Source organism: Copidosoma floridanum, unplaced genomic scaffold (genome assembly GCF_036245765.1).
Source record: "Copidosoma floridanum isolate Cflo_tuat_1 unplaced genomic scaffold, Cflo_Japanese_pri ptg000004l, whole genome shotgun sequence".
In the NCBI taxonomy this organism is placed as follows: Eukaryota; Metazoa; Arthropoda; class Insecta; order Hymenoptera; family Encyrtidae; genus Copidosoma; species Copidosoma floridanum.
In genome coordinates this window covers 27,280,842-27,569,199 of record NW_028321881.1, presented here as the reverse complement: position 1 = coordinate 27,569,199, position 288,358 = coordinate 27,280,842, and the positions used below count along the sequence as shown (strand labels likewise).

At 33.3% G+C, this 288,358-nt stretch overlaps 1 protein-coding gene across 1 annotated transcript; it reads left to right on the top strand.

Annotated features, from left to right (window-relative positions):
- Positions 1–67,258: 67,258 nt before the first annotated feature.
- Positions 67,259–215,935, top strand: LOC106643123 (Myosin light chain alkali). Its single transcript, XM_014358124.2, has 5 exons — positions 67,259–67,384; positions 67,489–67,516; positions 135,606–135,914; positions 212,103–212,189; positions 215,665–215,935. The coding sequence occupies exons 1-5, from the start codon at positions 67,382–67,384 to the stop codon at positions 215,703–215,705; spliced, it is 468 nt and encodes a 155-aa protein (XP_014213610.2). The 5' UTR covers positions 67,259–67,381; the 3' UTR covers positions 215,706–215,935.
- Positions 215,936–288,358: the final 72,423 nt, after the last annotated feature.

Here is a 288,358-nt window from a genome sequence, read left to right as displayed (position 1 = left end):
CCATCAATTTCATCGTTTCTTTGTAGGGGCAACCTAAGTGTAAACTACCTTGCCAACAAATACATTTTTACTACCATTTCCGGAAGCGATTTGTCGATTAAAAAACTATATTAACTAAAGACGGGCACTATTAAACCAAGTTAGCCATTCACTAGCAGACGTCACCTGCGGAGTTGTTCTTCGCAAAGGCTGGAAAACCCGGTGACTGACGACCCTATATTACCCTCTCGTCTCTCAGCATTTAACCAGGCATCACTGATCCTCTCCAAGGTCTGCGCTGGGCAAACCTATAACAGTTATAAAGGAAAAAAAACTTGAGCCAACGGGACAGCCTCCACTGGAAAAGTATCACTAACCAATCTTTTCATCTAAGATCACCAAAACAACTGAATCTGCAAATAAAAAGGTGCTTTAGACACCAACGTCTTCGACGTTATACCGGGAGACGTTGGAAAAGAGCACTCTTACTAGCCCCAAGGCTTCGGACTTTGAAATTCTTCACCCGATTAATCTGGGTTTTCAACAGCAGGCTAGAGAAGATCACCCTGACGTATCCAGGCATTCACAATTGCTGTTAACTGCAGTCAAGAAAGAGTTAACTTAAAAAGCTCACCGGTCTTTTTTAGGGCCATTGGACATTTTAATATCTTGCAAACAAATGTATAAGAACTTAACAAAGTTGACAGAAAACTCTTTAGGGGTCACAAAATTTTAAGCATGCCAAAAGTTGCAAGAGGGTGAATTGGAGAAAAAACTTCAAATGTATCTAATAAATACAATTTTACTTAGGCGTCAAGAAACTGACGCAGAAAATTTATCGAGATTGGAACAGCAGCGTTAAAATTGACAAATAAAGTGTCCATTACGTGAGAGATCAGCTTTTTATTGTACCCTCACAGCAATCTATGAAATCTTGAAAGATTCTACTTCAGATTTTTGAATAATTAAAAAATACATTTGTGTTTTTGTGGCAATAAAAATGTAGGGTTTAAGGTCCAGGACTTTGTTGCTCTAGTAATAAAGTTGTGAGATATGAGAAAAAAAAATTTTTTTTATTATAAATTTTTTGGGAGTTTATAATTCTAACAACTTTAAAAAATAGTCCTATTAGTGATTACACGGGAGAAACTGTATGTTAATGGCTTCTTATGGCCACCGATTATTCTATGGCATAAAAAACGCACGGTACTTTTCAGCATAATTATTTTTTTTAATTCTAACACCTTATTATTTGACAAAATAAACCATACGGATTCCAAAAAAATATGTTTTTAATAAGAAGATCTTTGTTCTGATGTTTGTCAGGAATATGTGTAAAATTTCTAACTGAAAACGTTTCACATTACATGTCAACACACTACGGTGCGTCATTCAGTAAATCTTGGGCGAAGCCGAGACGGGGGGCTGATAGTATTATAGTAACGGCTAACGTGATGTATCGCTGAACTCGCAATACAGTGTCATCTTTAGAAACTTACGAGATTGCACAGAAATATATCTTTTAAAACAAGTGTATCTAGAAAATCCTTGATTTTCGTAGGAAGCGTAATAGGACGCTACTCTGCGACCATTTGGTTACGTTTTTTTGCATTTCAAACTTAATTTACTGGATAATTATTGATTTCGAGCGTGCATATTTTTAGATGATAAGTATAAGCACGTATACATGGCTGAAAAACAAATAAAAGGAAGCAGCACGGCGAACCAAGCTCCAATCGTATTTTTGTTATGGTGTTGAAGTCATGTTCTCCATGTAGTCATAAATACGTCACCATTTTTATAGCTCTTTGTCATCTTAATAACAAACAACAAAAGGCCCTGTTCCGCAAAGCCAGTACGACGCTAATCTAGTATATTTACGAGTGCGCATATAATTTTCTTGAAGAAAACATCCCGCTTACTGCGTTGCACAAAAAACGCTTGCATAGACACGCCAATGTTCTCAGAAAACTCGCCAACGCATACAGTCAGATATCTATGTAGCTGCTACGACTACTGGCTTTAAGTACGGCAACTATTAATACCACTTGTGTAAAAAAAAAGATTAAATATGGTTTATTAGGTTAAACTGTATTGAGATTAAGTAATACAGAATGTCAGAGGGAGTCTTTTTTAAAGTGGTGAGCAGAAAAGATATCATACACTACTACTCAACATCTGTATTGGACCATAACTTGAGTTAATTACTGACTGAGGTAAATTTTTTTTTTATAGCAGATGTGTCGTGCAGTATGATTATATTTTTTTAATGTATTTGAACAACTCAACAATTTGAAAGATAAGTCTTTTTCTGTCCCCCTTTCTGTACCTTAAAAGTTTGCAGCATGGATAAAAAGTGTATGTGTCTTTTTTAAAATATAAAATAACGTGTAATAATTTTGGATTACTTTTAGCTTTATTAAGGTAGAAGTCATATGGTCTCCATGTACTCCTGTCTGTTATAAGTTCTAGATACACACTATGCACTTATTTAACTGTAATGACCTACAATTAATAAAAAAATAATAATTTATCCACTTTATAATTTTTGCGATAACGTTTTCTTTCATACACTTAAAAGAAAGCAGTTGGAAACATCTTGACCTTATTAATGAATCAAATCTGTGACTTACTATTGGTACGCTCGAATTCCCAAAAAAGGTGTAGAAGGATCGTTACGAACGACGGTCTTCTTGCTTGAAGACTCCTAATGACTGTAGTCTTTTCTAGCAGTTTTTTTTCCTATAAAAAATATTATTTTACTTGAGAGTTGTATCTTCTAATTGTAAATATAAAATAAAAACGTGCATGTATGTTTTTAAGCTCTTATCCATAGTAGACTTGCTTATAAAACTACAATATAAGGCCTCATACTGATATTCAATTGACCTTAATAATAAAAGAGGAAAAGTATTGTGTGGATTTGAATTTTAAACATGTCTATGCTAAAATAAAAGTGGAAATGTGTTTTGATATGTAAAAAAATATTTACTTGTTAATGCACATACATCGCGTTCATACTGCATTATATACTTGCTTATATAAAGAGGAGTCTCTCTTTCAGTAGAGTGAGATTTGACAGAGGAAGTGATAAGAAATAAGTGAATGTGTTGTATAAATAAAAATGACTTATTACCGTGGCTCAAGTCCAAGGTTATGAGTATAAATAAAACTTTACCTATCTGCTATTAGCAACGAAAGAGCAAGTGATAGATCTTTTTACACGAGGAAAGCTCTGCCCAAGCGCATTAGCTTACATACGCTTACTTACTAATGTATGATACTCAAACTTTACACCCTTACTTAATTTTCTTCCAGTATGCATAAGCTTAGCTACAGAGGCACAAGCTAATGTTCTTGTACAAAATTTTTACTTGTCTAAAGACATAATTTTGGACGTCTTTCTCCACGTCTGTATGTATTTTTAGTGCGAGTATGCCTTTGACGCGGTGCTTAGACATCAGTATCTTACCTAAAGTAGAAGAGCAAAGTTTTCAGAGGATAGGGATAAGAAATTACCACTCATAAACATTATTTTGTCATTATTTTATCGATACACATAAGAAAATACCACTTATCTTATGCGGTGGTAAACAAAATTAGTTGACTGTAAGCGCCAACTTTATCTAATTTTACAAGAATCGATAGTCCCAATAAATTTTCCTAAACCTGCACTGAGTCCGACTGCTGCTTCTGCGACTAGGATTTCTTATTTTTATATTTTAAATTTTTATAAAACAACTTTAAATCAAGGGTAGCTCTGATGTTGAAACTTATTGTTTTAAATATACTCTTTTTCATAGGTGCAGCATTGTTCTCAGCACAATAGGCTGATTTAAATGTATGATTTGTACATAATACATGAGTCATGTTAAATTGTTTCAGTGAAAAACATTTTTTAAAGTTGTGAATCAACCTAAGAGAAAGAAAAAAGTTTTTTAGTTTCTATTAATTATTATCAATTCATTACACATTGGATTTTATGAATAATATATCTATTGAGAAGCACTTGGTAAAACAATTCTATTTTTTCAATTTCTGTAACCTAAATTACGTCATCCTTTTTAACAATGGACGAATTCTCGATAAAGAGTGTAGAAGCATCGTTACGAATAACTATTTTCTCGTTTGAAGACATCTTAACGACTGCAGCCTATTCTACCAGTTTTTTTACCATAAAAAATGTTATGCTACTTAAAAGTTGTATCTTTTGTAAGCATATACCTTTTGAGAAGCACTTGATGAAACTATTTTGTTTTTTTTAATTACTGTCACATAAATTCCGTTATGATCTTTAATAATGGACTAAAAAGTAACTATTACATCTTTGTAAGGTACTTCCTTAGAGTCCTAAAGGACACCATGGTGTTTACGTTTTACACATCAACTTTTACGTTTATTTTCAGGCCTGAGCTGACCCCAGAGATGGACGAGCTTGAAAAGAAGTACTGTTGGTGTAAAATCTTCTTCCTCTAAATGTTGAATTGCTATCTCTTTAAAAGTGAATTTGTTAAATATGGTCTTAAAGCCTTAAATATCAATTACGAATTGAGCCATTTTCAATCTAGTACAACTAAAATCTTACTAACAGTAATGTTTACTTACATCCTCTTTTTCTACCCTGTACGTGTATTATAGTTGTTTATTGCACTGCCATGAGGTAACACTTTCATCTACGTAACCAAATAGCTTAAAACGTACGTTAAAGAACCGTAAGAATCATTTGAGGACGTTAGAATTCGGTATCTGCATCATGCAGTGACTTTCTGATAGTTCTGCTAATGCTGACTGTATAGAAAAATTTCCAATTTTTTGTGAAATAGTGCAAGTAAAACATCAACGACAGTTGAATGGTTAAAATATAACAAAAATTTAAGTTAAAGTTAATAATACTGTGATAGTGCTTGAAATTACTAAAAACTATCAAAAATCTATAAAATTTTCATCGCATATTTAGCAAAAATTAGTTAATATTCAGTGTCTCATAACAACTTCTTTAGAAACATTTTCTTAAAAACTAGAAGTTCAAGGAGATGGTCTTGCTACTACATCAGGTAATAATGACGACAATGCTGCTGTGGTATGGAAATAACTTGATAGTGCATTTCAGAATTGTATAACAATTGTTATTATTGTGAATAGCAAGCACTTAAATGCCGTAACACTTCTGAACTCTGCAAAAAAAGAGTTTGTTTTAAAAGTGCCAGAAATTCTAAGTAAGCAGCATGCTTTAAAAATAAGTACAGTTTTAGCAACAGATTTGGTCTTACTGAGAAATGATATGGAGACTACTAAAGTCAAGATCCTTAACACTTAGTCAGGATGTATTTTTTATACAACTGATTTACATACATGGTTTTAAGAACCACAGTATGTTTAAATATATACTCAAAAATATTTAGTAAAACATTAAATAATAAATTTATAAGTTTTTTACGAACACCAAGTTTAACGAAACAAATTTATTTAATATTAATAAGCTTCTCTTTACCTTTCAAAAAAAAGAAAATAAAAAACGCTTAGAAATTATAAAAAGTTATCAAAGAAAAACTGAAGCGACTCATAGCGATGCATATAGCTTCGAGAGTAGACGTGAACTGGCTCTCGAAGCGCAAGAACCCAGAAGAAGTCTTACATGCGCACGCGCACATACATTCATACAAGTTTACACATATCATCTTATTCTCTCTTACTCGCGAAAAGTAGTCAGCGGACCACTTTACATAAGCTTACAATCGCGAACGTACTCGAATATCCAACATTCTCTTCAACTTTGCTAAATAGAAGGGCGAGCAACAGGAAAAAATTTAAAATCTTTGATTCAAACTTACAGAAATCGATCAAAAAATAATTAGGAATTTGAGCCATTACAATAAATCTCGAAGGAATATAAAGTAAAATAAACAATCATGGATCACTAGTCTTATAATTAATTAAATTAAACGCAAATTCACCAAACTCTTAAAATAAAGACTTACGTACTCCGATAAATGAATGCCTTCTCTTTCACATATCATTCATCATTCGCACGCAAGAGAATAAGTATAATCACTGGTCGTTCGAGAGTCGCAAAGGCTAAGCGAAGTTTAAATACGTGAAACAAACCATCTCTGCCAGGAAACATCTCCGCAACTCAAGCTAACGGCCAATGACCTGGAGGAGTATTTTCTTTTTTAACAAGTACAAAATTACCTACCATTAATGATCTGTGAGGCTGACACCATTTGGTTGGAGTCAAAAATTAATGTAAGTACTCGGAAGACCACTACTGCCAGAACTGTTGAACCATTTGAGTAAGTAGTTTCCACCGGTGTGGACTAGAGACTTTTACGTCGGTTAAATCAGGCTCAGTTAAGGGGAACGAAGGTTGCATAATAAGAAAATGCGCAGGAGTAAGGGGTAGGAAATCTTCGGGGGAGCAATAAAACTCTCTGTATCATAACTCTTAACAAGCTCGAGGTGTACAGCACGAGTTGAACAACACTTAAAATCCCTCATGAGTTCCTCTCCCTCTCGTCTTAGACAACCTAACGGGAAATGGACCAGCGTAATCCACGCCACATGGAGAAAACGGGGGAGCGGTAACGACTCGGGCTGCAGGAAAGGCAGCCATCTGTTGATGAGACTAAGGGCCGACTCAATCCACCCCCTACGCGAAAAAATGAATCAATTAACACTGGTTTGAGTGGAAGGAGAGGACTATTTCGAGGTAGAGGGACGACAGTATCGCTTTCTCCGTTTTTTAGGTCCATAGTATTCTCAAGAATCCCATATTCTGATTTAAAACACAACAATTGATGATACCGAATGAGAATAAACTCAGCATTTTCCAATTCATCAGAACTTAAAACAAAGCTTCCGATCTCAAGAAGACTACGAGTTCGCAATCGAGAAAGGCGAGGATTAAAAACTGATGAGTTCTTTGATGATCGTCGATAAAGCACAAGACGATAAACTTTAAAACAGAATCTTATACAATAAGCGGTAATGCGTAAAAGTTTATGTAAATTACTAAACTTTAAATACAATGGCCAAACTTACGTTTCGCCACGAGTCGTAGCTTGGCAATATTTTTGGTCTTGTGGCCTAGTTGTTAGTTCGGGGTAAGGCAATATCTTCTGGTAAAGGTATGACGGACCTTTAAACCAAGTGTTACTACATGAAAATTGAAATGGTAACACTCCTCGAGAAGCTATGTCAGCAGGATTTACCCTCCCAAAGACGTGATGCTAATACGCTAAGGGTAAAGAAGTATGTATAGCGCTGCAACGATTGGCAACAAACGTAGGCCACTTAGAAGGCTGAGTGCTTAACCAATGAATCACGTCCTTGGAATCTGACCAAAGATGCGCAGAATCAAATTTAATCGATGAGGCATCAAGATGGTGCTTCGCAAGCTTGGCAAGCAAGTGCGCAGCATTGAGCTCTAACTTAAGGATACTAATTGTTTTTAGCGCAGCCACTTTCGATTTAGAGGCAAGCAACGAAACAAAAACTTGATCCTCCTTGACAATTCGACAATACAGTACAGTGGCGTAAGCTGCCTTGGAAGCGTCCACATAACCGTGTAACTTTAGATTGACGAACTTAGGAGAATAAGAGTTCCAACGTGAGATAGAGATAGACTTTATCTCATCAATTTCTCTAAGCCAATGGACCAACAGTCTTAAAATGTCACAAGGAATCTTTGCATCCCAGTCTATCTGCGCTAGCCAAAGGTCTTGCATAATAATTTTAGCATGAATAATGGTTGGAGCTAGCCAAGCAAGTGGATCAAACAATTTTGCAGTATTTGATAGTATAGAGCGTTTGGTTTAGGCTTGAATAATGAAAGGAGCATTGATCTTGTAACGAAAAACATCTTCTCTAGGGTACCAAGAAAATCCTAATACAGATACCAATGCCTTAGAGTCAGAGAATTAATGAGGGTTAGAGCTATGCAGATGTGGTGGCAAGCCATATAATACATTAGGCTCATTAGACGCCCATTTCCGAAGAGGGAACTTGCCAGTGTCAGCGGTAATGATAAGCTCATTTATCTTTTTTGTCGCAAAGACCGTGTTATGTGCTCCCGATAGAATATCATCCATAGAGACTTCCTCGTTAAACACTACAGAAGCCAATGGAAATTTAGAAGCACAATCACTAGCTAACTGCTTAATAGTTTGGCAAGCCAGGTACGGAGAGCAAGCGTGACCATACGTGATAGTATTAAGTTGGAAGCTTTTTAATTGAGCTTGCAAATCAGATCTCCAAATGATGAGTTGAAAGCAACAATCGATCTCACGGACAAGCACCTGCCTAAACATCTTTTAAACATTGGTTACGAAGGCGGATTCGTAACAACGCCATCTCAATATTAAGTCAAATAAATTGGGAAGAAGGTTGGGACCGACATGAAGGAGGTTATTAAGAGAGATACCTTCACTAGTCTGGGAGGAACCATTGAAGACAGTTCTAAGTTTAGAGGTCGAGCTACATGTCTTGAGGACTCTATGGTGAGGGAGATACCAACCACTTGAAGAGGGACTAGCTATCATGTGATCCAACTCTTCATACTCTTCCATGAACTTGATGTAAGCGTCTTTTAGAAAAGAATTCTTGGCAAATCGATTTTCTAACTAATCTGAATCAATACGGCTTGATGATGAGAATCGATCTGGGATAGAAGATAAACAGTAGGATCCTCCTTACATGGTAAACCTACAATGTAACGTCCATCTTCTAATCTACTAGCTGTTCTTTGATAGAATGGTTCGCAGCTTTCTTCTTTGGACGAGAGAGTAGACTTGGGGCGTGGTACTTCCTCCGTCTCCCAAAATCTTCGTACTAACTAATTGAGCTTAACATCAGATGTACAATGTTGCGAGCTAACAGTCAAATTAGCAGAATGTTTCGCTACAGAGCCAGATGCGAGCCATCCCAGAGAAGTAGCGATGACGATGGGATCGTCAACTCGAGCCATACGAATACCGTTTTTAAAAATAATTGCATAAATGTCGGCTCCTAAAAGAAGGTCAATTTTATCTGAACTTGTGAATTCAGGATCAGCTAGGTCCAAGCCAATTAAATGGCAAAAATTGCAATCAACCTTAATCAACGGTGGTTGGTGGGAAGAAACCTCATTGAGGACTAAAGTATCTAACTTAAACTCAACCAAGAAGTCTAATTAAAATTGCATTTGGAAGTGGACCTTACTTTTAGGAGAATCAATGGAACCTCCACCAGTCCCATTGAGCTCTAAGTGACTTTTTTCCTATTTAGGGTTTAATAAGTCACACAACGAACGAGATATTACCGAAACCTGCGAAGCTTGGTCAATCAGAGCTCTAGTGAACAGTCTAACACCAGTAGTTCTAATAACGTAAGCTTTAGCAGTAGCTAGCAAAACTCCAAGACCTTCAGAGCGAAGAGTGTGAGTTTGATGAGTGGACTCGCCATTATCGGTAGACTCACAATCCCTTACATCAGCACAATTATTAGAAGAATCTGATGAGCCAATCTTTGGTTTAAAGAGATCACTGTGTAATAATGAGTGCAGCTTCTTGCTACAGATAATGCAGGATTGATCAGACTTACAATCTTTAGCCAAGTGGTGACCAAAACAATTTCAACATAAACGAAATTTGAAAATCAGATCTCTCTTTTCATTCCACGGCTTGGACTTGAAAGAAGGGCACTGATAAAGGGGATGATAACTTTGACAATTACGATAAGATGACAATTTCGATTTAGTAATGTAAGAAGATCTCTTTGAGCTATCCCCTTTAGAGGTACAGACCTGAGCCTTAACATTGAATGACTCTAATGTGATGATTTCTGACTTAATAAAATATGTAACTTGGTATAGAGTGGGTGCGGCAATAGAATTACCTAAGGATCATTGCCAATTTTGTTTCGTGTTATTATCAAGTCCATCAACTATCCAGGCGATGTAAAAATCAGCGACGCTTAAGTCTCTACCTGAAGTAACTAACGAATCAATTGAGCTAACGATCTTCTTTAGAATGTGCTTTAATGCAGCAAAAGAATCGAGTTTCATAGGTTTACAAGAGAAAATTATCGAAGTATATGAGTGAACACGACGACGCTGACTCTCAAAAGTGTTGACGAAAGTATCCCAAGCATTCTGATATTGCTGTTCAGTGACAGCAATACCTTGAATTAAACTCAGCGTTTCTCCAGACAGATGCGCTTTCAAGTGGTAAAATTTAATGATCGCTGGAACATTTTCTCTTCAATAAACAAAAGCCTTAAACAGATTACAAAAGTGCTTCCATTCAGAGTTATTTCCAGAAAACTGAAGAAATTTAATTTTTCGAAGCGAAAAATTTGCTCCAGCAGCCGGAATAGGAGCTGGAGAAACTGGGAGGGGAGAAAGGTTAGGATCTGGTGGAAACGATCCAATGAATTCTAAAAAGTCTCCCTTAACGTTACGTTAAAATAAGTATCGATAGTGATTTCGTACAACTTTCAAGTGAAATACTTGTGGGTTTCGTCTAATTTATCTAATTTGAGAATTTCCGAATGAGCTGACTTTAAGTTAGAAAGATGAAATTTCACTGCTTCCAAATACGAACGAGCTTTTCCTTTTGCCATGTTAGCTTTACCGAGCTTCTTGAAAGTATCGAAAGAATTAACAATTCTCTTGTGGGGTTTAAGCTGCTCATTGTAGAGAGCTACCATGTTTTCTGACTATAATATAACTAATCAGTCTCAACTAAATTATTAAGACCTCGACTCAGGAATAAGAACTAGAAGAGAGAGAATTGAACTATGGTTCAAACTAGACTATAAAACTATAGGAAAATAAGTCACGTCAACGATAAACTACAAGAAAATTAAATATCTATCCTGTTTCAACATATATGAGGCAGTGATAAATATTCCCTGACAGAGATGATCGGTTTTACTCAGTAAACCATCCACAACTTAATCTAAAATCAAACAAAGTACTTTACAACAGTGCTAGAATATTTTAATTTGAGATGCAATGATCGCAACAGTATGCAAACTAAAGTGATACATTGAACTGTCATATCTGGACGTACTCTAACTACGTAGACGACTTACAACTTATCCAGTGTGATGACAAGCAAACTCAAGCGTCCGTCAACAGGCGAGACCCCTTGAGGTGGTGACAATCGAAGACACAGCTTACGATGGCTTGGAACAAAGGTGGCTATTGCGACTGTAGATGCGATAATTGCAGTGACTATTGACGCAAGCAATGACAGTAGTTATGTACTAAAATTTACAAATCGAACGTTTATTAGTAAATAATAGTAATTTCATAGGAGAAACACAGTCTCCACTGGTGAGTTCACGTCTGCAAGCTTGATACAATCCAATTCAAAGACAAAACTCACGCAACGCTATACTCTAATACAAAATTTACTGGTACTGTTATTGTGCGAGTAAGAGAGAGGAAAAAAGTGCTTAAGATATAGTATACACCTGTATATCTCTTTCAAAACAATTCTTACGTGTACTCTTTACCGGAATACAAAGACCAAAACTAATACTTATACCTATACGTGTGCTTAACACAGAGCAAGCAAGCGAAAGCAAAACAACAACACGAGGCACCCAGCACGCACTAATCTACTACAACAGAGCTAAAAAGAGAGAGACGAGTTGCAGAGGCCAAAGCTAACCAAAGTACCTGCTTTGAAGCTGACTAAAAATGGCTGCCACACGACGTACAATAAAGTAAAATGATGAAAAAAGCCGTTTAACTAAGGCTATTTGCCCCACTCCACTACTAAAAATCTAGCTCAAAGGACAAATGTTAAAGATGGAGACTTTAGTAAATGAACTGTATGATTTTGATTTTAATTACCGCCAGATAAGTAGCAAGGGAGAGAGGGAAGCTAAGGAAGTTTGTAACAATGACCAACTCGTCTCTCACTTTAATAAAACACTGAACACCAAGTTTAATGAAACAAATTTATTTAATATTATTAAACTTCTCTTTAACTTTCCAAAAAAAGAAAATATAAGACGCTTAAAAATTATAAAAAGTTATCAAAGGGAAACTAAAGTAACTCATAGCGATGCGTATAGCTTAGCGAGTAGACGTGAACTGGCTCTCGGAGCGCAAGAGCCCAGAAGAAGTCTTACATGCACACGCGCACATACATTCAAACAAGTTCACACATATCATCTTATTCTCTCTTACTCGGGAGCAATAGTCAGTGGACCACTTTACATAAGCTTACGGTCGCAAATGTACTCAAATATCCAACAATAAGTTAGTGCTGCAATAGACATGCAGAAGCAAATAACCACCATACGGATAATTGCAGAAAAAAAGTGTAGAAAAACATATAATTTATTGAGATGTGAGCAATTCATATGATTGAGCCATGACCAAGCGACCTCGCTATGGTGGATTTAAGTGGGTTGAAAAAGTTGACGTACAATCCCACAATGTTTATAAAATTAACAACAAAAACAATTATGGATATATTTTAGAAGTAGATTTGGAATATTCATAGGTGCTCCATGATTCTTATAAGGACTTACTGTTCAGCTCTTATTAGATTGTAGCTCCAAATTTAAAACAGAAAAAATTAATGACTATTAATTATTACATTACACAATAAGCATAAATACGTACTTTATCATGGAGCTGCATTAAGAATAACAAGGATTCATTGGGCTTTAAAGTTTTAGCAAAGTGAATGGCTCAAGGAGTACATGGACTCGAATGACAATAAATAAAAAAAAGCTAAAGTTAAGTTGAAAAAATTGCTTTTCAAACTATTCAATAACGCTATCTTTAATAAAACAATGAACAGTGAAAGACAGCGAATCAATGTTAAGCTTTTCGACCACTAGGATGGGCGTAACGTTGCAGGCCCATATTTTGCTAAATCTCACTTTCATAGCTGTGATATTTTTTACGAAAATTTTGTAGCGATTCAATTACAATGATTAGAAGTAATGATGAGAAAGCTCATTTATGTTGGGCTTAGTGTGTGAAACTCGTCTTAAACGCTTGTATATCGCTTTGATTATAATTACATGATTGCTAAACTGAAAAATAATTATAAACTGTTGTAAATGGATACACACAGTATAATAAAAGGAATTCAAAACCATGATATTTATAAAATTATGAACACTGACATTCAAGAATTCGATATACCTAACTATCCGGAAGATTATTAGTATTAAATGCCGCTGAAAAAAAAAAAAAATTTTGGGACTTGTGAAAGACAAGTGTGAAAGTAATATTATGACGAAATTGACAGTCTTAAAAGTCAAATGTACATTATTCTCGTCAAAAATTAAGACATCATAAAAAAGCAAAGGGTATCAAGACTAATGTTGTTATAGCCTTCATTCAATTTAATAATCATGTTGATTGCCTACACAATCAAAACATAAAAATAAATTAAGCGCAAATTATTATTATATTTCGTCTGCACAAGATTTATATTAAGAAAATTAATTAAATAACTCTCAGCTCTCGTACTGATGAGCAGTGCATTTTCCCTAATATTACTGACAGATTACTCTGGGAGCATTGTAAAGTAAATCAAAAGTGCATGGAGTGGTAGAAGAACAGAAAGCTAAAGAGGATGGAAAAAACGTAACAAGTTAAAGAAATGAGAGTCATGCTGATATATCACTGAGGGACCATGAAATGATGAATAGAGAACCGAGAATTACAAAATATAGAGACGAAGTAAGAAAAATAATCATACCGAGGACAAATGAAAAACAGTTTCTTTAAGAGACATGTTTTGAGAAGGGATCAACTTGGTAACATCAAGAAAAAAAGAAAAAAAACCCTTACATCCAGAGCAACTGCAAAATAAGCGTACACATTATCAAACGCAAAACAATAAGTGAATAATAATAACTTTTAGTTCTTATGATAGCGAGCAATGCAATGTTATCTCCATGACTGACTCATCGTCTATTGAGAGCGATGAAATAAATAAAGAACGTAGCAGAGAGAAACAAAAGGGTGACGACAATGGGCAAGAAGTTATTGGTCACAAAGAAACGAGTGAGAGATAGGTTACTGTAGTACAGCTATTTTATGTGGTATTAAGAATCTCATATAAAAAACCGCACCAAAAACTGCAGGCCAGTTCAATCAGAGTTGCTGAACAGCGACATTAAGTCATCAACCGTTGAGTATTTAAAGAAAGAAGAATCCAATAACAATAACCTCACAAGAGAACAACAGTAGACACGAACAATTTTGATGAACTGTCATTAAAAAGAAGAAAAAAATATAATTTTGAGAAGAACAAAAATATGTTTTTTCCATACCCATATTCTTTCAACTATTTTTTAATATTTTTTTGTGAATATTAAATCTTATACTTCATTTTTACAGAAATTCAATGTGGCAGCTTTGAATAAACTCATTCCTGGAGGTTTCATCCCATGCAAAAAAATCACCAAAATGATATTAAACAACAGTTATATCGTTACCAAATCAGAAAAAGTAAATACTTAATACGAAATGAAGGCATTTGTAGAACTCAATAACAAGTTTTGAATATTTTTACCTCATGTACTGTCAAAGTATATTATTGATAATGAAGTGTTGTTTCATAATTTAATGAATGCTATGTAGCAAATAAAGCTCTTTACAACTTTTAATGGTTGTCATATTTGATTTTTAAGTGTATAGCTAACATATTATTTGTAAAAATAACAAAATAATCACCATGAATTGTATTTTTTTCATAAAAAATTTCTCTTATAAGTCAACTTCTTCACAACTCAAATATTATTATTTAATTTTTTTTTTCCATGCATTTGCCAAGTATCTTTTATACATCATATTCATTAATTTACAATTAATCTTTTAAAATTAAACTATTGTGGGTATTCTAAGCCCAACCATTTATGAAAATTAAATTTTTTCGGAAATTCAAAGTGATCAGTGATCCGTTGCGGGCAAAATGTGAAAAAATAATAAGTACAAGTAAAGTGTATTTAAATTTTCTTGCGTTGATTTATTAATGCGTAACGTTTCGCTGACAATATGCATCAGCCTTATCAGGCTATAAAATTAAAATTAAACACACAATAAGTGATTTGGAAGGCTCAAACACAAAATACAATAAATTTTGATGTAAATTGTTACTGCAGGTACGCAAGAATTCGTAAGTCACCTTTCATGCTATCGACTGACAATAAATTACAACAACAAGCCAGCGCTTATATAGGCGAAGCCGCAAACGTAGACAGTAAAGGGCGATGAACTTGATTGGGACATTGAAACTTTCGTAGTAAAGGAAAGTATGCTCTATTGAAGGAAAGCACGTCCTCCTTTCTATTGATGTTGTGTTTGTTGAGTTTTATATAAAGCATTTCGGAAATAATTTTTTTTTTGTAATTGGATTCTTTGTCAAGGATTTTAAAGTTATCCCAATCGAATTTATGGTCAAAATTGATTTGGTGTGCACAAAAAACGGAATCAGAGTTTTTACTTTTCATATATTCACTAATGCGGACCTCCGCCACTCGCTTTGTTTCACCCACATATGACGCAGGACAATTTTTACAATAAAACTTATATACTACATTTGTCTGTTTATGTTTATTCGTTGTATCTTTTCCTAAGCGGATGATATGCTGCAGTTTATTGTTAATAAGAGGGTAAGTGTAAATATTGTAGGGTTTCAACATGGTTGAAATTTTTTTCCAAAATTATTGTCAAAGTATGGTATGCCAATTTTGCAGAGAGGGTAGGTGTTTGTCGTGCTTCTGTTATGATTACTGTATTTGTGTCCTTTTAATCTGACCTTTATGTTTTTATTAATAAAGTTAAAAGAGTAATTGTTTTTTATTAACAGGTTTTTCACCCTAGCAATATTCACACCGTGAAAACGTGTACTGGCAAGTAAGATCGCCCTATCAACTAAATTCAAAACAACATTTCTCTTATAGCTAACTGGATGACCAGAAAAATAATTTAAGATTCGTTCGGAAGAAGTTGGTTTTTCAAACCAGTCAAAATTAAAATACTTAGAATTTCTTATTATCGTCAAATCTAAAAAGTTGAGTTTCTTGTCAATCTCTGTTTCATATGTAAATTGTAGTTTGGGATGATATGAATTAAAAATGTTTAAAATTTGGTTAATATGGTTAACATTAATAAAAAGTAATACATCATCTACGTAACGAAAATAAAAAGATAGAATAATGTTATAGTTATTTTTTAAGATGGAGAGACAATCATTTTCCAGGTCGTCAATTACAAGGTCAGCAAACAAAGGGGAAATAGGAGAACCCATTGGCGTGCCAAAAATTTGTTGATTTTTTTGACCGTAGAGTTTTTTCAACAAGATAAGTATTAGAATACTTGGTTTTCTGGCTTATTACTTTACTTGGCTTACTAAAGCCACCAGAGATTGGCTGCTGCTGATTATCTTTTAAATAGTAAGTGTATGGCTTTGTTAGTGCTGCTTGGGTTACAGTAAAAATTTTTGTCGATCAGTCAGACACATAACCTTTTTCAAAGACTTGTTTAGTATTACTTACACGTTCTTTATTACTTTTTATTTGGATTTATATTTTTTTTATGAATAATTAAATTTCTTAAAGTTATTTTTTTTCAAAACAGCTGGAACATCTTTTGGCTTCATATAATTTGATAAATGTTTTTGGTTATTGTAAAAAGTCATTTGCTGTTATAAAATATAGAGCTACTTGTAATAACCTCATACGCTAAGCTTTTTCCACATAGCATGCTTTAAAATTCGATTAAATCATTCACATATAGACGCCTTATGATGACTGTCCATGAAGTATAAGTTAGTTTTGTAATTTCTTATGAGGCCTTAAAAATTTCCGTTGTAAAACTTATTACCACGATCGGTTTGCAAATTCGTTGGAACTGTTCCTTTCGTTATTATAGTTTTCGTAGCTGCAGTGATATGTATACCATTTTCATTTCTTACGGGCACGGCCCATGCATACTTGGAAAATATATCTATGACTGTCAGCAAATATCTCCAACCTTTATTTTAACGAGCATGAGGTATCATATCCACAAGATCTTGCCACTTGCCATGTTTTATTCAAGCCCCGAACATCAAACTTTCGTTGGAGGTAGTTGTGCCTCGTACGTTCATGAATCTCTTTCACTACAGCTTTCATCCTTCCTAACTAACTTGAAAATATATTAGACATCTGGGTCAAAATATTCTTAATTTTATAAACTTTACTTTGCAAATTAATTATTGTTCCTGAATGTACATCACTTAAATAGCTCACTAGTATATTTATTTCTTCTTTTTCATTTAAAACGAAACTTTCTTCTTTCTGAAAAGAAGTAAGATTTATAGTATCAACAGCTAACAAAATATTGCACCATATTTTTTTTTTAAGTCAAATTGACCACCCAAAGTGAGTTTATATTTGAACCTAGGCGGACCTTAACTACCACTTTTTGACTAAGCTGATCCTCGTACGAATACATCAATGCTGATTTTAGTACTGAAGTTAAAGTAAACAAGCAAGCTTAATTAATAATACAAGGTTCACAAAGCTCTTCAACAATTAAATTAATTTAATTAGTATTATGAAGATTAGATTATGCATTTAACATTAGATTAAGACGATTATCCAAACGTATACCAGCAATAATTTTTGCCTGAATCTTCAATCAAGAAAGAGTTTACTTAAGAAGCGCAATGATCCTTTTGAGGACCATCGGACCTTCAACTTCCTAATCAACAAATGTATAAGAACTAAACAAAGTCCACAAAAATAGTTTTTAGGATTCACAAAAGTTTTAAACATGCTGAAAATCGCAAGAGGTCAAATTGGAAGAAAAACTTCAAATGTATCTAATAAATATAATTTTACTTAGGCCTCAAGAAACTGACGTAGAAAATTCATCGAGATAGGAACAGCAGCGTCAAAATCGACAAATAAAAAATTTATTGCATGAGAGATCAGACTTGCATTGTACTTTGACAGTAATCTCTTAAATCTTTCAGATTTTTAAATAGGTAGAATATGTGTCTGTATTTTTTTTGGTAATATAAATGTAAAGATTAAGTTTCAGGACTTTGTTGCTTTGGTATTGAAGATGTGACATAAGAGAAAAATTTTTTTTTAATTAAATATTGTTTGTAAATTCCAAATCCTACCAGCCTTAAAAAAAAGCCCTTTTTGTCAATTATCTAGGAAAAACTGCAAATCCAATCATTGGCCCTTCAGATGAACGATCATTTTATGGCATAAGGAACGCACGGTACTTTTCAGCATGAAAATTATTTTTTTTAACAATTAACAGCTTATTATTTGACCAACTTTACTGTATGGATTTCCAACAAATACGTTTTTAATAAAAAAAATTTTGTTTTGAAAAGTGTCAGGAACAGATGTAAGCTTTTTAACTGGAAATGTTCGATATGACATGTTAACATGTTACGGTGATTAATTTAGTGAGTCTCAGGCAAAGCTGAAGTTTAATCTGATTCTGGCTTATTTTAATCTCATATTTTTAAATAAAAATTTATGGATAGAGTTTTATTAACATTATACACTGAAACATCATTGTAAGTACTTTTTTAACATCAGTGTTTGATAACATCATTGGATGAAAACGTATCTTTATTATGACTGTTACTCTTTGCTTATTGAAACATTAATGTATCAATACTTTTGTTTTTTTGAATTGAAAGGCTCTTTGAATTGAGAATTCAAGCTTTGTGGTACATATTTTTTTAAATTTATTTTATAGATGATTTTATAAATTGGATCAGTAATGGGCTTGAAAGTCTTACTAATTTGTTTTTCAAAATTTTCTTTTCGTAATTTTAACAATCAATGCTTACCTTTAGCTGCTTTTTTTTGTATTTTCTATTCGATTTATGACGAAAAGTTTAATATTCTGTTCCACAAAGCTTATGCTTACTGTATGCTGACTGAACTGACACTAAAAGTTATAGTATAATCAGCATGTTTTTAAACATTTAGTTCTTTTTCTTTTTTTGACAAAAAAAGCGTGCTTTTGATGTTGATAAGCTCAGTCCACATTTTACATTTGATAAGTGATGATCATTCATTGACGGAAAGGTCGCGATGTCATCAATAAAGATATAAATAATTTCTTATGTAGTTATTATAGTTATTATAATTAAACTGCACGTATCGGGATATCAGTATAGCAGACCAGGCACTAAACTAGCTAAGAGATTAGCCTGTGGAGATATGGGCATCAAGCTATTGGATAAGGCTTGTAAACAAGAAGATATAGCTTATTCTCAAAATCTTGATGACATTACAGCTAGAAAAGTACCAGATAGAGTTCTTTCGGAAAAGGCTTGGTAACATTTTTAAGCTAAGGATTGAAGTATTGGTGAAAAATCTACAGCTTTTGCTGTTAGTAACGCAATTAAAGTGAAATCACAATAAGGATTGGGTTGATTAAATAATAAAAAACTAAAAATAAGGAAGTAAAAAAGTAGGAAAGATAGTGACTTTGAAAAACCTAATTCAAAGTGCTAAGAAATCCATGGTTCAAAGTACATGTAATCGTAAAAATGTAAGTTTTGCTTCAAAAAGAGCTAGAGTAGTCATAATGAAGGCTGATAGTGAAAAAAATATTAGAATACCACGCATATTGCACATACCTCCAAAAATTGGAGGTTTCTTACTACACATCGTACCCCCTTTTGCAGGTCTAAGTGCTGTTGGCTCTATTGCTAATGGTGCGAAAGGTATATATAACACAATCAATCAAGCAAACGAAGCCTAGAAACAGCTTGAAGAGAATCTGAGACATAAAAAAGAATGGAAGCTATTTTATTTGGTTAAGGCTTCTTTTTTAAATCGAGGAAGTCTATACGTAAAACCAGGAAGGGAATTAAAAAAGAAAGTTTGAAGTAAAACTGCCGAGTCCAGCTCTTATACATAAAAATATTATAAAATATGCAAAACTATTGAGGATACCACATTATCGAGGAGTATTTATGAGGAACGATATGGTAATTAGTGGTCCACATCAAAATAAATCAGTTATTGTTTATCTTGATAGTAAAAAAGGTCTTGGTACTCATTGGATTGCATACAAAAAACAAAGTCATAACGTTACACATTTTGATAGTCTTAGCGATCTACCACAACTACTAGATTTGATGTTAAGTCTTAATGTTGGTATTATTGAGTATAATTTCAAAAGATATCAATAATTTAATACTTACAACTGTAGTCGTCTCTGTCTAAGGTTTTGAAGTAATAATCTCAACCTTAAGCTTTTATAAGCAAGTGATACCTTATACTGATAAGAGTAATAATGAATTTTACGTTTTTGAGGAGGTGGTAACTACACCAACGGGCAGCTATAAAATTTAAGATACAAAAAATGCTCTTATTGAAATATTTACACGTAAAGATATTTAGATAAGTGTAAATCCAAACAAAAATACGCTTTGAAGCTTACACGATTCATGAATTTTTCCATGCAGTTCCTGCTGGTTATGAGAGTATTGAAGTTTCAACACAAGTAATTTACCTACCCGTTGCAGTCAAGATACTAGATTATCTTTAAGTTCTGATCGTCGATCAGAAAGAAAAATTTATAAATTGCTGAGGAGAAGTTATCACAATAAGGCTACACGTAAAACAATTTAATTTGAGAAATGCGTATTTTGTATGTCATGAAGGAAAGAAAAAAATTTGATTGAGATATAGAAGTGAACCAACATGGGAGAACAAATAAGTTATCAATGAGCAAGAAAAGCATAAGCAAGTCAAAACAAAGGCTTTAAAGTGATCGTTGGCTAAAGTTTGTTTGCACACTCTCCTGCTGTTTTAAAGATGGACGCAATTCTAAACATTCAGTCAGGTATCACATTTAATGAATCAGTTGCGCACCATGAAACTCATTCAAATTTGCCCTAAATTTTATCAGCATTTAACAGTAGTAATGAGATTTGTATCTCAATTTAACATCGAAATTTACGTCTCTTACTTTCACAAAGCTCTCTACGTATTTGTGGACGTACTTTATTAAACAATAATACTGCCTCAACGCGAACTGAGTTAGTAGATAATTCTTTTTGCCATTTCTTTGGAAAAAAAGCTAGGAACTTAATGCCATTAAAAAAGACAAGTGCAAAAATGTTTGTGTAACAACTTCAATAAAAGGTTAGACATCGCACTATCCTCTTCAAAGTTTAATGCTAGAAAACGCAGAATGGCTAGATATTACAGAAACAAACAAATTGGTCAATAATGAAGGTTATTTTGATGTTTCTATACCTCTAAGCATAATATTTGGCTTTGCTAAGGACTATCGTAAAGTTGTAGTAAGTCGAAAGCATGAATTGATTCTTACGAGATCGAGGTATGACTTAAATACAGTCGTACAAGCAGTTGTTAATAATGTTTACAAAATCTTTAAATTTACATTAACCTAAATATAATGGCTCATGTCTTACGTAAGTGCTTCAGACAGACTTAAAATTTGGCTGCTTAATGTCATTGCAAAAAATAAGATTATTTCCATAAGTTTTGCTGTTAAGAGTTGTATAAATATTCTCTTTATCCAATAATTATGGAACATATTTGGACCGTAAGAACATCAAATCAACTAGGAAAGATGCAATTTGTTGTTTAATGAAGACAAGCTTCCAAATGTCTATTATGGTAAAGAAACATGACATTCCACAAGTAGAGATGTAAGAAAACTTGTCTAAACTTCCTCTTAGGAAATAAAACAGTATTAGTTATTTAGGTCAGTTTACCCTATGCTACTATGGAGTATGTAGCGGACATGCAAGGCTTTACAAAGCCTGGCAATTATTATGTGTCAAAAGAATTAGAAATTTTTTCGTTAATAGAAACTGTTAAATTTAAGGTTTTTCTTTTAAAAACATCATTTTCTTGGCCTAAGTTAAGGGGGCTCCTTCGCGAAAGTCCCTAAACAGAGATATGTTATTTTTTGTAAATAAAAGTCTACTGAATTTAATGGTGGTCTAAATTATATTTCGAATGGGTCAAAATTTTGAGAAATCCGAGCTCAAAGTTGTTACTATTAGCACGTGTTTCTATGGGGCAGCCTGAAAAACAATTTGTTTTCGTTTATAGTAAACCTAAATTAAAAGTCCCAGCAGACTTAATATATACGTTTTGTAGATGAAGTCTCCCTCTGTAATGTGCTGTATTAAAAATTGTGGATAAAGGACCATTTTAGCGAGATATTTGTGATGGAAATAAATAAATAGTGTCCGGGAGGTCAGTAGCAGACGTACTTGTTCACGACATATACATACCATATACCTATATATTACATCGCTATACTACACCAACACAGGTGGTCTGGTCTGATAGTGTACCCTCGTATGCACTAGACTGGTCAAAACAATAATTAATTTTTCGTACAAAGTTAAACTACACACATAAATATCATTTTTCCCACTTCATACGTTATTAAAAATATCATAATGATTTTCAGACACATTTATTTATTGAAAAACAAGACTTCATTTTTTGTTTGTCTTTGATCTCAGCAGTAGTCGTAGGAGCCCCCTTAAGTCAAAAATATAAACGTAAAAATTCGTGCCTTAAGCTTTACAATCATAAATGGAATCGGAAATCTGGTAATATTATCTATACAGAAGTTTAAGATACACTACGAGAAAATCTCAAAGATGCTAAAAAGATTTTTCGAATAAAAGAATTGAAAAAAAATGAGCTAAAAAGGTTTAATCTTCAAGTTAATGACATGTTCAATTATCTAAAGCTTGAAATCGCCACATTAGCCACATTAGCCACTATATGTCTTTGTTATAATAGTGCGTATAAATTTAAATGTACCATCCACAATGGCATAAAATTACAAAAAGTTAGTTTGCTATGAATTAGAAACATGTTGCTGATTCTGGAGACAGCGTATAGTAATAACTTGATAAAACTGTATTTTTATTTAAATCTTATTAAAAATAAGTGTAATAAGTTTGAATTATTATTATTATCATTTATTCAACCTTTTGCTTCAAGAAGCATAAGATAAAAATATAAAATGAGATATTAAAGTAACATATATTTAAGTATATTATAACAAGCAGCCCCCCTCAGTTTTGCCCGAGACTTTCTAAGGGAAAACCGTAGTGTGTTGAAATGTAACGTGAAACGCTCAAAATTAAAAATTTTACATCTATTCCTGACACTTTTTAAAACAAAAATCTTCTTATTAAAAACATATTACTTAGGAACCCATACAGTTTATTTGGTCAAATAATAAGCACTGAAAAGTGATAAAGATACTATTATGGTGAAAAGTACCATGCATTCCTTATGCCATAAAATAATCATTGGCCCTAAAGGGCTGTTCATTTGCAGTTTCTTTTGTATAATTTATAAAAAGGGCTATTTTTAAAAACTGTAAGGATTGAAAACTTACCAAAAGTATACATTAAAAAAATTTTTTTTTACTTATCTTACAACTTTGTTACCAGAGCAAAAAGTCCTGAAGCTTAATCTCTACATTTTTATCGCCACAAAAATACACAAACATACTCTACCTATTTAAAAATCTGGAAGATTTAAAGGATTACTATGAGGGTAAAATCAAAAGCTGATCTCTCATGCAATGAATTCTTTATTTGTCAATTTTGACGCTGCTGTTTCAATCTAAATAAATGTTCTGCGTCAGTTTCTTGATGCTCTAAATTGTATTCATTAGATGAGTTTAAAGTTTTTCTTCTTATTCATGCTTTTGCGACTTTTGGCATCGTTAAGACTTTCATAAGCCCTAAAGACTGATCTTGTCAACTTTTTGTAGTTGTAATGTATTGATTGGCAAGGTGGTTAAACATCTAAAGGTCCTAATAAGGGCCGGTCTCATAAGCTCTTTCTTGACAGAAGTTTCAAGCTAACGTGATTGCCTCTATACCTCAGGGTAATCTTTGCTGGCCTGGTATTGTAGCACCACACTGATCGGGAGGACAACTACAACGTTTAAAGCTTTAGAGCTAGCTGTATAGCTCTTTTTTAACGTCTCCTGGTACCATGCCAAAGACGTTAGTGTCTAAAACAACTCTCGTTTTTGCACATTCAGTTGTTTTGGTAACCTAAGGTCGGGAGAGTAGTTCATGATGCTTTCCCAGTAGAGACTGTCCTGTTTGCTAAAGTTTGTTCTTCCTTCACAGCTGTTAGGTTCTCTCAGCGCAGATCTTGGAAAGGATTAGTGATTCCTGGTTGGATGCTAAGAGGGTCGAGAGAATAATATAATGTCGGGTCATCGATCGCCAGGGTTCCCAGCCTTGTGATGAACAACTCCGCTTGGGACGTTTGTTGGTGAATGACTGACTTGGTTTAATAGTAGCCAGATTTATACGGTCTCTTAATCGACGAATCAATGCTGGAAATATTAGTAAATATCTATTTGTTGCAAAAGTAGTTTAACGTTGGGTGGCTTTAAGAAGAACCGATGAGATTGATGATTAAATAGGGAACGTAAAAACTTATGATGGCCCTGAAAAGGACTAGTAGTGATACTTTGAGCCATTACTTATTATTATTTTTGATGATGAAGAGCCAGTTGTGTGAGTAGCTTGACTCTTACCTTTGGAGTCTCTGCATGTGGAAACCATGCTAGAGAGTGATACGCCACTGACCAAAATAAATCTTGTCTTCAAGTCGTTCCCAGATAACAAATTGCTCATCGGTAGTCAGAAAATTGGGCCTAGAGAAAAAAAACTTTTCTGTGGGTATGCCGTTGGGACTATCATTGAGAAGGAGGCCATTGTGACTGCCTGTACTCCTCAGGGCTGTCTTCTCTGGCGGGCAATTGTAGTAAAAAGTTCTGTGACAACACCAGACTTGATGGTTGAAAGGCCACATAACTTTGAAGTGTCGAAGCAGGTTGTGTTCTGGCAAGACACGTCTCCTGGTATTTTGCTGGAGACGTTATCGCTTAAAATATGTTCTTATTGGTGGCACTTGTAAATCCTGGCTGGTTCATGGCAGAATTCGACGTAGGTCGCTTGCCTATTTAATAAGAGTATCGTTGGTAGCCAGGATAACCAACTGCAGGACTATCGATACCATTCCTAATGTACTGCTGGTGGATGATCATAAAAATTGATGCGACTTTCGGGCCTATTGTAACCATACTTATTCAGTTCTATTGTTGGCATCTCCAATTTTAGGTCTACGCCACCTAGCGGATCCTACTGAACCAGCGTGAACAGCTAGCGCATTTTTGCAAATATTTCAGTTTATTTATTGATATTGTTATACACTTTTTTTAAATGAAAACTATTTTAAAACCATCTAGAAAATGTTAATAATCAGTATAAGAATTTCAGCCTGATTGGTTAAGTAGATTTCGTGGTAAGCGATTACGATGTATTAAGCAATTTTAATTTATATATTACTAAAATGAAATTGAAACATATTTAAATAAAATATTAAGAACCAATTATTATCATTTGTCAATCTCAATTATGTGATTTTTCTTTAGAAATCACGAAATGTTATTTTATTGGCTTCACTTTCGAGATACAGTGGTTTTTCTTGTTTTCGATGGTAAGATTGTCGTATTATACATATTTAATACTTAATGCACGTTTTTTTACATACATGTATAAATAGAAAAATTTATGTAATGACCAGGATTACCAAGGCATGCAACACGTATATATGTATACATTATACATACGTATACTTTGCCTCTAATATAGATATGAACAGATGTTTTTTTTTGGTATCTTTCCTCCATACTTATACTTTATCATCTTGAGCAAGCGCAATGGTTTAGTCGTAGCGTAGAAACATGCATACCACATACCTATAATACATGTATTCATTTATAGATGTAGCAGTAGCATGAGGGGAGGAAGAGTGCAGCACACATGTGAGAAAGAGGAATCGAGCTTCAGGGAGTGTGTAAGAGAGGAGATTAAGGAGAGGGCTTGGACCACAAGATAGGCGGTTACGTCTTTTCATAACGCATTTCCCTTCATGTGGTTGTTGAAGACCCAACATAAGAAGTTTAGCCATAAAAATGGATCCATATGCAAGTTCTGTTACAGAGATAAAAGGTTTTCTCGACGATTCTTAACAATTTTTACCAAAAGAAGTGGCTGTCGTATCTCTTGTGACGCCAGCCATCAGTCATTGGATTGTGCGGCCCCCGCTCAATTTTTACACCTTACCTATGGATGTGCGCCAAAACAACTATCATTAGTTGAAAAAAGTGCATGGACTTTGCCAGCTCAAGACTGATTGTTCTTTTAAACAATTACATCATTATTTGTACGCTGTAGAAAAAATGCACAATGACTTCACATTTATAAAGATAATACAGTCGTGTATTTGGAATCTATCATGGAATATATTATTATTAACATTAAGCAGTATATGATGCCATCATGTCACATTCTTAGTATAGGATATTCAACAAGGGCGTCAATATGTGGTACTCATGAGGCATGAAAAAGTCTCCGTACAAAGAAGTTTGGCGCACTTAGTAAAGCTCATTAAATTAAATGATTTCTGTGCCCTTTGATAAAAAGTGGCATTAAATCAGACACGAATGTGACATGGAAACTCTTGATAGTTATAAAAAGGAAATTTCTACAATGCTTTCCAGTTGGGACTTCGTTGGTGAACGTAATACTGCTGATATAAATAAAGACTTTAAAACTGATAATAATATTGATGCCAAAATGATGACTTTGTGTAGGCAGAGAAAAAAAAAGTATAGAATTTAAGGTAAAAAAAATCAAAGTATATCTTGCAGCTTAGTACAAAGAAATAAGTGCTTTCTCATAAGCTAATGAAAATTTGCGTCTAGCTGTAGTTATCCTGTGACAATTTATCAGTCGTAACAAAAAAACATTGGTCCGTACTTTATAGCAAACCAAAATACAAGAGCCTTAGTAAGGAAGAGAAGGATAAGAATAGCCAAAAACCTCTTATAAAAAATCATGTTGAGGCAATTTACCTAAGAGTCGAAGGCAACTATTACTCTGAAAATATTTGCTCTTGTCCTTAGAAAAGTGGGTATGATGTGCTTCAAAGAAAAAAGAAATTAAAATCGGTCCTTGCTCGGACTTTAACAATTTTTTGTATTTTTTGACGCTATAAATATCTGTGTATAAATTGACATAAACAAAATTTATGTATGATTTTGATAAACAAGAGGATTAAATTGAAATTCCTTGTTATCATTGGACGCTGGGTCTATTTGCACCTTATATCCACGTATACGCATGAACCTTGCTCACTTTGCTCGCTCGGAAAAAAAATAAACTTGGACCCTATAAGTATTGGACAGTAGAGTTGCCCACCACGCATGCGTATTCACTATATTCACGTAATTACATGGATGTACGGTGTGAATAGACACTACGATCACTAAAATTAATTTACATATTTACAAGTTATCCGAAAAATCTGAAACCTTAAGCTTATTAGCTTGCTTTATTCATTAGTAAAACACTACCGGTAAAATGAGGGAGCCATGACTAATATCTATTAACTTCAACAATTAGGATAAAAAAAAAAATACCAACACAATTTTAATCACACTGTTTCTAAAACTGCTCTGTTTTTATTATTAAGAGAAAGAATTGTTTATTCTTTGTATGAACATCAGATAATCACTTTAGTTTCCATATCCTTAAAAAGGTTATTTGTGTGCCACTAATACAATCTATTGTTGACTTTTGTAAAACAAAAATTTATTAGGATAAAAGCTGTACCGAATAAAAGTTATACAAAATGAAAAGTGTGTACAATTTTTCATTTAAACTTTTACCTGCTGTTATAAATGATGTCATGCTTTTAACAAATGAGATCCTTTTTCATTATACGCTAGAACTTTTGTAAATTTACTATCGTCAAACGTGCATATCCATCTTCTCTGGAATACACCAGCATGTGCACCAGTGCTCTCACAAAATAGGAAGTATTGTAATTATACTGTTGGTAGATACCAGTAAACATAGTTGGGTACTCTCGCTTCAAGTCACTAATTTTGGTTGTTTGGATACAATAACATTTGCCATAATTTGGTTAAACTAACGTCTTGGCAACTGCATTAGGTATAATGTTGCTGTAGGAAAACGTTCATTTTCGTCAAAAATTTAAACAAAAATTTAAGACTTATTATAAATTTTCGTCGATTACGGGAGCAACCGCACTTTCGATAACAGGCTTAAAATTGTTTTCTGGAGTTTGAGGCTCAACTACTTCTAGGAGTGAAGACATTAAACTAATTGAGAATCTTTCCCCAAGATGTATTCGAATTATATTTTTTTTATTTACAGCACATGTTAGGTACGTTACCAGCTGTAAGATTGTCAAGCTATTTGTAAAAACAGTTCAACAAGCAAATGAAAACAAAGTCGTTTAAGAGGTGGTCTTATTGAGAGAAGTATTACTTTCATTCCTAAGGACTAACTTGTGATAACGTAGTACTTGACTATAAAGTTTATAGGGCCGTGCAGAAAAGTGCATGGTTCAACTAAACGCTTATTCATTATTTTTCATTGATATTTACGTACATAATCACTCAGATTAGTGCAAGCACTTACACATAGCAATACACATGTATACATTTTCATGCGTTTAAATAAGTGGTCAAAGTGGGCCTTCTCACGGCACAGGCAATCACCCTCCCCCCCACCATGCGGAGCAGCGACAGCCACCCACTCGTAAGGTGAAGCCATATACCTTCGCACTACAGCTTTCTCCTAGATGATCCAGAAGCCTCACGCTACAGCTACCCCCGGCGAAGGTGAGCCAGAACCCTCCCAGTATACCTACTGCCAAAGAAGTCATGTTTTATTTAAGTCAATTATTTAGTCTAAAATGTTATGAAATTCAAAATGTGTGCTGTGCTGAGTAATGTGATTGCGTGGCGTTATATCGTGTGATGTAGTGGGAAAAAAGCTTGGTATTGATACAGTGAGGGGGTGGGGTAAAGGGTAAGTAACATGCAAAATCCACTTTCGTCACTTATATTTTCAAGGCTTACAGTCTAAAATGCTTGATTTGCTGTCGTGCATAACGCTCCATGTGAGTATAACTTAAAGAAAGAAGTGTCAAACAACTGAGAAGAAAGCCAAATTAGTTAAAAGGTAGGTTGGTTTTTTGCATAAAGAGAATTTAAAAAATTTTATTTTTTATTTTTACTGATTAGTGATACATGACAAAATCTTTTTAAAACCTACCCCTAAAGAAGATAATAGCTACGTTTTGATCATACCTGACCCAAAGATGTTCAAAGACTTGAACATTTTTTTTCATTTAAATTTGGATAGTAATTTTTCTTACGGTATTTGAAATTTATCATGGTAGCTGCAAATAATAGTAAAGGGTTAAAGGTGTACAAGGATTAGTGCCGCTTGTGTTTCAGAAAAGCTAGCAATGAAATAGATAAGTTTTCTTTTCTGCAAAAGAGGTGTCACTTACAATGTTAATATTGAAATAACTACTTACAAATATATTAATGAGGCTAAGCGACAATGTGGGGTAAGAAGACAAGGGGTCTACCTACTGATTGCAAGCCTGTCAGAGTAGTTTTTGATGCATTACAAGATTTTTTCCAAGTATAAACTATTGTTTAAGAAAAATATGCAGTGAAAAATTGTAGACATTTCATCAAGCTTAAATATGCTGTGGATCACCAAAAATATACAGAATTTGCAATCTAACATAAAAAAAGGATGCAGATAGGATATAAATAAGTTCAAATACCAAGCCACATAAGTTTAGAGAGATAAGCAACTACCTAAAAGATATCAGAAACAAGTGCATACATTTTGGAGCTCTTAAGATGCAATCTTTTCTAGAGCTGCATCATTAAGCCAGCCAACATTTATGCATTCTATAATGATCATTATTATATATCTTACACTGCTAAAGATAAATTTAAAAAAAAGAATGAAATGACTTAATGTCACCAAAGCAAAACAAATTTAAGTGGAATTAAGTATACAAGGCCAGTCAAATAATAATGGCTTAGAGAGAGAGAGTGAGAGAGAGAGAGAGAGAGAGAGAGAGAGATCATTGTGATTAAACAGTTCTTAGTAAAAAAAGATATATTACGCAGAACATTCTAAAAAGCTTCTATGTTCTTGAATTAAGTCTTCAGACTTGTCATGTTTACCTGCAATTCAGTATGGGAAAACGCACAAGTTACAATTAATCGAAAAATTCTTAGCAATCTCAAATATAAAAAGTCCAAAAGTGTGGCACTTATGTGTTCTCTATTTATTCATTCTTGGCAGCATCGTCCGTTAAAATCATTATTGATCAAGCTTATATTGGGGTGAATTTTCATTTAGGGCCAAAGACCAAGTGATTTCACCATGTTACTTGTATTTCTGTAAAAACGAAGGAGTATACAGGTTGCAAAAAGAGCATAACTATTTTTTCTAAACTTAAGGCCTAATATTTTGTGCTTAAACAAAGATGTTTTTTTATGATTTATTTAATTGTCAATATTTTAATTGCAAAGATTTTGGGAGATTCTAGGAGCTGTTGATCCAGCTAAGCTGCCACACTTTACTCTCATTCAAGAAACCAGCTTGTTTTCTGCTTGGAACGTGGTGCAAGGTTTTGCCAGTATTTGGAGTTGGCCCAAGCTTCAAGGTGCTTTGTGACTCTTGGGGTTCCACCTGAAGTGGAGTGACAGCAACTGCCGGTTGCGAATCTCTTGATTGGATGGTGCTGTTGTGGGCAGGTCCTCTAAGTAGGCTACTTTTAGTTGGTCCACTATGACCTTTTACGGGACTCCAGCACATTCTATGATAAAGGTGCTGCAATCCATACAACTGAAGACTTTGTATGGGCCCAGTTATAAAGGCTTCAGTGGTTTGTGAATACAATCGATGCGCTGAAATACGTGTGAAAATGTTTGAGCAGACCCAGGAACACCATCAGCAGGGCATCAATCTACGCCTGTGGGCAGCGTTAAGCATGCGATGAAAAACGCTTAGTCATACCATTGGATTAAGGATGGTATGATATAATGTGGCAAAGTCTGGCTTTCAAGGTGTACACTAGTTCAACAAACATGGAAAATTCAAATAAGGCACCTCTCTCCAAGGTGATCAGCAGTGGTCTACAAAACGGCTGATCAAGTATAGTCGTTGAGGGCCTTTGTCACAACTGCGGCCTGAATGTTTGGAAGAGAAGCTGTCATGGCAAGTGGAAGAATCGTGTCGCTTTCCTGTTGTGACATGGGACCTTGGAGCACTGGAAGGAAATGCAGTGCTTGGCCCATGATACGTCAATTTTTCAACTTCCAGCCATATATAACGCTTTGCCGACGCCTTGGTAGTGGCTTTTGTTCTTGGGTAAGCAAGATGATCGACGTTGTTGGAGGTTTAGAGATGAAGTGAGGCTGGTAGATAGGGTTATAACTCACCAGTGGGGTTATTGTAATAGACGGTGTGTCCATTTTGTTTGATCTTCTCAAGCTGAAGAAATCTTTAATTGATGAAAAGCTTCTGTAACTGCTTGTCACTAGTTTAAGCTTGTGTAGTGTCAGGTATATAAAGTATGGAAGGCATTGACCTCCAAGTCATGCCCATTTCATATAGTGCCCAAAAAAGATGGATCCTGGCGTTTCACGGGCTATTACAGGCATCTCATTGTCTGCACAATTCCGGACCACTATTATCTGCCTATGATTAAGAACTTGCTATAGAAAAGCAATGACAATATCTTCTTGGCAATAGACCTTCAAAAGGCAATTTAGTAAATTCCAGTAAATAAAGAGGACATTGAGTAAACAAAATTGTGACTCCCTTCAGGCTCTATCAAGTTTTAGGCACTTCACTGGAACTCTAAAACTTGGTGGTTCTACAAAACCAATATCTGTGACACCTGCAAAACCTATTAGATAACCTCAAGTAAAGGGTTAACACTTTGAAATGCACCATTAGCTAGTGCCTGGCTCTTTTCCTTGGCTATCTTATCTTTGAAATTGGTTTTCAGCCTCTGGAAAAGATCAAAGCTATCAAGATTTATTCCAGATCCAACATTGTCACGAAACTACGCCATTTACTAGGAAAAGTGAATGACTACCAGCGATGCATACCACATGCAGCCCATATGTTCACACTACTTTATAAGCTGCTAAAGAGCTTTCGTAAAAATGCACAGCTGAAGTGGTCACATAAATTAGAATGGGCTTTCTAGTGCTGTCATGACAGCGAAGCCAAGGTGGCATGCATTATTTTCCTTAGTCTGCACGCGCTACTGGCGCTCAGAGCCGATGTCTTGGATTTCGTTATCAAAGCTAAGCTCGAGGAATAGAGGCTTGAAGGAACCGCTTAGATTATTTTCTCGAAAGTTTTCAGATGCCCCAAGGAAGTATGATTGAGAGCTCTTTGCTGTTTACGAGGCCATCAAATACTTTGAGCACATCCTTAAAGAACGGATATTGACTATCTACACTGATCATTTTCCACTCATCCACGTAGCGCAGCAGCAATTGGATGAGGCTTTACTGCGTTGGGCCTGCCTCCTGGTATGTACTCTGAATTTTTAAGGTTTTAAAGTTACATCTGTGAAAGTAGAAATTTGGTTATGTATGCCTGATCCATGGTGCTGGCCAATGAGACAGCCCTAGAGCCTCACGATATGAGCACAAAGTCAGCCACTTTCAACAGCAAGATGACTGAGGCATACATCATAGCAGCAAGGGACATGGCAAACTTAAAGGTTAATCTAGCCACCGTTAAGCCTTTCATACTTTACTCCTCAAACATAATAAATACAAACATCTCCCTACATTATATAGTTGTATTGACAAAAGTGAGTCTTAGCCCCCCCCCATCCCCACCGCTCCTCCTCAGCTCCCCCTCGATTAACATAGTTATTTGCCTGTTTTAACGTCATTTATGATCAAATTATATTTGAGTGAGCTCCCCCGGCTCCTACCTGCCCCCCACTCCCCCTCAACTTCCCTTCAGCTCCCCCTCGCTCTACCTCCACCTCTGACTCCACCTCCACCTCAAACAATATTTATTTATAGAATATTTTACCATTATAAATCTTCAAAAATAAACGTAATTTAGTATCCAAGTCATACATCGTTTTTAGGATTTTTTCGGTCACTGGTCATAGGTCTCCCTCTATCTATTCGATCCCTCTTACTCACTATATGTCTCTGAAGTATCGTTATTTATTTAATTTGATTAAACTTTTATAATTCAAATCTCTTTCTGGTCCATGTTTTCTTTACCCAAATATAGAATTCTTGATTACCTAATAACCTTATTAACAAAAAGACAGAATTCAGGAGGAGGTATAACTAAACAGACAAACACAATTAAGCTTTTAAAACAATAGTTCATTCTGATAGCTTAATGTTGTGACATTTCTTGTGTAGTTTTAACTCATCTGTTCGTTTTAAATCCTTTTCACATTTTTCACATATTTGTTGTTCATGGTTTTTATCAATTAACATACGTCTGTTTAAATGTGACGATCTTAAAAGTTACAAATTTTTGAATTACTGAAAAATTTCTTGCTAAACAATATTTTTAATTTCTGATTTATTCTTGAATTCAATTTGAATGGACATTTTTTTTTGGATTCTTACATCTAACTAAGTCAACGTGTTGCGGATTGACTTGTTTGTCAATTAAGTGGACTGTATAATTATAAATTGTAGCCGAACTTGCAGCGAAAGGAGAGAGGAAGATGGAAGTTGCAGGTGCGCAGCACATGGAAGGAACTTCTCGTAATAACAAAACACTACACTTTTAACTATTAAAGAACTATATTATAATGAAGAAAAGAGGAAAACATTAATAATGAATTTAACAAAGAAATGAAAAGTTAATGCGGAGTCCCATCGCACGGGTACTTTACAAAGTCAAATTAACTTTAAGCGTTTTAACTATAAGCGGTTTAACTATTAGCGTTTTAACTATAAGCGATTTAACTATAAGTGGTGTAACTATTAGCGGTTGAACTATAAGCGGTTTAACTATAAGCGGTGTAACTATAAGTGGTTGAACTATAAGCGGTGCGACTACTTGAGCGGACAGACGTGGACTAGCGGTTTGGCGCTACACAAAGGGCCGGAATAGTCGCACGCACACACGCATACATACTCTCTCTCACTCGTACAGTAGTCAGCAGACAACTGTACAACGCCGGGTTGGCAAGAGCCTTCGAGAATTTTCTCGAATCCTTAACATTCTCCCCGACCTTGCTGAACCGAAGGGGAAGCAACAAATTAAGAAACAGTCTAGGGTATCAAAGAAAATTAGATAAAGAAAAGGAAAAGAAAATACCGCACACTATGGTTAGAATTTTTAACCAACCAATCAACTGACTCTAAATACGAACAAGCTTTCCCTTTTGTCATATTAGCTTTACCAAGCTTCCTGAAAGTATCGAAAGCGTTAAAAATTTTCTTGTGGCGCTTAAGTTGTTCGATGTAAAGAGCCTCCATATTTCTAACTTGAATTTGGGAATTCAATTAAGCTATAAAAGTAACTAATTTTTTTCTCATAGCGAGATAATCAAACACAACTAATAATCTATAGCATATGACTTAAATCTAATACGACAACTATCGCGGGGTTAATGCGTAACTAATACTACAATTAAGGCTATGAAGTAAACGCACGCACTAAGTAAACTAAGTTAAATCATACAAATCTATAAGGGAGTACGCGAGCTCGATGAACGCATAAACAATTCAAATCGCAAAAACGAACAAAATATCTATACAATAAACAAATAACAAGTATTTAAGAAATCGACTAGTTTATGTTTATTTTGGTACGAGTTGATTTCGCACAAACTCTCTATTCGTGACCTTGACTCGAATAATAATAATCGCAAGCTCCGCGAATAAGTAGATGATACAAACAGATTTCAATTACTGAGTTTCTATTCGTAACCTTGAACGGAAGGACTATGGTGTCTTACAGTAACAGCAGACACAGCGGGTGGCCAACAGCAGCAGGCGCGACGACAGCAGAAGATACCGAATTGATCTGCAACAGCAGCAGCAGACGCAGCGGGTGGCCTGCAACAGCAGGCGCGACGACAAGGAAGTCTGCAGTAGCAGACGCAGCGGATGGCCTGCAGCAGCAGGCTCGACGACAGCAGAGAGCTTGGTTTATATATAATAATGGCGCACAAGGCCGCAGGCTATAAAGTGATCCACGCACTGAGTCCACGTCTGTCGAGCACACGCGAATGCTTTACAAACTAAGTAGCTAAAGAGAGCAACGCGCAATACTATAAACAATAAACTACGAACCAACATTGACTAGGTAATGTATTATAGAAGCAAGAGAGATGCAACCAGCGCTCGGCTCCACAGGGGCAAAAGCGTTTTGTAAACAAGTTGACTAAGCGCGACACACTATAGTGAACGCAAGAGACGCTAAGCGCACGAGCCACACTACGCGCACGAACTACTAGTATAAGCGTGAGAGAGACGAGACGATGAGTCGCCGCGTTGTAAAGGCAGGCCGGCGAACATGCCTCGTGGCCACGTCAAAATGGCCACCTAGCGATCACGATGCGAGAAAGATGTCGAGAAGGCCCGTTTTCTAATGCTAACAGCTCCCTCCCGACGCCACATATCCGGCTCGAAGGACCAAATGTTGCGGATTGACTTGTTTGTCAATTAAGTGGACTGTATTATTTGAATTGTAGCCGAACTTGCAGCGAAAGGAGAGAGGAAGATGGAAGTTGCAGGTGCGCAGCACATGGAAGGAACTTCTCGTTATAACAAAACACTACACTTTTAACTATTAAAGAACTATATTACAATAAAGAAAAGAGGAAAACATTAATAATGAATTTAACAAAGAAATGAAAAGTTAATACGGAGTCCCATCGCACGGGTACTTTACAAAGTCAAATTAACTTGAAGCGTTTTAACTATAAGCGGTTTAACTATTAGCGTTTTAACTATAAGCGGTTCAACTATAAGCGGTGTAACTATTAGCGTTTTAACTATAAGCGGTTGAACTATAAGCGGTGTAACTATTAGCGGTTGAACTATAAGCGGTTTAACTATAAGCGGTGTAACTATTAGCGGTTGAACTATAAGCGGTGCGACTACTTGAGTGGACAGACGTGGACTAGCGGCTCGGCGCTACACAAAGGGCCGGAATAGTCGCACGCACACACGCATACATACTCTCTCTCACTCGTACAGTAGTCAGCAGACAACTGTACAATGCCGGGTTGGCAAGAGCCTTCGAGAATTTTCTCGAATCCTTAACACAACGTATAATTGTATGTAAAAAAATAAAGGTTTTTTAGTATACAATCCTAAAGAATCAAAGCTCTGTTTTTCTGATTTGTAAATAAACATAAAACATGCTTATGCAAAGGGAAACTGTTTTCTATAGAAGACAAAAGTTAATGATGATGAGGCGCCAGTATTCAATGTTATTCTAGGAATATAAGCTTTGATTTCCATTTCTTCTTCTGTTACTATTTCTGCTTCTATATTATACTTAAATAATTATGTTATTTTTAATATTATGCCTCTACAGAGATATACTCAAACGTTTGATATACTTAAAGCTCATATTAACACTACTATAGCATTTATTTTTAATTTTAAATCGTGAGGTGAAAGATCTTTTCTGATTTAATTAAAAAATTCTATTGAAAAATTATTATTTTTGTTATTATATGTTTTATTAACTCCTTTGTAAGTCACGTATTCTGCTGTTGTGAACTGATGATGAGCCTGCATGAATAAATACACGAGTAATGTCGTTATTTAGTCTACTCAATCTGTTAGTGGGGGGTTGGCGAGCTGAGCTCGCAGGAGGGTGTCAGCCCCACTAGTACATACATATATATACAAACTTAGGAACTCTCTCCCTTTTCTCTCACACATCAGAGATCATACTGAGTATACAACTGAATATTGAACAGAACTGAGAAAATCACATTTTTTATCACTATGTTAAATAAAAAATTTCTTAATAATTGTATTTTGTTGATAATCACATTGATTTATAGCAGTTAAAAATAGAGCTATGCATTTATATCTCATGAACTGCGTAAGGATCAGTCTTAACTGTTTTAAAGTATATCACAGTTTATAAGCTAGCAGACCATGCTATATTCATTTCAACACATTTTATACTATCTCTACCTGAATCTCACAACGTAGCTATGTGAATTAAAATGTATTACGCATAATTTTTTTAATACTGTAGACATTTTAAATATATGTATGCCAAGACTGTTTGATTCTTTTTTCGTATAGTTATAAGCGAGATTATTTATTATTTATGAAAGAGAAAAATGTAGTTGATCGTTGGTTGCATATTTGTTTTGTCTGCATGCTTTCAAATTATTTATCGCGTTAAATAAATTTAACTTTAAGCATTTAGGTCCATTATATAACAGTTTTATATTATTTTAATCAGGAAAATGTGTATGTGAGTTACAATATTCACTGAAACCAGTTGAGCCCTGATTATGGTAAATAAATTTTACTTGTTCATGAGTACGTATAGACGAGGCGTCCCCCGTTCATCCGACGTGTGTATCGCTACAATCTAAGAATTTAATAAAATATACTTGACTTTTTTTCAGAAAGCCAAATTCTTATTTATTGTTAACAAAAACAGTTTTCAGCTTCTCTTTATTAACTTATGTTAAATTTAGTTTATCTTTTAAATAACTTTCCAATTTTCTTTGAAACTACAAGAGAATAAACATATGTGGAATTTTTTGTTTTCTAGTAGTGTAGCATAACAGTAATTAGGTGCAAGTTTGCTGTACGTTTTCTTTATGAGACTATGCTTAATAGCTTTGTCTTACTTATTATTTATTGCTAGGCATTCTCATTATATTATCTCTTCATCGTAGTTACCTTTTTATAAAGGTATCAACAATAATCTATGTGCAGAAAAATAAAAAGCACCTTCTTAAACTCTGGCTCACTGTTTCAATAATGAAGCAATAAAGTATTACTTAATATTGGTTTTGTACGAATCTATTGACAATAATAATAGTTTGACCAGTTTCAGTCAACACTGTTACTCACACGCACATTTGCTGAATTTTACTTATAATAAAATGGTTACATAATACACCTAAGAGTCCAAAATTAAATTTATCATAAAAAAAGATATTGCTAAAGCACAGAGATGAAAAAAATTTATAACTAACGATTGACCTAATTTTTTTCTTCCATCACTAACAGACAATACCGTTAGTAGTTATACTTGATTTGACGCTTCTAATATTGTCATTCTTTATCTTACCACTCGCTAGTAACAACTTATTAATATTCACCTCATTCATTATATTTATATATATATATATATATATATATATATATATACATTGTCTACTGCATCGCTTGTACATTTAGTGTAAGTCAAACCTTTAACGATGGCGTATCTGCTGAACAAACTGTCAGCCTTATTTTAAGTAAGAAGCAAATTGTAAAACAAGGCAAAAAATTTCAATTTTTATTAATCGTTACAGTTGTTGATTACATATTAATTAAAAATATTACACTAACGTCTAAGCGAAGACTCAGTTGTTCTTATATTAAATGCCAGCAAAGCCTACCTCGCAAAATACTACAAAAAATGTTTAGTGGAGTTTCACAAGTGTAACAATCACCTATACTTCATCAAAAGTTGCTTAAAATTACAACTGCTTCCGATCACTGTAAGAATCAACTGCAGACACAAATTAAACAAAACCATTACAGTTGTCTCAAAAGCATATAAATTTTAGCTGAACTTGGAATCAAAAAAGTGGTAAAGGAACAAAGACAATCCATCACATTATTTAAAACTGTTATATAGTAAACTTATAAAACGCTGTGATACTATAGAAATTCACATACTTGATAAAGGGACAAGAAAAATTGCTCAGGAAATTTTTCCAAACATCATCTTTTACAAACAAAAAATCTACGGAAACTACTAGACGACAAAACTCCTCAAATTCGTGATCGAAGTCTAATGGAAACAACATTGCAGTACAGGTTGAAGACTTTAAAACAGCCACTTTGTTTGTTTTTTTTTTCTTCAGTTGAAAACTTATTTATGATAAAATTAGCAAAGAAAAACAATGAGTCAAGTAAAAGATTTAAACATTGTCCTAACACTAGAAACTCAAAAACTCTTATTTCACTTTTAACAGATACAGAATGAGCATTAAAATAATAGGAAAAAATGCTTTACTACTTTTTAGACATAATTTTATCAACATACTAAACGAAAACAACAAAGAATTAAGTAAAAGTAATAAATAAAAATTTAAGTTAAAAAAACCTTTGAAATAAAAGATTAACAATAATGCTTCAGTTTAATGCAAAGCCAACAAAAAACATACAGTTTTTGTTTTTGCAAGAGATGATTATATCGAAAAAACCAGAGACCTAATGAATAATGACAATTTTTAAAATTTTGATCTCCACTCCTACTGAAGCTTCTCAAAAAATAACAAGTCTATTATAAAGAAGTGCCTTATGTTTGAGGTAAAAACTGTACTAATATCTTAACTGTTATAAATCCTGTGACACAAAAGTTATGCAGGTTACTAAAAATACAGAAATAAAATATACTTAAAAGACCCATCGTATTTTACACTAGTGCACCAACATGTCTACTCGCTAAAAAACTTAATAAAATACCTCCTTCCCTTCTAAAATTTCAACCACAATAAAGTTATGAATATGCAAGCCAGCTAGTTGATAGTAGAAGCAATGTAAAAACACCACATAATACTAGCTTATTGTCACTCAATGTAGTGAATTTGCTTTCTTTTATCTTAACAAACCAATATAATTTTTAACTCAGTTATCATTTGTCTTAAACAAAGTTACTTCAAATTCAATAACATATTTTTATCACAATTAAACTTAATGGTCGACTAATCACCTCTCTTTTCTCTCTTTTCTTTAGTAAGTCTTTATGCCGCATGTAGAAAATCTTATTTTCAGCTCTACCTCACCTGTAGTAAATAGTGTGCTACTTTAAGCATGATACGTAAATAATGTTTTCTGCGTTTCAAGAGAGACAAAGATAACGTTGAAGAAATTTCCAAATTATATAAACACCCTTGAATTCAATATTAACTTTATTATTGAGATATGCAATAATCATGGTTTGAGCTTTCTAGACTAAAAGATAACACGAGTTATAAACGAATTAGGACATGGAATTTTCAGAAAACCAACTTTTACTGACACTTTAGTAAATAGTTTATCAAAGTTAAAATAACAGCCTTTTATTCTTACATAGATAACTGTTGATACTTTTACAAAAATATTACTACGACAAAGAGATTAAATTAATAAAATGCTTAGCAGCAATGGATACGATGGAACTTACATTACGATGAATTATAGATCATCTTATGAGACAAGCATGCAAAAAAATCTAAAGTAAGCACTTTTATCCAATATTGCTCGAAAACAGAAATTTTCACAAAATAAATTATGTTTTCATAGTTTTAGAAAAAATGAGTATATCATTTTAAAGGCACAAAAAAATGCAATTTTATTAAATAACCACAATCTTAATACCATTCTAGTTAATAATAAAGAAAAATTTAGCGTACACAAAAAAAGTGGAGTCTATTTAATTAAATACTTAGATTTTCACGCTATATTTATAGTTAATAAACACAATCTCTCTACCATTCTAGTTAACAATAAAGAAAAATTTAGCATTCCTAAGAAAAATGGAGTGTATTTAATTAAATGCTTAGGTTTTGCCGCTACATATATATAGGACGGGCAGAGCGTGCTCTGTTTATACGTATTGGAGAACATGTTAAATCTAGTGATAATAATAAGGGCTTGACCAGAGTAATTATTCAAGTTTGAATACCCATTTTCCAGATTTAAATTGTATAAAACTTCTACATAATGCACCTCAAAGCCTTAAATCCAATTCGTTAAAATCAATACAGATTTGAAAAGCACAATGACAAAACAAACTCACACTTAACGATCAACTCAATTTTTCTCGTTTACTGATAATAGATAATGCCATTAGTACCTATATTTATTTTGACGCTTCTTATGATAATATTGTTCAACCTTCCATTTGCTAGAAATGATTTGTAAATACTGTCCTTGTTAATTTGATGTGTATACATTATCGATTATACTGCCTATATATTTAGTGTACGTTAAACCTTTGACAATAGTGAAACCGCAAAAATGGTATTAACTTTACTTAGAGTAAGAAGTAAACTGTGGAACAAAACAAGAATATTATATATTATTTATAAACTCAGTCAACATTTAAATTTTGATACAAATTTTGGTTAATTTTTAATCTAAAAAAGTAGTAAAAAAACAGAGAATATCTATCTCAATAATTAAAATTGTTACCCCATGAGTTTGTAAAACGTCACCGTTTTGTAAAATTTGACGTACTTGATAACTAGACAAGAGAAATGTTTAGAGAAATTCCATCTCAACATCGTTTTACTCAAACAAAGAAGCTATGGGAACTACTAGAAGACGAAAAACGTCCAACACAACAGACCAAGACTCTATGTACTGATCAAAGTTCAATGAAAATAAGGCTACAGTACAGATTTGAGACCTCAGAACAGAGCCCTTTAAATTATTTTTATCGTACAGTTGACAATTTTTCCACAATTGAATTAACAAAAAAAAAAACTGATAAGTCAAGTGAAGGGTTAAAACGTTGTCCTTACTTTGAAAAACTTTAAAAACGTCATGTTGCTGAGTAAACACAGAGTTAGACTAAAACAAAATCTTATCTTGATAGAAAACAAAAAATTCGACATGGTAAATTATGTTCCCGTAGTTTCAGAGAAAGTCAGCAAATTATTAAAGAAACAGGAAAAAAATTTAGTATAAGTCAATGAAGATAGACCCAAAGCTGTTTTACTTAATAATGAGAAAAAATCTTACACTTAAAAGAATAGATGGGTTCATTTAATTAAATGCTTAGCTTTTCGAGCTATATATAGGACAAACAGGCTGCGCACTGTTCACACGTATAAGTAAATATTTTAAATTTACTTACAATAGTCAGGGCTCAACTAGTTTGAGTAAACATTGTGAATTGCGTTTAAATTTTCTATAATGACATAATAAAATATTGTGCAACAGAATGCACATAAGATCCTTAAATGACACATATTACAAATACTGACAATAGTAAAGACAACAAGAAAGACTGTAACAGCATAGAGACACAAAAAATTATAACTAACGATGAACTTAATTCTTCTCTTTCACCGATCATAGATAACGTCGTTTCTAACTATGTTATGTTTAACGCTTCTCACTTTTACGTTTTTGATCTTACTATTTACTCGATATTATTTATTTATGTTAACTCTATCAATTTCATACTTCTTTACTGTCAAGCATAATGCTTGTATATTTAGTGTATGTCAAATCTTTGACAATGGCGTAACTTCTAAAACAGCTATTAATAGGCTTACTAAAAACAAAAGCAAAATATAAAACGAGATAAAAGTTTTTCACTTTTTTTGATTAACCTAGTGATTAAAATCGATATGATTTAAAATATTTTACCAACGCTTACGTAAGAACTTAGTTACTCATATATACAATCTAATTTGGTATAATAAATGATTAATAATGTTTTTTGTTGAAAGATACTGATGGTTCATCACACATAATGATACTCATTATAATTTTAAATTTCATTGCTTGACCTCTCAGGTTTGGCCAACAGACGTACATAAGAATTTTTTAATTGTCTTTAAGAATTAGAAATTTAATTATTTTGTGCAAAAGTAGTAGACATGACCGTTGGAATGCTGAAAAAAATATAACCTTCTGAGATTCATTGCAAGCAAAAAATAAAGTTGACTTCGTAGTAGAAAACTACATAAACAATCAATATAACTGTAGGGTGTGCTACTAAAACACATAAAAATTCAGTCTATTATTACTATTTTTCTTATCCGTAACTTAAATGTAATATGACATTAATTTTCTCAAAGCAAATTGGTTGTTCCATCAAGACCACTCAAAATGTGACAAGTGAGAGTACCATAAAAAGTCCTAGAAATATCAGGTGTTAAATTTTAGAAATCAATAACACTATACAATGATAGTATTACTAAAAAAAAAAATGGTTACAGATAGGTACTAATGCAAATCAGAGTTTCTGATGGTTCTTAGACTTTACTTTAAATTTCAAATTATCTTCTGCAGAACATTTATTATGAATCTTCTTATCTGCCAAAACAGTTATATGAAAGATCGTATGCGAACGATCTTGCAGAGTAAAATCCATTGCAAGTCAATTATAAATTTTACTGTATCAAGAAAAGCTTCTTAAGGAACAAATTCTTTAAAAAGAATGTAGTGCAAAATAAAAACCCTTTGTAAAGATATAACTTACATGTAGGTCCTTAGTGCTTTCCAAAACATTTTTTAAGTTGATAATGAAGAAAACTATTGTGCAATAAGACTGCGTCTGACATTTTTCAAAATAATATAAACTTCGTAACACAAATAATATTTTGTATGATAATAAAATAAAATACTAAAAGTCTTTACAAAAAAGTATATAAGATAAAGATATTTAGTCAGTCAATGTTTTGCAACAACATACTAATCCAGTTGATGTAAGCAAAAATTGACTATGCAAAAAGACCACTAATAACAATCATGTTTTAAAATAAAGTGAACCAGTAGAAAGAAACATTTTTCAGAATAATAAAGTTAAGTTTAAGATCCTTTTAGAAGAAAAAAATCAGTAAATAGTAAAAAATTTAATAAGCTTACAACATATTTTCAAAAATTCATTACAATTCACTTTACTTATAGTACATCAATCAGAAAAACGACTCTAAGAAATAAAACTGGTTATAAATTAAAGATTATTTAGGAATCATTCATCATAAAGATCATTTAAGAAGAAATCAGTGTACATTATAAATCCTTAATTTTTAACACAATTTCATCAGTGATACATATTTCCATTCCTCGAAATAGCAATACCATCAACGTATTTTATCACAATATGGCTTAACATCTCATAATTACATATGCACTTGTATAAGACTATTAAAAAAATTACTGTAACTGCTTTTTAGAAAGATTTCTTTGTACGCTTATTATATCTTTGCTTATTTATTTTATTAACGAACCTAAGGCCCAGTTTACAAGGTGTGTGATAGAATAATAATTTACAAAAATTAAACTAAATTTTTTTTTAAAGTACTTAACAACAAACATAATCGCAAATACTAACGTCTGTTACATAAGCTGCTAGGTGCGGGAATGAATAGAAACGTAACTTGTAGTTAACTTGCACTTTATTAGCACTACTTGTATTTGAGAGAAAATGCGGGTGTATTGTAGTCTCGTAGGCCTGGTCTGCTCCCTCTAGCGTCTTTAGCTTATCTATTCTCTGCTTTTTTGATTTGCTCTCATTTTTCTGTTATTTCTCTTCTCTATTTCCTTATCTTTTGGGCCCAGGCCAGTGGGGACGCACGCACATATATATGCTATCATAAGAAACACGTTCAAGGCCGCGACTACCTTCTTGATTTGTATATTTGTGCTAAAGTAGTGTTCGTATTAAGTTTTTTGTGTTAAACATTACTTTTAGTTAGAGGAAAGAAGGTGGTCTCAATCACCAAATCCCTATTTCTCCAACTGGTTTATTTTGCTGTATCTTACATGTATACATGCTTGTTTATGTTAACGCACTACTCTCATACAAAAAAAATTTTGTTGCAAAATTCTCTTTGTAAGTTACAGTAGGTAATCGCTTACATATATTTTTCTCATTTTCTTTCTTACATTTATTTACATTTGAGCCATTTATTGGATTATAAAAACAAATTTTTCGCCACATCAGATAATAAGTAACCGATACATACTTAAATAATTGTTAATGTTGTACTTTTTTTTTTTTTGTTTGGTACGTCGAGGGTCAAGGGCTAACTGCTTTAATCTATTTATAGTATTGTTACAAGTGTCTATCTTATTTCTAGTATTATTATTAATTTTATTATTGCTACGGCTCTTCTTATTGTTATCATCATGACATAAACAATCTTTTACTTCTTTTTATAGTATTTTGTTTATTATAAGCTACCTATATCTTACGATGCATGGTGCTTCGAAAATATGTCAGTAATGACAATACATTATCTACTTTATCTCAGTTACTGCTCATTCACAATTTTGCTTACATTCTGCATATTAATTTTATTACTGTATTAGTAGTATCATGAATTATAACCGACATGTACTTCTAATTATTGTCAAGGATGTTGAAGGTCAAGGACATACTTCCTTAGCTTGTTATTAGTATTGTGATTCTTAGTACTTATCGTGTATCTTATATACGTTATTGCTCTAGCTATTTTTATGGTTATTCTTATGAGATACAAAATTTTCGAAATATTTATTTTTTTATTTTTTTATTTTATCCTGATACCCCAATATCCCTTCTATTGACAATCGCTTTACACTCTCTGTGGTGTTATATCTGCTCTGTATACCTCTTATTGTTCTCGATAAGTTTAGTAATATCGCCCCCCCCCCATTTTTTAAAATCTGAACGATCCTACAGCTGTTTCGAATAGTATTTTCACTGCAATCTATGCATAACTCTTCTAGTCTGACTGCTATCTTTTTATTCGCGCTACTCCATTTTTATATATTTGGTGATACGTGATACCGTAATATTTTTTATTATATATGTCCTACTCTATTCACATGGGTACATTTTTGTTTTTGAAATCTATGAAAAACCGCAGTGCAGAGAGTGAAGGGCAAGAAAGGGAACGTTTGACCATATGGCTATAAGTCCTGTTCTTTTACTTTCTATCTACATTTCTCTTATTATATATTTACGCTCACACACATATATGTACCAGGTATATGGTTAACTTAAATATAACGCGAGGCCATGCATCATACCGTTCGAGAACCGTGTGCTTATTTCCAGCTACAAGTGTTACACTTTCTATACATATGTCTATTTCCTATTTTATGTTGCGGCATACGCTATGCGGTGTACATATGTCTATTTCTTGGTATCCTACTATGGCTGCGCTTACGTGTTGCAGCGTGCTTAATTTCTTTCTCTTACTTAATCATTATTATTTTTTTCAATCTATTATTTTTTTTCTGATTCATTTTTTTTCTTTTATACTTCCTTTTTTTTTTTTTTGCTAATTTAATGAATACACTTTACCAATATATATTTAATTATTATTACGCTTTAACGGCAGTAAGTTCTGAAAGATTGTTAATCTTGTACAAGAGACTCAATTATAAGGGTTTTAAACTTTCAACTCTTTTTTTTCTGATTCATGCACCATGTTTTGCACTATGTTTGCATGGGTGTATCACTACTTAACTCCTTTTCCTAATTTTTTTTTCTTTTTTTTTTTTTGTTCTTTTTTATTGCACTATCCTGGCAGTTTGCCACCACTGTAATTTTATCGAATATTTGGTGAGCCTTATGCCCTTAAAGGCTGGACGGGCTCATTTTTGCAGGAATTGTTGGTGTTATTTTTAGCTGCATTGCTCGTTATTTCTCTTAGGTGGCTTTGTGGTTATTTCTTTCTGGAACGCCACCTTAGCGTCCAAGAAATCTGTTACGTTCGTTTTTGTGTCAATTTTAATAGTGGGGTGTAGTTAAGTTGTTTTTGAGGAAGCAAGAGGGTGGTCTTTGAATGCCATAGATGAGATTGCTTAAGGGGGTCAAGGTATCTAGTAATAACGACAGTAAGTTAGCGTTACCTGAAATCTCATCAATGTTCTTTTTAAATTTCTTTCTGCCTTTCGATTTTTTTGTTTATTTATTTGATCCTGCATGTTCTATGCTTACAGCCTAATTACTGTTATGTTTACATGTGTTATATAGTTTTTGGTTGATTAAAGTACCTCAGCTTTGTTTTGGTGACATTACCTATTTATCATCCTATTATTATTGTTTTTATTATTTTAACTATGAATATTATTATTGTTATTGACATAATTCTTATAATTATTATTCTTCTTTTTATTATAATATTTTTTTGTTACATTTGTCATTAAAAAATGCCACGCACGCATCTTGTATGCCTCATGTTTTCTTTTTATATCGTTTGTATGTTATTGTTGTATTGTTTTACATCCACTAGTGTGCATGTATGTGCTTTCATTGTTTATGTGATCCTAATCTTACTGTTATTTTACCTGCTTTTGTCTGTGTCTATTTCTTGTTGCAGCGCGTCCGAGGGCCGTAGAAGAAAAAACAAGTTTTTTTTTGTACGTATTTTATCAATATTGTTTCTTAACAAGAGAGACATTAATTGTCTTAACATCCGTTGAGTACGCAATTATTAGTTATTTAATATTTTTACTTTTTTTTCAGTCGTTGCTCCCTCGTAGCTTTTTCGAGGGATGCGAAAAAATAGAAAGAAGATGTATGTATAGTACTAATTTTTAGTACCCTGCTCTTTTTTTTTTTTCGTTTCCTGCTGGATGGGGGGATTTTGAGTACACGTGCTTTTTTAATCTTATGCACATGTGCAATGCGTACTTTATTGCCTCTTTGTAATTTTACGTTGTGATTTTTATAACACAGGCTCGTTGTTTCATATGATCCCTTGGAATGATTGCCATGCTTACTTTTGAATGGCTCTTTAAGTACATAAACCACCTCTCTTTCCATGAATAACTTTGTACTGAGTTTCCTGTCGTAATAATATTTTGACTGGTATTTATTTTGTATCTGTGTCATTGTTCAAATAAGTGTACGTTTGGCCGCTCTCTGGGGGCTTAAGATTTGTTGGGAGTTTTATTTGTTACCCAAATATGAGTTCGTATGGCGTGAATTTTATCGATACATGTTCAGTTGTATTGTAGGCTAGCATGCATAGTGGGAACAGTTTATCCTATCCTTTAGTTTTGTCTAGGTATGCTTTTAAGTATTCTGACAAGACGTGATACATGCACTTTAATACGCCATTGCTCTGCGAGTGAAACGCTGTACTGCCAAGTTTCTCTATTTTACACAATCTGGCTTATTCCTTCATTCTCTTGTTTATTAAGTGGGTTCCTCTATCATGCATTTATTTTTCTGGGGCTCCGAAGCATGCAGTAAATTAATCTATTAATGCTTTTACCGTTTTTTCGGCAGTTGTGCGTTGTACAGGCTCTAATACAATATATTTTGTTAGCCAATCTCAAATGAATAAAATGTGTGTAATTTCTTTATCCGATAGATTATTTAACGGCCCGTAGAAATCTATTGATAGTTTAAAAATGGTCTGCTTGGAGTGACTGTAATGAACATGGCCTGTCTTGATTTAATATGTTCAAGCTTCTTTGTTTGACACGACGAGCAGCCAAGTGTGAATTGCCTGACATTAGGTCTTATATTTCTGCAATAAAAGTTTTTTTGCAACCTATTGTAGGTCTTATGCATGCGCTTGTGCCCTACGCTTGCAAACTCATGATCTTCTTTGATTGTTTTGTACCTTTTATCGACCTGCGGTACAGCTCAGGTATTCAGGTCAATTGTCGCTGTAATTTCTAGGTTTTTACAGATTTCCTTGAACTGCTCAATGAAGTACGCCCATTAGTTTACGTCGAGTATTGCAAAATTACGTATTATCTCTATTTATTTAGGCTTATTAATTGTATCTAGTATCTTGAATAATTGTATACATTTTTTGATGTCAGATTTAAGTACAGAATCTTTGAAATGTATTTTTATGTACATTCTTATCACCGGCATTTATCTCACGTTAACGCATCTGACGTTACCTACCAACTCATCCTCGCTAGTCAGAGCTATGAGGTCTATTTACCTTCTTTTATGTAGTGCGTCAATCGTTTCTGTGTTGGGATTACTATTAGTTATAATTGCGCAGGCTAAATTGTCTTAGTAAATAAACGGGTATTTTTTTGTCCGGTACATTCTTTAAAATAAAGGTAATTCTCAATTATTCTGTGGAAACCGTGGTGGTTTTTTTTGCGGCAGCCGTGTTTTGCATACCCTGTTTTTTTCCATTGTTCATGTATTGTCCAAAATTTTTCTCTCCTTGCCAGGACTATCGTCGTTTTCTTCTATTAAAGCGTTTTTTAGGCCCCGATCACTATCTGGCGTGGAAGACTCTCGTTTGGTGTTAGCGTTTAGTGGTGGCAGAGGGCATGATAGGGGTCTGATGCGTCTTTCAGCTCTCTCCCTTTCTTCCTCTTCTTCATTCAGTTTATTGTTCTTTATATTTTCTCGCTTTTTTCATATTATTGACTATAAGTCTGCTACTAAGCTAACCCTTCATGTCAAGCTTAAAATTTTCTTTGATATTTTCCGGGGGTTTAGCTTGTCCGGGTCGTTTTCCGTATTTTTACCGTCAATTTTAGGTAAAGAATCAGTTCCTGTGTTTTTTACGAGGGCTTGATAATATAGGTATGTATATATGTGTATGGTTAGATACAGAATAATTTAAAAATATAACTGATTATAGTCTAAGAACGATTGGATTGAAACTAAAAATAAGTTATTACAAAATTCGCAAGAAAATGACATATAAGATGAGTTAAATTACACAAAGTACTTAGAATTATAGAAAATCAGTATAATATGTTTATAATAACGTAGCGCTAAATGAGCCACAAAAATATTTCTAATAAGCTGAATCACTATCAATAATAGTGATTGGAACAAGAAAAATAGCTCATTAACAAAACATTAAAGTCCAGGCGAAAGCGTACTTTCTCTGGCCTAGTCGCTTTTATCTTGAAGAAGGAGAGTGTCAAATAAGTCAGTTTTGAAGGTCATACTAACAGAAGGGTTAAAAATACTTTAATGGTAACTGTTTAAAAGTAAGGTAGATTGAAAGAGAAATGATTGTAATAGTATTTCAGTTTGGAAAGACAAGCCTAAAAAAATGCAATTTGGAAATTGAGAAGATCACCTCGAATCACCAAAAGATGTGGCAAGAAGATATTAAGATGCCAGGTAATTAGGATAGTTATGAGTAAGAATCGAAAATGAGAGCATTCCCTTAAAGTAATCACGACGCCTAGACACCGACAGCCAATTTAGGGTAATATAAAATAGTGTAATTCTAGTTTTTCGTCCTACATTGCCACACAAAAATTTCACGCAGGCATTAAGGGTAGTGTACAATCTAAGATTAGATAAATAATTAATACTACGGTAAGCAGGGGACATACAGTCAAAGACCGGAAAAATCAGGCTCTCAACAAGTTGTTTCTTGAACGAAGAAGATAGTGCATGCTTACGGTGCTTGAGTGTATATATTGCAATGTAAACACGATTAGCAACATAAGCTGCATGTCTGCCCCAGTTTAACTTAGACGTAAGCCATAGTCCAAGGTTCGTAGCCTCTGTAGCCTAGGGCAGACTCACGCCATTGATAGTCACAAGGGGAGCATTAAGTTATCTGAGACGACTTATAAAGTAAATGCTACCCAGGATTAGTAGAATAATCTTTGGTAGGCTAAGGAAAAGTCTATTTTTCTGCTCCCAGTTAACTATAGCTGCGAAGTCCAAACTGACCTTATCTACAACAGAAAAAATATCGTCCAGACTGCATGAGTAGAATATCTGCAGACCAACGGTGTACACTGTATGTTTGCAGTATCACAAGGTGCTCATCGAGTCGTTAAAATAAATGAAAAAAAACACCGAGCCTAACGCACTCCTTGCGAACACCAGTTGACGAGTAAAGTCAATCAGACTGAGTACTATTGACCCCACCTACAACGTGACTATGTTCAGCCAAGCAAGAGAAGAAACATTCAAGTGTATTGATGACGCAGTTAACATTGAGTCCAAAACCAGATAAATGTGGATTGAGTAGATTATCACGTTACAAATGGGTGGAGAGCTGATTGTTAACCAATCGTTCGATGACTTTCACGAATTCAGGCGATTTTGTAGCAGGGCAAGTGTCCAATGGGGACTTTGGATTGTTGATTTTGGCTAACGGGGTTATCAGCATGCACTTCCATCATAAAGGAAAGCTAGCCTCAAGAAGATATTTAACTATCAGGTACGCGATAGGCTCAATAATAAAGTCAATTGACAATTGAAGCATATTCACAGGAAGCCCATCATTACCACTCGTTTGTGACCTGCACTCGAGAATGGCATGCTGTACAGGGCGTGTGGAGACTGGGGCTAAACAAAATGCAGGTATATCAATGTTAAGTGGAATAGCTATGGAATTAAGTAGAACACTGTGGTTAAGTGGAGGTCCTTGATTTGTAATGACAGAATAAAATTTGCTTAACTCATAAGGTGCAAGATGAAAAAGGGGTGATGGCAATGAATTTCTAGTAAGACCCAGAATTCAAGCCCACTTAGTTTTAATGTCAATTGCAGACTAAAGTTTTGTAGAGTTATATCAATTTTTGGCAAAATGTAATAGATTATGTATTTCTCTCCTCTAATGGCGAAGCTCAGCGAACTGGATCACAGAATTTAAATAAAGTGCTTATTTATAGACTTTATTTCTATGTTTCATAAGTTGAAGAATGTGAGAATATACCCAGGGTTTTTTGGCAGATTTAGTTGTAATAAGTCAAAGGAGTGCGGGAAAGTCAAAAACTGATTGAAAAACTTTTAAAAAATTGCTCACTAGATCATCAAGGGAATATAAGAGGTAATCTGAGCCATCAACCTGCCCTATGCTTTCTATTTAAGTTTCTTTTAATTAAATGCTCCAAGGCAACTAAAAATCTAAATAAAAAAAAGGGTTTCAAAAAAAAAATGTTACTTGGTTGGTAACTAAGACCAAATAATAAACAATTTACGTTTTATACATTCACAAACTTTTTTGAAAAACTTCGTATGCTGAAAACTAAACAGAAAACTTTTACTCCTATACTTGATTAAATGTACAAGAGCTAATACTTTATTGTTAATAGAAATTTAAAAAAAAATTTAGAAATCTTGCGATATTTAAGTGTGGGCTTGTCAGCTATGCAGTTTTTGGGCCTTTTAGACCAACATAGATACCTTTTTCAAAGCACTTTGATTTATTAAGAGTTGTTCTTCACCATTTTTTAATACCGTACCAAATAACTTACTAGAAGCAACGAAACTTTTGTATACGTTGTCGTAAAGATCGTAAAATCATTGGAAAAGAAGATGAACTGAATAATGTTACATAAATATAATTTATTGTTTCCCATAAAAACTGAAGGAGAGTTTATCGAGCTTGACAACGGGTTTAAAAATAAGAAAAATCTTGGAGATGACTTGGTACATATAAAATTTAAAATAAGACATATTTAGGTAACTCTGTGTTTGGGTAATAAGAGCCCTAGTGCACTGTATAACTAAATAAAAGAGTAATCAAGCCGGTAAGAGCATAGGAAGCAGCGATTAGGAACTTGAATACAACAATGAGGAAGATCACTGATCTCGCACACACTTACTTTTGTAATAAAACTAAGTAAGTTATTACTCATATACGTGCACAGCATACTTTGTTGCATGTAGTTTTATCTCTTAGCACGGTATGTATTTTGAACACGCTGTTAAGGAAATGCGTCCTTCTCTTTCGGCAAAGTTTGTTGTATCAAAAACAAATGTCAACAACACGGCAAAAGATATCAAGATCAACTATAATATGAAAACAAATTTTTTAGCAAGGATGTACCATTAAAGTTTATGGCACAAACTTTTAGTGGAAATAAACCAGTTCTGTCAGCTCCTTATTTCTTTATACGTACAAACAGTAGTTGTTTGAAGCAACAGTTTATCTTATAAAGCAGTATTAATTTGAAAACTTTGAAAACTTGATTTTTATTTTATATTATTTGAAAGCACATACTTACATATATTTTCAGACATTATGTTGAATAGTTATTCCCAACTGGCCAATGGTCGAATCAAATGACTAAAACTTACGATTGTGGGCTTAAGTCTCGTAAAAAATATGTTTTTTTTTTTTTTTTTTTTTTTTTCCAGGAAACAATTAGTTATGAAATAAGACATACTATTTCACAAAATTTAAAATGCGTGCTGTGCTGTGGTGGCGTACCCTAGTTTGGTGTACTGTGGAGGAGACCGATACTGCCCAGTATGACAACGGTGGTGGTGTGGAGAAGAAGTGACATGCAAAATCTACTTTTGTCACATATTTTGCAGCGCAGAATTCTAAAATCATCCATTTACTTTTGCGCAGAGTGCACTTAAGAAATGAAACTCGAAATTTTTTTTTTTATGAAATCATTAGTTATATCGATAAAGACGGTATCTGGATAGTTAAAAAGAATTATTTCTAATATTCTGAGGACATTCTTTAAAATAGTCAATTTATTTGGATTTTTCTAACTTTGTCAGCCCACTTTATATTTTATATTTACACAATTTTATATTTAGTCAAATTCAATTTATTTTAGTGTCCAGATGTTCATTGTAATAAGTAACATGATATCTTTCTAAATCACCATTACCATATAAACTTACTTTATTTCAAATTAAACTCTAATATTTTCCAATTATCTTTAAGAAACTTATCGCAAAATAATATTAACTCTGGTCTAATCGCCAAAGAAAAAAAAAGTCTTCGTTACGTCATAACATTGCAAATCAAAGCAAGTTTGATTACACGTATGTAGCATATATTTTAATTCATAAAAGCTAGTTATCTTTTTAAAGCACTTCAAATCTTTGTTGGATTTAATTACCATGATTAAGCGTGTTATATTATAAACATTAGTTTTTAGCATATAACTTTACACACACTATTTGTGTACACCAGCAAATACGTTGAAAGTATGTTATAAAAAACACATTTTACGTGGTAAAAGATATTTCAATCCGTTTTTTTTACACATGCTTAAAATGTAAAGTGTGTCATCCTTACACACTTACACTGCATTTTAGAAGATTGCTTCTTAACCAACTATTTATCTCAGTATTTACTTGTAAGTCTAAGAGTCAACATTGTAAACAAAGACTTAAGACATATATATTTCCTCATTTTGGCATTGAAAGCTGTCTAAAAGGCTTTTTACATTCCTCGTTAAAATTTTTACATTTCACCAAACTTTTAAGAAACTTTATGTTTGGCATAACGTTAGCTAAATACGTTGACATGAAAGTTTTCTTTAGAAAAGTTATAAAGTCAATTTTACAATATAAAGTAAAATAAAAATCTTACTACTGGTACAATATGCAGACGACTTCTATCATAGTACGTACCATCTTGCCATAGCCAAGTGGATAAGCATGCTTGTGTCACACGTGGAGTATCAACGGCCGAGACTTAAGACCAACTTTTGTACGACCTTTTTTACACATCCTACGTGCTTACCATTCATGTACAAATTCTAACATGATAATTGATGTATATTTATATTTAAATTTGTAGTTTTAATAATTTTTTTGTTATAGTATTGTAGAAGAAATTTCTCTATTTGTGTCACTAAATTTAGATAAACAATAGCTAAACTTAAGTGAAACATTCCAGCAGAAATTAAAGTTTGGAATTTTCTTGTTGTCCATATTTAGGTAAAACTTGGCCAAACATGAAGCTTCGCAAAAGCTTGGTGGAACGTAAATAAACAGTTTTTTGATAATTGACATGAGAAATTTATAGTGGATGCTACTTAGGAGATGTTTAACATATAAGGTGCGTGTTGTGCATCACACAGGTAGTTCGTTGTGTTAAGAGTTGGTGAGAGTATGCCTCTAATGTCCATTCCGTAGGTATCTTACATCTATCCTCTCTTATCGCTGTCATCTGTAGATAGACCGACCAGAACATGTAAAATATGGCACGAAATATTTTATTTTGATGAATCAAACACAGTAGATTGTATGTGTGAACTTTTTTTTATTTCTAAAGGAAAAGAAAGAATTTTAACATTATGTTATACAGTGACATCTAGTGCAAAAGTTTTCTTCTTAATAATTCTCGGTAGAGGAACTTGAATCTGCTTGTTTTATTTGTCTCTTAAATATGTGAAACTGTAAAATTTATTTGCTGCCAAAATATATGATTATCAAAGTAAATGAGACACTTGTATGAAAACGGTTTAAACATTTAGTGTTTCTAAATTATTACACATCTAAAACATACTGTAAAACATGTTTGTAGCGTACGGAAAAGAAATACTGGAGTCATGTTGGAATAAAATGCCTAAAAACGTGGTAATTCTGTAACAGCAGCTTACTCGCTCTAAATTTATTAAAATAAAATATTTAAAGTGATGGTAAATCAATTTTCCAAGATAAAAATATGATTAAAGTGCAGAACATGATTTTGATACTGTTACTTGTGTTATTTCAAAAGCAAAACTATGCATTTTAAATGTTAAGATTCATGGCATACAAATAAGTAAAACTCTCTAGGCTTGATGTTAGAGGCTATAATAGCACGTTATTAAAATTTAGTGCTGCTTATGTAGAGCTTGTATTCTTAAGTAATGTTTGAGGCCTGACGCTTTAAGTTAGTTATACTTACCTAGCATCTAAATTTGAAACTAAGCGTGGCCAGAATTATTATACAACTTTGTAACTAAATGTGGTATATTCAAATGTGGTACTGAGAAAATTAAGGACGTTCGGTAGAGATAGCCGGGGAAACCACTTGCGAGGCAAGGGCGAAGTAGTAATGTAAATAAAGTTCTTGAATTCTTATGTAACATGAAAAGTCTCATTGAAAGTGATATGTTAAATAATTAGGACAGACTCTAGTCTCTGCGATTACTACCAGCATGTGATTTCGTTATCTTGTGTGAAAAAATTGTATTGTATAAATATTACAAATTAAAAATTTTATTAAGAAGTATAAATATGTGTTATTATAATACATTGTTTTGTTATGGGTACGGGTGGAACCTATGTACATATACTCACACACATATATAGGCTTATGTTTTATACAGAAATACATGGATATCTACCAAAATATTCAAATTTTTAATGATTTACGTCCTGGAACATTTTGAATTTCCCGCTTCTTGGAACGTTGCCGTTGCGTTTTTGTCGAACTATTATTTAATTTTTTTATTGATAAGATAATTAAATGATCGTCGCGAAACTTTGCGTACATATAGTTAAAAACATTATCTGTGACATGAAAAAATTGGAGACATTCATCCCGCCAATTTTTTTAAAACTGAATTTTTATAAGTTTCCCCATAAGCGACCGTGTTAAAATGACTGAACTTTGAAATTCAACACCTCGGAAACGAAACAGACGAACCTTTCGAAATTTTAACAGCTTCATTGTAAGAATAATAAAAACGTCTGGTTAAAATATCAAAAAGATTCATCACAGGGTTCTATCTCTACCGAACGTCCTTAAACTGTTATCGTAAAATAAAATAACAATAGGTTCGAGATATCACATTTTTATTTTTCTTTTAGTGCAGCTACTATGTTGCCTGTTGTATTTACGGTGGCTATGATAGTGTGCTAGTCTTTGATTTTTATGTACAATTCAGTTGAACAACAAATTCTACGCTTACATTTTGATTTTCTTTAATTTTTTTGTTTTGTGATCAGTTGAGACTGATCTTTGGTGCGTAAGCTTAAAAATAAGATTAAATAACCAGTATTTTGAATTTTTTTGCGTTACGTAGAAATTTAAGCTATATAATTTCTAGTTTGCAAACTATTTCATTGTTCTAACAAAATAAAAGAAAATGATATTTTATATTAACTGTGAGAGGTTTGACGTGCAAAGCGTGCAGGAATGGAGCCCCTAGCATATGCTTGAATTTATTTTAACTGCTGGTACAAGCATTTTATTGGTAATGATATTTCTGTATCAGTCGTTAGCTAAGTACGTAGAAATACAGCTAAATCAATAAAATCAACAAAAATTAGTTACAGAAATTGTTGTGTATTTATAGATTCGCTTGTCTTGTATACGTGATACATAATATTATGTCATTCACAATCATTTACTATAAACTGTAAGGAATAATATATCATACTACCATTCATCCAACTATTTACAGAAATTGCATGATTAGTTTATGGTCTAGGTTTTTTGGTTTCTATTTGTTACATAGGCTATAGCTGTAAAAATGAGTAGCTGGAACAAAAATTGAAAACTTGTAACTGGTAAAGAGCTGTAATATGTATCACAACGTTGAATCTTTCACACCGTAAGATAATTCAATTGCAAAAAATCGTTTTTTTCACTTCTCAAGAGTTATCTCATCACTTGTATGCAGAAATATAGCACTATTCAATAAATTTCTGAAGTATTAAAAAAACACTTACGTACGGTTTTGTCTAATAAATTTGTGCTACTAAAAATAACTAAAATTTATGTACAAATAATATGAAAAAAAATTTACCATGGTTCATAATTATTTTAAAGAGTTTTTAGTAAATTCGTATAATTTTTTAATAAGTACCAAGAATCTAAAATAAGAAACTAAAAAGCTGCATGAGCTTATTTTCTAATTAGTTTTTTTAGAAAAATCACTACTATTTTACAGAAGGGCAGCAAATAAATTTAAAAAATGTGTATAGACAGTGTTTTCTGTTAAATTTATAAAGAACATGTGTAATAAAAAATATTGTAATTCGTTTTTTTAATTTAAATTATTGTTATAAATGAAGAACTTCCACTAGGTTTCTAAATCATTATATCAGTTTTTAAACATGAAAAATTTATAGGTTTTTTTAAGCGAACAATATATATCGACGCCCCAGGCAAAGACTATGCCCTAATTGGCCCTGGACAAAAACTATGCCCTTTACTAATTACCAGCGAAGACTTATGCCCGGTTTCTTCGAGTCCGGGCAAAGACTATGCCCTTTTCTCAAGCCTGGACGAAAACTTTGCCCTTTTTTCTAGTCCGGACGAAAACTATGCCCTTTTTTGGTCCCCTACGAAGACTATGCCTGTTTTTTTTGAGCCTGGGCAGAGACTATGCGCTTTTCTCAAGCCCAGACGCAAACTATGCCCTTTTTTCGCGCCCAGACGAAGACTATGCCCTTTTTTCTAGTCCAGACGAAAACTATGCCATTTTTTCTGAGTCTGGGCGAAAAATATGTCTTTTTCTCGCGTCCAGACAAAAACTAAATTAAAAAACACCCCAAAATTATGTACTAACTCCTCTAGTAGTTACTAATACGCTGCAAGAAGCCCACGAATACGAAGCTTCTGAAAACAATTTAACATTTTCAGATTTCTCGATACTTGTGTATGTATTTATATCGATATAAATTTTATTTTCACATCAAGATTTACATGTACGTAAATCTGCAGACGCCTTTGTAAAAAATTAACATGTAATCATTATTCTTAGCAGGTCTAACGGCTTCAGTATTTGGAGTTTTGATAAAAGTTAGAAAGCAAGGGTTTGTGAGCTTTTTCAAAAAGATTCCGTAAATTGTATATAACAATAACTGTAATTAATTTAAACTTGCTAATTTATTCATGTGTTAAAAAAATACTTTGTAATCCAAATATGCATGTCTTACAAACATTAATTGATAAAAAAAAGTTTACTTTTTTCTTAATTTTTTTACGAATACTATAATGAATTATATCACGAATTGTACAAATTTTCTTAATTTTTTAACTTCAACAAAAATGTAGAAAAAATGGTAAATTTTAAAATAAAACATAAATGAGTCCTTCATATTCATTAATTGCAAATTATCATGCTCATAAAAACATTCCTGAGTTTGTATTATTATTTTATAATGGTGTATTATTTTTTACAATTATTAATATAAATGTAAGCAATAAACACTATATAAGTCCATTTGACTATATATTTAATTACGAACACAAATTTAAGGTGAGTGTTAATAAATTGTACTTAATCGGAGCTCTAGAAAAAGTCAACATCTTCGTCCAGACTCGGAAAAAATGTAATAGTCTCGATGCGAACTAGAAAAAAAGGGCAAAGTTTTTGTCCAGACACGAGAAAAGGGTATAGTTTTTGTCTGAGCGCGAGAAAAGGGCATAGTCTTTGTCCGAACTCCGGAAAAGGGCATAGTCTTCGTCCGGGACTCCAAAAGGGCATAGTTTTTGTCTGGAACAGACAAAAGGGCATAGTTTTTGTCCAGACTGTGGAAAAAGGTATAGTCTTTGTCCAGGCTTCGAACCAGGGCATAGTCTTCGCCCAGGGCGTCGATATATATACCAGTCGTTTTGATGTACAAGTCGTACAATTAAGATTGTTCAAGCATTCACAAGAAATTGCATGTATGGTTCGTACAAATTTTTTTTTATTAATCTTACGTTCGTACAAATTCACTGTGAATTTACTTACATAGCGATGAGGATATTTCATTTTACACAGCTTTCAAGTCACTGAACCATAGCTGGAAATACGCACATGAGAAACTGATTTAAAATGGTGCAACCCGAATTAGTAGAGGCAAATTAAAGTGTTAATATGTGGATTGTTTTTAAAATTTTAAAGAACTAGTGCTTCTTTATCACTTACCACTTCGTTACAGGAATCTGTCTTGGTGATAGCTATTATTTATGCAACGTAGAATGCTTTTTTATAAAGTGTATAATGTGCGTTGGACTAAGATGAAGTTTAAATGCAGACGATATTAATGCGCTTAATATGGTTATTCTTACAAATTTATGTATTCATTGTGTTAGAATTTTTATACTTTAAAGTGATACTATATTTATTAAAAAAAAAAAGTATCTACGATTTCTAGTTTAAGGCATTTTAAAACTTAAATAACTTAATGTAAGTGCACGGCTTATGTGTAATCATAATACTTTTACATTATTAATGTAACTACTCCAAGACAAATTTTGACTTAATTATGAAATATAATGTGAGTATTGTAAAGTGGCTTATTTGTAGGTTAAGCTATGTAAAAAAATGTGAATACACTGCACGCCTCAATAATGTGGTCTTTGCAAGCATCTAAGGTATACTTTACTCATCCTGCGTTAACAATTAAAGTTACTTACTAAGATTTTTGTGACTATATGTATAACTAAAAGTCCAGAAATATCTAAATAAATATTTTTTAAGACCAGGCAAAGAACTGAAAGACCAAGTTATGAAAATGTAAGGTTATTTGACAAGTGAACAGAAAGAGTAAAATAAATATAATCGTCTTTAGAAGCATATTTTAAAAAAGTCCAAACAATACATTTTAGTTTTATCATTAGTGAATTGGAAAGAAAAAACCTTACATTAAACCGAAAATTTATTTTTACAGAAAATGTGAGAATAACTTTATTTTTAATATATTAAAAAAAAAAAAAAAAAAAAACAATAAATTTTGGTACAACATCGAAAACGAACAAAAAGAGTCATGTATCATTCATAGGCACTAGCGCATTTCCAGTTAACCTCAATACACTTCAAACATTAAATTTTATAAAAAGACCTTGTAGCTGACAAAATCAGCTTCGCACGAAGTAACATCTTTGGGAAATTATCGAATTTTAAGGATATTTTTTTCTGCCAAACAAAATGTGACTTAGAGTCATTGAAGTTGGTTGCTGCAAAACTGAACGTTTTTTAACCAAAATCAACAACATCTTTTTTACATAACAATGCTCGTCATTTTCATTCGAACACTTTTTTCTTACTTTACTACACATACATGACAGAAAAACTTTTACATATTTCACTTTAAAAATATAAGCTTGATCCATCCAGAACATCCTCTCTCCCGTATAAACATTAGGTTTGTACCATGTATTAAGACTCAATATTGTGGTAGGGGTATGAGTAGTTTTATAGAGTCAAACAATTCAAACTAAAAATCATGATAAATTATAAATAGTCTACAATTAATGGGTGAGTTTATTTAATTCGTAGAAAAGAAATTAATTTCAAAAGATAAAGTCTTTCATTCAACAACTCAAAATATGCTAAGACAATCGCCTCACAGCTGACCGTCCGCAACAAGCCTCTACGCTTGTTACGCCGTGCCCCTAGGATCTACAGGAGATGTGCTCTCGATAACTCTCAAATCTTACAAACGACACCTTTCGATCATGAGTGTTATAACGATTGTCTTTGCAAACAATTTTCAATTCTTTAAATAATACAAAACTTCTCATTTTTATTTCAGATGTCAACAGCCATCAATTTTTTTAGATAAAATGTGTTTTAAATGACGATTCTTCGTAAACCAGAGACTCCTTAGTGAGTATCACTGCCAATCAAGCCACAGATTGATCTCTTTTTCGATCTCTCTGTCCAAGTGCCAACCACATCGAAACAAAAGAAATTTTCTCTTGAAATAACCATTTGAATTGAGATAGTTCAAGAAGATTGTGATTACAAAAGTCTAAATTTGAGAAATTCAAGAAAGAGGAACCATTTTTTTTATAAGCTGTAATAAGCAACTTCTGGAAGATTCTGACTATGATTCGTCAAAGATACAAAAATAAAAACATGCTCTTTTATTACTACTAAATGTGTCACAATTGTATCACATTCATACTGCAAAAACAAGCATCCAAACTTCATGTGCATTAACATGTTCATCTCATATCCTAAGCAATTTACACCTCATAACGAATGTTTATTGCAAACTATACTAAATTGACAACTAGAAATAGTAGAATTTATTAACAGATAATTTTGAAAATCTTGACACTATCAATAACTGATGTGCTACACCTACAAGAGAAGACTTTGCTTGAACGAGGTCAAGCAATACTGCTTCCCACCAAGGAAATCTCAACCTCTCTTACATTAGGCTTCGTCTTGCCAGCACTCTCAGACCCTCACTGCTCGAGAAGCGCATCTATGCCGTCGCGATCTGGGTCGATCTCAGAATAGATGTCCGGGTCCTTCACTGCTCTGGGTGCGCTCCCCTGCCATTGCGAACCCGGTATCCTGTATCACGTGACCACTGACTGGCCCGGCCTCTTCTGCCATGCGTTTACCAACCATGTTTACGGTGGATCACCAGTCAGTGAAATGGCTGACGAGACTATCATACTAAAAGCAAATCTGATTCATGCTCATAGACAATCAATTTAAATTTATAGATCCGTTTGAATTAAATGCAGGAGAACCAATACAATACATTGCACCTTTACATTGTCGGGTAACAATATTACTCGAACGCTTGTCCCACTTTCATACTTTCGCACAATAAAAACGAATAACGTGGTATGTAGGACCTGAAAGTAGCTGCAGGTATATTACTTGCAAGAAAAGAACGCAACGTGCACAAGCGCACAGTTGCTCAGAAAAATCAGGAAAATAAGGAGATGGGCGACAAGGACATAGCGTGCGCAAACGCATTGCCACTTAGCAAGATCAGAAAGTGAAGGCAAAGCGCAAACGCACTGCTGCTTAACAGGATCAGGACGATGAGGAGACGGCGTACGCGAACGCACTGCCGCTTAACAGGATTAGGGTGACAACGTGATGGCACATGGTATGGCGCACGAGATCATGTAGGAGTTGGTCGCAGTAGCGTGTCCTCTGCACCAACGATGCTGTTGCTTCCAATGTCACGGTCACAGCTGTAGACACTGCTGCCATTATTGCTGCAGTGCTGTATTTTTGAAGTGTTCTCTCGAGCTGCTTGCTTTCTTTTTTCACATGTTTTGTCTTGCGCAAATTCCGGATATAACTATAAGTCCTTGGTTTTGGCACCAAAATGTAGCTGACAAAATCAGCTTCGCGCAAAGAAAGAAACATCTTTGGGAAATTATCGAATTTTAAGGATAGTTATTTCTGTCACACAACATGTGACTCAGAGTCATTGAAGTTGGTAGCAAATCTGAACGTTTTTTAACCAAAACCAACAACATCTTTTGTACATGACAACGCTCGTCATTCTCATTCAAACACATTTTTTTTACTTTACTACACATACATGACAGACAAACTTTCACACGTTTGACTTTCAAAATATAAGCTTGATCCATCTGGGACAGACCTTATTAATTAAACACAAATAACAGCTTACATCAACACAATTTACTGCTATCAACTGATAACTGGTCAAAAACACTTACAAAAAAAAATACTAATGGCTTCAAAAATTTGTAAGGTGTAATTAATCAAAAGCTATTAACATTTTAAGTTGGTTAAAAAAATTAAAGACAATGCATTTAAACATACACAATTTTCTTTCACGAATTTCTTAAAAAAATTTTTTAAAGGAATTTTTATTTTTAAATAAACCAAATCGCAAAATAAAGTTTTTAGGATTAGATTGAAATTTCGTAATAGTTTTCAAAAACTCCGTTAAATTAAAGTTGCAGTACTTTTATATAAAAACGACCGACAAATTTGTACTATAAGTTTGAAAATATGCAAAGAACCCTGTGTTTTACAAATTATATAGTACCTTGCTCCCAAAATGCTAGATTATAATAAAAGGTCCCCCCCATTAAGCACAGCAAAATGCCCTAAATTGAATTTTTTCGTTTTAACAGTGCCAAACTGTCTTTAAGGGCTAAAAATAAAGGGTCAACTGGGTCCGAGACCGAAAAAATTTTTTCCCTTGCTAGGGACCATAAAAACCGTGTTTCTTACATTTCATTTCTTTTCTTGGCGTCTAAGGATAAAAAAACTCTGAAAAAATTTAGCAGTATAGTAAATATTATTTTTCTTTGTATGAAATTTTTTTCAAAATCATTCAAGTACAAAATAACCAAAAAAAAATTTTTCTAAGCTTTAGATCGCAATTTTGACTATGATCCAATAGAGGTGCAGGCAGCGTCACTTATCTTTTTTGAAGAGCAAAAAAAAAAAAAAAATAACTTTCACGTATTTTTTTAAATTTTTTTGATTGGTGCAACATAACCTCAAATTCGAAAAACCGATTTATTTTACGTTTTTTAGCTACTTAAGAGCCTCCTTTAATTTTAATCGGAATCCAACTATCCTTAGTAAATTTTGCAGAGAATATAACTTTAAAAAAATGCGTTACATTCAAAAAATTTTTTTTTTCTAACCTTCACAAAATGCAAAATTACAAAAAAAACGACTATTTGTTTGTTATCTAATGTTCTTAAAATCCAAAGAATTTAAAAAACTTATGTGTAATAAAAATGTAAATTCTCTTGCGTAGAATTTTTTCCAAGGTCACCCACGGTCGACATAACCTCTAAAAAAATTATTTAACCTTTGAAACGCGATTTTGACCATGATCCAATAAAAGTACAGGCAAGTAGATATTTCCATCTCTTAGAGCTGGAAAAATACAACTTTAATATATTTTTTCATAATTTGTAGGTGGTGGAACTAACCTTAAAATCCTAAAAACTGTTATTTTCACCTGATTGTCACATGCTATCCATTTTATTGGTTCTTAAAAGACTGATTCTTGATGGATTTATGTTTTCACGACAAATTGTACATTTTCAAATTTTTGAGAGTTTTTCAAGTGGTAGAACTAACCACAAAACTTGAAAAAACGTTTCTTATTTATTCTAGCATATCTTTTTTTTGTGTTATATAACATTTGCGGTATTGCCTATGACACATGACAATATTCACTTTTTGTACGTTCCTGTTCTTACAAATTCTCCCAGAAAGGTATAGCCATATAGCATAGCGAAACGAAATATTTAGAACATAGAAATTATCCGTTTCTACGTACGGACCATAGAAGTATTAGAATATTGTAAGCGATCCTTATCTTACTCTGTACTGTGCGATACTGCCACGTGCGAGAGAAAAGGCTGCAAGAAGGCTCTCTATTACTACATGTTTAATCATACATATAGGTATAGTACTACAGGTTTCTTTGGAGGCCTTCTTGCAGCTTTTTCTCTCGCACGTGGCAGTATCGCAAAGTACAGAGTAAGATAAGGATCGCTTACAATATTATAATACCTCTATGGTTCGTACGTAGAAACGGATGAATTATATGTTCCAAATATTTCGTTTCACTATGCTATTTGTAAGAACGGGAACGTACAAAAAGTGAAAATTGTCATGTGTCATAGGTAATACTGCAAATTTTATGTAACACTAAAAAAAAGGTATGCTAGAATAAGTTAGAAATGTTTTTTTGAGTTTTGTGGTTAGTTCTACCACTTAAAAAACTCTGAAAAATTTTAAAAAGAACAAAATGTCGTGAAAACATCCATCCATCAAGAATCAGTCTTCTGAAAACCAATAAAATGAAAAACATTTTGAAATCAGGTAAAAATAACGGTTTTTAGGATTTTAAGGTTAGTTCCACCACCTACAAAAATATAAAAAAATATACTAAAGTTGTATTTTTCTAGCTCTAAAAGATGAAAATATCTACTTGCCTGTACTTTTATTGGATCATGGTCAAAATCAATTTTTTTAGAGGTTATGTCGACCGTGGGTGACCTTGGAAAAAATTCTATGCAAGAGAATTTAATTTTCTCGACACCCAAGTCTTTTAAATTCTTTGGATTGTAAGAACCCAAGATAAGAAACAAATAGTCACTTTTTTATGTAACTTTTCATTTTGTGAAGGTTAAAAAAAAAATTTTTTCAATGTAACGCATTTTTTTAAAGTTATATTCTCTACAAAATGTACGAAGGATATTTGGATTCCGATTAAAATTAAAGGAGGCTCTTAAGTAGCCGAAAAACGTAAAATAAATTGGTTTTTCGAATTTTAGGTTATGGCGCACCAATTAAAAAAATTTTAAAAAATACGTAAAAGTTGTGTTTTTTCTTGTTCTACAAGATAGATGGATGACGTTGCCTGCACCTCTATTGGATCATAGTCGAAATTGCGGTCTAAATCTTAGAAAATTTTTTTTAGGCTATGTTGTACTTGGATGACCTTGAAAGAAATTTAATATAAAAAAAATTATATTTACTATACTGCTGAATTTTTTTAGATATTTTTTATGTTTAGACGCCGAGAAAAGAAACGAAATGTAAAAACACGGTTGTTATGGTCCCTAGCAAGGGAAAAAATTTTTTTGGTCTCGGACCCAGTTGACCCCTTATTTTTAGCCCCAAGAAACATTTTGACACTATTAAAATGAAAAAATTAAATTTAGGGCATTTTGCTGTGCTTAATGGGGGGGACCCTTTCAGTGTATTGTTTTATGGTTTAAAGGTTTGTAAGCTCATAAAAATTCTAACATATTTTTTTTTAATTGAAAAAGTTTTTAAGTAATATTAAAACAAATACATAGGTATAAGGAATTTACTAAGCTTGTTTTGAAACGGTTCCTGATAATTTTTTTACGATTCCAAAGGAACATACTCGTTACCCGTATTAAATGTTTCTAAACGATCACAAACTATTGCCGTAGTATGAGAATAGGTTTAAAAAGGTATTTAAATGTTATACGAGAAATAAACAACACATTAGTATGTTTTACAGAAAATTTTCTTCAAACTAAAAAATCTTTTTATGCCACATACTAATAAATTTCTAACCTTGTTGTACGTGAATTACTTATCTGCCTCTAACTAGTTTAAAAAAAGCAAGATTCTCGTTAAAACAAGACTGGTTCTTACGAGAACTTGTTTGTCTTTTTCTAGTGATTAATTGTCAACAAGTTGTAAAGTTCATACTATATTGATACGACTTGAATAAGGAGATAATTTTCATTCGTTACCTCAATATCCATAATAGGTCAGTTTTACTTTTTCCCGTACAACTGTTTGGTAAACATTTAAATGTTTAAATATGAAATATTTAAAAAAACTACGTTCGGTGACTTAAGTTTTATTACACCTGCAGTTATTAAAACCAAGTCTTTTTTATAAAATGTCAAACAATCTGACTATACCAATTTTACAACCAATACTAAGTGATCCAACTTTTGGAATTAAAAAAAGGTTATTTAACATTACACCTGGAAATACTTTTTTTTCAGAATGAAACTCAAACTAATCTAAACTTAACTTGATTTAACAAAATAGTTTCAACTTTTAAGCAAACTTTGTGTATGACTAAGTTTATTACTACTAAGATTGACTCTGTCTCCTATAAAAAAAAATAAATACATAACACAAGGAAGGAAGAATACTTCACAAAGAAAAGAATTTTTTTTTTATTAAAGAGTTATTAAAATTAAGTTGCAGATGTACGTGTGGCTAGGAGTCCTTTTTTTTGTTGTCAAATATATATAATGTAGACTTTATTTTGATATTCACATCAACTTTGTACGGTATTGTATAACATTTGAAATATGCCTCGTGATAAAATATAAAAATTGAAAGTAAACAAAGTGAGTTCTGACCAATGGACTGAACTTTATGTACATTAGCTGTATTACGACTTAAATTTGTATGTGATCAAAAAATTTCTAAAAATGGTCCGTTGATGAAGGTAACAGATCTCAAAAAGGCTTAGCAACTCAATGCTAAATGTGTATTTATAAGCTTTCAAGAATCGTTAACTTTCTTATCCGACTGTACTATCTCAACATAGATCTGAGGTCCCAAATATCTCTGTTGCAGCTTACTCTCTGCCTTATTTAAACCAATAAATTGACTAGACGGGTAGCGTTGACCCTACATTCAAAGTTTAATTTTTGACAAGAAGACATCTAACGACAAGCAGATATAGTAATGGTAAACTTTATAATATTACATTACAATTGTTATTTCAAACGTAAAGGTTAAAGATCAAAGAATTATATAAACAAATTATAAGTTAAGATCTTTGTTTCTTGCAGGCTGATCTGTCACCTACAGAAGTTGAAAGTAAGTACATTCATTTTTATTCCTGCAAAAAAATTACTGTATTTTGTTTTTTCCTGTACCTAGATTTAAAATAAATTTGAAACACATAAAAACTTTAATTGAAGAACTATTGATTCTAACATCGATAATGTATGAGTATTGTAATTATAATGGTTGCTGAAACAATAGCTATCAGACACAATATAATCAAAACGCGAAATTTATCATACTTCTTGTAATTAAATAATCAATGTTAGTTTTCTATAAGATTCTATTTATTACTTGTATCAAATAAACTTTACGGATAGGAGGTTATACAAATTTGTGCTTTATTAAAAAAATTATTGCACATTAACAGGGTTTTTTGTGAACAAACATTAAAGTAAAGACAAATACGTAATTTTTGTCAAAGTTGAAATATACAATGAGCTTTTCTGTTAGAAAGCGGTACGTAGTCCATATCAGTGTTTCTTGAATTTTCAGGTAAAATGAAAAAATTTATAATTCACCTTGTATGTTCAAATGGTGCTATCTATACGAAATAAATGTCTTTATAAAATCTACTTAAAGGAAGAAATAGATAGCATTAAATATTTTTATACGAAGTTTCTCGATATCAACATGTCATTAAAATTAGAGATAAAAACTTTTGTTGAAATAAATAAAGTATTCGACGTTTTATATTAATTATCTTATAGTGGGTAAATGATTTTATTTTATAACATTTGTGTCTAACTTGCAAGTTTGCAAAACAAACATTTTTGGCTGTAAAACTTACTATTCAAATATTATTTGTATTTAGTCGTTCACTTTGATATTAAATACTAAAAAGAAACATTCTTCTGCATTTCAAAAATTGTGTGCAATAAAAATCTAGAGCCTTTGAATGCCTAGTATTTTTATCTGAGCTACTCTATCAAATTTGATAAAAATTGGATGTATTAAAATAAAAATTACGCTCTTACACTACAATTTATACTTTCCTAAACGTTATGTTTGTAATGTGTATATATGTATATGGGTAATTCCACCGTAACTGTCTCAGATTTAACTTAAAATTTTTAGTTTTTTGAATTGAACTTCGTTACAAACTATAAGTGTCAAAACTTTTACTGATTTCATGATTTTGGGTGGAGGTTGGAACTGACTTATTTGTAAAAAAAACTTAAAACTCGTTTTTTATTTGTAGAAGTTTCGAAAAAAAATTGTTTGGATACATTTTTACATGTTAATACAAATAAAATAATTTTTTAATGGTTTATTGTTTTTTTTACAATTTAAACCTAAGATTTTGAAATTTAAAATAAAAATATAGACTGCAACTTTTTATAAGGTATTTAATTCTTACTATCATAAAAAAAATTTCTCCAGAATAAGTTATTATAAAAAGTACTTTCCTTTATCATGAATTCAAGTAATAGTTGACATTTCACATAAATAAAATTAACCAGGAATCTGTCGATTAAACCCTTGAAAATATATGTATTTGATTAGGATTATGCATAACTCGTTGACAAAGAATCGCACTATAATAAACGAATTATTCTAAAAATGATTAACATCAAATTTTATAAGAAAATATCAATAAGAAGAAAAACTTACTTTTTCTAAGCAGAGTAGTCATTTGTTTCATACAACAGTTTAAAAGTCTCAATAGAGCTCAACGTACTTAATTTTCCTTACCCACTAGTGCTTCACCGTCAATATACGCGTCATAATTAATACTCTGTCCTTTTACTTCAGTCGATCACTCGTTTTTCGACAAGTGAGCTGACATACTGACAAAACGTTTTGATTCCTAATTTTTTTGAATACATGAAATAAACAGACATATTACGTCGTATATTAACTTTGTTGTAAGTACATTTTTAGCGAATCTCTAAAAAGTTTGTAACTAATTTGGATTAGCCCATTGAGCAGTGCCGGCCTTTGGGGGGGGCGAGGTCGGGCGGCGCCCGGGGGGCGCCGAGCTCTGAGGGGCGCCAAAAGAGTCATGCCCTAGTAAATTTTGAAATATATTTATTGTTTTTATCTGGTGCAATACGAATCTATAATTTATGAGTGTGAAGGGGCACTTTGACCTTAAAGCATTAAGTACTGAATTTCGTACTAAATATAGACAAAATAAAATTATGTAATACTCACGTTAAATATGTTACTTTGTGACCATAAAGCATAATGAATTTTTTGACTTTGGACGATATGATTTTTCAAAAAAGGCGTAGAATTGTCAGATTTTAATGAAAAAATAGTATTTATTATTTATAGACACTAATACACTCCTTCTATAAAAGATTGAGTAAGCTCTAACTACTTAATCCGCTTAAAATTGAACTTTTCGAGCTTTTTTACTTGCAAAATCTTTAATCAATTCTGTCAAATCTAAATCTTCTGCTATCTTATTTTCAATGGATAAAGTACCAAGACTTGACAACCTATCTTGTGTCATTGTCGTTAGCAAAAAAGTTTCAATTAACTTTAATTTTGAGAAACTTCGCTCTCCAGACGCCTAAGTAACGAGAATAGTTAAAAGAATACGCATTGCAATCCAAACATTTTGATAAATCTCCTGTAAATTGTAAGTTTTAATGAAATCCAATACGACTTAAGGTGTAATCTAATCTTTTGAATTTCTGATTAAGAATTCTCTCAAACTAATCAGCTCATAACACAGTAAATTCCCTTTAATATCTGATCTATTATCAATCGTAAGCTCTTTCTCAAGATTAGAAAACAATTCGAGAAGTTTTTTTTTCTCTGGTAAAATTTGAATATTTAATAAAAATCCCCATGTGGTCGAAAAATATTCCAATTGTTTGAATCTTTCTTTCAAAGATGATAATGAGACATCTAATAAGGGGTTGAATACATCTATTTCAAATTTTTTTTCTGGGTCAATTATAATTTCATCGTTTGCTTTTTCGTCAAAAAACCGTTTAACTCGTCTGATTCTTTTATTTTGTTCGAATATAGGCTCAACTCCTAATTCCGCTGCTAATTTTTTAGCTGATATAATAGCTTGCTTAAAACCACACCGTCTATAATTTTCCAAGAAATCACAGCAGTTTTTAAGAAGTCTAGTACATTCGGAAATGTCAATATCTTGAGCTTGAAGCATTTTACTCACAACATTGATTTGAAACACGACATCATACCAAACAACCAAAGAAACAATAAAATTATAGTCTTTTAACTGCTTTGCAAGAGTGATTGCGTCATGCCGGGTATCGCGATCTGATTTATCATCTTCTGATAAGGTTATAAGAACATGATGAACACTACTTATTTGATAACGTACAGGTTTAATGCAAGATATTCTGGCTTCCCAACGAGTATCACCAAGATTTTTCAACGTTAATGTATCTATGTGGTCATTTAATATTTTCCAACGATTCACAGATGCTGAGAAGAGTGTATATAGTTTTTGCAGGATACCAAATAAACTTACTGATTTTATAGAAGATTTTGCACTGTCACATAGAACTAAATTCAGACTATGACTACCACAAGGCACATACACCGCAAGCGGATTGACATTTAAGATTCTTTGTTAAACTCCTTTTACATTTCCTTCCATATTTAAAGCGTTATCGTAGCTCTGACCTCTACAGTTACTAATTTTAAGACCAAATTTTTCCACTTTTTCAATCAGTACTTCCGATAAACCTAAGCCAGTGGAATCATTAACGTGGAAGAAACCTAGAAAATATTCTTTGATTTCAACGTTAAAATTCGACAAGTCCACAATACGTATGATAATCGATAGTTGTTCTTTTCGGGATTTATCTGGGGTACAATCAGCTATAATTGAAAAATACACAGCTTCATTAACTCTCTGTAATATAGTGTCGTTTACTTTTTTAGCCATTAATTCTATTAACTCGTTTTGAATATTTTTCCCACAGTAATGGTCTGAAATTTTGTTTGTAATGGCTTGTTGTACATGATTTTCCATAACGAGATCAAATTTTGCAATTGTTTGAACCAATTTTAAAAAGTTACCGTTGTGAGGAGTGAACAGTTTATCTGAAGAGCCTCTGAAAGCCACATTATTGCCAGCCAAGTACAACACAATGTACATCAAACGATACAACACATTTTTCCATCTCGTTTTTTCACTTTCAATCAATCTTAATTCTTGGCTATCTATAGATTTACAGGTTTTTAATCTTAACTCACACTCAACCCATTGCTGATAACAAATCTTATGAAGTTTACTGTTTTCGTGGAGTTCTATCGTCTCAGGTAAATGTTTTCATTTATTAAAACCATTTTCAACCAAGCTACTCTGCGACTTACTATTAAAAAGTGAACAGCAGAAACAAAATACGGAATCTCTGGAAAGTGAGTAAACCAACCATCGCCGACAAAATTTTTCACCATTAGGAATTTTTTTCGTGTAATAGTAGCTTGAAAAATGGCGTCCCTTGTCATCTTTAGGGTACTTATCTAAAACGATTTGTTGGGGACCCGTTTCAATCAAGTGATCAATTAAATTTATCTCTCGCCTAACTGGCCAACAGCCACAATCTGAGAGTTCTATAAGCTGTGTCGATTTTTTCTCAGACTTTTCTTCCTCAACTGTCGTAATATTATCAGTGTCACATAGTTCTTCATTGTTTTTTTCAATAGTATCCATTGTCTTGTTATTTTCTTCAGCAATAAGTGGATTAGAATTTTCATCAAAAGAACAATTTGTTTCAACAACTAAAGTACTTGATTGTGTTTCATCCGGATTTTCACTTTTTTTCGTATAGTGTAATTACCAATCAACTTTTTACACCCTTCCAATTTTTTATCGTCTTCTGCTTTTCGTTTCCTATTTTGATATCCGGAAAGCTTCTTTTTCGCATCGTCCATTGTAAAAGAATATTTTATACTCTAAAAACTACAGTTAATTATTTAATAAATTAAATTGATTTTTTCGAAACATGCAAATGTATAAAAATTTACCAACTTTCCAGATGATAGATCGATAAGACTACAAAAACTGCAGTGAAAATAATTTAAATTATCGAACCCTCATATTGGCTTACTTCTTTAGAATTTAAAACCTGTAAAAAATTTATAAAGTAAATCATTCTTCCCGCTACAAATATATAGACGCCCCTAATCTACATCTTAGGCCGCGGTTACATGGAGCGCGTAACGCGTAAGCGTAACCATTTAAGCCCATGAGAGTGAGAGAGAGGTTCGCGTATTTGACCTCTCTCTCGCTCTCATGGGTTCAAATGGTTACGCCTACGTGATACGCGGCTTCATCTGATCGAGGCCTGACGTTAAAAGTATAGCTCTTGTGCGTTAACCGCACAAGTCATGGATTCATCGCCTGGCCTGAACACAAGCCTGGTCGTAGCTCTAGATAACAGAATTAATCCACGAGCAGTAAAATAAGCAGATGATAATGTGCATGTTGGAAGAATGTAGATGCAATGTAGGTTCATCGAAGCTAGTCAGCGAATAAAATGTCAGGGGCGTCATACATTGGATTGGTAACTGAAGGGCCGCATTGAATAACCCTGCTCTGCGCTCTGCCGCAGTACTAAACTATGTATAAACATCCACTATACATATCTAAGCATCTTTGAGATTAAGAAATAGAAATTTATCGTTTACTGTCAAAAATTTCAGCGAGGAGGTTGTTTCGTTTTGTCTCGAGAAGTATTGGCTGAGAACGAAGCACGATATTCGATGCTGCCCTTCAATTATATGGATGTCTGCATTCGGATATTCTCACGTGAAAAAGTTTGTAGGTTAGCCGCGTAAACAAAAGGTTAAAGAGCTCTTGTCTCTGCACTTGATGATCTGTGAAGACACGGGAGAGTTACCAAAACATAAACACATCCAACATTCAAGAATAAGTACTCCTTGTAAAAACACTTCGGTTACAATCCACTATACTATACTTGTAATCACTTGATCTAACAGCGAGCAGACACAACAATAGATGAACAGACAGAGCAGAAAACATGATTTAAGTGTTCAAGTCTTCCACAGACTCAGAGCCCTCTGGAGAACTCTCCACATGTCGGTTGAAAAGGCGGTCAATTCGAAACCTTGCATAGTATTTAACATTAAAATAACACCTCAGTATTTCAGTCAGCTGGAGAGGTACAAGAAACTTTGTTCAAATCCGGGCTACTGTCAAGATGGTCAAATAAAAGTCGAGTTCGGTTAACGCCAGTCTACCTACATAGGCATCTCTAATTTACATAAAGTGCCTCGATTAACTTACTCAAGAAGATTTTAGCAACTCCATACTAAAGTCAAAAACCCAATCTCTTTCAAAAAATCGAAAATATACATACGAATATTTAAATCTAACATATTATAGTCTAATCCAAAAGCCAATTAAATAACAAATAACGTATTAGCATCAAATCAATCGTATTTTAAAAGTCTTCATAATTTAAAACTGGAACAAGAATTAAAAAAGACAAACATTCTTCTTATTTGACTCAAAAATACACGCAAAAATTGGACTGTGAATAGATAAAATTATTGAGGACATCAAAACAAAAATATAGTCATTTATGTATGTTTGTGCCGAATGACAATTTTACAGCGCTAAACTTGTGTACAACAACTAAACGAAAAAAAGACCGCCACTTGTTATATTTCTGAATGAAAACTACACACACACACACACACACACACACATATATATATATATATATATATATATATATATATATATATATATATATATATATATATATATATATATGGGGCGCCATCGAAAAATTGCCCGAGGGCGCCGGAGTAGCTAAGGCCGGCACTGCCATTGAGGCTAGCTTAAATATCCAGAGAAACATTGCAATAATGAAGAAGTAGTGAATCTTAAGTACATTTCAACATGTATTTATTAACTCCGTGCTGATTGGCCTCCAATGGAATAATAATCATGGACACTTTCTAAGACGTATCAAAGGGCACTTATAAATTTGTAATACACTGAAATGAGTATTGTCTTACAGAGAAACACATCTCGAAAGAACACACAGTTTGAAGAAACAATTTTGTTTCGATAATTTGTGCTTATAACTTATTATTTCTTGCAAAACACATTTTTTACACTCTTGCAAGTAGTTTTAAAACTTAAACAAAATTTTTTTACCAAATAATAAGGATAAAGTATCAATATTACCTACAATAAGAGCCTTAAACAACGTTTGCAGGATCATTGTGAGTCCTGTAACTAAATGGTGGAACATAGCTATTTGTCCTACCTTTTAACAAAAATCTATTATATCTTGAATTTTTTTCGAAAAAACTTTTTCGCATTAAATCGTGAAAAATCTGTTTCACAGATCTTTTTGCATAACTTTAACATAAAATAGTATAAGTAATTGTTTGTCTTAAGTTTCTCTTAATTATTTTGTAAGACAAATAGATAGAAGATTTTATTAAAATATGGGGCCTCATACGCAGTTTCACCTACATTATATTACTAGACCCATGTTCGGTCCATCTTAATGTATATGCATTGGTTACCAGATAAACTTGTACAATAAGTTTTCTTACAAAATAAAAGCTTAATCTTTGGTTGTGGTTATAAACCATAGGAAGGGTTAGAATCCTAGTAAAAAAAATTAATATTTTTCATTAAAAATCTATGATTATCAATTTTATCTGTCAAACAATCAGATCACTTCTGCAATTGATACAGCAATTGTTGAAAAACAACTTCTTAATAAAGGTCTTGCCAAATAGATTATACAAAAAAAAAATTAGGAAACAGTAAGTGCTTGGGTACCGAAGTATACAGTTATACTTCTATGAAATCATATGGCAGACAATATAATTATGCGTACATACTTTCTATGCATGTATATATATATATATATATATATATATATATATATATATATATATATATTGTGTACGAAGGTAGTGATATTCTTATTGGAATGAGGATACTTTCGTTAATTGGGCGTGGTTTAAAAAAATTTTTTTTTAACTTTTCTCCCGTTAAGTGTGATGAACGCCTTTCAGTAAAAAAAAGATTAATTGAATTAATGACAAATAGAAAAACTGTGAAATAATGTGACACAGTACAAATTAATTGATGTGTCTATAGAATACATTAAAAATTTTTTAAAATTTTAAAAAATGATAAAATTGTATAAGCACCTACTTATTCAATTATTTTTCAAGTAACAAATTACTTATTAATAAATAAATAAATACTTATTAATACATAGAAAAGCTTTTTTTCTAAAATATACTAACTACTAGGTTTAAAAAAAATCGTATTGAACTAAAACGGTTAGCTATTTAAATGAAAAATTGGTGTGTCAATTAACCCAAATAAATTGATAAGCAGTAAATGAATATTTACATAAAAAATGATTGATAAACCATACTATAAAAAAAAATTCAAGTTTCTTTTATCAGGACCTCTGCTATAAGAGTCATTAAGATCCTTGGCTGGTATGCAGGAGATCGTAGGTTCAAATCAAGTTACAAAATGCTTTCTTTTTATTTTTCTGTTTAGAGAATTATTTAAAAGAGTAAGAAATAAAGAAAATTAAAATAAAAACTTGTGCTGTAGTGGTGTGGAGAGGACCGTTACCATGCTATATGGTAAGAGAGATGGGGGGGCCAAGGGGGAGTAATATGAAATATTCACTTCTGTCTTTCATTTTTTTCAATTCACCAACCTGCAATCGTTGATTTACTTTCACGGATTGCTCGTTAACAGAATCATAACTTAAGAAATCTCGACCAAAAGCTTTATTCGAATACTGCTGTCTATGTACCGTCTGAACATCTGTTACTCAGGTGTGTGCTAAACCATATTTATCGATTTTCCGGTGAAGTAAAATACTGCATTGATAAATATGAACACGCTCAAGTGAACAAGAACTTACTGTATGTGTTGGTGTAAAGTTTTTTATAAGGTTTGATGAAATGCAACGGAGGAGATACAGGCAACTTCTTTACCCTGGGTGTTTGCCTCGAACAGTGGCTGGTGCATCAAGGGATTCCGGGTCTGGGAGGTTAACTTCCAAGTGCCGCTGAAAGAGTGATTCTTAGCAGACTAAGTTCTTCTTTTATAGGTCATTTGCAGCTTATTTGTGTCTATCTTTTCCATTATTTACTACGTAAGATCGATTTCCAGTATCAATTTGCATTTTTTGCTCATAAACAGTCTGAAGTTTTGAGCACTGTTCATCAATCACGTAATCGTGTTTGCAGTTCTTAAATTAAAATCAGGATCATTTTTCAATCAGAGAATTGTGTAATAATTGGATTTCATACGTTATTTTATAAAGAAATAAATTCTTTATTATTAGATTAAAGAGCAATTGCATAAATTCAGGACCCCTTGCTTTAGTCTCCCTTAATTCGTAAGGATAATTAAATTTTCTTTTTTAATATACTAATTATATTTTTTTCTTGTTTTTTTTTTATTTAAGATTATTTTTTTTATTTTTTGTTGTTGAAAATTTCGAGTATTGGCTTTAATTTACTACTTGCTTGAATTTTCTTTTGCATCTTAATCTTTTTTTTTGCTTAAGATATGCATGGGCAGGGCTGTCACTTTAGTCAATAGAGTGTTTGTCTGGAATTGCATACTTGGAAAGCATATTCAGACGATCAAGTTGGCAAGTTAAGCAGGTTAATATTTAGGGGTTGTTGTCAGACTTGGAATCTTATTAGTCTGGAGTATGGGAGAATGATGAGTAGTGACGTTATTCGTGGTTTACTTATAATAAGCTGTTCAGGTACTAAACCAAAAAGTAAGGATGATCTTTTACTTTTTTTGGCTTTATTTTCATAGTAGTGTTTTGTAGAGAAAATTTAAATTGGGTACGTGTGGAAGTTCTTAGAGTAGTAGCGAAAGCTCTGGGGTCCAGGTGGCTTGCAGTGGTTAAGGAGTTTCTCATGTGATTAGGAACAATAATGGTAATAGTAAGATAAGGAGAATCAAAGTTTTAACGGGTAACTTTTTCTAATGGTCAACATTGTGAGGGTACGTAAGACTCTTGATCTATCTTCTTAGTGTCTCTATCCTTTCGTTCATAAATTTTTCGCTTTCTGTCTTTTTTTGATTGTGTCGTTTTTCGTTTTTTCGTTTCTTAAATTTTTATTTTATTCTTTCATGCTTTTCTTTTTTTTCTTTACTATTATCACTGCTTGTTTTACTTCTATCTATTAAATGAGGACATTGTTAGGAAAAAAGAAGAATAATTCAAAGGTAGTGCACAAAATTCAGGCGGTACGTACACTACAATTTTTCTGTATCACCATCATGCTCTTATGTAATTTCAGACTCTCCAGTTCTTTTATGGGTTCTCCGTTATCAACTTAAGTGTATTCATCATTTTGCGGAAAAGTACGGGTTTTCTGAGTTTTACTTTAGCTAAGACCTTAGGTTGCTCTCAGTAACCGTTTTTACCGTATTAAGGATCGTTCTATTTTTCTTGTTAGGCATTGACATTGTCCTGGCGTCTTCCCTGTCATTGCCTGTAAAACAAAGTTTAGTTCGTTAGCATAAGTCATTTCCTAGATTTTCTTAACATCTTCCAGTATAAAAATAAGATTATATACAATTTCTCTGATTGTATAGGTATCCTTAATAAAATGCCAAATATTTTTCAGTGATTTTGCTATTACTTATGAGTAATAGTGTATTTTGCTCTAACTTGTACATTTTGTCCTAACAAATAATTAGTAAAATGTTTCATGCAATTTTGCATATCTGTCTGTGTTTTTTTTTCTCATAAAATTATTGTCAAAAAATTTTAACTTTTCTGACAATCATGTAGGCTTATAAAATCAACTGCTTTGACGCATTTTTGCCAGAACTAATAAAGTACTGTAATGAATTGCAACTCCAGAAGAGTCAATTTGGCAAGCTCACAGTAACACTCACTTATGCAGCTCTAAATAAATTGCACCTAGTTAATCTAATTTGTATGCCTATTTAATACTGACACCTCAAGAAAGTTTCCCCAAGTATGATTTACTCGTTCCACCGTATTGTATTAAGAGTTCTTTATGGATGAAAAGCATGCTGGAATATTTTCGTTTCTTACTATTTCTATCAACTTTTTTAAGGTAAACTGTATACCGTGATCAGGTTAAATGCGCAACGGCTTATCTTATCTTGGAATATATCTGTTCAATGTGTTATTTATTATCGTTTGTGTATCAGCTCAACAATTACGGTACAAGGTAAAAAGTTTTGTAAAAACATCAAGCACTGCTTACGTGTGTAAAACCTTCGGAAATATAAGCGTAATAGTTGACATTAACTAATTTATTAGATTCTTTTGCAGTTATAAGTCTAGTGTTAAAATGAGTAGCTACATTACGTACCTTAGTTTTTTAACATGTCCGACAAACCTTTACTATTTTTAAAACGAACTTAAAAAAATTTTTAAGGTATATCTTCTATCGGTTGGAGAATACTTCAAATGCTCTATAATTTTTGCTAATTTTTCTTCTTGTCATTAGAACTTGCTTATTACTTTCAATTTGTTAGTGATCTCTATACTTAGCTTATTCAAACATATAAGAAGAACGTAAAAACATTTTTTAATGTACCATATCAGGCCTTGGTTATATATCAGCTTAAAGTATCGGCTACTTTATTTTCCCTACCTCTAATAAGTGTAATGTTAAATCGTAGTCGTGTACAGACATAACCCATTAAGTCAACCGGGAGCTTAAGAATTGATACGTCATAAGATATAACAATGCGTAATGGTCCTACTGAATGTGTATTTAAGTACCTAAAATGAAAGATCGGATTCTTTTAATTAGGTTCTTTTAGATTATGAGGAGCGAGAAATAAGTTTTGTTTGAATGGCTTTTTTATTGGATAAGTCCTTCTAATATAAACTCCTTGCAGAGGATTGTCTGTTTATTTTTAAGTATACTATTTACGGATGAATTTCAACTACAGTTCCATTTTAAATTATGTTTTGTAATAAGATGTGACATAGAAAGTTGCTAGCTCTTAAACATCCTCAAGCTCTCTTTGAAGTTTTGGTATATTTTATTTTTTTGGGGTCTTTTGTAATAAATAATAAATTCTTAAGACTTTGTTAATTTTTTTTGTGCCACAATAATTTTTAAGCAATACTAGATTTATTTTTCACGTATTCAGACATATTTGAACTGATCTGTCTAATTTTGAAATAACTGTAAGTGGATTAACATAGATACAATTTGATACTTCTATTCTAACAAGCTCGAGCATACACTCAATTGACAGATTAGTTTTTCTTCTTGATATGGTTCAAACAGGATATGTGTAATGTACAGCATGTAGGATCAGGCAATAAGGAAATAATACTGGGAAACACTTTTTTATTGTAAATGTATTTTTTAGTATGTAATGAAAGTCACGTCTAGTCTCTTACAATACTCAGACAGTAGTAAGAAATCTTTTCATATTATAAATGCGTATGATACTCAGTGGCTTTCACATTATTATCACTTATGCATTACATTGTTCCTGTTTTTTAAATTTATTTTCCTCTTGACTCATTAATAGTTTGGATCGTCATCGCTTGGCATTTTTTGGCTGACAATTTAGTATCAGATCCGAATACCGCTTCCAGACTATATGAAAAGCCACCTGTTTATTAAAAATGAACGCTGATAGGCGCTCTATGATATTTTCCTTCACTTTCTTTGTTACGCTTCATACTACAGTTGTCAGTCATGACAATATCGCCTACATCCAGTGTATATCAATGAGAGCCACTGTCATTAAGTATTTATCAGAACTGATATTTATTGAGCTCATCCTGTACACAAAGCCTGATTATGTAAAATTTTGCGCTTAATCTGCGATTCAGCATAAGTGATGCTCGTCTTCTATTACTAACATATGAAATGCTTATATATTCAAATAAAAATATACTAACTGCCTTTTTCAGTATTGTAATTTTTCACAGCTTTTCAGTAATTAATATATTAATAACGCTTAAACGTAACCACAACAGTAAAAAACTGTAGTTAATCCTTTAAAATGTAGGTATGTAATAGCCATGACAATAAAAATAAACAACATCGAGCATAAAAATATAAAATATGTAACACGGTTAAAAAGAACGTTCCCAATAAGTTTCATATACACGGTTGAAGTTATTGATACCCCTTTCTGTTTAATTTTATATGTTATTAGTGCCACGCATTATTTGGGTCTGAGTTTTTACTTAATAACCTGAGATATACACAGGGCATGTAGGTGGGATACTGGGCTGAGGAATTGTCAGGAGTAGACGGCAAGGTATCTAAGCTAAAAGTCATGATTACTTTTGGCAACCCCAGTGAAATAGGGCAAAAATATATTTAAACGTGCGACGATGTGCTAAACTGCGATGCACTTATTTGTATGCGACTAGAGTTACGCAGGGTGCAACATATGTTTTAAGTTTGCGACTGATCTTAAAGCTGCCACTACCTTCAAAAGTAGTAGTAATGAGCCTAGAGTTTACGCAGAAAAACGACTTGTTATTTAATTCTAAGAGATCTAGCTGCAAGTCATACCATAGCGAGTAAGAATACAAGCCCAACAAATAATATCCATATTAGAAAAAAAAGATAAGGAAACTCATAAGCTTTAACCAAATTTTTTCTTATTTATTCAAATATCAAAGGTCATACACGTACTGAACCAGTGCTAGTTGCCCACAGCAGAGATTAAACCACACTTGTGGTGGATCGTTAGGTAGCAAAGGCAGACACTCAATACTCAGTTGACCATTCTTAAATAAAAAAACAAACTGTAAACTTATCTTATGGTAAACCGTAAAGTACCAGAGATAAGGAAAGTACTTTAACAGCAGATTACAACGTATTGAGCCAGTCATTTTTAATATAATGGTATTTTTGCATAATTTTTAAGGCAGTAGTCAGTAAACTACAAACATTACAATTAAGGGGATGTTTACCCCCTTTTGAACGCTTTTTATCATGGTGCAGGCAATCATGAGAAGCGGCGTTGCCATGCATTAGACAAGCCCAGTCAACAAGCAAACAGACAACTAGTTACTTTTCCACTGATAGATGTCGCGCACGCATGATTTGTGTGGCGTACGCTTTCCTATGTTTGTCATACAGCAATGTGTCTGCTAGTACTGCTAGCTAGGAGTGTAATCCGACAGCACATAATAGAGTCCAGAATAAAATAATTCCCATGAATTTATGTGTGAAGTTTATCTTGCTACTGCATGGATTAATTGCATTATCATCATCCTGCACTGAAAATAAAAAATGGCCAGTATAGCTTGGATGCACGGTTACTTGAGCTTGGTCGATCCAAGCAGCTACTGTTGAAGTAGCTTGACCTGACAGCCAAGCATAATCATTGTAGCTGAGGCAAAAGTGACAGGTCCTAAATTAAGCCATGTGTTACTATACTACGGCACGTTGGCCTGATTTGACAAGAAGATTTTTATTTTTGTGTAAGCAGTGTAGCTAGCAAGTTTGTTAGCTCAGTGCAAAGTGTAGGTAAAAAAGGATAGCCTCCACTTCCAAGCGTCATCATTATTATTATCATTATCATCATCACTAACATCATCATCATCATCATCATCATTATCATCATCGTCATCATCATTATTATCATCATAATTATCATTATCATCATCATCATCATCATTATCATCATCGTCATGATCATCATCATTATCATCATCGTCATCATCATCGTCATGGTCATCGTCATGGTCATCGTCATCATCATCGCCATCGTCGTCGTCATCATCATCATCGTTATCATCATCAGCATTATCAAAGTATAAAAAAATTAATGGGAAAATTCTGCTCTGCTAATCATGTAATAACCTTCGTAAAACATTTTTTTACAGAACTTGGGAGTACCCTGCCTCGCCTGTAATAAAATTAACTTAATAAAACATTTTTTTACAGAACTTGGTTGTCATGTCAGTAAAATATTTTTTTTTATTCTGTCAGTCAGTAGCCTACAATAATTGCAAGGACAGAATACATTAAGTTTTCAAACTTTCAGTATTTAAAAACCAGGACAAAATAACTTTACAATGTTTTCGTTAGTCTATTGGGAGACACAGACAAAGTCATCAAGGGTAGTTACGTCACAAAATGTGCGAGAAGAAGCCATAGGGTCAGCTAAATAAGAATAAAAAGGGTATCCCGTCGCAGTGCTGGTGACAAGCGATACATTCCACAGTATTTTCTGTTCACACCATCGAATTAGGTTTTTTTGATATCTTAATGGCTAAGGATAAATTTCATATTAGAGACACATTTTGCATGCAAACTACCATAGTATTTATTAATATTTTGCAAGATCTAGAATAAATAATAATAAAAAAGTAATGATGACTTAAAAGGAATGTACACAAGAGCTAATACTTCTAAAATTTATTTTATTTTCAATGAAATACGTTAAATAAATCTACAGGTTCTAAAAAATATTCATAAAGTTAAGTAATTATACTAAAAATTAAAAATTTCTTTTATTTAAATATTAATATCCATTCTAATCCTCATCAAATCCAAAGATAAGAAGTCTTACGATTTGAGCAATAGGGTAAAACGAAACACGTTGGACTAGAAGCTGAGCCCACAGTGTATGAAAAAAGATTTCTGCCGCAAATGTTAAAAAATTTAAAACCATCAACGTTCGTAGACATTTAATTGTTTCTTCTATCATTTTTATTATCACAAGTACTTGCTAGATACTTGGCAAGTACTTGGTGGGCACTTGGCAGGTACTTGATGGGCACTTGGTGGGCACTAGCCAGACACGTGGTGGATACTTGCTGGACACATTGCTGGGCACTTGACGGGCACTTGGTGGGTAACTGCTGGTCACTTGGCTGGCACTTGCCGGGTATTTGGCAGGCATTGGTTAGACACTTGACAGGCACTTAACGGGTACTTCACAATCACTTAGCGGGCACTTGGCGGGTATTTGGCAGGCACTTAACAGGCACTTGCCAGGCACTTGTCGGGCACTTGGCAAGCACATGTCTGGCACTTGGCAAGTTTATGTCCAGCTTTTGGGGGGTGTATGCCGGGCACTTAGCGAGTGCTTGACGTTCATTTGGTGGGAACCACCGCCAAGTGTTCGGCAAGTACTAACCAAGTGCTTGTCAAGTGCATGGCAAGTGCCCACCAAGCGCTTGCCAAGTGCCCATGAAGTGTCAGCCAAATACCTGTTAAATACCTGTCAAGTGCTCACTAAGTGTCCGGCAAGTACCCACCAAGTGCTCTCCAACTATTGACCAAGTGCCTGACAAGTACTTGTCAAGTGCCCATCAAGAACGTGCCAAGTGCCCGGCAAGTACCTGCTGAGTGCCCAGCAAGAACCAGCCAAGTGCCTGGCAAGTACCCACCAAGAGTCGGGCATGTACCTACCAAGTGCCGGCCAAGTGCCAGGCAAGTACCCGCTAAGTGCTCACTAAGTATCCGGCAAATATAATAATTCGGAAAAATGTACTGCCTGCAATAAAGAAAAACTAATGTACCACTCCGTTCGTATATATTTATTGTTATAATTTATTTTAAAAATTAAATCTTCAACAATTTTGAGATTAAATCAAAGAAGAAATCATGTTTTTGTACTGCTTATGTGACGCTGTTTTTATTTATAAAAGTTTTCTAAGATAATAGGCAATGTATTGTGGAGAAGATTATATATTAAATTGAAATTTCTACAATTCAGGATGATTTTTGGGTGGCAGATAAATTATAATTTTGCTACAAATGGTACTTTTTTTAATTAACTTTTTATTTTCTTTACAATGGTCTCTAAGATGTGGCTGGTTTACAAAATAGACCTCATGATACTACTATAATTTCCTTATAACTAGTGAGAGCGGCATCTGGTGATGATTTTCGACTACTTTTGGGCCTTATGTCTTGGTCTAAAAGGCTTTTGTAAGCCATATATCCTTGTGTCTGATCGCAACACTGTAACGCAGCTCAATACCAATCGATATAGCTTTCTGATTGGCCAGGTTCTTATTAAACTTTAAGACCATTCGGGCTAACTTATTAGAGCGCTAGTTTTAATACATTAAACAGTATCGAGCTCATAGATAAATTTTAATATGCATAATAAGTTGAATCTCTGACGCATCTTAAAATGTGATAAAGGACACTACGACGAATCTCCGACACAAGTGTATTTACGATGCTTAAGTAACCGATACTTGGCGAGGGCGAGCCTACTCTGCCTTTCTTTTTTGTACGTGAAGTTAAACAATAAGTATAGAAGAATAAGTTTATTTAGGAAAGACTTCTGTATTTAGCCTGTTCATTATTTATTTAATTAATTAATCATTTGATGGCGTCACTACACTAAGTCTGAAATTCTTTTCTACTTGTTTACTTTATATCTTATATTAATCTCGCGTGCATATTATCTTGAAAGTAAAATTAGAATCCATTATGACATATCATACAATTTACGACACTTACATCATATTCTACACTTGACGTGTCGTAAATTTGCTGTCGCACTATTACCCTATTTCTGATCAGACTGAGTCTTAGGATCAAGATCAGACTCATGTTGAATCCACCTAAAAAAGAAAGACGGAATTTTATGTGCAATAACTTCTGTAATTACTTCATAATTGCCGTACGTTATTACATATAGTATAACATAAGGTGATATAGAACTATGTAAGTGATTTTGACTTGTCAATGCCTTATGTGATTCCATAAAAAAATACAGATGGTATTATAAATTAGAATAACAAGGTTTTCGCATGTAGACTGCAAAATATTGTATATTATTAATATTTTTACATGTTAATGACAATTGTATTATTAACAGTGTTAAATGAGTGTTACCATAAAGAGAATGGATTTAAAAAAGTAGGATTCATTTCCTTATTCAGGAATTAACAAAAAATAATTCAATTTTTTTTGAAACATTGAAAAAAATTAGCTGAACTCACTTGGTTAAGAGTTATTATAAGGATGTTAACACTTTATGTCATTATGTTATGTCATGTGAAAAACCACATGCAACGCCAAATGGCTTCCATTAAGTTATTACACAAAGATCACTGTCATCTTTTTTTAAGGTAGGAAGCTTAGTGAAAGAGTGTCAACTTTTATGCCGCCCAGTGGTTTGTGAGATTTGGTAACAATTGTAGTATTATCATAGTTCAGCTCCAAATGTAGCTTAGACAATACATCATCATCACTCACATATTCACTGTTATGTGTTGTCAAGTTTTAGAACTGTTAATGAAATCTCATCAAGTGCAGCACATAGTAGTCACTCATGATGTTAATGATGATGGTGATAGGTAATGACGATGGTGATGGAATTGACTTTTTTTAATAAGGTTACAGCTAAATAGTATTTAAGTACATATGGATAGAATAATACATAAGAGACAGAAGCTGTAATGCATACATACAGATGTATGATTGTGTTACAAACCTAAGTTAGTTGGAAGGTTTTTTCCTTCACCTGCCCTTTGCACTAAGCCTACAAACTTTCTAGCTACACTGCTTACACAAAAATAAAAATCGTCTTGTCAAATCAGGCCAACGTGCCATAGTATAGTAACACATGGCTTGATTTAGGACCTGTCACGTTTGCCTCAGCTACAAAGATTCTACTTGGCTCTCAGGTCAAACTACCCTAACAGTAGCTGCTTGGATCGACCAAGCTCAAGTAGCCGTGCATCCAAGCTATACTGGCCATTTTTTATTTTCAGTGCAGGATGATGATAAGGCAATTAATCCATGCAGTAGCAAGATAAACTTCACACATAAATTTATGGAAATTATTTTATTCTGGACGCTCTATTATGTGCTGTCGGATTACACTCCTAGCTAGCAGTACTAGCAGACGCATCGCTGCATGACCACGTAGGGAAGCGTACCCTACACAAATCATGCGTATGCGATATCAACAAGTAAAAGAGTAATTAGTAGTCAGTCTGCTCATCGACTGGGCTTCTCCAATACGTGGCAACGCTGCTTCTTATGATTGCCCACGCCATGATAGAAAGCATTCGAAAGGGGGTAAACATTCCCTAAATTGTAATGCTTGTAGTTTGTTGACTACTGCATTAAAAATTATGCAAAAAATACCGTCAGATTTGAAATGATCCACTCAATACGCTGTATTCCGCTGTTAAAGTACTTTCTGATCATCCTATATAGTCCACCGTTTAAGGGGTGACTGTTAACTAACTTTTTCAAAGCCTCGTGGTCCTACTATTAGAAGAAGTGGACCTTGGTCACGCACTGGCTTGAGGATGACGCAGAAAAGCTTGCGAGTGCAAAATAATAGAAAACAGAAATTAGCCAAAAAACCAATTGGCGAAAACTGCTTTAGCTTAGCCACTCAAGAATTGGCACTTGTCACATCTGGTTTGCTCTTCTACATGCGTCGAGAGAAGTAAAGGATATTCACTTACTCATACCGTTACTTTGTTTTTGACATCAAAACTTTACAGATTCCCCATCAAAACCTAATATTAACATTCAGATAAAAAAAATACTTATATTTACTAATGCTCGGCCCTGTTTGTTAATTTAATTTCGCTTCTTGCAGAAAGAGCCGTGAAAATCACTTAATATTTTGTTCGAAAGTTTGGTTGAGTAAACGTTTGGTGTGTTCAGGTAATAGCGTTAGTAATAAAAAAGACAGAAAGAGCGATAATAGTTGCTACATTTTTCTGCAAATAACATAAGTATGTATAATAATTAGTTAAGACAATTATTGATAATAAAATAATAATTAATCAACAACAGTGGTGGTTGGGACTTACACGCTTACATTGATAGTAACAGTAGTGAGCGCTTGTTGTGAGCTGTCAGCTCTTATTAATTGTAAGCTTTATTAAATTGTTTAACTGATTGATAATTGCAAATGTACTTCAAAATATTAGTAGCATTTTGTCAACTTAATTTCTTTGATAGTCGTTGAACAAGAAGTCGACTTGTGTTGCCCCAGGAAATCGAAGATTCCGTTTAGAGGCAGGGCTAGAGACTCTTTCTCGACATCTCTGAGTCAGAAAAAAAAGGGCTAGGACGAGGAGAAAATACAATAGTCAATGATTCAAATTAATATAAAGCGACCGCGAATATGCAACAACCGTCTTACACTGCAGAGGTAATGTTACTACGAGGGGAATAAAATTATCATGGACTTTTATTTACAGACTGAGCAATAAAATTAACACCAATTTAAATGTGCAAAGAGCACTGAATTTATATGAGGTGATCACCGTAAAGCAACGTTTGAAGAATCAAAAAATCATGAAAACAAAATATAACGAATTATAATTCACATTAACCTTTGTATTAAACGTGTGATGCGTCTTCCTAAGTATAAAGTGCTTATCTTAGCCATCCAAACACATATAGCAAAAAGCCGATTGCATTTTCTTTAAAAATACCTACAAAGTACAAGAAAACTACACACAAATAGATAAGGAGAATACAGCAATTATTTCTGGTGTTACACGATTCTAAAATTACTTGTGAGGTAGAAAATTGGTGATAAGAAGAAACAATAAGCTGTTGTTTAAAATTTTCAGCCTGATAAGAAGAATACCCCATATTGTAGCAAGTCGCTTACAAAAGTAGAGTTTTTGCTTTTCAGCATTTGATTACAAAGTTTAATGCATACGTACTCAAAAACATATTGTTGCAGACGCCTTATCCAGGTTGTCAAATAAGAACACGAATTTAGATGAAAAAAGCGTCTTAAAAATAAAGTACACATACTTGCATTACATCATACGAAGCAATATAGCACGTATAGACTACAAATTTATATAGCACGAAGACACTAAAGATAAAGTATTATTACTTGTTAAATGTACAGTACAAAACAGTGGATCCAAGAACAAACAAAACCAGCGTGTGGAACTCAAAGTCCCTTGGTAAATAAGAGGTTGTTGCACATATATGTAGAAATCACATGTATACTGTACACAGCAAGGTTCATAAATACATGTGAGCTCTATATGTCTTTTTTATCGTGAATAACAATGGTATATGTCTTTTCTATACATTTGTCATGTATGAAAGGCTTGGGAATCCATCAGTCAAGAAGTATGAAGGTGGCTCTTCCCACGTGTACTATCTAATTGCGTGGCATCAGACCATCAGACCTACAAACATCCGGTCATGACACTCCCACAGCACAAGTAACCTGTGTCTTTGCATACATAATCACCTTTTCGATAGCTAATACCAAATATTACCTGTATACCTAAATTTTTTTGATATCATTGAGAAGCTTACGACTTCTACTCCTAATTCCTAACTTCATACAAAAATTGAAGTTATATTTTAGAAAATATCGTAACATTTTAAATTAATATTGTATGGCCTTCCATAAGAGCCCAAGTTAAGCATGAATTTTTAAAAGATTCCTTTCACAAACTCGCTTGGCAATACAGCTTCAAATTTTTAGAGGTGATTTTCAGTTCATATTCAAATTTTTCCAAGTTTTGTTGATACTTAAGGTATTTTGATTTTGTAATAAACCACCTTAATTCTTTTTTTTAAACTGAACTATAATTCTAATGGATTATTTAAAGTGATGAATATTAGGTATAAAAAAAACATGTCATTTGGTTATTAAAAATGAGAAACAACAAATGAAGTACGCAAGAAGTAATTTGTTAAAACGTTTATAAAAAAATTTGTGTGTTATTTAACAAAATCAGTCCTTTTGCTCATTCCTCTACCAAGGAGTGTACAGGAGTATTTGTGTATTGCAAGATAATTTTTACACAGCAAAGTAAGGGTGCCAACACACATTTCGTCTCCTTAAGGAGGCTTGGGAGATTTTGAATTAAATGCTGGCTAGGTCTGAAATTCAGAGATTATATAGATTAAGTTTGCTAGATTTTTTTAGTAAAACAAAATAGGTAGGTCAACACATTTATTTTCGAGAAAATCACTTGTGAAAATTCGTCATTTTAACACGCAACCTTACGGAACCCAAAATTCAATAGACCACCGTACCGCAATAAAAAGCTGTGGGCCCACACATGAAATTGGTTCATGTACTTAAAAGTTTAAAGAATCTATTATTTAAAAAAAAAAATAGGATCAACACGTCAAATTTTGAGAAACTAGCGAGGAAAACATCGAACATGAGAATTGTTTTGTTCAGGTACTATAAGTGCGCATGCACTGTACATTCATAAACATACAAGCATAAAAAATTAAGTCTAACACAAGTATAGGTATATAATAGCAGATGAGAGCAACAGAGTACAGCGTTGTCAGCTTTATCGTGGCAGGGCCGTCATCTTTACACATGGTACCTCGGGAAAACTAATAAATTTTTTAATATCGATTTTCCCAATGACTTTTCCGCGTATTATTGCTATTTTGTTCACACATGTGTATAATCAAGATAATTATAAAAAAAATTTTGCCAAGAATCATTTGTATGACAATCACCCCACAGGGGCCCCTCAATATATACGACACCAAACGCCCAAGCCTCCTTAAAGACCTTTTGAAAGGTCGCTTGGTATGCCCGTGCATGCTTGCTCTCTCTATTTATTTTTTTAATTTAAATTTTTCCACCAATAATGTTCTACTGATTATGTTATTGTTGTGTCTGACAAAAGGTGGGTGTGAGAGTTGCGTGTATGCATTTTGACAAAAAAATGCTCCTATTCATTTAAATAATATTTGTTTGCAAAAATTCTTCTTGCATTCGACTCGTTATCAAATTAATTTTAATTTGATTTCTTTTTCTGGAAAACTGGAAGTGCACGTTTTTTTCTCTAAACTTTCTGGCTGATAGGTCCCTGTGCTAGCTAGCTCTCTCCCTCCCTCGCTCTATATTGCCACTGCTACTCTGTGCTTTCCTCTTCTAAAAGTGCACGCTTTTTTCTTATACTTTCTGGCTGATAGCTTCCTGGTCTCAACCGTCCCTATACATAGGAAATACACAGTAAGTATATATCCCATAGTATGCCACGATAAAGAGGTTCGTTGTAAAAACTGGTCGAAAACTTTAAGCTCTTAGTTAATACGCAAAGATAAACTGTGAATCGATAACACTGTTGCGAAAATTTGGTGGAATTAGAACACGCTGACCTTAAATTAAACAGGTATTTAATGTGAAGTCAGCGTGTTCTAATTCCACCAAAATTTTGCAACAATGTTATTAATAAATCGCAGAAATTCTGATTTGAAATCGTAAAAATGAAGAGCTTGGAAAGGTCGATTGTGAGGTGTCTCGGCATTGATAATAAATAGTTTATAGAAAATTGTACAATTGTACAAATTTTGCCTACAATGTTATGATAATCCAAGAAAAATGAAACTTTTGCCATGGCCATGGCTCAATCGACCTTGGCAAAGAGTGCATATTCATTATACGGGCTTGTTTTTAGGGTATACATATTTTATACTGATAGTCCCGCACTTAGAATGGCCAGAAGTGTTTATTGTTAAAAATATGTCCTTAAAGGCAACTACTGATATTTCAATAAAATGTTTACTATTCACAGCTTACTAACGCAAATAGAAGAACACTCGGGTACACAATTTGGAAGTAAGGTCCGCCAAAATAATTTTAAAAAATTTATGAATCAAGTATATTACATACATATACTGCACCGAATTATCCATATAGGTTCTGTTACAAGTTAGGTAAAACCTTTAAAAAAAAGTAAAAAGTAATTGTTGATGGTAAAAATGTACACGTAAAGACGGCGATACACCACTACTTATTCAGGTACCGTAATAACACACATGTAACCACGGGTGAAACACCTGCTAAATTGCCATTTAATTAAGATGTACAAACGCCCTTATAATTACTTCGACCAAATATTACAGGACAAATTGGAAGCAAGTAGTATGACAAAGCTCACAATTGTAAGGGATGAAGGTAATATTTGAAATGAGAGATGAAAATTATCCACCCTTTTCAAAAGCAGGAATTACCGGAAAGCTATCACCTCGTAGCAGTACAGTTAAATTCTAGGACGGAGGCAAATACAAGAAATGTTACGACCAATTTCACGTTTACGTGGCCAATTACGTGAGACTGAGTCTGAAATCAGAACTATAATTGAGTGAGTACCCGAAAAATATGTAAGGCATTTAACTAGAAAAAAGATGCCAGTGGAGCGTTATCGTGTAGCCTCTAATAATATATTCTAATCTATTATTTAACTAAATGTATGTTATATATACATATATATAGAGTGAAAATAGTCCTTATGAAGTTTGTTGAAATAAAAAATAGAAAAAAGGGCAAGGATGTAATGTGTGTACAGACTGATGTAAGCATACCTCTAACGCTATACCTATGCATCGAGTACACGAACGCTAATGTGCGAACATATGTATATACTCTACTGACGCTTTATATAAAAGTGTCAGCACACATGTAACAAATTTTATGTTTTTATGTAATAAACGAGTCAGTTGGTTCTGAAATATTATTAAGATATGTCGTTTTACACCACTCTTTCTACTCCCTTATATTATACATATAGAACACCTACATTATTATAAAAATTTAACTTGATGATTGAAAAAATTACTTTCTCACAGATAGTGACACATATTGTTGCTTGGGAGAAGAAGGCCTTATTTTTGATTCGTCCTGAAAAAGGTCTCGTCAAATAAAGGTTCCATTTAAGATTTTTCCCATAGTCAGGGTGCTCGAACATGAAGGTTTATCCCAACTTCTTATAGTTAGAAGAAAAAGCTTTAAATAGAAAAGAAAAAAAATACCTTGATATCTATACAAAAACCAAAGTATGTTGCATGGGTTTTTTAATGAGAAATAAATTATTTATTTTTCTGATTTTTATAGATTTTTCGTAATTCCTTAAAAGCTGTTAATGATATAAAAAAATGACCTATACAAAAATTATTTTAAAGATAACTTTTCACATAAATAAAGAGTTCTGAAATATCAATAAACTTTTTTTATTGTCTTAATAAGTATTCAAGTAAAAGACAAAAAAAAAAGATAATGCGTCTAAATATATGTTAAATTAGTTAAAAATTTCTTATAACAAGATATGTCATTAAAATAAGTGTGATTTCCGTTAAATGCTAAGTCAGACCATAAAATTTGTAAATGGTAATCCATTGCAAAATTAAAAAATTAAAATCTCAATTGCTTGTGGAGAAAAAGAAAAACCTTTTTAGTAGGTTCAATAAAAGGTAACAACTTATATTTTTACTTTTTAGTTTACAGTGGGTGTCCAAAAAATCTGTTTGGCTTGAAACTTAGCGTGATGTCTTCATTAATGTTTATTGTTCATGCGTTATTTTTTCATTCATTAAAAAAGTCAGTGGTTCTGGCTAAATTGACTAGTCTAGGTAGTAAGAAGTACTATAACGTTTTTCGCAATTAAGCACGTTTTTCAGACACCTTATTCATATTCAAAAGTACATGTTGTCTTTTACATATTTTGCTCTTAGGATGTTAAAAAAAGAAGAAAAAAAAAAAAAAAAAAACTTAAAAACAGAAAATTCATTTCGTTTTGCATAAAAAAACTTATAATGCATATATTAGTTTATATACATACTGTATGGCAATATTTTTCACGTTTTATTGTTGGTTTAGAGCCCAAATACGCTTTGTTAGGATCAAAAACTAGTTTTCCAGACACTTAAGCCTCTGGTACCCTGACTTCGAAAAACGTCCAATTTCAAATTTCCCCAAAGAAAAGTCTATTTTTAGCCAAGCGCTAAAAAATATTTTTGTCCAACGCTTATAGTGTATTATTTATTGCTTTAACTATTATTGAGTGCATTCGGTTGTTAATTTTTCTTTTGTTACGTAGCTTACGTTCAATTTTTATTGTTTAACTTTTTACGACCTATTAAGAACAATTTTTTTTTGAAATAGGCAAAAACGAGTGGCACAAGTACTTATATAATGAGCGTTAGACTAAAATAGGCATTTTTCTGGCGATCAATCAAAACGTATCTTTTTTTAGCGGTTGGATAAGACAAAAATTTTTTAGCAAAAATCTATAATTTACCTTTATTAAGAAAGCCCAAAATAGAATTATTTTAAGAGCAAATAGAAATAAAACCTGTTTTTAAAGCAAATTTAAAATATAGCATTCTTTTTCTTAACCAACGTTTACATCCTTATTATGTGGTTATGCTACGAAATAACAAGAATAAGTGCGGATTCTCATAAATAAGCAATAACAATTTACGTAAACAAAAAACAAACATACACTCAGTAGTTAAACGCATCAAACATTCTGAATGTGTCTCTAATTCAAGTAGCTTTTACCTTTGTTACGCGGGAATTGTGGAGCTTGGGAGTGTAAGGAGATTCAATACACGTAAAAGAAAGTATATGTCCGTTAATTAGTGTATCAAAGTGAGTGCAGTCGCGTGCGTGGTGTTAGGTTTGGAGGCCAATTGGAGAGAGAGAGAGCGGGAGAGCTGATAACGCTTGGGCCCACCACCGAAAAGTGATCATCATACTCTGTATCCGCTGCTCATGCGCAGTGAGAGGTGAGTCTTGGGCGCGAACTTATAAAGGCTCTAGATACTATACGTCACACGTCCAAGGCCACGCGGTCATCGTCCTCGATTGCCATACTGGTTTGTGTGAGAGTATATTTGTGTCATGTTGTCTCTGAATTCCAAGTTATTTGTGTTTACATAATTGTTTTTATTTGCACTGCTTTCTTTACATTATTATTGTACAATTATATTTTTTGTATGGTTATTATTTTGTCAATTATTTTTTGTATTTTTATTTATTGTTTTTTTTTTAAGTATCTTTTTTTTTTTTTTTAACCTGTACACATTTCATGTATAACCCTTTTTATTACATCATCGACCTCAATGATCATCGTGGATTGGCTGTTAACTGAGCCAGTTGTCTTCTGCCTTCAGATCCTACCCGCTCGCCCAGTAGCACTTGTACGTCTCGTGCGTTGACCACGGCCCTCTGGGTTGACAAGTCTTGTAGTGCTGAGTTGGTGTTTTCGCGGTTCCTCTTCCGTCTGCCTGTAATCATTCTCAAACTTTAAAGTATTATTGGACCCCTCCATTTTAAAAATCCAAAAGATCTGGCTGCCACTCCAAGTGCTATTTCCGCTGCCATCAATGCGTATTCCTTCCAATTGGAAAATTCCTCCTTTGTTTGTACTAACTCGTGTGCCCGTTAGAGTACATCCACTAGCTTTGTACCTGTTTTTATCCTATTGTCAAGTCCGTGCTCCTGGTTTTCGAGCTCCTGTAGTCCGTCCCTTTTTTTACTGCTTCTATTAATTCCAATTACATACCTCCTTCAGTCCCTTTCACCTTTTGTATTACATCCTTTAAGCTTAGGTTTGCGCTTTCAAGCTTCATTATGCGATTTTCACCTTCCTCTTGTCCTGGATCCACTCTTGTATCCGATGCTTGAGCTATACAGTATCTTGCTAAGCTGACTACCCCAGAGTTCACCACCTTCAGTGTCTTGTGTTCGGTGTGTTCACACTGTATGTGGACTTTGTCCTTTCTCGTGGTGGTACAGGCATGTTGATTTTTAGCATAGAGACGTGTCCAAAATGTACCCTTTAACTTTGCCAATATTATTGGACATTCTTCTGGTTTCTTCACTGCAATCCCCAATATGATGCGTATTTCATAGGGGTGATCCTCTTTGACCTTCTGTGTTAGCTCCATTTGTGTGCATATTCGTGTTCTTCCTAGTCTTTTACATAGTTTTTCACCTCTTGCGGTATTGGCGTAAATCTTCTCTCACGAACACTGCTTGCTATGTGTTTGTATGTTGGCTGCAAGTATATCACAAAATCCGTAGTATTTAAGCCTTTTTGTTCCACTGGCAATAATGATATTCTAAGAAGGTCCAAATTTTCTTTCGTAATCAGTGGTATCTGTATATAATATATTATTCTGCCGTTAAATGCCATAATCGCTATTTCTGAGATTTCTCCAATTTCCTCTTCTGTAGTTGTATTTTCCCTTACTGGGAATTGTAGATCTGGTCTCAGCTGCTCTGCTCAAATTTTTACTTCCAAAATCACTCTCAATGCCGCATCTGGTATATGTGTCGTTCCATGACTCGCCAAGTATCTCGGCTAAGTATTCAAATTCACCTACCATTTCTGTAACTTCTGTCATGATTGCTGAATTATTCTGCAAACATTTTTAAACCTTCCTCCATTACTCTCCCAGCTTTATCTTTGAACGTTTTTATATCTTGAAGGTATCGTTCATGGCTTCCTTATGTTATCACTCTCATTCGTTTCTTTAAGTACTTAGTTGTTTTCATTGTGTTAGTCAGGATCGCCTCTACTATCTTTTGTATTTTCTCTTTTTTCGCGTCAGTCACACCCCCCTGCAGTGCTTGCACCGTCTTTATTTGATCACCGATTTTTTGGCCTACTACTGTTCTATATGCCTCTTTTACTCTATCCAAGGCTCTTAAGACTTTTTCTGTTGTGTACTCTACTTGTTCTATACATTCGTGTTCCTTTTTCACTGTCACCCTGCACTTCTATTTTTCTTGCCTTTTCGCGTCTAAAAACGAATTTACCTTTTCAACAACGTTATTTCAATCTATATATCATATTATTTTTCAAATTCATGCGACTGCTTGGACTGGGCCCAAGCTCTCCACCAATATTCCGGGGTTTCTTTCAATTTCTTCTTTTTCTCCAGGTTGATGTGTCACCAGCATGGTTTCAGCCCTAAAACACAAGATTTAAATTCTTTTTTTTTGTTTACACAGTTGAATGGTTGCTGATCTTGTAAGTCGTCCGAAGACTACGCTTACGAAAGAAGTACACTATTTTGGTCTTGTTGCTTCTGATATCTCATTTTTTAATTGCGTCTTACTCTTATGTGATTAGTTTTTTTTATCCTGTTTTATTCCTCGAGTTCTCTGTTATCTAACAATCGGGTTCTTATAATGTATGCTTTCTTGATTTCATCCACATGTGTAATTCTTGTTTCATTCCCACGTTTCAGTTTTATATTATGGTTCTTGTGAATAATTCCTACGATTTCAACTGGTCTTTCATAGTTATCCTCATATTTCTTTCTTGGCTCTTTAAGAACATAGACCATTTCCCCTTCCATGAAAAATCGTGTGTTCAATTTTTTGTCGGAATAATATTTGGACCTGTACTTTGCCTGAACTTGATTCATGGCTGCTATTGTCCTTAGCCACGTCATTGTTTTTGTTACATCCTCTACATACACATCAAACGTTTATTTATTAATTTTTTTCTTGAAGCTAGATGGGATTCTGGCTGGGTGGCCCAGTAATACTTCTTGAGGCGCTATCCCTGTTGCTGAGTGTTTTGTCGAATTGTAAGCGCACATGCACATGCCCAACTGATCGTCCCAAAAGTCGTCTTCATTTACGTACGCCTTTAAATATTCTGTTAATGCACAATGCATTCGTTCTTTTGCGCCATTACTCTCTGGATAGAAGGCTGTTGTTCCCATTTTGTCTATTTTAAATACTCTTGCGAACTCTTCCAGCAGTTTGTTTTAGAAATGTGCACCTCTGTCTGACAGTATTTTTTCTGGGGCGCCAAAGTATGCAATTAATCTGTTCAAAAGTGCTTTTGCTTTTTCTAAAGCCGTCGCTTTTTTTACTGTTACAAGAATAATATATTTCGTGAGCTAGTCCTGAATTGACAATATGTGACTATTGACATTTACCGATAGATTGTTTATCGAGCTATAAAAATCAGTTGATATTTTTTCAAATAGCCTACCTGGTATATCTGTTACAACTAGAGCCTGTTTTGGTCTTACTCTAACAAGTTTCTGAGATTGGCATGATTCACAACCTAACACGAACTGACGTACGTCCAGTCAAATATTTCGCCAGTATAATCTTTTGCAATTTCGTTGTAAGTCTGGTTCATACATCTGTGGCCTCCTACTAATGACTCGTGGTATTCTTTGAGTACATAAAATCGTTGCTCTACTGGTGGTACTACTAGATTGTTTAAGTACAACGCCGCCAATATTTTGTGTTTTTGAAGGTGTTTTCTAACTGCTATGTGAAATAGTCCCACTGTGATGCGCTTAGTATTGCTAGATCTCGTATAATACCTACTGACGTCAACTTATTAAACAACATGAGCTGTTTTAAAGATGATATGTATTTCTTCACATCTGATTTTAATCCCGCACTGTCAAAGTGCTGTTTCACGTATAATTGCATTACTAATACTTTTCTTGCTCTTTATAGAAAGACCTCTCCAACCCTCCTATTTTCTTTATTCATGGCTGTTGGATTTATATAACCTCTCTTGTGAAGCGCGTCTATGGCGTCTGTGTCTGGTATGTTTTCTGTCACTGTACAGAAGGCTAAGTTGTCAATGTATCTAAATGGGTGTTCGTTTATTTTCTTAAGCCTTTGGAATAGTGGTATATCATTATCATCCTCTGGCATCCCGGGTGGTTTTTGTACTGTTAGTCGTGTCTGGCAAGCTCTGGAACTATCTAAACCTGGTATACTTATATGGATTTTACCATCATCCGTGCTTTCGGCATTATCGTCTGTCCCCATGTTTTTATTAAGTAACTCTTTTCCATTTTCATTATCGCTAATTTCTATTTTATGGCTTTTATCGTTTATGTCGTTATCCGATATTTTTGTGTTTCTTGCTCCGCTATTAGGCTTGGCTCATCCAGTGGTTCCGGTGGAGGTGATGGTAGATCGCGCTTCTTTGGTATTTGTTTTTCTTTTCATTCTAAATCCGACCCATCACTCGTCTCAATCTGTTTTACTGTTCTCCTTTGTTTTCTCATTCAATCTACCTTTGATTTTCTGTCTCGTATATAGGAAATTTCTTTCTTACCTTTTCCTCAATGTTGCTCGTCTCGCCCCTCGCACTATCTTACTGTCTTCATCACTTGAAATTTTGTATAACTCATATATCGATTTATAGCGTTATTGTTCTTTTTTGCAGAGCGCCTGATAGTGCTCCAGCTCATACTGCATGTGCTCATATTTATCTCCTTTTATTCCTGTGTAGTGTTGACACATTGGAGGTCCATCTCCATTTACGTAGTGCACACATATGTTCTTTTTTAACTCCTGAGAAAAGACAAACATGCACTCTCCGTCCCTAAAATCACAATCCTTCCTAAAAATTTCCTTAGTGTTTTTCGGGTCGACGCAGTTTTTAATATGTTCAGAATGCAGTAAGATTTTTCTTAGCTGCTTTGCTGTCAAGTCCAGATCGAACAATACAATAAGACTATAAAACGGGCAATTACCATCGCCTTTAACATCTACTAAATTCCACTCTTTCCATGGCTCTCCAAAATTTCCGTCTAATCCACGTTTTTTCTCATTGAGTGCATCGTTTGAAATTAATTGGTTCTTTTTGCTTGATTCTTCATAATTCAAATTATCGAACGCCCCAGACGTCTTGCCATGATTAAAGGATAGCCATTTTCCATGATTATCCCACGAAAGATTATCTCCTTCGCTGCTGGATTTGCCTTTAATTTTCTCTTCCTCACTTTTATATTCCGTATTAACTGTTTCCTCTTTTACTTTGTTTCGATCACCTTTTTTACTTGAATCACTACTGCTATCTTCTACCTGCGATGCATCTATTCTGACTCCTAGTTTTTCCTCTACCTCTCTTTTTCAGATGTCGACAAAAACTTTTTTTTAGTCTATCTGTCTTTTCTTGTAATGTGCTGAGAAGGTCGTTAAGCTTTTTGGATCCTTTTCTGCAAAATAGTTAAACTCCTTTTGCCTTTCCTGTCGTGGGTTTTCTGATTTTGTTTCTTTCTCAGACATTCGATCCTCCGAAGTACTATGACTTTTTGAGCTTCTCTCCTTACTGTCGTCTCTTTCTTTCCCATGCTCTGATCCGCTCAAGCATATTTTAATTTCCTCCAAATTATTATGTTTAACTTCTGGCCTTTTTGCCAATTCACTACTATATTTTCTTCTGTCTGTGTGTTTCTTACAGAAGTGACCAAAAAGTTCTGTCTAATTCTGCTTAGAGTGACGAGCTGCCTTTGTCTTTTTTTCCTTTGCTTTTGCCTTGTTTGGTGGTTTATGACGACATAATGTGTGCTCGTTTCTTGTACCCATTTTATCCAGCCCTTCTCTTTCGTCATGTGCCCCAATCTATCCCCAATCTGGCCCCAGTGATAAGATTTTCTCTTCAGTTTGTTGTTTCTCCTCAGCTTCTTCCTCACAATTCCACTTTAGTCTTTTTCTTCCTAGGTTTTTTATGTAACGAATCTGAATCTAAATCCACTACTACCTCCTTTATTTTACTGTTGATCCGTATTTCTAATTTTGCCCTAATTTTGAATATACACGCTAGTGGGCCATTACTTACAACACCCTCTTTCTTCTCTTGTTTATCTGCCATTTAATACAGTTCTACTTACGGTAGTTCTGGGTTCTTTTTGCCTTGTTTTATGACTGGGTTTCTTAAAACAGCATTAGGTGCGTTGTTTTAGATACCTGGGCGATAAATGATGTCGAAATCATAACTACGCAACTCTGCCTTTAATTATTCAAACCGAATGTCGGGTTTTTTGGATGTGTTAAAATGTTTCAACGGCTCGTGATCCATAACGACCGTAAACTTTCTGCCATACAGATAAGCTCCAAACTGTTCCTTTGCAAAAACTACTGCTAGCAACTCTTTATCATACGTTGGATATCTAAGTTCACTACCCTTCATGTACCGTGATGCATATTCACACGATCCATCTTTACTTATTTCTCCCTGACTGAGGATTGCCCCGATGGCATAATCCAACGCGTCTGTTGTTACAATGAAAGGTTTACAGTGCTGGCTGAGGTCCGGTGCTGTTAATACAGGTTCCGAACATCGCGCATCCACTAGTTTTTTTAAGGCCTCTTCCTGTTTTTCGCTCCATTTGAACTCCGTGTTTTTCTTTGTCATTGTAGAGAGTGGTTGCGTCATCGTTGCATAATCTTTTATGAATTTGTTGTAATATCCTGCGAATCCAAGAAACTGCTTAATTTTCCTTGTATTTAACGGTCTCGGGTATTTTTTTGCAGCTTCGATCTTTTTCGGGTTCATCTTTATCTTACCAATTCCAACCACGTGACCAAGGAATTATGCTTCTTCCTTCAAAAATTGACATTTTTTTGGCTCAATGGTCATGTTTGCTTTTGCCAGTCTCTCTATCAATTTTTTAAAGCAATTCTCGTGTTCTTCGAGAGTTTCTGCGGGCACCGTCTATCCTTCAATTTCTCGCCCTCGTAGATCGGCTAGAGCTAACGTTATCGCCCTCAAGAATGTATTTGGTAACTCTGAGCACCCCATTGGCATACGTTTATATTGATAGTGCCTGTCGGGTCCCGAGAATGCAGTTTTATGCGCGTCCTTCATTGAATTTTAATCTGGTGAAGTCCTCTCTTAAAATTAACTACTGTGATGTACTAAGTGGCTGCTAAGTGCTCCAATATGCCGCTTTGAAAGGGTAGTGGGTAACAGCTTCCAACTGTTATTTCGTTCAGCTATTTACAATCCGTGACTAGTCGCCACCCCTTCTCACCTTTTTGTCCTAGTGGTGTAGGCACTATCCATATATTTGAGTTATATGGGGACGTTGACGGTTTTATTATGTCCCAAACCATCAATTTTTAAATTTTTCTCCTGATGTTTTCCTTTACCACGGGCGGGTATCTTTATCTTCTGACCACGACTGGTTTATTTGTTGTAGTCTCTATTTTGTGATTGATTAAATGACTTTTTTTTAACGCTTCCCCGTCCAACCCAAACACAAACGGATTCATCAATATTAATTTTCTTACGTGCTGTAACTCTTCTTCATAACAGCCCTCAGTGTCGATCAGTGTCATAGTTTTTTAAATTCTTTCTTCAACACTTCTTATATCGCAGTCTTTTTCTGCATATGTGTCGATTTCTTTATCTCCATCTACGCTTTTATATCTCAACCTTTATTTTCTTTCTATTTCTTTTTCTTCCAATTTGTCTTCCTCGATAAGCCCACAAATGCAGTTTTTTTCTTCTCTGGCATCGCCACGTTGCCAGTTATTTCCCTTTTCTTCACTTCTCCGCACTCTATTAGATCCACTTCCGGTACTGTAATTCTCCTTTTATTGTTTGAAAAACTCACGCATTCCGCATATAATTCACCTTTATTATTAGTGCCGTAAAAGTCTCCCAAATGCACATGTTCTCCCACATCTTGAAGTGGCACAAAACCAACTTAAATCTTTTCAAATTCTTCCTTGACTTTTGTATATGTAACCTGTCTGGATCTCGCTGCTATCTCGAAATATTCTGCTGTCTTTAGTGGGATTTCCACCACCTAGACTAAGTGTGTTTGTTCTTGCGCTTACCTCGCTATTGTATTTTTTAAACATATCCCATCCAAGGATTCCGTCTACTTCAATCGGAAAATCTTGCGGGACTAAATGAAAAGTGAACTTCATACTGTGGATCATTGCGTCCACCGTGCCTTTTGTTTCACGTTTTCGATGAGTTATTACAATTATTTTTACTTTTTCACTCTTATTTAATGGCGAATTTTCTTTTACACAATCTTCTTTTAGTATCGAGATCTCAGCATCCGTGTCGGCATAGAAATCTGATCTTTTATTTCGAAAATCCTCACCCTCCAGCGTTACTGTTGGCGGTCTGCGTCCTACTACTGCAGGATTAATTAGTATTGTTGTGACTTCTTTCTTTTCCTCTTTTCCCATCGATAAATTTTTGTCTTTGAGATTTTTTTTACATTTGGCTTTATTTGTTGACAAGTATTAATTTTGTTTTTGCTCATCTTCTTTCCCCACACCTCCAACTGCATAGATTTTTATTCTTTTTTTCTAGTTTTTCCATCATTTACTTTTAGTCTTTTACTATTTAGCCACTTTTTCCCGATGCTCGATGTTGGGGGAGTACTCCAAGCACCGTTCTAAAAATTCGGCTTCTATTTACTAGAGGTATCACCCTGTCTGGGTTCAGCCTCCCGCACGTCCTGTGCCCCGTTTGTATGTCTAGGCTTATAACGCTCGTTATTTTTCCAGCCATAATTATTTTAGCTATCATCCCTACCACTGTCTCTTTGGCTGTAATTTCTGCCATTTGGCTCATAATATTTATTATTACTATTGTTATTGTTTTTATTGTTTTTGCGATAAGCATACCCTTTTTAAAATTCTATTCCATGTCTGCCGTAGTTGCCGTATCTCTTACATTTATTGCTGTCCACTCGAGGTGACTTCATAGCCATCATATCCTTGACTTTTAATACCAATGTAATGGCCTTTGTTAGCGTTATGAGCTGATGCATTGAAACTTCGTGGTTGTACGGGGGATTAAGGCCTAATATATATTGGGTCACTACCTCTTTTTGAATATTTTTCTTAAATTTCTGCCTTAACATTTGAGAAACTTCAAGGTTTGCTTCTTGAAGTCCCATGGCCCTATTGAACAACTTTTGCATACGATCTGAGTATTCTTCCACAGATTCCGTATTCCTTTGCCGTTCTGTTGTGAAATTCTCTTTCATTTTCTCCGCCCTCCCTTTCTGACCATCTCCGGAACAACTCTGTCTCCCTTCTCCAATTGCCAAGCTGATTTCCAGCGGGCCCCCTATCTGACTCATCTCCTTCCTCTCCACTGTCATCATGACGCAAATACTCTATATATGATTCTTAGGCTTTATTTCCTCTAATTATTTGCTTAGGGCCCTATTTTTTCTTATCTCTTATTACGACCGTTTTCATGCCCTTAAAGATTTTCCCAATGAGATCTTTTGTTTTTTTTGTTTGATTTTTCTAATTCTTTGACCACCTTGGGATCGTGGTAAAATTGTAACCATAAACTGTTGTCTGTTACGACCTCCGCGTCTGCTAAGTGGTCCACCGCCCCACCTACAACGTCATCAATTTTTCCCGACTGCATTTTGTTTTTTTGTTGCTTGATTGTTTTTTTTTTGTTGTTTTTTTTTGTTTGTTTGGTTGAATTTGTTTCTTATGGGCCTATTTAATAAAACCTATCGCCCAGCAGTAATATTATTTGCCATTTATATAAATTTTATCTACCTGGACAGTATTGTAAGCAGTACAATCCAAAGCATTTCCGTGTCCGTAAGCAAAATGTCCAAAGAAAAATATTGCTATCAGAAGGTGCGTGATGTGATGTAGTTTTGTGTTTTGGCTCTCTCTTGTCTTATTTTCTGACGGTGCCGGCCTTTTAGATGGCTGCTGTGCACCCAAGCTGGTATTTGACACGTGCTTGTTTCCCACGTGTCTTGCCACGTGTTCTTAACACTGTATTTTTCTTTTCTTGTTACTATTTACTGTTTCTCCTTTTAATTTCACCTTTTTTCACGATAATTCTTTGTATCCCCACTTACACTGCACTATGGGTGCTACCTGAAGACGAAAGAGAAAAAAATAGAAAAATTTTCCTATCACTTTGTCGTACACAACTTGCCACACGTCAAGCGCCAAAAATTAGGAGGTTGGGTTATCTACAATCTCCTGTGACGTGGAAATTGTGGAGTTAGGGGGTGTAAGAGTATCGAATACACGTAAAAAAACTTATATATCCGTTTATTTGTGGATCAAAGCAAGAGCAGTCGTGTGCGTGGTATTAGGTTCAGAGGCCGACCGGAGAGAGAAAGCGGAAGAGTTGATAACGCTCAGGCTCGTCACTGAAAGGTTATCATCATACTATGTATTTACTGCTCATGCACCGTGAGAGGTGAGTCTTGGGCGCGAGCTCACAAAGGCTCTAGATACTGTTCGTCACACTTTTATGTATTTCTTATGAATTAATGAAGCCCAAATAGTTCAGAAGAAAATTATTTAATACGTTAGTAAATCTCATGACAGAAAATTATTCATCACGAAACACTTATCAAAATCGTAAAAGTGATTCACAAGTTACTTCAACAGTCGTTCATATTAAACAATTTGTTGTTTTACTACTATTTTGAAATTTGATGATTGACATATCGACACCCGAGGCGAAGAGTCTGGACTATGCTCTAATTGGCCCTGGACGAAAACTATGCCCTTTTGACGTCCCAGGTGAGGACTATGCCTTTTTTTCTAGTCCAGACGAAAATTATGCCCTTTTTTGGTCCCCGACGAAGACTATGCCCGTTTTTTTCAAGCCTGGGTGGAGACTATGCCCTTTTTTCTAGTCCGAACGAAAACTATGCCATTTTTTCTGAGTCTGGGCTAAAAATATGTCTTTTTCTTGCGTCCAAACAAAAAATAAATTAAAAAACACCATAAAATGATATACCAACTCCTATATTAGTTACTAGTACACTGAAAGAAGCTCACGAATATGAAGCTTCTAAAAACAATTTAACATTTTCAGATTTCTCGATACTTGTGTATGTATTTATATCGATATAAGTTTTATCTTTACATCAAGATTCACATGTACGTAAATCTACAGAAGCCTTTGTAAAAATTTACATGTGATCATTATTCTTAGCAGGTCTAACGGCTTTAGTATTTAGAGTTTTGATAAATGTTAGAAAAAAGGGGTTTGTGAGCTTTTTTTAAAAAGATTTCGTGAATTGTATATAACAATAACTGTAATTAATTTAAACTTGCTAATTTATTCATGTGTTAAAAAAATACTTTGTTATCCAAATATGCATGTCTTACAAACATTAATTGATAAAAAAAAGTTTACTTTTTTCTTAATTTTTTTACAAATACTATAATGAATTATATCACGAATTGTACGAAATTTATTAATTCTTTAACTTCAACAAAAATGTAGAAAAAATGATAAATTTTAAAATAAAACATAAACGAGTCTTTTATATTTATTAACTGCATATTACCATGCTCATAAAAACATACCTGAGTTTGTATTATTATCTTACAATGGTGTATATTTTTTACAATTATTTATGTAAATGTAAACAATAACCACTAATAACCACTATATAAGTATATTTGACTACATATCTAATTACGAACACAAATGTAAGGTGAGCTTAAATGAATTGTACTAAATCTGAGCTCTGGAAAAAGTCAATATTTTCGTCCAGACTGAGAAAAAATGTAATAGTCTTGACACGAACTAGAAAAAAAGCGCATAGTTTTTCTCCAGACTCGAGGAAAGGGTGTAGTTTTCGTCCAAGTGCGAAAAAAGGGCATAGTCTTTGTTCAAACTCCGGAAAACGGCATAGTCTTTGCCCAGGGCGTCGATATGCGTACAAACTCCTAAGATCACTTAGTTAAATGAAGATTAAGTTTACTGCTTATTATTGAGGGTAATATACGAGAAACTTAGAGGTTTTCAGCTCATTAATAAGATTATAATAATACTATGAGCTGTAATACACAAGTGATTGTAAATAACTGTTTTATCGAACAATACGTACATCAGTAAATTTTTTAATTGCGTCTCTTACAACGTTACAAAAAATGAGAAAAAGGATAACGTTGTAACGGTTGGTCATATTGTTTTTTACTTTTAGTTCCAAATTATGTTGCCAAATATAAGTTTGATTAAATATGAGGAACACTTGAGCAAAGCGGCAATCCTTCTTTTTCTAACATAAAATTTATAGTTTTAATGAATTTGACTAATGAAGTAGATACTTTTGAGGATCTTGTTATCCAGGTTAAAAACTTTAATTTTCATTCGATTTTCTATTATTTAGCATCTTTAACTTATATTTGTTATAAGTATAAAACTCTTTTAATAGTAAATTTGTCTATGAATACTGTAACAACGGTACAAGTAATGACTTACCACTGTCACTAAAAAACTACACAATTTATTGCTGATAATTTATAAACTGCAAATCGATATGCCATAGTAAAAGGTATTATAACTGTTGCCTGTTTATATAATATCGTAGTAATTAATTAATATAAAAAACACCACAAAAATACGCGAGAAAAGTGATGGAGCAGAGTCTCGAATCCAAGCTCTCTAGGTGGGAATCAAGAGCTCTACCACTGAGCCAACGAGACCTCTCAAATCTGTGTGCTGTCTCCTGAAATTGAAAAAATACCTGAAGCCTACATCAGAAGCCATTGGCAGTACTTCTTTATTTTAATAAAACTTTGTTCTACATTACACAAGAAGACTCAGGTTTACAGCTTACTTAACGATAAGACCATTTTTTTAATACTGTGCCAGAAAAAATTTTATTTTGAGAAATTAGAAAAACACATGCAACTTTTTTGTTGTTTTTACTATTGTCTGGCGTATCTTTGTCAAGAATATTGTTAAGTTGGCTTGAAAATACTGTATTTAACTAAAGTACATCAGAAATATCGGCAAAAGTACTTATTTTTTAATATTGAAAAATTTGAGGACGCAAATCTAAAATAAATAGTCACCCAGGCTTTTTCTTATTTCTGAAACTTACATTGTCACACTTCCGCATGACGCGATGACGAAGGTTACTTAAAGTGTACAAAGCGTAAGGTCTAGAAGCAAGGAATTACACCAATATTTATTCCATCAAATAACATGTGATACCAAAACTGGTATTATTATAAAGCTGGTAACATAACCCTTACTTTGTAGTATTCAGGCAGAACAAACTAAGTTGGTCTATAAAGTAACGTGAGTATTACATGAAAGGACCATGAATAAAATTTTTACTGGCTTTGCTTAATAAACTCTTTCTTATGCGTAGCACTATAAACTTTCATTTCCTTTGCATAGAAAATCTTCTAAGCGTAATTTCATATGGTTGTTTTCGTTATTATCATGTCAGACAACTCAAAGTGGTTAAAAACCTTAACAACACATGATCCATAGTGTATTGAGTCCTTAAACACTTGGATAGTCGAAAAAATTCTCTCATTAGAGACGCTGCTATCGTTTTTTCGTACCCCTAATGGCCCAATGATCAATGTTCTTAAAAATAGGAAATACCTATGTTCAACTCCACAAGACTAACATTTTTTATCAGTTACAGCTACAGAAGCTTGTTACTAATACTTTTAATTGACACCTTCTCTGACTAATTTATACAATAATGTAACAATTCTGAAAAAGAATTAGGTATTGAGTTTTTCCAAACGCTAAACATCAAATACATTATTTATAGTGGAGCTTCAGAAAAATAGTCTACACCTAGTAATGGGGAGCAATCAGTACAGTTAACGCAAAAAGTGTATTTAAAGTTACCTCACATTGATTAATCCTTATGCCAGAAGCAGGTGAGAAAATTGTAATTAATAATATAAAAAGATATCTATTTCCTATGACTTCCTTAGCTTAATAGCTAGTATACTTTGTTTCTTACTATTAAAAAATTATATACATACAGATATTGTACACGTTTTCTTAAAATAGGCAACGCTATTTAAAAAAGTAAGATAGTGACAAAGGAATATGCAAAGATTTCGCCTGCCATCTCTTTATGCTCATTTTTTCGTCATTAAGTTCTTTTGCGTGGATGTTGCTACATCTTTTTCTTAAGAAAACCTACATTGCCCTGTCGTATGATTTTTTAACTATGGGTGATAAAAAATGGTAGATTTTTGATGGCAAGGTGAGGTTTGACTACAAGAGATGTAAGTGTTACGTCTAAACTTCTATAAGTGAAGGGTAGAGCTCGTAGATTTGTTCTACCAACAAATAAATTTAATTTTTTTTATCAGAAACCAGCCGTCGGCCCAAAGGCCTTATTTGCTTTAACTCACAGTATATTTTTCTTTTCGAATAATTGACTCCGCGTTGTGGTGATAGGTTTCGCTGGGTAATATGTACAAAATGCTGTTAGTGTTTCGTACCCAAGCTGGCGTTGATCTACTGCTTGAATTTATATTTTATGTAATGCAGTAGTAGCGTATCTATCATTTTGTCATCTCAGATCCTTGTAAGGGTCTTTGTTATACGTTGTCTTTTTCATTTTTCCTCAATATTTAATTTTTTAATCAAGTAAGAATTATATTTTTATCAATTAGAATTCGTTAAATTGAAACATCTTATGAAATTTAGTAATTGAAATATTTTAATTAAAAAAATTGATTAAATTATGAACCAAGTTAAGTTTTATTTGATCATTTAATATATTTAGAAAAGCCAGAAATAGTTAATCTTACAAATAGTACAAATGAAAAAATCTTAGATTTGCATTGACAATGTTAATACAATTTGTAGTTTTTTCTTAACTTAATTTACTTCTATGATCATTGATTAGCCACTGCTTGCATGCACATAGTCGCAAAATCTTAGAAGGTTAACCAAAATGATGATTCTAATCCTACACGAGAGTACTCGTGGCGATGACAATAATTAGGCTGCTATTTTTAACGTCAGGACCCAAGTCAATGGTCCTTTCTTTCTTGTTCCTCCTAGATTCACTTTTTAGGCGAGTCTACAGTCGTCTTAGTCACCGAGCTAAGTCTTACATTTGCTTGAAATGCATGCTTCTAGCACGTACCTTAATCACTAAACTCAGTCTCACATCTGATTAAAAGACGCAATAGAACTTGCTCTATAACCTCCATAGTAACTTTAAAGCACTTGATAAAAGAGAAAGGCCAAAAGCTGTTATGTGCAACGAGTTATTGTACTCTTGTGTTTAAGGAGGACGCGTTAAGTTAGAGATCCAAACGACCAATCAGAGCTTAACCTAATTACTCTCGATTGACATGAGCACAGTAATAGTGCAATAATTACGCAGTAATTGATGGTTAAAACGGCTGATTTCTAGGATTTGACATTAAGTTCAAGTTGCTGTCAAAATTGTTAATGATATTTCTTGTAGACATACGCAGTAGAAAATGTTAAAATTGTTAATTATTCATATTGTTGGATGCACTAGTACGAATTAATGTTGTAACATGAATGCTTTATAAAAATTTTTTGAGGTTGCACACGTAGTTTGAGTCTTGTGGCAGTAGCTTATTTCAAATGAAATAAGTCATACGTTTCGCGATTGCAGAGGCAGGTGTACCGCTCGATGTTTAGAGATCGCTAAGCTTTTGCTTTTCATAATCTAAAAACAAAACTCTGTGTTTTGAAAAAATAAATACAAAGTATGTCATATGGGATGTAACAGACATCTGTAGACAATCAATAAAGCGGTTTGAAAATGAAAGTAGTAGTTTGGACAAGGGTGAAAATTTCTCTGTTTTACTTGTTTTTTAACGTGTATTTTTAATAAGTAAATACTGAGACCAGTATCGTTACCGTACACTATTTTTTAGCGAGTAAGCATCACCCCGACACCAAAACAGCATATGTAAAGGAAGACGAAAAGCATATAGAAAATCTTTTCCTCTCCCTCCTACGAGATAGTGGTAATGATAAGGAGGTAAGATCTTCAGCTATATAAGCCCATGATCTTTACAAGCAAATCAGTCCCAAAAAAATTCGCTCAATGGTCAGGCCAGCTTGGGTGTATACCTATCGCAGTAACCAGACTATAGATACATAACCTGAAAAACTCGGTCAGATGCATTCAATGTTCAGGGCAGATTAGTAAAATACCTAAAGCAGTAGCCAGACTAGTATACACCACCTGGAGCATTTGGTCAAAGTCATCTCGTGACCTGGAGAGTCTGGTCCATTATTTCAATGCCAATTATATCTAGCTGTCTGGATCTTGCCTTAAAAGCAACTTTGTACCTACTTTTCTTTAATAATAAAAGTAAGTTATAAGACTCTTAAAGTTAATTCTGACGCATCCCGCATAGTTTTTTTTTCTCGTGAAACCCACTATTGTGTGCCATTTAATCTAAATATTAATGGCCAAGCAGAAAGTGAAAGAAAAATTTTAATTCACAAAATTATTTAAAAAAATACAACCCTAAGTTGTGTGCAACTTTTATTTAAATTTAAACAACGCTAAATTGTTTGCTGGTTGGTGTTAATGTCGATAACCAAGCAACTAGCTTTTATTTAAATCTAAACATCGCTAAGTTGTGTCCCAGTTGTTGTACATGCCAATGGCCAAGTAACTACCCTTTATTTAAAAAAATTAAGTAGCGTTACGTTGTGTACCAGCTGGCGTAAATGCCGATGGCCAAGTAGCTAGCTCTTAGTTAACCAACCCAATTCTCAAAACGATATGTCGTGCGTCGCTAGTAAAATACTGGAAACCAGACGACTATAGACTCCTTAAAAGAGAACAACGTTACCAATATTGAATCAATGGATGGTTACGGGCCGTGAGTGTCAATGCCGATGGCCAAATAGCTAGATAACCTTTCTACAATCATCTACCCTATTCCTACCCCAGTGCTCCTTCTCTAACTCTTCCTATCATGTCCCCAGGATATTGAGCGAAAGCTTAGGCCTAAATACAAAATTTACTTCTACGCCGTCTTTGACGTAACAGAGAATATTATTGAGAGGCTCTGAAGGGATAGATAGTGTTAGGGTCGCAGCAGCGATGACGTTGCGTACTTGTGCAACAGAGGAAGTTAAAAATTCGCGAAAATAAAAAAAAATTTTTTATACGTATAAAAAGGATTAGGGCGAAGTAAAATACATTGGTTAATCCTTTTAACTTTTGTTTAGATGTATGTATGTGAGTTCAAGGTTTTTTTTCTATTGTTTTTATTAAGTGAGCCTTCAACTTACTGAAGCTGCTGAAAGACGGATCGAATAGGTGCCGTCAGAATCAGATCAGAAAAAAAAAATACGATATATAAAGAAATAACAAAGGTAGACCCTTGACAAACGGAACAAGAAAGAACTTGGGTCCTACCAAAAGAGTATAAAATCTCAGGAAACATTTAAGAAGAACCCGGATTTACCAGTACCGCTCTGGCCGAACGAAGAGAGTGTTGCAGTGGAATTAAGTAGTCGCAATAAATGACCTTCTCAGCTCAAAACTATCTTCAACGTTATTTTACCCATAACTTCGCATATAAAAACGATATATCGAACAGCGTTGAGGGGAACGTCACACGATCCCAATTTTACGACCCCAACTATCCGGAGATAGTCACAGCTGCTGATCGTGAATAAGAAGCGAAATCACAGCAGCAAGCATCTCTACCTGACCACCTACAGCAGCTGATATACGATCTAGAACCTGCTTATAAACAAGTAGGACACCTAGTGACACTGGGCAACTGGTATGTGAGCGTAACTGCAAGTGCAAGTGTGAGTGAGAAATAATAAAAAAAAACCTGATTTGAGCGTAATTTAAAAATAGTTATGATGATAAGTAAGAAGTCTTTTCAAGGAACTATTAGAAATAGATAAAGTAAATAAATACATTTCTTGGATTAATAAGTTAAAAAGCCAAAAGAAAAAGAAAAAACTGAATTAATTTTTTTTCCGGAATAATAACGAGATCAATAAAAATACAGCTCTGGTTTTTCTTTTTATTTGTGGTATACGGTCTACGCAACGCCTCCGTTAGGAGTTCAGGTCAAAAACTTGTATGCTCTAAATAGTACCTTACCCCTGTAAAACATTGCTGAGATTGAAGTATAAAGACAAATATTACCTTTTTTTTTATTTTTTTCTTAATGAAGAGTCGGAGAGCAGGTTAGCACAGGACGCGGTTTTTAAAGAAAGCACGGTTATTACAAACGGAAGTAATAATAAACAGGTCAGTTTCAAATCAAAAGACGGTCCAGATCACCACTTTAACTCAAACTAATTAAAATTTATTAATTAACAAAAGCGAAAACAAAATATTGCAGCCTTGTCACCACGGCTCCATACCCGTAGCCGTTGTAGCACCATTGCCCATCTTAAATCTACCGGTGCTCGACCAAGTTGCTTAATTACACGCTGTACAATGTATGCATGTACACTTTCTAGATATTTTTGAACTTGAATAGACGAAGAATTATTCAATTAGTACAAACTTTACTAATAAATTGAAAGGCATGACACATTTGGTAGCTTAGGCATACTTACTCTCGTAAGGATAAAAGGCAATCAATCCTTCACCTGCATAACTAAGATAGTAAAAAAATAAAGGCAAGCCTTGTATCAGAGCTAAAGAGTGAGAAAAAAAAAATAACTGCCAGTGACGCCCGAACGAAAATTCTAAAGTATTATCTCAAGGCCAAGGAGCGTTGTGGTCAGACAAAAAGTCAAGAACCTTCAAAAGAAATTAGAGCGACAAAACATACGAAAACTCTTGTCTTGGCAATAGGCCTCTATACATACAAATATATTGACCTCGACCAATTCTTGGTGACATAATTATGCTCGAAATTGACAATATCATCGAATTGAAGATCGAAATTGAGAAAGTAGAGCGAAAAACTCGCAAAAATTCAGCGTTAATTCTTATGCACGCTAATAAGTTTGTTGAATTAAAAAAAAAATTAGATATTTTAGACACCTAACACAGGATATTAGTAGAAAATCTAAGTGATAAAAAGGACACCGACTATGACAGACTGAATCATTTTTTTGCACAATTGCATGTACAGTAAATAATACTTAGCATCTAAATTATGTCACGAGTAAACACGAGCCTCACAGTATTTGAGAGGACCGTTTTTAATTTGCACTATTTGGCAGCCATCAATTTAGCGGAAGCATTCAATGTCATAGGGTCCGAGGTAAGAGTTTATTTTTACCACAAAAACGGATGTATATAAGGAATTTTGAAAACTATTCCTTACCATTGGCGCATTATGAAATATTACGAAATTGACGCGAGCAGTATTATTCCAGTCACTTTCTGCAATTTGTCTGTAAATATTAAACATAATTTAAAAATTGCTGCATCCCTATTATGCAATAATGATTATCCTTGGTTCAGTCTACGTTTTGGCTATTACATTTCCACTTGGGTCGTTTCAGACTTTGTAGCGAGTAAACCGAAAACGTTATATAGGAACCCCCTTAACTTTTTTTAAAACAATTTATTGCAAGAATACGCCCAACTACTTTGAGATTGCCATACGTTTACTGTCGATCAAACTCCCTCATTTAGGAAAGTCAATATTCGTATGGAAAGGCTGAAAACATCTTGGAAGAAAAAATTAAGGCTAGAAATACGTTACCCTTAACGCACTCTTGTAACCATGTATAGTAACGAGAGATCAACGCATTACACGGTAACAAGCTTTGAAAAGTAAAACACTCCAGGGCAAAGTCGATGAATTCGCACAATATCAGCCTCATTACCTGAATTTAAAAACTAGCGATAGCAAATCATTAAATGATTCAAATTTGCTTTTGGATCAAAGTTTAAGCACAAATCATTGGACATTGATAACAGTGAATAAGACGAAACAATGGGTTAAGCAAATATTTTTTACTCTACCACAAGAGAAGATAGCAAAGATACTCTCGATAATACTTTCATTGAAGTGAAAGAAGAAAGCGTCTTACCATACTGGTTGAGCCCCTTGTACTAACACCTGCAAATCCTTTAGTAAAAAATATGGCATCTCAAATTGTCACATTGAAGGGCGCCTCAAAAGTGGTACCCAAAGTCGACGGAGAAAATATACCATTTAGTGTATTTCTTGAAGGCTGCAGCGAAGCAAAAGAAATAGTAATTGCCGCAGACAAAGCCAAACTGACTAATCTGTTGAGAAAAAAACCTAGTTGAAGAAGCACGTTCAGCTATACATGGAGTCTTTAAAAATATCGATGCCCTTAAAAATAACGTAAAAACTATTTACGCGTTAGAAAAACCATACACCAATTATAAGGAAAAATGGACAGTGAATTCCAAAGAGAAAATAAGTCTGTGATAACCTACACTAACAGAATCAGAGATATACTAAAACAAACTTTAAAGGCTAAAAGGTTAAAGGACAGAGCTGCTCTATCTGCAGCATTTACTGCAGCTCTTCAGCAAAGTACTATAGAGTGCTTTAAAAATGGATTCAAACCTAAAATTAAGACCAAGCTAAACACTATTGCCAACGAAGAAATAAATGACTTACTAACAAGAGCTATTCGAGTGGAAAAAATACTTAAAGTACGAGTTGTACGCAATCCAGGAGTAAAACAGGAGCTTTATACAGAAAAACAACGATATACTCTTTATTGCAATCCATGCCAATCAAGTGAACATACCAGAGATCAATGTGCACTAAAAATCATCTGTCGACACGACAGGCACTCCACTAGACAAGGCTGTGCGTAGATTATTTAAAACTTAAAAAATACCAGCTAACCAATAATTAGAACAAAAAAGCATTAAAATTAAGAAATTGTTGAATACAAGATATCAATTAGCTGTCTGTATTACGGATAAAGAGCAAGTACCGCAAATTATAATAAAAAACCAGATGCAAAATTCTTTCAAAAATGGGCGACTTGTTTTGACAGAGAAAAATTTAACTACCATTAGCATATCTAAAAGTATAAGCATATGTAATTTAGATTGGGCAGAAATATATAGTATGTTTAAAGGTACTTTTAACAATAGTAACATTAAGATCATAGTATGTAAAAATTCCCTTAAATATGTAGAAGATAAAGATAGAAATAAAATTTTTTATGAGCTCTATAAATCACCCGTTGAAAGATACAGAGATGACTTCAAAACTTTCAGTCGCATACGCCAAGAGTACTACTGAGAAGGACTAAAAAATGATATACAACGACGTATTTAGCAATGTCTAGAATGCCTTATAGAAGAATTAGTAATATTCAAAACTAAGCAGCCAATGCTAATAACAAACATGCCTGGTACTGTATTTAAGAGGATTGCACTCGATATTGTCGGACGCTGACCAAAAACTTAAGAAGAAAATGAGTATATCTTAATGATGCAAGATCAGCAGTCGAAATTTTGCATCGCAGTACCGTTGAAAGATGCATCATCTTCGACGATAGCCGACGCGCTTATACGACATTTCATCTGTATTTTTAGAGCATCTAGGGTTATTTTGACAGATCAAGGGAGAAATTTTTTTAAACAACCTAATGAAAAATGTTGCAGAACGCTTTCAAATTAAGAAGGTAAAATCAATAGCTTTTCACCTCAAATCAAACGGATTACTAGAGAGATCGCACCATGCTTTGGGCAAATATCTCAAGCAATACGCTGATAGCGAGAATAATAAGGATAAATGGGTTGAGCTGGCTATCCTTAAAGACAATATCTGCAAACAAGAAAGCATTAAACATACGCCGTATTAAGTTGTGTTTGAAAGACTTGCAAGGTTACCATCATCTATACCATCAACAAACGAGGATCAGCTACTTACGTATCAAGATTATATTGTTAATTTAGTATCCAAGCTTAATTAAATTAGAAAATTAGCGTATGACAACTTAGTTAAGACAAAAATTAGGTCTAAGGAATATTATGATAATAATATAAGCGAAAAATTCTTCAGGGTTGGCGAATACGTTTACCAATTAAAAGAGGTTAAAAAGAGTAAATTTAAAAATTATTTTACTGGGCCTCATAAGATTCTAGAAATATTAATTTAGTATAATGTTAAAATACATGTAGGAAATGACCACGAAATATTACATATGAATAGGTTGAAAGTGTTTAGGATGCATCCTCCCAACAAAAAGAAAATTAATACAGACTCTAACGAGTCAAGCGATGCATAAATCACTGAGTAAGGGCTAGTTTTGTACATACAAGTATGAGCAACCCTTCCACTTATACCCTTTTTTTTAAACTCTTTTCTTACTTATCCAATACCGTATGATTTCAGACATTAAAAATGATGATTCTTGGCTAATCACTCTTGATAACACCCCATGTAGCTTGTGCCATAGTGGAATTTGATTGCAAAGCTCAAACCGTAAGCATAACAACGCTGCAGCTACTAGAAGTTGAGCCATACGATATTCCTTTAGACATCGTTAATATAACCAAACGTTATATACGATTGTTACAACTAAATAACTTCGCTGTAACATACGTTGTGCAATGCAAAGTAACAACCCAGAGAACCCTCAATTATTGTGGCATGCACTCCCACAACTTTAAAGTGCATAATGGTGTAGCCAATTTCATCGATAATATTAATCGTGATGAATGCATGAAAATGTATAATACTGGCGTTTGTCAGCGTGACCTACTAATTGTATACAGTGTTGCAGGCAGCAGATTACTAGTACCACTGTGACCTTTACAGGTTCTGTAAACTCTAAAGGAAAATACAGCGGAGCATACTACGCAGATTGCTAGGGGTCATGGAGTGACGTCACCATAGTTGGCTGAACAGAACCCCCAAACCTTAAAACGTAATCTTTAAAACAGAGGAGGTCAATCTTTTGCCACTAACAGTGTAAAAAATCTTGATGCTTTAGGAAATAGCTGATAAGTCTCAAGATCAATTTGCTTATAATGTTATAAAGGGACTTGGATATATGGCCACAATTACTGGCGAAGCCATACGTAAAATTAAGTGTATTCCAATAGAAGTAGCATTAACAAGAACTGAAGAATACTTCGCTGAACTTCCAGTGAATAACAACGGAACCATAATGCTCCTAACCCCTCAAGCAGGAATATTAAAAAGATATGGTATGAAAATTATATGAGACCATATTTTTTTACCACTAAATAAGATAAACGATAAGTGGTATCAAGTATCAGGTACTTCAATAGAAGTTAAACCCCCCAAAGCTTTAAAATGCATGACACAGGTCACATGGCACTATGTCAAGCTGTCTAAATAAGCAACTAGTGGCATTTATACAGCCAGAAACTTAGAAAAATCAAGAGATCGCATAATGTTCCCGATTAAGCAAAATTTACTCCTCAACAATCTAGCTCGTGATATATAGGCCAATCATCTAGTCAAGAGAAAAGCTCTACATGTAAACTATTAAATGACGAATCTCTTAAAAAGCTATTCAATTTGATATGGAAGCAAATCCGAGGTGGATTAACTGATTTTTGAACTGCAAGTGCTGGTTTGGTAGCGTTATACATTCTATTTAAAATTGTAAAAACGCTAGCAAAAGCGATGATAAATAGTTATCTACTACATCAAACTTATGGATGGTCTATGCGAATGCTTGGAGCTATATGTAACAGCTTAGCTAATTTGCTTATATTTCTCGGCAAAAGAACTTATAATAACCGTCGCAGACCTGGAAACGAAACTCAATTTCTCTGAGAGGATGTAGAATCACAATCTTCACAAGGTCCTCATCAAAATCTAATATTAATTCAACAAGAAATATCAACGATGTAAAAAAATATCTTATACTATCCACAAACTATATACACTCCCATGTTATCAGGGCAGAAAACATTCAAAAACCAAGGAGATATCCCATCCCCTCCAACTATTACAAAAGCCACTATTCCAAGCTCCCTAGCTGCTCAAGCCATTTCAATTATTAACAAACAAAAAGAGAACCACTTTTTCGCTGTTCAGTAATTAACATACCTCACCAGTTTATATGTACCATGTTCGACTTTACTCCTTAAAATTTCACAACTATTTTTGTTTAAGGAGGCTTCTTAATTTAATATATAATTAGGTATATGATAAATTGTAATCTGCAAATTTATAAGCATATGCATGCACATTATTATAAGTTATATACCGTTATGTACCACCCTTCTCCTAATCTCCAAAAGTAATGTACTCAGGGGACTGTTCCCAGGTCATCATTGGATGCCCTAGTACCAGCTTAAGGAGTGGCGTGATAGAAAAGACCGTGACTTGAATTTATTTAAAAAATTTTTTATTTTATACTTCCTCCTTTTTTCTATCTATATGTAAGTTCTTCTAAGCTAATATTAAAACATCACAACCATAAAACCAATAAAATTAACATGAGAATTCAACAGATAATCTTACAATATACCAGGAGTAATAAGTCCTTCTTTTATTGAGCAATAATCATTATGTAATAGTAATTAAAAACCAGTGAAATAAGATTTATAACTACATATTTTCATACAGCGAGCTGTTCGCAGTTGTTCGTTTAAAGTTCTAGCAACTATCTCAAGAGAGAGGTGTTACATTGAGGCTGTGCTCGAAGTATCTTTTTTTTCTTCTTATCCTCTTCTTTCCCTCCTCGGCGTTTTGTGTCAACCTAAGCGTCATACACTCACACACATACCAAGAACCAGAGCTAATGCTTCGTGACACACGCATAAGGAGAAACCGAGTAAGATAAAGACTTAAGACCTAGTCTACATCTCCTTTCCTCTTTATGCGTTGACAGATTAATTTACATCACCTTATAAAACTTAATACTGATTTTCTATTCTTTTTCTCTTCTGTGTCTCAACCATTCGTAAATAAGCCGATGCTCTAGCCAGAATGTTTATTCATACATTGGCCAGCGTTTATGCAACGAGACTTGAAAACAGTATGTTACACTTCCACCACATTCTTTTCTTAAGACTTACAATACCCAGAGCCACCAATCCTAAAAATATCGTTAACTGTAGTACGACTCATTCTTAAAAAGCAAATACTTAGACCAATATCGTTACCATATAATATTTTTTACTGAGCAAGCATCACCCTGAAATCAAGACACCGCATGTAGAGGAAGACGAAAAGCATATAGAAAATCTTTCCCTCTCCCTATCACGAGATAATGCAGACTAATTCTGAGAACCTATGTGCGCTTTGTCGGCTCTAGACATAGTAGCAATAATAAGGAGGCAAGATCTTCGGCTATATAATCTTATGGCTTCCTTCACAAGCAGCTTAGTCCCAAAAAAATTCGTTCAATGATCAAGCCAGCTTCACTGTATACCTAGAGCAAAAGCCAGACTATAGACATACGATCTAAAGAACCCGGTTGATGCATTGAGTGGTCAGGCGAGCTAAGTAAATAACATAGAGCAGTAGTCAGACTAGTACACACCACCTAGAAAATCTGGTCAGAATTTATTCGTGACCTGGAGAATCCGATTGATCATTTCGAATTAAAATATATTAAGCCACCTGAATCATGCCTTGAAAGCCAATTTTTACCCCCATTTCTTCTCAATAACAAAAGAAAAATATCATACTTTTAAACTTGATAATTAAAAATTCTCCTTCGATTTTTTCGCGTCTAACCCACTATTGCGTGCCGTTCAATCTGGCAGTTAATGGCCAAGCAGGTGGTAAAAAAAATTCTAATTCACTAAGATAATTTAATGAGAATAACACTGAACTGTTAGCCAGTTAGTAAAAATGATAACGGCCAAGCAACTAGCTTTTATTTAAATTTAAATAACGCAAAGTTGTGTGCCAGTTGGTGTAAATGCAAATGCCCTAGCAATAAGCCTTAATCACGTAACTGTAAAATGTCTGCCAAGTGGTGTGGAAACTAATGGCCAGGCAACTAGCCTTTATCAACTTACGCTAAGTTGTGTGCTATTTAGTATGAGTGTTGATGGCCAGGCCAATAGCTTTTACCAAGTGACGCTGAGTTGTGTGCTGGTTCGTGTAAATGCCTGTAGCCAAAAAATTAGCCTCTATCAAGTACTGCTAAATTGTGTGCTGATTAATGTTAATAGCGATAGCTAGGCAACTAGCCTTTATTTAGTAACACTCATTTATGTGCCAGTAATTGTAGATGCCGATGGCCTGGTAACTAGCCTTTATCAAGATACGCCAAAAAGCGTGCAGGTTGATGTAAGCACCGATAACTAGGCAACAAGCTTTTACCAAGTGAGGTTAAGTTGTGTGCTGGTTCGTGCATTTGCCAATAGCTAAAAAGCTAGCCATTATTAAGTAACGATAAGTTGTGTGCTAGTTAGTATAAATGCCGATGGTCTGGCAACAAGCCTTTATTAAGGTGGCTCCAGCGCTTAGTGCCGTATCAGAATGGAGAGACTAAAAATTAATCATTATTTTCTTTAAAATATAGTATAAAATTATCGTAGAGACTGTTGTTAGCCATATTCTACATTTTATCTGTTACTTTAGTGAGTAAATATAAAAAAACAAAAAAATTTTATGGTGCCCTAACTGATGAACTGTTACGGTAGGCTCCTAAGTTCAAGAATGTGGCAACATTGCTCAGCTGTAGTAATACCTATATATATTTATTCTGCAGAATGCAGATGGCTGAGAGCTGACTTGCACTTACAACTGTATACTAAGTCTCCAATTATTTAAAGGTTTTGTTCGATAACAAGACACTTTTCTCATGTCATCGAAAACTACGTAATAATATATACAAGATAGTATGTTTCTTACACCTTACGGGTTATTTATATAAGTGCAGCAATAGGTTGTATATCGCGTAAGCTTGCATTTTCTATTTAACCCGTCTTAAAACTACGATTTTGTAAGCATGATTTCTTACAATTTTCATCGTCAACCTTAATTTTTTTTTATACGAATAGAATGATGGGAATTCAAAGAATATAATTCAATTTTATTAACCTTGGTTGGGTTATTTATAATTTTAACATTGAGGCCACTGGAGCCACCTTAAGTTACGCTAAGTTGTGTGCCGGTTGATGTAATCGCCGATGGCCAGGCAACTAGCCTTGATCGAATAACACTTAATTGTATGTTGAGTAAACTCAATACCAATAGCCAGGGAACTAGCCTTTATCAAGTAACGCTAAGTTTTGTGCCGGTTAGCGTAAATGCTGATGGCATGGCCACTAGCTTTTACTAAGTGAGGCTAAGATGTGTGCTGGTTCGTGTAAATGCGTATAGCTGGGAAGCTAGCCTTTTTTATGCAACGCTAAGTTGTGTACTGGTTAGAGTAGATACCGATAGCATGGCATCCACCCTTTATTAAGTAAAGTTAAGTTGTATGGCAGATTGTGTAAGCACCGATGGCTAGGCAACTAGCTTTTACCAAGTGACGCCTAGTTGTGTGCTGGTTCGTGTGAATACCAATGGCAGAGAAAATACATTTCATCAAATAACGCTAAATTGATTGCTGGCTTGTGTAAATACTGATGGCAAAGCAACTAGCTCTTATCAAATTTAGATAACTCTAGGTTGTGTGCTAGTTGTGTAAATAACAATTGCTAGGCAATTAGTCTTTTTTAGTTAACGCTAATTTGTACACTAGTTATTGTAAATGCCAATGGCATAGCAACTTGCCTTTATCACGTAATGCTACGTTGTGTACTGCTTCGTGTAAATGCCAATGGCCAGAAAACTAGCCTTTATTAGGTAACGCTAAGTTTTGTGTTGGTTAGTGTGAATACCGATGGCAAAGCAACTAGCCTTTATCAAGTAACGCTAAGTTGTGATCTGGTGAGTGTCAGTGCCGATGACCTAGCAACTACCCTTTCTCAAGTTACGCTTAAAAGTCTGCTGGTTGGTGTAAGCGTGAACGGCCAGGCAACAAGCTTTTACCAAGTAAAGCTAAGTTATGTGCCAATTCGTGTGATTACTCATAGCTAGAAAGCTAGCCTTAATCAAGAAATGCTTGGTTGTATGCTAGGTAACCTTAATACCAATGGCCAGGCAACTAGCCTTTATCAAGGAATGCTAATTTTTGTGCCGGTAAGTATAAATGCCGATGGCAAGACAACTAGCTTTCATCACGTAATGCTACGTTGTGTGCTGCTTCGTGTAAATGCCAATGGCCAGAAAACAAGCCTTTGTCAGGTAAAGGTAAATTGTGTGTTGGTTGGTGTAAATACCGATGGCAAAGCAACTAGCCTTTGTCAAGTAATGCTAAGTTGTAGGCCAGTTGGTGTAAATGCCGTTGGCCAGGCAACTAGCTTTTATTAAGTAACGCTAAGATTTGTGCCTGTTAGTGTTAATGCTAATGGCCTGGCAACTGATCTTTATCAAGTAACACTGAGTCGTCTTCTGGTAAAAGTAAATGCAATTAGCCAGGAAACTAGCCTTTTTAAAGTACCACTTAGTTGTGTGCTAGTTAGTTTAAATTCCGATAGCCTGAAAACTACCCACTATCAAGTTCCGCTGAGTTGTGTGCTGGTTAAAGTAAGCGCCAATGGCTAGGCAACTAGCTTTCACCAAGTTACGGTAAGTTGTGTGCTTGGTTGTGGGAGTGCCCGTTGCTAGAAAACTTGCCATTATCAAGTAACGCTAAATTTAGTGCTAATTGATTTGAATACAGGTGGCCAGGCAACTAACCTTTATCAAGTAACGCCAAGTTGTGTGCACGTTCATGTCAGCGCTGATGGCCAGGCAACTAGGATTTAATGAGTAACGCTGAGTTGTCAGCCAGTTTGTGTAAATGCCGATGGACAAGCAACTAGCCTTCATCAAGTTACGCTAAAAAGCGTGCCGGTTGGTGTTAGCACTGATGGCCAGGCAACAAGCTCTAAACAAATTAGGCTCAGTTATGTGCTCATTCGTATGAATGCCAATAGCAGGAAAAATTTCCTTAATTAAGTAAAGCTTAGTTGTGTGTCAGTTAGTGAAAATGCCAATGGCCTGGCAACTAGCCTTTATCGATTTACGCCAAAAAGCGTGCCGGTTGGTGTAAGCACTAATAACCAGGCAACAAGCTTTTACCTAGTGAGGTCAAGTTATGTGCTGGTTCCTGCATATGCCAATAGCTAGAAAGCTTGCCATTATGAAGTAACGCTAAGATGTCTGCCAGTTAGTGTAAATGCCGATGGCCCAGCAACTAGCTTACATCATGTTACGCCAAAAAGCGTGCCAGTTGGTGCAAGCAGCGATAACCAGGCAACAAGCTTTTACCAAGTGAGGTTAAGTTATGTGCTGGTTCATGCATATGCTAATAACTAGAAAGCTAGCTATTATGAAGTAACGCTAAGTTGTGTAGTAGTAAGTGTAAATGCCGATGGCCAGGCAACTAGAATTTATCAAGTAATGCTAAGTTTTGTCCCGGTTAGTGTAAATGTTGACTGCAAGGCAACTACCATTTACTAAGTGAAACTTAATTGTGTGCTGGTCCGCATAACTGCTTATAGCTAGAAAGCTACCTTTGACTATGTACCAGTAAGTAGTGTGCTCGTGAGTTTTTATGCCGATAGCATGGCAACGAACCTTTTAAAGTAACGGGGAGTTGTGTGTCAGTTTGTGAAAGTGACGATGATTAGGCAACTACCTTTAATGAAATAACTCTAAGTTGTGTGCTAGTTTGTGTAAAGGCCAATGGCAAAGGAACTACATTCTATCGAGTAACGGTAAATTGTGTGCTGGTTTGTGCTAATACTAAAAGCAAGGCAACTAGCTATTATTCAATTTAAAATATTTTTAGTTGTGTGCAAGTTGGTGTAAGCAACAGTTGCAAGGCAACCAGTCTTTTTAGGAAAATACTAATTCGTTTACTAGTAAGCGTAAATGCCGATGTTATGGCAACTTGCCTTTATCACTAGATGCCACGTTGTGTGCTGCTTTATGAGAATGCCAATGGTGAGGCAACCAGCTTTTAATAGATAACGCTAAGTTCTGTGCCAGTTGATGTTAATGCTGATGGCCAGGCAACTAACCTATATCAAGTAACTCTTAGTTGTGTTCCAATGAGTGTTAGTGCCGATGGCGTGGCAACTACCCTTTATCAAGTTCCAGTAAGTAGTGTACCGGTTAGTGTAAGTGCTAATGGCCAGCCAACTAGCTTTTATCAAGTGACGATAAGTTGTTCGATGATTGGGTTATATGATAATTGCCAGAAAGCTACCTTTTATCAAGTAACACTTACTTGTGTGCTAATTAGTGTAAATACCGATGGACTGGCAACTAGCCATAATCAAGTTACGTTCAGTGGTGTGCTGGTTGGTGCAAGCGTTGATAGCCAGGCCACTAGGTTTTAAAAATCGACACTATCTTGTGTGCTTGTTCGTAGGAACGTCCGTAACCAGGAAACAAGCCTTCATAAAGTAACACTCAATTTAGTGCTAGTTGATGTGAATACTGATGGGCCAGGCAACTAGCCTCCATTAAGTAACGCTAAGTTGTGTGCCGGTTTGTGTAAGTGCTAATGGCCAGGCAACTATCATTCATCATGTAATGCTAAGTTGTGTGCCAGTTAGTGTAAATGCCGATGGCCTCGCAACAAGCCTTTTTTAAGTAATGCTTAGTTGTGATCCGATTCAGGTAATCACCTATGGCTGGGCAACTCGTCTCGATCAAGTAACGCTTAGTTGTGTGCTGGTTGGTGTAAGCGCCGCTGCCGATAGCCAGGCCACTATTATTTACCAAGTGATTTTAATGTGTTTGCTTGTTCGTGGGAATGCCCGTATCCAGACAACTAGCCTTTATTAAGAAACACTAAGTTTTGTGCTGGTTAGTGTAAATGTCGATAGCTTGGCAACTGGCATTTATTAAGTGAGGCTAAGTTTTGTGCAGGTTCGTGAAACTGCTTTTAGCTAGAAATCTTCCTTTTTCTATCTAACGCTAAGTTGTGTGCTTGTTAGTGTAGATGCCAATGGCATAGTAACGAGCCTCTATTAAGTAACGCTAAGTTGTGTGTCAGTTTGTGTCAGAGACGATGGCCAGGCAACAAGCTTTTATTAAGTAACATTAAGTTGTGTGCTGGTTTTATAAAATGCTAACGGCAGAAAAACTACATTTAATCAGGTAACGCTAAATTGTGTGCTGGTTAGTGTCAACATTGATGGCAAGGCAACAAGCTTTTATTAAATCTAAATAACTTTTTATTGTGTGCTAGTTGGTGTAAATAAAATTTGCTAGGCAACTAGTGTTTTTCAAATATCGCTAATTTGTGTTCTAGAAAGTGTAAATGCCGATGTCATAGCAACTAGCCTTTAACGCTAGATGCTACGTTGACCGCTGCTTTATGTAAATGCCACTGGCCAGAAAACTAGCTTTTATCAGATAACGCTAAATTGTGTGTTGGTTGTGTGAATTTTAATGGCGAGGCAACTAGCCTATATTAAGTATCGCTGAGTTGTGGGCTAGTTGGTGTAAATACCGTTCGCTAGGCAAAGAGCTTTGATTAGAGAACACTTAGTTTTGCACCAGTTGATGTTAATGCTGATGGCCTGACAACTACCCTTTATGAAGTTCCGGTAAGTTTTGTGTTGGTTGGTGTAAGCGCCAATGCCCAGGCAACAAGCTTTTAGCATGTGCCGCTAAGTTGTCTGTTAGTTCGTGGGAATGTTCGTAGCCAGAAAACTAGCCTTCATAAAGTGACGATAAATTTAGTGCTGGTAAATGTGAATACCAATGGCCAGGCCAGGAGCCTTCATTAAATAACGCTAAATAGTGTGCCAGTGGTGTAAGCGCTGATGGCCAGGCATCTATCATTCATCAAGTAATGCTAAGTTAGGTGCCAGTTAGTGTAAATACCGATTGCCCAGCAACTAGCTTTTATAAAGTTACCCTAAAAAGCGTGCCAGTTTGCGTAAGCGTCAACGGCCAGGCAACTAGCTTTTACCAATTAACGCTTATTTGTGTGCGCGTTCGTGGAAATGCCTGTAGTTAGAAAACTAGCCTTTATTAAGTTGCGCTGAATTGTGTGCTGGTTAATGTTATTGCCAATGACGAGGCAACAAGCCTTTATTAAGTAACGCCAAATTGTGTGCTAATTTGTAAAAATACCGATAGACTAGCAACTGGCCTTTATAAAGTTACGCTCAGTTGTGTGCTGGTTAGTGTAAGCGTCAATATCTAGGCAACTAGCTTTTACTAATTGACGCTTATTTGTGTGCGCGTTCGTAGAAATCCCCGTAGTCAGAAAACTAGCCTTTATTAAGTTGCGCTGAATTTTGTGCTGGTTAATGTTAATGCCGATGACCAGGCAACAAGCTTTTACCAAGTCAGGCTAAGGTATGTTCTAGTTTATGTAAATGCCAATTGCTAGAAAGCTAGCCTTGATAAAAAAACGCTTAGTTGTGGGCTAGGTCAACTCAATACCGATGGCCGGGCAACTAGCCTTTATCAAGTAATACTAAATTTTGTGCCAGTCAGTTTGAAAGTCGATTGAAAGGCAACTAGCTTTTACTCAGTGAAACTAAGTTATGTGCTGGTCCGTAAAACTGTTTATAGCTAGAAAGCTACCTCTCACCATGTAACGCTAAGTTGTGTGCTTGTTAGTGTTGATGCTGATGGCATGGCTATGAGCCTTTATTAAGTAACGCTAAGTTGTCTGTCAGTTTGTGTAAGAAGCGATGTTCAGGCAACTAGCTTTAATCAAGTATATCTAATATGTGTGCTGGTTTGTGTAAATGCCAATGGCAAATAAACTACATTTTATTGAAAAACACTTAATTGTGTGCTAGTTTATGTAAATACTGATGGCAAGGCTACTACCTTTTATTTAATCGAAAATACTCTTAGTTATGTGCTAGTTGGTGTACATGACAATTGCTAGGCAACTAGTCTTTTTTTAATAATGCAAATTTGTTTACTAGTAATCGTAAATGCCTATGTCATTGTAACTTGCTTTTATCACTGGATGCTACGTTGTGTGTTTCCTTATGAGAATGCCAATGGCCAGAAAATTAGCTTTTATCAGGTTACGCTAAATTGTGCGTTAATTTGTGTTAATACTGATGGCGAGGCAACTAGCCTTTATCAATTAGCGCTCAGTTTCGTGCCAGTTGATGTTAATGCTGATGGCCAAGCAACTAACTTTCATCAATTAACGCTGAGTTGTGTTCCAGTAAGTTTTAGTGCCGATGGCCTGGCACTTACCCTTTATCAAGTTCCGGTAAGTTGTGTGCCGGTTTGTGTAAGCGCCAATGGCCAGGCAACTAGCTCTCACCAAGTGACGTTAAGTTTTTCGATAGTTTGTGTATATGATAATTACCAGAAAACTAGCCTTCATTGAGTAACGCTAAGTTGTAAGCTGGTTCATGTCAGTGCTGTGTGCTGGTTGTGTGCTGGTTGGTGTGAGTGTCTATGGCCTGGCTACTAGCTTTAACCAAGTTACGCAAAGATGTGTGCTGAATTGTGTAAATGCCCGTAGCCAGAAAACTTGCCTTTATCAAGTAACACTAATTTGTGTGGTAAGAACTGTAGATACTCATGGCTAGGCAACTAGCTTTTTTAAGTAACGCAAAGTTATTTGCTAGTAATGCCGATGGCCTAGCAACTAGCCTCCATCAAGATTTGCTAAGTTGTGTGCTGGTTGGTGTGAGCTTAAATGGCCAGGCAAACTAGCTTTTACCAAGTGACGCTAAGTTGTGTGCTAGTTAGTGTATATGATAATGGCCAAAAAGCTAGCGCTTATTAAGTAACGCCAAATTGTGTGCTTATTTGTAAAAATTCCGATGGACTAGCAACTGGCCTTTATCAAGTTACGCTTTTATAACAACTGGCCTTTATTAACTAGCCTTTATTAGGTAACGCTAAGTTTTGTGCCGGTTTGTGTAAGTGCTGATGGCTAGTCAACTAGCATTCATCAAGTAATGCTAATTTGTGTGCCAGGTAGTGTAAGTTTCGATGGCTTAGCAACTAGCCTTTTTTAAGTTACGCCAAAAAGCGTGCCAGTTGGTGTAAGCACCGATGGCCAGGCAACAAGCTTTTACCAAATGAGGTTATCTTGTGTGCCTAATTGTATAAATGCCAATAGCTAGAAAACTTGCCTTTATTACCCTTTATCAAGTTTTGGTAAGTTATGTGCCAGTTAGTGTAAGCACCAATGCCCAGGCAACTACCTTTTACCAAGTAACGCTAAGTTGTTCACTAGTTTGTTTTCATGATAATTGCCAGAAAACTAGCCCTGATCAAGTAACGCTAAAATGTGTGCCGATTGGTGTTAATACCGATGGACTGGCAACTATCCATCATCAAGTCATGCTTTGTTGTCTGCTGGTTGGTGTAAGCATCGATGACCAGGCCACTAGCTTTTATCAAGTGACGGTAAGTTGTGAGCTTATTCATGGGAATGTCCGTAGCCAAGAAACTAGCCTTTATGAAGTAACGCTAAATTTAGTGCTGGTTGATGTGAATACCGATGGCCGGGCAACTAGCCTCTAATAAGTAACGCTAAATTGTGATCTGGTTTGTGTAAGCACTGATGGCCAGACATCTAGCATTCATCAAGTAATGCTTAGTTATGCGCCAGTTAGTGTTAATGCTGATGGCCTAGCAACTAGCTTTTATGAAGTTACGCTCAAAAGCATTCTGGTTGGTGTAAGCATGAATGGTCAGGCAACAAGCTGTTATCATGTGAGGCCAGAGATTTGTAGGAAGATTGCTGACTGCCATGCTATGGAGTGTGCTTACTTTTTACCAGTGGTTCGAGCGCCCCGCCGCGGCCAAGTGGCCGAACCACGTGCACATTTTTTTTTTTTATTCGCGAAGCGTGGTAGAGGTATGAGAAGAGTGGAATCGCGTGGAAATGTCCATATAGGCGCACATTTTGGAGACGCGTGAAAGGGGTATACGGAATGTGCGCCTACGAGAAGAGGAGTAGAAATGTCGGCTATATAGCTGTATATATCTGAACGCACAGCCAAAGCAAACGACGATACGAGTTTTTATTTTTCAAGAGTCTTTTGACTGTGCAACCGAGTACTATGTATACATTTAACTGACTTGCTCTCGCTCTGGCTTCAATGTTATCTATGAATCTTATTTAATTAAATCGTGGAACTAAATGCTCATTAATTATATATACAGAATTTTGATTTCAATACATTATTTTTTAGCTTTCCCGAACTCTTTAAATTCCCAAATCCATTTATGTTTTCAAAAAATTAACCACTAATTTATTAATTTCACACATCCTAACTGCTGTAAACTGTAGGACAAGTTCCGGAGGATATACTTCGAAACAGTCACCTTTCGTCCTTCAGATAGCTAAGATGGTTAGGGCTATGGCCCTTTATAGATTGTTTTGCACTTAAGGGTTCAAATTTACTTCATGGTAGATACATTTTTTTTTTTTTTATTCAATGTATCATTTTGTCCTCATTTCTTTCATTTATGTTTTATTAAAAATATATATTTATATATATGTAGTCAAAATTTTTTTGAAAAAACAAATTAAATTGATATTGTTACTTTGATACAAGGCAATTCTATAATTTTATAATACTAAAATAACTTTTAAGGATTTTAACATAATTTGTGTATTCTCAAACTCCTAAGAAATTGTGAACATTCTTTTTACGACAAAAAAAGCTGCCTGTTTACTGCTATTTACTTAATGTTTAAATTTTAACCAGTAAATAAATTTTATAAACACAATATAAAATAGTTTTGTGAATATTTTAAAATTGTTTGCAAATATTTTTTTAAGTAATTCTACGTTGTGTGCCAGTTGGTGTATTTGCAGATGGCCAGGCCACTTGCTTTTATCAAGTAACGCTATGTTGTGTGCCAGTTATTTTAAGCGCGGATGGCCAGGCAACTACTTTTTATTTCAACTTAATAACGCTAATTTGTGTCCTGGTTGGTGTAAGTACCGATGGTGAGGCATTAAGCCTTTTTTAAGGCACGCTAAGTTGGGTGGTTGTTGCTGTAAATGCCGATGGATAGGAAACAAGCCATAATTAAAAAAAATTGAGTTCCGCTACGTTGTGTGCTGGTTGGTGTAAATGCCGACGGCCTAGCAGCTTGCTCTTAGTTAACCAACCTTACGTTTAAAACTGTATGTCGTGCGTTGGTAGTAAAATACCGGCAATGAGACGACTATAGATATTTTAACAGAGAACTAAGTTACCATTATCTAATAAATGGCCAGCTACGTTCCGTGAGTATTTATACTGATGGCTAAGTAGCAAGCTTACCTCCTTACAATTATCCACCTTTTTTTTATCAGTAATTTAACTTTGAGTCCATCTTTGTCACGTTCCTGGGCTATTAAGCGGAAGCTTGGACTTTAATACAAAATTGACTTTTATGCCGTTTCTGACTTAACAGTCACAATGTACGTTGATTACAGGGATCAACTGTCTTTTATTTATAGCATTCAGAGGTGTCGTTTTATTTTTTTACTATTTAGGTTAAGCACTTGTTTCTGTTGTTACGTCAATATGACAATTTATTAGAATGAAGTTCTTTATGTCGCGTTACTCGGGGGGCTGGAATTTTAAAACCGACAGATTTTTTTTTTTTTTAATCAGAAATCTCTTCCTCTCAAGTTTTTCCCCTCACCCCGTTCCCCCTCACCAAGTGTTCTCTACACACTTCCCCTCTCCTCACTATATATGTATATCTGTCAACCGTGCCGTGTTACTCTTCTGCACCACACCTTTACCCACCATTCCCCCTCACACTCCCAAGCAATTAATTTTTTAACAAATTTTAATTTTATTTCCCCACACTAATTTTTCTTTGACTTTGAATTTTTTTTCTTTTACAATTCTAAAAAAAAAAAAAAAAAAAAAAAAAAAACATTTTCCAATAAAGAGATTTGAACCCTCGACCTTCTGAATGTAAGTCCTGTACCTTACCCACTCTGCTACGAGCGCTGCCGATTATAGAAGTCGGTTTCTTGTACTTATCGTGTGATTCGTAACTATAACATTCCATTTTTAAATGTATTCACTGATAATACATTCAATTATGAATTTGTTTTATAAATTGTGTATTTGTTTTTTAAATAATACATCTAAAAAAAAAAAAAAAAAAAAAAAAAAAAAAAAAAAAAATTTAATTAGCATAAATATAGTTATGTAGATCAAATATAATAAGGCGCGTTATTACGCATTAAATATTTGTATTTTCATTAAACCTGAGGTTCTTTTGGCATTACAGTAATGCTAATAATTACTGTTATAAATGAAAAAAAGTAATGAAATTAAATATGAAAAAAAAAAAACGAAATATGAAAAAATGAAATATGAAGAAAATTAATAATGAAATTAAATGAAATTTGAACAAATAAAATAATATATTGAAAAATAATTAAATGAAATATGAAAAAAGAAATGAAATAAAGAAAATACAAAAGAATGAATATAAATAGAAAAATATAAAAAAAAGAAATAAAGGAAGTACAAAAGAATGAAAAAAAGTAATGAAATTAAATATGAAAAAAAAAGAATGATATATGAAAAAAAAGGGAATGAAAAAAAAAAGATTAAATATGAAAATAAGAAAGAAATTAAATAAAGGAAATACAAAAAAATGAAAAAAATGTAATAAAATGAAATATGAAAAAAAATAAAGCAAGAAATGAAAAAAAAAAAAAAAAAAAACAAGAAATAAAGAAAAAAAAAATAAAAAAAATAAAAAAAAAACAACAACAAACCAGGAGGGATAAATGGGTCATGGGACCCACGGTAAGAACGAAGTTCTTTGAACATGACGAGTATAAAAACACAATTTCTCAGGTAACAAGGGGGTCGCCAGACCCATTGAAAGAACGAAGCTCTATAAACGTTAATACTGCATTCATGTAGTTCACTAAACAAAAACTTGAAAAACGAATAAAAAAAAAAAAATAAAAAAAATGGTTCAGTACTCACGATGGTTGAACTTCGTGAGTACTGTATTTATGCACGACGTTCTCACGAAGTTCAACCATCGTGAGTACTGAACTATTTTTTTTATTTTTTTTTTTTATTCGTTTTTCAAGTTTTTGTTTAGTGAACTACATGAATGCAGTATTAACGTTTATAGAGCTTCGTTCTTTCAATGGGTCTGGCGACCCCCTTGTTACCTGAGAAATTGTGTTTTTATACTCGTCATGTTCAAAGAACATCGTTCTTACCCTGGATCCCATGACCCATTTATCCCCCCTGGTTTGTTGTTGTTTTTGTTTTTATTTTTTTTATTTTTTTTTTCTTTATTTCTTGTTTTATTTTTTTTTTTTTTTTTCATTTCTTGCTTTATTTTTTTTTTTCATTTAAAGCTCGAGCGCTATGATTCAGGACTCCCTCTGGGTGTGTAGGTGGGATGAGGGGTTAGAGGGTAGTTAAATAAAACAAATTGGAGTACTTGCAAAGGAGGTCACAGTTGTTTTGCAGTATCCTGATGCACTCAATCACGGTGCGCCTAAGGTTTGTTGAAGTCACCTGAAGTGGCGTGTCGAATGAGTGACTGTTCGTGACCTAGATACTACCAGTATTGTTACGAGCAAAGGTATTGTTTTTATGGGTTACGTGGGGGAGTCGATAATATTTTAACTCGTGATCCGACTAAAATTTACGAATACAATTATGAGTAATGGTATTCATTCTTGTTTCTACGCATAATTTAGAAGATTATTAAACACTGGTATTCCTTAGGCACCACTACAGTAAAAAGTAATCGTGTTCGCATTTGCTTCGTTATTACCCGGTATTCTACAGGTACTACTAGAGTGACAAGTAATGGTGTTCGCGTTTGACTTTATGCCCACGCCAAAAAGGAGAAAAGAAACCGGGAAAAAGAAATAAAAATTTCAATTTCATTTTTTAACACTTACTTCTATTTTAGAACTAAATTAAAGTACATGGTGAACCAGTGTGAATCGAGGCTAGTCACGTTCGGTTAAAAATATATTGCACTAGTGTAAGAGTAAGTAATTGTAGAGGCGGACTCTAACTATTCAGTCAGTTGACCGTTCGTGGGTAAAAACAAAAATTAACTGATTTTTTCAGGGCCTCCAGGCCTTTTCATAGGGAGTAACGGATCTTGATCACGCTTAGTCAACAACCACTACCAAACCATAACCCAACCTTCAAAATCTGTACATATCTTTTAAACAAAAGCCTTACGAACTGAGATTTTTGAACTTAACACTATCTCAGACATATGTTTTTCAATTTTATAGACTACTGAACGAGCCTTACGATTACTAAGAAACCTAACATAACTTTAAATATCCATACATCACCGTAATGTAAGCATTTTAAGCCAAAAGCCGTATGAATTGAAATCTTTCAACTTGATAATACTTAAAATATGCGTTTTCCAGCTGTACAGACTACTTAATGTATTCAACTACCCCTTGGTTTTCTAACGTAATTACTAAAGTTCCCAAACCCGCAACGCAAGCGTTTAAAGCTAAAAGCATTGTGAATTAAAATCTTTATACTTTAAAGTATTTTAAACATTTTTTTTTTTAATTTACTGACTACTGAAAAAACCCAACTACTACTAGGATACCTAAAATGAATAAAAAATTTGCGCAATTAACTTCTGAACCCAAGACAGGTATGTACTTCAAAAGCGAGAAGGTATCGTTTACCAATGACCCAACGATTACTTGTACACTTACTAAATTATTATGATCTTTAACATCGTAATGAAAAAATGTTATCTTTGAAAATAGCTGAAGTGGAATTCCTGTTGACCAGGATAATCAAAATTGATTAAAATAAACTTAAACCCTTCGAACCAATCACTAGAGCCTCTTAAACCGACAATTTAACAATACAGAGCTCTTTAATCAGATAACCACTGTCTGTACTTAGGCGATTGATATATTCGAATCCACTTAGTCAAACTCCGGTAACCCAATACTCCCCACTAGCCAATGGATTTTGATTGGTAATGCTTTTGGTTTGAAAGGCTTGAGTTATGGGGTTTTGGAGATTTTTGAGGTAATGTTAGGTATCCTAGTGGTAGGTAGGTACGTTCAGTAGTCTGTAAAGTTGAAAAACACACACACTTAAGTAAACACATAAGTATCTCTGTATGTATAGATGCTTACCTATAATGATATATTTTCTTACATTATATTGTACTGACCTTAAGTTTGCACATCAAATATATACCATACGTACATTAATAAGAGTAACTATAACTATGTTCCTTTATGCATTTGTATACGTAATAGAATCTGTGTGTATGTAATAACATACTTATATACTTTGTGTTAGTAAGAGTTTGGATACATTATTATTACGTGTTTTAACATACAAATGTATGTAAATGTTTGATTTATCGCTTCTCTTCTTATATGCGTATAAGTATTTACCTTGCCTTAAATTAATTTTTGTGTGAATCTTATAATTTATCTTGCAAAACATGCATTGCTTCTATTGACAGTTACGTGACAAGCCCAATGGTTGTTATTTTCTGTACCTAAGACCTCCAGGAACATTTATCATTATTAACACTTGTTTTACATGCAAAATTCGGGAAGGTGTGAATATTTAAACTCTCCTCAGCAACTTTTTATCCACAAAATTATCAAGAATTCCGAGCCAAAATTCAGATTTTGTATACTTTACTGCAGTATGTAGGCCAGCTATTTACCAAAACAACATTTTTGGCCAAAATGTTGAACGGAAATAACGGTATAAAATATTTTCTTATTATCACTTTTGGACGCTAATTACAAATTTCGAGTCCAACTTAATATATAGTGTACTCAACAATAGTATTTGTGCTATTTTTGGCCCACAAAGCCATTTTTTATCTGAAATTCTGAAAATTTATATTACGCTGTAAAAATATCTTCTAGTAGGTATTTTTAGTAAGTGATCACGAATTACCTGTTTAACCAAGAAAAATTACGTACACGTTAAATATTTGAACTGTATTAGTTGTGGAAATATTGCTACAGTGCACAAATGTCTTTCTCCGTGTAAACCAAAAGATTACAAAAGTACCATAATAATGTTTACATACGTATACTCACACAAAATATAAAAAAATGTATTCATATACACACATCACTGACACCTCTAACACCTTAATATCAAACTATATAACGTATTTTTTAAACGCAATTTCCTTTACTCTCAGTACTCTCAGTTACTAGTCAGTACACAGCGGATTGACTCCAACCTAATTGTCCATGAGGCACCTTATGACGCTATCGGTGACTATTTCTACCAGGAAACGAAAAAATCGCTTGACCATGCTGAGCTCCTCAACGATATAAAAGCTCCCTTTTCTCCTCTACTGGCCCTTTTATTACGCCATCCCCCTCTATTATCCATAGCTACCAAAACTGCTTATGGTTTTCGACAATCCTCACGTTTTCTTACACCTGGTCGTAGGCCTATATTTTTGAACATTATTTAGAATCATACATGAAAATTAGTTGCCTGAAAAATACATTCTGACTTAGGGTTAAAATACCTAATTTCAGAAGTCTCCATATCATTTTTTACTCAGACAAATTCTGCTGCTCAAGCTGTATTAATTTTTAAAGCATACTACTGATTAAGAATTTCTGAAACCTTTAAAACAAACTCTTTTTTCACAGAGATCAGAAATTTTACTGCATGCAAGTGCTTGCTTTTTACAACAACAACAGTTCTTATACGATTCTAAAACTTATTATCCAGTCTTTCTACACCACAGCAGCAAGATTACTGGGGGCATGCTCTGTGACTTTCAAAATTAATTAATATACTTTCTGTAGTTTTATTGCAAATTCTTACAATCTGTTCAAACAGTTACTTAATTTTAGTGAAGTTATGAATCTTGAGTTATTTCATTTAACTTCTGCAGCTTTATCCAGAACGAATTAATTTAATTTAGTAAATAGCAAAAATGTTTTGCGTACATAATAACTTAATGATCCAAGTACATATCTTTATGTTTTAGAAGCTGAGTTTGCTTTCTCTATCTATGATGCTGATGGCACAAACATAATTGACTGTGTTGACCTTGGAAATGTTTTTCGAGCTTTAAATTTGAATCCCACTAATGCATCTATTGACAAATGGGGTGGCACCAAGAAAAGAGGAGAGAAAACAATGACACTTGAAGAATTTTTGCCTTTATTTAGTGATGCAAAGAAAGATAAAGAACAAGGTGTTTATGAAGATTTTATTGAATGTCTAAAGTTATACGACAAGCAAGAAAATGGTACTATGCTAGGAGCAGAATTATCACATATTTTGATGACTCTGGGTAAGTTGGTATTGTTAGCTACAAAACAAAAAATCGAAAAACAAAAAAAAAAGAAAGTCTTTATTATAGAAAAAGTTTAAATATTCATCCTTATAAATACAAGCCTTTCCAAGTTGAAGAACTTTGAAATTCCCGTTAAAGTTTTTTTTTCTTTTTTTTTTCAATTACACAAAAACGATTTCAGAAAGGTCAGAAAATTATATGCATAAAAAATTTAAAAGGATGTTTCAGAAACTTTTTTATTAATCTTATTTCACTTCAAAATCAAAAATTTAGGAACAGTTTTTATTTGTCAGAAGAGTCATTGTGTTGAACTCCTTTTGCTCTTACTTAACATCAAGTAAAAAAACAACTAATGTATTTACTGTTTTCGGGAAATACAGTTACCAAATAAAGTAAATAATTGTAAAAATGTGGAAATATGTGCCACTACGGCCTCCTAGAAAGAAAAAAGTCCCACGACCTGAAAGGAAACGCTGTCTGGCAATAGCCTGCAAATAACGACACAAAAGGCGGATTTCTCAGATTAGTAAGTTCACTTTATTCGTTACTACAATTACGTAAGTATCTAGGCCCAGAAAATCTCGTCACGATCCGGCGCTACGCCACGGCACAAATTTCGACAATCACGCTTCTCTCTCACCCGCTCTCACTCTAACGATCTCTTCGATGCCCAATCCCAGGGGCCAGCTCCCACAGCTCGCCCTGGCTACACGCGGCCGATACACAAACACACACGCTCTCACGCACTACTTCTCGTGACAACACTATATGCTACTTTACCTCGGGGTTTACCATCTCACTCTCTTCTTCAGCGACTGATTTGGCTGGTGACTTTGACTTCGCAGTTGACAACTGATGACGGCGATGATGGTACCTCGGTCGTCGGGCGCAAGGTTGGGTACTGGCTTATTGTGATCGTTGGCTCTCCTTGTTCTTTCTTCTTTCTCTCTCGATTTTCTCTCTCTCTCTCTCAACTACCGACATCGCGAAAAACTCAGGAGCTCTGGTTTGCATGGATGCTACTACAGAAGTGACTCGCTAGGCCCACCAATTCGTGCAGCCTTGCGCGTTATCGCACTATATTTACGTACATAGGTGTGTCGACAGTCATACTAGCTACTCCTGCTCATACACATATACTCTTGCTCATACACATACACTCAAACATGGCGCTGCTTACAACAATAGGCGATGATACATTCGGTACATGTTTGCGGTGCGGCGATTACAAGTATATATACAAATGTGGTGAGGTACTACAAATCCTTATTTACTAAGAACATGTGTGTATGTTTTCGTACGCCGTAACTCTCGATACATGTGTTCTCGCAACTCTCTAGTCTTCTTTTCTCTCCTTGGCGCTACATCTTGTATCCAATTACTCTCATGTAGAACATAAAACACACAGACCCAGATCTTTATTAGCTTCTTGTAAAGAAAATTAGATTTCACCTTGATGACGCGCTTCGGCGCTTAATACTGTAGGGTCAGAGAAAAATTACTCCGTCATACTCTTTTCAACAGACTTTATAACGTTAATATTCACCTAACGTCTATTTCTAATAATTATTAATGTTCGAAATCGAACTCAGTAAGTTAGTGGACTGTATATATTTTTTGTATCGCACGCAGAATTTGGGGGAGCGTGATAAAGGATGTAATTAAAGGACACTGTAATAATGCACAACACACTTTTAAACACTTTAGCCGTTTATTATAAAATAATCTTTCTATTTAATTCTGATTAAACAAGTCATAATACTTGCTTACATGCAAGATAAAAAAAAGGCAGACTAATATTTTAAGTCAAACTGAGAAATTACGTGTCAATCTAAATTGTGAATCGTTTTCGTTATAATAATCTTACATAAAACGATACACGTGAAAATTATAACACGAGCGCAAAGCGACTTACCGAAAAGGGCGTTTGAGGCTGAATAACGATAACCGTGGCAGCAGCAAGCTGCTGGACAAAGGTAAGTATAAACAGAGTCTATTGGTGTATTAATAGACGCGCGCACGCTTATGATTGGCCCTTATAGGTAAAAGAATATCCTAAAGCGCGAGATTTCAAATCTCATAAACTAAATCTTCTATTTACATCAGTACAATGTTACTGATGTTGCACAATTAAGGTTGCCTCATATTAACTACGGTAAACATTAGATATCTTAACATAAAGAGTACTTTAACTATTATAATAAAATAATAAAATTCTCTACTTACAGCCTGTGCTGTTAAGATGAAAAAAACCTATTTAAACAAAGAATTGTTGTTGTTGTTGTTAAGCATTTGTAAGTTGTAACTTTTTTAGATGCATTAAATGTAAAGTATTAACGCATGTTATAAGCAAGAGAGCAAACGCAGATACAGATATACAGAATAATGCCTTGCCCTCTTTCATCCTCTTGAGTGCCAATCCTAATAATCTACATTGTTATTTCTATCAGAAAGCCGTAGGCTGCGTTCACAGTGGTAGATTTAGTATAAAACTAGTGTCAGGGCTGAGCGTGTAACTTGAGCCATGTCGTAAATATAATTGGCATCGGGTCAAATATTATATTTACGACGTTTCATAAAAAGCAAAATCTTAAATTTGGTGATTTAACGTCACATGTCCCATCGTTGCTGTGAAAAGGGTGTGTAGACGTGCAAAAAATACTTCGACACCGGCAAAAGGATTCGACTGGGGCCATTCGGGTGTAATATTAAATATTTGTTCCAAAGTATCTTACCACTAGGCATGCATTATCTTAAAACTCGGGCTGAATTTAAACTTGATTTGATTGTTAAGACACGTAACAGAAAAAAAAAATGTTAAAGTGTGCGATCTATTTCCTACTAGTTTGAGGGCATTCGGTGTAGGTATGCGTCTTACCTTACGGGCTCCACTAGTTAAGTAAATTGTAGCGCGCTCGCCAAGAATCGATATTAATGGCTTTTTGAGAGTTGATCGCGACCGGTGACCGGTCACAATACACTCAGAAACTCAGTAGTTCAATCGGGGAATCCGATAATCGTTGACTTCGACGAGATAAGTCAAAGTAACGTGGCGTCAACTTAACCTTTTATCCCATATTTAAAAAGTAAATGACGTAACAAGAACAATACACTTTCCGATTTATCGAATTCACCGATTGATCCCCTGTTGGGGGATCTGATCGCGATATTTCGATACAGCCTGATACTATTCTATAAATCTCGAAAATAGCGCTCTAATTGGTTAGTTCCAGTGATATTCGATGGAATACTTAGTTCAGAATAACTGACCAATCAAAGAGCTGCATCGAGTGATATTGGGCTGTACCGAAGTATCGCGATCAAAAGCACAGGGACGTAAGAAAAGCATTGGTTAATACGTATGTATGTGGGGAAGTATGAGGCACTACCGGCAGCCCAACTTTATTAATTAATAATGACGAAACTTCTTGAAGTAAAGCTATGAAAAAAATCTCATTTCAAATGCACAGTATTATAATCATGTATACTAAACATTGCCGTGTCAAACTGGTATTTGAAAATTCTTGTACGGCCATTTTTTTCGATTGACAATTGTAACCGCTACTTGTACTAAATTACTGTTATTATTATGTTCGTAATTTAGTTTTCTAGAAGAATCAGCAAAAACCATTCAGGACAATCAATTCAAAATAATTTTTTTTATTAATTCCTTGTTAGTATTAGAGACATACAGGGTGACGGAGTGACCTAACCTCCACCGCATGCACCGTTTTCACACTATCTGTAAAAACGTAAGTGCATGGTGCTTGTGTATGCACGTGTATATAGATGTACTAAACAGTGCTATTCTTACGTCTTTGCATATTATGTATATGCCAATTTAAATTTGGAATCGTTATGTTGTGGTAGCCCCATAGATGCAGGGTAGAGCTGCAGGACATAATTTTCTCTATAAGCTGCTATGCTTAGTCTATCCTGGGGCTCTACAATAGTAAACGATGTATCGTCATATTGCAAAATTCCTCTCTAAAATTTCTTTAGTTTTCTCAATTTTCTCAAACCTTTTTTATTCGAAGACTTTCAAGAGAAGTTTGTGATATCGCGATATATCGTTTAAGTTGGTAGAGCCTCTTGTGACAAGTTTCGATATATCGAAAAAAATAGTTTTTTGCGATATCCCATAGACCACGCATGCGGCTTAACATAAAAAAACTAAAATCGCAAGCACAGTCTTAGGGAATATCGCACAATTTTTCAGTTTTTTCGATATATCGAAACATGTGACAAGGCTCCTTGAGTGGTTTTGGGTATCTTAAATATATGATTTTAGCTCTGGTCTCAACTTCAACACAAAAACCTGACGTCGCGTTAACATTTAGATATCTGTTTGGACGTGACGTCAAGATTCATGGTTGGTGCTGCGACCGCAGCAAAACCCAGATACTGAAGGGTGCGTTCGATTAACATCGGGCGATTGCGTATTGATCTCTCATCGGTTAGTTACTCCCAAGTACAGTATATTTACAATTAATACTGGTACTTGTACATGAATATACCAGACTATATCCGATCAGCAATCGATACGTGACTGATACGCAACCGACTGATGTAAATCAAACGCAATTTTGGGTACCGCAATACCACCGTTACTACAGGATAGACCGTTTGCACAGCAGGATAGACTTCACACGGCAGCTTATGAAGAAATTCCATCCTGCATCACTCTATTGAGCATCATGTGACTGGGTTCGTATTCCGTACCTTGTCCAGCTTACATTTACGCTTACTACAGTAGACTCCAGTTAGCGCAAGTGTCAGCAACTAGCTAGCTATTGCATGAAGTTACCCCCGGGGTGGTATTTTGTAACGTGTCTAGCTTACATTTGCCCTAGCTAGACTAGACAAACTAAACTTGACGTCATGTTACAATGCTAAAGTGAATGGTAACGTTCTATCAAAGCTAGCTAGTTTATAGTCTAGCGCTAGGCTAGCTGGTGCACAAAGTTACGGAATGCAGTCTTTGGACTTACACTGGACGTATTAGGTTATGCCACACAAGCTTATCCCCCAGATGACGCGATCGTGCCTATGAGAATGTGGCGTCTTCAAGTGTAAGCATATATACAATGTCTACATGTATTCGTTTGTATTGGGATCGGGTTATTAAGTTATTTGGAACTCAAAATCCTAATATTGGAGTTTCAAATGTTTACCACAATGTACATAGATAAAAGAAGGCGTGGCGCTGACGTCGGAGAGCCTACTCTCGCGGAGTCTCGCAGATTCCAAAATTCAGCACCTCACGAAAAACTACATAGGTAATTGGCGCTTGAGCTTAGTTTAAATCACTATGTATATATATATATATATATATATATATATATATATATATATATATGTATATATATATACATGCGCACCCTATATGTATACACGTCTATTTGCGGTACACCGTACTTCCACGTGAGGTGATGCGACGATATCGCGCGATGCATTAACATGCGTTTTAAATGGGATTGCTTGACGTGACAATATGGATGGGCAAAATATATATCGATGTACCGGAAGTACTGATATTTTTTCACCGATATATCTACACGTTTTGCCGTTACATTTTTCCACCCATATTACGTAGATCGATAGATTTTCAACGGTATCAAAATGACATCACGAACAATATATTTTTGTCCATACAAACATTTAACTGTCAAGATTATTAAAAACAAGAAAAACGGTGGGAAAAATTACTCACTGCAAATATACACAGTGCGTTTTTTATCAGTTAATTATTTTTGTATGTGCTAATACTTGAAATTAAACCCAATTTCCGTGTGCATTTATATACACATCTATCGATGTATCGGAATATCGGTGTACTATTCCGATAACATCGATATGCTTCAGATATATCATTAATATATGGATATATTTTTTGAGTTTGCTCAAAGTAACTCATTGTACACTACACTTACACTGCCATCTATGCAACTCAACTACTCTATGTCTTCAAACGAATTTCGATACTTTCGACTGTATATGTGATAGTCTTCCAGTGTCCGGACACCGTTGAGACTATCATTTTTGTCAATACATTGACACTGCCATCTATGAATCTTGGGTGCTCCAACTATCTAAACAAATTTCGATACTATCGACTATATACGCGATACTCTTGCAGTGCCGACCCATCATTGAGACCATTAATTGTGTCGAGTCACTGTTGCGTCGTGTCGCGATACTCTCGCAGTGTCGAGACACTATTGACACTATCGTTTTTGTCGAGTCACTGTTGCGTCGTGTCGAGATACTCTTGCAGTGTCGAGACACTATTGACACTATCGTTTTTGTCGCGTAGCTGTTGAGTCGTGTCGCGACAATTCAACGTCGGTACCTTGGGCTACATGATGGCTCTGTCGGTAGCGTGTCTGCCTACAGATCTTGATGGCCGGGGTTCAAATCCCACTCTGGACAAAAATTTTATCAATGAATGAGTTGAATTGTCGCGACACGACTCAACAGCTACGCGACAAAAACGATAGTGTCAATAGTGTCTCGACACTGCAAGAGTATCGCGACACGACGCAACAGTGACTCGACAAAAACGATAGTGTCAATAGTGTCTCGACACTGCGAGAGTATCGCGACACGACGCAACAGTGACTCGACACAATTAATGGTCTCAATGATGGGTCGGCACTGCAAGAGTATCGCGTATATAGTCGATAGTATCGAAATTTGTTTAGATAGTTGGAGCACCCAAGATTCATAGATGGCAGTGTCAATGTATTGACAAAAATGATAGTCTCAACGGTGTCCGGACACTGGAAGACTATCACATATACAGTTGAAAGTATCGAAATTCGTTTAAAGACATAGAGTAGTTGAGTTGCATAGATGGCAGTGTGAGTGTAGTGTACAATGAGTTACTTTGAGCAAACTCAAAAAATATATCCATATATTAATGATATATCTGAAGCATATCGATGTTATCGGAATAGTACACCGATATTCCGATACATCGATAGATGTGTATACAGGGCGTTCTGATTTTGAGCCCGGAAAACTATACCACGAGATAAAGCTCATCAAAAGCTCTCGAAAAGCTTTTTACAAAATTTGGATTCGATGGATAATTAACGAGATATTGTTGATTTAATAATCGATCAATTCCTCCAATCACAGAGCACTTAGCCTCAGGAGGCGGGGCCTAAGCATTGTGGAGGGGCGACTACGCACAGCTAAACTCTTTTACGGAGAAGGTGGTAATAGGTAGGACAGGAGACAAGGTTACCGACTGCAGAGATTTGATCAGTTACCGTACCAGCGCAAAATTCAAATAGCAAGGCCGAAGTATTTTAACCGGAGATCTGATTTTTGAGAAATGATTACGCACGTCCACTACGCTTATTCAGTGCATATTTTTTTCTCAGTAAATTTCACAGAGGAACAATTCAATTCAAATTTTTTTGAACATGCATCGCCTGATAAAAAAATCAGAATGTGAGAGGATCTCATGCGTTGAGCTCGAATACTCAGTAAAACTCTTAATCTTTTAACGTTGAACTGCTTGGAGATAAAATTTTAATTTTTTGTATACTGTAGAAGAAGCTCATTTCACGCATTAACTTGGTCAAATTTCTTTATTTCATCAAACTTTTTAGTCTGATTTGCGAAAATAAAAAAAATTAAAAAATAATAAATGAAATTACGATTAAGCAAGACATGTGCGTTCATGGGGCACACCTCTCTAACGTGTAAGATGTTACTAAAAAAGGATCAGTATTTAATCCATACGAAGCTTTATCGTCTGAGAAATAACAGCTACATCTAGAAACTAGAGAAAATCTCACGCTTTCAGCGCGATGGCTCAGCGCGAATCAGAATGCTTATTTTTTCATCTACGTGTCGATAGGTCTTGAACCTTTTGGTCCCTGGAGTACAACATGACTAATAGAAAAAAGGCAAGAAAATTCCGCACATCGAGCTAGTTCATTTATCAAAAATCTTCTAAATCTAGAGCTTACATTATCTAATTTCAAAACATAACTATTCTTATGCCCTCCAACATCATAAGCACTAAAAGTTCAAGTAGGCGGAAAGGTCCAACATGGTGAGAGTAATTGACTAGCAGAAGCCACAATTTTTATTTTTGTTTCCTTTTTTTTTTTTTTGTCTATGGAAAAAAATTTACAAAATTTTGAAACTACTTTAAGATAAAAAAAATGTAAAAAAAGGAGAAGCCCATTTCACACTTTTAGTTGGTCAAATTTTATGCATTTTGTCAAACTTTATCGTCTAAAAAAGGATTAGTATTGATTCCATACAAAGCTCTATCGATAAAATATCTCTTTCTGCCAATAAGTATTGGCGACTAAAAATCCAACTGTTTATTAGTAGATTCATCAATAAAATAATCTTACAAGCAAGTAAGCATTGGCATTAAAAAATCAAATAGGTATTCAGTAGATTTATCAATAACATTTGCCTTTAGGCAGATAAGCATCGACGATAAGAAAAAACCCAACAGATTTTGAATGATTTTTTAAATAAAATAATCTCTTTGACGAGTAACCATCGGCGATTAGAATCCTAACAGTTCTTGAGTACATTTATCAATAAAATAATGTCTTAGGCAAGTAAGCATCGGTAAATAGAAACTCAACAATTTACTAGTGAATTTATTATTTAAATAACTTTTTAAGCAAATAAGCATTGGTAAATAGAATACCAACTTTTTTTTACTGGATTTATTAAAAAAATAATCTCTTGGGCGAGTAAGCACGTTTGATTATTGGAACCCAACAGGTTTTCAGTAGATTTGTCAGTAATATCTGCCTTCAGGCGAGTAAGCATCAGTGATGGAAACCCAACAGATTTTGGGTGATTTTATTGATAAAATAATCTCTTTGACGAGTAACCATCGGCGATTAGAATCCTAAGAGATTTTTCGTGGATTTATCAATAAAATAATGCCTTAGGCAAGTAAGCATCGGTAAATAGAAACTCAACAATTTATTAGTGGATTTATTATTACAATAATTTTTTAGCGAGTAAGCATCGGTGATACGAAACCCAACAGATTTTAAGTGATTATATTAATAAAATAATCTCTTTGGCGAGTGAGCATCGGCGATTAAAATCCTAGTAGTTTTTAGTGGATTTATCAATAAAATAATCTTTTAAGCAATTGAGCATCAGGGATAAGAAACTTAATGGGTTTCCAGTGGATTTATTAACAATATCTGCCTTTGGGCGAGTAAGCGGTAGTGATACGGAGCCCAACATATTTTTTATGAATTTATTAGTAAAATAAGCTTTTACGCTAGTGAGCATCGGTGAAAAGAAATCATTCAGTTGTTTAGTATATTTATTCATAAATCTTCAAAGAGATTAATTATGTAAATAAATTTTCTAAAAACAAGTTAGGTTTCTAATCCCCAAAGCCTACTCACCTCAAAGATTATTTTTTAATTTAATTCCCAAATAAACAGTTGACGTTCTAATTGCTGATGCCTACTCGCCTGAAAGATTAAAAAAAAAAAAAATTACCAAATAAACAGTTGGGTTTCTAATCGCCGATGCTTACTCGTTCAAAAGATTATTTTATTTATAAATCCAATGAAAATCACTTGGGTTTCTAATCGCCGATGCTTACTCGGTTAAATAATTAATTTAATAATAAAACCTGCAGTGACAAACAGTCAATGTTCTAATCGGCGATGCTAACTCTTTTAAAAGATTATTTTATTAATAAATCCAGTGAAAAAAAGTTGGGTTTTTAATCGCCCATACTTACTCGTTTAAAAGATTATTTTATTAATAAATCCAGTGAAAAAAAGTTAGGTTTTTAATCGCCCATACTTACTCGATTAAAAGATTATTTTATTAAAAAGTCCAGTGAAAAATGGTTGGGTTTCTAATCACCAATTCCTACTCGCCTCAAGAATTATATTTTAATTTAATTCCCAAATAAACAGTTGACGTTCTAATCGCCAAGGCCTACTCGCCTGAAAGATTTAAAAAAAGTGAATTCCCAAATAAACAGTTGGGTTTCTAATCGCCGATGCTTACTCGTTTAAAAGATTATTTTATTAATAAATCCAGTGAAAAAAAGTTGGGTTTTTAATCGCCAATACTTACTCGGTTAAAAGATTATTTTATTAATAAATCCAGTGAAAAATGGTTGGGTTTCCAATCACCGATGCCTACTAGCCTCAAAAATTATTTTTTTATTTAATTCTCAAATAAACAGTTAGGCTTCTAATCGCGGATGCTTACTCACCTTAAAGATTATTTTAATATCTCATTTCCAAAAAAACAGTTAGGGTTGAATCACCGCTGCTTACTCACCAAGGCAGACATTGTTATTAAATATACTGATAAACTATTGGGTTTCTCATCGCCGATGCTTGATTGCTTAAAAGGTTATTTAATTAAATTAATTTTTTTTTGTGAATTAAGATTTAAATCCTAAAATATTGAATCTAAATAATTAAATCCAAATGAAATTTTTCAAATAGTCATGTTGTACTCCAGGGACCAAATGGTTCAAGACCTATCGACACGTAGATGAAAAAATAAGCATTCTGATTCGCGCTGAGCCATCGCGCTGAAAGCGTGAGATTTTCTCTAGTTTCTAGATGTAGCTGTTATTTCTCAGACGATAAAGCTTCGTATGGATTAAATACTGATCCTTTTTTAGTAACATCTTACACGTTAGAGAGGTGTGCCCCATGAACGCACATGTCTTGCTTAATCGTAATTTCATTTATTATTTTTTAATTTTTTTTATTTTCGCAAATCAGACTAAAAAGTTTGATGAAATAAAGAAATTTGACCAAGTTAATGCGTGAAATGAGCTTCTTCTACAGTATACAAAAAATTAAAATTTTATCTCCAAGCAGTTCAACGTTAAAAGATTAAGAGTTTTACTGAGTATTCGAGCTCAACGCATGAGATCCTCTCACATTCTGATTTTTTTATCAGGCGATGCATGTTCAAAAAAATTTGAATTGAATTGTTCCTCTGTGAAATTTACTGAGAAAAAAATATGCACTGAATAAGCGTAGTGGACGTGCGTAATCATTTCTCAAAAATCAGATCTCCGGTTAAAATACTTCGGCCTTGCTATTTGAATTTTGCGCTGGTACGGTAACTGATCAAATCTCTGCAGTCGGTAACCTTGTCTCCTGTCCTACCTATTACCACCTTCTCCGTAAAAGAGTTTAGCTGTGCGTAGTCGCCCCTCCACAATGCTTAGGCCCCGCCTCCTGAGGCTAAGTGCTCTGTGATTGGAGGAATTGATCGATTATTAAATCAACAATATCTCGTTAATTATCCATCGAATCCAAATTTTGTAAAAAGCTTTTCGAGAGCTTTTGATGAGCTTTATCTCGTGGTATAGTTTTCCGGGCTCAAAATCAGAACGCCCTGTATACACATCTATCGATGTATCGGAATATCGGTGTACTATTCCGATAACATCGATATGCTTCAGATATATCATTAATATATGGATATATTTTTTGAGTTTGCTCAAAGTAACTCATTGTACACTACACTCACACTGCCATCTATGCAACTCAACTACTCTATGTCTTTAAACGAATTTCGATACTTTCAACTGTATATGTGATAGTCTTCCAGTGTCCGGACACCGTTGAGACTATCATTTTTGTCAATACATTGACACTGCCATCTATGAATCTTGGGTGCTCCAACTATCTAAACAAATTTCGATACTATCGACTATATACGCGATACTCTTGCAGTGCCGACCCATCATTGAGACCATTAATTGTGTCGAGTCACTGTTGCGTCGTGTCGCGATACTCTCGCAGTGTCGAGACACTATTGACACTATCGTTTTTGTCGAGTCACTGTTGCGTCGTGTCGCGATACTCTTGCAGTGTCGAGACACTATTGACACTATCGTTTTTGTCGCGTAGCTGTTGAGTCGTGTCGCGACAATTCAACTCATTCATTGATAAAATTTTTGTCCAGAGTGGGATTTGAACCCCGGCCATCAAGATCTGTAGGCAGACACGCTACCGACAGAGCCATCATGTAGCCCAAGGTACCGACGTTGAATTGTCGCGACACGACTCAACAGCTACGCGACAAAAACGATAGTGTCAATAGTGTCTCGACACTGCAAGAGTATCTCGACACGACGCAACAGTGACTCGACAAAAACGATAGTGTCAATAGTGTCTCGACACTGCGAGAGTATCGCGACACGACGCAACAGTGACTCGACACAATTAATGGTCTCAATGATGGGTCGGCACTGCAAGAGTATCGCGTATATAGTCGATAGTATCGAAATTTGTTTAGATAGTTGGAGCACCCAAGATTCATAGATGGCAGTGTCAATGTATTGACAAAAATGATAGTCTCAACGGTGTCCGGACACTGGAAGACTATCACATATACAGTCGAAAGTATCGAAATTCGTTTGAAGACATAGAGTAGTTGAGTTGCATAGATGGCAGTGTAAGTGTAGTGTACAATGAGTTACTTTGAGCAAACTCAAAAAATATATCCATATATTAATGATATATCTGAAGCATATCGATGTTATCGGAATAGTACACCGATATTCCGATACATCGATAGATGTGTATATAAATGCACACGGAAATTGGGTTTAATTTCAAGTATTAGCACATACAAAAATAATTAACTGATAAAAAACGCACTGTGTATATTTGCAGTGAGTAATTTTTCCCACCGTTTTTCTTGTTTTTAATAATCTTGACAGTTAAATGTTTGTATGGACAAAAATATATTGTTCGTGATGTCATTTTGATACCGTTGAAAATCTATCGATCTACGTAATATGGGTGGAAAAATGTAACGGCAAAACGTGTAGATATATCGGTGAAAAAATATCAGTACTTCCGGTACATCGATATATATTTTGCCCATCCATATTGTCACGTCAAGCAATCCCATTTAAAACGCATGTTAATGCATCGCGCGATATCGTCGCATCACCTCACGTGGAAGTACGGTGTACCGCAAATAGACGTGTATACATATAGGGTGCGCATGTATATATATATACATATATATATATATATATATATATATATATATATATATATATATATATATATATATATACATAGTGATTTAAACTAAGCTCAAGCGCCAATTACCTATGTAGTTTTTCGTGAGGTGCTGAATTTTGGAATCTGCGAGACTCCGCGAGAGTAGGCTCTCCGACGTCAGCGCCACGCCTTCTTTTATCTATGTACATTGTGGTAAACATTTGAAACTCCAATATTAGGATTTTGAGTTCCAAATAACTTAATAACCCGATCCCAATACAAACGAATACATGTAGACATTGTATATATGCTTACACTTGAAGACGCCACATTCTCATAGGCACGATCGCGCCATCTGGGGGATAAGCTTGTGTGGCATAACCTAATACGTCCAGTGTAAGTCCAAAGACTGCATTCCGTAACTTTGTGCACCAGCTAGCCTAGCGCTAGACTATAAACTAGCTAGCTTTGATAGAACGTTACCATTCACTTTAGCATTGTAACATGACGTCAAGTTTAGTTTGTCTAGTCTAGCTAGGGCAAATGTAAGCTAGACACGTTACAAAATACCACCCCGGGGGTAACTTCATGCAATAGCTAGCTAGTTGCTGACACTTGCGCTAACTGGAGTCTACTGTAGTAAGCGTAAATGTAAGCTGGACAAGGTACGGAATACGAACCCAGTCACATGATGCTCAATAGAGTGATGCAGGATGGAATTTCTTCATAAGCTGCCGTGTGAAGTCTATCCTGCTGTGCAAACGGTCTATCCTGTAGTAACGGTGGTATTGCGGTACCCAAAATTGCGTTCGATTTACATCAGTCGGTTGCGTATCAGTCACGTATCGATTGCTGATCGGATATAGTCTGGTATATTCATGTACAAGTACCAGTATTAATTGTAGATATACTGTACTTGGGAGTAACTAACCGATGAGAGATCAATACGCAATCGCCCGATGTTAATCGAACGCACCCTTCAGTATCTGGGTTTTGCTGCGGTCGCAGCACCAACCATGAATCTTGACGTCATGTCCAAACAGATATCTAAATGTTAACGCGACGTCAGGTTTTTGTGTTGAAGTTGAGACCAGAGCTAAAATCATATATTTAAGATACCCAAAACCACTCAAGGAGCCTTGTCACATGTTTCGATATATCGAAAAAACTGAAAAATTGTGCGATATTCCCTAAGACTGTGCTTGCAATTTTAGTTTTTTTATGTTAAGCCGCATGCGTGGTCTATGGGATATCGCAAAAAACTATTTTTTTCGATATATCGAAACTTGTCACAAGAGGCTCTACCAACTTAAACGATATATCGCGATATCACAAACTTCTCTTGAAAGTCTTCGAATAAAAAAGGTTTGAGAAAATTGAGAAAACTAAAGAAATTTTAGAGAGGAATTTTGCAATATGACGATACATCGTTTACTATTGTAGAGCCCCAGGATAGACTAAGCATAGCAGCTTATAGAGAAAATTATGTCCTGCAGCTCTACCCTGCATCTATGGGGCTACCACAACATAACGATTCCAAATTTAAATTGGCATATACATGATATGCAAAGACGTAAGAATAGCACTGTTTAGTACATCTATATACACGTGCATACACAAGCACTATGCACTTACGTTTTCACAGATAGTGTGAAAACGGTGCATGCGGTGGAGGTTAGGTCACTCCGTCACCCTGTATGTCTCTAATACTAACAAGGAATTAATAAAAAAAATTATTTTGAATTGATTGTCCTGAATGGTTTTTGCTGATTCTTCTAGAAAACTAAATTACGAACATAATTATAACAGTAATTTAGTACAAGTAGCGGTTACAATTGTCAATCGAAAAAAATGGCCGTACAAGAATTTTCAAATACCAGTTTGACACGGCAATGTTTAGTATACATGATTATAATACTGTGCATTTGAAATGAGATTTTTTTCATAGCTTTACTCCAAGAAGTTTCGTCATTATTAATTAATAAAGTTGGGCTGCCGGTAGTGCCTCATACTTCCCCACATACATACGTATCAACCAATGCTTTTCTTACGTCCCTGTGCTTTTGATCGCGATTTTTCGGTACAGCCCGATATCACTCGATGCAGCTCTTTGATTGGTCAGTTATTCTGAACTAAGTATTCCATCGAATATCACTGGAACTAACCAATTAGAGCGCTATTTTCGAGATTTATAAAATAGTATCAGGCTGTATCGAAATATCGCGATCAGATCCCCCAACAGGGGATCAATCGGTGAATTCGATAAATCGGAGAGTGTATTGGTCTTGTTACGTCATTTACTTTTTAAATATGGGATAAAAGGTTAAGTTGACGCCACGTTACTTTGACTTATCTCGTCGAAGTCGACGATTATCGGATTCCCCGATTGAACTACTGAGTTTCTGAGTGTATTGTGACCGGTCACCGGTCGCGATCAACTTTTAAAAAGCCATTAATATCGATTCTTGGCGAGCGCGCTACAATTTACTTAACTAGTGGAGCCCGTAAGGTAAGACGCATACCTACACCGAATGCCCTCAAACTAGTAGGAAATAGATCGCACACTTTAACATTTTTTTTTTCTGTTACGTGTCTTAACAATCAAATCAAGTTTAAATTCAGCCCGAGTTTTAAGATAATGCATGCCTAGTGGTAAGATACTTTTGAACAAATATTTAATATTACACCCGAATGGCCCCAGTCGAATCCTTTTGCCGGTGTCGAAGTATTTTTTGCACGTCTACACACCCTTTTCACAGCAACGATGGGACATGTGACGTTAAATCACCAAATTTAAGATTTTGCTTTTTATGAAACGTCGTAAATATAATATTTGACCCGATGCCAATTATATTTACGACATGGCTCAAGTTACACGCTCAGCCCTGACACTAGTTTTATACTAAATCTACCACTGTGAACGCAGCCTACTAAATTTACATCTTCGCCACACATTTTACTTTAAGAGATTACGTGGCCTTTTGTGATTCTTGTAAAATTCTATCATGTATAAATGTTAAAGAGTCAAAGTGAAAAATTTTTAAAACGTTGTTCAATTAAAATGTTACAAGATCGTGCAAAGATATTTAAGTCATAAGCAATAAAACCTTACGTTAAAAAAAAAACGACATTATATTGCTAGCCGATAGCAAAGAAGCTTTAAATAAAAATGTTTAAGATATTTGTTAGAAAAAAAAAAAAATTTTATCATTTAGGCTATTAAACACAATGGTAGTAATTCGGTCTCCGTGTAGAGTTTTTTCCAAGGTCACCCAAGGTCCACATAACCTCTAAAAAATTTATTTAACCTCTGAAACGCGATTTTGACCATGATCTAATAAAAGTGCAGGCAAGTAGATATTTTTATCTTTTAGAGATGGAAGAATACAACTTGAATATATTTTTTCATATTTTTTTAAGTGGTGGAACTAACCTAAAAATCCTAAGAACCGTTATTTTCACCTGATTTCAGCATGTCATCGATTTTTTTGTTCTTAACTGACTGTTTCTTGATGGATTTATGTTTTTGCGACAAATTGTACTTTTTCAAATTTTTCAGAGTTTTTCAAGTGGTAAAACTAACCACAAAACTCAAACAAACGTTTCTAGTTTATTCTAGCATACCTTTTTTTTGTGTTACATAACATTTGCGGTATTGCCTACAACACATAACAATATTCAATTTTTGTACGTTGTTGTTCTTACAAATTCCCTCAAAAACGTATAGCCATAAAACATAGCAAAACAAAATATTTGGAACATATTATTAATCCATTTGTATGTTTAAACCATAGACGTATTAGAATATTGTAAGCGATCCCCATCATACTCTGTACTGTGTGCGATACTGCCACGTGCGAGAAAGAAGGCTGCGAGAAGGCCTTCTGAGAAACCTGTAGTACTATACCTATATATATGATTAGACATGAAGTAATAGGGGGTTCTTTGCAATCGGCTTGCAATATAATGTCGTTTTTTTTTAACGTCAGGTTGTATTGCTTTTGATTTAAATATCTTTGCACGATCTTCTAACATTTTAATTAAACAACGTTTTAAAAATTTTTTACTTTGACTCTTTAAAATTTATACATGATAAAATTTTACAAGAATCACAAAAGGCCACGTAAACTCTTAAAGTAAAATGTGTGGCAAAGATATAAATTTTGTACTTTCTGATAGAAATAACAATGTAGATTATTAGGATTGGCATACAAGAGGATGAAAGAGAGCAAGGCATTATTCTGTATATCTGTATCTGCATTTGCTCTCTTGCTTATAACATGCGTTAATACTTTACATTTAATGCATCTAAAAAAGTTACAACTTACAAATGCTTAACAACAACAACAACAATTCTTTGTTTACATAGGTTTTTTTCATCTTAACAGCACAGGCTGTAAGTAGAGAATTTTATTATTTTATTATAATAGTTAAAGTACTCTATATGTTAAGATATCTAATGTTTACCGTAGTTAATATGAGGCAACCTTGATAATTATTAAAAATAGACGTTAGGTAAATATTAACGTTATAAAGTCCGTTAAAAAGAGTATGACGGAGTAATTTTTCTCTGACCCTACAGTATTAAGCGCCGAAGCGCGTCATCAAGGTGAAATCTAATTTTCTTTACAAGAAGCTGATAAAGATCTGGGTCTGTGTGTTTTATGTTCTACATGAAAGTGATCGGATACAAGATGTAGCGCCAAGGAGAGGAAAAAAAAAATAGAGAGTTGCGAGAACACATGTATCGAGAGTTACGGCGTACGAAAACATACACTCATGTTCTAAGTAAATAAGGATTTGTAGTACCTCACCATATTTGTATATATACTTGTAATCGCCGCACCGCAAACATGTACCGAATGTATCATCACCCATTGTTGTAAGCAGCGCCATGTTTGAGTGTATGTGTATGAGCAAGAGTATATGTGTATGAGCAGGAGTAGCTAGTATGACTGTCGACATACCTATGTTCGTAAATATAGTGCGATAACGCGCAAGGCTGCACGAATTGGTGGGCCTAGCGAGTCACTCCTGTAGTAGCATCCACGCAAACCAGAGCTCCTGAGTTTTTCGCGATGTCGGTAGTTGAGAGAGAGAGAGAGATAAAATCGAGAGAGAAAGAAAAAAAAACTAGGAGAGCCAACGATCACAATAAGCTAGTACCCAACCTTGCGCCCGACGACCGAGGAACCATCATCGCCGTCATCAGTTGTCAACTGCAAAGTCAAAGTCACCAGCCGAATCAGTCGCTGAAGAAGAGAGTGAGATGGTAAACCCCGAGGTAAAGTAGCATGTAGTGTTGTCACGAGAAGTAGTGCGTGAGAGCGTGTGTGTTTGTGTATCGGCCGCGTGTAGCCAGGGCGAGCTGCAGGATCTGGCCCCTGGGATTGGGCATCGAAGAGATCGTTAGAGTGAGAGCGGGTGAGAGAGAAGCGTGATTGTCAAAATTTGTGCCGTGGTGTAGCGCCAGATCGTGACGAGATTTTCTGGGCCTAGATACTCACGTAATTGTAGCAACGAATAAAGTGAACTTACTAATCTGAGAAATCCGCCTTTCGTGTCGTTATTTGCAGGCTATTGTCAGACAGCGTTTTCTTTCAGGTCGTGGGACTTTTTTCTTTCTAGGAGGCCGTAGTTGCACATATTTTTACATTTTTTCAATTATTTACTTTATTTGGTAACTGTATTTCTCGAAAATAGTAAATATGTCTCAGACCTGTCTCAGACAAGGTTGAGGAAAGGCATTAGTATTTAGATTTTATGTACGTTAAAAAAAAAGCAGCAGTCAAACATCGTGCAACAGGACAAGCAAACCCATCTGGCCTATTAAAAGTGTGACAACAAGCTCAATAAACAGCCCGTTGGCATACAAGTCATATAACTACAAACTCCATTAGGTGGCCAATATCAGTGCCAGTATCGGTTGTTTATGATTTGCGTTACATAAATGAAGAGAACTTTAATGCTTGGTCAGTAGATAGTGACAACTCTTTTGATGGGGTTAATGTATCAATTAATTTAGACGATTCGGATATCGGTAGCAATTCTTATTGTATGAGCATTATTAAAATATTGGAAGATTATTCACATAGTTTAAGTCGATACCAGTTTAGCAGAAGGTCAGTGGATTGATTAAAAAATGCAACCAAATTAACTCCAACAGTCTTAAATGATTTAAGTCTTGATAATTCAGGCTTAAAATTTATGTAGAGGCTCTTAACTATAAAAAATTTACCATCTTTTTCAGCAGATCCACCAGATTAGGATTAATTAAAGCAAACATACGATAACTCTACAAAATTTGATGAATTTTCAGACAGAGAGAATGCGATGCGGCTATCAGAAGCATTAAAGGTTGTTGCATGAAATGCAACACAAACGTTGTTTTTTTCGGGTTCAAACGTTAATAAAATAATGCGAATGCTGGAACTGCATTTTAAAAGTGCAAATTTTGTTAAAAAAAAGTTCTTAGGGAAGTATGATATCCGTTGAGTATTAATTTAAAAAAAAAATTGTTAGAAGAAGCTCCGAGTTAGCACGATGCACTAATAGTAATTAAAACTTTACACAGGGTAGGTTACTTTTAATTTTTTTCAGCTCACAAGCAATACACTAAATAAACGCTTTAAACTACATTTAGGAAGATTATCTGAAGTTGTATTCCAGAAACCAGAAATTAATCCAGAGATAACCAGAAAGATCAAGTTGGGAGCTTAGAATCAGCTCAGAGTGCAGACACAGTCATGATCCAAGATCTTGAAATTAGAGAAAGACAATGAGAGAGGAAAAGAGAGAAAGAGAGATACATGAGAGATAATTCGAGAAATAAGAAAATGATTTTCTTTGCAAAAAGGTGTGGTGGAACTTCAAACAGTTTCGAATGAATTCTTTTTGTATTTGTTGCAATAACAGTGGTCACAGCATTAGGAATTGTAGCAAGCTTTTAAAGGCTTCAGTTAGTCAACGATGGAAATTGGTATGCAAAAGTAAAGCATGTTACAACTGTTTCCAGAACCAACACATACGTGATAAGTGTAAGAGAGTACTTTGCAAACAAATTGATCGCAAACATCACACTCTTTTGTATTTTAATGCAAAACTTAATGTTTCAAATAAACGCGATAACAAAGGTCGTATTACATTAAACCTAAAAACTGAATCATTAAGTGGAGATGTTGCAGCGTTACAAAGTAAATCAAATTGACTAGAGCCAGATACATTTTTCAAACTAATACCAATTGCAAATAGTATCAAAAATAAATTGGTACACGCTTAATAAGAAGACGGGGCTGAAATAACAGTTGTCAATTTGTGATAAGTTATAATTTGGTAGAATTATTAAATGATTAAGAAACAATCTCGTTTGGAATAAAAAGGTTGAGCGATAACATTGTCTTACAATTAAGTAAATAATGATCATAATAATAGTAATAACAATAATAGTAATAATAATAATAGTAATAATAATTATGACAATAATAACCATAAAAGTCATAATAATCATAGAAATAATAATAAGGCAGTCTCTTGTGTATCTATAGTATTGCTACCTTCACCTGGTATCTAAAACACGTTATTAAGTAAAAGATGTATACACAACAGTTTTTATGAAAAAGTCCCCATTGTAAAACAGCTGATACGCATCTTACTCTATTCATCGTATAGATAGAAGCTACTGTATAGCTTGTTTTCTTTAAACTTTATGATGTGCCTTCTTTAAAGACCTTATGATAATAACATTACCATACAAACAAAAGGGACACAGTATTATTTAATATCGATACCGTATAAACAGAGCAGAAATCTCTTACTTAGTAATAACAACAATATGCTGTTCTTATTATACAACGAAAAGCTAAAATACTATGCTACATGATAACGAAGTAGTTATACTATTAACAATTAACAACACTATAATAAAAATTTTAATTCGTAAAAAGCATAACGAAATATCACTGTCATTTATGTTGACTTATGATGGCTACAGTAAACTTGACATGATAAAAAGCAGGGTACTGCACGAAGCCTACGTATATAGAGTATTCTTCCACAACAGCAATATATATAGTGATGGTACTGCAATAATATATATATATTGTCACTATTTAGCATATGTTTATTGTGTGTGTAGTAAGTAAAAATATTTCTATATAGGTAAACTAGTGATCAACTACATGCTATTGTCACTAAAATTTTTTCTTTCATAATACGATTAATGGTAATAACTATATTTTTAAAACTTGTATAGTAGGATTACATCCTCTGTACGTCTTTGTTTTTTTTTCATTAATACATACGTATTCAAATTTAATATGAACCATTTTAGAAATTCATTATGAACTCTGAATACTTTTCATTTCCCAAATACTTACATCATAGAAGTCAAGTAAGGGACCGAATTTCAAAGTGCGATTTAAAACGTGATCGAAAACAAGTTAAAATTAGTGATAGACGCAGAAAAAAAGTGTTGGAAGAGAGAAATATCTTTATTGTAGATAAACTATCTTTTCCTGATGAAAATATCAAAATGTAAGTAAAAGTTAAGCTACATTGCCTCTGCCTCAGGTGTGTGTGTGTACTGTGTCTTAGCCTAGCAGGGTTTAGCCTTAAAAACGCTCAAGCTACTGGTCCCATCTGTTAGGGCTTTGAGCTCAGAACGCTGACGTCGTTTTGTCAAGAGACTTGCTCGTCTTACTTGCCAGGTACTGAGCTACTGCCAGTTAAAAATAAAAAACCAAGTTGCGTTGCTTATCAACAACTCGTTATATTATAACTTGTATTATAAGCCAAGCGCTGAATACTAAAAAGTCCGTAAAGAGCCAATATAAAACTACGGTAGAACAATAAATTTGCCCTAACATAACAATTTCAAGTTATTTCTTAAAAATTGTTCAAGTTGATTTCAAGTTACCCGGCCTTTGCCCCTTGATCTGCATAAAACTAGCACAGCTTCGACTAATTTAAACACGACTTACCGTCGTCGCTGAAAAGTGAAGTACTTTCAAAAAATAAGACTTTTAATATCAAACAAAGTGCAAGACTAACAGATTTATGTTTTAAAGAGACAGGACTTCGTGTTAAAGTCTTAAAAAATACTCTTAGGGTGCATATCAAACGAGTTCTTGCTAACTAAATTTTGAGGCCTAATTATCACAGAGTTTACCAAAAAAAAAGTTTTAAGGTATTTATCAGGTTGAGCAGCTTACGGTCATATTTGTTAAGAGTTATTTTGTATAAGAATCACGAACGCTGAGGTACATAAAGATTTAGAAAAATTAATAAAGCGTAAGCAAATTCCTCAAAGCTTCGTCTTGAAATTTTGACCAACTAAATGAATAAGTAAATTCTATTTTGAGATTAAGACTGCCAAATGTACAAAAGATAAAAGAAATAAGGAATGTTCCATTAATATTTCAAAAGAAACATGCAAGTATGTAGGTAATAGTTGGAAAATTTGTCTTCTTTGGAGGGACTCGGATCGTTCTTTAACGAATAGCCGTGTAAACACAATTCAGAGATAGAGATATCTAGAGAACAAGCTTGATCAAGACAAAAATCATGCAAAAACGTACTACGAAGAAATATACAGATTATAAGACAAATATTTTACGGTCAAAGCAATTAGAGAATGTAGTGAGTAAAAATTTGTTATTTGCTTCATTTCAGAACATGAATAAACCAATTAAACTTCAATTTGTTTATCATGCAGCATCAAATTTTTGGATAACAAGTTTAAATAAATAATTGCTTGCACAATCAGTTCTTCTCAAATTATTATCAGGTCTTATGATGCGGTTAGGTCAATTTGGATGTGCTTCAAAATTGGAGTTGAATGACAAGTGATTTATTGTTTTATTATTAAAAAATCAAAAGTTATAATCTTAAGCTTCATAAGTTAAGATTAAACATTTTTTTTTCTTCAATGGATGTTATTGTTTTAATAGAGACTTGACTTCAGCCAAACGTTCTAAATGAAGAATAAGGCTTATATAACTACAGTATTTACAGAGTAGATGGATCAGACATACTTGGTTTCAGTACAATAGGTGCTGGCGTTTTTATTGTTGTAAGAAATACATATGATTTTTGTCAAGCAAAAGTAGGTGACGACTATGTTGGTAATATATTTGTTAAAATCAAGCTGTTTATTAAGGAATGAATAATTGGTGCATGTTACGATGCTTCCAAGCAGTTAAATAGTGATTTGTATTCAACCCACATTATTAGTGTTGATTTTGTTCTATTTGAATATCCAGTGATATTGCCGTTTTAGGGATTTTAACATTACTTACACAGTTTAGAAAAATATCTATTATACTTTATTTAAATATTTCAAATCCGTTACCCAAGAGGTTAGAAGCTCTGCTATTTTGCTACAAGATCGTGCCTCAAGATATGTATTAATGCAATATTATTTAGTAAACCTTGGAACAAATTGTACTTTAGAATTTTTACTATCTCATTTTGTTTCTAAACAAACCACTAATACTCACTATTATCCAAGATTTTTGTCGTGCCAAATTAAATGTTATATTTATTTGTCACTTACTAAGAAGCAGTATAACTTACAAATTTTTATTGAACTGAAATGAACACTGACTTGGTAAATGTTAATAGGGATAATTTTTTATCATCAGATAATCTTGACATAAATACTGAAAAGTCCATAGGTTTTTCTGATTAAATGTATAAGATGATTGATAAATGCGTTCGAACTATTAATTCAAATAACAACTGTAACTATCCTGGATGGTTTGCCAAAGACTTAATAATTGTAATTTTGTATAAGAAAACGGCTTATAAGAACTAAAAAAGCTTTAGACTCCTGAATGATTTTGTTGGATTCAAAGAACTAAGAACTTAATTTATTAAATTGTCGCACATTTGTTTCAAGGAGTGTACTAAGAAATCTGAATAAAGTAAAAATTAAATTGTACTTTTTTTGATTATATGTAAATAGCTTAAAAATCAGTGAATACAATAATGCTTCTACAAAAAATATGAATCATAATAGTGCTGTTAGTGAAAATTGTTATGATTCCGCAAACTTATTTGCAGACTATTCTGAGTCAGTATATAATAAGGATTCAATAAATGTTGTTTTACCTACTATCAGCTTTTATTGCTGTGATTTTTTGATCGTAAGTATAAAAGATATCAAAATAGCAGTTCACAAAATAAATAACAGTTTTCATTCATGGTCCTAATATAATTCTAGACTATTTCATGAAAAATTGTTGTAATTTTTTATATAATATTAAGTTATACGTTTTGAGCAGTTTGCAAGGTTAAGTATTTTTCCTGCTATATGGAAAAAAACTCAACCCAATATTGAAAAGAGGTGATAATGCTTATGTCTAAATGTATAGATCTGTTTTCATTTTTAATAATTTTTACAAAATTTTTGACTAAATAATAACTATGAAATAAAGTGATATCGTTGGTCCTTACAAAATATCTGTGCAGCATATTTTAATGACTTATAGTTTGACTGTTTTAAATCTCTATATTTATGATTCTTCTATTTCTTCTGCTTTAAACAGGATGCTATTTAGTAAAATTTTCAAAATGTCCCATACTTGATACTTTACTTAAAAGTCTATAATGTAAAAGCGAATTTTAAAGTATGGGAATATGTAGTTCATGTCTTAAATTCATTAAGTCCTACCTGAGTTATAGAATAAACTGTCTCAACTCAAAAAGAAAAAAGCTTCATCTACAACTGTTAATGTTTCATCTGGTATTCTTCTAAGTTCGAATTCAGGTTGTTAATTATTTTTTGCCGTTATAAATGATATTTTTACTTTCTTATGAGATAGTATTCAATACGTTATTCTTGCAAATGTCATTAAGCTTTTTTGTAAAATTGTAAGTTAGCATAAAAAGTTATACCTGCAGCAAGCTCTTGATGTATTGTTTTTATGATCTTCTGTTAATGGATTAAGACTTTATTATAGTAAAGTCATAATGTTACTTTTGCGAGAAATCAAATTATTAATTCAAATTGTAATATTTATGGTAAATCACATAAAAGAGTATGCGCAGTTAAAAAATTTTTTTTTGTTCTGATTCAAACTTTTATTTTACATTGCAATAAATTTGTGAGAAATCAAACTCTGCGTATTATTCAATTTATATAAAAATCAACAAAACATTTGGATAAACCTACATTAGTCTTATCCTTGTATTGCGATTTTTTTTCTCCATATTAATAATGCTTCTATTAAATCGTCACCTATTATTGATATCAAAATTAATAACACACTTTAATCAATTGAACATAGAGTTATTAGGCATTATTTTTATAGATTCTATATGCCTATGCACAGATTTGATAATGATAATGCTGATGTCTTAACAGATTTTGTAGTTCGTACTGTTTGATCTGTAGATGGTATAATGGATTTTTTTTTTATTTACAAAGCTCTTTATTAAATCTGTTGTTAATAAATGATTTGAAATACTTGTGGAACAACATCAACTGATTTTAATGTAAGACAATGTCTTTCGTTATTTTATAAGATTAGTAGATTTGATGATATTTTTAATGGCTTAAGTTTTTTCTTGTTGATTGTGAAATACAAACTTTAATAGTATTTCTGATTATTTTGGATCATTAGTTTTTTACAGCAACGTCTACACAGAAGCTCACTTTATTGTTTAGATAATTTTTTTTTTATTTATTATTATAATTTATATGATTTAATTTATGTGCATCAAGGGACTAGTATTCTATAAATTAAATCAAGTAAAAGTTAATCAATAGTAAAAATTTGAATAGAAGACCCCGATGCTTAGCGCTTTTTATGAAGAAGTCTAAATTATTGCACGGTCTGGGAAACTATACAATAAGATGAGTTAAATTCGGAGCTGAATTAGCACATTGCACTGTTTCGTACCGAAAGAATATCAATACAGCCGAATTCGTTTCCAACTATCCTTATACCGTGAAAGTTTTGATAAATAGCTGATATACAGATGATTTTCTTGACAGTTTTAGTTCGTTTTACGAAACATCTCTAAAAGCAAAACAAGTTATTAAAATAATATAAAATAAAAAAAATATCGAATAAAAAAAAATTAAAGGAATTGAGGCTGGTAAGTACAGCATTAAAAAGTGGTCAATAAGGAATTTTGTTAACTGTGACAAAATTTGTTGGAATCGCTACGTAATATAATCAGAAACTATGAAAAAATAATTTTACGGCATAACCGTGCAAACTGTTTTCAGTATTAAAGCAATAGAAAAAATGAGCTAAATTTTTTCTTTGAATTTCGTTCATAATTTTTCGGGGGCATCGTGTTGTAACAATAGCTTTAAATAGTTTGTTTGTCAGTTAATGTCTTACTGATCAGTGGTATTAGACTGTCTGAAACCGATTTTCCACGAAGTTATAGAGAAAAAAAGAGTGAAAATCACTATTTAAGGTTGTAATTTTGAAACGGTATTAACGTTTAGACTTTCGAATAGAAGTTCCTTCTATTTGACAATTAAATACTTCTTATAACCACCTTTAACCAATTGCAGCAATTTTTGTTTGACATTTAATATGAGTTCACCAAGCAATTGTTGAGTTAAGGGTTCATTTGGCTGCCCAGAATCTGACGACATGGCTATATCCAATTTATAAAATGAATTTTTTTTAAATATACTAAGAAACTTAATGCAAAAAAAAAAAATTCTTTTTTTTAACTCTGATTTTTTATAAAATTTAATTTCTCAACGCAAACTAATCAATGTAACTCTGTCCTATGATTTACCGTCTTACCATCATTTTTACTTAATAAAGTATATTTTTGCACAAATATTAAAAAAAAATTGTGATAACGATTTTTTAATATCAGTTATCAACAGCTTAAAGTTTATTACAATCGTTTCAATTTTAAGTATTCTTTTGCCAATAAAAAAGATTGTTTCCTTTTCTGCAGGGTTTTACTTGTTGATTTGAATAAGTAAATAACTTTTCCATTTATTAGAAAGTTCAAAAATTAATATGATAAGTGAAAACTTTAATTAAGGCTTTATAATTTGGGGAGATATGAAGTATTTTCGTGACATAGCCTTGTTATGATAAGTTACATCAGTGTGTAACTTTGTCAATAGCATAAGATTTATAATGGCCGCTCGGGCCCAATCAATAGAGACTAATAAGTTTTTCCTGAAAGTGAAATTAACAGCAGAATTAGAACTTACCTACAACCCAAAAATCACCTTCTAAAGAAACATATGCTTTGTATACAGCGTAAATATAGGTATATACTATCATTTTTATAACGTGGATAAAGTTGACTTGAGTTTCTTTGATTGTTAAGTCCCAAAATTTATGTTGTTTTAGATTAGGATAGAAATAATTTTTTTTAAATGTTTAGCAAACTAGCAGTACGTATTTATTTTTAAGTCGATTCACTTACTTCAAAGTCAATTTTAAGGTAATAGATAAGTCACAATTTGCTGCCAATGTCACTTTCTAAAAAAAGTTCTCATTCTCTATCTATGGGTCCCGGTGGCAGTAGTATAAATGTGCGTTTGACAATTTTAGCATTCTAATGTGACTCATTTTAGTAAGGCTACATTACACAAATACCTTAGATTCCTAGTATTTTAACTTTCAAGACATTAAAAACAGGTATTAATTGTTTTCCTAACCAGTAGACAGCTTTTGGTCTGAGGTATATGCAACCCACTGTTTGGAAGACGGGATAGCATGTCAAAATTTTCAAGTATAACATTTATTTTTTATAATGATTTTGAACAGAAAAATAAGTAACTTATGTAAATCAACAAGAATTAATTAAGGGAATATCCTGTAAAAGTAAAACGAAATTTTTGTAAGTAAGAACAAAAGTTTTAATTTAAACATACGTAATGAGCAGACAACTGTTATTGACCATCGTTTAAAAAACTTAATGACCTTCTTACTTAGTTCGTGTCAAAATATACATTGTATTAGGCAAAAATGGTAACAACGTGGTTAATTATAAGACGACAGACTTATATTTCGAAAAATTATTAAATAAATACAAAAAAATGACGGAGAAGAATATAAACTCAATACACGACATTCAAGTGTCATTGATATTGAAAAAAGTCATTTCACCTGTTTTTTTAAGCCCAGAGCATGACCGTTTCAATTGATACCTTTGGTAGATAAAAAATTAGACTTACTTGTTAAATAAGGTGTTTAAGAAAAAGTTGACACTTAAGATCTTACGACTCCTGTTGCAACTGTGTTAAGAAAAAAAACTAAGTAAGAATATGTGGAGACTATAGTGTTACAATCAACTGACAATAAAAAATAAATCAATACCTGCTACCTGTAGTAGAAGTATATTCTTCAGAAATGGCAGGCTCAATTGCATTTGCAAAGTTCGATTTTGAATAAGCTTATTTACATTAACAATTCAATAATGAGAGTGCTAACTTACTAACGATTAAAACATATCAAGGTCTCTTTAAATGGAATCGACTTGTAAGGTGTAGCCCCAGCACCAGCAATTTGGCAAGGGAAAGTGGAAACCATACTTCGAGATATTAATGGCCTTTGAAGTTTTTTTAGAACAAATTTAAATAGTAGCTAAAAATTTACAGAGCTTGTGTTAAGGTGAGGATGAGGTTTTTTAAAACGAGATAAATAAAATACAAAAATAAATCGGGCAAAATGTAAACTTCTTGCTTTCAGAATATACTACTGTGGTTACGTAAAAGATAAAAATGGATAACAGAAGCATGCAGAAAAATTAGAAGCAACAAAAAAGATAGAAGGACCGACAAATATAATATTTCAGAGTTGCAAGCTTTTGTAAGATTTGTAAATAATAGCGGTAGATTTATCAAAAAACTCAGCTTTAATTTAAGAACCTTTGTATGAACTTTTACGCACACAAAATAAAATTACGTGGTAAAAGCTTCAGAAAAAGCCTTCTCTTAAAGAAAAAAAAGTTTTTACCAGTAAGCAATGCTAAATTTATTATGACCCAAACTTACCTATTGTACTGGCAACGGATGCGAGCCTATACGGCATCAGGGCAGTGTTACCGCATCATTTTCCGGATTGGACTGAAAGGCCAAAAAATAAATTTCACAAACAGTTAATACAACACAAGAAAAGTATAGTCAGAAAGATAAAGAAGCGTATGCTATTTTTTATACCTGTAAAAAATTTAACCCATTCCTGTACGGAAACACATTTAAAGTAATTACAGATAACAGACTATTTACACAAAGTTTTGCAAAAGAAACAAAGAATTATCACGTTATAGTGCGATGCAAATGCAATATTATGTAATTTTTGTACGCAGGGTTAACTACTCTTTCGAGTACAAGAAATTTGGAAAATAGTTTCAACGCAGATAGATTATCTCGTGTACCTATAACAACAGCAGAAGAAGACATCGATGCTATTGATTTATTCTATACAAGTGGCCCCCTGTCTCGGCTTCACCCGAGGCTTACTAAATGGAACACCGTAGTGTCTTGATGTAAAGAGTAAAAAGTTTAAAGTTAGTAATTTTACATCTATTCCTGACACTTCTCAGAACAAAAATCTTCTTATTAAAAACATATTTGTTCCCAATACATACAGTTTGTTTGGTCAAATAATCAGTTGTAAAATTAAAAAAAAATATAATCATGCTGAAAAGTACCGTGCGTTCCTTATGCCATAAAATAATCGTTGGCCAAAAGGGGCTGTTAATTTGCAATTTTTCCCGTGTAATTCACGAAAAGGGTTGTTTTTTAAAGCTGTAAAGATTTACAAGTCTAAAAAAAAAATGTACATATATATATAAATATATATATATATATATTTAAAAAAAAATTTTTTTCTCTTATCTCACAACTGTCTTACCAGAGCAACGAAGTCCTTGAGCTTAATCACTACATTTTTTATCGCCATAAGAAAACAAATACATTTTCTACTCATTTAAAAATCAGAAAGATTTAAGAGATTAGTGCAAGGGTACAACAAGAAGCTGACCACTCAGGTAATGGATTCTTTACTCGTCAATTTTGACGCTACTACTTTAATCTTGATAAATTATTTGTCTGTAAATCCGTTTCTTGGCGCCTAAAATTATATTTATTAGATACATTTGAAGTTTAGGTTTCAATTCACCCTCTTGCGACTCTTGGCATGCTTAAGACTTTTATGACACCTAAAGGCTGTTTTCTGTCAACTTTGTTAAGTTCTAATATATTTGTTGGTAAGATAGTTTGACGTCCTATAGCCCTAAAAAAGACCGTTAAGCTTTTTAAGTAAACTCTTTTTTGACTGAAGCTTACAGCAATTGTGACTGCCTGGATACCTCAGGGTAATATTCTCTGGCCTGCTGTTGAAGTCCCAGACTGATCGGAAGAAAAATTACAAAGTCCGATGATTTGGAGCTATTTGTAGAGATCTTTCCCAACATCTTCTGGTATTACGCCTAAGACGTTGGTGTTTTAAGCACCTTTTTTCCAGACTCAGTTGATTTGGTGATCTAACATAGGGAGATTGGTTCGTGTTGCTTTTCCATTGGAGACTGCCCCGTTGGCTAAAGTTGGTTCTTCCTTTCTAGCTGTTTGGTTGTCCTAGTGCAGACCTTGGAGAGGATCGGTGATTTCTGGTTGAATGCTTAGAGTTGAGAAGGTAATATAGGGTCGTCGGGCACCGAGGTTGCCAGCCTAGCGAAGAACAGCTCCTCTCGTGACGACTGCCAGTGAATGACTGACTTGGTTTTATAGTGGCCGTCTTTAGTTATTATAGTTTTTTAATTGACAAATGATTTGTGAAAATAGTAGTAAAAATGTATTTGTTGGCAAGGTAGTTTAAACTTAGGTGGCCCTTAAAAGAACCGATGAGATCGATGGTTAAGTAGGGAAGGTCAATATTTATAGTGGCTCTGAAAAGGGCCAGTGGTAAAACATTCAGCTATTCCTTATTATTATTTTTAATGATGAATAGCTGGCTGTGGGAAGCTTGACTCTTATCCTCGAAGTCTCTGTGTACGGAGACCGTGATAGAGGAAGTTACGCCGCTAACTAAAGAATATATCGTCTTCTGGCCGTTCTTCGGATAACCAACTGCTTATCGTTAGTCGAGAAAGTGTGAATAGAGAATACCTTCTCTGTGGGTATACCGTTGGGACTACCACTTAGAAGGAAGCCCTTGTGGCTGCCCGTGCTCCTGAGGGTTGTCTTCCCTAGTTTACGTTTGCAGTAAAAAAACCTCTGTCAGTACCAGGTGGGATGGTTTAACAGCCACATAACTCTGGGATATTTGCTCTAACACTTCAGAGTTATGTGGATGTGTCAAGCCAGAGTACAACCGGAGCAGGTTGTGCTCTGGCAAGATACGTCGCCTTATATTCTGCTGGATACATTATCGGTTGAAATAATTTTTTATTGGTGGCACTTGTCAATCCTCAAGGTTCAGGGTGTAAGTAGACCTAGGTGACTAGCCAGTTGGAGAAGAGTAATGTCAATAATCGGGATACTCAGCAGCACGACTATCATCTACATTTTCAATGCAGTTTGATGAGCTGCTGGTAGATGACTGCAGAAATTTTTAAAATGCTCTGGCTTATTATAACTACACTTATTTAATCCTGCTGAAGGTAGCTTCCATTTAATGTCAACGCCACCTAGCGGATCCTACTGAACTAAAGTGAAAAGCTGGCGTATTTTTGCTAAGCTTTGAGCTTATTTATTAATATTGTTATTAAACTTTTTAAGATAAAAACTATATTAAAACCATCTAAGAAGTGTCAAGAATCGGTGTGCAAAACTTTAGAAAAATCGGCTCAGCAGCTTTCGTGGTTAGCAATTACAATGGTTTTAGCGACTTTGCTTTATATATTAGTAAGATCATACCTTTGTGACTTTATCGGTAAATGCAAATACCATATCAGAAAGAGCGCATGAGGATCGCTAATTACAATATATAATGACTGCAACGAGAAACTGAAAAAGTCTTACGGCGAAAGAATCATGGTGTATTGATCTGCGTGAATTTAACGTAGAGCGAGGGGTTCTGATGCGAAACCATGGAGTTGTAAGACTAAAAGAATTATGGAATAGGATTCTGCAAGAATTATACGACGACCATTTCGAAATTGTAAAAATAAATATTATAGCTAGAGGGCATTGCTGGTGGCCAAACATTAGTAACGATGTAGAAAAAATTGCAAAGAAACTGCTTACAATGATAAAAATACAAAACACCAGTACAAGAAACCAGCAGAAGCACCTTTTAATCGTCTTTATATAGATTTCACTAGTCCATTTTTTGGAAATTATTTTTCCATGTAAGTATATGCGTCTCCGATGTGGCCAAAAGTGAACATTGTAAACGATATGTTAAGTGAATAGACGATTACAAATTTGACGAAAACTTTTAGACAATTTAAAATTTCTAAGATTTATGTATCTGATAATTGTAGGACATTTACTTCTACAACGTCAGAAGACTTTCTCAACAGCAATGGTATTGTACATAAAAGAACGGTTTTGTTCCTTTCAGCAACGAATGTTTTAGCCGAAAAATATGTTCAAACAATAAAACTAGCTCTACATGAATTGTAGTGTAAAGAGAAACTTTCATTGAATTTGCGATTAATTTAATCACAATATTGTCAGATGACTTACGCAATTCCAGGAGTTTTTCTATCAGAATTAATGTTCGGCAGAAAAACGAAATGTAGCGGACCTGAAAAAAGTGGAACTTAATGACATTAAAAAATACAGAAAAATTTAATTAGGAGATAGCATGGTAGTAAGGAAGTTCGGAGAATAAGAAAAATTGGTTTTTGGTAAAATAGTGCGCCAAACAGGTAAATTGCACTATAAAATTAAATTACATGATAAAAAAGTCTGGTTGTAACATACAATTCAGTTGTGGCGTATAGGAAATGCACAAGAGAAAGAAGAACTTCCAGAAGTCTCCGTTCTGGAGAAAGAGATTACCATTACACATAATGAATTAAACAATAAAGAATAACGTCAACACTTTAAAGTTTTTTAGACTTTACTTCGCTAAAGGCAGTAATGTTTCTACAGAGTGAAGAAAAGACAGTTGTTTATCTGTTAGATAATTTAGAGGACGGGGAAAAATACTAAGCAAAGATTTGCCACAACAAAATAATAATGATTTCACAAATGATGAAAAATTCCATTTACCAAGAATAGTTTGCATAAATCTGGTAAGAGAATAAGAAATTCCACCTTATTTAAAGGATGATATCACACATAAGACATTATCTTATACAGAAGTATTAATTCTTGGTCAGAGGGAAGTAATAGGTAAGACTTAATGCTTTCGCCCACATATGATCGAGCGTGAAAGACTATATTTGTACTGGTCTGTGTATGCGTAGTGTATAAGTGTGAACGGGATAGGTCGCGAGTGCAAATGTGTATGGACCAGCTAGTATGTCCATAGATACCTGCCATCTGGCTCACATATGTAATTAGGAGTATTGGATAAATGGGTTATTGGGTTACATCCCTAGCGTACTTCTGTATTTGATACCTAACTACAAATACCCAACAGTTTCATTCATCTAAAAATAAAAAATTAGTATAAGTTTTTAACGAAGCACATAAAATTCTGCTCCCTTTTCAATGATAACAATTTCTGGTGTGGTTTTAAGTTTAAAAAATATTTCTTATTAGAACTTTGACAGAATCTTAGAGTGGGGATACTTAATACGCCCGTTAAAGCCCACTTTTTTAACTGCTATTGCAATTCACATATTTACTTTTGGATTCTTTCTCTCTTGTTTTTTTAAAAGCCTACTGAGAAACATAGTCTTGCTCTCGCGTTTTGTTAACTACTGTTTCTGGTTTTGAAGTATTGTATTTTGCATGGCCTTTATAATATTTATGTGAATTGTTTAACAGTTCAGTAACTTATCAGTCAAATAAACGTTTGTCCTTCAAGCCAGATCTCGAATCCTAATTTTCTTGCTAACAGGGTGAGCCACTGTTCATCATCATATGTAAGTTTAAGCATATGCGTTAGGATGTTGCTCTTATCTTCTTTCTCGAAGATCGTATTACCTGGCGTATTGACAGAGCCACCTCCAGTCAGTGGCTCTAGCCATGATACGCCTACTTCTCATGCTGTAGACAATTGTAGAGTCTAGGGCTGCCATAGTCACCATGGGCCCACGGATATCGTCAGCCCGTGTCGCATGCCATCTGTTTGTCAGAGCACTTATGTTTGTGTAGATTACGGAGGGTTAGAGCTGTCGTAGCGACTATGTACTACTATTGATACTAGCGCAAACTGAAAACGTTGAATGAATTTCTAGGTCACACTCTCTTTGTCATATGCAGGAAAGACAACCGCTCGATGAATTTATTCGCGACACAGCGATCACTTAGTAAAATCATTGCCGAATTTCCACAGGTGGTCCTCAAGACCCAGACAACTAATGGAGCATGGGTTGAGTCAAAGTTTGGCTAGAGTTTTTCAAAAAGTATTGGCACGACTTTCAGGCCGTACGCATTGTCGTGGACCAATACTATCTCTTAGCAGTATCCTTCAATTCTCTGAATGACGAGAGAGCTGGAAATATTTTCGTGATTTTATCAAGACTCTAGCCCATACTGAGCCAGAACTGATTGATGTCCAACACTTTTGCTACTTGAAATTACTCGTGCAAGGGAACGCCAAAGCCACTTTCAACACCGTCCATACTGTTGGCACAAACTACAGCATTTCTGGAAGCCTCCTCGAGACAAGGTACGAGCATCGATGACTGTGTGTATACGACTACTTGGCCTTGCGAGTTATCAAACCCATGCAAGAAGAATTTTCTGGAGGTCTGTAGACACTGTTTGGCACCTTCAAGCGAGATGGAGACCAACTTTGAGCTGTAAGTTACTCCGCAGACTACTGGGATGACTGGTCCATTCCAATGGCCACCAAAAGTTTGTATCTGTTAACCAGACGATCCTGGGAAGATAAACTGGAAAGTCGTAAGGCATCTTACAAGGGCCCACAGCCTAACGTAGCTGACTTCGTCGTCTTAATATACGAGGCCATTGCCTGCTGCTGAAATTACATTGATATGGTTTCGTACATTACATTTCTTACCACAGTATTTGACAATGTGATGATTAGAAGTCTAAGCTGTACGTCAGTTTAAATGCCTCGCACGCCACCTTAAGCAGCCACAGCCTCAACGGCATCGTGCAAGCCAGACCAAAGCTCCAAGCTTTCTTGCCAACGGTTTTGCTATGCTGGTGCTAGTATTGCTTCGCGTTTTATACCGATGCTTGAATGATGCTTTGCCATGGCCGAATTAACCCACAAGACGTTGACCTGTAACGCATCATGTGAAGCCTAGACGTCAGCATGCAGCATACGAACTACCATCTGCTCACCGTTACTTATGGTGCTTTTACGGGTCATTCAGCAGTTCTGCCAGAATGAGAGGTGCCGTTGGTTTCAGGCTGTGACTACCGCCATGTGCAACCACGATACGAATGATATCTTTTTTGTCACGGAAAATATAGATGCCACACACGAGCTCCCGTACCAGCTCGTTTTTCTCCTGCACTCAAGTGGATTTCTTTTGAGAAAAAGGGTCATGAACGTCCTTGAGCTTTTGGCTGGCCTTCAAAAAAAATAGCACCTTAGTCCTACTTATCACGAGTCCGCCACTGAAGGATTTGTTAGTAAGCTTAGTGTTATCTGGAATCTAGCCTCTAACAGTTTCTGGCTCATTCCTCCCTGAACTCAGGCTTAAGAGACAAAACGAACGATTCTCGCCAGTCAGACACATCTCTTTGGTCCATATGGCTAGCTGGCACTGATCATTCTGAAAGCCAAGCTTTTCATTCAAAACCTGTGGCGTGCTGGACTAAACTGGGACAAGATCGTGCTTATATCAATAACCTGACGGTCCAGATGGTCATGCTTTACTGCCAAGCTTCAAGCGATTCAAGGATTCACTGTTTCACGCTAGATTGGCTTCTCTCCAGGTTCTGACCTATATCTCTACGCTTTTTCCAACGCAAGTCAATTCTTCAAGTTGGCTGGTAACTTCATCAGTCTAAGTTTTGTTACGATGAGCAAAATCCTCTAATTCTGTCCAGCTTCTGCGCTCTGTCACGTCTTATCGCATCCTGGGCCAATTCTCGAGCGCTGCATGAACGCTTCCAAATCACTATCGCTTTCATCATGCGACGCACCTCTGTGCTTACTTATAAGCACAACCAGCTTCACAAAAGATGGCTCCTCTACCTTGGTCCAGAGTCACCCCTTTCCGTACCTTCATTCATACTGGAGTAGACTATGCTCGCCCCTTTACCGTGCTGTCTACCAGAGGATGAGGCATTCATACTTTGAAAAGGTACACCATCCTCTTTGTATGGTAAACCACAAAGGCCGTGTACCTTTAGCTGATCAGAGATTTTTCCACAACCTTATTATTGGCTGGTGGTAATGCAATTCACCATGCGTCGTGGTTGACCATCTAAGTTGTGGAGTAATAATGCCACCTGTTTCCATTGAGCTGGCGTTTAGCTCCAAGAAGCCCTCCAGAAAGTCAAACTGCATGGCAAGCTCATTGCTGCAACTCTGGCTAATCAAGGCATTGAGTAGTACTTCATCCAGCCCGGGGCCCCTTACCTCGATGTTCTCTGGCATTAAGTCCGTCAAGGGACGCCTTTGGCACGTCATCGGTAGCTGGCACCTCACATACGAAAGATTCTTAACCATGCTCGTCAGCATCGAGATGGTGCTTAACAGTTGACCTTCGGCGAAACAGATGACCTTGAAGTTCTTACGTCAGACCATTTCATCGTCGGGGCCTCTCTCAACTCTTTTATCAAGGCTCTTGCTATGGATCGGCCTCTCGATAAGTTTGCTCACGCAGTTTTTAAGTTCAGCTCTGGGTGTGCTAGATCTAGAAATATCTTAACACCCTTTAATAGCGTCCAAAGTGGGCCGTGCCATGCCAGAACTTGATAGTTGGTGACGTCGTCGCACATTCTTTACATCACTGTTAGCCATTGGCCCCTTGGATTTTTTGCGGACACTCAGACCAAGACGAGCTTGTCCAAGTCACCGTTGTCAAAACTTTTACGATTGAGTACTTTCATGCTGTTACCAAGTTTGTTCTTCTGCCAATTGAGACCTTTAGTAAGTGCCCGTCTCCATCAGCCTCAGATGATCCAGTTATTCCTCCTACGTTACCCTTACAGCAGCCGACGTAAGTATACATATGATGAAATTTGCCTGCGCTTTTCTGACTGTCTGTACAGGAACTGCACAGACACATCCGGTACCTACAAGGCATGTCAAAACATTTAGAAAAAAAATAAAATTTTGATTACTCAAATCTCTATGGATACGATGATAGTTACAAACGATTGTTACGACGATCGTTACAGAATATTGGTCAACTTAAACGAATATCATAAGTGTTGAAGATACGTACTTATCAACATGCTAATCACAAATGTATGCTTTTTATCAATACAAATAACAAACATATTCCCAACAAAAAATGTAAAAAAATTTACTCACCAGAGCTTTCTACATACAGTAGAAATATGAATATGTTCGCCTTAGCATGACTTGGACAAAAGCGTGCGAAATTCACGGCTAAGCAAGTAGCTACTTCTCTGTCAGAGAGGCCTAGAGAGGGCTCACATGAGCACGCACTAGCGCAATTGTAAATTCTTCCTTTTTATGTTAAGAATGTGTGTGTTCCAGCTTGGTGTGTGTGTGTGTGTGTGTGTGTGTGTGTATTAGCCCTACTCTTAGTTCTCCTTTTAAACGAGACGGCTTGAGCTCCTTCAAACTGAGCGTCTTGGCCTACTCCCTGGTTAGCAGCTAACCAGCACGCACTTTTTTCGTAGCAAGGCCCTTGCCACCAGAGCTAGCACAGCAACGTTGTCTTGCTCTTATCGGTTCGAGTGCTTAACAGAGCTATTTTTTCTCACTTTGCCTGAGTTCCCCAGCCTCGGTCCAGGCATCCAGTATATTCGCTTAAGTATATTATTTAATTACAATGAAATTGGTGAAGTCACGTTTCATATCAATTTGTTGTCTTGATTCAAACGTACTTTTATCAGTTCAATTTTAATTTATCTAGCTCCCCTTTTCATCCTTGAATACTTCGGATAAGAATTGTGCTCACGTAGTGATTTTTTTTAGGAACCAGTAATATTTTCTTATGTGACTATATTCCTTCCTATCTTGATGAATAAATTAGAATGACTAAGTAATTATAATTTGTGATTTTACATGTCTTTACTTTAATCTCCTTTTTTGTGCTACTCATTGTTGATTCACGACTTAATTAATAAATTACAATTAAATAAAATTTGCACAAGTTATTCGAGGTTCGCTAAAGTCATAAGTTCTTATCCGAGCAAAAAATTACAGAATGAATTGTTCTCCCTTCTATTTATTGGATGTTTGGTGCAGTTAATGTATAAAAGTGAAGAAATTTATCTTTTTTGTTAATTTGGTTAACTGTCTCAAATTTTGGTTTATCAGAAACTTAAGCCATAATTGGATTTTTTTTATACGAAGTAATGATAAACCTATTTTTCTTTGTATTATTGTGTTTATTAAGATGTTTAAATAAAGTTTTTTTTGCCTCATCCTCATATAATGTGGAGAAAGAGCTGCTAGAAAAGTAGCAGACAACGTTGGTTTGATAAAGCTTATTTATTTTAACCTTGTGTAAGACGACGACGTCACTTGATTTGTTTATGACAATAACATAAAATTGTATGTTAAACTTTTTAAAGTTTCTAAGCCAAATGTTAAAAACAATAGGTAATGAGTAACAGAAACTCTTATTTTAGTACGTAGATTGTCATGTATGTAATTTTTTAACCAGTTGTATTAGTATTTCTTATTTGGTAAAGTCTGTTCTTTATATTGTTTTATATAAAACATTGCATATCATTATTATCAAGTAAAATTTCCTTTAGCCATAAAAATATTTGTCTCTTAAAAGGATTTTTCGAACAAAAAAAAACTTGATCAACTAAATTGTACACGGTGATTATCGACGAAGAAGTCAGATGGTTCCAATTAATATTAACTTATTTATTAGATTAGATTGACTTAACGCAACAGTCCATTGTTTTAAAAAATTTTATTGTGTGTTTGTCATATCCAAAAAATTTATCAAATAGTTTTTCCCAATGTCACTTGTGTATTTTTACTTATTGTCGTGTTTATTAAAAGTCTCTGGAAATAGTTGAACTTTGTTTTTTCGTATGCATATAAGTGTATCATCAACATGCATTTATAAACCAAGGAAACATAGTTATAGATTTTATGTAGCAAACACAGACAGAAAAACTCATCAGACTGACAAGAATTTGTTTTGTAAAACTTTTTTTTTAAAGTAACGTAAACATTATAAAATGTTATTTAGAAATTTTATGACTTCATAATATGAAATTATGAAGGATGTATTGATTTCCATAAACCATATTTTAAAACCGTTAATTAGTAATTATAATGGAATGCTGTTAGATAAGAAAATAACGCTACAAGAAATAAAAATGTCATCTGCAATCATTCTAAGATTTTTGATTCATTTTATAAGTTTAATGCTAATATCGACATGTGAAAGTGGTTTTCTTAATACTTCTTTTTTTTTTTTTTTTTTTTTTTTTTATATTATAGTGCTCTACGTCCGGCTCCTTTTTAATAAGGGCACTACTATGGGCACTTAGCACTTGGGAAAGGGACAAGGAAAGGGATGGGAGGCCTCCCCATCACTGGGAGGGGGGTAGGGGGAATTAGGCAAATTTGCTGCGAGAAGGTCGCCTAAACCCTCCTCGAGGAGCATTGCGTGGTGAAAAAGCACATGTGAAAGACACAGAGGTACTTTGCCCATAAAAGTCGCACTGGCCGGGAATTGAACCACGGTCTCCCGCGTGCCAATCCACGACCTAGCCAACCGAGCCACCGCGCTCTCTCTTAATACTTCTGTTAATATTATGTTTTTTTTTTTTTCAAGTTATACATTTACAGGCATGATTATCGTGAGAGTTATTTAACGATTGTAGATGGGTGATCTTGAGAGAAAGAGTGATGGAAGAGGATGTTGCGTGAAACTCCCCCTATGCCCTACCCCCCTATGACGTACTTCCAGGTCTCTGCGTACCACACAAAGTCACGACACCACACCACACATAGGGAATCTTATAAACTTTTTTTCTTGTTTCTTAAACCAACTATAACATTAACAAATAATTTATTTTATAAGCTGACTTTTTTTATTTAAAATTTTTTTTTGGAACTCAAAAATAAGTATATTTAAGCAGAGCAGCTTTCCTATGTATTAATAAAAATGAATAAACTTATTAGTTATTTATTACTTTGCCAATGAATAAATGGTTTTTATATAACTTTTTTTTATTTTTACAAAATTGTTAAAAATTAAAAAAAAAAGTTTTGTACTGTATAATTACATTACTATTTTTTTATTGCTTTTTTATTATTTTAAGTATATGTGTGACATGAATTATACGTGTCCAAAAAACCTACGTGTGATGAACGTCTTGAAGAGGCATTCACTGGCATGTAATGCTACCCTATTAAAAAAAGTGGTACTGCAGGAAAATTTTCTAATTTTTTAAGATAAGGTTATAATTTGGCCATTGAATATGAACATGGAATAAGTGTATAAGCGTATGTGACATTTGTAAAGATGACGTTAGAGATGTAATCAGCGTAAACGGGAGAAAGTTGTTCTTAAGTTATTAAAAGATTCCATGAAAGCGCTTAGTTTTGCACTGGCCAGCCTATGTATTGTTTTTATTGTATTGTGTCATAATATATTGCTTATAATCGTTCAATTATTAATTATAAAAATAGTAAATAAAACTACACCTAATTAAGGTAGGCATACTCACTCCCACTATAATCGTATCATCTTTGTACATAATATTGTTTTATAGAAAGTGTTTTTATACTCATAATTATATTGTTTGCCATATAATTTTAAAAAAGGATAAATTTTTTCTTGGGTACGCACCCACTTAATGCCCACTATTTTTGTATGCTTATAATCTATATTCGATTCCTTTTCAACAATTCTTAAAAATATTTTAAGTTTCTGTTTCTTTGTTCTCAATTTTTAATAATAGTTTTGAAAATCTTAGATCCTATGAATTATTATTTATTTTTGATTTTAAAACTTTTTGACAAATTTTATAACAAGGAAAATTAAAAAGTTTTTTGGTTGTGATTCATCCGCTTTTCATTTTTTATTACTAGAAAAACTTGAACAAACTAATTTTTTATGTTTTATCTACATTTTTCAATGCCTTATTTAAAATTATTGAAGCCTTATCCCAAATAATTTAATATTTCTGTCGTAGTATATTCTTATCAAATTCTAAATCTAAAAATGTGCTGTTCATATTACTTAAGTTCAAAGGCAGTAAAAAGATTTGTGACTTACTATTTCTTCGAGAAGTCACAATAATGAAATACTTATTCAAGCCACTAATAAAATACTTCTACCCTTAAAAATGAAGTAATAAATTCATGTTTCGTATGGATAAGTTTTTCTTGAACCTTCAGGCCCATCAATGAAATTAATTCTATTATATAGTTTGAATAAAGTACGAAAAATTATTTTGAAATTGTAATTTAAATTTAAAGACACGTAATTAAACTTTGTTTACTAAAATAATACTATATAAGTGTAACCGTATAAAGTATATCGTCTTGTAGTATTTAAGGTGAAAGCAAACTCCAAGAGCCCCTAGCGTATTTTATCTGAACTCAAGTTGGATCCAGCCACCAATGGTTTAAACATACGAAAACTGTCTAAAATAAATTTAATGCTTGGCTTCTATTCTTCGATCAAGTAGTGTTAATAATGACAAGTGTTTATAAATGATGTGATTTCAACTGTTCTCAAAGAAAAAATCCCAAAGTTGGAATAATCTTATATTAATTTCCAAAATCAATTGATCGTAAAAATAACTGAATACGAAGTTGTAATATAACTAAGCAGATAAGAACTAAGTCTGCTGTATGCAGCGCACACTTTTCAGCATCAGATTACTTAACTTATATTACTCAATATATTTTTAAGAACCTCACCCCACGTATACAATCACATCCCTTAAATTAACTAAATATGGCATTTTTAACTACAACTCAACAAATAATCACAGTAGTACAGACGTACGTTAAAACCAGACGATTTTCTTTAAATTTAAAGCATTTTCAGCTTGACTTAACTCAAATTTAATTAAAATACCCTAGGGCCTCTCACAGTCGGTTGATACCTTAAATAGGCCAGTCAAAATTTTTCATAATTTGTCCTTGAATTTTCAAACTTGGTTAATATATTCAAAAGCAAAACTATTAATATTAGTACTAAGACCTTTTGTCTTAAATTCACTATGTAAATTTTATGTTTTATTACCATTGAGGTTTTCTGAAATTAAAAACCAAGCAAAACATTGTATTTATTAAAATGGAAGTTGGACAGTAACTGCTTCCCAAAAAATATTAATTTGAGAATTATGTTTCAGTACGCATGTCATAAATTTAGTATTCTTAAATGTTTGTATATCAGTTCGTTATATTATTTAATACATTCTCATGTCATTAAAAACTCATCTTATTATTAAAATCATTGTGTTAAGTGAGAAAAAAACAATAAAATAAGAAAAAATAATTATGATAAATAAAAATTTCGATTAAACAAATGAATTCTAACTGCAATACTTTAACTATAACTCTTTTCTATCTAGTAAAATAATAAATTTTTTTCAGGTTTATTAAAGACTTATTTTATTGATAACATTACCTAACAAAAGCAACCATACTTTACTTATTGTTGCAAGTATTTTTCGTATCTTTTGGTGTTCTTAAAACAATTACTTGTGTTATTCATATTATTAAATTTAAAAATAGTTTCTTAATCAAAAAGTTTGTTTTTTACCTCAAGACGTATGGTTATGTAAAAGAATACTTTCTATTAACAATACATATAAATTCTTTTTTTTTTTATATTATAGTGCTCTATGTCCGGCTTCTTCAATAAGGGCCTTACTATGGGCACTTAGCACTTGAGAAAGGGACAAAGAAAGGTATGAGAGGCCTTTCATTACAAGAGGGGAGAAGGGGGATGTTAGGCAATTTTTGTTGGGAGAAGGTTGCTTAAACCCTTCTCGAAGAGTGTTGCGTGGTGAAAAAGCACGTATGGAAAATCACAGAGGTACTTGCCCGAAAAGTCGCACTGGCCGGGAATCGAACCGCGGTCTCCCACATGCCAATCCATGATCTTGCCGAGTAAGCCACCACGCGCTCAATGCATATAAATTCATATGTTTATGCAGAGGGTACTAATGTGGGCAATGACATGTATGTAAGGAGAATAACGAGTACGAAAGTGAAATAATGCGGACGTCCACAGAATTCTACAATGTTATTAATATATATTCTAGAAGCACCTTAAGTCAGCATTATCCTCTTTCTATCAAAATATATATACACACACACACACACACACCCATATATATATATATATATATATATATATATATATATATATATATATGTATGTATCAGTGCGGCTGAACTTTCTGGTCGTTTAACACGTAACTTCACCGTTATTTATTATTTAATGCTTTTTAAGGTGATAAAAGACATATTAGCATAGAACGTCTATTTGTTCAATATAAGACCGTTCTTGATTGACATATGTGCAATAATAAGCAACTATTTGCATGAATCTTCAATATTTATAACTTTTTTAGATCCTCATATTCCTTTTATAATATGAAAAGGGCATTCATTGATCTTATTTTACTTCTACATTTAATAATATACTTAGTATTAAAAATTTTCTTCCCTTTGATAAAATTCTAATGGGAATTTGCGAACTTTTTTCTAATGAATTTACTGCTTCAAGCTTCATATACATGTTTTAAATGTTTTAACCATTAAAAGAGAAAACTATTTTACTTTTATCATATTCTACGACAAATAAAAATATCTACAGACTTCCTCTCAGAGGGGTCAAGTAAAATTTTATAGGAAGAAGGTATGTAGATGGCAACTGAATAGCTATAAAAAGTCGTGGATGATTGGGAGAGAGTGGTGGTAAGTCTAGACCAAAGGTAAGCTTAGCTGAAATAAGAGTAAAAAGATGGTATTTCACTTTTTCTAATGGGGGTTAGAGGATGGTATGGGGTCCACGAAGATGTGGAAAAAAATTATAGGGGTTTGTGGGGGAGGGGATGAGAAATTATTGTTGAGTGCCTCACACAAATAACTGTACAATAAAGAAAGATATACATTTCAACATAGATGAAGTGTTATTGTATGGGGCTGTCAGTTGTATTGCCAATTCTCTCCAATGTTCCCTCACGTAAAATTACCCTCCTATATGATCCCTCAAACTCTCTCACACTTCTCTACCCATACTCATTGGCTCTCTCACAGTTCTCCCAAAAAACGAGGAAAAATACTTTTAGTTTTAACGCGTTTTCAAAAAGCTTTTTTTGCGTTATTCTCTCCCAGACTCCTTTCTTCTCCCCAACTTTTCCCATAGCAGTTTCATTTCTTTTCCCACCTTCTCCCCCACATTCTTCCTTACGGAGCTTTCTAAATTTAAAAACTAAATGACTCGTATAACTAAGTTGTAAAGTAGACTCTCACCTCATACATGAGGTTGTGCTACGGTGTATTAGGTTTCTTCATTGATGAAACCTTACATGCATAATTGTGACAGTAATAAATTATTTTGTTACTATTACTTTTCATATTTTAGAACGAAGTTCTTTATGCCCCGTACTACGGGGGCTGGAATTTTAAAAATGACAGATTTGTATGAAACAGAAGTCACCTACCAGAAGTCTTTTCCTCCTAATTCATTGTATTTCCCCCTTACCCCGTCGCTCTCACCATCAGTCCCCTAAACACTTTTCCTCACCCCACTCTATATCTTCCGAACATGCTGCGCTACTCTCCTGTACACCTTGGCCCACCATCCCCATTCACACTCCCAAGCAATTAATTTCAAACAAATTTTAATTTTGTTTGTCCATAAGAACTTTTATTTAACTTTAAATTTTTTGCTCTACAATTCAAAAAAAAAAAAAAGGAAAAAAAAACACTGTCCAATACAGAAATTCGAACCCTTAACCTCCTGCATTCAAGTCCAGTACCTTACCCACTCTGCTACGAGCACTGCCAATTATAGAATTCCAGTTTTTTGTACTTATCGTGTGGTTCGTAACTTATTTTTTATTTTTATATGCATTCACTGATAACACATTGAATTAATAATAAATTTTTATTTTTATTATTTATTGAAACAAAGTTCTTTCTGTCGCATGCTTGGAAGGCTGGAATTTTTAAAACAGAAAATTTTCATTAAACGAAAGTCGCTTACTAGTAGTCTCTTCCTTCTGAAAAAAAATTTTTTTCTAAATGATAAATATGAAAAACCAAAAAATTTAAGTAGCATCAATATGGTCATGTAGATTAAATTAAATGAGGTGTGTCATTACGCATGAAATATGAGTATTTTATTCATTTGATCCCAACCAATTTTTTAGAATGTTTTTTTGGCTTTTGAATAATGCTAATGATTACTGTTATTAATAAATTATTTGATATACAAGTAAATTATTAAAAAAAGCTTATACAATAGAGTTGCAAAACATATTAATGGTTTTTAAGGGCACTTATTTTAAATTCAACAATCAATTATGTTACAATGTTACATAATTGTTTAAATATAATCATTTAATAAATCAATAATTGATAAACTATGTAAGATCACTTTATATACATATTTTGAGTTACATATTATTTTAATGGTTTTTAAGTGCGCTTAGTTTAAATTTGATGAACAAATGATGGCAAGACGTCATTAAATAATTATATCAAAATAAAATGGAAATTTTATTAATTTGCTATAAAATTGCAAATACATAAAAGTAATAAAATTAAATATAAGAAAAAAAAAATTAAATAATATCAAAATAGAAATAAAAAAATACAATAGAATTAAAAAAAAATGAAATAGAATAGGGAATGAAAAAAAAAAAATTAAATAGAAAAAAAAAAAATTAAATAAAGGAAATACAGAAAACGAAAAAAAAAGTAAATGAATAAAATATGAAAAAATAAGGAAATGAAATATGAAAAAAAGTAAAACAAAAAATTTGAGAAAAAAAGGAAAACAAGACATAAAAAAAGAAACAAATTAAAAGAAACAAACCAGAGGGTATAAATGGGTCATGGGACCCACGGTAAGGACGGAGTTTTTGAAACATGAGATAAGTATAAAGACACACAATTTTTCAAGTAACAAGGGGGTCGCCAGATACATAGAGAAAACGAAGCTCTATAAAAATAAGTACTGCACTCATATAGTTTACTGAAACAAATACTTAAAAAATAAATGAAAAAAATTTTAAAAATTTAGTTCAGTACTCACGACAGTTTTACTTCTTCATTACGTCGTGGAGAAATGCAGTACTCACAAAGTTCAACTATTGTAAGTACTGATTTAAATTTTCTGATTTTTTTTTATTCGCTTTTCAAGTTTTTAATTCAGTGAACTACATGAATGAAGTTCTTATTTTCATAGAGCTTCGTTCTTTCCATGGGTCTTGCAGCGCCCTTGTTACCTGAGAAATTGTGTCTTTATACTTATCTCATGTTTCAAAAACTTCGTTCTTACCGTATCATTATATATTAATGTAGAATTCTGTATATCTATTCAATGCATAAAGTATAATTTTTACTACATACGTGAAAGTAGTAAGACAGCATATATTAAAATTAAGATTTTATAAGATCAAGATACAAAATGTTTAATGAAATTAATAGTAACATAGATGTATGAGTCTATTAAGAGCAGATTAAAGATTGCAAGGATTCTCAAATAGCGGTAGAAGTAATACAGTTGTCAATCTAGCTCTTCAGTTTGACAATACGAAGAAACTTATATGTAAAGAACATAACATTAGAAGCCTTATAAAAAAGCGTGGATGAGAATTAACAGCTGGATTTTAGTTAAATTAACGTAATAATTCTGCTCAACTCATAAAGTGTGCTAACATATTAGAATACTACATTTTTAATGAAAAATTAAAAAATTAGCAAAGAAAGAGATATAATAAAAAATCATACAATGGAAAGGTAATCATACAAATTCTTTTTAAGCTTGCATTGAGTAAAGTAACTGGCATTAGTTTTAGAGTAAATTGTCTTATGAAATAAGAGAAAAGATGTAAACAGAAGTAAAAATAGAAAATATTTAAGGCATAAATCTTAACAAGTTTATGCAGATCTTTTTGTACAAAAATTATTCATAACTCAACTTAAACCATAATTTCTTTACAAATATTATTACACACATAGTTGTAAACTGCAAGAGAACAGTTTGAAACTAATGTTGTAAAAATAGATTGTTATACAGACAACTGCAAAATGGTGTTACATTTTAATCTACATGTTTAAACTCAGGCTAAAGCCTTCTTTAATTTTATTTCTTAATAAAAGAATTAAAAGTATAATCACTTGTTTATTAGAATCATATTGTGATCCAACAGAGTCTTAGTTGTATATGATTTGTTTAACGTATACGTATTAGTTAGTATAATGAAGCTAGAATAAGATTAGGAAACAGTATTTTTTTTCTAATGACTAGTAGGAATTATGATTTTTTAATAATGCATGTCAAATACGTCTTAAAACTATAATTTCTGCTGTCAGTATCAAGTTTTAGAAGAAAACTTGCTTAATTAACGATACTTTTTTTATTTTTTAAGTACAATAAACTAAACTCATAGTTTATACTAGGAGAGCTTGACCCCCCCCCCTGCACGTTGTGCAAGCTAACACCCCCCACTACTTTAACTTGAACGAACAGTCTAACCACTTAATATACAAAATACAAAAATTTGTAACATTAGAATTTAATGTTATTAAAACTGATGGGTTTGTATTGATAACCTTAAAAGAATGTACAACTAAAGTAAATTTTTCTGAAGGTGACCCCAGTGCGCTACACCATACACTAAAGCGCATACGCTAGAAAAAAAAGTTTTTAATTTTCATCGTTATCCTGCACCTAATAAGCCAAAAAAAATGTGTTCTTTGAAAATTAAAACAGCAATATTCTGCCCACTAGCAAAGTACACTATTTACTTTTCTACAAGTGATCTCTTTATTCATAAATCTCTTTCTCCTTGTTCTAGTGTGGTTTTTAACTTCTCCTTAATTTTGATAATAATCTACTGTTTATTAATTGCTCACTTTAAGTACACATTATAAAGAAAAGTAAATTATTCATTTAAATATTTTTCTTTGTATATAGTAAAGTAGTTTTGTCCAAAACTAACAAACAAATATTTCTTATGTAACCTGATCTTTCGCCGTACAAGTGTTAGAAAGTATTTATGTAAGATCAATTCATGGTTAATAAAATTCAGTTTTTCACTATTTCTTATTTAATTTTATACATTTTTTAACAATAAAACGTCATGGTAAAATAAGAACATTAAAATGTTTTACAAACACTTTTTTTATAGCATGTATACGAAGCTAGTTCATTAAGACTGAAGTTTATTTAAAAAATTTAAGTAAATACAGATGTTCTGTAATAATTTTTAAAAACCTTCTTATTATCAAGAAACAATATAGTATAATAAGAATACATCATATAAGGTACAATTATTAATGAATAAGACGATGATAAATAGAACAACTGTTAAGTATATGTAAAAAGTCATGTTTATATATGTACATTATTCGTCAAGGCACATAAATTTTGTTTTAATTTTTTTGAAGACATTATTTTGTAATAACTTGTTATCTTATTATTCCAAATAAATATCATAATTCTACTAATGAAACTTAATAAAGCTACGTACGATTGGTCATTAAATAGTACTGATTTTCTAAAATATAGATCAACATTGTCAACTTTGTTCTGGAGACTTATTGATAGTTACAGCAAATGCCACAATTACAGGAAATTGCTAACAGTATCAGAAAAATGTAGTAAAACAATTGTTTGAAATTCAAGGTCCTTATCGGGTTTTGTTGGGCGCATTAAACGAAATATAGACCACCTTAGCTAACTGCATTGTATTTAGGAGTCTCTAGCGTGTGACTATAGGACTGAATGTATGCGTGTGTGTATGCATGGGTGAGAGTGTAGCTCTGCGCAACGTGTGCACTAATACATGCGATGTGCGGAACAGTCTTCTTCGTACATGGCAAGCGGACAGACGTATTTCATCGTCTTTGCTCCTGCAGCTCCTTTTCACGTGTTGCACTACCCACGCGTATCCTGGCATAACTCTGCCATCTTTTTTTTTTTTGGTTATTTGAACACCACTGTAAATTCAGTTTTATTACTAACCTCTCTGTTAACAACTAGTTAAATAGTTCTCATCTACTGCGATTGTTTTCTAATTCTATTTTCAAGTGATTCAATCCAATACGATCAATAGTGATTTCTAGGTCATATAATACCTTTTATCATTTGCTTGAAAAAAGTAATTTGGTTGTGTTGATTGTTGTTTAAAATAAGTGCATTGTTGTGTATCATTTTATTTTAACACCAACTACGGCGCCCCTTCATTGCCCAACGTCCTTTCCCCAACCTGGTGTGCTCCCAGTCCTGACAAAAAATCAACCAAAGACTAGGAACTTTACCGGCCTTTGACCTTTTCATACAAAGATGCTTTCAGTGTTCAAAATTATTCTTGCAATGAAAATTTTATATTTAATTTTTAACCAGTTTTATAATTTTTCTAATTACTTTTAAATATATCTATTAGAAAATTCAGTAAAATATTATTATCTCACTTATTAACCCTTTTATACGTTGCATTATCTTATATGAAATAGAAAGGATAAAATTAATAAGCTGGATCAAACCAATGTTATCATTTCTCTTGCGATTCTTGCTTTGCTTCATACGTAGGTGAGACACAGAGAGTATTGAAAAAATGCCTAATCGAACACAAAAGTACAAAGAACGATTAACTTGTTGTCGCTTCACACATGAAAGAATTTAACCATACCTTTAATTTCCCTCACACCAAATTTCTAGACCATGAACCAAATAGACAAAAAAGATTAGTATCAGGAATGCTATACATACACTTCACTAAAAACACAATAAATAAAAAAGGGTATACCTTCTTTCTCAATAACATTTATAAAGATTTAAAAATTAATCTCTTTTGAATACGTAAGCACGTTATCTATATTTGCAAGAAATGTATATTTATTGTTTATATTTATATGTAGAAATAAATACACGTTCAATACTTACGTTATTCGTTTAAGGTGACCAGCAGTCTGTAACGATCGTCTTAATGATATAGACGTTAGTATTTATTATTTATATTTATAAACTATGGCCCTACAATGTAATTTACGAAAATTTTTGTGTTTGTTGTTTTTGTTTTCTTTGATAATAAGGTGAGCCTGATGAGGTAGGCGTTAAGAGCAACGAAACGCTGCTCAAACTAACACCTGATTTTTGGGAGTTTTTATTTGTGCTCCAAAATTTGCTGTTACTGATCGTGTGCTTTGGCACTGACCCTCAAGTCATTAAGTGTAACACTGTTAACCAAATAACTATTTTGATCACCAAATATTTCAAAATATATATTATTTGATATCCATTTTTTATTACAAAAACAAATTTGAGATTTAAAATAACAATAAAAATAACAAATTTAATAGTCTTCAAGCAAATATGTTTTAGATTGTCTTGTATTATCATGAGAATGAGACAGAATGATTCTTCTCTAATAACTAATTGATTTCTGAAATATATTTTTATATACCATATTTCTCTTTAATTTCTGTCAACTGTTCCTAAAACTTTTCTTAAAATCATCAAACTTCCATCTAAAACAATTCAATCATATTCTCGTAATCTTTTATTATTGTTTTCGAATTCTTGAATTACCCTTTCTATTTGTACAGTCTAATGAAAGTCTGAAAGATTCATGGTTTGTCACACCGTTTGGAAGCAGTATTCATCCTATGTTAGTTCAAGCCATTAAAAAATTTCTTTTACCTTGCGAACTTAAATAAAACATTCACGTTTTATATAAGAAAAATTTTTTAAAACCTATGGAACCATTTACAAATTAAGATCTTATCATTTTTCGTATTCAAATTTTATAAATTATTTTTTTTCATCATTATATAAATTTATATTGAAGCAGTCAAATATTTCTCCACTAAAACGTATTTTCTCATCTATAAGATTTTATATATCTTTAATTTGTTTTGGTATAGATTAATTAAAACATTCACATAAATTATCTTTTGAAATCAGTTGATATATAGAGAAGTGCGTTTATCTCTATAATTAATAGAATCTTTCGTAGTATTTTTTTTATTTATCTTATGTTTTAATACCTGAAACGTTTTCCAGAATTAAGAAGCATTAAAAAAATTTAATTTAATCATTAGAAAACCTTAAACCAATTGCTTCTTCCAAAGTGTGTTCAATAAAAGAATCAAAATAAGTCGAGCAAATTGCGGTTGCTCTATCTTTAAACGACTGGTATTTATTTTCTTTATATGATTCAGTGATTAAAGGATGTTGCATCATTGATTCTTCCTAAAAGAAGTTTTAAAAAATTCATTAATAATCCTTTTGAGACATATTGCTTAATGTACCTATTGCAATATTTTTGATGACGTTTCCTTTTTTTCCCAAGTTTTAAATTTGTTTTTTAAAATATAAGTTTTAAGAATATTCTAACACTATATAAATTTTGCATAATAATAATGTTTTTAACTTATGTAATGTCGGTAAACTACAGTTATTAATTTTTTTTTTCTCTTCTGCTGTTCATTCCTTCAGGATCTTCCAGGTTGATTAAAAAACATTTTGAACGAGGACCAACGTGTATCTGAAGAGATGTGAATTACCTGCAAGTTTATTCGTAGTAGCAGCACAATGACTGACTGTGATTTATGCACATACGCATTAACCTATGCTAAAGAGAAATGAAAAACAAATAAAATACTTTTTAACTCATAGAAATGGAATTACCATAAGAACCAATAGATGTAAGAAATTAAATGGCAATAGCTGCCCTGAGATGTAACATTAAAAGCTAGAATAACTTAGAACTAATACATTTAGACTGAGATTAAATGATATAACACTTAATATTAGGAATAGTATATATATTTAAGATACAAACCTATACATACTACACAAGCAATAAGCAAGAACTATTTGTGACATATAGAAGTGTTAACTGCGTATAACCTAGCAGAGGAGCATTATTAACTTTCAAGGAGTTATCCGACTTTTACTGTTCATATTCGCAGACGCATGATTTACCAAGTAACCCCTTTTTATAACACTAACAATTTTATAAACCAACTGCAATAACCTTATTTGTAATCTAGTCAAATTTTGTTACTTTTTTAAAAATAAAAGAAAACGAGAAAGTCATAGCTCTTTTCTCTTTTCTCGACTCAAAGATGTTAGAACAAAGCCTGTCCTCTTACCTTCAACACGGGTCAAGGAGCTTTCGATTTGGGCACCATGAGCCACCTTCCTCTCCAACAACTAGCAGAGAAAAACATGTTGACCAAAATTCTACAAAAGGTTTTGAATTATTTTTGCAACATTATTATGAGTTAAAACTACCCGTAAACCTAATTTTTTATTATCATTAATAAGTTACTCGCAGTAAGTGCAGTAGTTTTATCTTCAGTATTATCCTTCAATTTTTAACTATTATCTTTATAATAACAATGACAATAATAATTATAGTAATAATTAACATAAAAACAATAGTATTAATAATATTATTAAAAATTATTATTATTGCTGGTATTATTATAAGTAATATTGTTAGTATTATTATCATTATCATTGTTAATATTACTATTATTACGATTATTATTATTATCATTATTATTATTTTTATTATTATTTTTATTATTATCATTGTTACTATGACTACATAGTCATTATAGCAACGGCCACCGTTACTACTGTTTAAGCGTAAGTGCTAAATGATAAACGTAATACACTCAAGTATTCAATCAAGATGTTCAGTGACTTTCACTGCTTGTTTTGCAACACATTTGATTAAATAAACGTACAGTGCTTAGCATTAGTAAGATTAAATAATATTATATTTTATCATTAATACTAAGGTAAGATAAGAAACTGTCACATTCTGATGTAAAGGAGAAAGGAATGGCATGAGCAAGTGAGTCACCTTCCCTTCTCTTGACGCACGGAGGAAAGTGCACCGTATATGGAAGGTGTCAATCACTCATCGGCTAAACTAGAGCAGTTGTAGCCAATAACATGTTCTGCTATTAAATTTTCTTTCAGATTTTTCCCCGGCAAGTTCTTCTGCGTTGTTTTTGAGCCAACGCGTGAGCAAGGTCTGCTACTTGTTAAAAAAAGGACTGGAGGCCCAAAAAAGTCAGTTTAATTTTTGTATTTATTCTTTAACGGTCAACTAGGTATCTAAAGTCTGCCTCTGCTATCACTTCCTCTTCCACAAGTGCGTTTTTCATTTCAAGTTTGGGCGTCTCGCACTGGTTCAATGCGTGCTTAAGTGTTTATTTACAAATAAAAGAAAATGTTTGCGTTCAACGTTTTGCATAAATTTAACGTGCACACTATTACTTGCAACAATATTGATATCCTCAGAACCCTGGGAAATAAAAAAGTGAAACGTGCCCACCATTACTCACAACAGTATGGGTACTCCCAGACCAGCAGGTAATAAATAGTTAATTGAATCACACGTAAGAATCTAGAAGGAATACATTACTTGTTGTGGTATTAGTGGGTTATAGATGGGTCTCGAATGTAACTACAATCAACCTTTTTACATAACCACTAGAATGACACCTCTACTCATGATGGTACTGGTTGTTTCTAGATTGCAAACGGGACACCATTCAATGTGCAACTCCAAATAAGTTAGGTTCACCATGAGTGAGTGCATCAAGAAATCACACAACGACTGCTTCTAATCATTGCAACTTGATTCTCTCCACTCAAAAATAGTCGTATCCCCTTTGCTAATACCCTATCGCGTTATTTAACTATTGTCTAGCTCCACGCCCCACCTCCGTGCCTAGCGTGATTCCCTGATTATTTAACGAAATTGGAGAATCAAATAAATTATCACACCAGCGTTACTCTCACATCCAAGTTGTTTGTTGCGTTTGATAGTTTTATACTATTTGTGAAATTATTTTTATTGAGTATAAAATTTAGTTTGTTTTCAAGATTGACATCTGAATTTACAACTATATTACTTACAACACGAGTTAAATAGTCTTATAGTTTCTAGCCTACTTCTATTAAAGCCACGTACCTAGCATCAGTATAACGATTTATTTCATTAGATATTTCAGTTCCTTCCTCTTTTAATTTTTGAATTTTAATGTATGCTAGTCACTATCTCCATAAATGTTAAGAAAAATATATTTTTTGCTTTAGATTGATGTACAACACTTAACGCTTGCATAACTTTCATATTTTATTAATAAAAATTTTATTATGAAGTGCAACCATTCAATCATCTACTTAAACTTCATCTTTTGCCTTAGTTTTGTAAATATAGTTATTACATATGCTATTTGTTATTTTATGTTGCAAGTAAACGTTTATTTCTAATGTAGTTCAAAGTGAAGTACATTTGTAAAACCCTTTTTAATTTTTGGTGTACACTTTTGATCAGAGTAAACCAAACAAGGACTGCCATGAAGCATGTGTTTTAAGCATAATTTTGTAAGTTCTGAATTACCCGACAAAATTTCAGCAGAAATAAGGGTATTAATGTATTCAGGCCTAATACTTCTTAAACAGGATAAATAGTCATTAAAACGTGTGCATAAAGTAGACTGTTTCTCATATTAAATTGTATAAATGTATGCCAAAATTCTACTAAAAGTATAATTTCTTAAATCATCCTAAATTAATAGTAATTTACAATCAAGTGATCTATTTATAATATTTGGATGTCATTTGGTGTTAAATTTTTTGGAAATACGAATTCAATTTACTTTAACCTTTTCCCATGTATGATAACATGTTACTGCTATGAATAATCCTGGTACACTACATTTTTCCATACTATCTATTGCATTTTGATAGTGCTTCTGATAATATCTTGGACTTTTGATAGATCAAGATGATAGTATGATAAAATTTTTGATTTGTTACTTTGTTTAAAAGTTTTTTTAGAAATATCAGATGCTCTATAAATGATTGAATACTTTAATAATAAACCTTCAATAAGACTTATTCTTAACTGTTTTTTAAATACATACATCCCGAATAATCAAAATGGATGTATTTAACTACCATACAAGAATTTCTTAAACATTGTTAAGTTAGTCTTCCCCCGTATCTCAACAGACTAAGATTCTCGTAATCTGATCCGTAATGCAGTATTTGATATCAATTATATTAAAACAGTAAGTTTTCTGCCAAAAATGTTATAATTACACATAAATAAAAATAAAAGAAATAACAATTAAATTTTAATCTTACGCCCAGTTGTGTAAACAAATAAATAAGCAGTTTTTCTCTGCATGAAGTGAATTTTTGTACTTCCTGGGCCATGTGCAAAAATGTACAGAAAAAATGTATGAACAAAGAAATATTTAAGGATTTATAAGGTTAGCAAAGGCCAGGAGGGTGTCTTAAAAGAAAATGATATAAGTAAAAACAACAAAAATGACATTTGCATACGTTAACAATGTTAATAATGTAAATGTAACTAGCAAATTGAATCTACTCACGTGTAAATATGTATATATCAGATTATCATTTTAAATGCTTATGTCTTTTGAAGTTTGTTAAAAACGTGATATCCATACCTGTATGTATATGACTATATGTCTGGATCCGCAGAACATAGTTAAGTATTAGTAAAATTCTATAAAAATGGTTTGGTTGATCACAGGGAAGGAGATGGTAGAGGTTAAGAAAAATTATGCGTCAAATGGTTGGCAGTATGTGCTAAATATAAATTCAATAAAAAAGGAACAAGGTAACAACTAATGTCAGCAGACCGTATTAAGAGGGAAGCAAAGGAAGGCTCCTTAGAATTCAGTGAAGGGCCGATTAGGAGGCCTTACCAAAATATAACCTAGTATCAATAAGTTAAAAACCAACAGAATCTTACAATAATCAGAGGGGGCTGAGGGGACCTCAGGGGGTTCAGGGGGTCTCTATGAAATCACCGTTTAAAATTACTATATGATATAGGAAGATATTTACGTACATCTGCAAATTGAAAAGTGAACTTAAATATTAATTTTCGTAAAGAAAATGTATAAACATGCACATATACGTACATATACAACACAGATAAGTATGTATACATATCAGGGTCTGAAAAGATCAGTAAGATCTCCTCAGGTTCTCTAAAAATTGTTTACAGGGAATATGAGTAGTAGGGGGTTTGGACATAAATTATAATCTGTTGATGATAAGATTTATCATATTCACATAGCTAACGTATTTTTAAAATTTTAACGTAATAAATATAAATGTAATAAATTTTACTTTATGAAGTGATAAGCAAATGTCTTGTCTTATTAAAGTTAAATTACAACGGAGATTAAAAATAAGGATCTATATGTATGTAAGGCATTCTCCATCAACTCGGCCAATGCCCCCATTCAAACTGGGGTATGATTTTTTCGCTTCTCAGGCATCTTTAAATTCAAATTAAAGTTTGTTACCTTTAGTTTCCACTGCTAAGTGGCATTTTTCGAAATTCGAGAATGACAGACCACTGTGATGCAAACAAGTCAATGACCTACCAATAAAAAAACAGTTATTTTAACTTAACACATGCACCACAAATTAGAAAATTGTGCAAACATTTTTTTGTTATGTATGTTATAACGCTCATGACGAATTCACTCTTCTTATTCACTGAAAACCAAGTGTCGTAGCTACCTCAAGAAATCTATTAAAAAGAAATTTTTAGGGTTCAACAATCCACCAAGTGATAATAAAAACATGTAAGGTCTTATTCGTATGTATTTTATAATTTAATACAGAAGTAACCAATTCTTTGATCATAACTGCTAGTTTTTAAGCCTTGCCTTAAAAAATGAGTAAAAATTAAACATTCTATGGCAAACTATTGATTACGTACTACTAAATAAGAGAAAAGCTTTTTGTACTTATTTTTATTGATTCGATGAATAATAACCCCATTTTTGGTTATAACGGCTGTTTGCTGCACCTAACCTTAAAAGACCTGTCTAACAAGTAGTTGCATTCGATTACAGTTGAAGCTAACATGAATTAGAGGAGAAGACTTACATGAGCGTATTTTTATATTATAGTCTTGCGTATTTTTGACTTAACATTCTGTGTGTTATCCCTATCTTTAATAACCTTTGGAAAAATAAGTTTTTCGTTTTCCACCATTTTTAGCAATCCTCATTATTATAATTAGAGAGTTTTCAAGTGTATGATTATCATTGCAACATTTAGTTATCTAATCTTTGATCAGAAATACTGTGAGTTTTCAGTTTTCTTAACCTCAAAAAAATTTCTGAAAGGGACGTTGTGTTCTACACTTGGTTGAATTATTTATCCTTAAATATTTTAAATTATAGTATTTTAAGGTAAAATATACATTTAAAGCTACCTTTTCAATTTTCAAGGTTGGTTGATGATAGCCAAATGTTAAGTTTCGATTGAAATGTTGTCTATTGTCCCCGACTTTCGACAACTCGTCAGTGAAACATAGGTTTCTGCTACAGAATAACGTCAATTTTTGGGAAATAATGTAAGTAATTTGTTTTTATATTTTCAGTCACCCAATATTCATTCGATTAATTTTCTAACTGTACTCTTAGATTTTTTGTTTACGAGGACAATAACTTTTGGTAAATGCTAAGATACGCATAATAACAGACACAACAAATTATGTCATTTTGTTTAATTGTATGTTATCTTAAAGCCATTTGGGACATTTGAAAATTTTTTAACAACTATTCTTTTTACTAGTAATACTACAAAATAATAATTTTTCGTTTTTCGAAGATTGGTAGAGTATTAGCAAATCCGTTTGCCAGTCTGCTTTGCACTGACGAAAAAAGTCACTTTGATTTTTTTATAATTTCTTTTATCCTACTTAACAATGATTTTTGATTAGTTAGTGAGTCCATTGGCTTAGTTAACAAACTTGCTGGAGCTGCTTTAGGCTTGAATGTGCCACCAATGGCATTACACGAGCTTTTTCCATACGCCGTGGCGTTAAAATGCCATTCTGCTGTGATCCCAAAGTTTGCTTTATGATTAACTAAATTATGTAATAAAATTGATTCTTAAATTGTTGACTTGCTCCATTTGTTAGAAAGATAATTTTTAAAACAGATGAAGCTGTTTTTCTTATATGTGGTAAAAAAAGTTCTTGAACTGTTTATACATCTGCAGTATCGTGCTGAGTACTGTCTAATAAAACTATCAGGCTCTTCAGTTCCACATCAGTATCTGTTTTGAAATAATAAACAATAAAGTAGACAGAGCATTGGTCGTTGTTGAAGTGGGACGCTTGCGCAGCATCTTGAAGAACGTATTGGTAATTCTCAGAGAAATCTATATAAATTAAAACATAATCAGAACACAAATTATTGTCCGATCTTTGAGATATAGTTACTGCTGTTGAATGATGAACACATAAGGTCTCAATAATAAGCATTTTTGACACAGCTCATAAAGGAATTCTTCAGCCAGAGGAATTACTGTTTGCAAAGTACATCCGACTGTTGCAGTCCACGAGCTGAATTAAATTTCTCCAATATTTCATCGCTTAAAACATTGCAATATTGTTTGTAGCATATCATTAATATGAGGATACTTTGCGCATTCTCCCAAATGAGAGGAAACTCTACTTTCATGATTAACCATTTGTTTTAAGCAATTCTTATAGTTTGATACGGGTTTATCAAAGTTTTTTGTCAATTTCTCAATGTTTATGGCATCTAGCATTAATTTGCAACTTTGATGGATCGTACATATACAAACACAATGCGTAGCACTAGCTCAGGCTAGTATGCAACTCTTGGGTCTCAGCTTTGAAAATGTACTGAATCCAACAGCGTTCTTATTTTCTCAGTTTTATACTTTAAATACAAATCTTTTAGGTCTGAAAGTAAAAGTTGCTTATGTACTAATGCACGATTATAACCTTTTTTAATAGATACTACATCCTGAGCGCTAGGCATAACTCTACTGTTGTCATCGCTTTTGTAAAAATTAACGACCAAAGATATAGTTTCTTATGGTACTTCTTACTAAGTTTCATTGCACAAGAACTAAAAACACCACTTGAAGCCTGAAAATATTTTGCCTTGTTTACAAGATATCTGCTACATTAAAATTCAGCAGCTATTTTGCGTTAACTCCAAGATACTAATAATGCAACGGTGAGAACTCGAAGTTTGTCTAGATGGCCATCAAGTAAGCTCAAGAAATATTCCTCTATACTACTAAGCATTGCTTCAAGTTCCATTTTTCTTTGTGATCGAGCATTATTTGAAAAGTTATTCTGAGGTTGATAATTATTGTCAGAAACAAATAATGAACCGTCATGATTAGACTCTAAGAAACTATCATTGCTATTATCTAATAAACTTTGATTGTTAAAGTTCACTATAGTTCTAAAATATTTTCTGCATTTGTGACAAACTCTTGACTTCTCATTTAAATTTGGGAATTTTTTCTTCGGTTCTTTCGATAACGTTCTCAAGGACTGTGCTTTATGCTTACTATCCAATTGAAAGGGATTACAACATCTGTCTAAATGACCAGCAGATTGGGTTGTCTTTTCAGTGAATAAATGTTTGCAAGAACTATTAAGTGCTACTATAGAGAAAAGAAGAGTAAACGATAAGTTCAATATCAATCACAAATAACTAAGGTACATGATTGCAGCGACTCAAAAAAAATCTTACACACTATCAATATACTGATGAATATGAGTCTTATAGGAAAGTAGTGCTGATAAGTTATAATACTACAAGCGAACATAAAGCAACCAACTTATATGGATTTCAGGATGCATGAGACGTCAGAGCAGCCAAGTGAGTAAGCTGCCCGTAAACCTTTAAGTTTTCGATACGACATTTCTCTTTTATATTATGTATTCATAAGTTCCTCTTTTTTAATTAATTTTATTTAAAGTGAATAAAAAGTATTATTAAACATCAATGAATAAAATAATAAAACAACTTACAACAAGCAGGTGCTAAAAACAAGTGCTAGTTTTTCTGATGTAGGCGCTTATAAAAATCACGTTGCAGTAATACTTACAGAAATAGAGTTTGGAATCCTCTGCTATTTAAGTACTATGGTTATAGTATACTATGTGTAAAAAATATAAAAAATATAGACACAACGTAAGAAAAAATGTACATAACAAATCACAGTGGCGTAAATAAAGCCAGACTGTATGTTAAGTGTAGACTGGTAAAAAAAAAACGTTACTGGATCCAACTCTATTAGTGTGGTGTCAGTTTTGGTACATGGCTCGTAATAAAATAAAATTTTTTGTCAATGAATATAAGTTCTTTACATTATAACATGTACACACAAGACTGAACATCAAATAATTATTTAAGCATAAGAATTATTTTTAATTAATAAGAAAACAAACAGATTGTCTACAGACTAAAGACTGAAAAAGTCATTTGAAGCTAAAATCTACATCACTAGCACCGCTTCACTTTAGCTGACTATTAGAAATACGAAAAATACTAAGACGGCTTCGTCAGAAAAAAAAAAATTTTGGTGATATACAATAAATTTTACTGTGAATAAGCAAGTGAAGTGTACAATTTTTTTCTTGTATTTTAAGTCTTCGTACTCATATCTATAAGCAACGTATTATTAACGCTTCATAAATTTTTTTTTCTTTTCACAGTAACCTTGATAGTAGTATTAATGTTTCTCAACTAAATCAACGGCCCAGTACTCTAGCCATCTGAACAGATGCTCTAACATTTTTGTAATTCATGCTAGTCAGAAAGTTAAATCCTTAGGAATGTTAATGTTTATGTGCATCCGTTTGCATTTAATTACCATAAGTTTGGTCCTCATGAACAAAAACCTACTAGTACAGTTAGAAAATTAAGAGAATGTATATCAGGTGATAAAAAATATAAAAACAAATGACCTACATTACTCCCCAAAAATTAAGGTTATTTTTCAGCAAAGACCTATTTTCAACTGACGTGATTTAACGATAAGTAATTCATCCAAGTTTAAAACAGAATCTCCTATTGGAAATTTTTTTGAAGTTAAGAAAACTGAAAACACACATATTTTTGATAAAGGATCAGATCACTACATGTTGCAATGATAATCATACACTTAAATATTTTCTAATTTTCAATTTTAAGGATTTTTAAAAATAATGGAGAACAAAAAACTAATTTTTTCAAAGGTTATTAAGAATAGTGATAACACAAAAAATGTGAAGTCAAAAATACGGAAAGACTAGAATTTAAAAATACACTTATGTGAGTTTTTTCTTTAATTTATGTTAGTTTAGACTGTTTAGACTATCATCGAATGCAACTGCTCCTGAGAGAAGTCTTTCAAGGTTAGGTGCAGTAAACAGTCGTTATAACAGAAAATAGGGTTATTTTGCATCGAATCAAACAGAACAAGTTTAAAAAAGCTTTTCTTTTATTTATTAGTACTTGGTCGATAGTTTGCCATAAAATATCTAATTTTAATTGGTTCTTTTAAGTCAGGTTTAAAAACTAGCACTTGTAATCAAAGAAATGGTTACTTCTGTATTAAATTATAGAAAATACATACAAATAAAATTTTACATTTGGTTTTTTATCGCTTGGTAGATTGTTGAACGCTAAAAATTACTTTTTAATAGGTTCTTTGAGGTTAGGTACGCCACATACGGGTTTCAGTTAATAAGAAGAGTAAATTCGTCATCAGCGTTGTAAAGTACTAAAGATAAAAATATTTGAATAATTTTCTAAACAGTGATGCATGTGTTAAAATAACTGTTTTCCTATTGGTTGGTCGTTGACTTGTTTGCATCATAGTAGTTTGCCATATTGGAAATTGGAAGAACACCAGTCAGAATTTAAAACAAGAGAAAAATATATATATAAGGTGTTCTCAGTCAACTCGGCCACTCTTTCCTATCCAGGGTATGGTTTTTTCGGGCATCTTTGGGTTTAAATTAAAGCTTATTCTTCTTTGTTTTACATGCTGAGTGGTGTTTTTTGAATTCTAAGAATGGTGGACTACTACGACGCAAACATATACATATGACTATATATATATATATATATATCCAGAGGGTACTCATGCGGACAATTACATGTACGTAAGGGAAATTATAAGGACCAAACGGGAATCATGCGGACGTCCACATAATTAAACCATGTTATTAGTGTATACTCTAGAAGCACTTAAGGTATGTATACATTCATATATATATGTTTATAAGAAGTGACTTATGTGGACTTCACGTGCTTTTCGAATGTATATCAGTAACATGGTAAAATTATACGGACATCCACATTATTTTTACTTGTGTCCTCGTGATTCCCCTAACATTTATCTAGTTGTCCGCATAAGTACCCTCTAGATAATAACACACTTACACGTGCTCGCACGTGTATGTGTGTGTGTACAATGTATACTCATGTTGTATACAACTATAGTATACTATACGTACACATTCGTATTCTCATTCTGGTCCGAGAAGATCGATAGGGTCTCCAACAGGTTGTCTAGTGGTGGTACGGGAGGTAGCAGGGGTTAAGAAAAACATGAGTGTTGAATAGTAGAAAGTCTATTAGGGGCTATTGAAAGGCTGTGAGGATAGTAGGAAGTAAGCGCAAAAAATGTCGTGTGTTATAATAAGGGAGAAAACGATAAAATTTTACTTTATTTTGTAAGACCCCTGTTTACAGATAAACGTTTCATTTCGTTTTACAGTGGGTTGGGGAAACGTAATTTTGATTTTCTGTAACATAATACATTAAAGCCGTATACTGCTAGAAATACTTTTTTAATGAAGTCATATTAAAGTGTTTTTAAAAGGTCTTAGTCCAAACAATATGGTAGATAGAAATGTAGCTCTATTCGTGTACTCAGACAAAAGTTCCTCTCAAAATAGCGATATTATACGGTCATTTTCATTATTTATTTTTTAAGTTGTAAAAAGAAAAATTCAGTACAGGATTATTATGTGTAGTGTTTATGGTGATAAGTGCTGAAGTGAACGCCTGTATTGGATCTGATTTGCTTGTTTTCGTTCTGGGCATTTCATTGTTGGATATAAACCTCACTGTGGTCTGCCAATTATTGGAAAATTTGATTAAATTCTTTGAAAAATTAAGGTAGACCAACGTATTTCATATTATGACATATGTCTCGTACTAAAAATTAACCTTAAAATGTATTTTAACAGTGATACGAGGCTAGATACCATAAGAATCTTGATACTTGAGTGCCACATACTTTAACAAAGAACAATTTAATAGACGTAGTTTCCATTTGTGAATTGCTGCTCAATCGCAATGAGCTTGAGGCATTAACGAAAAAAATAATTATGAGTAATGATAAGTAAATCATGAACGGCTTTTTTATTTAGGAAATACTGTAATTAAAGTTCTAAAAAATTATACAGACGGTTGCAAAGCCTGTATTGACGTAAAGGAAAGTTTTTCTGTTCTTTTTTGTGGGACTGGAAAAAAATTATTCATTATGAGCTGCTTCAACCTAGTTACAAAACTAATTTGTTTGTCCACTGTTAACAACTGATGCATCTGCAGAATTCAATGGAAAAAAAGCGCCACAATTGATGAATCAAAAAAGTGTTCTCTTTTATAACAACGAAGCTAGACCACACACATGTTTAGTGACTCAGGAAATACTCAGAAAGCTTGTCAGAAAAATTTGAATGCATCCAACGTACAGCCCATACCATGCTTCGTCCAACTTTCATCTGTTTTAGTCTCTTCAGAACTTTTATGGTACTATAAAGTTGGCTTCAATGGAGTCTTCTGCAAATTACTTGATTCAGTTTTTTTCCCAAAAAGCATTAAGATTTTTATAGTGATAAAATTATAGTTCTTTCATAAAAGTGCAAAATGGTCATTGATCATAATGGTATATACATACAGTTAAGTAGTGTTAAAAATTTATAGAAATACAATATAAAGCTTTGAAAAATATGAAAAAAATGAAACAAATTTTTCTTTAATCGATCCAATGCATTAAAATACATAACTCTCACTTTATATGCAATATTTAACAAAACTTAACTTTGATTAGCCAAGTGATCGTACAATAGATAATTTAGAGAAGCGTGACAATGACACTGATAGATAGTTTATAAGGCAAAATTAATATGTACTTTAACTTCTATGGGGCGTTGGTAAACTAAGGGACGCAAAAACGAGTAAAAATTTTAGACACTTCTCTCTCATGCTTTATAAATTAATCATAATCAATAAATAGGCACTTATTAAATGCTTCATTAAGGCTTCTATTTTATGTTCAAGTAATTATACATCCAAGAGATGGTACAATCTTGCCAAAGATACTAGTGTATGTATTGTGCCAAACATACTTTTACTTAGCATATTCTATTTATCATCATATGTAAATTACCCGAATGGAAACAATCTCAATCATTTGCACTTTACTTTGTGTTGTTTCCTTAAAAAAATGATGGTTTATAATTGACTTGTACAAAAAACATCAAAGTATTAAATCGAAAAAACAACTTTAAAAAAAATAAATGAATAGTACGTGCCTTAATTGGACTAAATTTATCCATGATGCTTTACACCACAGTATTTACCCTTAAGAGTTGCCACCTATGCTGAAACTCAGTACCAAATTTTTCAGCATAAAAGAAGCTAAAGAAGAAATTAAAGTAGACTGCCAACCTTAATGGCATTGGCAAACTTAAGCAATCAAACCTAGCTGTAGCTGGATTAACAACAACATTACCAGGATACAATAACAAAAGTGTAAAAATTAAGAAAACCTGTCTTATTTTTTACGCTTACACAATTGAATTTCCAAAAAAAGGACTACCCTATGCTAAAATTTCTGTAACATTGCATCCAAATAATAACTTATTCACTACTTCAGACTTTAACAACTACATTTTATCAATAATTCTACTTGATATACAAATATATACATGCGCGCGCGCGCACGCGCGCGTGTGTGTGTCTGTGTGCTAGTGGCTCCCCCATCTTGGAATTGCCCAAAACTTACTGAATGGAACACCGTAGTATGTTGACATGTAATGTAGGAAGTATCGTGCATTATTTATGCCGTCAAATAATCGTTGGCCCTAAAAGGCCGTTGATTTGCTGTTTCTAGCCACAAAAATACAAATACTTACTCAACAAATTTAAAAATCTAGGAGTTTTGAGAGATTACTATAAGAATTACAGAGAAAAGCTTATTTCTCACTCATTAAATTCTTTGTTTATCGATTTTGATGCTGCTGTAATCTCGATAAATATTCAGTATCGTTTTCTTGAAGTCTCAAATTGTATTCATTAGATGCATTTGGAAGTTTTACTTCCAGTTTAACTTCTTGCGACTTCTGGCATAGTTGAGACTTTTGTCAGCTCTAAAGGGTATTTTTTTAAACTTTACTAGGTTGTAATATTTTTATTAGTAAGGTAGTTGAATGTCCCATGACCTCTAAAAAGACCTCTGAGCTTTTTAAGCAAATTTTTTCTTGACGGACGTTTCAAACATTATTGCCTCTATCCCTCAGGGTGATTTTCTCTGGCCTGTTATATTTGTACTATACTGATTGAGAAGAAAACTACAACTTTTAAAGCTTTGGAGCTAGTTGCAGAACTTTTTCCTGACGTCTTTTGGCATAACGTCAAATACGTTGGTGTCTAAATCACCTTCTTTGTTGCAGATTCAGTTGTTTTGGTGATCTAGGGTGGAGGAATTGGTTCGTGATGCTTGCCCGTTGGAGACTGTTTCGTTGGCTTAAGTTGATTTTTTGTTCATAGCTGTTAGGTTCTCGCAGCGCAGACCTTGGAGAAAATCAATGGTTAAGTAGAAAACATTAATACTTATAATGGCCCTGAAAAGGGCCAGTGGTAAAATTTCCAGTTATTCTTCATTATTACTTTTAATAATGGAAAGCCAGCTGTGGGTAGCTTGACTCTTATTCTTGGAGTCTCTGCGTACGGAGACTGTACTGGAGGGAGGTAGGCTACTCACCAGAGAATATCTTATCTTCAGGCCGTTCCCCAGATAATTAACCACTCATCATTAGTCGGGAAACTGGGCCTGGAGAATTCCTTCTCTGTCGGTGTGCCGTTGGGATGACAACCTAGAAGAAGGCCAGTGTGGCTGTCCGTAATTTTCAGGGCTATCTTACCTTTCTTGCATTTAAAGTAGAAAATTATCTGATAGCACCAGGCTGCGTAATTAATTAGCCACAAGATTTTAAAGTATTAGAGGAGGTCGTGCTCTGGGGAGATTCGTCTTCGGGTATTTTTCCGGAGACGTTGATGTTCCAAACGCCTATTTTTTCATGGTACTTGGTTGTCTTGGCGATCCAGGATGAAAACTGATTTATTAGGCATGCCGATGAAAGAAGAGTATCATTAATAGCCGGAATATCCAGCTGCATGACTCACAATTCTTTTCTTGGTGTACTGGTGATGAACAACTACGATAATCGTACGATTAAAAAAAAAGGTTACGGAGAATACAAAAGAAGTGATAATAAACGATACTTACATATATTCTGTAAAAAAAGTAACAAAAAAAAGACATGTAAATGTACAATGAAATAAAAAAAAAGATGAAATAAAAAAAGAAATAAAGAAAAAAGATTAAAAAAAAAAAAAATAATGAAAAAATATAGAAAAAAAAGAAAATTGAAAATTAAGTAGAAAAATAAAAAATAGAAACAAAATAAAATGAAGGAAATTAAGAATACAGAATTAAATTAAAAGAAACAAACCAGAAAGTAAAAATGGGTCATGGGATCCACGATGAGAACAAAATTCTTCAAACATGAGATTAGTATAAAGACAAACAGTTTCTTAGGTAACAAGGGGGTCACCAGACCCATACAAAAAAAGAAGCTCTATAAAAATAAGTACTGTGTTTATCTTGTTCACTAAAACAAAAACTTGAAAAACGAATTAAGAAAAAAATAAGATAATTTAGTTTAACTATCGTGAGTACTAAACTAAATTTTCTTATTTTTTTTAAATTTGTTTTTCAAGTTTTTGTTTTAGTGAACTACGTGGATACAGAACTTATTTTTATAGAGCTTCGTTTTTTCTATGCGTCGGGAGACCCTCTTGTTACCTAAGAAACTGTTTATCTTTATACAAATCTTATGTTAAAAGAACTTAGTTTGTACCGTTTTTCATTTTATTATACTTTTTCATGTCTTTTTTGATTTTACGACATTTTTTGTTCATACTTTATTTTATTATTTTTTTTTCTTGAACTTTTTTTTAAAGCAGTTTTTTCATTTTTTAAAATTGAATTTTCTGTATTTTTATTTCATGTGCTTTTCCCTTTTTTTATTTTATTCCATTCTCTAATGTCTTTTCCGATTTGATTTTCGTTTATTCATTTTATTTTTAAATTATTTATATATTGTTTTTTATTTTATTCATCTTTTCATTTTGTGTTTATTTAATTAATTTTTTTTTCATTGTATTTTTTTATTTTGATTTTTTACTTTTTTTTACTTGAATTCTTAATTGTTGATCATTGCATTTTGTTTCAATTGTTTCTATGAAAGTTCTGTAAATAAATTTTTTCAAATCATTATTCTTCCTAATTTTTTTTTGTAATTGTGTAGCCAATTAATACAATTTTTTTTTACTTTTATATAATTATTTAATGATATTTTTTCCAGTATTTGTTCATTAAATTTAAAACAAGCGATCTAAGAAACTATTAAAATGATGTGTAACTCTAAATATACATACATAATGATCTTACATAATTTATCTATTATTAAAGTAATTAATTACTATATTTGAATAATTATGTGACATAGTCACATAATTTGTTTCTCGAATTCGAAATAAGTACCCTTAAACACCATTGATACTTTTTGCAACTCTATTCAATATGTTTTTATATTTATGTTGCATTTGTTTTAATTATATATTTATTTATTAAATCATTTACTTATAACAGTGATTATCAGAATTATTTTAATGCCAAAGAAGCGTTAGGTTTGAAAAAAAATTGGTTGGTATTTTATGCATCAAATGCATAAAATACTCATATTCAATGCGTAATAACGCACCTAGTTCAATTTAATCTACATAACTATTTTTTTGCTTATTAAATTTTTTGTTTTTTTAAATTCATTATTTAGAAAAATTTTTTTTTTTCAGGAGAAAGAGACTTCTACTGCACGACTTCCGTTTTATATCAGTCGTTTTCAAAATTCCAGCCCCCCAAGCACGCGACATAAAGAACTTCGTTTAAATAAATAATTATTTTGAGGCGCCTTTATTAGGTAACAAGTATCATTAACACAATTTAATTATAATTAAAGGTAAATAATCTTTTTATTTAATTAACAATTCGTCATTTATTAAGCGTATTATCAGTGAATGCATATAGAAATAAAAAATAAGTTACAAGCCACACGATAAGCACAAAAACTAAGATTTTATAATTGGCAGCGCTTGTAGCAATGGGTAAGGTATTCAACTCGTATGCAGGAGGTCGAGGTTTTAAATCTCTTTGCTACACAGTGTTCTTTTTTTTTTTTTTTTTTTTTTTTCTAGAATTGTAGAAAAAAAATTTAAAGTTAAAAATTTACTGTGAGAAAAAAAAAATAAAATTAACTCAAAAATTAATCGCTTGGGAGTTTAAAGGGAAATGATGGGCGAAGGTGTGGAAGGAGATAGTGCAGCACGAATGAAAGACATAGGGTGAGGGAAAGTGTGTAGGTGACTGATCGTGAGGTTGACGGGGTAAGGGGGGAAACATAGGAGGAAGAGACTTCCAGTAAGTGACTTGTAACCGTGTAGATTGGTTACACGCTCCCAAACTTTTATACGTATCTGAAAGATAGAGGAGCAGGTGAATAAGAATAAGAGCGAGAGAGAGAGAGAACAAGAGAGAGAGATACGATAATATTAGGTGAAGAAGGAGAGTATCAGGAGACACAATATATGGTCACCAAGGTTAATAAAAGAAAATAAGAACAATAAATGGAAAGGGAGGCTTGATAACGAGAAAGATAGAAGATAGATAAGTCATTTTTCTTGGAGACAGGCTCCGCAGGACAAGAAGAAGTTGAGCCAAGAATTCTGGGATATGATTGAGGCAGCTTACGATGATTCCAGCTTAGCCAAGGCCGCGATATAGTGCAGCAAACCAGGGTGACGTCAGCATAGCTCGTCCCCGCCTCAACGTAGTGACGACTACGGATTTTCGGATGCTGTCGGCTATCACGAAGCTCCAAGGCAAATTATCCCAAGGCCAATTATTATTTTCCACCGGCTTTATGAAATTTTAAAATTCATACTACAACAACAGTGCAGTTAGCGGTGGTTGAGATCATCGTTGGAGAAGAAAAAGCCTCAACATCAAGTACTAATAATTTGAGGTATGCAGATTAGCGCTAGCAAAGTTCTCTCTCTTAAGCTTTGATGAATGAAATATACGTGATCATAAGCTAATTTCTTTGTATCACAAAACTTTTTTGTTTTAACACATTTAATAATAAATGCTGACCAGTAGGTGAAATTAGCTTACAATTTTGTTATTAATAATCGATCGGTCTATAATAAGATTTATTCCAACAAGATAATTTACACGTAAGTCAAAATTTAAATGAATTGCTTTGCTCACCTAGCTGTTGGAGGTACAATTATTATAGCATGGTTCAATTCTGATCTATGAAAGTGATGATAAAATTCGTTTAAGAAATTAGTTGGATGTGAACTGGACTGTCAGTTACATCTGACATTTTGCAAAGCCTTTTGATGGCCATCATAGAAGCCAAGCATTCACAGGAGCCACGAAGGGCAGTTGCAGACTTCCGTTTCATACAACCTGTCGTTTTTTTAATTTAAGCCCCCCCCCCAGTACTCGACATAAAGAACTTTAATCTAAAAAATTCAGTTGACGTTTCTATGGTAGTGTCTTTCAACAGAATTTTGTTGTACGAATTGTATGCGATATTATTGTTAAATATTGCGAATCTATTTAAAATATAATATGTATTTGTAACGATGCTCATAAAAGGGAAAATACAGTATGTTGCAAAGTACTAAAAACACATATTAGTAAGAATTAAAATAATATAAAAATAGTTGACAAAATATCAGAGTATGTAGATAGAAATTATGAAAGCCCTGAGAAACAAGATGGCTGTTGCAAAAACTGGATCTTTATGGACGAAGTTACTTTTTATTTACCTTACCAGTACATGTTGCAAATAAACAAAAAGTAGTATTTAAAAAAAAAATAATATGTTTAAAACTTATAGACTAAAATGAGCTTAGAGATAGCTTTGACGGCTTGGTTGAAGATAAATAAAAAAGATTGTTTTGCAATAAAAATTTGCTCATTTAATTTTTCAGAAAACTTTTGTTCTAGTTCAGTTACAAAAATTAGGTGACACAAATAATTTAAGAATAGATTGACATTACATAGTGTTTTTTAAAAACTTGGAGCGCTTCTTTTAAAACTTATTTTGAATATTACTAATCGAGCAGAATCTCGTTGAGTACTTAAAACAGTTGACGGAATACTTTGTAGAACTGTTAAGAATACTAATATTGCTTTAGATTAAGTAGAACATGCTTCCCAAATAATACTTTTAAAGAAGCATGTAACATTGTGCTGCCGTATCAGTTGAAAATCGCAATTTTAAGAACGGCCTATTTGTAGCAAAAATTTATGGGAAAAATTTGAACAATTTCTTTTTAATATTTTAAAAAGTAATTGAGCAATTAATGCTTTATTACAGCTAAATTCAATTTTGATATTTAAAGATAATTCATGCAAAGATTTATGTTACCAGAACCGAGTACATCAATTTTTTTTTAAGGTTATAAAGCAAATAAAACAGTTATTAGTTTGAAAACACATTTGGAAGATATTTTGTTTGACTTAATAGTAATGAAAAAAAATATTTTAACGAAATAATTAAAAGTGCAACAAATTGATATCTTATTGGTGATTCAAGACGTTCTGAAATACATTTTTTCTTAAAATATTGATTTACTATTTCTGTTTCCAGGAAAAGAAGTTGTATGTATAGCTTGGACTGGAATAGCTTAAACTTTATTACTTAAAGAAGTAACAAGTCATAGAACATTACTATCACCATTAGATGTGGCTACCATTGACAGTACTTCTTAATAATGTAAAGTATTTTTTTAAATGGATGAATTTAACAGAGAAATTTTGAGTTTTTTTTTAAGTTTGAGGGGGAGGGAGGGCTAAAGAAAAAATTTAACTTTTTGAGGAGAACGACGAGAAGCAGTGGGTCAAGGGTGACTGAATATCATACTTAAGAATACTTCCGATTTTCCTACACCTTCTCCTCTTTTACTGACAACTTATTTAGCCACTGGAATACCTAATATTCTTCTGGGTTGAGTGCCAGCAACACTTGTACCACTACCTCTACTACATTCAGTTTCATAGTCTTATAAAAACTTTAGTAGTATCACCACAGCCTTGAAAAAATTATTAGTTAAATAATTATTCTTCAATTTTCTCAAACACTCACATATTTTGTAATATTCTCCTGTTTTTCCGCTTATTACTATAACTTAAATTTTATCAATAAGATCAAAAACGTCAATAATCAAGTACGAAATTGTTACTTGGTCTTATACTAAGTACCTTCCGTAGTTCTATTAAAATTATGTGACAACTGCTTACCTGCCCTTGTACATAACTTTGGATAAGAATCCAAACGTTTTTTCAGATTTTCTTACGAAGTATTACTAAGAATATTTGAAAAATTTTTCCTGATCCAAGACTCGTTGATATAATCGTACCTTGATTTGAAACCACAGCTGTTGAAGTTCTGTTACTTTGCATGAGGCTGTTTGTTGTACACATTTATTGGTACTTCCGTCAAAGATCTGATTTTTTTTGTTAAATACTAGTTCTCAGATAAAATATTTTTGTTTTCTTTTAATACTATTATTTACTAACAAATTAAAGACTTATTTTCTGTACTTGCACTGTCAGATTACTCAAATAATAAGAACGACTAGCTTCAAAGATATATAAAAGAATTATTAAATTACCTGATAATCTTGCAAACTCTATTAGCGACACACTAAACAAGTGCAGACGACCATCACTTATCAAAGCTTCACAAATAATGTTTGGCGTGCACCATGACAAATGTAAGCTTTTCAAATAAAATTTTATCCTCACTGCAGGCTTAAGGTATAATTTTACCCTGAAAAATTGCTTCTAACAAAATTAAAATGTTAGCATGAAGTATCAGTCAAAAGTCAGTATTACTTAGTTTAATTTTGTTAAAGGACAAGTATTTAACAGTATTACAGTATTACAGTAACTACAAATATCATAGAATATGTATACTGCACCGAAAAAAAAAATAAAAACTTACCATTTTTATATTTTAGTCTTAGAAATTTTCAAGGCTACAGATTCACGAGAAAGAATACTATTCATTGCTCATGTGTATAAGGTTACACTAATTCCTTACAAAATATAAACTTAACACATCAAATATACCAAACATTTAAGTTTCTTTACAAGTTTTTTTTTAAGGGATATCATATTTTTTCAGGAAAATATAATTTCTTAACGTTTATTTTAAAAATTTAATAACAATAGAGATATTGCTCATATTAGAAAATACTGGATTACAACGAAATCTGTACAACATAACTACGGTGATTTTATAATGGTCCCACTAAATTTCCACTAAAATTTGCTTATTTAAAGATGTTTTATATATGCAAATGAGTACAGAGGTTAATTTGTACAAATAGTTTATAAATTCACCAAATGCAATACTTTGTCTAAAAAAGTACAGTTCTAAAATTTTTATCTAAGATGACTTTTTCTTTTTCTTTATTTGATTACAATACTTTATCACATAATTATCAGTAATTTTTGTTTAAGCTAACTACATAAATTTAGTTACGGCTTCCAACAAAATTTTTAAATGCAATACTTAGTAATTATACACATCCAAAATCCTTAAATCATCTTTTATTTAACTAGCTTTTATCACTACGTCTTTTTTATGTATTATTAAAATTTAAATATTTCAAATTATAGTTATTTAAAAATCTAAGAAATTTTCACAAGAAAAAATTGTTTGTTACAAAAATACACACGAAAATCGTAAATGTGATGTATAAGGCACTAAAACAATTGTTTTTATTAAATGATTCCTTATTTTACTACTACTTTAAAAATTTGTTATTAATGCATGATTATTAACTACCCTAATCACTGAGTCCAATAAGGCTTAGGCTTACAGCTTCTTATTCAGGGCACTCCGGAAAATAATTAGAGTTTCCTATCAAATCGATCAGATTATGTTAGTACTGTTGGAACTGTGTTACACAATTTGTTTTAAATAGCTAAGAAAAGTATACCAAAAAAATCATGAAATTTGTTGCTGGTAACTAATTTATTTTTCATAAATTTTAATTCAGATACTTAATTTATGGTGTTCATATTAACGTAAAATTTAATTCAAGGTTGGAATAATTAGATATAAAGGTATTCTAGAAATTTAAATTTTTAAACATATTTAAAAATTGCCACCAATTTTTATCCTACTATAGTAACACCACATCTTGTTCGTCGTTTAGATGGCTGAGGACATTTCACATGCTCATAAGTGTATACATACACATTAGACTTTAATTTGGCATACATATTTTTTTATTTGTATGATTCATTATTTAAAGGACGATTTTTTTACGAAATCCACAATCCACTATATCCACAATCTACCCCTTCTGAGGCATCACTATTTCTTACTAATATCTGTAAATTTGCTAGCCATAGTAAAAGACATCGTACCAGTTGCCCACTTATTTAATATATAGTAGTAATAAGGTCTTATCAAGAACAGCACAGAGTTATCTGGGAGGAAGTGACGGAGCAAAGTCTCAAACTCAAGCTCTCCAAGCGGAAAGCAAGCGCTTTACCATCATATTTACTGAGAACTTCCAACGCTGCATGCTGTCTACTGTGAAATTAGGCTGTACCTATAGCCTATATCACACTGTTGGCAGCACTGCTTGATTTTAAAAATACGCCTATTTCCCCGTTATACACAGGAAAAATGTGGCTTGCAGCTAACTTGATGATTAGACTATTTCTCGGAAACTGAGTCTGAAAAAATCTTGTGTTGAGCATTTTGAGATACACATGTCTTGTTTTTGTTGATCTAACTACTTCTTAACCTACATTTTCCAGTAAAGCTGTGGAGTTGAATTAAAGAAACTGAACAAAACTGAAATACGTTAGGCATACAGGCAAAAATACCTTTTTTTCAGTATTAAAAAATTCGTGTATGCAAATCTAGAGTAAATAGTAGCGTGGTTGCCGATGCTTCATCTGCTTTTTTAAAATAATCTCGTCACACTCCCGCATGGCTTGATTACTACATACTTGGCACAAGAACTTGATACTGGCGATCACTGCCATTTATCACTTTGGTATGCTGAACTGAAAATACTCTTGGCTATGCTGCAATTTCATTTTTTCATGAGTTACCTTAATAGAATTTTATCCTCACTATAAACTTAGAGTAAGAATCTGACATCTGAGCATCGTAAACAACTGATGATGATAAACAAATATTTATATATATTTAAATGGCTCATCATAAAGAATGTGAGAACCAGTGGCTCAGCAGACGATACTTCTAACACATTTGTTGGTGTGAAGACATCTTCCTACTACTCTTGAGATAGTAGAGTAGTGGGGAACACTGTTTCGTCATCTTTGTGTAGTTGACTCTCTGCATAAGTTCTCTTTTGACTGCCATAGAGTTCATTTACACTAGATGGTAAAAGCTTTTTGTTGTTGTTTAAATATAAGACAGTTTTAATTAATTAAATATTGTCATATATAGTTAAAGATGGTTAAAATAGTGTTAACTAAATAAAATTTGTTGTATTGAGGATGAATAAATCTTTTTTTCATTTTTCTCGTTTCACACACGCATACATTTTTAACAATCAAGTACCATACTAAATTACAATCTTACAGGATAACGTTAGGGCTGTGTAGAGTATGAGATCTTATCAGCCAATATGAATATATGTATATTTCAATAATTAACTTCTTTACGTACTCCTAACATAGTTAACGATTCTATCTTCAGTTTGCCATCAAGTTTTACCAGCCGTTGCTATGGATGTTCATTGTCTCTGTCTTTTTGTACGCTTACGTCTAACTATTTATCTTAGTATATACTTAGATAAAATAACAGATTATACTTTGTTTATTACAAGGTTTTTTTTTATTTAAAAGTAACAGGGCCATTCAGATATAATTATCAAAAACTTAAGGGTTGTTTTATTATTTTTGTTACAATCCTCTACATTAAAGTGATGTAAATTAGAACTACTTTTATATACAATCACAATAAAATTATAAACAAAATTGAACGATGTATAAAAAAAAAATACTTTATTTCTCTTATCTATTAAGCCAACTACTACTAATTTATGTCTCACTATACTAATAAAAAAAATTACTTGTAGTTAATTAATGATTTATTAACAATTTTTTAAAGCTTTAGATTTGTGGAATATAAATATTTGTTAGCAGTTAGATGCCTCGATTTTAAGTTAAAGTTGATTAACATGCATTTAATGTCATAATCATATTCATTTATAACCTCTATTACTAAGCGTCAGATACTTAATTTATTTACTGCAAACGATTAAGAACATAGTTTAATTAAAATTGACACTCTTTAACACTTAATGACTGTGGATTAAATACAAAAAACTTTTTTTATCAGTATATTTGCTACTTACTATAAAACATTAATGATATTATTTATTACTGTACTATACTGCAATTTTATAATGAATAGAAAGTTAAAGAAAGTGCGACCCAAGATGATTTTTTATTGACTGTATAATTTTTTCAGGTGAAAAGTTGACTGAGTTAGAAACTGAAATAGTACTAGGAGAATGTATGGATCCCGAAGATGATGAAGGACTCATTCCTTATGGTCGTAAGTAGATGTTAGTTTCTCTTAACACCTGATAAGAACAATCTCTTCCTGAACACTAAGTAGAGCTTTAAATATATTTTTTATCCCAAAAACTTTTCTTCTACATTATAAAATATTGGTATTAAAAGCTTTTTTATTATTAACTCTTTTTCTCATTATCTTAGAACAAATACGAGATCAGCTACATTTTGACACCTCATACGGGTTAAGGGTAACCTAGATATAACTTGTCTACTACACTTGTTGAAAATTTCTATTATTTAAAAAGGAAACTTTACTACAATTTTTCGTTTCTAAAACACAAATGTACTTTTGTTACTGAAGAAAGATTGGTATCATAGCAAGAACTGTGGAATCAACAACTTTTTCTAAGTAATTTATAAGAATATAGTATGAGTCTCTTTCTGTTTTTTGAGTTCCTAACTAATTTAATCAAATGGTGGCTTTATTTGCACCTGGTCGTGGCCCTACGCGTACTTTTCGTATCCCTTTCCTGTATCGGGACCCCGCATCACCCCCCACAAAAGGTTTTGCGACTTGACGAGCACAATCCTCTGTATTAACGCCCTCGATCGGAATCTCATCCAGATGTATACCCTCGACATCTTAAAAATCGAATCCCAAGGTACGCTGATATTCCTGTATTTCTTCTCGGACCAAGGATTGTATACTTAAATCACTAGCTTCTGATGAGGATGGAGTGCAGTCGTTACCATGCCTTAAGTAAACGAAGATTTGATTAGAACAAAAGGATGTGCAGATAGTGGTGACACGTTGCTGGTGGTCAGCTCCCTGTCATTGAACATCATTTCGTTCTCGATCGATGAGGCGTTTTGTCATCTTCTGTAGAGCCCAGATAATCAATTGCCTTAAAAACAGGTGTGTAAAAGACATCATCCTTTGGTTATGTACAAAATATTAGTCGTTAATTAAAGAATAAGTTCTCTGGTCTTCCGATTGTACTGCTAAAGGTCAAAATTTTAGTCGGATCTCCAAACCCTCAAGCCTTGGTTCTTGGCTGTAACCTTCGTTTTCAGAATCGTCCTCGTTGGTTTAGGTTGAGGCCTCTCACTGACAGCAACTCCCGTTGATTAGAGAAAAGTTCGCGTTACCCGTGATAAAGTTTTCGCAATCACCATTCCTTACATACACGTCGCCTCTCCTTGCACTGCTGGTCTTTGGCCTGGAGAACTTCCACCTGTTCGAGAGCACATTGTAAACAACGTTGAAAATGTTCAAGAGTACGTTAAGGAACTTGCACCAGACGACCCATTCCTGAAGAAAAGTAAGATACAAATTAGATACTCAGCCTAGGGTGTGTCGAGGTCATCCAACTCCTTCAAAGGCTCATTAAAATGAATAATAATAGCATCAACATCAACTTAAAATGGTGTATCAGTTGGTGAGACCTTGGGTGTATTAGCATCTTTGCATTGTTTTATGAGGTTTTGTAATTTTTGTTGAATGTTAGTTAATTGTAGCCGCATGCATTTGAACTTCCAATTCAACCGTTGTCGTTTGCGTCGGTCGCCCCTCATCCTCCTCTAAAAATGGACGCAATTGGGTTCCATGATACAATCTTCTTCCTTTATTCATCTTACAATATGATATATACTCTTATATCACGACATGATGTTGACAGACGCCTAAAGATTACTGAAGCTAAACCATGGCCAAAATATGGGCGTAACAGCTACTGATTACTGGTGATGGCACGTGTAAATGGTGGCACGACTGACAGCTATTATAGCCATTATGTGAAAACTCAACTATTGTCACAACAGTAGCCACAAGAGTTTAACATGCAAGAAAATATTCCTACCTACACGGATTTGCACAGTACTAACTGAGACTTCATTACTTAATTCTTATGCAAACCCAATCTAGACTAATATTTTTTTTTTAAATATGTGTGAATAAGTTCAGAGGCGTTAAACAAAATCGACTTTTGTTTACAGCCATCAAATAATGAAAGCATGGTATTTTTTTCGTGACTTATTTTTCTCTCATGCAAAGTAATGGCAGAGCTCTGCACAATAATACTGCCATTGTAACTGCAGTGCCTTGTCATGAGAACTGTACAGTACGCATTGCAGAGTTAGAATGTATATGCATCTTAAGGTTCAATAAAACTATTTTATTACTTATCAGGTCTCTTTTAATTGTCCTTTATTTGTGCTTCCATACACTCTAGTTCCCCTATACTACTAATTTTAACAATATTGTTATTTAAAATGGTCTACAATAAATAATAAAAGAATGCTTGCAAATATTTGCATTATGACTCTTTCAAAGTAAATTTTTTCATGTATTTCTTTAGTGTCAAAAGATATAGTTGTTAAAAGAATCGTTATTTTTCAAAATAACATACTTATTTTTTAGTTACATGTTTGCTGCTGGTACTACTTTTTCTGGCTTTGTACATGATTGATAAAAGACAAGTGACCTAGCTTATAGCGAGGGCTCACACGCATTGCCAGCGTACCAATCACTCAGTTTTATATATTTTTTGTTCTGTACGAGTTATTTGCTATTAAGATGGCTTCAAAGTCCACCTCTAATATCTGTTACCACAAATAGGATTGATAACTACCAATTAATTACTTTACCATACATTAGCCATTATATAGCTTTAATCTAATAAGTTATACGTTTCATGCACACCCGTTTATCTTTATGGTTATTAATTAATGTGTTCAACTAGAAGTTAATATGTTTCAACTCTTTTTGTATCACAAATTTAAAATTTGTTGGTTAGTAAAAGTATTGTATAAAAAATTACCTTATTTGGGCGTCAATCGTCCAACGTCGTAGTTTTCTTTCCTCCTTTAAGTCCAGGTAATTAAAAATGATACAGTTTGCAATATCTAATAATAAACAATGAATATAACAAAGGCTACAACTTTCTAAGAACGCGCAAGAATTTAACTTCATTTGTTTTTCTTCAAAACAGTAAGAATATTCTTAAATATTACTGGCCATATTACTAAACATTATATTTTGAGTTTAAGTGTAGGACTACGTCGCCAAAATTAAGTGTCACTTTCTCACAGCAGAATAAGAAGATCAATCAAAAAATTTGCACTGCTGCCTGAGACAATAGTGACTATTATTAGAATGATATTAAAAAAAAACAATCCTAATATATAATACTTATTAATAAGGAACTAATTTTGAAGTAAGTCAGGCTCAAGCAAGAGGATAGATATAAGGAATTTTTCTTTTTATGCTCTCTATCTCTCTCTCTTTCTCACTCCCACGACTGGCTCAGAGTATCCAAGAATAGTTTTGGGTATGTCGCATAATTGCTTACAGGTTAACAAAAAGCAGATGAATTTGAATGCTGCTTATTTGTTTAGTTGAAGAAATTTTTACAATAAGACACTCAAATTGCTTATATAGCTTTAAGTACTATTTTCCCTAAAAAAATATTACAAACTAAGCAAAAAGTAGTGACATTTCTAATTTTTTTCAGCATTTTTGAAACGTTTGTGTGAAAGAGCGGCGACAGAATAAGAAGAAGTATTTTCATATCTTGAAGCTGAACGACCTACTTTCTTAATGCATTGAACGAATTTATCATCTTGCTATTTCTTGCTTTGTATGAAGATAAAAGCTGCATCTCATCTATGTTTATCAAACGCTTACAAATTAAGGAAATAAGAGTTAACTGTTAAAGTAAATTGTTTAGTCACCTTTCTTTTCCTATGTCTATGTTCTAAATTTCGTTAATAAATACTTTTTACATAAAAAACTTGTGATTTTATAATAACGTTATTGACTTTATTGGATAACAACATTTATTTTATAAGGTAAAATAGTTATATAGTTGAGATTTTTTTACAATGCTTAATCTTTAATTAAACTACGAATAAAATTCAAACTTATATTTGCCTCTCTTATCAAAACGTTTTATTAAGAAAGTCAGCGCAACATTTATGTATCTTATAAAGCTTAATTGATTGTTTGGGACACAGCCATCTAGTAATATCTCGTTTCTGACGATTTTCTTATGTAGAGAATCTTTGATACTTAAAATGCAAGTACTTCAAATTGATCTATATTTATTCATTACTAAAGTGGCCCTTTAGTTTAATATTGGCCTTAACACACAAGCGTATTGTATAAGCAAGCCTGCTTAAAAAAACTGTGTTCTCAAAAATAAAGTTTTCTCTTAAGAACATAATTGTAAAGTAGAAAAAGTAAATTAGTTTTGTATCATAGTATATTACGCATCGAGAAAAAAAAGTACGGCATTTTTTTCTGAGTGTAACTTGCCACCCGAGCCAAAGACAAAGGTGGCAAATACCTAGAAGATGATGCCACACTTTCTTCCTGAGGCCCATAAACGATTTTTTCTGTTCCTTTGCTAAAAACACGATATTTTTCCATAGTTTCAGGGAGAAAATGCAACATAACCTCTCAGGTAAAAATCGCATTAACTACTAATTAGGAAAAGTATTTTGGCATCCTCTACAAGAAAACTGCCTCCCGAGTCGAAGGCAAGGGAGGCAACCCTGCAAAAGATATTAAAATACGTTTCCTATGAGCAGTACATTTGATTTTTTACCTGGGAGAAATGTTGCACTCCGCTACCTAAAAACAGAAAACAAATTCGTACTTTCGGTGGGAGTATGACAAAAGAGACTTTTTTTAAGATAAACAAACTTATTTTTATGGAGTCTAGTCAAGGCACTAATAAACTGATTCCTATCATATTTTGTTGTAATTAGATATTTGCATAAGTCTAACAGTAAGAATAAAAAATGTCTTGTAACAAATCAGCTCTAATAACAACCACTCTATGGCTTAAAATAGTAGAAAAAACTCTAGCTCTGTTTGAAACTAATAACATCTAGATCAGACATTAATAGTTTATCTAACTGTCAAATAAAGTAATGAGCAACTCATTGCTTTATTTTTTTATAGTTGACCAATTTAATTTATGTCACTTACTAGTAGTCATAAAGTATTGACTTACTTTAAAATCTAATTTAGCTAACGGAGCATGTACAGTTTTACACATGACATACAGCTTAAAATGTATTAAAAAATACTTTACTTTGCCTGATAATAGTAAAATTTTACCTCATCCTGAAACATGTTTCAGCTAACTGATCTTATTTAAGTCTTTACACGTCAAATATCTTCATATACATAAGTATGTTACGTAGCTACGTATGAATCACGCGATACCCTTAAAATAACCTCTGACAGTTGAGTGCGCTTACACATTTTGTGAAACTAGGGTGCTCTGCCCCATACCAGCTATACGAGCTGACTCCAGAAATTCCACTGAATCCTAATATTTTTTATGACTTCTCGAAAATTTGCATAAGAAAATAATTATTTGAAAATTTATTATTTTAATGCAAGTATATAACCTACTGATTTTGTTTTTTTTTAGTTTTATAATCTTATGATTAAATTTTTAATTTTGCCACTTTGAAAACTACATGGTTTCTTTTAACCAATAACATTACAAAACAAAAAATGGACAAATAGATTTAAAATTAGGATTATTTTGAGGCAATAACGAACCAAATGTGATATGTTGACAGTAGACAATACAACTAAGGCTTCACTTCAAGGCTCTTAAATTTTCAAAATAGGATGTTATTTCTCAGTTAGCAGGAACGTTATCGACACCTGAAAATAAGTATTTTCAAATTTGAAAATCTAAATGTTTACTACAAGTAAAGTAAATGTCCCAATTTTAGTTTACTGTAGGAGATGAAATGTCATAAGTATGGGTCACTCTATTTTTATTTTTACAAGTCTTAGATGTACTTTTCTTGAACAATAAGATTTATTTGTATAAAAAAATTTTTTTTCTGTGCCCCAACAACTATTTACTTATGTCTAAGAATGTTAATATTAAGATAGAAAGAAAAATTATCGATGATTGAGTCACAAGTGAAAATTGAGAAATTCACCTCAATTATATTGCTACAATGATACGTGCTTCTTAAACTCAACTAAGTTAAAAAAATTAATGAAATGAAATATTAAAATAAAATGAAATAAAATTACGAAAGACATAAATAAATACAACAGAATAAAAAAAAATAAAATAAAAAAGGGAATGAAAAAAAAAGATTAAATATGAAAATAAAAAAAGGAATTAAATGAAGGAAAAACAAAAAAATGAAAAAAATGTATTAAAATGAAATATCAAAAAAAATTAAAACAAGAAATAAAAAAAAAAATTAAAACAAGAAACAAAAAAAAAATGTAACAAGAAATTAAAAACAAACCAGGGGGTATAAATGGGTCATGGGACCCACGGTAAGAACGAAGTTCTTTAAACATGACATAAGTATAAAAACACAATTTCTCAGGTAACAAGGGGGTCACCAGACCCGTAGAAAGAACGAAGCTCTATAAACGTTAGTACTGCATTTATGTAGTTCACTAAACAAAAACTTGAAAAACGAATTAAAGAAAAAAATTAAAAAAATAGTTCAGTACTCACGATGGTTAAACTTCGTGAGTACTGTATTTATGCACGCCGTTCTCACGAAGTTCAACCATCGTGAGTACTGAACTATTTTTTTAATTTTTTTCTTTAATTCGTTTTTCAAGTTTTTGTTTAGTGAACTACATAAATGCAGTACTAACGTTTATAGAGCTTCGTTCTTTCTACGGGTCTGGTGACCCCCTTGTTACCTGAGAAATTGTGTTTTTATACTCATGTCATGTTTAAAGAACTTCGTTCTTACCGTGGGTCCCATGACCCATTTATACCCCCTGGTTTGTTTTTAATTTCTTGTTTTATTTTTTTTTGTTTCTTGTTTTAATTTTTTTTTTTATTTCTTGTTTTAATTTTTTTTGATATTTCATTTTAATACATTTTTTTCATTTTTTTGTATTTCCTTTATTTAATTCCTTTTTTTATTTTCATATTTAATCTTTTTTTTTCATTCCTTTTTTTTTTTATTTTTTTTTATTCCGTTGTATTTATTCATGTCTTTTGTAATTTTATTTCATTTTATTTTCATATTAGATTTCATTAATTTTTTTCGAAATTTTTTTTTTCACTTATTTTTTTGCGATTTTATAGCTTATTAATGCAATTTTTATTTTATTTTCATATAATTACTCAATGACATTGTGCCATTATTTGTTTATTAAATTTAAAAAAGGTACCCTTAAAAACCATGAAAATGATATGAAACTCGAATTATATTTATATAATGATCTTACATAATTCATTTATAATTGATTTACTTTGAATTACTTTATTTATATAATTATGTGATAATGTAACATAATTTGTTTATCGAATTCAAAATAAGCGCCTCTAAAAACCATTGAAACATTCTTCAACTCTATTCCACATGTTTTTTTTTTTTTTTTTTTTTTTTTTTTTTTTTTTTTTTTTAATCAAGTATTTAGAAAAAAAATACAAATATAATTTATCATGATTCGAATGTATTATCAGTGAATGCATGTAAAAATGGAATGTTATAGTTACGAACCACACCATAAGTACAAGAAATCAAGTTTCTATAGACGGCAGCGCTCGAAGCAGAGTGGGTAAGGTACTGGACTCACATGCAGGAGGTCGAGGGTTCAAAACTCTTTATTGAAAAATGTTTTTTTTTTTTTTTTTTTTTTTTTTTTTTTTTTTTTTTTTTTTTAAGAATTGTAAAAGAAAAAAAATTCAAAGTGAAATAAAAATTATTGTGAGAAAATAAAATTGGGAGTGTGAGGGAGAATGGTGGGCAAAGGTGTGTGGAAGAGTAACACGGCACGGTTGGCCGATATACATATATAGTGGGGAGAGGGGAAGTGTATAGAGAATAGTCGGTGAGGGGGACGGGGTAAGGGGGGGAAACTTGAGAGGAAAAGTAAACCACTTTCGTTTCAAAAAAAAAAAATCTGTCGGTTTTAAAATTCCAGCCCCCCGAGTAACGCGACATAAAGAACTTCGTTCTAAAAAGTTGTAACACTGCTTGTTAAAAAACGAGTTTGGTAAGAGGGAAATAGGTGTAAAATAGAAGTTGCTACGACTGCAGATAACTCTGATGGTAAAGCGAGAGAGAAAAGGTCTGAGTGTTAGCAGTTGCCGACTGTTTACTAGCAAGACTTAACGTTTTTCTCGCACTATGCAAAGCGAGGTATAAATACCTTAACTAAGGAAGACAAGTATGCTGCTCAACTTTTTGTCCTATGAGGAAGCACGAGATTTTTATTTTCTCTCTCTCTTTCTTCTCCATATTGAGCTTCTATGGTGCTATTCGTAATTTGTTAGAAAAGCTTAAAACTGAGTAAGAAACGGTAAGCAAGGACTTAATACTTAGACTAATGTTAGAAAGTAGGTAAATTTGAAATAACGTGCACGGCGCTGGGACGCTAGGCCATGAGCATGCGTAGGAGCTCTCGAGTCACGTGATGAATACATGTTTGATGAGGATACATGAATTTAGTAAAGACGTAAACATTGTTGAGGCAAGGTGCATAATGTGATATGGAATAACAATAATAGTAAATTCAGGTATGTCGTAGAAGATGCACCTATAACTACGTATTATTCTAGGCTTATTTATATTCAACATGATGAAAGTTCGTAATTTAAGTTTTCAGTTTTGGTCTAATTTTTTTTTTTTTTTTTTTTTCACGTGTCTCTTCAGGGGCACATTACAATTACTTGTAAAAGAGACTGTCAAATTAAAAATGGATACAAGAAATATGTTGATTAATAAAAAGATTAGTATAAAACTTGGGGACTGATATGTAACGCATGTGTTTTAGTGCAAAATTCATTGAGATGCAAAGTAATTACACAGCTTTAAAACAGAGAAAGTTTGGCACATATCTAAAAGAAAGAAGTGAAAAGACGATGTTTAAGTATAGGTAAATAAAAAATAGACAAGAGAAAGAAGGAACTGAATAGATTGACAACAAAAAAATTTTACAAGAGATTAACAGTGTAACACTGTAATACGTAACAAGTCATAGAATCAACAGCCTTGCAAATATGTGGGAAAAATAAATTAGGTGAAATAAAATTGAGTGACTTAAAAAAATCAAGTAGTTTTTTTAGCAAATTTAAAACGATAATTATCAAACTAAGAAGTACTGGAGCAACAGTAAATGAAAAGAAAACGGTTATTTATTTACTGAGAACATTACCTGATTCATTAAAGCATCTTAGTGACTAAATAGATGTTTAAAAAAAAAGATAAAATAGCTTAGGATGTTTAAAACAAAATTAGAATGTTGAAATTAAGATATCAGGTATACAAAAATAAACGTAATTGTGAAAATTCAAGTCTTATTTAAGTAGAGAAAAAAAGGAATAAAACTGTTACAAGTGTGGTAAACCAGGACGTTTTTAAAGGCAATGTTATAGTAAAAATGATAATCAACGATAAAATACGTAAAAAGGATCATGTACTAGGATTTAAAATGTAAACAGAAGAAGAAGTATTCAATAGCAAGGAGGTCAACGAGGTCAGTTCTGCAATGAACAACAACAAAACTTTCATAACAATAACAGCAGGCCATAGCAGAGCTTAGAATGGTCGTGGTAGATATCAACAGTGGCTATAATACGCCGTAGCGTCTAGATATCCGATGCAGTCATAGTTCGACAGTTCAACAAGCTGCATAGAGAGTGTAGATGATAGTCTTGCAGCTGGATATTGCGGTTACGGACGACACTCTTCTCTAAGGGGGAAGGGACCTAGGGACCAATCACCCTAAATCTTGACGAGTACGAGAAAAAAAAAGTCATTCTAACCGATGACGCTTCTGGCATAATACCAGGAGACATATCTAGCCAGAGCACAATCTGTTCCAACTCTTCAGAGTTGTGTGGCAGCCCCACTATTCTGCCTGGTGCAGTCAGAGGATTTTGGCTACAAATATAAGCCAAGGAAAGCAGCTGTGAGGGGCACGGGCAGCCACAATGGCTTCCTTCTTAATCGTCGCATCCCCAACGCGCTTACCCACATGTTCCCCTCTAACGCTGAGTGGTTGGTTTTCATGGAAATGACCCAAAGACGAGATATTCTTTGGTCAGTGGCATACCTCCCTTCATCACAGTCTCCGTAGAAAGAGACTCCCAGGGTAAGAATACAGCTAATCGTAGCCAGCTCTTTATTATCAGGAATAACGAATAGCTGGAAGTTTCACCACTGGCGCTTTTAAGGGCCATTATAAGTATTTACGCTCCCTACTTAACCATTAATCTCATTGGTTCTTTTTAGGGGCCACCTAAGTGTAAACTACCTTGCCAACAAATACATGAAAAAAAACTTGAGCCAACAGGATAGCCTCCACTGAACAAGTATCACTAACCAATCTCCTCATCTAAGATCATCAAAACAACTGAATCTGCAAATAAAAAAGGTGCTTTAGACACCAACGTCTTCGATGTTATACTGGGAGACGTTGGAAAAGAGCACTACAACTAGCCCCAAAGCTTTGGACTTTGTAATTTTTCTCCCAATCAGTCTGGGTCTTCAACAGCAGGCCAGAGAAAATCATCTTGAGGTATCCAGGCAGCCACAATTGCCGTAAACTTCAGTCGAGAAAGAGTTTACTTAAGAAGCTCACTAATCTTTTTTAGGGTAATCATAAGTTAAATGACCTTGCCAACAAGTATATTAGAACTTAACAAAGTTGACAGAAAATAGCTTTTAGGGGTCACAATAGTCTTAAGCTTGCCAAAAGTCACAAGAGGGTGAATTGGAAGAAAAACTTCAAATGTATCTAATAAATACAATTTTACTTAGGCGTCAAGAAACTGACGCAAAAAACTTATCGAGATTGGAACAGCAGTGTCAAAATCGACAAACAAAGAATCCATTACGTGAGTGATCAGCTTTTCATTGTACCCTCACAGCAATTTCTAAAATCTTTAAAGATCCTACTTCAGATTTTTAAACAAGTAGAAAATGTATGTGTGTTTTTGTGGCAATAAAAATATAGGGTTTAAGGTCCAGGACTTTGTTGCTCTGGTAATAACGTTGTGAGATATGAGAAAAAAAAAATATTTTTTTTAATATAAATTTTTTGGCGGTTTAAAATCTTAACAGCTTTAAAAAATAGCCCTTTTCGTAAATTACACGGAAGAAACTAAAAATTAACGGCTCCTTATGGCCACTGATTATTTTATGGCATAAAGAACGCACGGTACTTTTCAGCATAATTATTTTTTTGAATTTTTTCACCTCATTATTTGAACAAATAAACTATATGGATTCCGAGAAAATTTGTTTTTAATAAGAAGATTTTTGTTCTGAGATGTGTCAGGAGTATGTGTAAAATTTCTAACTGAAAACGTTTCTTATTACATGTCAACACACTGCGGTGTTTTATTTAGTAAGTCTCGGGCGAAGCCAAGACGGGGGGCTGCTAGTTACTCATCACTTTAAACAGTTCTTTCCGATCTTTCTCAAATTTTCCAGAATATGATCCTCTGAACCAGGACCAGGTTACTTATGCAGAATGACAAACAACGGCTAAGAATTGGATATTTTTTTTTTATTTATTGATTATTACAAATAAAAAAGAAAAAGCATTTTAATTATTATTATTATTTAACAAATAGTACAGTACTTACTAATTTGTACCAAAAACCCACACATTCAAGCCGATAGTTAAAATTTTTTCTCCCACCATTTAATGCAACATAAAATAGATATCATTTACACGCTAGTAGACTTTTTCGTTGTATTATAAGATACTTTAATTTGTACTGATAATTTAAAGTTTATTAATAAGTCTTTACTAGCTTACAACTATTCTCAAAAATTTATTGATAGACATGTAAAAAAAATAATAAATACCTTATAAAATATAAATATGATAGACAATTACAGTAAAAACAATAATAATTAAGAACTGATCTCATCAGAACCGTGTCATTCCAACTTGCACAGTCACATTAAATATGATTGTAAAATGCTTCACATTGGTCTTATCTTGTATGTAGTTTAAATAATAAATTAAAACCAACTTTTTTCTTTTATAAAGAATGTAACTGAACCACTTGATTAAAAAAAATTTCCGCTTACCACATACCATTTGCAAATTGCAACTGCTATAATTTTGGTCTAACATTGGGAGCTCTGAAATCATAAGTTTTAAAATACAAAAAATGCAGAGAGGGAGAAAAAAAATGAATTTTTTTAAAATAAAGCATTAAATTTACACATATTTTTAGTTTTAATAAAATAAAAATTTTAGACAAAGAACAAAGTTACAGAAAACGCCGTACTAGGAATATATAAACTGTATTTGTTCGTTTCTTACAAGAAACTGCTTGTGATTCTTATTTAATTATATTGCGTGCGTGTACTATGTGATTTATGTATGTGGAAAGTATACAAGCAGCTCAACTTGAAACTCTGACTACATTATGATCTTACATCTCTTTCAAACAGTCAGAGGTATGTTATACGCTTAACTTGATTTGCGTTTACTAAATTTTATTAAAACTTGTATTGTAGAAACTATTTTTTATTATTCATATCTTTTTGTACCTGATAAGGGCCGTGATTTTTTTAAATCAATACGAAAATGTGACAGTACTATACCGTTGAACACTGCTTCTTATTTGTTACCAACTGTCATTGGACATTTTATTTGATTAAGTTTTAACAACAAAATGTGTTCAAATCTTTTTTATTTCTCCTCTTCTTTCTGAACCTTGCTGTGTATACTGAGCCATCAGAAATGTTGGACTTGCATCCAATCAACTTCATTATAGGAACCATCAAACACTTTTGTTATTATTTTCTGCTTCAGCTATGACACATCGCTGATGTCTGAATTCTGCACTAAAAAAATTATTTTCTGTAAAAAATTAAAGGTGATAAGTATACCATTTTTGTTTTTCTAGTCAGATGAAAATTCAATTTTGTATTAAGTATGGTTACAACAAGTTGCTGTTTGTAGAGATTTAGAATGACTCACTCAAAGTAGGGAAAACATATACTACTAATGCATTTAGATGTTTACCACACGGAAAAAGACATGTTAAAAGAAAATTCGCGAACAAAGTGCTTTTAAAATATTAACTTATTTATACATTTTAGTGATGGATTAACAACAAATTGTGTTAAAAATCTCTTAGTAATATCTTAGTAATCCCTTATATAATTTTAGTAAAGCATTAGGGTATTTATTATAAGAATAATAAGTACAATCATAAGTTATCAGTAATTATACTATAAGAGCATATTAAAAGCTTATAAAGATTTAACAATTCACTTTACAAGGCCTTTAAAGCCATGTTGTAGTCACGATAACAAATACACTACGGTTGCACAAAGATAATGTTGACAAAAATAACTATCAGGAGCGGAGGAGGGGTGAAGCCCCTAGTATCTCTTTCTATATTATAGAGTGATCAAACAAAGTTGTTCTATTAATCGAATATTTTGTTGGGTTAAGTTTTAAAAAGACATTTCCTCAGTTTCTGCAAAAATAAGATGGCTCTAAAAAGAAAACTCACAGGTAAATGATTTTTCCCTTAACTTGTAGGTTTTGCATAGTCAATTATAAAAAAATTGTTCTGAAGTTTTGCTTCCATAGTAAATCCCCCCTCCAGTCACTTAAAGGAAAAAATAATGGTCTTTTTGATGTAACTTTTGTAATTTAAATTAACCACAAAATTAAACGATTCTTCAAGCTTCAAGGATATTATATTTTTCATGTTATATCTATTTTCAGGTATCAATGATAGCGGTAGCAATATACCGGCCACGATATAAATACATATGCAAATTTTGATTATTTCTTTAAGAATGAGATCGTATCTTTTACTATCTAGATAAATTTATGGTGAAATTCGTGGTGGTAATGCAGGAATCACCTTGAGGGATATTACATTAGTTAAATTCTAAAATGTTAGTATTTCAATATTCTTACAACCCCCAATATTTTAGTACTTAATGACAGGGTTTAAGAAGTGGAACACAGTAGAACATGGGTCATAATTAAATTTTTAAAGTGGTGGTGGATACAAAATGGCGGATTTTTAACTTTACAACAACCTTGTTAACGTATGTATTTGATAATTACCACAATCTTGTTAACGTATGTATTTGATAATTACCACAACCTTGTTAATGTATGTATTTGATAATAGGACACGACAAGTTTAGTGCAGTAAAACGTTAAAAACCGTTTTATATCGAAAATAGTGAATTATCAATTTCGATCTACAATAAGGTCTCAATCGAATCTAGTGGTTCATATAATGATCGAAAGGTAAATGAGTTACGATTACTTTAACAAGGCTTAAACATGACACTTTTGAAAATGTTCCAGGCTTATGATTTCTAACGTAGCTTTTTATACATAAAAATTTGTTGTTATATTATCATCAAAATATCACTATATGAAAGAGCTAAATTTTTTTGTTACTAACAAAGTACTAAGCAACATTCTTTGTAAACACTAATAATAAAACGTTATTGCAATTGATCTTCGTAGTAACATTAGGCTTCATTTGCAAAAAAATAAAAAATAAAAAATTATTTTAAGAGCTGGTAACTAACGTTTTAAAAAGTAAAATTCTTTTTTTGATATTAGGCTTATCTTATACTAACAGCCAATTTTTTTTGTCAGTTATATCAGAAAAAGTGGCCACGCAACTTGCAAGATGAAGAAAATTGTCTTAACTTATTATTTGTATTGATCATTCTAATATCTTACATATTTTAACATACTTAAGATTAGTTTAATTTAAAGAAAATACTGTTTATTAATATCCTAAATATTTATAATTAAAAAACCTAACTTCTTTTATATAATAATTTGTATAATGTATTTGAAAAGAGTTCCACGCTTTGCATGATAAGAAGATTAAAAAAATATCAAATAATTACATTTAATGTTTTTCTTATTTACTGTCACTTTTACTACTGCTCTTAGTATCATTATGATCATGCCGATCATGGGTATCATCGTCACTTTCATTGGACTTCTCATGCCTGTATGTTTATATGTTAAAGGCAAAGAACTACAATAAAGTTATTGATCATTCTTTACATAGGCAAATGATTTGTTGATTGAAGGTAAGAAAATAGCAAAAAAGTTTTAAACAATATTCTGCTAAGCTACATTTAGTGGAACTTGCAAACAATCATGGCAGGCTCTTTGACATCTTGGTTATCAGTAACATTAAACAAATTATGTGTTCATGCAAAAATAATGTTTAAATTAATTTTCTTTCATATTTTCGAAAGATTATTTATGAATTTTAAAGTAGAAAGGGTCTTTTAAAAAACTAAAGATAAAAAGACTTAGAGTAAAAGTTCAGAATTAATTTAATGTCTTGATACGGTTCTTTTAAAATACTAATCGTCATCTGACAAAGAGATTCTAATAAATCTAAATCTATTGAAAAATCCTAACTAATTTTATTTTAAATGGGTTAAAAAGAACCCTTAGCTCTTTCTTGATGTTACATTTCGATTTCCAGATACCAGCAATTTTTTTTATAATGAAGATATACTTAATTTTACGCGAACAGGATATTTTTATTTTTATTTTATTCATGCAAAGTCGAAGAAGTTGCAGTTAATTAAATTATCAGTCATTTCATCAACCACCATTTTGTATCTAGATCTTCTAAAGGATCTAAGTAGATATTTCACCATTTTGGATGTAAAGTGATTTTGAACATTTTTCTACATTACACTTATTACATTCTATTTCCTAATACTCATGTCTAAGAGGTTGTGGTACAAATAATAATCCACTATTCAGTATTGTCCACAATTCTGGAATTTAAATTATTACTCCCGCTCTACTGTACTCAGCTTCATAAACCCTGTCGTTTGATACCCATATAAAGGGGATTACGAGAACATCAAAGCTCTACTATTTTGTATAGACAAAAATTGGTTCCTGTAATTTTATCTTTCTTTATTTTATCTTCCTCCAAAAATGTTATCGTTAATTTATCTAGATAGGAAAAGATCAAATCTAAGTTTTACATCATCCATATCAAAGAATGGATATGACTTGCTAGTCACAAAAACATATCATCCTTAAAATTAAAAAAAACCATAATTTCTGTGGTTGCTTAAAATAACAATAGTAATTGCGAGAAGACCATAACTCTCTTTTTTTTTAAACTAAGGAAGGGATCACTGCCTCTTCCAAGTCAGGCCATATTGAATTACAAATTCGAGCTCATTTTTAATTTTAAACTATTTTGATTAAAATTTTTACGTGTTTGCACATGATAAGGCGTCTGTGGCTAAATTCTTTGACACAGCTACACTGATTAGTTATGCCAAAATTTTTGGATAAAATGAGTTCAAATATTCTTTAATTCTCCACTTTTTTATTAACCTTGCTGTGTAAGTTGAGCTAATAAAAATATTACACATATGCATTAAAACAGCTTTATTGTTAAATATGCCAAGTACTTTTGTTTTTCATTTTCTGTCTCAGTTCTAACCCCTTGCTGATCCCACAAAGTTTTTTTGTATAAAATAAAAGGTTATTATTACTAAGTTTTTATATTTCATGTCAATAATAGCTTATAAACCTTACCATTGAATTATTTTTGTGCGTGTAGTTTTTAATTAAAAAGAATTTTGTTGTATGACTTAGAAAAAGAAAATAATTTACAATCGAAAAAATAGTAGTTTTCGTACGTAGTGACGCATGTCTTCAGGGCAAACACTAGGCTACTTGTGCTTGCCCTGGTTGGATGCGCACCTGGTGCGAACTCTATTTTTTTTTACTAAGGGCACACCATACCCTTAAGAATGCCTAAAGTAAAAAAAAATTGTTTGTTCGTTAAAATCTTCAGATGAAATGTTAGAGATAATTTCTTTTTTCCTTTTGTTTCTTTTTTCAGTAGAGGGAGTCATTCATTTTAGAACCTAAAGAACGAACCTTATAGTAATAGCTTACATGAAAATAGTAGTTTCCTTATTATATTTAAACTAAAGCAATATTTGCCAAATTTAAAAGCAGGACACACTTTGTAAGATATTGGAATTCTTAAAGTAGAATTTTCAGGTGAATCACTCAATTTTTTAAGACATTGTTTTAAAAAATTAGCCGTTTGTATCAACAAAAGGTCATTTGAAGTCACACTTGTTGATAGCCGTGCAAGATAAAAACTTGACGGTCTAGTCTTATGATAAAGAAACTGTATTATGATTTAACATTATAGTCTTTGCTTTAATATCTGATAAGTTTACAGCAGCTTGATAAGTTAAGTGCTTCGAAGAAATATTTTTACTAAACATTGGTAATTATTGTTTATTGCACATAGATACTTAGAGTGATGAAAACGAGACGATTTTTGTTCCTGCTAAAATAAGTAAAAAAAAGTTCAAGTTATAATTATACTAGCAGGTACAACTGGAATAGCTGAGTCACTTAATGTGTATGGTTTTGCCTAGGAAGAAAATGTCCACAGTCAGTTTTGATCATTTTGATTTATTAACATTTTTGAATAGGCATGCTACAAAAGTGGGTATATAACCGAAGTACCGCTAAAATGTGAGATTCCAGTTTAATATCCTTTGAATAACTACAATGTATTATATAAAAAGTGTGGTAACAGTGCTATAATAAGATCCAGTTGATGTACAATGTCGTTATAAATAAACATATTAAAAAAATACACATCATGTTTTTTATATTTCCACTTTTATGATTTTAAATTTATGAGAAGACTCCTAATAAGACCGAAAAAAATGATAATAAAAAAAATTTTACAAAAAAATCAAAAAGTTACAAGAAACTAAGAAAAGTTGAAAAAAGGAGTATATACTTGTCACTTCCCGATTATTATTCGTAGATATAGCAAAGTGTTAGTTACTATTTCAATTATTACTATTGATTCATTTACTCATGGGACATCTAAAATTTACTCTTGAATAAATCATAATGTTTTTTTTTTAACGAATCTTATTTTGAGCAAAGTATAAAACATAAGTGATAATAGTCACGGTTATCAAGGTTAGGAAATTATCCTGCTTTATGTTAGGTAGAGGTAATTTTCAAGGTACAGATGAGCTGAACCATAGGTATAAAGCAATGTAAGCCTGCTTTTGGTGTGATATTTAGTCATTTTAAGAAACATAAGCGACTAAACGAGTTGTTTCAACGATATAGCAAGTTAGCATATTTTAGGGGCAGTGGTAGTGTTGGACTAAGAGGATTTTTCTTATTAGACCACAAATTCTTACTAAACCCCTTACCGCATGGCTTTCATTCCACCCCAAAGCCACGTAAGTATTACTTCAGGGTGGAACCATTAGAAAGAGGATTATATCTTACAGTAGTAGCGAGCAAGCTCGTCATCAGTTGCTGAAAGTACCAATTCTTTTACGTCCTGAAAAGGACTTGGTGCCCCTAAAAACTTGCACCCGTATCTAGTGCTGCTTTGTAGGCTGCATTCTTTGCAAGAGCTACTTGATGCTTAATGCCTTTTCTAGGTGATGAGTAACTGTACTTAGCACAGCATGTGCCTGCATTAAATAGTTTTACTATTTAGAAGCTCTGCTGCCTCACTTGCACCCTGGGTTAATCTTTTTCCTAGCCTCTTCTAACGCTTCTATAATATTGAACAGTTCCCCCTACTAACTCCGTATCTTATATCCCTAGTCTTACATAGAAAACATCTGCTGTACTGCTGTAATCTTTCTTGCAGTAATTCAAACTGCCACATCAAAAGTACAGCTTCACTCTATCTTAATCTTTGCAGTCGTAGGACATATGTCCATACCCCAGCAATCGAAAGCAACTTGTAATGATAAGCCTTTTTTATGTACGGTAGAAGACAAATCCAGTTTTGGGCTTTGCCTTTATGTTCTACTTATTAAGCAGCAAATTTGGTAAGGGTTACTAACGCAATTCTTTATCCTCTATCATTTGCCTAAAGTATTTGAGCCTTTAGACTTTGATTTTGGTTTCCAATGATCTTCTTAACGGATTTCTTAGTTTTTAATAAATAAAACAATTAAAAATCAATGCGTGGAGTAACTGTTTTTATTTTAATAAAATATTCTTGATGTTCGGCTTCTCAAGATGGCCTCTTCGGAATATATTAATCTGTACGTCATAAACAATAACTTGATAATATAACATCTTGTTATCTTAGGTAAGCTAAAAATTAAAATGTGGCAGTCTTCTATACATACAGCCTCACCTGTGTAGGTGCCTCAAGCACTGCCCACAATTTGTAATCAGCATATCATTTTAACTTACATTTTCATTTCTTGAAACAGTTATGCACGTTTCAGAAGAAGATTTAATGTACAATTTTTTAAACAAGTAAAATAAGATTTGTTAGTATATATCAGTGCCCTCCGGTGAATTTGGAAATTCAAAGTGATCAGTGATCCGTTGGGGGCGAAATGTGAGAAAATAAATAAATACAAGTAAAGTGTATTTAAATTTTCTTGCGTTGATTTATTGATGCGCAACGTTTCGCTGACAATATGCGTCAGCCTCATCAGGTGCAGGTACGCAAGAATTCGTAAGTTTGGTTGACTGACTCGTCACCTGTCGTGCTGCCGACTGACAATTTATTTATTTTCTCACATTTCGCCCCCAACGGATCACTGATCACTTTGAATTTCTAAAATAAAATTTGTAGTAAAAACTTTGGCCATACTGACCAAACATATCTTTAGAGAACTTTCTCACACCAAAAATACACAAAAAAAATATATACCGATGTCATGACCAGACCATACATTTCAACTCACTAGCTTTATTCAAACAGACACAATAGTATTTGTAATAGCTTGGCCAAACTTAAACCTTGACCACTGTATTTTGTATAATTTTGTCGGAAGGAAATGTTCATCTTCTAGAAAAATTAAAAGCTTTATAAAAATTTTCGTAAATTATGGAAATAACCCCACTATCAACAATGAAATTAAAATTGTCTTCTGGAGTTTGGGACTCCACTACTTTCTCGAGTAAAAGCATTTCGTCAACTGAAAATCTTTCCTGAAGACGCATTTAAATTTTTTTTTTTTTTCTTATAGTATATGTTACGGATGTTATCAGCTGTAAGATCGTCGAACGATTCGTGAATAAAGTTCAACAAATATAACAAGGCAATGTCCCTTGAGAGGCAGTTTTGTCAAGAGAACAACTGCTTACATCGGTGGGGTCTAATTTGCGTTAACACAGTGCTTTACTGTGTTTTTTTTGTAGGACCATGCGAAAAAGTACATGATTCGACTAAATGCTCACTCGTTCTGTTTCACCGATGACTGCATGTGTAACCACGCAGAAAATATAAGGACGCAAGTGAACACGTATACATGCGCCTACATATGTGATTTTTTTTATGCATGCGTAGGTAGGTGGTCGAGAAGGGCATTTCCACGAGTATGGCCAAGGTGATTGCCCTTCCCACTATACTTGGAGCAAAGACAACTGTCCACTTGGAAAGAGGCAGCCTCATACCCTTACCATACAGCTCTTCCCTACCACTTCCAGGGACCACTCTAGGGAAGGGGGAGGTGAGCCAGAACCCTCTCAGTATAGGTAGGTGATCGAGGGGGGCCTTCTCACGAGTATGGCCCAGGTAATCCCCCCCCTACACTTAAAGCAAAGACAACCACTCACTTGGAAAGAGGCAGCTTCATACCCTTGTAATACAGCTTTCCCTTACCACCCCCAGGGGCGACTTCGGGGGAGGGTAAGGTTAAACATAACTCTCTCAATGTATCTACTAACTAACAAAAAAAATTTTTCACTGTTCAATTACAATTTCAATCTGTATAATATAGTTGTAAAGATGTCAAAAGTAACTAAGCCCCTCTATTTACCTCTGTTCACCCCTGATCCCTTGTGTATCATTTGTCTCTAAAAATTGCAGTTGAAATTTTTAAGGACTTTTATAACTACAATGAAACAACAAATCACTAGAAATAGTTTTTAAAACAAAATTGTCATCTACAGTTTACTGTTTAATACATTTTGTATGTATAATTTTTTGTAATGTTAACTTTTTGAACGAAAAATGTACAATTGGTTTCAAAAAACTACTATTTTTGGAAGTACAGTCCAGCCTTATCGAATTTTTTTTTTTTCTTTGACTTATTTGGTGCCATCGCAGAGATAACTACAAAAAAAAAAATTATTTTTTATAGAGAATGAAAGTGTGAAAAAATAAAATTTTTTGTAATCAGAATGGTTTATAGAGTAAATACTTTATTTTGTACATTTTTGAGTTTGATAATGTATCCTTCGATTTTATATTAAATGAATTTAAAAATTTTTAAACTTATTACATTACACAACCCATCAGATGAACTTAAAAATTTTATTATTACAATAATAAAATTAATTTTCAAACGTTTGCATACATAGGGAAATCTTAATTTGTATTATTCAAAACGTCTAGAGAAAAATTTTAATAAATCTTATTATAAGTTCATTGTGAGATTATTTTTCCTAATGATTTCTTGATTTTTTCTTCTTCAACGTAACTACTTAAGTTTCAGATCTTAAGTGTGTTTTTTCTCTCAGTAGTTACCACTCTAACTAGGATTTTAACATAATTGAGTTTAATCTAGAGAAAAATTGTCAATTTATTGCTCAGATATTTCATACATTTTAGTTGACTTTCAGAGTGTTTTTTTTTATTGTCGTTATTTAGGCTTCAGTTTCGTACCATCGCTGTAATAAAATATAACATTACAGTTGGGCAATCATACAATGTTTTACTATTATGTTTAAAAAAAACTGTTTTAATAGTTAAATAACGCAATAAACATAGTTGGAACGAAATTGACTTATCTTATGACTTGTTAAAAATAATAAGCAGTTGATAAAATTTTTTTTAAAGTTATTGATATCAAAGAAATTTTCAATGTCAGTTGGTACCTAATTTAATTTTTTAAGAAAGATGATAGAAATTACTATAGAAACGTATTATATGTGGGAAAAATTATGAGAATACAGTAATATCCAGACGCCGTCTTTTAGAAGTTTGTATATCTTGACGAAGAGTTTCTTCTAACACAGGATCAACGCTTGTATCAAGTTTTATGCAAGTCGAGTCCGTGCATATAATGTAAACCAGACCCTTTAAGGAACAATTTTACGGAAAATTATAATTATATATAAATTGTACCATTATAATTAAGTAAGTTGACTTTTATTAAAAATTTATGATACCAAAAATAAGGCATGTGATCATTCTTTTCAATATTTGGCGTTCTTTTCGAAAATTTAAATTGAACTAACGTTAAAGCAGAGAGGCAGTAAAGTAAACATAAACTAGAAAAACTCTCGTTCAAAATAAATAACAAACTAGTACCATGAGGGTATTCTCATTAGGTAGTGCATTTATTGAATATGCTGAAGATTGTTAAAACTTTGAGCCAGCAGACATGATAGTACATTTGTTGAATGACGTTGACCTCGGAGAAAATTATCATAATGTGCAATAGTTACAATAATTGTATTAAATACATTGTGTAGAAAATAAAGCATTCTCTATTTACTTATTTTTAGTGACTTTTTCATTTGTTTGTGAGGCTTAAAGATTCAACATTTTGAACAAAAAATTTATAAAGAACGTAAATATTTTTTAAAAAACAAAAACAAAAATACATTACACATTCCTTACAATAACAATCACGGTTTTCATTCATTTTAAAATAAGATGTTGCCAGTCTATATACTTTCCTTACGTCTTATTCATCTTAATGTATATTTATCTACATTTTTAAAATCTCACTATGAATTTCTAATGAATAAAGCAAGTTAAGAGATTTAAGGTTTAAAATTGTAAGGATGACGTGTAAATAAATTTTGATAATAATAATAATAAAAGTCCAAATTTATTGTATTTATTTGTAGTAGCTTTGAAAAATACAAAAACATGACAACAAAATGTTCATAGTCTTAGCAAAGACCAATCATTGACCTTTTTGTTAAATATACCATATCTCTCTTTATTAAGATGAGAGTGAGCAACACTCTAGTGTGTTGACATGTAATTCGGAAAGTTTTCAGTCAGAAATTTTACATCTATTCCTGGTACTTCTCAGAATAAAAATCTTCTTATTAAAAATGTATTTGTTCGCAATCCATACAGTTTATATGGTCAAATAATTAGCTGTAAGAATTAAAAGAAGTACAACTATGCTGAAATGTACCGCGAGTTTGTTATGCCATAAAACGATCATCGGCTATAAGGAGCCGTTGATTTGCAGTTTTTCTTGTTTAATTTACGAAAAGGGCTATAAGATTTTGAACTCCAAAAAAATATATATTGAAAAAAAACTTTTTTTCTCTTATCTTACAACTTTATTACTAGAGCAACAGAGTCCTGGATCTTTAACTCTCCATTCTTTATTGCCACTAAAGCACAAATTTATTTTCTACTTATTTAAAAATCTGAATTTAGATCTTTAAAAATTTAAGAGATTACTGTGAGGGTAAAATGAAAAGCTGATCTTTACGTAACAGATTCTTTATTTGTCGATTTTGACGCTGCTGTTCCAATCTTGATAAATTTTTTGAGTCGATTTCTTGACGCCTAAACTTGTATTCATTAGATACAATTAAAGTTTTCCTTTCAATTCGCCCTCTAGCGACTATTGGCATGCTTACGACTTTTGTAATCCCAAAAAGCTGTTTTCTGTCAACTTTGTTAAGTTTTAATATGTTTGCTGGCAAGGTAGTTTGATGTCCGATTAGCCTAAAAAATACCAGTGAGCTTCTTAAGTAAACGCTTTCTTGACTAAAGTTTATAGCAATTCCGAGTGCCTGGATAACTCAGGGTGACATTTTCTGGCCTGTTGTTAAAGCCCAGACTGATCGGGAGAAGAATAACAAAGTCTAAAGCTTTGAAGTTAGTTTCAGTGCTCTTTTCCAACGTCTCCTGGTATAACGTCGAAGACGTTGGTGTCTTAAGCATCCTTTTTTTGCAGACTCAGTTGTTTTGATGATCTTAGGTGGAGATATTGGTTCGTGATGCTTGCATGTTGGAGACTCCCTTTGTCTCAAGTTTTTTTTTCTTTATAGCTGTTAGGTTCACCCAGTGCAGACCTTGGAGAGGATTGGTAATTCCTGGTTACATGTTTAGAGTCGAGGGGGCAATATAAAGTCGTCGGTGGCCGGGGTTTCCAGCCTTGCGACGAACAACTCCGCTCGTGACGTCTATCGGTGAATGACTGACTTGGTTTAATAGTGGCCGGCTTGACATAGTCTTTTAGTTGATGAATGAAGCTTCTGGAAATGGTATTAAAAATGTATTTGTTGGCAAGTAACTTTAAACTTAGGTGGCCCTTAAAAGAACCGATGAGATTGATGGTTAAGTACGGAACGTAAATACTTATACTGGCCCTGAAAAGGCCCTAAAAGTAACTCAATCTGCTGTCCAACACTAAACCAAGATACCTAATCTTCTTTTCTCAAAAAAGTGATGTGTATAAAAAATAATAATAAGGGATAGAGCCCTGAGCAACTCTACTATTAGATTTTTGATAACTTCTTCATATATTGTTATTAGTATACTTCTAGAGCTTCTCTTTGTAATGTAGCTTTAAAGAAGTTTTAAGGTTATTTTCTAAATTCCAACCATCTCTAACTTGATAAGCAGTATGTAATTCTTTACATAACTAGAAGCCTTACGTACGTAGATAGAAGCTATTGCATTGATACATCAAGATGCTTTTTCACTAAGTCATAAAACAATACTAAAGCATTAATGCAACCCTTTTTCTTTTAAAATACGAATTGATTTTTTATTGCAACTTTGTTCTTCATAACAAAATTTCTTATTTTATTATAAGTTACCCTTATAAAATTTTGTTTTAAATTTGAGATAAGTGATGTTGGTCTATAGTTATCCATATCAAATTCATCCCCACTTTTGAGTACACACATTATGTCTGTGCATTCAAATCATTCAAAAAAGTAACCAACTTTAAGGCATTTACCATATACATATATTACAAAGTAGATTAGCTAAGTAATATCGTAGCCTTTTCATTATTTCTGCGTGTATTTTGTCTGTTTTCACCATTTTATCCATTAATGGCATTATTTTATGAATGTCATCCTTATAACAAAGATTTATGCATACAGTTTCATTACTGTGTATTTCACTCTAAAAAGGAGGCTTTATTTTCGGTTTTTAACGGTGTAATGCATTTGGTGGCATATCTATAGGTCTGCTTTGTTTCCAAGGACATTTATGTACTAATATAATTTCATTAGTACCGATATAAAAGATTTTAATATAAATTTTGTGTGTAATTAAATTTCATAAGTATTTAAACGACTTCTACGAGCGTGGCTGCTGCATACAGTACCATAGTCACTATATACTGTTTTCTATCTCACGTGCTCTTTATTGCCCTAGAGTTCCTAGATCAACAGAAGGATTAGCGATGCACGAAGAAGTGCACAGCGATATTCTCCGAATCTGGCTGGTGCTGCTTCCTTTTTCCAACTGATCACCACCAATTGGGGTTCGCAGTCTCTTGAGAGGTACTTAGGGAATCTAAAAGACTACCCGTCCACAATCTCACGAGACTCGCCTTGGGTCTGACTTTGGAAAAATCTAGACGCCCGTTGGTTCGTACCAGCTGCATCCCCAAGGAGACCCGAAGGTAAATCTTATCGAGTCTCTATGATCGATACAGCCAGAGTCCAGGCCAGACACTTTCGTTACAATCATCAGCTGCCCCGACTCTTGATTAGTCCTTCCAGATCCAACCGTTCGCAGACAACTTGGACGATGATCGCATCCACGGGAAACCTCGAGGCAGCGTGTCCGTCGGCTCCCGCCCAGAGCAGCGTCGTCTGCTGTGAATGAGTAGGGGCGCAAATCCCTAAGGCCAATTTTTACTTGGTCTCTCATACTCATCTTTCAAAAATAAAAGGAAAATATTTTCAAGTTCTCTCCACACTTCCAGAGTTTGCATCTATCACGATAGATCTGCAAAGCTCCGAGAAAGCAGCAAAAATTTCTTGACTTGGCACGAGGTATTCGTTAAACCCTGACCACTTAACGAGTATTACCTTTCGCGTAAATTGCTTTTAATTTACATGTGTTCTGGAGCAGCTCGTAAGTTTACGGTCAGAGGTGCACTTTGCCCCACAAAACGCAGGCAACACAGTCCATTAAGCTCAGCCAGTACAGGTTTGCTTTAAAATTTCCATAGCCAGTGAACGCCTAAGTGCTTGCGTTATTTAGTTCAACCACCACGTGTCAAGTCGGTCTTTGACATTTTTGATAAATGGACACGTTACACGTCCAATCATCGAGCGTTCAAAATTTTGGTACTCAGCCTGCCAGTCAAGTTTCACCTTATTTTCGATCCCCTACTTCGGATTCGTTTTCAGATCACCCAATCTCAGTAGAGAAAGGCTTTCCGTATCGTCCGTTTTTCAGTTCACGATCTTAACGAAGCAACTTGACTGGCCGTGGTGTACTCAAGGCGACACATGCCTTTGCCTGGCGCTTCTGCACTTCAGGTCTTGAGCTGAGACAAGCCCGACTCTGATTGTAATTGGACCGTGGTCCTTATTTGTCCTCAGTAGGGTCAATTATCTTTCTAATCTTGCAAAGGGCCCTGCTACTCTCGTTGGGGTCCATGCGAGAATAAGACAGTTGCTCCTTGCACTTTTCACGCTTATTTGCCTTTCGCTCCTGCTTGTAATCACTGGCAGATTTTTGTTTATCTGTTCTCATGGAAGTTATTATGACGGTACTGATAATGAGCACGATAATAATAATTATGATAATAATGTTAATAGTGAAAGCCATGATACTAATAATGCTGATGATACAAATGATATAAATTATAAAGATCAGAAAAATATTAGTTATAACGATAATAATGATTATTACAATAATAAAGATAATTTTTATACTCATAATAATAATTATGATAATAACAATTAAATTAACGATAGATGTGACGATAGTTATGAGCTATTCGTTGTCATGATAATAATTATGACAATTGTGATGTTGTGTACAATGATAGCAAGAAACAATAATTTTAGTGATGACGATGATGGTGATGGTAATTACAATGAAAATTGTTAGAATAAATGTGGTAATGTCATTAATTATTATGTTGATAATCATAACGAAGATAATTATATTGAAAATAACAAAGATCGTAACAATAATTTAAAAGATTATAATATCTTTAAAAATTATAGTGATGATGATAAAATTAATAATAGTAACAATAATAGTTGATTTTATTATTATTATTATACTAACGATAATCCCCAGGCTGAAGCAGTCAGCCTATGAGGCATGTGCTCTTTGGGAGGCAAATGAAGGCAGATTTACTGTGGGTGTATGATTCTGAGGCGTTGCAGCGGTCGGATATTGTAAAATCAGGGGGCTGAAACGAAATTTATAAGTTTTCGTGTACTGAAACGCCGAGGAGAATACCTCGTAAAAAAATTTAGATTAGGTTCCCAAATAAACCTACAATAGACGACGCTAACAAGAACTCAGTACCCCAGGTGGTAACCTCTCCAAGGGAATCTGCTGCCAGATTCGACCTAGTGAAAGCCGGGGTGACTGGTGTTGGCCGTACTTATTATGGAGGAGTCCACGAAGGCGTTTAAAACGGAAGCAAGATGATAATCTCTGATAAAAAACACTTACAGAAAAGCTTTATATTTCTTCTAAGCCATGGACGAGATAGGCTGCTGAGCACTGCAAGTGGACCGAGGGACGTTAGTGCTGCTAGCTTCTTCAGCAATAACATTGAGAGTGATCTGAATTAGACTAGGAACTTAAGATCAGAACTGTCGATGGAGCAGACAAAGAAGTACACAATTTTTACAGATCTCGACGAAATAATCAAAGATATGGTGAAAGCAGCAACATTGACGTACACAAAAACAACAATGCTGATAACAGAAGGTTTTAACGTACCGGTGAAAATTCTGCATAAGTTTAAGAATAGCCATAAAGAGACTAAAAAACAAGGAAAATCTCCTAAAACAAGCCAATGATAATCTAATGCATAAGACGTACGGATCAGAAAAAAGAGAGAAAATCTCATGCTCTATCCAATCCAGATTTGTGAAAAACATACAGACAGGCAAGTGAAAGAAAAGCCTGGAAGCCGTAAAGAAAACTTTTCACCCCTTTTCTAAGAAAGGGAAAATGAACTAGGGAAATCAAGAGCTTATTTCCAAGATAAAAATTATTTGTGGTGGTAGCGGCAAATATTGTTATGCTAGGAAAAAAAAAAAGAAAAAGTTCTTGTTGAGATCGTGGAAAGGCAAAGCAATTCCGAGGTCCCAAAGAAGATGAGGACTGATATTAAGTCAGAAGAGGAGGACATCATGGTCATAGGAACCACTACGACTGAAAGTTACGATGTTACTGTTAAAATTAAAGAAATACAGGACAGAGAGGCCCTAAAAGGGCTAAAACCTGTTTAAACAGACGAAAAAAGGGGTAACACTCGAGGTCCAGAGCCTGAATCCAATTACAGAGAAGACTGACATTAAACTTGCAATAAATAGAATCCTTAGTTGCTTGCTACCAATAAAGATAGTAACGCTATTAGCAAAAAATAAAAGTAGGCAGAAGAAAGCCTTAGTGAAGACAAGAGAGACTGATGCCAGATTTATAGACAAATCAAAAAGGCTACTAATAGGCTTCAGAAGCTGCTAAGTAAGAAAACGGGTTAAACTCTTCAGATCGTACCTATCCTAACCCTTATCTAGGGCATGGACACGTAGCCTAGAACTGCACCAAAAAGGACCAGTAAAAGCTATGCTTTCAATGTGGCAGGTCCAATAAACGTAAGGAAACAGCAAGTGACGAGACAAAATGAAAAAAAGGCAACATGACAACAGTAACGGCATATATATGGAGGGCTACGTCAATTGTCAGTACTTCATGGCCTTTGTTCAAAGTATTGATGTGAAAGTAGATTCAGAGCCGAGTGTTCCAGAAAAAAAGTTTTGCCAGTTTGGTGGATATCCAGTCATTATTCCGAATAACACGGTAGCGATACAAGTATTTATACGCTAACTGCAAGACCCACACAGTAAAGAGTTTGTACTTTCTTTTATCGTGCATTTGACATTCTGAATGACTTAAATGAAAAAGAACAAAAAAAAATGAAAACAAAAAAGTAGTGGCAGTAATCAGAATAATAGCAATAATGAAAAAAAAATGATAGAAATAATAATAATAATGACAACAAAAATTATTGTCAACATCATTATCATTACAATTATTTTTATTATCGTTACAGTTATCGATATTAGTTATATCATAATTAACGTGATCAACATTGACAACATTATTATTAGCGTTATCATCATTATCATGTTCATTATGATCGTCATTTACCTTTTCATTATCAAAATAACTTTTTTTATTATTGTTATAATAATATTGATAGCACTATCGTTGTGAACATATTTATTGTTCTCCTTATCGTTCTCACTATAATCATCATTATTATAACTATCATTATCTTTATGATTATAATCTTTATTATTATTATAACGTTCAGAATTGTGATTGTTCTTGTTATCTTTATCATTTCCGTACAAATTATTATCGACATTCTTGTTATTATGACTATCGTGCATATAATTACTATCAAAATTTTTACATTTATTATTATAATTGTCATCATAATCATTATTATCATTTTTATCATCGTTATTATTACCGTTATAATTACCGTCATTGTTTTTTTTACTATTCTTGTTTATATTATTTTAACTTTACATAGAGTCATTATGATAATGCAATTTATTATTAACATCCACGAAATGCCTCATGGTATCCGTGTCTTTGTTTGCAGTTGGTGCCAGTCTTTCCAGCTTTCCCATTACTATCTAGTATGCTCTGCCCCAAAGGTCCTTATTTACTTTCTGGCACAGTGTCTGCCAGCATTGCTTTTTGCTGTTCTAAATAGCATCTCGCATCGTCCTTCTTGTAAGCTGGTACTTAACGTACCTTTGTTCAGCTACTGGTCTACTTCTGGCCCTTTAATCAAGATGTCTGTCTGAAGCATTGGCACCTCCATCAGGCAATTTTATCGTTTCACTAGTGAGTTAAGCGTTTGCCTTTCCACTTTTATTCTGAGCATGAAAGCCTCACATGTGATTTTTAGGAGTTACATGGTTGACTCAGTTAGCTTTTGATTTCCTTCTACTGTTTTCTGATTTGGCGTATTGCTTTGAATGAATAGTAGCTAGGCGATTTTTGACTTATTTTGCTAGTAGTTCTATATCCAGCCTCTTAACATTTTATCCTGTTTTGCGTGCAATACCTCTTCTGTCTATTGTATCGATGACTTCGAAGACCATACATTAGTGATTGCTACCATTTTCGTGCTTAATTAACCTACCATTCTTTCATTCCTAATGCAAAGCTCTCCAAAGCCAGTGTTATGTCTGGTATTGATTTGCTAAATCCCGGCCTTTGGAAGGTTATGGTCCTTCCTTCATTTACAACGACCACTCCTAGCCTTGCCACCATATCTAGGACTGCCTGGCCCTTAGAATTTGTTGTAGGCATTTCCCATTCTACTGCTCTTGCATTGAAGTCTCCAGCCACTATAAGGTCACCTTCCATGCCATCCCTGATGGTATCTTTGAGGTAATTTATTCTTTTTCTGTATTCCTCGATACAAGTGTTTGGTGAGAAGTAGCAGCTGATATACGTAATGCCTCCACTTTTCAACCAGACAAAATGTCTTTCCGATCCACTTGCGTCTTGGCAAATTTTGTCTAGTCTAGGAACTGAAATGGCTGACATATTTGCTGCGTTGCTGAACCTCTTAGGTGGCTTATAGTTTCTGTGCTGCTCACTCATAAATGCTACGTTAACTCTTTTTCCGCATCATATTTGTAGAAGAAGGGCATCTGCGTCAATTGCCCCGTTCATGTTTCCTTGGAGAACTCTGGGCATTATGTTGACTTTCTTTTTCTTCTGTCCAGGACCTGTCTAAGGGCCCTGCATGATTTAGATCCAGGCACATGATTGGTGCTTTCTCCTTTGTTTGCAGATTCACTGCATTGGACACGTTGTGGTTCAGCCTTACAGTCCTTAGCTCTGTGATTATCTTTAACGCATCTCCAGCAGAGGCCTTATTGGTCCGGGCCTCTACAGTCGTATCTTGTGTGCCCATATTCTAGGCACCTGTAGCATTGCTTGACGATAATCCTGCACCTTAGTCGGCACCAGATCCAACCCACTGCTATCATCCCTTTCCTCAAAAAAGGTAGAGTGCCAGCCTCATCCATTTCGGCCAGTGCCAGTCTTTCCTGCCATCGGTTTAGTGGTAGCATAGCTGCTTTAATTTCGCCTGGGTCTTTTTCAGTTTTAGCAGCCTCTTGGATGGCTGCTAAAACTTTCTCTTTATCAGCAACTGCCTCTAAGTCTAGTACCTTCCACGTAACTCTAGGTTTCCTTGATTGTACATTTCCTGCGGTACCGATAGCCAGTGAGATGCCCTGTGTCAGCTTCTCCTTATCTTTGGTGCTTTTGGTGAGCTTCACCAGAATACAACCAACCTTTGTGCTGCGTATTCCCGTAACTTCCGCACCGCAGTCTCTCGGGTTGACCTTGTTACGGGATGCTCCTAATACTTCCGCGTATGACTTCTCTTCTGCTGGTTTGACAAGAATAGCTTCGTTTCTTACCTTTGCCTTTCTTTGCTTCTTTATTTTCTTTTCTGGCTGACCTTTGTTTTAAGTCGGTGTGCTACCTACCAGCTTTTTTCTAGCATTCACTTCCTCCTTGTGGTTCGCAAGTGCCTACTTTCTTTTGATTATGACTTTCTTCCACAGTTCATCGTCGTCGTCGTCGTTCTTGCTCTTTTTTGATACGCTCCGATCCTTGGTAGTGCCATCGTTTCTACCTCTTTTTTTCGGAGGCTGTCTGATTACACGAGCTGGCAGAGATGTCCTCAACACTAACATCTCCCCACAGTCTTCTGGTGGCGCACTTTGAGGTCCTTTAAGATCCAACAAATTTCTTCAAGGTGAACTCTGGCTTTTTTGACTATGCTGCTGACGTTTGGCTGACTATGAATTGCTTTTTTAATACTTTGTAGGACGTCTGTCATCCTACCTAGTACTTTTTCCTCGTCTTTTTCTGAGTCGTTAAGGATTTTCTGTAGGTGAGCAACTACCGTTGATTCAGCCAGTGTCAGCTGATGTTATTTCTGGCTATTCTGGTCTATATCCTGTGGTTGGTTGGTCCAATCGTTTAACCAACCACCAGTTGTCATTTGCTTTTGGATGTTAAAAAGAAAACAACTTTCGTGCTAGATGCCTCAGTGGCCTTTCCCAGAATTCGTGAGGCCAACACCAGTCATCTGGGCTTCAACCAGGTCGGAACTGGCGGTGAATTTCCTCTGAGAGGTAACCGCTTAGGGTACGTTGTTTTCATTAGCATCCTCTATGTTTGGTTTCATTCGGAAACCAACCCTAGATTTTCTTACGAGGTCTTCTTCTCGGCGTTTTGGTATACGAGAACTGTGTTATTTTATTCCAACCACTCGCAGGTACAAGCTCTGACTGCCGCAGCACCTCGAAGCCATACACCCGCGGAAAGCTTGCCTCCTTTGTCACCCAGAGAGCATGCGCACCATAGGCTGACTGCCTCAGCCCAGAGCTTAATTTATACTATCATTATAATTATTATTATTATTATTATTATTATAAATATCACTATACTTGTTAGAATTATTATTAATAAGTAATTTACTAAATCATAATTACTATCATTGTATTTTTTACCATTATTACTGTCATTCCTATTATGATAGACATTAAAATTATCGCGTTAATTATCATCATTACTATTATTATTTTTATCACTTTTTTAAAAGTCTTTATTAAAATGGTAATAATTCTCTTACCATAAACATTATCTATATTATGATCATTAATATTACTGTCACTTTTATTAATATCGTTATTATTATTACGACTACAACATTAGAATTATCATTATCATCATCATTACAAGTGTTTTCATTATTATCATCGTTAATACAATACTGTAAAAATGGGATAGTTCTTTGAAAGATAATAAGATAACTTTACTTGATTTACCGTAGTTTATATGGAATGTTGTTGATTGCTAATGGTGTAGTGTGTACGGGTTATTTCTAACTATATGTAATAATTTTGGAATTTACTATTATTTTCATTTTCTCTTTGTGTATTAACTCCAAGTTATTCTTATACTTGGCATTAAGTTATTCTTATACTTGGCATTATGTTATTTAATCTTCAGCTGAAGTAATATTAGCATTTAGTATTACATTTTAGTCCAATTGTTCTGGGTTCAACTTTTGCATCTACAGTTATTTTATTTTTCTGTATTGAAAGATGACTTTGTTCACTTTTCGATGTAGGTCAGCAAAGGACAGTGCACATGTACTAAAATCATAGTTAGTCATCATAGTGCAGCTACGAGTAAACTTGCAGGTGATTTTTCAGGGAAACTTTTCTTTGCCCCATGTTTTTAGCATCAGAGTCATATTTTAAGCTGATTCGAAGCCCTGAAGATTCTCCTTCGACCGTCAAGCATACGAAAGTTGATGTAGCCACAGCTCAATTGTTTCCTGTGTTAAGATGTCTTTATAAGGTAAAGAGTATCTTACATAAATTATCAATGAGAAAGCTAGCACATTATAACAATTTACAATCAAACAACTTTGTCGGAAATATCCTCCCCACTGTACAACAATTATAAAATTTTGTAGTTCTGAAATACATATAAGTTTTCTTGTAGGTTTGAGAAAAACTCCATTTGTAGTTCGCACTTCTACTAATCGCACTAGATCATCGATGCTAGATACTACACGAAGCATTATCTCCTTTCTCTATTGATTTTGCTCTAAATCAATATCAAGTGTCAAAACGATGTCACTTTCTTTGAAGGGACTTACTTTCTCAAACCGTGTCTTTTTTGAAACCATCGTTGGAAAATACTTGCGTAACTACGTAAGTCGAAAACTGTTAGCATACTGTTAAGCTATGCGCCAATGTTTTCGTGTACATGGTGTTAGTTTCTCGTATCAGCCGAATCTTATTTTAACTTATAAAATGACGATTGAAAAATGATTAGAAGTTACTACTTCTAAGTCACGTGGATTTACAGATCCATGTAGAAGAGAACGTGACATTGAGCAATGTTCTATTTCAGCCAACGCAGTAACAAGTATTTTGTCTTTTGGTGACTTACCTTTCAATAAAACGTTTAACGCTTTTTTTATTAATTAATTATTAATTAAATAAGGCGTTTCCAAGCACCATCCATAGGTGGAGCTCCTGGTTAAATTTTTAGTCAATTTACTTTTCATGCGTAAATTTAGTTATTTTATTAAAATTTATTTCTGGTCCCCATTTCAACTCTGTTCTTATACTTAAAAAATTTGTGCTATTATCACTGTGAATAACAAATAATTTTCCTCTACGAGCCATAAAACGCTTAACAGTCGTAATAGCCAAATCTGTACTATAACTTCAAGCTAATTTAATGTGAAGGGCACAGGTAGTCATACACGTGAACAACGCACCGTATCTTTTCTTAATTCTTCTACTTACTACTATTTTTATCTGATCAAAATAGTCGAGACCATAACGAGTCAAGGTTTATCAACGATATCCTAATAAAAGTAAAGGTAAATCTGCCATCTTAGGATTAGCCAGTTTCGCGTGAAGAATTTTACATGTATCTCAAGCCTATTATCCAATATGATTGTTAAATGTCTCTGACAACGCTCTCGTGGCTAGCATAATATAATTTTTCTTGAAAGTACTGAATTATGAATCAAGATGAATTTTCTTTCACATCAAAGATTACTAGCTTTTCTAGAAATAATTTTCCTTCTATGTCTTCTAAATGATTTTTCGGACTTTATTTAAAAATAAGAGTTTTGCGATTGATAATTATTTTCGGACAAACTTTTTCTCCATTCATACGACATTTAGCTTTTAATAAGAGTGTAGCTACACTTCTTAATTTGATCCGTGACGAAAATCTACTTGTATCTATAAGTGGATCTTCCAAATACACCTAGAAAATACTTATCTTTATTTTATCCGTGTTTTTATCGTGTATATCATTTAAGTTTATTTTTAATGTCGATCTTTTAGGCCATCACAATTCGTGTTTCTGTAAAAATGACGGTCCTAAGATCCATCTGCTGCTTTGTTCTAATGAGTCAGGAGTATTCCTAGTAGCGTCGTCAGCTGGATTTTCTTCTGATGGTACCCAAGACTTCTTAGAAACCGTGGTATTTTTACGGATCTCGTCAAGGTGATTTGACTCAAAAATTTTAAAAATACATGGTTCTTTTTTAATCTAATGGAGAAGGACTTCTAAGTCTCTCAAAAAAATGTGTCACATCACTTAAATATATTGCTCATCATTGATTATTTTGCAAGACGAACGGATAAAATGCCACCCTGAAGTTCAAGCTGAGGATTCGTCCAAGTTTTTTCTGGAACTACACGACTTTTGGACTCCATAAGAACCGCCTGATTAAAATTATTTGGGAATACAAAACGTCTATAGGCAACAGATGCAAAAGCTTTTGAGCTCACGTCGCAGAATACGTATAACGCAGCACTGTTTGTTTGAAGTTTTTGTAATTGACAGCATTAACTGATAGAAAATGATTTTATATTCTTTAATTCTTGTAACCATCGTTTCCAAGGTTTGAATTCTTGTTTGCGTAAACTCTCATCCCCTTGTATTTTGCTTTTTTATGCTTCCGACATAAAAATTTTTGACTTTATGGTAAAGGGTAACAGAAAACCAAACAGATCGAGGGTTGACATTAAGATTTTATTTTCGGAAAACTTAAACGTGACTGTATCAAACTTATTGAGCCCAATTAGCCTTAAAATTTTCTCTATTCTTTGACCTTTGTCTAAAACTTTTTAGCTGAGATATGGCATACCCATTCCATTGTAGTCAGCAATCTCCACTTATTCCTACTCAACGTATGTATTAAATACGTATGGATCACAAAATCAAGTTTAGCCTAATTGAAAAGGTGCAAGTTCAAGAATTCTTCTGATTTGGCTCTAGTTCGTAACATTCACATGTTTGTTTATATATTTTAGAAGCTAAAAAATATTAATTGTTAGTTTCCCAATGATTAAGCATGGTTTGTGGTTTTAAAATTAATTTAAATATGCGAAAAAAAAAATTTTTTTTTCTAATTTATTAAACGATTCCTAACTGTCGGTATAGTTGCAAAGACCGTAGGTCATTTAGTGAAAGCCAAAATGCCCGTTTTAAAGACATCAAGATAACGTACTCCAGGAAATGAGGCACGTTTTTCTTTTCAACCATGTTAGTAACCTTAATGGGTACCCACACCTGAACTAGCTCAGTAGCTGAAAAAGTAAGAGCAATTACATAAAATCTGAGGATATAAGACTAAGTTATTCTCTTTGGAATCTACTGTATATTTATATAAATATATCTATCTTCCTATATTATATAGTCGTAAGAATTAGAGCAAGGTCTTGCTCCCCCCATTCCCTCACCTTTCCCCCGCCACTCCCCCCAAATAAGGTAATTCTTCTTTCATTTTCTTACATTTTTCGAGTAATCCTACTTTTTTGGTAGCTTTCCCTCACTCCCCCTACCTTTCCTTTACGGCACTCCAGCTCCCCCCATATTTCTCCCTAGCTTTCCCCCAGCTCCCCCATATATATTGTGAATAAAGAGTGACTCTAAACAAAGCCCGTTTTGGCAACCTCGAGAATCGTCCAAAATTATTTATTATATCGAATGATTATAAAATAAAGGTCAAATCTGATTAAAATTCCTAAATCTAGAATACACTAGATTTCAACACTGATTTTCATGGCTGCAACTTTCACAATTGCGTATAGTACATAATACTAATGTACAATTAATTATAGATTCATTGAAAACAAACGATTGCAATCATCACAGCTCAAGATGAACTTAATTTATAATGAATATTATATTGGTCTAGGAATGTGTCTCGTTGATTTTTCGCGTACAGGACTTAATTTTATCATTGACATTCATTTAGTCACCTCTTCAATTTTCTGTATACAGACCTTAATGTTATTGTTCAGAGTACTTTTGAGTTAAGGTCAATAACTAGTGTTTTAGATGATTTGAGTCTCAGCCTCTCTATATCTAACTTTGAGAATAATTTTATACAGAAATGTGTATTTATTAAGATCCATAATCTTTTTTCATGTGAGAGTTGATCTTCTGGGCTCCTGAGATACATTATAAAAGTAAATAAAGCTAACCTGTTAACATGTATAAATTATACTTCTAATAAGTATTAACTATATATACAGGTACTATAGTCAAAGACTTTTGTCTTTTTATTGTAATCACCTAATCATCCATTTAATTCATCTTTCTTATGTGTCTTTACATTTTTTACAGTCTACGATTTATTGTAAAAAATGCCTTACTCTTTGACATGTCTTGGCTGTGAGCATAAAAAAAATCAAAGAATAAACAATTTTTTCATGTCAACAATCTGAATTTATTGGCTATTAACAATTTAAGAACTATTTATAATACTAAAAAACAAGAACTTAAAGTTATGGAAACAATTCCTGTGGACAGAAACATATGCAGACTGTGCTACGACTGTGTTCAAAAAAATCCTAGCATTTAAACTTACTCTACGCTGCCAGATCTGTCCATTTATAGAAATGGCTTGAGCTCACATAATCGATGGACACTCGGGTGTAAGAACCCATCAAAATTAGTTACTTTTCCTAGCAATAATTGTGATCTCCTTTTTATAAATTAAAAGTTCTTTGTTTAACCTAATGCCCGTATGTGCTCTGAACATTTCAATAATGTCGATTATTGTCCTTTTGTGAAAAAAATATTTGAAAAAGTATCACCGACGGAGCAAAAGTTTGTAGGTGATATAATGTTCAAATACTATCAGAACCAAAATAAAAATGTGGGTAGTACATTCAATATCAATACATTTGAGACTATGGCAGATGGGCCTTTTGATTTTTTTTTCGGATTGAAAAAAATAAATTCAACAAAATATGTGAATTCACTAAGAACTGTCAATCAAAAGATGTAGCCGTTCTCCTGTGTAAAATTCGTACAGCACTTTAACATGAAAAATTACCTTATCTCTTTGGATACCAAAGTATTTCATCAATTTCTAACCGTTTACAAAAAGCAAGAAATTATTTAATTCAAAATTTGGTTCCTTACTTTCTCAACATTCCCAATCATGAGACCATAATAGTTAATAATACTTCATTGGCAAAAGAATCTTTCGATATACCTAAAGATAAGGACTGTATTATTTTTGATGCCACTTATCGGATAGCTTAAAAATCAAAAAACTTCGCCGGTCAAAAGCAGTTGTGGAGTGAGCAAAAGAAATTGCCACTTGTTAAACCCATGGTGAAAGGCACACCAAACGGATTTATACTATTTGTCTTGGGTCCTTTTAATGCAAACCATAACGATGCACAGATTTTGAATGATTGCTTTCAAAGATATGATGAGCTACTATCAATTTTTCATAAAAATAATGTTGTCTTAGTCGACAATGGATTTAGAGATGTAATGAACTTTTTAAAAGATAAAAAAAAGCTTAGATCACATATTCCTGGAACTTGAGAACGCGATACGTATGAAGCTAATCTAGCCAGGTTTGTTACCAAAGTGCGACGGATAATTGAGCAAGTATTTGGGCGACTTAAGAAAAGTTGCTTGTTGTATCAGCTCATAATGCCACACTGTCCTATGAATTTGATTACGTGTTAATTTCTTGTGCGTTACTTAATTTATTCTACAAGCAAATTCTATCTAATGATGAATATGGAAATATTAGGGAAACTATGAAATCAAGATCGAATGTACCGAATAAATTGAAAGTAAATTGTCACTGATCCTAATCTTTCTCAACAAAGAGTTGCATTCGATGACACTGCTTTTACTTCTTTGGATAATGAAGAAAATAATTCGCTAATGCAGTTTCCTCAGCTTTCATTAGACGATTTGTATGAAGTTTGCCTAGGCTCTAATCAATTAAAGAATGCCATGTCATACTACGCTGAACATGTGGTGGAAGATATAATTTTAGTACAGAAATTTAATCCTAATGCAAGACATAGAACCACAGGCTTGGATTTTTTTAAGTATGGCATTAACGTTATCGATTCACTAATCGTAAAAACTCATGTGAAATCTCGCTATAGAAGTGGAAAAAGCCTTTATATTTTTGTACTTGTCGATCGAGCTAAGACAGGTAGACTGGCTATCGTCGATTATTTTTGCACATGTGAGATTGGTTCACGAACAGTTGGATACTGCAGCCACATTGCTACTATTAAATGGTACTTGGGATACGGTCAATATAATGACATAAAGGTTCCTAACCCAGATATATTGAATGTCTTTATAACTATAGAAAAATAAAGCTTTGTAGTTTATGACGTTGAAACAATATTTTGTTTTGATTATTTTCAGATGCAATTATTGATTAGGCATATTGAATTTTGCACACCTGACTTCAGATGCGTGATAAGCGACTATAAAAACTTATCTGGAGGTGATTTCAGAGTTTTTTTACGATTTATTCAGATTTGACCTCCAAATGACCTTGAACCATCCGTTAAGAAGGTCATCTGACCTCGGATTCAGAATCAGTGACCCAAAAAGCATAATAATATAGTGGTTTGATAAGCTACGTGAAAACCCTTTTTATTTTGTAAGACTCACTGTAAACCTGATTTATACGGTCTTTAGTAATATTTTAATATCTTCTACCTCCTTTATCTAAGAAACCAAAGCTGATCCGCTATTAAAAATTTACCAGGTGAGTGTTTAAACGATAAACAATAATTTGATAAGCAATTCGGGACGATTCATGACGTTACAAAAACGTGCTAATTTCGAGCTATTTTTGGAGTCACTCTTTGTAAAGCCTTATATATTAACTGTTACAAATGGTTAATTTTTTACGTATAATTTTATTTGACCATTAAAAAAAATTTTGTTACAATTAACTTACTTATGATTTTTATTTTAATTACATACTTTAAAATGTCTTCTTAGGTGCTTTGCTGTTACATAACCTTTCCCACACTTTTGACAAATGTTTTTAAAAACATTTTTCCAGGACTTTTCAAATGTCTCTGTGAGTTATAATATCTCTTGAAACATTTACCGCATTCAATACACTTGAAATTTTTCTCTTTACTTGAAAAATGAAATATACTTCATCTTTTTTTTTTCACACTAAAAATTAATTTTATTATTTTTCAAGGCTTTATAAAATATTACTGCAAAGCTTATTTTAAAAAAATTAGACTTATAACACAACAAGGGGGGGGGGTTGAGTTATATATATGTAAACCTTAAGGTAATCTGGATGTTTCTATAACTTTTTGTTCCTGGACTTATAAGTCAAATTTAACACGTATGTTCATGGCATTGCTAAAAACAGTAAAATAATTTAACTCGTTTCTAATCTTGTGACGTGGCAAAATTTGCTTCTCAACTCTGTTTGCCACACCACAGTTGATGCCCCTGCACTGAAGCTAAATAATCATGCTAATGTATATCCGTAGCCTTTTCTGTGTGCTCTGTTGTATCGAATTTTTTCTAAGGAGAAGAAAGGACGAGACTTGAAGAGACAATAAGTCAAGGTAGTATGAAGAGTGCGTATGAAGATTTTTGTAAGTGCCACGGCGGTGACACGAATGAGAGAGATCGGTGGATAAGGTAGGAATAGGGTAGTTAGGTCAAAGGATAACTAGATGACCTACCAAACGACGAGTTGGGGACTGACATGATTGATGAATTCAGTGGGTGTGCCACCGAGCGCAAAGTACAGGAGAGAGAACGTGGAGCCAGAGAGCTGAGAGTAAGCAAAGCTAAGTGCGAGAGAGAGAGAGAGAGAGAGTGGGAAGAAAGACCCGAAAAAATAACCCTGATCCAAAACCATCTAACCCTGAACGGCAGCCATCCTGTAGACGAGGCATCCTCCCGTGACGACCCTAGATGAGCCCGAGGAGAGAGATGTACGGGACAGCAGGCGAGAGAGGCCCAGGTATCACACAGCGTCGACTTCCTGGACTGCGACCCTTGACGCTCATGGTGGACTTGTCTTACAGTGAGGAAGCACGAAATACGCCAAGGTTTAGTCCGTAGGTTACGAGAGGATACGGGAGAAAATCGTTGGCTATAGCGATAGACGCGAGAGCAGGAGCGGAAGGATCGGGGCATAGGGCAGTGATTTTTGCGTGCCACGGTCAGGCCTCCATTGAGACGTGAGGACGGACACGTCGGGCAAAGTGTGTGAAAGAGGGAAGGGGACCGAGACAAAGAGAGAGAGAGAGAGAGAGAGAAGAGCGGGTGTGCATGGGCGTAAGAATAAAGTAGAGGAGTACAGGACACGGGTACAGGAAGGGAGCATGGACGGGAAGCAAACGCCGGAGGCACTTCTTGATGGACGTCACTGTGACCTTTACGGGCCGCGACGGCGACCCACTCCGTGGGCTACAGATCTGGCCGAGTGTGGGTGTGTGTGTGCACGCACATCTAGCCACGTTGAGGAGGCCTGGCCCCAACCGATATTCGCGTGAAAAAGAAAGATAGTATAAGAGTGCGTGTGTACGGGTGTGCGTAAGCGAACATTGAGTCTCTCTGAGCACACCACTAGTGTCGTGGTTGCGATCAAGGAATTACGAAAGTGTAATTGGGACCAAAGAGAGGTGTTTTAGTTATTATAATAAATACGTGAAGTAAAATAAAAGTCACTCTATGTTGTTCATTTGACCCAGACGCGAATCTCCTTTTCAGATAGAACCAGTGAAGGGAGAGTCGAAAGTGCGAATCATCATGTAGAGAAGTACAAGAGTGAATTATCACGGTATTTCCTCTCCAATAGTGAGTCGCTGTGGGAACAAAGAAATACACGTTATCATTTACTTTATGTACGTATTAAGTACGTATGGATGACAGAGATGGTTTAATCTCAATTATGAGTGAGCCAGCTTTGAAATTTCATGAATTAAGTATGAGTCTGCAATATTCAATCGTTTTGAAGTATCTATTGAGAGCTAGAAATAATGATTTTCAGTTCTTTAATATTTTTACTTAACTCGTGGTCTTGACGTTAATGTTTATGAGCTGCAAAAAAATTAATTGTTTTTGTTATTAGTTGATTTGGTAGTTTTTAGCTTTTACAATTCTTTCTTCTCTTAACTTGAAATTTTTTAGTGGAACATCTTATAGTCATTAACAAAATGATAACCTGATGTATACGTACACAAATACATAGTACAATACAATACGAAAAAATTTCATGATTACTTTTTAAATTAAGACTTCCTAATAAAGAGCAATGAATATAAATACTGAATTAGTCACTGAAAAATAATACCAGCGAATTTTATAAATACCAATAAAAATTATTCGTGGTTTTCTTTCATAAGCAAAATTTCTGTCATGTTTAAAATGGTGAACCAAGTGCTTTTTTTCACAAATGACATATCTTGGATAAGATATTTTTTTGTCGGTTTCTTATAATTCCTTTCAAAATAGCAGCTCCTCGCAAAGTAATCAAGTCATACGGGAGTATGACGGTGACTGCGATGGTAGTTAGTTTGGATTTGCATATTGAAATTTTAAAATATAGAAAAATAAGTATGTTTACCAGCACACCTAACGTATTTTGGTTCATTGCAGTCTCTCTATTTTTATTGCACAACTTTCCCAACAAATATAGACTAGAAGTTTGTTAGAACAACGAAAATAAGATCTGTGTATCTTAAAATGCTTAAATTCATGTCCCAAATTGCTTCTGGCTCAGCCCTCACGAAATGCGGTCTTATCGTTAAGTAAGCTACAAGCTAAATTTTTTCTGTGTATAATCAGAAAAGGCATGTTCTAAAAATCCAACAGAACTGCCAAGAGAGTCATATTGGCTACACGTATTCCTTTTTTTTACAGTAGATAGCCCACTGCGTTGAAAGTCCTCCATGCTTCTTGCCTGAGAGGCATGGGTTCAATACTCTGCTCCGTCACTTTCTCTAGGGTAACTTTGTGAAATTCTTGGAATGACCCAATCACTAGGATATCCTGTAAGTACATGACTAATAAAATGCTTTTACCGTGTCATGCAGATAATAATAGAGACTAATGCCTTAGAAATCGTCTCGTTAATGATGAATAATACTTATAATAAAATATATGTTACGAATTAAGGTCGTATACATATTATTTACCCACTGCCATTAAACAAAGACAGACAAGACGTTGACATTATTTGTACAGTTATTTTACCCTATTGTAATAAAAGGTCCGGTATTTTCTACTACGCAGTGGGGCTAGCAACATGGTGGACGATTGCTTACACGCGTTAATTTGCTAGCTTGTTTGCATCTGTCTCGTTGCATGTACGTTGTATGCTAATAGTCAAAGTTACAAACAAATTATAGTAGGGTAATAGTAAACAGCAAAAGCAAAAATGGACACAAAGACGCTGTGTACATGAAGATTGTCGAAGTCGTTCAGAACAAGTGACAAAAATCAGTTTTTTAGGTTTCTAAAAGATACTGAGAGGTTAGTTAATGTATTGTTTATTAAATGGTCATAGAAATTAGTGATCTATAAGAGCCTTGTCAGAAATTTAAAATGCAAAAACGTTAAATTTTTTTCTTGTTAATTGTTGCAATATCTATATTGTATATTATTTAGTTTTTCTGTCATTGTATATTAGTTAAAATCTGTTTAACTATTGCATACAACAGAGAGTCCAGTTATTACTGATTTTAAAACTTTAAAGTGACACAAAAGAAAAGTAAACACACAAGGTTATTTAATGTATATCACACCTACATACAGAAGAAATTTTATTGTAAAGAAAAAATAATTTATTCCTTAATCAATACTACTGTAAGAAGGTACCTTACAATTTTTTGTCCTGAGTAACCTAGATAAGCTTAGTATGATTAATATTAAGTTTTTTAATTTTGTTTTAAGATTAATGTAAAAAAATTTTTTTTACTCTAATGTATTCCGATTAATATAGATGCAAAGTTTTAGTTAGTGCTTAAAAACCATATCTTTTATTAGGTTACTTTATTTTTACTTTTTCGATAAGAAAATTCTTGTTCTTTATCTACACTCAATATTTTTTCTTAACATGTTGTTTCTCACAATTTAGTTGTATTGAATATGAAAACTATTTGTTACGTACCTCAGAATAGTTCTAATAAGAATAAAAAAAGCATGCTTAATTTTCTAAGAGTAAGTAAAATACATTCTACAGTATAAAAGCACCAGAAATTGCACAAAATTACGTAATATTGACATATTTAAAGTGCCATCATAGAAGTATTCATGTGAAATTTACTTTGAATACTTTTTCGAACAAAGTTTTTGATGTTGCGTGCTTGGGGGGTTGAAATTTAAAAAACGACAGATTCTTATAAAACAGGAGTCGCTTCTGGAAAGTCTTTTCCTCCAAGAAAAAAAAAAAAAAATAATAAGCATACGACCTTTTGATTGATAGCCAAGCGTTTTAACCGCAGGGCTATCGAGCTGTTACGACTACTGTAATTCTTATTGTCTACATTAAGTATACAACCAGAAATACAGTTTTAAATTATAAAATTGCTTACTTGACCTAACAAATAATTAATATATTTGCTCAATAATCGATCAAAAAAAAAAATCTGTATATTTTATTAGCATAAATATGGTTATGTACAGAAAGTTAGAGAAGGTGCGTTATTGCGCATTAAATATAAGTAATTTTTGCATCGGATACATAAAATACTGACCAATTTTTTTACACCTAAGATTTTTTTACAATACGCTTATAATAATTATAATTACTGTTATAAATAAATTATTTATTAAATATACTGATTATTTAAATGAACGTATACAATAGCGTTGTAGAACATATCCATAGTTTTAGAGGAAGTTTATTTCGAATTAGATGAACAAATTATGTTTAAATGATATATAATCAAGTAAATGTAATAATTTACCTAAATAATAATTAATAAATTATGTAAGATAATTATACATGTTTATATCGAGTTTCATATTGTTTTCATGATTTTTGAGGGCGATTAGTTTAAGTTTGGTAACCAAATTACATTAAAACATTAAACATTTATATAAATAATGCAACAAGTTAATCAATAAATTACGTAGAATCGTTATATATGGTTATATATGTATATATGGAGTTAGATCAGATTTTAATGGTTTTCGAGGGTGCTTATTTTGAATTTAATAATCAAATTGTATTAAAATGTTAAATAAAAATACAAAAAAATTTTTTATTTATAAATTAATTGTGTAGGATCATTATATATGTATATTTTGAGTATCATATTGATTTAACAGTTTTCAAGGCCACTGATTTTGAATTTTATAAGCAAATTATGTCAAAATGTTAAATAACTATATAAATAATTTATTCAATTAATTGATACATTATAAAGGATCAATATATACACAAAGTAACATACAATTTTTATGGTTTTTCAAGCCTGCTTATTTTAAGTTTGATTAGCAAATAACAGCAAAATGTCATTGTGTAATTATGTAAATAATTTTTTTATTTACATATAAATACACATATATATGCACACAAACGTATCGATGTGTACATATATATATATATATATATATATATATATATATATATATATATATATATATATACATCTATCTAATTGTATGTGAAGTATATTTTAAACAACTTTAGAATGTCCACTTAAAGTTTTTTTGGCTCTCTTATAGTAGTGCTGGCTGTCATTAATTTTAAATAACGGCCGCAACAGGCTTTTTATGGAAGTAGTGTTAGAAAAACCAGGAATTTCGGAATGCCTTGAAAAAATTCGTACAAGCTAACAAATATGTAAAAAATAATATAATAAAGTTTATGACATCCTAGCTTTACTGTTTCCAAGAAATAAATTATTTATTTAACGCATGTTCTTATTGAAGAATAAGTATTTTATACATTGCGATTAAACAAGTTTCAGACTTTGCTGAAATTAAAGTACAATGTATAATAGTATGTTTTAAACATTATGTTTCAAAAATAGCACCTGTAGCTTTACCGTTAATTAGTTATTACAAATTAGAAGTGTGTATTTAAAGATCTATAAAGATGTTGCTACAGAGATTTTACCACCAACTCAATGTTGACGTACAATATAACTTCTAAAAATATTAATACTTATACGTATAAACATACAGAGCGTCTTCGGCACAGTTGGCGTTGCCACATTTATTTTCACTCGTCTGTTTCGGAATACATAATGCTTTTTAGAACACGCATTGACTATACATTGTGATACTACCCCCTTAGAACATTCTTTCCCTATCTGACAGTCGTCGTTATAAGGAGAATTAATTTTAAGTAATACGTAGAAAGCACATGTATTTTATTTTGAGGTTAATTTTCCTTGTGTTGAAACGTGTTAATGACTTAAGTATTATTATTTGGTGATTGTGATTTTCTGTAGGTGCAAAGTACGTTTTAATGTTCAGTTTTCACGTGTAAGCAATAACCACATTAATAGTTTCAGAATTTTTATGGTCTTTCAATTCAGTTAAAATGTGTTCAAGTACTGTAAAATCATAATTGAAAAAGTTTAAAAAATTGATGAAACAATATGAAAAAATATTGAAAAATAGAACCAAAAAAAGGAAATAAAATTAAAAAAACATAAAAAAAAATGAAATAAAAAGAAAAATTTTAAAAAGAATGAATTAAAAACAAATAAAATAAAATTAAAAAAAATTAGAAAAACAAAAATAAATGAAAAAAAAAAATAAAAAAAGCAACAAAATAAAAAGTTAGAAGAAATAAATGAAATAATAGAAAAAAATACATGAAAAAAAATTTGGAATTGACAAAAAAAAAGTATCTAATAGAAAAAAAAAGATTAAATAAAAAAAAAAAAAAACAAGAAATGAAATGATGAAAATTAAAAACAAATGAAGAAAATTAAAAGAAAGAAGCCAGGAGTACAAATGGATTATAGGATCCACGGTGAGAACCAAGTTCTTTAAACATAAGATGAATTCCGAAAAATAATGATACATGAGTTGTGTGTCGAAAAACATCATAAAATAAAGAAACACAATTTCTCAGGTAACCAGAGACCCATAGAAAGAACAAAGCTCTATAAGAATAGGTACTGCATTCAAGTACTTTAATTAAACAAAAACTTGAAAAACAAATTTAAAAAAAAAATTTGATTTAGTACACGATGGTTGAAGTTCGTGAAAATTTAATGCTTATAGTACTCACGAAGTTTAACCATCGTGAGTACTAATGTAGTTTTTTTTTTTTTTCTTTCAATTTGTTTTTCAAGTTTTCATTTTACTGAACTTCATGAATGCAGTATTTATTTTTATAGAGCTTCGTTCTTTCTACGGGTCTTGTGACCCCCTTGTTACCTGAGAAACTGTGTTTCTTTACTTTATGATGTTTCTGACACACATCTCATGTTTAGTTATTCTATAACACTCATGTCATGTTTAAAGAAGTTATTTCTTACGGTGGGTCCAATTACGCATTTTTACCCCCTGGTTTGTTTATTTTGATTTTTTTTTTTTTTTCATTTCCTTTGTTTTAAATCTTTTTTTATTTTTCCATCGATTTTTTTTCTTTTTTTTTCATTTCTCTTTTTATTTTTAATAGCGTATTAGATTTTTAATAAATTATGAACGTATAGTAGAAATTGTAGATTCATACTCTATAAAGTGTTATTAAATAGTAAATAATACTTTCATTTTTGTGTCCATGTACATATATTTATGTTTTTGAACTCTTTAGTTAAACCCTTTGTATTCTGAATTGTGAAAGAATTAAAGAAACTCTGGTGTGTCACTTTTGGTTTAAGCACATATTCCATTTTATGGAAATTTTTTATTCAAATCTTGGTGGGCAGCATGGCTGATGAAGTTTAATCCGTCGCTTTCTTTCTAATGCCCTTTTGTGTAAAAAAGACGCTTACTAAACAAACTTGGTGCTTACTGAAAAAGGATACTCACTTGATAAGAAGTTTTTAATATGCACGTAAATTTGAATATCTTGAATAAATTAATATACAGTAGGATACTATCCTAAACCTAAATTCTGTGTGCCTCAAACGTAAAACATTTAATTTTCGTATCTGAATTATAATCTCTAATGAATGAATGAATTATTATCAATAAATTGCATAATTTATTTAATAACAGCCATAAGATGTTACTTGTACCCTTTATTTGTTATTCGTCGACAACTAAACTGTAATGAGAGTTCAATTTTTACGACAACTATGAATTGCGGATGAAAAATAATGGATAATCGAACGAAAATCAAAATTTTTAACCTTCACAATGAAATTCTTTTAAGTATTTCATTGACTTTCTAAATTTAACTAAACAAAAACTATTTCATAAAAAAAATGCTTAGCCACTTAACTTTGCCGTTAATTATATATAATCAAGCTCACATTTGGTGACACTATTTGTTGTAGGTCAAGAAGAAAAATACGATGTCAGATGGGTAAAACATAACCCTATTGTCCCATTTTTTAATTGTATTAAAGGCGTAATCAAGAAATGTAATTAATAATGTATTGTTCAGTAAAACAGCTACTATTAATTACTTTTGTAACATGGCAGTATTAAGGTATTAACATAATCTGATCAATGAGGTAAAAGACTCTAACTTTTTTCGGAGTACCCTGAATAACAAGTCATTAATCTAAGCCTTACTTAATTCAGCAATTTGGGTAGTTAGTAGACCTACATTAATAATTAAATTCCTAAGTTGTCCTTAAATAAGAAATCATTGTATACAAACAATTGTTCAAGTGATTTGTACATCACTTTTACGTTTATTGTACGTATTCCCGTAATAAATACGTGTTTATTCTGGAAATTACTTAGTTAATCATTGCTTGTAATTAAGAATACTTTAGTTTAATTATAGCAGAAAAAAGGCATACTGATTTCATTGAGTTGAATAAACGACACATTTAGGATTTTTATTGTGTTCAATTGCTACGTATTTTATGTAAAAATTTGGTTATAAAGAGTAACTTAATTTTTGCAATCATCTTAAAGAAAAGATTGCTAAGAATTATACGATATTGTAGTTTGATGAAAAAAACCAAGCAAAGAAAAAAGTATTATAGATTAAAAATCTAAAGACAGTTTTTTTTTTTTTAATTTTTTAATGAATTAAAAGATTTAGTGGGACTGTTATCGATCACTGTAAGTATGTTGTACAGACCTCGTTTTTATCTAGTACTTACTGATAAGAGCTGTATATAATACAATAAAGTTTTATTAAATAAATATTTAAAAAATGTTTTTTTCTGAAAAGTTATGGCATTCTATAAAAATACACTTTAACAAAAGTTAATGGTTTGGTAAGATTTACATGAGAAATAAATTTTTTGTAAGTAATTTTTATAGCCTTTTTCTGCAATAACAATGGGTAGTGTTTTTTCTCATAAACCTGTAGCTTTTAAAAGTTTTGAAATTAGAGTATAAAAGCGGCCAAATTTTTTTTTGGTGCAACATACATTTTATATGGCTCTTTGCAGTACAGAGCTGCCTAATACTTGTACTTTACCAAAATCAAACTAAATTGTATTGACTTCTGACTGATACTGTATCGACACCTATTTATACATGAATTCTAATACTGTTCTTACATTATAATACACTTTTATTATGGCAAGGCATAAGCGTATTTTATGTGAGGTTAGCAAGAAGAACCCATCAGAGTCATTATTACCTAGTTTGGTTTTGTTTAAGTGTGAGCACTAGGCAGTATTATACTAAAAGTGCCATACAAAACGCATGCTGCACCAAAAAAAAAAAAAACTTATCAGTCTTAATATTTTGATTTAAGAACTTTACTAGGCTACAGATTTATTAGGCATATTACAATTTATTCACAGTGTATAAAAGCTTCAAAAATCCCTCATAAAACATCCATTCACCACATTTAACTTACCTAACTTCTTAGTTTTATTAGAAGGTATTTTAATAAATACTTTATTACTTAGCATTACGTGCTATTAAGCCTTGTTTTTAAAAGACTAAATTCACAAGTTTGTGAGCATGTAGAACTAGCTTATCAGGATGGAGAAATTAAAAGTTTTTAAAATATTTTTGATCTCTGTAGCGTATGAAATATATTCATGGCAATGCTAAGATTTATTTGCAAGTACGTGTAAAAGTCTTTTTTCATGATTTGGTAATGAACTTAAACAAAAAACAGATGGTTTTTTGTAGCATGACTCATTTATCTGTCAATCTTTTACTCTAGGTAAGATGTAATGTTTTTAGTTTTTAACATTTAAACTTTTTTGCCCTCAATGTGTATATACGATTCTTACGTTTTTTTGAATCTTTTTTTAATAGATATCATGTCATTATTACAAGATTTTTTCATCAAAGAATCGTCAATTAATGGTATTGATAAACATATCAGATAAACAAGTTTTGAAGAGCTTTTTTCTATAAAGCTGTGTGCTAAAATATGTCAAATTAAAAAATTTAATTTCTAACTTTTATAAACCCTCGTGCCACTTACTTTAAACATTTTTCTTTTAAAGTATAACTTGTGAAAAAAATGTCCTAAAACTTAGTAAAACTAATTTATACATATTTTTAATACGTTGAGCTATTCCTTAGTACCCTTAATAAAAGTCTAGTAAGATTTAAAAGGATTCTTTTTGAATGTGGATTGAACAACCATTGTTTTATAGTCAGTTTTGCGGAACTTACAAGATCTTACAAATATTTAAAAACGTTTAATAATACTATAAAAAACTTAACAAGCATGTGATTAGAAACACTATTCGCCAATCCTCAAATACCTGTACATACTCATAGAAAATAATTAAATTAAGACACATTCTTCGTTGTGAAAAAAAAATTTGTATCAGATTTAATCCTTATAAGATTTTTGTTTTAATCACCTTATGTTAAAAACAATATTTTTCAAAAACTAATACATGATGAATTCATTTTAAGAGAGTAATTGTTTTACAAGCAGCTCTGGTTGTCAAAGTTATGTTGCTAATTGTCTTTATGATGGCAATAAGTAGTTTTGACATTTATTTCACAAGCAACCCCTAAAGCAGATTTTACTGTTCTCTATAAAATGTCTTTAAAAATATTTTCTTTTGTTTTGTGACCAAGATCTTATAGTCAATTACAGCTATCCTGATATATTATCACAAAATGTCTTTGTGCAAATGTCTTCCAGTCGTCTTTGCCACCAAACTTCTTCTTGGGGGCTCGGATGATGGTGGTTAGTACGCATACACTAATTTAATCGCACCTTGTACTCGATGTTCTTTCCATGCGCGTATTTCAGCACAAAAAATTCCGGCAATGTTAAGATTCTGCACTTTGTCCCGTTATACACTCCCAGTGCACTATTCACAGCAAACCTACCTTTTTAATATCCTCACAAGCTTTTCTCTTTCTCTCTCTGCTGTTATCTCTTATATCTAATCATATCTAATCTAATCTAATCAGCTGCTTCCTATCTTATCTATCACGTTCCTTGTAATTTTCTTACACTCTTTTGTGCTCTGTTCTCTCTGGTGCTTGATACAATACTGCCTGTGCTATGCAATAAGCCTGCACAGGTATGTATGCCTCTTCGTTTGCATCTGAAGAATCTCCTACGCCTCTCAAAACTGCCAAATAATCTTAGGTTTGAAAAATAAAGGTGTCAATGAGTCTACCGTTGATTTGTTCCCAACGTATTGAAGGTTTATGCATCATTCTTTTACCTCTTACACTCAAACTCACTTTATCATACCTCATATACATTCAACTTTTCTTATTTCCTTCAGTCCTTATTTTTCCTTTGGCTCGTAGTCCGTAGCACTGAAGGCACACATTAAGCAACGTGTTACAACGATATATATAAACATTACAGGACTTGTTAGCTTCTGCTATTATGTCACAGTTTGTTCCTAAAAATAACATCGTTTATCACCTTAATGCGTTTCGAATTATATCTTCAAATGGACAGCAAACGGTACACCACTATTTTGTTTATTCCTGTTTGGTTATCTAATTTTGTTTACGTTTGAATTTCATATCTCTTTTATAACACTGCTTTTACACCTTAAGATAAAACAAGCAAACCAACGCAGCGTTAGCAAGTTGCACTCTCCTACTTCACTACCTTTGTCCCTTGCACAAATTAGGTTTTTTCTCCTGGGAAGGGGAATTTGCACAAGAATTTTCTTGTTTTATAAGGGGAATCATTAACTCTCCATCAGCAAACACCTTTCAATTCGTTCTTTTAAACTACTGAGCACTAATACACAGCATATCTGCTATACTTAACACTTTATCCTAAAAATTACTGCACTTTAGTGACTTCACACGATCCTCGAGCGCACGTTCACCATGTCTGGCTCATTCTTGACAGATCTTAGTAAAAAAATTGCTAACGCCAATATTAACGTGTGTGCCGAGTTTTCATCACAAGCTTGAGCACTCCATTGAAGCCAGCTATCCATCCAGGCACTCACGTTCTGAGAGAGTGGGAGACATATCAAACAACGTATATTTACTAGAAGAGAAGCAAACTAGCATTGGAATATGCGTGTTGGCTCACTTTAAAAAGATGCGTGACTTACTTGGTATGAACTTCATGGTTTAAATATTGCTTTCAAGATTATTTATAGCATAGGTCAGTATTTTACTTCTATTTTTTACCGTAGCTATAAGCTATAGCCTAAGGTTCAAAGATTTTCTACAAATATATGTAACTTCAATATAACTACAGTCAACTTCTTCAATAGTATTGAATAAGCTATAAGGATTCTGGTTCAGTAAGAATTCTAATCTAGTACGTTAATAACTCTCTTCACTGTTTTATATTCCTTACATGTTAAGAATTCTTACTGAATTATAGTTCTTCTAGATGTTTTAGGGCCGTACCCTTACTACCCCTTGCCCCTTCTACCCTGTTGACCCCTTTTTTAGACCCTGCTTAGCTGAGGTTTAAGAAAAAAGTATTTATAAATGCAATTGAATTAAAAAAGAAACAAAACTATTTAAAAATTATTAATCACATAAAGAATGGGAAACGTATTATGTTAATGATTACTCAATAATTTTTGAGTTAAAAGTTTCACAAAGCCACTGTCTTTGCTGTTGTTTATACCCATAAGGTGGTTAAACGTAATTTGTCATGGTCAACCAAACGCTGTTGTCTGTAAGATCTAACCATTTAACCTTACCTCTCTTAATCAAGCGTAGCTAGAAAATAAGTGTTATCGCAAATAATTAAATATAACTATTGACTTCTCGATTGCATTCGTACGGTGAACAATGACTTCAAAAATGATTAGAGACTAAAAGTAATGTTTACATCTATTCCATGGACTCTAGCAAATCTAAAAGAAAATTTTTATTTAGTCCAACGTTATTATACCCATGGCCTTATACTGCCGATTGTAATACGGGTAAACAGTGGCTAGTTTTATTCAATTAATTAAAACATAGCTGAAATAAGTTATATCATGAAGGATGAATTTAAATATTTTCAACCCATTGTTTTTGCAATGAGCCAAATACATGCACTTTTCTAGCATTGTGTAGGTATCCTTCAAGAGTGGCTCCCATACTATTCTATAAATAATTTTTGGACTCCCATGGTATACCGTGAAAACAGTGTTGCGGCCATCAGTTTTCGCTTCTATATTTGTCATATAGTCATTGCCATGGAAATAGCTCTTTCAAGAGAAATACTGTAGATTTACCATCAGAATGAAGTTGTAGCATAGCTTATTTCTTGATAGCTCAATCATCGACTGGTTTTTTAAAACCTGGCATATAAACTATGCAATTCTTTGGTCACAAGTACTGAAAATCTTCAGATGACTTTTTCTTACTATAATATTATTTTTCTACAAGATGTTCTCCTCCCTAATCGAAAACTATTTTTTATCACTTCTTACTGATTCTTATTTTGGTTGATTTTATTTCTATTCTTGTCATGCAGCTTTAGCAACGGTGATAAAAGCTATGCATTTACCAGGTAAATTAGAACTAACTTTTTTTTAATGTTTGTATGTTTATTAAAAAAACTTTTTAAGAAAATACCCTGTTAGTTGTTTAAATTTAGAGTCTACTGCTTTCTTAACGAATGACAAAACAATCGAGAAAAAACGTGAATATATAACTTTTTATTCACAAGATTTTTTCACTTAATAATCAGATTAATTTCTTACCAACTTTGTAATATTTAATGACTTTAACTCATCCAGCCTTGTAATATGCAAGTAAGGAAAAATTGAATCGTACGGGTAAAGTATAATTTTAATTTTATTAAGTACTAGAAACCAAGGTTCTTATATTTTAGCGTCTTGACTTTCTTTTTTGAATATTAATCTTGTAAATATCTTGCAAACTATTGATATGCAAACGAAAATTAAAGTAGAAAAACAATCCTCAAGTAAAGAGCAATCGTTGAAGTCCTAAATGATTGCAAAATAAGAAAATTTAATATTTATAGATGCCAGCTTCACAAATCTTTTATACGAAGAAAGTTTCTTAATGCATGCGCACATACATATATTTATACACATGGTCTGGCTTTCTGCTACATAATATATCGGTTTTTAAATAATTATATACCTATTTCTGTTAAGGCATATGCTAGCTCTTTCTCTCTCTTTCTCTTTTTATCTTTCTTTTTTTTTATAACACATTTACTGTAGTACGTTACTTCCATGCCCCACTTCTTACTTCTCCCTTGTTACTATAAGCCAGATGGACACTTTTGCGTTGCATCAGCCGGTTATACTTAACTGTGTGCAATTATTTGACAGCGCGTCTTACTTTGGGTGTCAGAGGGTATCATGGCTACAGGTTCTTCGTAGTCCCAATGGCCATGATTTTTGTTTGTCTAGAAAAGACGATGATACTTTGTTTTGCTCTAGCTAACGTTAACGTTAGCGATATTGCTCCAATCATTGGCTATTTGTACTGTTGCACGAAAGTACCAGGATCGCAAACTAGATAGTTACGCCTCACGATTCTTGAGTAAGACAAATAAAAAGATAAAATTTAAAACCCGCTTTTATTTAGTGACTTGGTATAATCAGGTGTAACTTGGTCACTGGGTAGCAAGGCTCTCGTCCTTCAGGATATTTACTAAAGATACGAACCCAAAGTAAAACTGTGTTCTCTGGCCCATACGGGCTACTTTTATACAAACGTTTATCTGCTGTTATTGTCTTTAAGGAGGGTTCGGGGTGCAGAGTTTGTAGCTTCTTTATAACTTACGGTCAAATAGGATTGAAGAGTTCTTAGCAACTAGTTGTAAGGCACAAATGCAGACCAACTCTCTCGTATCTAGTTTTCATTGCGTCAGAAAAAGGCAAAGGAGTTCTTGGTGTTACTTATACTTTTTAGTCTTTCTTTTCATAGGTAAAAATAATGGTGCTCGCAAACTATCCTAGTTTGCTTAATTGATTGATTTCAATATTATTGCGCTTTTTATTGTCTAAGTGAATAAAGCTAGTACCAATTTAAAAGGTAAAAATAAAAGTTTAAAAAACTGACAAACACGCTTTTAGCTCGCACTATAAATTACAAAACAATTCAGGCATTAAGTTTAATGACTCCAGAGCTTTTCCTATATCAATAAATATTCAATAAAGATGATAACCTACTCATAACCATTTTGCATAGGTAATTATTTATCGTAAATCACGAACCCAAATTGTTCGTGTTTACCTGCGATCTAATGAAGCTTTGGCAGAGGAAAGACTCTTGGGTCATCAAACTAAATGTCTGAATTATTTTGCAATTTTTACTTCATGCTAAAAAAGTGTTTTTCAATTTTTTAAACTATTATTTTAATTTTATACTTCTTAGTCTTATAGAAAGTCAATCCCCCTAGAGGTCCATGTAAGGGGGCAAGGCTAATTACAATACGATTGTGCCCGATGCCCTAAGGTGACGCTAGCAACATGATTTCTTTTTACTACCCTGATACCATTCAGCCCTTGGCAAGCATCCTACCTTGGCTAAAGTGGGATCTCATGGACTTAAAGTCCGATCTTCGTATTTCTCTCGTCAAACCTTATTGATTGATACCCATGACATGATAATTTAGTCAGATAATATTATTTCGCATTATTTTCAACAAACACTTTTATTTTATACCTTAACCATGCGGCTGAATTTCACATAGCCAATCTGCCACCTTGGGACGGCCGCCATGTTAGATTTAAGTCATGTGATTATTTTTTTTCGTATCCCATTCAGCAAACCCTTTCATTCAATACCAATATCATGGGGGTGCATTACAAATAGCCAGTCCACTATCTTGGAGAGGCCACTATATTGGATTTGTAAAGACGTTTCTTAGCTAGTCATGTATTGTTCTCAAAACTCAGAGGGTGTGCAAATTTTCACCCTAATCGAAGACCGGAAAGTGGGTCAAATTAAGATTCCAAGATTTTCTTACATACATAGTTAGTTACAAGTAAAGCTCAATTAAGTATATTAAAAAATTGGCCTATCTAGTAAAAAATCACTGAAGAGCATTTGACGGTTTTACTTTTAATCCTATATTTTACTGCTGTTATATACTACAACTGCTAACTGCTACTACACTGAACGTTCTGTTCTTAGGGTACAAAGTATCATCGAGTATCATGCACCATTTTTGTATAAGTTTTTTATAATCATAACTTCATTGTGCAATATGCTGCAGCTTTGTTTGGTTATTTGTGACCTCACTCAAATGGTGTGGTACGCGTTTTCTATAATTATCTAACGATATTTTTGCGTGTTGACTTCCATCAATATTTAATGAGTTAATTATTTAAATATAGATACATTGCACTGCTACTCGACATAACACCCCTCTCCTTAAATTGCAATGTACACCTGGGAACAATACGCTGAGAAAACAAATAGCTGCTTACAATCCATTATTACTTGCACATGATTTATTTGGTATTTACTACTAGAGTTATTGCCAAAAAAATTTCTGATAACTACGTACATATTTTGTTGTCAATTTTCGATTTACTGACCCACATTTGACTAGGGTGACTCGTGGTTATATTGTAATATGATATTACAGGGAACCTTGTGATAAAGGAAAATACCTCTTAAAACCTTTATTGGAACCAAACTTAAAATTATGGTTAGTGTGTGGGCTTACTTATATTAATGTATAAATTTTTTTTCAATTCTTTAAAAAATTTTATTTTTTTGTTAGTTATGCTCGTTCGGGGGTATTAATTTTCACTTGATATTATATGTACTTCATAGTTCAAATAAGATTGAGGTGTATTTTTCCATTCATGCACTTTTTTAAGTTATTCGAAGACTTATTTTTATGTAAGTATTATTCATGTAAATTGAGTTTAGCAATCGATTGACTGAAGTTGCAACTAACTATTCTCACTTTATAAGTATAGTTTGAGAGAATAAGCAATAAGTAATTTTCTTTACAAAAGTTATGATGGGTACCAAGCTTCTGAAAGAAAAAGGTTGGTGGGCCATATAAAAGCTTTACATGGTTATAACAGTTCTTAAACTTTTGACTCAGATCCACAATGTTTTTTAGTTTTTCTCCTTTTTTTTTAATGTTTGTTAGTTTTTCTCCTTTTTTTTTGTAATTCCTGTACTTTTTAGAATTAGGCAGAGTGGTGTCTACTAATTAACGGACCTTGTATCATGATTTGTAAATTATATTTAACATTGTAAGAACTGTGGGGTGACTACTCTGAGGGTCTATATAAGTCTTGGTTTTAAATCTATACTTTAATTCATACTTAAATAAATGTTTCTTGATTAGCCGTGATTTGAAATTTATTGATTATTAATGTACAATCTGGATTGTCTAGCAGTGATATAGGTGTTCTAAGACTTAAATCAAAATATTCTTAACACCTCTTAGGTGGAGTATTAATGTATTGAAATTAAACATACTACTTATTGAAAGAAACAAAAAAATCTTTTAACTGATTGGCATAAGGAACTTCTTTTCCATTGCATTAAGTTTAGCCTATTTCGTAAGTTTTAATGAAATTATCTAATAAGTGTTGTTAAGAACTAGCAATTTCTGTATATCATCGGATTATACTATTTCTTTGGTCTGTACGTTTAATCATTCTAAGTTTAGCAGTACTGTTACTAGTAAAACAATATCTACACGTATTTGACCTACAACCAAACTTATTACTTATAAAGCAAGTCAGTTTATTTAACTGAAAATTACATTTAATGTGCCCTGGCTTATTACATGATTGGTAAAATATTGTTAATGTCATTCGGTTAGTACAGCTTCTTTTTATTCTTTCCACTAACTTGGCTTTATTTATTGAGTGATCCCTTATTCCCTGTTAATCTCAAGTTTAATTTCACTTCTGCCCTCAACTCGTTATGGAAGCATGCAGCAGTATCTTCATGGAGAATACAGAAAAACGTTTTCGAGACACCAGCCCTTTTGGTATATTTCCTAGCTTCTATAACTTTTTCTTTTCGTTCTCGAATTCTATCTGCATAACAAGCCACTGGTTTGTGATCTTCGTCGAACAATTTGGAGAATCATCGGTCATATAATTTTGTTTTGATCATTCTAACGATGTAAAGTTTTACCATTACGGTATCTAAATATTTGCTGCTTCAATAAAACTATCGAAAAAATCAGTTGATGGTTAATTCTCACTTCTTCAATTTAAAAACATACTAATGGCTTTTTCCACTATTCTAAGTAAGTCATTTTAAGGCAAACAAAGTAGTAGCTTTTTTTATACTTCAACTTAAATAGCAACAAAATTAAATTCATCTTTACTATCTAGTATTATCATTGTCTGAAGCAATAATCAGTGAGCATTAGTTAGAATTTTGAGTCATGTATTGAAAGATAAGGCATTGGCGTTTATTGTGTTCTTATTTCTTCTGGTAACTTGTTATTTTGTTTTAGTTCAGAGCCGAACTGGTTGCTAAAATTGTTCTATATACATATTTTTTGCTTTTGGACTATGTTGATTTCACAAGGTCTACTTCCGGGACTTCCGGAGATGCTTAAGTTCCTTTAGTGGAAGTTACAGTGGATTTTTTAATATGATGCCACTAATGTTCCAAGGATTATTCCTTAAACAGACTTGTATATTGATTTTGTAGTTAATGCTACCACTTGGAGGTACTGGTTTCGATTCTCCGATGGGGCCTTTTTGGTATTCCCAGTCGGTAAGTGACTCATCTGCTAGGGCCTGGATTTTTTCCTTTTTACCCCCTTTTTTTTGGTCTAAAGTCTAGCACTCTTTTTTGTGCCTTGAACTCGTTAAAACTTTTAACAAAAATATCAGGTCCTTGTGTGCTTTGAGTAAATACTCTGGGTTCATATAGTCAAGCATTGGCAGTTTGACCAGCTGGTGGAGTACTTGGTACCTTTCCATAGCTGAATTTTTTACCAGTGGTTGTAGGGTCCTTCTAGGAAGTATAATGGTATGTGTGCACAAGCAATGAGCTTGGCAATTGCTGCTACCACTGCACTCGTAGACAGTAAGCGAGTAGTGCGATTAACAAGTATATCGTAATAAAATTGTTTGTGCTTTTTTTTAAAGTGTGTATGTTTTTTCAAAACTGATAAGTGCCACTTGGTCAGGGCTTTTATAAAAAAAAAAAAAAATTCATGTCTGTACATATATTTAAAAGGTATAAACGTGTTAAGCCAACTCTGAATGAAAAGAAGTTTGGAGCAGCTGCTCCTAAATGTCGCGTTAGACAAGATTAAGAGTTTAACTATGGACCAAAAGCAATGCGTCAATTGTAAAACAACTTGAAAGTGTGATTGAGAGAAAAGAATTTCGTCTGCAGTAAGTGTAGTAAGTATCATTCTAGACTTAGAATAGTATATTTTTCATCCAAAGCTGCCAAAGTTTGTATGTAACGTCACGATACGTAAGTTTAAGGCCATGGCTTTCACTCTGTAGCTTGGGTCGACACCTAAAGAACTTGAGGTACTAATGGTACAGGCCAAGTTCGTCGGCTAACATTTAGTTCTAAAAAGGGGGTTTGTTCGTCAGCGCACGGGGATCTGGAGATCTCGTCCATCTGATCTTAACTGCGTGCAATTGCTCAACAGCATATATTTTTGACTCTAGGTCCATGTCAGCAGCTTACAGGGGTACGGAGTTGTTCGTGGTCTTCATGGGCATGACTTTCTTTCGTCTAGTGGAGACGCTGACATTTTTATTTGCGCCAGCTGACTTTAACTTTAGCAATATTGCCCAGAATGATGGGAGTTTGTACAGTTGCATACGAGTACCAGGATCACACACTGGATACTTGAGCCCAACGATTCTTAGGTAAGACAAAGAAAATGGTAAAATTTAACACTTACTTTAATTCAGTAACCGAATATAATCAGGTGTAACTAAGGCAGTAGAAAGCAGGGCTCTCAATCGTTCAGAATATTTATTGAAGATAGGAAACCGATGAAAAACTACCAGCTCTGGCAAATACGGGCCACTTTTATAAAAAAATTTGTTCGCTGTTATTGTCACTAAGGACAAATTTAGCGGAAGGGTTTTGTAGCTTAGTAATGACCTATGGTGAAATAGGATTAGGTCGAGTGTTTAGCAGCCAGATGTAAGGCATATATGCAGGCCACTTTTTCCGCACCCAGCTTTTATTGTGTCAAAAAAAGGGGAAGTAGTTTTCGGTGCCACTTATTTTTTTTCCATATTTTTTTACACAGGTAAAAATCATTGTGTTTGCAAATCATCCTAGTTTGCTTAATTAGTTCGTTCCGATATTATTGCACTCTTGTTTATCTTGGTATATAAGGCCAGTACTGATTTAAACGGTTAAAAACAGCCTTAGTTCCCCTGCATTCTCTATGTTCCAACCCCCCAATTTTTAAATATAAGTTAAATTCTTCGTTCTTTGACTTTGCTTTTTAAAATTAGAAGCATACAAAATGCTAAAATTTAAAACGTTAACGTAAGGGTATTTTTTATAATAAAAGAAAAACATCCATGCGTTGGAAATTTTAGAAATAACGTGAAATTGACTTTTTTTACAAGGACCTTGATTCAGGTCATCATGTCATATTATGGTGTCCCAGTTTCATTACTAATAATAATTTAAGTAAAATAATAAGTCATTCAAAAAAAATTAAATAATACGAAAAAAAATGATACTTTAAATGATGACAATAAAATTAAAAACTGTAGAACTTTTTTTACATTTATAAAATATTTTTGTGTGATTATGAGACAATCCTTCATACAATAATGACCCTGCTGACTCGCCTCGACCAAAAAGTGTAAAGTTTTGACAGAACAGCAGCACACTAGACAGAGACTTTACGCTACTTAACTGAAACGCGAACATTATCACACACAAAACGACAAAACTTATACACATACTCCAGAAAAAAGACATCGACATTGCATGCATCACAGAAACACACCTAGACAAAGCAAAAACACTCTACACACCAAATTACATGGTACACAGAAGTAACAGATGCAAAAAATCTTACGGTGGAGTGGCTATCCTTGTACGCAAGGGCATACGCCATCGAGTCATAAGTACAGATGCTGCCAACTTCGAAGCAGTCAGAGTCGAAGTACACTCTACCTCATCTGCCTCCATCGAAATCATCTCCCTCTACTCTCTTTCAATGGATGATCCAAACCTCCAATGCATAACCTCGCTGTTTGACTCTAACATCCCTACGATAGTTGTTGGTGATTTGAACGCCAAACACAAATCACGAAAATGCAAACACGGAAGTTCTAAGGATCTTTCCCTCCTCAAACAACCTTAACATCAAAACAGCTCACCAGACTAAGACCCATGCATCTTAGACATATTCCTGACTTAAAACTTGACCATTCCTATGGACATCCCCAGACCTTCCATGCAACCATAACCCAGTCTACCTAGAGATCCCTAGATTCCTTCTCACCATACCCGTTACCATCAGCCACATGGATTGGATCCACCTTGCGTATAACCTTGAATCCCTCCCCCTTTACGTATCGTTCCATCAGGTCCCAAACGGAACTGCGGGGAAGGTGGCTACAGTCATCTGCCTTCCGAAGCCGGGAAAACCCCTTAGCAATCTCTCGAGTCACAGACCCATTAGCTTACTCTCATCACCCAGTAAAATCACCAAAGGCGTCATTCTTACCCACTCGAACGAACACGCCACGGAAAATAACATCCTTCCAGACGTGAAGTACGGTTTTAGAGTCAGACATTCGGTCATACACCAGCTTCTAAGAGTCACTTAAGAACTGTCCAATAGCCTCATCCACAAAAACTTCACCACGATAGCTTTCCTAGATGTACAGCAGGCCTTAGATAGAGTTTGGCACGAAGCCCTCCTGTACAAGCTTATTCAGTTAGATTGTCTGCACTACCTCATCGGTACCATCAAACCCTACTCATCAAGTAGATTAATCCATGTCAAAGTAGGCGACTCCTTCTCTGACCCCACCCAACAACCTCCAGAGTCCCCCAAGGCTCCAAACTCTTACCCACCCATTTTAACATCTTCTGCCACGACCTGCCTTAATGTCAGAACATCAAAACGTACGTTTACGTAGACGACGTTGCCGTCAGCTGCCCGTCAAAACAACACTCTCAATGCACCATCTTTCCAAACGAGCATATCGTCACTCTCTATAACTGGTATAGTCTTTGGAAACTGGTCGTAAATGAGGCAAAGACTATGGCCATGCTCATCTCTAGGAAAAATCCAAGGAATAAATTGCAGAAGATAAATGTCAACGGAGTAGAAATAAACTGGAGCTACTCCGCCAAGTATCTCGGCGTAACGCTAGACCGTCGACTCACGTACGTTTGACACATTAACAGCACCCGTGGTAAGACATACGGTGCTTTCGTACAACTAAAGCCCTTCTTCAACAAAAAAGCAGTCTTGCAGAAGATCAAGCTGTGCAGCTTTAACGCCATCATCAAAAGCATTAGCACCTTAGTGATACTAACATGGACGCTGCAAAGGGAAACTGACAACAGCGCATCTAGGGGCCCTTCATGAAGATACTGAGGTTGGTCCTGGGTATTCCGTGGTATATCAGAATTATCAAGGAGTTGAACATCGTCCCTCTAATACAAGAAGTCCCTGTCCTTGCATGTAAGATCCACGCCTTCATCACGGACCACCCAAGCCCCACCATCGCCACATTCGCAAATCTCTAACCCAGGCGCTTCAATCTTATACGACGTCCATGCGCTCTAGCACAGAACCCTGAGGACCCTGAATATACTCTAGGTCTATAATCTCCCCTGCTTCCATTGGATGTGTGTCCATGATCTCGCCAAAACAAACGTGACTTCAGTCCGTACGCTCCCTTCAGGAGCACTCTTCGATCCACCGTATCCTTTGTGGCCTCAACCTTATACAACACTTACACTAATCACAAGTACGCTTCCAAATACACAATACCCAGCGAACTCACATATCTACACACATGCACATACAATAACACCAAATATAAGCTTCTCTAACTCTATTCCAGCGCAAGCCAAGAATCAAGCTTCACCCAAATGCGTAAGGGCCCCTCCTCTCATCTCTTTGAGAGCGAGCTGGCCTCCAAAATTCTTCGTTATTTTCCTTCTTTTTTCTTTTCCTATGCCCTTTTGTCTTCTAGGGGAAATGTCCACATGGATCTGTCTCATGCGGGGAGGTTAGTTTTTAGTCGGTAGGCACGCTGGGTGAATCTGACACTACCACTGAATTAGCTGTGGTGTCTATGAAAGATTTTCTTTTTCCTGCTTCATGAACAAAAAAAAACGGGAAAGAAAAACGTAAGAAATATAGTTCGTGTCACGATGGGTAGGTTTGTTTTATTCTTTATTAGTAAATATGACTAAATATTAAAAAAATTACTTCTTTTTATGAGACTATTTATATACTGTTTTAATATTACAGTATTACACTCATTACTGTATATTATATAAGCAAGAAAATATAACAAAATTTGAAAAGAATCCTGACTTCTATTATTAAAAAAAACCTATAGTCCAGAACTACAAATATTTGGAACAAATTGCTAATAAAAAAAAAAGTTTCAATTTAAAAAATGGTTTTTTTAGAAAAAAGTAAGTCAACATACCTAAAATAAATCCTTAACTGCCAAACAAGAAGTAACTATTTCTTCAGACTCAGAATTACCAAAAATTTCTAAACTGTGTGTCTATTCTAATGATTAAATCAAAATCTATCCCAAAGAAAAGAATTTAGGTAAGTTCTCCTAATTTGTTGATTCAATGGTATTTTCGTTGATATTTTTAACAGGTTATTAAGAATAACACCCTTATTACTCTAAATTGTTTTGATGGTAATTCTAATAATAACATAAATTGTAGTAATAATAATGACAGTAATTACAATAATGACAATAATAACAGTAATAATAAAAATAATAATAATAACAACAAAAATCTCACCATGTTACAATGTTGTTTATCTAGAATATTGTACAGACTCAATATAAATATTTGTTAAAAGTGGCCTTTGGGGATAGGCGACTTTGAACAAGGGGGGTGTAGTTGGAAGAGATTGGAGTCACTCTCAAGTGTCACAAGCCTTCCCTTTAGGTTAAACAACGATGGTGGTACTATGTCCGATGTTGTTGGCGTAGTGGTTTCGTTTGATTCCTCGGAATCCAACTCATCGTAGAGATGTGGCGTTTGAGCAGTGATGCGTAGAGGCCTCGATGGGTTGGTCGCCAGGTTGACCGGTGGGTGTTTGTTGTTGTTATTTTTTTTTTTTTTGAGAGAAAAGAAAAAAAAAAGGGTGTAGACAAGTGTTTTGTATTGGTACAGTGATATTTATTGAATATGTACTTTAAGTAATTGAGTGGCTTAAGAGGTATGCATTACACATATTTGCATAACTCGGATCGATACAATCAGTCGTCGCACAGTCCTTCTTATATACTTTACTTCGCTTTCTTACTTTCGATTTTGGTCGCCACCTGGTGAGCGATAGGTGGTACTATCAAGTACTAGTTGGAAGTCGGTGCTTCGCGCGAAAGTTCAAAATTCAAATTTATGTTAAACGATCGAATTTAAAGAAAATAGTTATTATAATATATAATAATTATGAAGATAATACTTCTGACGGTAACATACTTTTAGTTCCCTATTAAACGCTGGAAAATTAACTTAACAGTTTCTTTTAACATGCAAACCTTATAATTAATGATGAAAGAATTAAGTATTTAAGGAACAATAAAAGAGACTTAAGAATCAAACTTTATGAGGGTTTATCACTTGCAGTAAAAAAAAGTGCATTAAATATTGTATATTGGGAAATTTTGAAAATGAAGAGAAAATTCGAGACTGTATAAATTGCCATTAACGTATGTTGGAAAACCTAGTTATATACAATAACATTACAAAGATGCTACGGCTTAAATAAAAGAAAAGTCATAGACCAGAGTAATTTATAACATTGATAGGCAATCCTTAATGGGAAAAGTTGTAAAAAGTTCTGGCTTAGTTTAAAAAAAAATGTGCCCAACTTAAAACAAAACGAGGCTAAACAAAAATTTAACTCAATTAAAATAAGGTGATAATTAAAAAATTTGACCTTTTTTAGAAAAGGCTGAAGGTAATTAAAAAAACGCTGAGGGAGCTTCACAAGATTTAGTGGTGGCAGGAGAGGAGGAAGGCGAACAAAAAATTGAAATTATTAAGAATAACGTTAAAATTATCAGAATTTTTCTGTATGAAAAGGCGTACTAAGAAGAACTGAGAGAAAGGGGAGGGTTCTAGGGGATCATTTACTTGTACGTAGGAAAAAAGTATATCACAAAAACCAACAATTTTTTTCTTAGAAAAGTAATTGAAATAAGTAATCTGTTTTTTAATGCACTATTTCAAAAAATTTGTAAAACCTTTTAGTCTAATAGTTATTATAAAACAAAGAAAATTATTTTATGTCATAATCATAGTGATTTTTAGAATTTTTGCAAAATCTTTAATTTTTATGGCAAGTGTGTTTGATTTTTACCCATTTGTCAGGATTAATAGTATCTAAGATTAGCAGTCATACATGTTAACGGACTGTCTTTACTGAAAAATTTTTCTGTCTAGTTCTATTGAGAATCTACGTAAAGATTAAATTTTGTCAATTTTTTCCCACTTTGCGATTGTCCCTTACCTGTGACTTTTTTCGCTTGTACTAAGTAGCTGACTGTCCGTGCAAAAAAATTACAATAGAACTTTATATAACGTCTCTGCTCAGTGACATGTCATCCTTTTTTGCTGTTAATTGGTCCATCTACAAAGAGCCTTGCGTTTGGGCTATATAAATAGAAACAGATGGCTTACTTTCAATGCAAATGACTTTTTCTTTTACTCATTCTCTCTCGGTCAAAATACAATATTCTTGCTCTTACTCTTTCTTTCTATCACGTTCTATTCTCTCTGTCAATTTTTCCTTACCACTACGTTTATTCTCTTTTTCTCAAACATTTATTTCAACTTTCTCTACGCCATTCTACTATCATGTTAGTGCTTTTACTCTCGCAGTTCCATCTAGATCTTGCTTGATCCCTTTTTCCCAGTGGCAGCCATTTATGATGCATCAAGTTCGTTACGTCTTCAGTACATAGTCACACTGAAGATACTTTTCTTAACTAGAGCCACGACAAACCTGGTCTTACATTGTCAACGTGCACACTCCCTAACTTTGTCTCTTTCTCTCTCTTTTTCTCTCTCAACATGGCACGTCTCTGACTTTCGTTGAGGGTCTGACTAGCGTGCATGGTAATCACTTTCCGCACTTGTTATCTCTCGGCACTTGCTCTTTTTCTTCTCGTCACCTATATCTGCCACCACATCCAATACCTCCAAACGTTATTCAGCCACTGGCGTTGGCCTACAAGTCTCCTTCTATATTCACACTCTATCTGACTTACTCTTTCAAATAAGTTTAGTGTTTCTCTGCTGCACAGGGCATCGTCGGTGGGGAGAAAATTTTACTGCATGACAGGTGTCTCACAGTCTATTCCTCTTTCTCTCTTTATCTCTTTCTTTTTCTCTGTCTATCTCTTATCACACAGCATCTGGTCTCTGGTACAGGTATCTAGAGCCCCATGTCCTCAGTAAGCGTCGTAGAATGGGGTGGCTCATCCTTTCATCAGCTGGTTGCTCCTATAGGTTGGCTTAGGTCTTGGATGTCCTTTTCTTTTTTCTCTATTTTTATCATCATTTACCTATTTTTATTTTTCTGTCTTTATACTCCTCTTTCTGTAGCTTCTCTGACATAAACTTCTCTTAAACGGACGAAGATCGTATATGCTCCTCTCATCGTTAGTCTCTCACTCATCAATCTGAAAGTCAACTAATTATTCTTGACCTTATTATCTAGTCTCTACCGTATGCGCTGATCTTTCTTATTTGTGTTATTACCACGTCACTTACAAAACTGTCGATATACTCCTAAGACCTATTCGTTCCAATAGTATTCCACTCATCAGAATTATTTTTCGTGGGGATTGACATAACAACAAACTTACACAGTTAAAAGAACATATGTACATCAGTATAATTTTTTTGTTTCATATAAATAGCATTGGCTGTAGCGTGGTAAATAAATTTAGAAAACAAATGGCGCAACATCGCAGTATTGCTAGTTTTTACATATACCTGAACATAACCTGGATAATTTATATTTTTTTTGTCTGCTATTTTAGTCAAACATGCAAACAAGGTATTTGGTTGACTTTCAGAGTTAAAACCGTCTGAAAAATAATTTTTTATTTGAGTTTTAAAATACTTTACACTTCTCTGTCCTTTTTTTGTATCATGTAATAGAATAAAATAAAACTTAAAAAAAAAAAAACTTTTATAGGTAGCTGGAGCACTTACGTTATAGTTGAAAACGAAGCAAGCAGAAAAAAAAGAGCTTGACATAGGGATTTCTTATTAAGAAGTTTAACATGATAAGTTATCATAGATTAATTATTTGGTTTTTCTTATTTTAACGCACAGACTATATTATTCTTATTAAATTTAGAGTACTTCATAAGATAAATGCTTTGAAATATGTTTTCTTCATTCTTTTCTTTTTTATACTCTTGACATATCAGAATCCATAATAATCGTGAGAGATGTAATTATCATGTACAATAAAGCAAAGTTTTCTTAGACACTGAAACTGTATTAATATTTGAACAATTTTAAAAGCCTAAGTGGACTTACTCTCTGGGAAAATCAGAAGATTTTCCGGCCTCTTTTTCTATCTTCTTCTCACTTTATTGGCTATGGCCTCTTTAATATAAGTGCCAGTATGGCCATGATCAGATTGGGCTAGATAATACTTAGATTTGCAGGTGTGAAAGATTCAATTTCTCCGTTTGTCCTTTGTGGTAATAAAGTTACGATGATACTATAATAACTTTAGCGAGTTATTTTGGTCATCAGGCTAACTCATCATTGTCAGAAGTAAGAAGGTTCTGTCAGAAGAACCAGTATGGGGAGTAGCTTTATGTATAGTGGGGGCTTGGAAACAGGTTAGGAAAAAGAGTTGGAGTATTTCAGATGAGCAGGCGACAAGATTTAATCAAATCTGTAGTAAATTTAGCTACAGGACCTTTTGGGTTGTCTAAGAGGGTTGTACTGTCAAGAGGCCAAGTTTTATTGAGTTTGTAGCATTTTTTAGTTAGAGAATCTCTGTGGGGTTGGTAGTTGGGGCAATCTAGTAGAATGTGTTTAAAGTCTTGAGAAGAATAGCCACAGTTGCATCGGGGGGGGGGGGGGGGGTATCAACCATATTCTTCCTATAAAGACCTTCTTTGAGGCAGAAGTGTTTGGCTCTAAGTCTATTCATGGTCACAATGTCTTTTTCTATCAATTAGGCAATGATTTATAACGAAAGCATTTTTAATCAAGTAACACATGGTACTAACTAGTTACTTTCTCTACAAATAAGGTAACAGTCAATCACAGAAAGAATTTGAAGCCAAGTAAGGTGAGACATTCTCAAGTCATTTTCTTTTATAACTTGTCATTAATGATTGGGAAAAGTGCCATAAACCAAGCAAGTATAGTGCTTATTAGTGACTTTTTATTAACATCAACATCTAATAATGAAAAGTGTTAAAGAAGGAGTGTGCATGCATTTATGTCTAATAAATTGATTGAAAATTTCATGTATTTTGTGTAATTTTTTGCTTGTTTGCGTATTTTTTGATCCTTAAAAGATCAAGGAACAAAATTCCTCTTACGTTTTCCACTCGTTTTTTTATTCATCTCTGTTCTCATTATTTAGTAAAAATCTACCATCCTATAAACATTTATGATGATATTTTTTCATCTCTTTAATATCTTAAGGCCATTGTTAACTTTGCTGAAATCTACAGATTCTCTGGCAAAAAGTCAACGTAAGAGTCCAGAAAATGTTGTTTGAGATTTATCAGACACATTAATTCTTGAAAACTCTCCATCATGTTCAACACAATTTTATTTATATGATTAACTCTTGGTGTTCCTAAGAGAACTTTTCAGAATAGCTTTAGAAGCAAGACATGCTTTCCTTTTAGTATTGGTCATAGTGATCACAAAAGTTTCATCCCTCAATGAAGTACGAATCTGAGGCCTATCGAACACACCTTGTTAGACTTAAGCATTCGAAGACTTAGGAAATACACGCTTGATGTGTCCAAAATATTGTATTTTCTTTTCCAGATCTTTAAAAAACTGCTTAATTAATCCTAATTCAATGTGTAAAAAAGGGAAAAGAATCTCACTTGGCTAAACTAATAGCTGCTTTATAATATTCTTTAAATCAGACTCTTAAGACGTTGTAGGTGTCTGTTCTTTTTTAACAGAGAGGTTTTGTTGATCTCTGCTGTCCCATGTATGCCAGAAATCAACCGTTTGTAATTGTCATGAACAAGTTTTCTCAAAACCATTTTTAAGTTTGTCTATTTTTTTTTAATGTAGCCTTAGAATAAGTATCTGGGATCAGAGAAAATTTATTTGCATTGTAAAATAACATACCCTTGAGACTTCTTGTAGAGGAGTTTATAAATAACTACCACTTATTAACCTTATATAAAACTGGTTTAAATTTTTTATTCAACCATATTTTATCGTAACAGTTAACTAAATTAAAATTTCAGCTAAAAAATACATGTGATCTTTATCTTTTTCTTGATAAAGTGTCTTTTTGGTTGCTTCGATCCACATATTTCTTGACTTCGATTCTGAGGCAAGTAATTTGGTTGCTTCCTTTAATACACCCAAATTTCTTCTATAATCATTAAAAGTACTTTGACAATACTTCTTTACTTCTTTTCTTAGGTTTTTATTGTACAGAACCAACTCAGCTATAGAATGTTTTTCCTGTCTTTTTTTTTCTTCTGTTTTTTCATTTTTTTTGTCACGTAAATTCTTGCTATTTTTAAAATTTTTTATTAAAACTAAATTCTTCTATGCATTTACCAAGCTATTTGAATATGTTACTACTTTTTCCTCTAATGCAAGTATAGTTTATTAAACTGTTGAATCTCAGGGTATATCTTCCTTTATGATATCGTAGAATCGGCATATGCTGGCTAATCTGGGGTATCACGCGCAAACCTATAGTCACTCTATGCTAACTTCAAAAACTCCCGTTACTGTTTTGTTATCATTTTATTTTAATAGTAAAAAAAAAAAATCATGAGGCATCTTGTTCTGCCCATTCAGATAACTTATGTGCGCCCAAAAAATTTGTGATGTACATATAAAGAATACTTCTATTATCTGTCGAAAAAGATTTTGTTGTATTGTTGTTCCAATATAAAAGCTCATACGGATTTATAATAAATTTTTTCTAAAACGACTGCATGCAAAATAGTCTTTAGTTTCTCTCAACAACCCTACTCAGCCACGCAGAACTTTGATAGTTACTACTCAAGAAAACATGTAATTCTTTTTATTTATTTGTGATTCCTTAGTTTAGATAAAATAATATGCTTTATGTTTTACGTAAGTACTAACATTTTTTTGGATATAAATATACATTATTTAATTATATAATACCATAACTTAAACATGGAAAGTAAAACTCCGTACAAACGTTGCAGCCCTCTGTATAGAATCATTATCGAATCGTCCTTTGTAGTAATGCAAATCTTATAAAACAAATAGTAATTCTGCTGCAAAGATATTATATGTTTTATCAAAGATGTGTCTATGTTAACATATAATTTCTGAAAATGCATAAGTTATTCTGGAATAATGCCATGTTGACAACTAAGTCGGACAGACAATTCTCCTTCAATGGTATAAAAAAAAGTTTCGTATGATATTAAATATTACTATTACTGGCCTGGAATGAATTCCAAGTTAAATGGTTATGTTAAAGACTACAGAGTAAGAAATTCTTATAAGTGAGTAGTTACATTTCATGGTACCATAGGATCACACCAGTCCAGCCATTTCAGAGAAATTGTTGTAGTATCTCATGGGCCTGTTTCTTACAACCTTAAAAGAAAGACACTATATACTTGTTCTCACGAATCTCTTCTGTCAATGAGTACAAGATTTCCCCTAGGCTTTTCAGAGACATCGTAGCTCATAAAAATTATCAAGGATGAGGTCATGTCACAGTTGTTATATTCTCGTGCCATTTTTACGGAAACTAATAACCAATTTATTCGCCAGCGCTTGTAAGACACTTGTGCACGTTAGGAGATTCAACACTTGACTACTCCTATTGACCATCCTCCAGCAAACCTAACGGAACAATGAAACAAAAAGATTAAGAAAGGTCTTTGTTTACACCAGCATGGAAAGGCCCATCGCCCATGGCACCTACACATGCCAAATATAGTCTATTTAGTACGTTAATATCACACGCTACCACCAGAGAATATTCAGCTTAAACGTTGTTAAGTCACTCTATGTCTCATCCAGGGAAAAAGAGAACTCATCAGCTAGCGTATCAGCTTTTCTGAAAGAAGTATGCCGATGCTTTAAATCATCAGGCTTAGAGCCAACTACAGCGCTGCCAAGCTAGCCAGCCCATCCCAATCTACTCTCCAGGTACTATGGTCTACATACCGTACGGACAACTATCATATCACGCCCAAAGTCTACGGCACAGTGTTGTCGTCATTGATTGATCTTAATAGTTAATTTAACTACTCTCAAGATTGCTTAGTTCTCTCCCAGTTACCTTTCTACTTTTAAGGCTGCCTACTCCAACACGTGTCTCTCAACAAGCTGTAAAAATAGGGGAATTTGTGGTTAAGCAATTTATAATATTATGGCTGCTTTTCCTCGCTCGTTCAACAGATCTTGTGACGTTGTGGTACTACATAACACTCTTTATGTGATATGATCTTAGGCAGAAGTCTTACATGAGTGATATATTGTATGAAAATTCTTTAAATGTGTACTTCATCGCTTACTAAATTCTACACAAAATCAAAAACCACCCTTAAACAAGATTTGTACGCATGTAGGAAATAAAGTGATACTAACGTTTAGTTGAGAAACTAAGAAATCTTTTAATAATAATCCATTAAAGTGACATGATTTTTATCAAAATATGGCTAGAACCTTTGTTCTAAAAACTTACGTTTTCAATTTTAAAATGTCCTTGATAACTGCAGATGATTATTCTATAATTTTTATCAGATTTTGCAATGACTGTCGTCAAGTGAGCTTCATATATGAATTTACAAGGTTTATTGTTATCATCCTCGTTGATTTACTTGCTTGTAAGGCCTGGTTTATTCGAGACAGATTGACTATTTATATCTAACATGAATTCCAGTGAGTTTATTACATGCAAAGATTGGTGTTATTAGTTTAATAATGTATCCATTCAAATACGATAACTTATTTTCTTAACCAATTGATTGGGACCCTGCTCTTAATTTGTAAGTCGTCACTCATTCTATTTGCCTTTGACTATTAAAACTATCATTGCAATGTCCAACGGAGTTCAAGATAACTAAGATACTCAATGTCAAATTGCCTCTTCTAATACAACTTAAGGTTATAAATTTATAATTGGTTAAGATCAATTCATGCAACAAATTGAACTCCTTCAATGCCAAAGCAATTAAATGCTTGTACTAGAGCTTTGTCGTTTAGATTTTGTGCATAATCATTACCTACTGAGTATTAGGATCAAAATAATACGCAAAAATATCAGAATATTTTTTACTTCTACGTGGCATAATCCAACTAAAGCATTCTTTTCATAAATAAAATACGAACTTATGCCATGAAATAAGTTAGTCTTAGCACAATAATTTATAATTTCTAACTAGCTGTAACATAATGTACGTCTTCTCTCTGACACCTTGCACACGATGTTCGTCCATTGTATTTTTTCATTTTTTCTATTTTAATTTTTCACGAAGGAATAACAATCATTAAAAACTTATTTAACTTATACATTGCATTTAGTAGTATAATATAATTTTTTTTTATTTGTCCCAATTAACTATTAAATTTTGCTGAGCATAATAGCATTTCTCCATAATTTCTTAACGATATATCACTTAGGTGTACATTACTTCCAAGGTAGGCACATTACTTGCCTGATAAACTTGATGGATATTGATATTAAATAAAAATTTTGCAGCACCCTACGGTGAATCATAAATCTTAAGATTGTGCTTGCTATCAGTTAGATGTAGATAAGTTAACGTTTTTATATCTACTTTGAATATTTCAAAGGTTTTGTCTGATCACAAAACGTTTAAAGGTGCAAGCATGGTTACTGAACTTATTTTTACTTACCTTTCTACATGTGCCTGTATTTTCTTTATTGTAATGATACATTTTTATCAACATTAAAGGTAGAATTAAAGGCTGTATCTTGACATAACTGCTGATTTTATAATGCTTATTCCTGCAAAATACCGCACATTCGACGAAGTCCTGTGTTTTACCAGAAATATCAAAAGAAAGTTATTTTATTCAGTGGTTAGTTAAATAAAATTAATGATGAGGATCACTATTTAAAGATGAGAAAAAATCATAAACAAGTATTTATGACATAAGAAAGGGTTTAATTTTAAACATTAATTATTTAAACCTTAACCTTAATATTACAAAATTTTACCAGAAAATTTTGAAAGTAAGACTCTTAGGCTGGGTACCTGTTTTAGAAATGAGAACCAATTCTACTTTTCTGTATGACACCAGAATAAAGCCACAAACCAAGTAAAAGTACAGGAGATCATCGTGATTCAGTCATAGTAGACAAAATTGTTATTGTATGTTGTAACAGCTGTTCGTACGTCAATAAACGTTGATTTTTAACTTGATAGTAAATAAATTTAGCGATATCATGGCATAGGTAATGCCTTATCAATGCAGGGATACGAACACAGAAAAGTGTTACCCAGAAAAGTTTTTCATTAAAAATAGGTATTTAAGATACTGACGATAAAACTTTTTAAGTACAAGCTTAAATATCCTAAAGTATTTTTTTGTTACGTTTTTTGTTATCTTCGTTATTGTTTGAGCAAGTTACTTATTTTAATGAAAAGTCTCCAAAAATTTAAATTTCACTGAATTATTTGTAATTTTTAGGACATTTTTTTAATAATTAGAGTGGTGAAAAGCTACGGGAAGATGTGCAATAGAAACAAATGACCATGAAAGAGAAGAAACTGTATCTCTAGCAGCGTGAGGTTTGTTAATTTTACCAATTCAAGTACTATTTTGCTGAACTCAAGACAATGTCAGTCTTGGAGCTTAGCATCGCCAATTTCATACATTAGAGGTTATACCTTGGTGCTACAATATATGGGTGCAGTTGGTGTTTCTTGAGGGTTCATTAGTGAAAGGATCCACTACACATTGTTCAGATTGTTAGGATTGAACCCACTGAAATATGTTAGAAAAAGTCAGCCAACTGGTTCTCCAATCAGGCAATCATGGGGTTAAGTTCCTAAAGTGAAAACAACTGCTTTTATTTAATTCGGGTCTGCTTGATAGTTTGTGGCAAGATGAGGCCTTTATTCTTAATTTGTACAGCAAATAGTCAATCTTTAAAGTAGGGTGGGTATATCTTCATAGCCCAGACTATTTCTTAGAAATTTTATTTATTGCTGTGATATTTCACTTTACAGTATTGGTACTTAGAACTAGCAAAGCTTATGATACTGTACTATCTATTTAGCATCGTTGGGTACAGGATGACTCCTAATCCAGGAGCGCTTGCGTTGGTATAAAGTATAAACACCGTATATATGTGGCTGAGTCAAGTGTAGGGACTCAAATACTTCAAACTGATCTATTTATTTCTGGGCCTCTGGCGTCTATTTGTAAGATCATTGTTTGATGATACTATTAGTAGGGGGTGTAGTATTTGGAGAGTATCGAGGTATATATTCTTAAAGCTATCCATTCATACTAATGTAAAAATTATAGTTGCTCACGAGTCTTTGAGACTGATGAGCTACACAACTTTTCAACATACTCAGAAAGAAATTTTTTTTCTCTCAGTAGTAAACTTGTGTCTCAGATACATTTATTCTTGTATGTAGAAAATTCATTTATTGATATCCACTGTGAGCCCAAGGATTTGTAACTTTTTTTAAGAGGGAGCCAAATGTGGTAGGTATTTTTTCAGTATGTAGAAGTATACAATGATGTTATCAAAGAAATTAAGTCAAAAGTTATCAAACAATCCCGTAAACACCTTCTGACTCGTTAGCCACTGAAATTTTTGTGGAGAACCGTTTTGCCTGAAAGGTATGACCTGAGGTCAACAGCAACCGTTGGTGTAAGTAGCAAGCGCAGTATATTAGATAGAGTCTGGAGCCATAGCGATTTGCCCGTATCTAGTTTTAAGGTTCAACTTAGAAAAAAGGACTGCAATGCTGACGTTCTACATCGCGTAATGTATGTGAGGTACCCACTGTGGTGTATCTTCTGTGATTGAGTTCATTTAACCACTGTTCACACAGACACAGCCCAGTGTGCTATCTTTTTCAGGTAACAAGATGACAGGAGAGCTGTAAAAAATAATGATGGCGTGATGATGACTTCTGATATGATCTCTTGGACCTATTCCTTGATAAGTTTTCTACGTTTCTCTGCAAAAAGTTTAAAACTTAGTGTGAGTGTTTGTTTAACTTAATTTGAATCTCATGCTGAAAAGTGCGTATTT

Excerpts from the sequence above, each read along its gene's own strand:
- LOC106643123 (XM_014358124.2), top strand. Across the intron at positions 67,517-135,605 it reads GTCACCTACAGAAGTTGAAA|AAGCTGAGTTTGCTTTCTCT; the intron begins GTAAGTACATTC and ends TTTATGTTTTAG. Across the intron at positions 135,915-212,102 it reads ACATATTTTGATGACTCTGG|GTGAAAAGTTGACTGAGTTA; the intron begins GTAAGTTGGTAT and ends TAATTTTTTCAG.